A 288,358-nucleotide genomic window follows, 5' to 3' on the forward strand; every position below is an offset into this window, starting at 1 on the left:
GCTTGGGACCCCCTCAGTGATTGCAGTGCAGCCACCTACTCTCAGCAAACTGTGCCATCGAAAGCCCTAAAACAAAAGTGTGCAATTCTGGCTCTAGTGGATGTCTGGGCAACAATTAAGGGGCAGGAAAGAGGATATACTTTTTATTCACATGGTCACCGGACCTTTTCATGTATAGATGGGTCTCGAAGCAACTGTTGGGATTAGTTACCCACATTTCATGTCTAGCAATCTCACTTTCGGACCATGCGCCTCTTATCCTAGATCTGAATATAGCTGTGGCACCAGAGTTTGGGCTTGGAGTTTCTCATCTGAAATTTTGGGGGATGCTATAGTGGAAAATAAAACTTGACAGTAAGATTGAGTTCTTAGAGTTTAATTTGATGCAAGAAACCTCAGCAAATATAAAGTGCTTTTAAAAGTGACCATTTGCTGAATTTTTATAGCAGAAGCTGTGTATAGAGACGAACAAAAACAGCCCTAGAGATAGAACTGGAGCTAGAGTTAAAACAATGGGGAAAATGCAAACAAAAACGGTCCCTCTATCCAAAGAGCATATAGAATGGTGGCAGACAAATTAAATCTACTCCAAGCAAAAAAAGCTGAAAAGTCCTTATTATACCTCAGGCAAAAATACTATGATAAAGCCAGTGGGGCAGACCATTTGTTGGCCAGACAACTACACCAAAGAGTAGCCTCTCAAACTATTCAGTCCGTCCAAACCCCCTATGGGGAATTAGTCACAGAAACACCCCAAATCTTGCAATTTCACATTTTCTAATTTATATCACTGCCTGCAGACCAAAAAAATCAGGTGGTGTACCTAGAAACAATTAATCTTCCCCGAATAACATTGGAGGACCGGTAAAGCATTGAGGGGGTTATCACTTCAGAAGCACTTGGGGTTATAAACTCGCCCCCCCCCCAATAAATCTCCAGGTCGGACGGTTTCTCCGCCAGTTCTATAAAACATGCCGGAAGATGCTGACCCCAAAACTAGTAGATTTATATAATTCTTTCACACAGTTGCGGCATATTTATTCTACAATGGAAGAGGCAAAAATAGCACTATTTACAAAGCCTGGGAAAGAGCCGGGTAGATGTGGATCCTATCGCCCTATAGGCCTCGTACTCTCCCTTCCTATTATACTTCAAAGAGGGATTAAACAGGGATGCCCGATGTCACCGCTGCTCTGTGCTATCTGTCTGGAGCCGTTTCTTGCAAAGGTTTGCCAAACCAATGATATACAAGGGATAATGTTTGGGGGATCTTGCATAAAATTACGGCCTATGCAGATGACATGTTGTGGTTTATAACCGATCCGGAAAGAACACTGACCTCAGTTGCATGAGAGCTAAAGAACTATTGTTTTGTGGCAGGCTTAAAAATTAATCCTACTAAATCTGAAATTTAAAATGTGTCTCTCACTTTGCAAGCAAACACCATTTGGCTGGGTGCAAGATAGTATTAAACTCTGAGGTGTCATAGTAACTCCTTAATTAAGTGGGATGTACAAAGCGAACTACCCCCCCACTGTTGAAAGAAATAGCGGATCAATTAAGTAAATGGGGCCTGCTGACGATCTCATGGCTCAGCCAAATTAATGATAAAAATTCTACTACTTAATAAACTGCTTTTTTTTTTCAAGATCTGCCAATCCGTGTCCCAGCGCCGCATTTAAAAAGCTACAGAGGGCGATATCTGCTTTTGTATGGAATAACAAACCTCCTAGGGTAGCATACAACGTATTAACTACACCAACAATAATGGGAGGACAAGGCCTTATAAATATGACGTTTTTTATCAAGCTGCAGAACTTTAAATACTGAAGGACTGGTGGGGGGGTAAGGATTTGGAGAAGAGGTGGGTGCAAATGGATCGGGCGATAGGTGGGCCACAACTCAGACAATTTATGGCTCCCCAAAAGGGACCACCCCCATAATATCCACAAGAGTGGGATTACAAACTTGTTCGAAGCTGTTTGGGACATAACGCTAAAAAAATACCAATTCTTGACATTCCCCTCGCCCTTTATGCCGCTGTTTTTTAATCCTCAATTGAAACTGGGCCTGGAAGCAGCGGCATTTATTAAATGGAAACATGCTGGCTGCACAAAATTACGGGATATGTTTCAGGGGTCCGAACCCAAGCCATTTACTTAATGTAAAATCGAATTAGGACGAAATGAATTAGTCCGCTTTCAGTACTTCCAGGTCCGGAGCACTTGATACTGGCTCCCCTGAACAAGCAGGCAGCAACTATAGGGATTACCTCCTTTGAAAAATGCTCTAATCTCAAATGTATACGAAATTATTGCAGAGGTTCCCCCTATCACTCCTCCATACTGTAGATCTCGATGGCAGCAAACCTTGGGAGAACACATTTTGCAAGTATAATGGGAGAGGCTTTGGAAAGATATCCCCAAATTCACTCGTTCAATTCAAATAGGGGAATTCTGGTACACGACACGCTGTTCGATGGCACTGCACGCCGACCAGCGATCTCCTCGCAATGTTGCAGGCATTTGAGATTGATGGTAATATCAAGGTGTCTAAAGAGGTGAAGACACTTGGCTTCTATTTGGATACAACCCTCTTTTGACAAATAGGTGAAGTCTCTGGCATCTGCCACCGCTTTTACATATAAGCTCATTAGAGCAGGCAAACATTTTCTCTCGGACAACAACTGCCTTATCTTAGCGAGAGCCTTAATCCTTTCCAGACTCGACTATTTTAATGCCCTCTACATTGGAGCCAATAAATCCATCACCCATTGAATTCAAATCTTACAAAACAACGCCCTCCGAGCTGCCCTTGGTGTGTACAAAAGATCGCACATTTCAAAGATCAGTCGCCAAAACAACTGGCTGCCCACACAAAATAAACTCCATTTAAAAGTGGCATCCCTTGTTCACAAAGGCCTTAACAATGCCACACCAAGCTATCTCACAAACAAACCTCCTATGCCAATAGCCTCATCATACCAAGATTTAGACTAAGCAGCTTCCAGGTTCGAGCGGCCCAATTATGGAATTCACTGCCTCATCCTTTACGTGAGGAGCAGCCCTTTCCGAAATGTATATCCAACTATATCAATCGGTTGAAGTCTGCCAATGGTTAGCCCACTAGCGCATACTCATCCTCACGAGACCCCTAGTATAGACGCATTACTTACCTGCCTATTCTCGCTCTTGTGGACATTTCCACTTTGCCCATTTGACCGATGAGCTAATGTCTTTATGCCTGTACATACTGTCATCATTGTACTTTGGAATAACTATACTTGTATGTAAACTGCAATTGCCTTTCTACCTGTAAATATACTGTATTTTGTATGTAACCCATGACCCTACCCTGTAACTTAAGCCTCGCATTTTCTGTACTGCTGTGCCCGGCTACCTTTGGGTCTGGTGCGCATTATAAGTGAAAAAAACAAACAATGTGGCATACTTAGGGTTAGGAGGCATATTTGGTGGAACTGCCTGAAATTGAAGGGATACTGCGCAGAAATAGACGATCAGATGGTGGAAATATTTGGTGTATTGAAACCTAGTACCTTTAAGTCTAACCTTTTGTTGATCGAGTCAAAAATGAAACTATGCTCAAAACAAAAATGTAAAACATTTGTCATATTGCAACTGACTCCTTTATTAGGCATAGCACAAAAATTGAAATCTAGACTCATCGCACTTTGCAGACTGGTTGTCCAGAGTATGGAACTTTGTCGCACTTTAATGGATTAGGTATAGTATTCAAGGAGATCAATCAAAATTTTCACAGGACTGGGTGGAAGTACACACATTATTACAAAGTGACTATAGCATTCGACACTGTCCTCAGCATCTTCGAATCCTGGGTATTCACTGACTTTATAATTGGTTTTTTTATTGGTTCAATATGTACCATGCTGGGGGTGAGGGGTGCAGTGGTGCTAGGGTTGAAACAGGAGGGTGTAGGGGGCTACATAATGGTTGCCATATTCAAAATGGCAATTAAATCCATATAAAAAAAAACGTAACATTTATTTTTCATTCTGACAGAATTGGCATATTCTCTTGTCCACAGGCCAATTTAATCGCGCAACTATGATCTCCCTGGTTGGCCATAAGTTAAAAGGTAGTCCTAAAAACCATGCTCTAAATTCTGGACACGGAAATATTAATACAAAGGTAATTTGGAGGGCAATTTCATATCAAAATGGCAATTTTAAAAAATGTCATAGCCATTACATGCCTCCCATGGTAGTCTCCAGTCATAGGACCAATGTTTTGTTTTGGCTCTATCTGGGTTAGTTAATAATGGGTCCACCATGAGTCTGCTAAGGGCATTATGCCCAAACAGTCCCTTTTCCAAGTCTGGAGTGAAGTCAAGCTGATTTTCCAGCAATTGAGCTATTTTAGGAATTATCGAATTCGCATGGTGATTTAGGATGCACTTTCTAAACAAAGTCAAGGATCTCCATTTCATCATGATCTCTACGGGTAATAGACCTGACTCAAATCTTATTTGAATTGGTAGACACATTTGAAGCGACAGCACTTTCTTCCAATATAAGCACTCCATTAGATTCCAATCTACCCTAGTGTCAACCATTTTTGTTTCCACCCCATAGATTAATGTGAGAATCACCTTTTTGATTGTAAAAAATGTCAACGGCAAATGGGAAAAATTCCCATATTTCTTGTGACTAACAAAAGCCTGGGCTATCGCCGTTTTATACCCGATATCCGCTCTATATGGAGCTTATTGAATATTATTATTGGTATTCATACCCAAGTAGCTATATTTGTTGCGGAACACCAGAGTTTTTTTTGTTTAAAAGCCAACTTATTCCTGCTCGTTTAGTGGGCTTTTTTTAGGTTAAAATCAAAAATGTAGACTTCTCAACATTAATAATTAACTGATTAACTGATACTATTAATGTATTTCTCCAAAGCCATTATTAAACTGTGTAAGCCTAAAGGCGTCCTTTCCAAAAGGACACATTCTACGTAATGTAGCCACGATATGGGGGAATTCCTACCTTAGGCGGGAAGGAATTTACTTTACCCAAATGATCAACAGTATCACTTATAAATAGATTAAAAAGGGCTGGGGCAAGAATGAGCCCCTGTCTTAGTCCGCTCTGGTTTCATTTGAACAGAAGAGCCTGTTGGTTCAGTTTTACTTGAATGGAGGTCCCGCAGTAGAGCTGGAAAATGAGCGATTGAACAGCCTGTGAAAGCCACGGCTCTCATTTTTTGCAACAAAATGTCTCGAGTGACGAAAACAAAGGCAAGCTTAAAATCGATGAAACCCCTGTACACTGGCTGGGGACAAGGAGTCATATCGTTTTCAAAAGCCCAAATTTGCTCCTGAATGATTAATCTGTAAAGCCATCTGGAGCTTATTATTCCCCAGTTTCAGGAGACACAACATTTGGCACTATTCTTTGAGGATAACGTTCTTAACATAGTTTCCCTGTCTTGCTGAAAGAAATATTGCCCCATATCCTCTTAGCCAATTCTTATGGGTCAATTTAAGCTTGTTTGTCCTTGGTAGGCTTGATTGAAAATCTAGATGGGCCAAAGCTGTCAAATTTTTCTTTAAGAGATTTTCCCAATTACTAACCTCCATATCGAACACATGTTTGTTAGTAATTTTCTATTTTTATTTTGCATTACTTTAGAATTATTCCCAGCCAACTTGGAATGTTCGTGCTCATGCGGTGGCATGGATATTGTGTGTGTGTATAAATGTCTTTGAGCCAAACATTGTCGACTTTGTTAAAGATATTTGGTTTTTGGATTTCTTCCTAACTTGTCCCCCTTTGCTTTTACTAAATATTTTAAAAATAGGTTCTTCCACATCTGGTATTGGGATAACTTCCTCAGGGCGTTCACGGAGGAGTGAAGATTCTCCCATCTGTAATATAGTATCACCTCTAGCTGGCATCCAGGGAATATCTACATTCACCACCTCCTCACTCAATATATCCCTCTGAGCGGGATGAGCCAATCCAGAGGTTGACATAATTGAAATTTCCTCATGTTTATGGCCCTCTAAAATCCCCTGGCCCGGCTCCCTTACTCTGGTGTGCACCTATCTGACACACAGCTGTGGGCACTGTTTTCTTCTGCTCTTCAGACTATTACAACCTAGTGTCAGGGTTGTATTACACGCTGCACCTCACTACTACCCTTGATTCCAGAAAGACATACTTATAACATTTGGAGTGCACCAGTGTAAACCTTGTTCTTTGTCATATAGTCCGCCTCAATCTCAGTCACCTTCCCTGTTAACATGGTTAATAAAAATATTTGCTCCCTCACTCTATCATCTAAAGATTCAAACAGTTTAATGCCAACAACCGGTATTCATCTCTGTTAACGTAACTTCTAGCATGATGGGAAGTCCTGGTTTCAAGCCAAAGGATGGAGGCAAAGGAGTTGGAGGATAAGTCTAACGATTCGGGATATAGAAATGGGGAGCTTGATATATTTAAAGAATGCTTAGTGGTTGTATGCATGGGTTGGGGTGGTCGAGTCTCAGGCACTATTATGCAATCCAGGGTTTGAATTGTGGGAAGGGCATAATCAATAGATTTATATTATTGGAGGATAAGTCTAACGATTCGGGATATAGAAATGGGGAGCTTGATATATTTAAAGAATGCTTAGTGGTTGTATGCATGGGTTGGGCTGGTCGAGTCTCAGGCACTATTATGCAATCCAGGGTTTGAATTGTGGGAAGGGCATAATCAATAGATTTATATTATTGGAGGATAAGTCTAACGATTCGGGATATAGAAATGGGGAGCTTGATATATTTAAAGAATGCTTAGTGGTTGTATGCATGGGTTGGGGTGGTCGAGTCTCAGGCACTATTATGCAATCCAGGGTTTGAATTGTGGGAAGGGCATAATCAATAGATTTATATTATTGGTTCGGGCCCCGTCTGATCTTGTTTCAATTTCCCCTAGTGTGCCCTCCCTACCAAATGGTTCAAACACCACGGTTTGCTTTCCCCGACAAAGGGTCGTTGGTACTGGATCTTAGCCGTGAACCTGAGCTTGTGTCTCCCCTCCAGGAGGCAGTATTTCATTCTCTGGATCACCACCCACTAAGGAAGGCTCAGGCTCATGCGATATCTAATATTTGACCCTCCCGCCAGTACTTCATTTGCTATTCCTTCTATTGCCTTTTGTTCCAGAGGCCATAGTTCACCCCACAGAAAGAATAAGAGGTGAGGAGCAGCGTGCGTAAGGCGTACCTCCAGTTGTTTCCTTAAACTAAAAAATAAAATGAAGAATCAAGGACTCACCCTGAGCCGCAAGCCCAAACAGCACTTTAGGCCCCACTCTCAGGTGCGCGAGAGTCCATTTTTAAACATTCCTATGGCTGTGGGCAGGACTTAATTTCAGAGTCTCTCCAAAAATGAAATATAAATAGTTTTTGACACACATTCTGCAAAGAAAGTAGAAAATCTATAGCAATCCATCCAAGACAAGTATATACGTCCAATCGGTTGAGGAGAGGTTCATTACAAAGCAACTCGTACCTCGCAGCCTCCAAGTCAGGAGCAGTTTGTTCAGCACCAAACAGCACTGTAGGTCGCACTCTCGGGTGCGTGCGCAAGAGTACTTTTTTAAATGTTCATACGGCTGCAGAATCTCCAAAAAGCAAATCTAAATCTTTTTTGACACAGATTCTCAGAGCCTCAAACTCAGGAGCAGAGTATTCAGCACTAAATGGCGCACTAGGTTGAACTCTCGTTCGCATCGATAAAATTCATAGACTTCCAATTTTAAAAACCAAACAATATTCCTCCAAAAGGTAATATTAACAAAGCCTTTTTGCAACATCATCTTAAAATGAAAATCAGCGACACATGCATTTACATTAAAATGACAAGTTTGTTAATAACATACTAACATGGGAAAGATAAAATTACAAATGCAACTAAGTTTCTGAAGTGCTGGTACAAGTAATGATAGTGCACATTTCCAAACACACAAAGCAGCTGAGGTGATTACCATATACTGCACCAAATATCCGACTGCAAATTTGATCTGTGGTTATACTCCCTTCATATTCAACAAAATGGCTATAGTCCTTAATATAATTCAACCTCGGAGCATTACAACAGGTCAAACCATGGCGGCTGGTCTCAATCGCCTGATGGCAAAGGCGACACTGCCTTTCATTGTATGGGATATCACGCCAACCTCCAATGTACTCTAGTGTTGCTAAGATGTTAAGTCGGAGATGGATGATAAAGCTCCTCACCTTCGGAGAGCACATCTTTGCTAAATATGTAAGAAGGGCATTAAGACCTGAATGTGCATATTGTGCAATACATCTGAATTGTCCCATATTTTAGTTTTGGTTTTCAGAATATATCAGCGTTAGGAAGGGATAAGGTTTGATCTAAGGTTATTCTGATATTTATATTGATGAGGCAGGGCAGTCCGCTGCATATCCTCCAAAAAGGGGTTAAGATTTCTATCCTGCAAATGAGTGCCCAACGTCCCTTGCAAAGTTGATTGATCAGAGCAGCAGGCACACAAACCCAGATAGAATCTACATTGCTGGATCAGCCAATGGGCCCTGATGGATGTCAATCTAAGCTTGCACCTCAGGGCCTCAACTGGTACTGCGCCAGGAATAAGGAGAAAGGGAGTTTTCCCTCAAACTTATTAAACCAAGTTGTATAGTACGTTGTAAGCGGTTCCAAGACCCACAAAAGACCTGGTACAATGCTTATAGTGTATATAGTACGTCAGCCTTCAATGTTAAAGCCTCTCTTCCTGGCGATAAATCTCTTTATAATAAGCCAGTTTGTCAATACTTAAAACATTGATGTCGCCATTAAAGGGCAACACAGGCTGATTTCATTGGAAAACCTAGATCTAAATAGCTTTCCACTATTTCCAATGTGTGATTAGCTAGTTTCCATTTGAAAGGGATTTTTTTTTCCAACTCCAGCCACCAATAATCATGTTTTTGGATTTGGTTGGATTAAATTGCCACTTTGTTCTTCATCGCAAAGGCAGAAAGAGCTTGCATGGAGTGCTGAGACCGATGGGTGTGTAATTTAACAATACTGTGTCGTCAGCATAGCCCATCCACGGGAAGGTCTCTTTGCCTATGTGGGGTAGTGTGAGGTTGGCATTATGGAAGGAGACACAAACAGATTTAAAGTGAAGGTGGGATTTCCCTACTTAACGAAACTATGGAAAGTCTGTGTCAAAAAGTTCAACTGAAAAGTCTGTCCGTGTCCAAAACGTATTGTTGGCCTCACAACTAAAATAAAACAATGTGTAGGGATGTCAACCATAAACTAAACAGTGGTTCAAACATAGTTCTGAGCTATTTCCATAGTTTCACCAGAGTTCAATTTACCTTCATTTAGACTTGAAGAAATACAGTTCCACACTTTCGCAAATGTAAGGTTCAATAAAGTTCTGGGCACTATGTCTCAGGTTTCCCTTCCCTAAATTCAATATTCCAATGTAACCCAGAAAGAAGCATCTTGAAGCTTTGTCTGTCGATTAATTGTCTACAACTTTACAACTCAGGATTCCCTTCCCCAAGTCTGGTATTCACTATTTCATATTTTCCACCTTTCACCACATCAAACTTTCTTGTTACTTTATAGGGGTTCTCTGGTCTTGGTGCAGTTTTGGACCACACAGTCCACCAATTACAGGTTACCTAACCAGGAACTTCCAGGTTTCCTTGAAGTTAATATTTAGCTAAACAAGTAGCTTCAAAATGTATTTTCATCACTTTATTGCTTTACATGTTTCTCTTAAACCACCTTTGTTTCTTTCTTTCAATTCGGTTTTCAATAAAGGGAACTTTGCTTGTTCCTCATTTTGGTATTCATTGAAGGCAACCTTGGTAGTTTAATTCAGTTCGGTATTCATTAAAGGCAAATTTGCTTCTTTTACTCAGCTCCTTATTCATTAGAGGCAACTCATTCATTTAGGTATTCGGAACAATGCCACTTCATTGATTTCCATTGACCGCTACTGTATTCACGATCTCCTGGAGCATCCCAGTGATTAAAGTGTCCCGACACTTACCCTGACTTGGCAGCTCCTTCATACAACTTCTCCATCTTGTTTTGAACGCCTGTTCGCTGGGCACTTCTCTCTGATGACTCTGGCTCTCGTGCGCAGCCTTGCCTCGGCTCGCCGACATCCTCTGCTGCCTGCCTTCTCTATGGGATCTCCATCCTGCACTTTCACTTCAGCAGGGCTCCCAGGTCTCATTCGGCGTCTTGGCTCTTTGACTTCTCTCGTTCCCGCACGGCTCTCTGCTTCCTTTTTCCCGGTACCCTCCTTCAGTGTCCCGCTTTTTATACACCTGTGGACCAGTAATGGGCGGCAGGTGTGTTCCATCAATTTTTGCCTGGCTCTCATTAGCAGGGCATGCCTGACCTCTGCATCTTCTTCATCCCAAAACTAAAGTGGTGAGAGTAAGTGGTGTTTATTACTCTCAGTTGCTTCTTCCTTGTCTCAGTACTTGAATGGGGAAAGGTTGTAATATTAATAACTTGCAAGTGTTTCTTCCTCATCTCAGTACTGTTATGTATTTCAAGAGGGGAATGAAGGAGGGATATGCTTTGTAATGACCCAAAAAGGTCAGAGGATGGTTGGGTTGGTTATTACAGGGACTAGGCAAATATTGTGTTTTATCCCAATGCACTTTATCCCCAATCTTTCTCCTTCTGTTTATCCGAAATATCATCTCCTTTCCTTCTCTGAGGCAATGGAACAAGATGAACAATATCCCATAACCACTTCTGGGATAGGGGTTCCTTTCTGAAAGGAAGATGCAGAATACTGTCGCACCTAAGGGCATCCCATCTCCAATCCCCAAGGACACTCTATCCAGGTGATCCTCCCTCGCTTGTCAACCCCCAGGGGCATGATCCAAAAGCAATGGCCTTTCCATGGCCACCTGCATAGAGGATCCACGGGGAGTAGATGTGAGAATGCCCTCGGGTTTCTCACAGTGGAAAATTACGACAAGCCATAATAACGTCATCCATATCAGCAACCTAAATTTTGGATAACTGGGGCAAGAACGCACCCCTGTTTGAGACCTTGGTTTGTAGATATTGCCCAAGTCATTGTACCATCTTGACTAACACGAACGTACCCTAGTCTCGCTGGATAATTGTCTTATGAGATGTAATAGACAAGGATCCAATCCCCATCGCTCTAGCTAACGCCACAATTTAGGAAGAGATACAAAATCGAATGTCTTAGAGTAATCCACAAAACGGAGGAACAATTGTTTGCCTGGTCGAGATGAAATGCCTGCTACTACATGGTTACGCGTGCTTTTGCATGACATGAATAAAAGATAAGACGGTAACCCTCGCCTATGTACTGCATTTTATGTATGTAAACCAATTAATGATGAATAAGCTGAATTATATGCTTGTAACCAATTTCGTAAGATCAAGCACCTAGATAACTCTGGGTTTTGCGTGCTATATAAATGTTCAAATAAATGGTGAAGCGTGCAAATGTTATAGGAAGTACTGTACTGTGGGCTTGCCGAAAGCAGGTCTGATCTTTTTTTAAATTTTCTACTTCACCCACTTCAATTTTTTTTTTTTTTAACAATAGTGAGCCAACAATCTTGCCGCTAGAACCTAGCCTAGCTAGAATCCTATAAATGGAGGGGTCCATCCTGTCCCCCTTTTTGGATACTGTTATCAGGATAGATTCCCTCCAGCTCAGCTGAATCTTTCCCCAAGTGCATTTATGATAAAATAGACACTCCAAGAAAGTAGCCCAAAAATGTGTAATCGCTTTAATGACGTTTGCAACAGAGTTGGTATCGGGGGCCCGTGAGGCTTTTCATTTCTTAAAGGCCACCAAAATATCGTTCTCTTAAATCCTTCGTAATCCTTAAGCGACTGAGTAAGTCTAATTGGTCCTGCTTGAGCCACGCTGTCATAATAAAGTTCACTACTATGTATAGCCCAAGTGTTTTCGGTAGTAGGGTTCAATTCCTGTGCCAAGAATTTCCAATAGTACCAAAACCTTTTACTATTGTTCCCTCTTAGGGGAAAAGGCAATTTCCTATTTGCGTTGTGTTGAACACTTGTAATGCCTCAACCAATTCTTACATCTGGTAGATAGGGTAGATGATCGTTTTACTCGATCCACATAGGCCATAGTTGTTCTCTGATTTGAGCAGCTGCACTACGTTATGTTATGTTACGAACACTTGCAACATGCATATATGCCCGAAGGCCCCTTGGCGCAGAGAAGTACAGAGTAATGCTACCAAAAGGATACAAAAACGAAATCGTCAGAAAAGAGTAATCTCGAGTAGACGGTGGAAGGCTAGATGGTTCTCAGTGGACTAAAGCTTAAGAGGGAGACTGTTCCACAGCTTACCAGCCACTACAGAGAAGGCTCTGCCGCACACACTCTGAAGACAAAACTTGGCAACCACCACCAGTCGCTCGCTACTAGAACGAAGGGTCCGATTGGGGATGTAAAGCAGAAACGTATCCTGGAGGAACTCCGGTCCAACCTGATAAACCGCCCGGTGAACAATACACAAAGATTTAAACGTGATACTGGAAGCCAGTGCAGATGACGCAGTACCAGACTGATGTGGGCGCCATGGAGGGTACCAGTAGCAACTCGAGCAGCTAGATTCTGGAGTAGTTGCATGTAGCGAATCAAGCCGGCCCGCTGGGCCAAAATAAGAGCATTACAATACTCTATCCTGCTCGAGACCAGTGAGGCCACCACTGGCAGGTGCAAACTGACAGAAAGAAAGGGCAGGACTTCGTGGAGAACCCGCAACAAAAAATGACCAGACTGGCATACTGCGCTAACCCGTGCCACCATAGAAAGTGACAAAGACATGTAAACCCCCAGGTTCTTCACCACTGTAACCGGGATGGGAAGAGCGCCAAGAGAAACAGGCCAGAAAGACCATGATTCATACGTGGCCTAAGATCCAACCACCAGGACCACTGTTTTGTCCCCGTTTGACTTGAGCCAACTGGTGCCCATCCAATCCCCCACGGCCAAAAGGCAATCATACAAGTGAGATGCAGATAATGTTGCATTAACTAATAGTGACTCCATCGCCAGCACATGAGGCAGAGGTACCAAACTATTTTTTAACGTAGATTTAAAGATAATGGTGACTCCTCCCACCCCCGGCTGAGCCACAACTCTGTATACATGCAGGATCTTGAATCCATCCACTAAGAACTGTGGGAACATGGGAGGCGAAGAATCGGTTAGCCGTGTTTCAGTAACACACACAATCGCGTTAACAGCAATGAGTCTGCCCCCACTGTTCTGTTCCCTCCCATCCAGGTTTGCTTCCTCCCCGCCTCAGAGATCAGCCTAGCACTTGGAAGAACCACACACCAGCTTCCCTATGCTTGCCTCTAGCTGATGAGCAGCTCCTCCACACTCCTGCTCCCTCTCCCACTCGGATACCATTGGACAACAGGACCTGGAGACTCAACATTACTCTCTGCTCCAAGACATTCGGTCAATACACAAATTCTGTGAAAACTCAAGTGTAGAGGCACCAGCCCGCAGCTAGGGAGTGTTTCCAGCTCCTCCCTACCTGCCCTTGGGCCACTTCAATCCAGTCCCCCACCCTGACCCTCCCTCAAGGTACTGTGCTTAATCACCATGACTGTGTCCACACTCGACAGTCCTACACTCCCAACCCCCTGACGGTCCACTGCCCCTCTGCTCCAACTCGACACTACAACCTCATCTATCCCCAACTCGTTGACCCTTCCAACATCATTGACCTTGCCTTATGGAACACAAGATCTATATGCAACAAGACCGCTGCTGTTTTAGACCTATTCCTACGTCTAAACCTTCACTTCCTCTGCATAACAAATATCGGTTCCCCCCAATACCACAGTTCCTGCATCTCTTACTTCCTCCTTCGCCCATGTTCCCCACACCTCCAGACGTGGCAGTGGCATTGGCCTATTATATCACCCAAAGTACCCATCTGTTCCCTGTCCAACGCTCCTTACTGACTTCCCCTCCTTCGAATACATGTACACAATATTCACCTCCCCACATGCTATATCCTTTCTCATTATCTACCGTCCACCTTGCCCGCTTGGGTCTTTCTATGAAGACATTGACCACCTCCTAGGTCTCAACTCACTGAGTCCCTCACAGCTGATCATGCTTGGTGACTTTAACCTCCATCTCTCCACCACTCACCTAACTTCCCCCTTCCTCTCAATTCTCGACTCCTACCTACTTACCCCTCTCCCTACTCCTCCCACTCACTCTTCCGGCTCCACTCTTGATCTAATCTGTGTCTCTTCTTTCACTGCTTCCTCAGTATCTCACCTCCCTAGATATTTGTCAGACCACTCTTCACTCTGTCTCTTACCCCCATTCCCATTTCCCCTCCTCCCACTACCATCTTCTCTCGACGACACCTGCAATAATTCCCTCCGCCTCTTAAAAATGTTTCCACTCTCTGCGGATGAGGCCACATCCACTCTATCGTCATGCCTCACCTCCAGTCTTGACAAACTCTACCCTCTCACCTCCTTCCGCCCCACCCGTAAACCCGCCCCAACCCTGGCTCTCTCCACCTCTCCTCTATGTGCCGCCTCCTCCGCCGCCTTGAAAGACGCTAGCACAAACACTGCTCTCCTGCCAACCAAGCTACTTCCTTCTCCTACCACACTCTGACAACTGCATTAAATCTGCCAAACAAACTTACTTTCGAAGGGATTGTGTCCTCCGACGTATTCCTCATCTTAGATATCTCCTTCCAGCTCTGCTGGCCTCGGAAATTTTTTTCTCCAGAGGGCGCTGCGCGTCGAAGTCCCTCGAGTCGATGTCCCTCGACAGCCGCCGTATCGACGCTCGACGTCATCCTGCCTATAAAGGCCGCGCACAGCGTCCGTTGCTCAGTTCCGTTTTTCCGCGCTTACTCGGTGCCTCGGAATACCGTTGCTCAGTTCTTAGTCAGATTAATCCTATTTACCTCGAGTTATTCGATCCGTACTCGATGGCTTCCTCGTCGGAACCGACAACTCCTCGATCCGGCTTAAAAAAATGTCGAGATTGTGGGAAAAAGATGTCGTTGACCGATCCTCACAGAAATTGTCTGTGGTGCTTGGGAGCTGAACACCATTGTTCGGAATGCGAGGACTGTATGTCCATGACAGCTAAGGCCCTGAAGGAGCGTAGGGGGAAGCTGGAGAAAGGTAAGACTTTTAAAGCTTCTTCTTCGTCGGCGAAGTCGAGACATTCGTCTCCTCGTCACCATTTGCGCTCCAGGTCTCGGAGTGGGTCTCATCACTCCTCGAGATCGAAGCACTTGAAGAGGAGACGTCGAAGATCCCCTTCTCCGTCTTCCTCTTCCTCTGTTTCGCCAAAAAGAATCCCTTGCCCCACGAAACATAGTTCCCGGGCTGAATGGGAGGAATTCCGAAAAAATATGATGAGCGTCTTCGAGAAAGCGGCCTCGACCCCCTCGAAGACTGCCGAGAGTGATGCTCTGGTCGAAAGACCCGAAGGTCAAAAACGCCGCGAGTCGCAGTACCCGGCGAAAGAAACCTCTCGAGCGCGTCTCGAACCCTCGAGCAGGGCTATGACCTCCAAACCTTCCTCGAAGGTTCCGTCGAGGTCGATGTCTTCGACGCCGTTGTCGAAGGGACCTTCGACACACGGGTCTGTCGACTCGACGCCGGCCTCGACACCGGCGTCGACGCCAAGAAAAGTCACGGTGACCACACATCCAGTGACTATTCCCAGGCCCTCGACGTCGATGGCGTCGATATTGTCGAGTAGAATTCCAATTCTGTCGAGGTTTTCGACGCCACGCTCGAAGCCATCGACGTTTTCGAGGCCAATAATGACAAGTTCGGCACCCTCTGCCTTGGAAATGGGATTTACTCCCTTTATGAGTTCAGAACAATTGAGAACTATATCCTCAATTTTAGGGTATCTTCCACAGACCCAGAGTTTTTGTCTAAACATCCATCCCCAGAAAGTCTGGTGGTGCAAGCAGCATCCTCTACCGATGTCAAGACGGCTTATCCTACAGTCCCACAGGACTACAGTCCCACAGGACAGGGACAATAAAAAATATGATGCTATGGCAAAGAAAGTCTTTTCAGCATGTAGCATGGCATTAAAGTCTGTTAATGCTACTTGCACCCTTGCTAGGTTCAGCCATACACTTTGGGAGTGTGCTTCTACAGCGGCTGACTGCATCCCGGAGGGAGAAGAAAGGGATGCGTTCCTGAATATTATACAGGACAGTAAAGACGCTATGTGCGAATCCCTCCAGACGGGCATTGATTCGGCTGACAGTATCAGCAGAGCAATGGCGGCAAGTACATCAACCAGGAGATTTGCTTGGTTGAGAAAGTCGGGTTTTGCCCCAGATGTGTAAGCCAGGCTCTTGAACATGCCATTCGTTGGCTCTTCTTTGTTCGGGAAAAAGGCGGATGACAGTTTAGAGAAACTGCAAACTTCAAAAGCTGCAGCAAAATCCCTAGGAGCTGCAATCCGTCAGACTCCTTTTCGTCCCACAGGAACCTCTGCGAGGGGCAAGTCCTTTCGCTTCTACTCCGCATTCGGAAGAGGTAGAGGACGACCGGCTCAAAGGGGTCAAAGAAGAACTACCCGAGGTGGACGGGGTAGATATTCTAAAGCCGCAGCAACAGCAGGTGCCTCTTTACCATCGGCATCTGCATCAGCCGCCCCAAAACCACTCTGAGGACTCCCCTCACAGGACACCTGTAGGAGGCAGGTTGACTCAACATCTGACTGTATGGCAGGCTATCACGTCAGATGCTTGGGCATTGGAAACAGTTGTCCAAGGTTACTGCCTGCCTTTCCTACGTATACCTCAGTCATCCACCGGGGATCAGCTCTCCGAAAGCTCCAGATCCGCTCCTCTTGCAGGAAATTTTGGACCTGCTAGAGAAAGGTGCCATAGAAACGGTACCTGTAGCGGAGAGGGACAAGGGCTGGTACTCCCCTTACTTTCTCATTCCGAAGAAAGACGGAGGACTGAGACCCATCTTGGACTTGCGAGAATTGAACAAATTCTTCAGAAAAGACAAATTCAAGATGGTCACTCTTTCTCAGATCCTCCAGGCCCTTCAGTTTCAGGACTGGTTGGTATCTCTGGACCTTCAGGACGCTTATTTCCATGTGCCTATCCATCTCAAACACAGGAAGTACCTGAGGTTCGCAATTGGCAACTCTCACTATCAATTTCGAGTACTGCCATTTGGGCTGACCTCCGCCCCGAGGGTCTTCACCAAGTTAATGTCGGTAGTGGCTGCAAGTCTAAGGAGGGAAGGGATTCACGTCTACCCCTACCTGGACGATTGGCTGATCAGGGCTGTTTCTCCGGAGCAAGCTCAGATCCAGCTAAATCACGTGTGCCATTTCCTTCACAGACTGGGCTTCTCCCTCAATTTAAAGAAGTCACAAATGATACCCTCGCAGAGACTCCAGTTCATAGGAGCGATCCTGGATACTTCCCTGGGAAAAGCCTCGCCACCAGAGGTGAGGGCTCAAGATATTCTACAGATGGTTACCAAGTTCCAGCATGCCCAACGTCTCCCAGCCTTCGACTTTTTGAGGTTGCTAGGCATCATGGCATCCTGCATTTTCCTTGTGCCAGAGGCTCGCCTGAGAATGAGATCCCTCCAGTGGGCACTGAGGACTCAGTGGTCACAGTTCTCAGGGAGAATGACAGATCTTCTTCAGGTTCCCGGCAGGGTGGCTCGAGACCTTCAGTGGTGGGCCGGTCAGGAGAACATTCTGAAAGGAGAACAGTTTTGGCAACCCCGGCCGGAGATAACAGTAGTCACGGATGCCTCACTCACGGGGTGGGGAGCCCACGCCAACGACTTGACCATCAGCGGTCGTTGGTCTCATCGGAGTCCAGACTACACATCAACCTGTTAGAGCTGAGAGCCATCAGACTTGCGTTGAAGGCTTTCCTGCCAGCTGTACAAGGGAAGAACGTCCTGATAATGACGGACAACACGGTGGCCATGCATTACCTCAACAAAAGAGGAGGCGTAGGATCACTACCCCTGTGCAGAGAGGCGATGCAGCTCTGGTTTTGGGCAATCCAAGAAGGAATCTCTCTATCGGCAGTTCACCTAGCCGGAGAGAAGAACTTAACAGCGGACGCTCTGAGCAGGCAGAACACAGTCTCCCACGAGTGGGAGCTAGCTCAGGAAGTCCTTCAAGAGATCTTCGCCCTTTGGGGAACCCCTCAGGTAGATCTGTTCGCCACCAGCCTAAACAGGAAATGCGACCTGTTCTGCTCAAGGGAATTTCCTCCGAGAGGAGCTCTGGGAGACGTGTTCATAGTGGACTGGGAGTTTCCGCTTCTGTACGCGTTCCCACCGGTCCCTGTCATTCCTCAAATGATCAGGAGGTTGAGAAGATTCCGGCGAACCATGATCCTAATTGCCCCGGATTGGGCCAGGAGAACGTGGTACCCGGACCTTCTAGACTTGTCCATCTGCCCTCCAATTCGACTTCCTCTCAGAGAGAACCTACTCTCACAGAAGGGAGGTCAGGTTCTCCATCCAGACATCAAAACCCTCAACCTTCACGCTTGGCTTCTGAACGGCTGAGGTACAAGGATTGGGACCTCCCTGATGATGTTATGGAGGTGTTGCTTTCGGCAAGGAGGCCAGCAACAAAGTCTACCGCTGCCGTTGGAACAGATTTTGCAGCTGGTGTAGAGAACAGAATATCGACCCATTTTCATGTGGTACACCAATGGTTTTGTCCTTCCTACTATATTTGGCAAATTCAGGCCTTCAAGTTGGCACCATTAAGGGCTATCTCGCAGCGCTATCTATCTTTAAGCGTACTGCGGAAGAACCATCCTATTTCAAATTACCCTTGGTAATACAGTTTCTAAAGGGGTTAACCAATGTTTATCCCCCAAGACCATTCCAAGTTCCCCTATGGGATTTAAACTTAGTACTAACTTTCCTGATGGGTACACCTTTTGAACCTCTCCATTCTTGTTCGTTAAGATTCCTTACCCTTAAAACTGTTTTATTAATAGCACTTACGTCTGCTAGAAGGGTGAGCGAATTACAAGCGCTTTCTTGTAAACCCCCTCATACAATCTTTCACAAAGACAAAGTTGTCCTGCAAGTGAAGCCTAATTTCCTCCCAAAGGTGGTTTCTGAATTCCATATCACTCAGAAGATTACCCTACCATCTTTCTATCCTCCTCCTCACCCGGGGAAAGAGGAAGAGAGGTTACACAGACTAGACCCTAGGAGGGTTTTAAGTTTTTACATTAGTAGACTAGCCAGGATAAGACAGGCAGACCAGCTGTTTGTAGGTTACGCAGGTCACAAGCTGGGGTTACCAATAACTAAGCAGACCATTTCCAGATGGATCATTCTAGCCATTCTGGAATGTTATAAACTGGCAGGGAAAGAGCCCCCTCAAAACCTTAGGGCTCATTCGACCAGAGGTATTGCAGCTTCATCGGCCCTCAAAAGAGGCGTGCCGGTTAAAGACATATGTGCGGCCGCTACATGGTCGTCTGTCCATACCTTTACACGTTTTTACAATCTGGATTCCTCCTCCAGTCAAGAGACTAGGTTTGGAAGGGCTGTACTGCATTCTATTCATCAATAGAAGACAGCGTGAAGTCAGTACTCCCTCCTCCGAATATAGAATACTGCTATGGGAGCCTATCTAAGATGAGGAATACGTCGGAGGACACAATCCCTTTGAAGAACAAGTTACTTCTTACCTTGTAACGTTCTTTCGACGGGATGTTCCTCCGACGTATTCCTCATCGACCCTCCCATCCATCCCCGCAGTTCTACTTCCCTTGTTGTTGCAGCTTACGCTCCTTCAGGGTGATTAGTCTAGTCCAGACAGTAATACTGTGGGCTACAAAACAGAACTGAGCAACGGACGCTGCGCGCGGCCTTTATAGGCAGGATGACGTCGAGCGTCGATACGGCGGCTGTCCAGGGAGATCGACTCGAGGGACGTCGACGCGCAGCGCCCTCTAGAGAAAACATTTTCCGAGGCCAGCAGAGCTGGAAGGATATATCTAAGATGAGGAATACGTCAGAGGAACATCCCGTCGAAAGAATGTTACAAGGTAAGAAGTAACTTGTTCTTTCAAACCTTCTCCACACTCCATCTACTCACCCTCGCTGTATCTTTCAAACCTTGACTCGCCTTCTCTCTACTCCCACTCCTGGTCCTTCTATTGCCTCACCTCTCTCAGCTACTGATCTCGCTAACTTCTTCTCCTATAAGGTACACACTCCAAGTCCAGATAGTCTACAATCCCCCTCTTATACACCCCCTTCTACATCTTTCCTAACCCCCTCCACCACCGTTTCTAACTTCACCCCTGTCTAAGACTGATATCGCTCTTCTCCTGTCCAAAACTCACCTTACTGCTGCCCCTGGCGATCCCCGTCCCACCTCTCTTTCCCGAAGTCTTCCGGCTCCTAGTACCTTACCTCCTTTGTTTTCCTTATGTTTTTTGTGAGCAATCCACCAGGAGGATCATACAAGTTGATGATCAGGTTCCTATCTGTTGGCATGGAGGAGTTCTCAAGCAGCAGCGATAAAACTTGAGGTATTATGGGACCTGCTACATATTAACTTAAATTGGGTCCTGGCACCAATCGCCAGCACCCCCATGGGGTGTCCTCGCTCTTTGGTCATTGCTTGGCAGCAGTTTATATTATATCCATCAGTCTTAAAGTTACTGCTCACCCAAGTTTCCTGCAATAGAAAAAGTCACTGTAAAGGAGAAACTGTTGGCATGGCATAAAAATGACCGAAATCCCTGATTGTTCTATGAAAGCCATCTGATGCAGTGTTCAGGGGATGGGTATCAATGGTTTCTGGCTCCCAGTAATTCTTGAATCCAGCACTGTCTTACGATACAATGGTGGCTTCGGGGTGGGTTTAAAGAATGAGAAGAGTAGCTCTTTCTGTTTTGTGGCCACTCTCCATAAAGGCCTTCTCTACCTGAAAGACAGCTGGTTGAATAGTCTCCATCAAAGGTGCATTTAATATCTGCTAACGACAGTTAGCTGGAAGCCTAAAGATTTAAATTCCGAATGACAGCTGGTAAGCAGTTCAACGATTATAGGTGACACATTCTGTGACCACTCAGTTTGATGGGCTGTCCTACTCTGGTATCCCGATATGGGCGATAACATTTGAAACAATAGGATTCAACTGCTTTATATGATGGAATAAGTCCAATAAAAAAGCACAGTTCATAAAAGGACTTTTGCCTGATGGATTTAATTCTTCCAATGTCACCCATTTCCCAGTGGTTAAATGGATTTCAGGACACTGCAGCACCCGCTGGCCTTGTGAGCTTTTGGTACTATAAATGTATTGCTTTGGCAAGGAATCGGGTGCTAGCCTAAGGTTATGAGTGTCAAGATTTGGCCTTGGATTTGTAAAAGATGACCAGATGTTATTTAATGAGGATGTTAGTCAAGTATCCATATTTTCTGTTGGGGGTGCACAATTGGACATACTTCTAGCTGATAATTAGCGACCTGCAGCAACGGGGGTCATTGGGAGGCAGATGGTATCTGTAGCCTCCCCCCTGTTTTTGACCATCTGTCCATAGGGCCTCATAATTGAACTGAAGAAAAACAAAGATGTTCCCAGTCTCACTGCGCCAAGAAATTATAATTAATTGTTTGTGCAAAGAAAAGCCTTTATTGTTTGTGCGAAGAGAAGCCTGACACGTGTTTCAAGCTGTGTACAGCTTTTCATCAGAGGCTTAAATTGCACTATGCAATTTAAGCCTCTGATGAAAAGCTGTACACAGCTTGAAACACGTGTCAGGCTTCTCTTCGCACAAACAATAAAGGCTTTTCTTTGCACAAACAATTAATTATAATTTCTTGGCACAGTGAGACTGGGAACATCTTTGTTTTTCTTCAACTATTCCTGTGGATGTGTATTGGCAGTACACCCACACCGCCCAGATACCCGCAGCCTTGATGTTTATTTTCTTAATCACTGTATAAGCGCTGTGAACTTGTGACTTTTTCTGCCATAACTTTGTTGTTGTCATAATTGAACTGGTCTAGCGTTGCCATCCTTTAAAATATTGGAGACTGTGATAACAGCCAATGGTATATTGATTTTCCATAGAGCATTGACGGTTTTCGCCTAGTTTTGTATTCTGTGAGAAGGAGACCTTTTTGCGTGCTGTTGGGTTTTTCTCAATGAGTGGATACATTTGTCTATGCAGCTGCTTTTTCTGTTAGTTTTGATGAATGAAAGGGGGAGGAGTCATGTCAGCAGCAATTTACATTTCTATTAGTGAGGAAGAGGCTAGGATGACTGGCACAGCATTTGAAGATGACATCGCATTCAGTTGGTCTGGCCCAGTAATCCTTCCGGAGGGAATTGAGGGGCATATCCTGAGACTGTGGTGGCTCTGTATAACTGGATAGAAGACCGGTCAACGCCATAATTTATAGGTTAATATGTTATGCAGACCAGATGTTTTCAAAACCGTACTAGATGCATCTCCAACGTAATTCTCAAGGATAACGTCAACCACCCTTGAGAGCATCCTCTTATGGTCTACCTGTTCCCTTGCCATGTTAGACTATAAGGTAAACCACGCATCCATCGTAGCAGCCACCGCATTAAGTGAAGGGGTGGAGGATGCAACCTCTTCAAGTGAAGTTTCCAAGGAAGAAGAATAATCGTCTCTATTACCTTCTGATGATTCAGTACTAGACACTAACTGTGTGGTGTAGTTGATAAGTTTGTTCCAATTATATTGTCGTATTGGTCTCTTACATCGGTTACCATCCCAGGTGCACCCACAGTGTGTCTTTGGAGACTTAGATGCAAGTTTACCAATTAATTATTGCTGTTGATAGTGGGTGATACATTCTGGACTGACGAAGCTCTTAAATTGTTGCAAAACAGAGGCTGTGGAAAAATGGAGGGAAACTTGGTACACTATATTGATGGAGAAAAAGTAGACCCAAAAAAGCCTGTTATTTTTGTTAGTGCCACGGGCAAAGAATCCACTTTCTTTTTTTGGATGGGGGATATCATTAGCTCGGCCCAGGGCATTTAAAGGGCTACATGTTCGCTTGCCAAGGTGCACTACATTACTGTGGAGAGCATAAGCACGAGCTATGGATGGCTTCATTATTTCCAAAATATTTGTGTTTTTTGAAAACATACAAATGCAGTCAACTCACCCCGCTTCTTTAAGGTCTGCTCACCTTATAGAGTGCCAGACTGTGTGCACTCCTAATTGCACTTACCGATGCGCGCCGCTCGAATTTTTCATGTTTCCTGTCAGGCGGTGAGAGAGTAGAACGCTGATCCAAGCAAACAGGCACAACTTGCCGATGTAAGGTGCCACGTTCAGTAATCCAAAATAAAGACAAAGTTCATAAGGCAGTTTGTCTCTGGCACTCACTGCCAGACTGTGCACTCCTCAATGCACTCACCAATGCATTCTTTTTATAAGCAGGTTGCCTAGATGGTCCTTTCTCGTTAAGTCGACTTGCTTTAGTTTTTGTCCTTCTCTGTCGCTTCTTCCTGCTCGGCTGTACAGAATCCACCTCCGGTTCAGGGAGGTGCAGTGAAGCCTCTCTGCTACCGACCCTACTGGAGTGAATGATTTTTATCTGGAGCCATAGTTCTTCGGCTTTGCTCGCTGTGAACCCGTAGGAGTGGACATTCAGCTTTCAAATAGCTGCGTTGATTAACACTGCTTGACAATTATTTTGTATTTTAAATATTTCTGTACATAGTGATAGAATTGCCTTTAAAATGAATGCAGTCTTCAGTATCCTGTGTGTTTCTCCGTTGTGGTGTCACTATAATTTGAGCAATCACTAATTATGCTACCACTAGACTTTACTAATCCCTCCCGATCTGGGGTTTGAGAAAGACTGCTACCAATGATGTTTGGTAGAAAATTAAATCTGTCCACCTGAATGTGTATGGCCCACTCAATTTGCCTCCCTCTGGAGGCTGTAAAACAAATTTAGGAGGGGGGGGGGGGGTTATAAATCGGTGGTAGGATTTTTGAAGTCTTCTTGGTAGTTATTGCAACCTATTTGGCTCGACATGTCCTTAAATGTCTTTCTGGGGTTCCAATTACTTTTCCCGAGTGCCTAACACAAGAGGGAAAAATGTTTTGCTTTTCCCATCAGTGCGCTTTTCCTCAGCAGTTTCTTCCATATTTGTCATCTACACATTAGATGGTGAGCCTTTAACTAATTTACTAAGCTTTTTTCTTATTTTGTTGACCCGCAACTTCCCGATACCATTTAGCTCAGTATGAGCATTACTTCGAGTCATGTACCATCCACCTTGTTTTGTCATAATAACTCGGGAGGTAAGAGCACTGATGGTAAGGGACTACAGGATTTTATAAACTAGTAAATCTTACCAGCTTCACGTATTCCCGTCCCCTGTCAACTGCTGACTGCCCTTATCAGGTTGCAGATAATTAAGCCTTCAGGTGTGCAGTACGTCAAACTATGTCCGTGTCAGTAGGGAAACGGCCTCTCCACCACAGTCACCAATCAACCCAGTAAAAAGAAATATGCAGCGGAAACCATAGAGCCATTGAGAAAAATTCTGGCTCAACCATGGGCACGATTAGCTATGGTCTTCCAGCCCCAACCACCTTCTATGAACCCTCCACAAGCACTTACCCTTCTAAAACTGATTCAGTTGATGGCTCCTCTACTGGCAACATAGGTTTGGATACTTTGCCACTTATGAGGTACTCCGATGTTGGGAAAGGTGGTCCTTAATCGGGGTATTGGAAAATTATTAGTTTCCATTCTGACTTTTGTACTCTAAGAATAGTATCTGGGACCGGTCCCTTGGAAGAGGCCTTTGCTTTTAGGTTTCTACACCAATGCCTCCTGTTTGGTGACTGTTTTCAAGTCCACGTAGATTATATTTATCTTGAATTTCCTTTGCCCTCATGTGCCAGTCAGCACACACATTAACTTTCACATTCTTAAAATGGGGTTCTCTGGTGCAGATCAGTGCGCTCAGATTCAGGCTTTAGCAGCGAAACTCTGTGTCCTGTGATTCCCAACTAAGGCCGGCTCTGCAGCGGAATTACCCTCCCTCAGAGCAGTTATTCTATGCATTGGCCCTCCCACCATCCGTTAACTTTCACTCGCCACTGCTTGCCTTCTACCCTCTTTAACTTGCCGTGGGTGCACTTACATAATACCCAATTTGCGAGTACCTGGGGAAAAATGGTTCACTTTCAGCACCTTTTTCATTTCCCATAGCTGCCATTTTGGGCATATTTATTGAGAATTATAAACCTATTAGGAGGGCTAAAAGGGGAACGGCGTGCTGAACGCGCTGTCCAATTCCTCTCAATTCACTGATCTTGTGCTATCTTGATTCATCCCACATTAGTTCACTCTGTCCAGCTCCCCTTGCCTGATTGCAATTAACCACAAATACGCTGAACTATAAATTACAAATATAACCTTAACACTCAGCTCATTGAGCACATTTATTAATAATATCCGCTGGCCACATTTTACAGCTTGGCATTATGAGCATATTGTGAGCATATTAAGCACACTAAATGAGATAAATTGTTGGTTTAGGAGGAGCCTTTACAAGAGAGGCAACCAGCATGACTCCATCTGTAGACTAGGCAGAGGGGCACTAGAAGTCAAGAGGAATCTCACATTGTCAAGGGCCTGAGGTAGGAGACCTTATCTTTGCCCTTACCTTACAACTGTTGGAAAGGGACATGTCCTTGCAACTGTTTGGATTGATGGCCCTCTGACAACTAGATTTTTTCTTTATTACACATTTTCACTCCATGTACGTTCTCCTGGGCTGTGGAGTGTGCCTGGACCCAGTTTCCCATCTACCAGCTTAAGCTCTGTTGTTGGTAAATTCACTGTTATGGAATCCCAGCGGATTGTCACTGCTTCCATGGTGGAAACCCCTTCCCATGAGGCCAGGGAGGTGAGGGCGTTACCCAATAGTCCCACTCAGGGTGGTACTCAGTGGGTGGATCTCATGGGGAGGGAAGCCCTCCATGGGACCAGTGACTATGCCTGTGAGAACCCAGTATTCAGCTGCTTCATTTCTGTCTACTCCTTCCCCTCATCCCACTCAGTTACCTATGGACCTCCACCTCTATGTATCTCTGTAGAGGATGTCATTTATACAGATAATACTGGGATGAGGAAAAGTAAGACTTACCCAGGTGAATTACATAGTCACTGACACGAAGATCAAACAAGGAGGCAAAAGCCCATTGTGGAATCAACATACGCAGTCTATCAAAAACCCTGCAGCGATAAAAAGCAAAGGACTGTTTTTTTAAAAATATATAGTTTGCATACAAACATTTTACATTTATCCATCTATTAAAATGTCATCCTTTCTAGAATTCTTCTTACATTTGTACATTCTTGATCACAAGTTCAAAAACATAATCATGGTGAATACTGTAGATGCAAGCAATTCCTATGAGATTGTAATATAATTGTTGATGATTTATTATTGCCTGACGTTCTCTGCCCATCTTTCCTTTGGGCCATGCTATACCCTTTCTGGCGGTTGCATTCCTCTAAACAATTTCCTTTGTTCGCTAAGTGCTAGGCATTCTATAATGATGTGATAAATGGATTCAACTTGGTTCACTTGTTGGCAGAATGGACAATATATCTGTCACGACTCGCTCCCTTCGCTCCCGTTCCCACCACTTGGGGGCATGATTTGGGGTTTATTCCCTACTGGACTTTTCCTCCGAACCTTATGCTACAGTGCTGTGATGAATTGGGAGCGCTAAATCTCTATTTTCCAAGCTACTTCCCTTCCGGATCCATTCCAGGTTTTTGGCAGCCAGATTGCTTCTTTAACCAAATGACTATGCTTCCCAGAATGCCTGGCCCACTGCTTCACCTCCACCCTTGCAGGACAAGGTTGGGTGGAGGATAGGCAACACCTGTGGCTGCAGGTGCAGCAATCAGCACACCTGAGGCGTGTGCTCGTTAAGCAGCTTTAAAAGCCTCAGTCTTACTTCAGTCCAGCGCTGGTCATCGTTGCAGTGTTTCCTGTTGTGACTAGTCCCTTTTTCTTAGCTTTTGTACCTAGTTCCTAGTTCCTGTTTTCTTGTTCCTCCGCCCTGGATTTCGGATTCATGCGCTAAATTGATTTCTGCTCCCTTGATTCCCTTTTTGTCTTCCTCTGTTTGCAGGCAGCATTTCTCACTGCTTTCCCCTTTTAGATTCAGCCCAGTTTGTCTGTGTTCTATATTTCTTTGACTTTGTCCTTTGCTGCTGTAAACCCGTATGCCTTAGCCTTCCTCTTAGATTAGCTTCCTGTCTTTTCCTTGGAGGGGTAGGGGGAAGTTTGCATTGGTTATTTCGTTTTTCCCTGCTCCTGATCCTTACTTTCCATTGGGATCCATTCCATGTTTTCCATTGCACTTCTGCATTTATTTCCCATTTGATTATTAGGTGTGGTGTGCTGTTGTAGCTAGCTCCTGTGTGAATGCTTATGTTTTCCTCACTAATTTGTAATCACTATTCCAACTTAGGTATTTAGTTTTCCTCCGATTGCTGTTATAGCCTTTCTGGGTCCCAGTTTCATCAACAGGATTCGTGGGCTAGCTGACATTCAAGAGGTTTATCTCGTCCTCGTGAGTACTGTTCTTTAGTTCCCTTATTTAATACCATCAAGAGTGTTAGTTCACAGATCCTGTCATTGCTTGCCCTCCACGTGGGTTTAGCGCTGTCAGTACCTGTAACAGCAATTGGGGGTAAGGCGCTTGCCGACTTTCCTCGCGGTCAGGTGCTTACCCCACATCCCTTTTCATATATTGGTTTTGTTGTCACTCTATTTGCACTCCTGGGTTCTAGCATACATGAGTCGTTGTTCCTGTGTGCACGTAGTTTAATTCGAAGCTATTCACTGTGTGATTTAGTGCACATTTCCCTTGCCATATTCGCTGCCTTTGTACTCGCCTGACTAATCCTGACAGAATGGCCAGCCCAAAATTCCCATTGAATATGGCAAGTTTAAGAAAGAAAGGAAGCAAGGCCTCTAACAAGTTTGTACAGAAAGCTTCCCCTACATTTACCTGTGACAATCAAATCACTAGTCCTGACTTAAAGGAACTCCTTGTCACGAATGGGCATTTACTTGCAAAGTATTTTTCCCACAGGATGGCACATCCTACATTGCCTGATCCTAGTTCTGTCTTTTATTTAGATCCAGATTCTATGTCAGTGCAAGCCTTAGCCACAGAAAACAACACACTGTTAGACTTATTATACAGGAGTACCTCTGTTGTTGAACCCCATGATTCCAGTTGTGCTTCACCTCAGATTGAACAGTTTCATGGTACAAACATAAAGAATGGAGGGGTTCCTTGCATAACTTCTGTTTTCTATCCTCAGTCTAAAGCATACTCCTTTGCACAGGTACATACTGCAGTCCCTAATGCCAAGAGGTCTAATGTCAATAGTTTGCTTAAGGGAAACACAGACCAAGTTGGTAAGAGAAAGTATAAATCACAGAACCTGCAAGCAGTAGATGACAATGTACAATCGGTGCACATCCAGATTGCTAGTGCAGGATCCAGCCCTGATGCCACCATGCCTTCCCCTGTGCCTACTGATAGGGATGTACATTTAATGCAGGGCATGCTAAGAGCTAAGCTTGAGGAGTTAAGACAAGAATTCATTTCTTTACAAGAGGAGAATAAGACCTTGCACTCTTTACTGAATACACCTCAGACTTTATCTGTTGATGAAGTGAACACTGTTCAGCCCCTGAGTGCAGAGACTTTGGTAAACCATGATATTTGTCAATATGTTAGATCTATTGGGAGTGAAAGTCTTTCTTCTAGCACAGCGCTTAATCTGGGCACAGTTTCTAACAATTGTTCTGCTGTTTGTCAGGGATTGCAGTTAGCTGAAGATTTACAAGCCACTCCTTTACCTAAAATTTCCTGTGTAGCAGTTTGTCATAATTCTGAGCTAGCACACATGCAAGCTTCTGATTTCCAAACACAATCCACAATGGATGCATACACAGATTGTCACTACAGTAGGCTTAGGCCCTGCTCTTGATACAGCTGCTGAGACTGAAGTAGATGTTCAAGCTGATGTGGAAAACGATGTTACCCCTGGGTTCACTCTTCCTTCTGCCAATTCTGATCAATCCGAACAGTCAGAAACAGTACAGATTTCATCTTCTGATGGACTCATTCCACAGTATACAGAACCTAAAAACCGGCAGGCGATTCCTGAACTGTTGATTGTTAATCTGCCTCTTTCAGAAGCTAAGACAGAGGAATGGACAATTGACGAAATCCTGATTAACAGAGTCTTTACTATGGTAATTCCACTGGTTGATTTTGACTTCTACAAAGAAAAAGACTGTGTCACCCACTAAAGAAAGGGACTGCAAGGGTACAGCTCAGTCTTAGGTTACTGGTGCCAAGGAGTCTACTGCCCTAAAGGTGCCCTCCATTCCTGAGCCACCAATGTGTCTGTCAACTCTGAGACTTCTGTCTGTCCTCCTGCAACCATTGACTCTTCTATGATCCAACCCACAGCCCTGCAGTCATCTTTGGCACAAGTATCTTCACCCAAAGAACCGCTGCCATATCTGCCATTTATTCAAGAGCCAGTCCCAAAGACCTGGACATGTTTGTATCCAGCAACCGAGATTGCTCCAGCTTGCATGCCTTCAGCCTCAAGGTTTCCTCTGGCCTGCCTGTCTTCAGCTCCAGTGACTCATCCTGCAGATCATCCTTCAGCTATAGGGCCTCCGGTAGTCCATCATAAGTGCATGTCTTCAGTCCCAGAGTATACTGAGTATTTGCCTTCAGTTCATGAGACGCCTGTATCCTGCTTAGCCTCGCTGCCAATATCAGAGGTATACCTGTCTACACCATCAGATCCTGCTGTGTTTTCTTCTGCTCCAGCGATTCCTCCTGAATCCCAACCATTTACTGCCGATGAACGTCTAGCCTGCCTTTCTTTTGCTTCAGGAGGAGCACCAGAATGCCTGCCTTTTCCACAAGACGATTCTCCCAACTGCTTCACTTTAGCATCAGAGCCTCCTAAATATGCAGCATCAGAGTTTGAGACTTTTGCCAGCTCCCGCTTCAGAGTCATCAAGCTGGACCAAGTGATGAGTCAGAATCACTCACCTGGGTGTGCACAGGGGGTGGTGCAGACCGGCGTATTACCTACAGGACTTGTGCAACAGAATTCCGCCAAGAAGCACTAGTTGGGTGCTAGTAGCCAAAGGAAGGGAATGACTGCTGCAGTTCAAAATGTGTCTGTTATTGCTCCTTCTGCGAGTGTGCCTGAAATACCAAGTACTCCGTCTATCACTCCTATCAGTATGCCAAACGTCCCTGCTGTTGTATCCCACGTGCAACAAAGTGGCTACACGACTGTCACCAGGAGTACCAGCCTTGTACAACCCATTGGACTTCCAGGTCTCCAAGGCGTAGAACATGTGCAGTCAAACCTTAGTCACTTTCAACCACAAGCCTTTTCCCAGATGGATGACAGAAGAAAATCTGAACCTCTACCTCAGCCGCCACCTTCTCTAATGGCTGAACATAAACCTTTCCTGAAGCCAGCAATTTCCTCACCTCCCGCATGTCCACTCTCGGCAGAAAGGCTAACAGGGCTTCTACCATTGTCTAAGGCATGTTGCACCAGCCTGCCTCCCTCCTCAAAGACTTATAAGGGTCCACTCCCAGTGACTGAGCTTCCTGGACCTTCCAACTCTGCTTCAGGTCCTGCAAGTCCTTCATGCCTTTCTTCGAACCATGAGTCTCTTCCTCACCAGAAGCCACCGTTTCCATCAGTGCCACCTCCAAAGACAAAGCGCTCCTATCATGGAAGTCCATCTGCCTTTGCCCACAGGCCACCATTTCCATCAGTGCCACCTCCAAAGAAAAAGCACTCCCATCATGGAAAGATGTCTCGTGCGGGTGGCGGGCACCAGAAGACGGCCGTGGGAGGGGGTATACTGTCACGACTCGCTCCCTTCGCTCCCGTTCCCACCACTTGGGGGCATGATTTGGGGTTTATTCCCTACTGGACTTTTCCTCCGAACCTTATGCTACAGTGCTGTGATGAATTGGGAGCGCTAAATCCCTATTTTCCAAGCTACTTCACTTCCGGATCCATTCCAGGTTTTTGGCAGCCAGCATGCTTCTTTAACCAAATGACTATGCTTCCCAGAATGCCTGGCCCACAGCTTCACCTCCACCCTTGCAGGACAAGGTTGGGTGGAGGATAGGCAACACCTGTGGCTGCAGGTGCAGCAATCAGCACACCTGAGGCGTGTGCTCGTTAAGCAGCATTAAAAGCCTCAGTCTTCAGTCCAGTGCTGGTCATCGTTGCAGTGTTTCCTGTTGTGACTAGTCCCTTTTTCCTTGATCTTAGCTTTTGTACCTAGTTCCTAGTTCCTGTTTTCTTGTTCCTCCGCCCTGGATTTCGGATTAATGCGCTAAATTGATTTCTGCTCCCTTGATTCCCTATTTGTCTTCCATTGTTTGCAGGCAGCATTTCTCAGTGCTTTCCCCTTTTAGATTAAGCCCAGTTTGTCTGTGTTCTATATTTCTTTGACTTTGTCCTTTGCTGCTGTAAACCCGTATGCCTTAGCCTTGCTCTTAGATTAGCTTCCTGTCTTTTCCTTGGAGGGGTAGGGGGAAGTTTGCATTGGTTATTTCGTTTTTCCCTACTCCTGATCCTTACTTTCCATTGGGATCCATTCCATGTTTTCCATTGCACTTCTGCATTTATTTCCCATTTGATTATTAGGTGTGGTGTGCGGTTGTAGCTAGCTCCTGTGTGAATGCTTATGTTTTCCTCACTAATTTGTAATCACTATTCCAACTTAGGTATTTAGTTTTCCTCCCATTGCTGTTATAGCATTTCTGGGTCCCAGTTTCATCAACAGGATTCGTGGGCTAGCTGGCATTCAAGAGGTTTATCTCGTCCTCGTGAGTACTGTTCTTTAGTTCCCTTATTTAATACCATCAAGAGTGTTAGTTCACAGATCCTGTCATTGCTTGCCCTCCACGTGGGTTTAGCGCTGTCAGTACCTGTAACAGCAATTGGGGGTAAGGCGCTTGCCGACTTTCCTCGCGGTCAGGTGCTTACCCCACATCCCTTTTCATATATTGGTTTTGTTGTCACACTCTATTTGCACTCCTGGGTTCTAGCATACATGAGTCGTTGTTCCTGTGTGCACGTAGTTTAATTCAAAGCTATCCACTGTGTGATTTAGTGCACATTTCCCTTGCCATATTCGCTGCCTTTGTACTCGCCTGACTAATCCTGACAATATCTCAACAGCCGGTATTAATTTAGTTTTGACTAGATATTCTCGTGTAGGGAGAACATTGAGCAGTACAGTCTCATTTGTCGGCTCAGCAACATGATCAAATATTGTGGCAGTTCATTTAGATCCATTGCTTCTATATCAGAGGTTATGGTCAGTTGATACTGTGCATTCTCTTGCGGAGTCTTTATCCAGTGGTTTTGTTGGATTCTTTTTGTTTTACCTCTGGTCTGTTTATCAGTGTTTTGATTGTTAATTCAGTGGTGTTCAATATTCACAGACAGGAATCTTTCCATATGTTTAGAACTTTTGTGCTCGATGTATTGGTTTTGGGTCGTAATATCTCAATTGCATGGATGTCTTCATCTGTGATGACCTTCCTAAATAAGTCTAATTCTTTCCAATTTATGATGGATTCTATCGATTGAATCGCCACTTCGTATCGGATCCTTGGTATTGGATAGGCAGTTGGTAGTGATATTTCACCAAAATATTTCTTCCACCTGGTTCCACGTTTGACATGGTAAATTCAGCATGGCGTTGCCTACGTATGTTATGATGGGGACCACTTTCTGCCTATAGAATCCAATAATAGGTTTAATTGAGAATTGATCATATTTTCTATGTATTATCCATCCTTGTCGAGCAACTGAACGTGCTTTATTTTTCAGATATTCCGACCAATCTTTCAATCTGATTGGTTTATCCGGATGCCGAGATATTTAGTTTTTACTATCCCTATTTTTTTCCTTTTAGTTGAATTGACAATGGTTTAGCTTTTTTTTTTTGCAACTCAATGATTTATTATTTATTTCTTCAACCTGCGAGGGAGTAAAAAAATCCAAGAGATTTCAGTCGATTTATTAAACGGTACGAATATTTTGGGATCTGATAATGCCGCAACTCATGCTTCTGCATCCATAATTATGACAAACTCAGTGTCTCATCTGGTACATGCCAACAGAAGCCAGGCTACCTGGGTAGGTGATGTTGCAGGGAAGCCAAGTTGCTGGTAGTGGGCTCGCAGCCTACGCATCAGCTCTGATCTCGGGCCAATGGCTTTCAAATTATATTTCTTACAAAGCTTCTGCAAGGTGGGACGGTTACACTTGCCAGCATTGTCTTTTGATAATGCTATGGATGATTTGTGACTTCGGGGAGCCATCGTCTCATTCTTGAGAACAGTACGGGGGTCGCTGCTGCTTCGCGGGGCCTGGCCCCGTGACGCTCTCTGCAGGGTCCCGTGTGGGGTCCTGCGCGGGGGCATCAGCGTCGGTCTTCCAGCTCTGGGGCATCCCCAGGCAGCCTCAGGATGTACAGGGGCGCGGAGCTGCAGGGGTGGGTGAGGGCCCGATGTACAGCCGCGCCTCATAGAGGGGGTGATGGGCCACACACCCGAGGGACACCATTTAGCTTTTGCTCTTTGGTGATGTGCCAGTTTTGACTTGAGATGCTTTAGTACTGATCATTAGATCATTTTCGTCTCTGTATTTTTCCACCTTTCTCACTCTTTTGTAATCCTACTTGAGTCTTATTGAGTGTTACAATATTATCGGCATATAGAATATATGCCATTGGTATTGCTTTTAGTTTAGGAGGATATGCAATTATATCCTTCTGATTTTCTACTAGGTCCAAAAGGTAAAGATTAAAGAGTGTGGCGGCTAAAGGACATCCTTGCTTAAGGCCATTAGAAATTTGAATCTGTATTGATATCGTTACGTCTTTAGATAATCTCACTATAATCGTTGTCTGTATATAGAGCTTTAATAGGTTCAAGGATTTCTAAGGGGTCTGTGGTCTGTCTGAGATTTGAAAGGTATCAACATCCATTCATAGTGGATTTTCTCATTCCTGGTTGAATTGGAGAGCACTTCTTTCAGACCTTCAATCTGAATTTCTGATATTCGCAGTCTATTAGAGCCAGTATTGGTCTCGATGTTAAAAATATTTATTTTACTCATAAGCTCATGTTTGGCCATCCACGTCATTAATATTTTATGATGGTCACTCTGCATCGCCACAATGACTAGAAATGTTAGTCTTATCCGTGATGTTTGGGGAAGTGTGTATATATAATCTAAATAGGCCTTCAATGTACCTCTTGACCACGTTGGTTTCGGTTGGTCATCTTTTGTTGTGCTGTTTAATAGTTGGATTTCTTCTACTCATCTCTTTTGTCCATGTTTGTACTTTGGCAGCAAGTTTAATAAATGGGATTTTCATACCGCTAGAGTGGAACAAATGAATGTTCAGATCACCAATATTTCTCTTGCAATGCATCTATATTGGTTAAGAATGTGTCAATAAACGTAGCATCACTAATGGCAGGTGTATTCCACTACAGATTTATAATTCCAATAACATTTGGATCTTGTGCTTTTTTCATTCTCTTTCAATTGTTTATATTCTATTACCGTATTATTTGTATCCAAGGATTGGAATTAAATGACTCATGTTTGCCTCCATTTTCATTAAAGTTTGTAAACCTGAATATGGACACTCCTTTTTTCCTAGAACAGCAGGGTTCATACATGTTAAGTAACCATCGCAAATTGGATGCTTAACTGTCCATGTTTCCTGGAGACATACTATTTCATATTTGGACAAGTCATTATTTTCTATTCTAAATAGGTGATAACAGCCTCTGGTATTCCATAAGCATAGATTTAATGTCTGTCTCTCTTTGACGCATGATTAAGAATGTCTTCCTTTGTACACTCCGATCCACTTTCCATAGGTTTTATATTTTGTTTTGTATGTTGGTTTTGTCCAACCAATGTTCCCCTACTGCTTGGGGATCTCGTTCTGCCTCTTCGCACACATTTTTTCTTCTGAAACTGTTCTTGTCTCTGTTAATATGGGTCATTGATCTTGTACAATTCTCATCTTTGTATGTATTACTTCGTCATCTCTCTCCCCATTTGGTGAAGAGGATGAATGTAAGCGTCCCCAGAAACGCACCCCCCCCCCCCCCCTTAGTGAGAGGCAATAAAGGACACACCCCAGAAGGGGAATGAGGCCAGGACCAAGTGCGGGTGAGATCAAAAGAGCTTTATATAGATCAATATAGGGCATGCAAAGGACTCTGCAAACTCAGAGAGCGCTCTGACAATCGCAAAGACAGTCCTACTTATTACAGAACTATGTCACGCCTGACACAAGCTATAGGGGCACATAGTCTTAGGGAATTAGGTGGTGATGGCTAGGTGGTATACATTGTATACCGTTGCTTCTCCAGGATTGGTGGACATTGGTGCTGCGCCACGTGGGGTGGAAGGTCAGCTGGGCTCATCGGGGTGGAGTGCCGGGCCAGACATGTCTTGTAACGACGATTGATAACTAAACTAACATTTGCCCTTTTGACCACACATTCTCACCCATTCGTCACACTTTCTGCTTTCCGTTGGTTTGCAACTCTTGCAAGCACTGACCTTAGATCAGTAGGTGGACAGGAACATTGATATGCGATCTGGAGTGTCTCAATGCATCAGTTTGGAGGATACTTTGGGTTCAAACAATCCGGTCTCATGTGCATAGTCAGGGGGCATGGGAGGGGTTGCTTGACCATCCTGTCTTGGCAGTTTAGGTGGGGAATGGTATTACGATCTGTTGGTACACGTGTGGGCGCCCCCCTTTTTAGGGTCATTAACTTGGGGTCGATGGAGGTACTACTGGCCCGTGGGGGGCATGTGACTGGTGCCTGAGAGACGGTGGGATTTAGGACCAAGTAGCTCGTAAGTCATGGAGTCACGCTGTGGCGGCCTCTGACATGGGGGAGGCGGATGCTTGAAATGGGTCCAGCAGGGTTGGGAGGGGAGGCGAAGCTATGCTACACCAGCTATCTCTAGAGGGCCTGAGCGGGAGGAGGGGGAAATGGCCTTGAAGCTCTGTGCGTGGCATCTTGCGCAAGGCGGTATACTGTCCCACGGGTGAGGGGCGAATAACCCATGGGGTTTCTAAAAAGGACTCATATGAATTTGCATTAAAAGGAATACTAGCTGGGGACCATACCCTTTAGCACAACAATTCATATCTACAGTTGACATACGAACATGAGGTAGTGTTAGGCAGGTGTGTGTGTGTAAAGAGGGCAACACATGTTATTACACATTATCGGCTAGCCAGTCTTTGTACATCTCTACATTATAAACAATATTGGTTGCATATTAACTCTTTACCCATTCTCCTTCACGTTAGCAGCGAACGTTAGTCAACAGGACATACATTACATAAATGGTTTCTACACATTGCAAGAGTTTTCGGGGTAGGTATGGGTGTGAGGCGCCATGCCGTCTAATGTTGGGGGCTTGGTGCAGGGTCAGGGCCTGCATGGTTTGGGCTGGTCTCAGTTACTTCCTAATGTTCCCGTTCATGGCTGGGGCAATGATGTACTGCGGAAGGTCAACAGTTAATGTTTTATTTTGTTGTTTGCTCATGTCTGGTGGCTCGTGAGAACGAGTCCTCAGCGGATCTGCCATGCAGTGGGAGGTGGGGGGAGTGTGGGCCTCTGTGAGTGTGGTCGAATGGGGTTCACTCTGCAGCTTTCAGTGTGCATGTTTGCTCTGCCTGGGTTAGATCTGCACATTTCTAGCATGATGGAGATGGCTTAATACAAGATGGCGTCTATGCTCTGCCACATAACGTGGTGGTGCAGCCTCACGTGTCTGTCTGCAGCCGCCCTGCCACCTGGGGCCGGTGGGCTGCCGACGAGTCATGAGTCTTCACCAGGGTGGGACATGCAGTGGGAGGGGGGGGGTCCTGTTGACCTACCGTCCCCTACAAGGATATGTTACTTATGCCATAATTTGATATGCATCTGAAGCCTAATTGTCATAATTGGCTTGCTTGTTTCATCACGTGATCTGCAATTAATGGTGTTTTGAGTTGAATCTCTACTTTGTCCATTCTTTTTTCTTCTAGAAATGTAACTACTTTAATATCCTCCGATGTAATCATATGGAGCGTTGGTATCACATGCAGTAATCGGAACAGATTGGTTCTGTTTAAAATTAATCCATCATTATGTTCCATTATTCTCTGCATCTTCTTCAGCGTGTTTGTTGTGTGGTCGAGGATCAATCAAACTTGGTAAGCATAGCAGTGTATTATTTCTTTTCTTGGAGGTGCTAAATTCCTTTCTTTGACTAGTTTGTGGGGTCCAATGTGGTCATTCTTTCTGCGTTGCGGGCTTTCGGCTGTGTTATATGTCAATTCGCCATCAATTTTAGATGTGGCATTTGATGTCTCGGTTTGTTCTTCTGTCCAGTTTAGTTCAGTATCCGAGATGTCCTCACAAGAAAGTATGTCGTCTTCCATATACTTGGCATGTCCTTCATATTCATCTATAATAAATAGTGATGTTTCGTCTTGCATACACATACCTTCTTTTGTAATTACAGATGCATCTTCTGAGTATGTCGACAGATTCATCAGAAGATCCTGTTGTGCCTTATCCTCTAATAATTGCTCCTTTGTTTGGGCTTTATGTGCAGCCTTTTTCTTGTCTCCAAATAGCATCTTTTATCCTTGGATCATGTATAACAGGTTGTTTAAAGGGGATCAGTGGCACTTTTAAATTTCTCAAATTCCTGAGATCCTCTTAAATGCTTTGGTATTTAATTACTTCTGTTTTTCCTGGTTTTTCTCTATTTTCAATCTTATTTGATGTTTTCCTACTGCGATCAAGTATCGAAAAGATTCTGCTTCATTTGTTATGAATTGAGGTTTTTGTTGTATCATTTGTGTATCTTTGTTTCTTTGCTTGGGGGTTTCATTTACTTTCAGTTGTTTTTTGTATGCGGGTGGTTGAGTTCCTATGCCCATTGCCATTTCCTTTCGTGGCAACTCCGCTATCAAGGGTTGAGGAGATGTCATTTTTAGTTTTTTTGGATCTATTGCCGTTTGATAATTGCTCTGGTTTTCTCGATCCTGTATTCACTTCTTCTTTGTAACCTTTATCCTCCATTTGGCTTGTCTCTTCTTCCCTTAATGTGTCACTCTGCAGGTTATCATCTTCTCTCCTTTTTTCCTGATGTTTGATAGTTAACAACTTGAGCAGGGCTGTTGTCATTTATCAGCTCTGTCGTTTCTCGCTATATCAAATAAACGCCGCTGCTATTGGTAAGTAGCTGCAGGTTCAACATCTAATCTGGTTTGGATGTTGCTTGTAAAAGTTTCCATGTAAATTTGCTTTGTATTGATTAAGGCAATAAGCTTTGCCTGGTGTTGCATTGTGTTTGATAGTTTCGTACAATTTAAGAAATGGCGTCAGAGCGGGACTTGAGGCTGCCATCAGCGTGTTATGTAATTCCGCCATTGCCGTCGGAATTGGAGTATTTTATTCATGCCTCTGTGTTTCACATTGACATTTCCGGTCTGTTTTCTTGGGGTGGTTTACTTCTATTGATTTTCTGGGATCCCGTAAGTCAGAATTATATTTTTCCTGTTTGATTGTGGTGTTGGTCTGATCTTCCACTTGTTTGTTGCATGTTGTTGCTATGTGATCTGGTTTCTCGGTCTCAAAGTCCTTTCGGATTCTCTAAGATCTAGTTTAGAGGGTAATAGATTTCCAAATACTTTGTCTATTCTCATGGTTGTTCATTAAAGATTCTATTTCAATGATGTCTAGAGACAATCTTGCAAGACGCCGATTTTCTATCTTTGGTATTGTTTGTTTACTGGTTCAAATCATCGGGCTAGTTTGACCGTAATTCTGTTGCCATAATCTCTTCGCTTGAATGGACCTTTTTTTTTGTATTGTAAATGGTGTCATGTCCTTGTGTTTTGGTTGTTGTATCTGCTCTTTCTCCATTGTCTTGCCTTCATTCTCGATCGGCATTAGAATCTGTTCTTGCTAGCCTTCCTTCGTTTCATCCAACTTGACAAGGTTTCCCTTTGGCTCTCGTGAATTTGCTTGGGGTTTATCTTCCTGGTGCATATTTTCAGTCAGTAAGTCTTTACTTAAACTAGCTTTTTGGACTAACTTCTTTTTGGGATATCTGTAAGCACCATAATTCAGAGCTTTCTTGTTTATGCACGTCAGCTGTGTGCTATGTGTAGCCGCTGAGCTTCTATTTAGAGTATGTTGTGATCTATTTCATTCAACACCAACACCCCTTATAAGTTAGTATGTTTCACATGGAAATCCGCTCTACGCAACGCTTGATCACTTACATGCTTAGGCGAGTATTCTTTTTTCAGTTTTGCCGGTGAGCGCCGTCTGGCAGGCTCTAACGAGGTGGGGGGCATCAAGATGAGTGACAGTTTCCATCCCCAGGTGTTTATTCCAGTGTCTGGTTTGTGGTCCGGTCGCGGCAACCATTGTCTGGTTTTATTCTCACCGCAAAGGTCAGGAGTTGTTTAAATGGGTTTCTATTGGTCAGGTCTTACCAGCGCGGCTCAAGAGGATATCGCACCCTCCGCCAAGCCTCCCAAAGACTCCTCAAGACTCTGCCGCTACGTGGGTCAGCAGGGGTTTTGATGAAATTGACCCACCTCCTGGGATAGAGTGGGATGACAGACTGCAATAACTTTGCTGGTAGTGCGGGGATGACGGATTACAGTCCCTCACTGGTGATGCGTAGATCACAACAAAGAAAGCACTTCAGCTGACCATGTACCTTGTCATGCCAGCTCTGTAGGAGTAAGGAACCAGACGTGGGTTCTGTGGCGAGAGACCTGAAGAGAACAAGACACTGCCCAGACGGGACAAGTGTCTCCAGTAGCTCCATGGAGCGTGCACATGTCTGGTGACGGGAAAGGAGAAAACCCAGCCGGCGAAGCCAAAGAAAGGGGAAGACGTGCAGTCGCGGATGCGAGAGCACCTACCACTGCGGAGCCGGCGAGGGCAGGACGCCGATGACGAAAGCAGTGTAGAAGCCCCGCTCTACTTCCATAACAGACAGGAGACTGACATTTCCCAAAGGTAGGTTTGGGCCAGCTGACGTGGAGTGCACCAAATGACGCTTACCAATATCTGGAGAGGCAGAAAGGGATAAAGAATGAACTGTAAAAGCAGGAACGTACTTTACAAAATATCCAATGTGGAGCAGTACCTGGCAGGAGAGTACACCAGGTCTGGTCCGTTAGACATTAAGTGAAGCGGGGATAGAGAACCTGCAAAACCAGCATACTAGGGTCTGGGATCCATATGTAGTTGGGCGACCCTCACAAAAGCAAGAGACATGGGTCAAAGACCCATTTAATACTGAAGAGAAATGCAACCAGAGCACGAGACAGCCCAGAGGTACCTGGGACTCGTGTAAGAAAGAAAGGTGCAAGAATGTAAAACAAGGGGTCGAGGACCCATTACCAAAGAAAGACACTTTCTGGAATTCCAAGTTCTACAGTAAAGTCTGGCAGGATTGTACACCAGACTTGACGCTTCAATAGTTGTTTTTCTGAATGAAAGAACAGAGGTAGAGATCTCCATCTGATACTTGGGAACTGTGTTTTGTAATATGATCTGCAGTCTAGTCTGGCAGGACGATGCACCAGATTTGGCACTACATTGTTTAACTGAAGAGAAGAACAAATGGAAGAGACTCATCTCCCCCCGCCCCCGCCAATCCTCCCTCCCACACCACCACCACCGCCCTTATACTTAGGAACTGTCTTTGAAGAGTCACTTGTGTTTTCTCATCAAGAACTGAACTGAAAATCTGTATCCAGAACAAGAGAAGCCTCCTTTTGGATCAAGAAGTAACCCAGTTTTTCCTTAGTTTTGCATGTACGGGACAGACCTAGGTTTGGACACAGGTCGGTGGACATTTTACTTTACAAGACATCCTGATAGTCCTTAGTATTTCTGTTGAGGTAAGAAAATCCCTCATGGAAATAGGGTGAGAGTTTTTCCTTTTCTTTACTTTTATAAGAATACGTATTTGCCAACAAGCATGCCACCACTGTCATACTGGTACTTCTGCACCGTTACATATGGTGTACAAAGTGGGACTTTACCTGACTGACCCAAACTAGGGAACCTTAAAGTTTACCAAACTTTTTGACGGGACCGCCAACTCCTCTGTGCCCACTTCGGAGTTAATCGGGTTTGACTTATCTAGTGGTCAAGATTTTATCATAGAACCTGGGGAAAGGCAAATGATATCTACTGGTCTAGCCTCGTCTGCTCCCAAGAGTACCTAGATTAGGTTGACATCCAAGTCAGGGTTAGCTTGGAAAATCTGGTTTGATGTACCAGCTTGGTTGATGGACCCAGATTATAGTAGAGATGTTAAAATCCTCCTGCAAAAAAATGGAAAGCAGGCGTACCACATTAAGCACATTAAGATCAGAGATAAAATTGCACAAGTGATATTAGAAAAGGCAGTGTTCCCTAACTTACTGGAAGTACCTGACAAGGATCCAAGAGGGGAAAGGGATTTGGTGAAGCGGACATAAGGGAGAAACTCCAGCTAGAAACATCCACCCTGCGGGCAGAGGCTGAGAACATTGAACTCCTGCCAAATCAAACCTTTTCTCAGAGCAATGATCCCATATTAGCAGGGGCCTTCCAGACGGAGATATCGGAAGAAGGGAGACGCAATGCCCCGATTGTTTTTTTTTTTTTCTTCTTCTCACAGGTTTTACTGTTTCATCAAGACAGAACCCCGAAAGATGTTGTACGATCCCAGATTGTGGTTCCAAATAGTGATCGTTGGGTAGTCTTGGAGATTGCACACCTTACCTTGAGACACATGGGCGCAGCGAAGAACAAACTGCAGGTAGTGAGTGGATTTTACTGACCAGGGATTTTTGCAGAAATGAAAAATGTTTGGCACAACCTGTTCATTGTGCCAGAAGACAAGCCCCCCCCCCCACTTCCAGCACCCCTTCAACCTTTGCCTGTTATAGCTATATCTTTCTCCTGCATAGGGGGTGAATGTTGTAGGGCCTCAAGCCACCCCGTCTCAGAAATAAATACATCCTAGTCATTTTAGACTATGCGATCCGCTATCCCAAAGTCTTCCCATGCGGAACAGTTCAACCCAGCAAATTCTAAAACACCCCATTCACTTCCTATGCCATGTTGGTTTCCCTAGAGAAATTCTCAAACATCAAAAAAACAATTTTGTGAGCAAACTGATGGCCGGGGTGAAGGGCATCCTTCAGATTAAGACACTCTGCATCAGTAGATCATCCCCAGACAGACTGATTTGTTCAGTGTTTTAATAAGACCTTCAAAACGGTTTTCACAAAGCATGCGGAAACCGATGGAAGGGACTGGTGTATATATAGTGATCCTTTGGGCTCTTTGCTGTAAGAAAAGCACCCCAGGCATCCCTAGGTTTTTTACCATTTGAACTTCTGTATGTACGGTAATCGAGGGATGTATTAGATCTGCTTAGAGAGACCTGGGAAGAGAGGGAGGAAGCTGCATTACCTTTATCCCAGACAGCAGAGCGAATACAGAAACATATGAGGATTTTTTGCGATCTAGTCCACACCCATTTAACCAAGACCCAAGAATATTAAAAGGGCTTGCATGACTGGAAAATGGTCACTCATCTTTCTCCATCGCACTGAAAGTACTAGTATTGCTCCCTACATCCGAAAATAAGATGTCCCATTGGCACGGTCCGTACACAGTCTTAGAACAGACTGGCCCATGTAGTGTCCTAACTGGATAAGAGACTCAAGTCCCAGATGTACTGTATTAACATCTTAAAAGAATGGAAGGAAGCTCTGGTAGAGCCTTCAGTAGTGATGGCCAGTCTGTTAACTGCAGAAGGGGAGACACATAATCTAATACCATCAGACATTCCTCTGGCTCAGCAGCATAACATTGAAGACCTCTTAAACCAATACCCAGAAGATTTCAGTGAGGTACCAGGAAGGGTTGAAGGCATTTATTACTGTATTCATACTCCCCTTGGAAAAGTGATGAACCTAAAGCCATATAGGATCCCAGAATCCAGCAATTAATCTTCCAGGAAGGGGAGAAGATGCTAGCAGCCAACATTAGAGCACCCTCTGAGTTAAAAAATTAAACGCTCTGTCCCAGCTAGACAACTATCCCATGCCTAGGATTGATGACCTGATTGATCGACTGGGCGCAAACATTTATATTTCCACGATTGATCTCATCAAAGGCTAATGGCATGTCTCCCTGAACCCTGAAGACAAGGAAAATACTGTATTCTCCGCCCTTGCAGGATTGTTTCAATTTAAGGTACTTCGTTTAGCCTTCATGGTGCACCAGCAACCTTCCAAAGGCTAATGGATTGTGTACTAAGACCTTATTCTGCTTTCTGTGGGGCCTATTTAGATGATATCCACGGTAAAATCTGGGTGGAGCATTTGCCACACATGTATAAAATCACCATACCCCTACAACCTGCCGGGCTAATCGCCAACCGAAAAGGGTCATGTACCCCAATCCATCATGAACTATCAGGGATTCTTTGTGGGCAATGGCTTGGTCCAACCCCAGGTAGAAAAGGTTACAGCCGTAAAGAAACCCTGGGTTGGGACTGGTAGGATACTACTGAGACTTTATTACCAATGTTTCAACCATCACAGCCCGCTTGACCAATAAACTGAGAAATGCTGAACCACAAAAGATGGGGTAAGGAAGAACAAAGTGCTTTTGATACCCTTAAAAGCATACTGTGTAGTAAACCAGTTCTTAAGGTCCCTAAATTTAATAAAGAGTTTGTACTTCAAACTGATGACTCCAAGGTGGGCTTACCAGTGTTTCTCTCACAGACATATGAGGGAATGGAACTTCCAGTGATGTTGATTAGCCGGAAATAGATTCATAGGTAAAGAAAAGACACCACTGTAGAACTCGAGGCCCTGGCAATAAAGTGGGCAGTGGGACACCTAAAATATTACCTCACTGGGAGAAAGTTTACTTTAATTAGACCACTCGCCCGTTAAGTGTCTTAGTTTAAGAAAAGACACAAATCCCCAAATAATGCACTGGTTTCTCGATCTGCAACCCTTTTGTTTTAATGTACAACATCGCAAAGGCAAAGAGTAGGGTAATGTTGATTTCCTCTCCTGATTTCCTTTAGCTGATGAATAAGCCACCTGCATGAGGGGGGTTAGGTTATGTGACAAATCCTAGAGGATTGTTAATGCTTCCATGGTGGGGGGGGACCTTAACATGAGGCCAGGGTGGTGAGGCTGACACGCAATAGTCCCCATGGTACTCAGTGGGTGGATCTCATGGGTAGGGAAGCCCTCCATGGGACCAGTGATGATCGCCTTGGTAGAACACGGTATTCACCTCCTTTATTTCTGTCTCCTCCTTTCCCTCATCCCACTCAGCTCCCTCTGGTCCCCCACACCTCTATCTCTGTAGAGTAGAGGATATCATTCATACAGATCATACTGGGACTAGGAAGCGTGAGGCTTACCCAATGGAGTACATCTAGTCATTGACACAAAGATCACACAAGGGGGCAAACGTCCACTGCAGAACCAACATGTGTGATGCAGCCTACCAAAGACCACTCAGTTAAAAAGCAGACAATGCAACCCCTGGAGGAGCGAGGAACCAGATGCCGGTTCTGTGGCGAGAGTCCCAAGTAGATGAAAACTAGATATTGCCGAGAAGGGACAAGGGTCTAAAGTAGCCCCATGGTGTGGGAACATGTCCGGTAATGGGGAAGGAGAAAACCTGACTGGCAAAGCCAAAGCAAGGGTAAGACACGCAGCCGAGGACACGAGAGAGAGCCTACGGCTGCGGAGCGGCAGTGGACAGCACGCCGAATGTGGAAACAGTGCAGAAACCCAACTCTACGCCCACCATATATCAGAGATTGCAACATTATTTCCCAAAGGGGAAGGGTCATGCCAGCTGGTGGAGGGCACCAAATATATTAAAAAGACCCCAATATCTGGAGAGGCAAAAAAGGATAACTGTAAAAGCTGTAACATAATTTACAAAATATGTGGAACAGTACCAGGCAGGAGAGTAAACCAGGTCTGTTCAGTTGGACATCAAATGAAGCAGAGCTAGAGAACCTGCAAAACTAGCACACCAGGGTCTGGTAGTCATATGAAGTTGGGGGACCCTCACAAAAGCAATACACACTGGTCAAAGACCCATACAAGACAGAAGAAAAACAATGAACGACCTGGGGCCCAGTGCAAGTAGAGAGCCAAGATAATATAAGCGGGTCTGGGACCCACGCAGAAGAGAGAAGCTAAAGAACAAGTCGGGGAAACTCAGAGACAGCCCAGAGGAACCAGGGACTCATGTAAGAAAGAAAAAAGGTGAAACAAGAGGCTGAGGAACCATTACCAAAGGATGAGACACTTTCTGGAATTCCAAGTTCTACAGTCCAGTCTGGCAGGGTAGTACACCAGACTTGGCGCTAAAATATTATTTTTCTGGCGAAAGGAACAGGGGAAGAGATTTCTCTGATATTTGAGCGCTGAATTTTGTAATAAGATCTACAGTCAAATCTGGCAGGATGGTGCTCCAGACTTGACACATGTTTTACTGAAGAAAAGGACAAGGGGAAGAGACTCCTCCGCTATACTTGGGAACTGTGTTTACAGAGTCACTCATTGTGTTTTCTCATCAAGAACTGAACTTTAAAAATCTGTAGCCAGAACTAGAGAAGCCTCCTTCTGGATCAAGAAGACACCCAGGTTTTCCTTTGTTTAGCATGTAAGTGACAGAAATAGGGTTGGACACAGGATGATGCACATTTTAGTTTAGAAGACATCCTGACAGAGTCCTTAGTATTTTTGTTGAGGAAGGGCAACCCCTCATAGAACTAGGGCAAGATGGGTTTTTTCTTTTTTAACTTTTATATAAATAAGCCTCTACCTAAAAGCATGCCACCACTGTGTCACTCATACTTCTGCACCCTTCCAGATGGCAGATAGAATTTAGAGTGGCGGCCCACTGTTTTGTAGCACTCATTTGACAGTCCAAAGTCAAAGAATGTATAGAGGTGGGCTCTGCATGGCTAAATTTAGTTACATGTGAAGTGGCAAGGCTCTTTGTATCATTATCCAACTTGAACTGCTTTGCACATTCTTTTAATATTTAATTTTTATTTGGCATTTAGTTCCCCACAGGTTACTTTTATGAGCTCCTGCTTGGGAATAGCATGGACCCTTTTCTCTTTACCTTTAGGTCCCATTTTTGTTTTGTCGGTCCTACTAGTGCCTGGGCTCAATTTCTCATCTACTAGCTGGCACAGGCAGCCCCCTTATTGGTAGCACTGATGTGTCTTTCTGAAGCCTTAAGCTTTATGGAGGCGGGCCCTACTTTGCTTACTTGTGAAGTGGCAAGGTTCTTAGCAACATTAACACATTTAAGCCACTGTACACATTCTTTTCATCATTTTAGCTTGCATTTCATTTCCCTTATGACTTTGTTCCTTGTATGAGCTAGTGCTCTGGGTTCTGTCTCCTTTTCACTTTCCTTTATTTCCCATTTGTGTTCCTTGTAGGTCCTCGTGGACTGTGGAGTGTGCCTGGACTCCCATTTCCCTTATATCAGCTAATGTTATGTTGTGAGTAAATTCACTTCTCTGATTTTAGCAGTCCTTCAGAATTCAACCTTTTGTGTACCTATTCTTTTAATTTGTTATTTTAGTTTGCATTTTATTTCCCATATGACTTTGTTCCTTGTATGAGCTAGTGCTCGGGGTTGCCTGGCCCATTTTCACTTTGCTTTATTTATTGCCCATTTTTGTTCCTTGTAGGTCCTCTTGGACTGTGGAGTGTGCCTGGACTCCCATTTCCCTTATATCAGCTAATGTTATGTTGTGAGTAAATTCACTTCTCTGATTTTAGCAGTCCTTCAGAATTCAACCTTTTGTGTACCTATTCTTTTAATTTGTTATTTTAGTTTGCATTTTATTTCCCTTATGACTTTGTTCCTTGTATGAGCTAGTGCTCGGGGTTGCCTGGCCCATTTTCACTTTGCTTTATTTATTGCCCATTTTTTTTCCTTGTAGGTCCTCTTGGACTGTGGAGTGTGCCTGGACTCCCATTTCCCTTCTACCAGCTAATGTACTGTTGTGACTAAATTCATTGCTCTCTGATTTTAGCAGTCCTTCAGAATTCAACCTTTTGTGTACTTATTCTTTTAATTTGTTATTTTAGTTTGCATTTTATTTCCCTTATGACTTTGTTCCTTGTATGAGCTAGTGCTCGGGGTTGCCTGGCCCATTTTCACTTTGCTCTAGTTATTTCCCATTTTTGTTCCTTGTAGGTCCTCTTGGACTGTGGAGTGTGCCTGGACTCCCATTTCACTTCTACCAGCTAATGTGATGTTGCGACTACATTCACTGTTCTCTGATGTTGGCAGTCCTTTCAGAATACAATATTTTGAGTACCTATTCTTTTAATTTGTTATTTTAGTTTGCATTTTATTTCCCTTATGACTTTGTTCCTTGTATGAGCTAGTGCTCGGGATTGCCTGGCCCATTTTCACTTTTCTTTATTTATTGCCCATTTTTGTTCCTTGTAGGTCCTCTTGGGCTGTGGAGTGTGCCTGGACTCCCATTTCCCTTCTACCAGCTAATGTACTGTTGTGACTAGATTTACTGCTCTCTGGCCTTAGCAGTCCTGTCAGAAGTCAACTTTTGCGTACCATTTCTTTTAATTTGTTGCTTAATGGTTTGGTTCCTTATATTAGCTAGTACTTGGGGGGCGGGGGAGCAGTGCTTGGACTCTGTTTCCCATTTACCAGCTTAAGTTGGATGGGTGGTAGGTAAATACCCTATTCTATGGTGGACATAATGTAGAGGAGTGACCATCTAAATGGGTTTGAGCAGTCACATGAGTGCAACCAAATTCTTTATGGAGATGGCCACCATGTCCTGGCTGAATCAAAATCTACCTGTGAAGCAGCAATGCCCTTAGCAGCATTGTCCGATTACAACCTTTGTGAACTGTAAGGGTGCCGAAGGAGGAGACTCGCACACAAGTGGTATTGTTGTTGATATAAACTTTCTTTACGAAAATAAAGAGAAAACCTAACTTTCTGTAACTCTAAGAGGGGTTTCCCTACCTCAACTAAAAGACTAATTGCTCTGTAAGAATGTCCATGTAAATCAATAGCCTCCATCGTCATGTGTCAAACAAAATACCCCACTTCTGTCCCTTACACTTCATATTAAACTAAAGATAAAATAGGTCTTCTTGGTTCAGCAGCATGACTCCCTTATTCTGGACTGGGAGTAGACGTTTGTTCCCAAGTATTGTTTTTTTCCTGGGGGAATGGCTCCCGTCCCCTGGCCTTTTCTCATGTAGCTTCAAGTAAACAGTTCTCAAATGTTAGAAGCCTCCGCTGACCCTGGCTTCTTTTCGTCTTTGATTGGACTCGCTTGGAAACCAAGTACTGCAACGAGGAAGGTGATTGGTGCTACTTGCTGATTTTGGGTCCCAGGACCCTGGCCTCTCTCGCTGTTCAGTTGGGCCCACTTGGTTCACTCTCCTGCAGAGTATGACCCTGAGGAAGATGCCCCGCTTCCTGGTTTGGGTCCCCGACACCTGTGTCACTCTCTGATGGTCAGTGGTTTTTGTTAGGGTGCAGGGCTGAGGAAGTGTTCCTCTGATGCAGGGCCACTTTGCCATGTGCCCTGTGTCCCTACCGGGCCACCCGAACTTCCCTTTAGCTGCTTTTGGGAACGGGTAGCTCTCCAGCACTTCCTGGGATTGGGCGTCCTTGTGGCGGCACTGCTGTTCGTTTTCCCTTGGTTCGTTGGCTGCTCTGATCTGCAGTCTGCTTCTCACGGCCTCGCCACCACACTGTTTTTCAGGACTGGTGGGAAGGTTGCTTCCTGCTCGCCGTCATCTAATTCCATGGCTGCTCACCTGCATCTGCCACTATGCCTGGTCCTTCTCTGGATGAGATTAAAAACTCCTGGGTTCGTCACTGGCTGAAGACAAGTCATTCTTCGGTTTCCTTTTTGTTATGGAGGCTCCAGCCAGGCGCAACATCCACACCTGCAGTAATGTTTTGCTCCATAAGTGCACGGATATATGTTCACAGCCCCAGCACAGTACATGAAGAAACCTCAGACCCTGGAAGGCAATTATTCACACATACACAGTCAGCTAGATCATACAATGGCTCTTATATGGTCTATTTATTCATCAAAAACATACGGAAATGAATAAGAATAATAAGTAATACAAATGGTTTTGATGAAATACTCCACTGTTGACACAGCTTTTAAAGTACACCCTCACCTCATCAGACTGCACTGGAAATCTCCCACACAGGCAGGTAGAGATCTTTTGCAGAAACGGGCCCTGGAGCGATGCGTCCATCCTCCAGCTAAGTTTTCTCTGTCTGACTGCTCGGATGCCCCCCTTTTTTAAATTCTATACCTATTGAATGTTTCCATGTGCCCCACGCTGGAGTGACTCATGGCAACCCCCAAGCGGCAAAGCTTTCCCTTTCTCATGAGAGCGCAAAAATGGCTCCATAAATATTCTTCAGTTTTGCAAGATTTACCTCGCAATGTTATCAAATACTAACTGGCACCTTCTTCAAAACAGTCCTTAAAGCAATGCAGAAGCAAGAAAACATGTTTGCCAGTAGAAGAATACAAACCATGTTACGAGTTAACATCAAATGCAGCTTTCACTGAGACCTGTAGAAAATGTGCAGATTTCACCGAGACCTGGAGAAAATGAACATTATGGCTCTGGGAGTACCCAAAATGAACTGCACACAGGCGCCATGTTTTACAAGCATTGGCTGTCATGTCAGTCCTGATTGCTCTTATGGGCCACTTCGTCCCAGTACATGTCAGGCAAAGCCTCAGGGCTCTTAATGTTCTTCGTCCCTGTACTTCTGGTTAGGTTAACCCTGCAGATGTTACAGAAGTACATGGGTCTACTCTCTATGGGAGTTTGTGATGGAAGAGTGGTCTAAGTACTGTAGGGGTGTTTGAGGGTATGGGTGAATGGTGGTGGGTATATCGCATTTTCCTGAGCTGTTCTCCCTTGTGCCCATAGGGAAGGTGTCTTCCCATGAGATCCTCACACTGGGTACCACCCTCAGGGGGACTACCGGGTAGTGGCCTCACCACGCTGGCCTCATGGGGAGGGGCTTCCTCTCGTGGAGAAATGACATCTCTGGATTCGTCACAGTACCTAATCTTTTAATTGGCTTGAGTTGTCAATTTGCTTTTCTTATCACTTGTTTCCTTGTATGAGCTAGTACTTTGGGGTTAACCGGGCACCTTTTCTCTGTGAATTGCTCATGTTCTTTCCTTGTAAAACCGCCTGCAGTGCATGGTTTCCAATTTGCCAGCTAACACTCATTGCCATCACCGGTCATTCCAAAATGGTTGATAGTTTATAGAAGTGGTTCCTTTGTCCAACTGGACCTGCTACATAATCGCCACTGGGCAGTTTATTGAAGAGGGCTTGGTGTGCCAGTGCATTTGATGCACCAGACACGCCTGCCTCCATGCTGGCAATGGACATAGGGCTGAAAAAGCTGCTGGGCCACTGGTTTCTTAAACACAGAATGAGCTTTGCCTTTTAGACAACACCAGTGTTCAAATACAGTCTTTAACCAGGCGCGTCATCTGTAGTAAAATGAATGTTTCTCTGAAAAGGAGTTTAACATTCTTTTAGAAGCTGTGGCAATTTAGGATAAAAAATTGTTTGAAAAAAAAGTATCCAGTGTGGTAAGGCCAAACAATGTCACACAATGAAAGTGATTTGAAAAGGTATTATTTAAATGTCAGGAAAGGTGTTTCACCAAACCAGTATAGGAACTAGAGAAAAAGAAATGTTCCCAAAGGAAACTGAGGAGGATGGAGCAACACACAGGGGTTTTCTGTGGATTTCCACCGCCCCCAAGGACAGATGTAAAAACCACACGGTTCTGAGTCCTTGCTACTATACAGGCACCCTACAAAACAATTTCCAAACATGTGGCCTACATAAGTTTCCAAGCCCTAATCTTAAGTAGTCTAAATTTGAACATGCCATATCCCCAGGAGTGGTTAACAAGAGTGTTCATTGGCATGGGGTTGTGAGAACATTTTGGAATCGCTGAGGTTTGGGTTAACAGTTCTGCATTGCTCCACATTAGCTTGCAGTTTCCCCACGTGTGGTTCGGTTCCCAGGTGGTTCACATGAGAGCAACCTTGTTGCTATACTGTTTTCGCAGGTAAGAATTTTGCTTTGCATGCCTACAGACCATTATTAATGCAATATTGTTTACAAAATGTACACAAGGCTAACACACTGTCTGTGATCCCTCTAATAGTTAGCCCCTCAAACAGAATAGAGAATGCGGTTAGTCCCACCCTGATAGCTGAATGCTTCTGTGGCATGGGTCCACTATGTTCAAGGCATGGTTACAGTCCCTTGTCTGTATACGCATTGGCGGTTTCCTTACATGGAACAGAGATGATACATTTCTGTGGGGGGGGGTGGTGAACCTACAAAATCCCTCTTGGCCCTCTGGAAGGCACAGCCAGTATTTTCTGGTCCGGTCCTCTGTGACTTAGTTACCTCATAGAAAATAATGGGGGGGGTGTTCCTCCAACTCCTCGCACTGGAAGGTGTCTGAAGTGATCCAAATATAATGCTGGTGCTACATCCAGGACCAGGTAAATGCTGCGAGTAATAGACACCCCATGGTTGACAAAATTTGGTGGTATGAAGTGTGTGTTGGCTGAAGGAATACTTGCAGCACAGTGCAAGGAACTGTGTGGACCCAATTAAGTCGCCCCCTCTCCCATGCAGCACCCACTGAATAACTTGTGAGCATACTGTGCCACTGGAACCAATAATAGGCCTGCTTGGTTAGATGCATCAACATGGGAACCCATATGGGACAACCAAACTACCTGGAGAAAACCGACACATCAAGCAAAGTCCAAAGAGAGCGGAGAGCCTAAGCAAGGGAAACCCCTTGGCGAAAAGAATCCTGTGAGAGGTGGAGCAGAGGAGAACCTGTGGCTTCCAGCAGTGGCGCAAACACTAGAACAAAAAGCTGAAGGCCCAGTTTTTACAGGAATTATGAAGTCGAGGGGACAGGAATCCATATCACAGCGGCGCGACTACCTTTTCGTGGTGGACAGAGCGGTCCATCCAAAGATGCCGAAACCACAAAGCTGAGGAAACAGCGAGACATCGGCTTACCTGCTGCCTTAACTAGTCCTGGAAAGAGTGAGGGCCGAGAGCGAGATGTCGGCAAGCGTTGAGAAGCCGAGGAAACTTTCAACTAAGAGAGCCTGTGCACGCCAAGGTGACGCTCCCATGCAGACTCGAAGGTAACAGGGAGAACCGAGAGGCCGCTGGGGAATAGGTATGAAGCAGGAGAAACTTGGCCTAGTGAAATTACGAGACATTTAATTTAAAGTCGATGAAGTGTCTTGAAACACTTGTGTATAGGCGTGTTATAAATGACATATATCATATGAGTGGAACTGTAATGTGAGAAAGAGAATCGCAAATCTGAAAGTTCTCTAACACTGAGTCTCAAATACCCTGGAAACATAAATCAAGAAATAATATTGGAGAGAATTCTATGAATGGGAAGAAAAGCCAGGGGAACTACTCAAGGCAAAAATACTCTGACTTCTTCCTCCAAAACCCAACAAGGCATTTCACAACTAAGAAGGTATGCATTATTGAACTCAAGAGTATAGTAACCCAAATCGGAGAAGAATAAAGAGACCAAAAAGGGGGTACTGGAAAACTATCCCTAAAGGTGAAGGAATATCCAACGATATAGTGAGAGTGGCAAGAACTGATACAGGAAGTGACAAGAGACTATGTAAAAAGAGCCTACCACAAAGGAATTGTGAAGAGAAGCCACATTGCCATATCATAATCGTGAGAAGGGAGACATTCTCCTGATCTTATTTTAGTTGGTTAGAATAGTTGTAGGGTCAGTTAGAAAGTCACAAATGAATCGGTCCTCCGTCCAAAACTAGTTCTGACTGGCGAGCACCTTATGTATTTACAAAGGCAGGGAATATAACCAGTAGAAATGTCCTCGGTGTCGGCATCCTCCTCCTGACCCGCCATGCCTGTCACAACTTCCAGTGTGTTCGGCCAAGACAGGTTTTAGTAGAAGCACACCCATGGTCTGTATGTACAGAATCGCACCATGGTTGGTTAGGATAAACATGGAAGTCGATGGGTAACATGGATGCCAATGTGTTGACAGCATTGACCAGTTGTAAGGGTAGTACAAGGTATGCCATACAAGAGCGATTGTGACCGAGACTGCTGGAGTAATAGAGCATGGCGATTATCAAGGCTACACATAATTCGGGGATGATGCAGTGCATGCAGTATATCAATGAGCAGATTTGCAGATGCCACTGCTATGCATTAAAGGCCATCCATCACACCTACAAGTTGGCAAGGTTTATGGAAGTGCAGAGCAGACCCACAAGGGGGATTAGAGCGGGTAAGAACATCACTTAGGGAATTGACATCTGCGTGTTCAAGATGAATATGAAGTCTCCAGCAATTAGTGATACGCCTGAAGGGTTGTCACAGGTGTGACACTGGAAGCATGGGAAGTCTGTGTTAGGCACAGTGAGCCACTGAGAGTAGATACTTGTCATATTTGCCAGATGCTTGGTTTGCTTACAGGCAGAGTTAGTGCTTTGTATTGTTGTGCTTACATGAGTAGAACGCTCAGGATATAATTGAGTACTCATCATGTTGGAGCCAGTGACTTATTGTTGGCAGTGCCTGTGAATAAAAATGAAAATGTTTCATTTCTGCATCAAATTATACATTCTGTTTGTTGTGACCTCTCCCTCCCCTAAAATGTAATTGTTGGCAATAGCATTCCCCCTGACCTGTTTTGCATATTGAGGAGATATTTTTTTTTTAGAAACGCCCAGACTGGAGGGTATCACAGGGTTGCATGTATCCTGTGCTGTATCATTCGTACGGTATACATTCTTCTCAGACAGGGTGTGTGGGGCATCATTTTATCATCCATGTCCACATTATAGTGGCTTGACAAAGTGCATAACTCAAAATAAGTTTTCAACAATCTTTCTTAACAGACCCATGGGAGCTACTTTATCTACAACTAAATAAGTCATTCAGGTCTTGGAACTGTTTAAACAGAATTGTGCCAAGTGGGTCAAAGTATAAAGTTTTCAGGGTTTGTAGTGTACTGGGATCGTGGATTTCTCATGGGATTGGAGGTTGCCTTTTTGGTACTAGAGAAATTATGCCCTGTAATCCCTGCTGTTCTGAACAGGAAGGGGATAAACACCTGTAGGTCTTGGGGATTTATCTAAAACAAAAAGGATATATTTGTGGAACATTGTTTGCAAAAGATTTGCATGATTGGTTAAACTAAGTTCATGTTCTTGCTTCTCTAGGTGGTCTGCAACCTGTCTCTCATTGTTGTGGACTATTACTCCCCTCCTTGGCTATTGTTTAGGATTTGATGCAAGTTGTTGTCCAAAACATCTGAAGACCCTAAGGCTGCAAACCTTTGCAGAATACACTTCCATAGCATAGAGATACTGGTTCCCCATTTCTTTCATAGAATTTGTGATATTGCATGCCGATTTGCCACAAATGTATAAGTGATCTAGCACACGCCTGCTTCTTTGCCATATGTTTTTTCTACTACTTCGTGTTGTCCCTCCGGATTACCTACTCTACATGGTCAGCATGCTTCATCGCCCTAACAGCCTTTGCGGCTATTCTGCCTAGTTGCTTCTTTGCACAAATCCTGGTTACAGTGATATAGCTCCCAATCACTGTATTTGTTATTCTCTCAGGGATATAATGTCTGGTTCTGAACTACGGTTCCAAGGGATACTGTCCTCCTCACCCCTGAGTGAAAGGGTGTTTCCTTACACTCCCAATGAATATAGCGCCCCTCTCAATATCCAGCAGTCTCAAGGTCTCTTTCCAGGTTCAAGGAAAGCCACTCCAAGCTTGTAGCCTGTGGCTTCTTTCCTTGCTTTCAGACCCATGTGCATTTGCAGGAGGCCTTGCAGCTCCTATGTGCCCACCTGCTCTCATGGTTTCTGCGGGTAATCATGCTGACTACCTCCTTGCTCCGAGCTGACTGCCCCATTGCTCTTGTGCTCTTTATATAGGATTCTCCCTTTGGAGTCGGACCTACCAAAGTCTAATTGGTTGTTTCTTTGTTAACCTTAATATCCTATGGAGAGGTACTGCTCTGTGATTGCTTCATTTGCCTCCACTGTTGCAGGTCTGTAATCTTGAAGTTGGAAACCTGCAGTGGCTTGCTGGGCCTAGAAACCCATGCTGGTCCTCACTAAGACTCCCAATGAGGCCAAAACATGTTTGGGAGTCTTGTGGTGTCTTACAGAAGGGATGTGACCTAGCAGTTTGGGCTAGACTGCAGGGACGTCATTTCACCAAAATGCCAGGGGTGGCAGAAGTGACATCACATGACATCTGACATCACATGAAGTGATGTCATATGACCCCCACCTCGAAGAGACATCCCAGGAAGCGATGGAACATGACATTTCACCGCTTGACAAAACAGGAAGTGGAATCACATAGCAAGTACACTACAAAAAATATGGTTACGATATCACTATAATGTGATATACATTTCATCCAAGAATGGATCACCATATGTCCATATGTATCATTAATATCAGCGTGTATAGGCCCATATTACCAAATTACTGTGAATGCAAGCAGACGTCAAAGGCCAAATGGTAGTGTCATTATATAGCACTTACGCTTAAGCGCTTTATATAGAACAAATATAAATCACCCAATCTGTGTTGGTACTCATTTATCAACCTCAGAAGGATGAAAGGCTGAGTTGAGGTTTTCAAGAACATCAGTGACTCACCCTCTGAAGTGTGCCAGAAATAAACCTTTAATAAGTCTAGCAATTATTATATAGAATTCCAGAAAAACAAATCATTTGTTATTCCTCCTATTTAGGACCACTGATGATAGTGCTACACTTGTCACTTGTGGAACCCCCTGTTATTTTTAACAGGCCTGAACAAGAAAGCCCGCCACTCTAAAAATAGAGCCACATCTGAGGAGCTTACATTTAAAAAAAAATAATAATTTAAAAAAATATTTTTAAGTGTTGTAAGGGAGCCCTCAGTGGTCGCAACTGCAACCCGTGGTGACCCCTAAATGACGTCCCTGCTGGACTGCCCCTTTGGCATATTGTTTTTCCACTTTCTGTAATGGTTTGGCAGGTGAACGTTGGTCTGGAGGTTGCCCAGAGCAGTTGCCAGAGGTTTAAGATTAATTCTAAATCTTCCAGCCATCATTTCTTTGTTTTGACCTGCTGTCCTCAGCAGCTTCACTGCACTGGCTTCTGTGTCACACATTTACCTGTTGGGGCTTCTTTGCGATTTGTGTGACAGTTGGGCACCCCTTTAGGTGCATGGGATCCTGAGTAATGGTTACAAACTCAATATTTATTTGAATTGATGCCTTTCACCTATTCCTGTGATGGTCCCTCTTTGGGACATGGGGAGCCCCCTAGCGGACGGCTGAGTATTTCATTTCCTAGTCTGATTAATGGAAGATTGGTTTCTGTGCTTGATCCCTAGATACCTGGGATCCCAAGGGGGAAGCATTCAATTGTTCTCAATTCTCTGGATCGACCCTAGAGTTGTCCTTACTGATCATATTCTGGCTAGGAGTGTGAGTCCCTCCCATTGACTTCAACCACATAGCAAGACCAATATGATCTTGTGGGCGATGGAGTCAGAGGCAGGACTAGTTGTTTTTAACTACATGTTTATTCTTATTAGTGTCCCCTTGGATCCAAATCCATATCAAAATTGAAAAAAAACTAGATAATCATGAATTCAAAACAGCCTCTCTGGGTTGATAATGGGATATGGATATCCCTTCAGTCTTCGAACACTCCTTGCTCGTTTTCTTGTGAATTCAATAATCCCAGCAGAAAATGTATAGCCCACCCCCTGTTTTGGAACTCTTGCCTGGCTGCTGAAAAGATGCCTCCATCAACCCTGTATGCATGCCTATAGGGTTTTCCTCTGCGGCACCAGGGTGACTGCCACGCTCCTGGACCACTCTTGGTTGTGGTAAGCTAATATCCATAACCCCATGTGTTGGGGGATGCTGTTTCTTGGTTTGCTGTTGTGCAAAGCAGCAGCAGCAACTTCCTGCTCTGTGCTGCTCCCACGCCTCTCTGTGGCAGAAATGTGCCCCTCAAACACTGGACTGGGCCTTCCCCTCCGTCAGACCGAGGTTCAGACTATCTGCATGGCAACAGCACCAATTCCCTGTTGCATGCCCCTCCCATGTCTGTGTGGTGGAGACGTGACCGCCATACACAGGGCTGGGTCTCCCCCTTTCTCTACAAGGGACCACGATGCAGACTCCCTGTTGGCTGGAGATACCAACCACAAGTCTGTTGCGGTGTCCGCCCCCAAACCCTGCATCGTCCCTGAGCCTGTCGTCGGTTCACAAACCCCCTCACTAGGATCAAGCAGTTCAGGTGTTTGCGACAAAGTCTGCTACCGTCTGGACGGCAGCAGGCTTTTGAACGGTCAGAAACGTGAAGGGCTGGAGGATCAGGAACCATCGTAGTACCCATTGTTTAGAGTCCTTTTGCACTGCCAGCCATTGCAGAGAAGCACGATCAGTAAACAGTGTGAAATGTCCGTCTGAAGAAGTAACAGCAGAAAGCTTCCATTGTGGAGTACGTCATTTCATGAGGGTGCAGTTTCTGGCTGATGAAGACAATTGGGTGTAGTTCGTGGTCTGCCCCTTGCAATAACATGGCTCCTAGTCCTAAAAAGCTTCGCGAAATCTGGGCAGTGTAGTACTGGTTGTGCGGAAAAAATGTCCTTCAGGGTGCTAAAAGCTTTTATGGCGATGAAGTCTGTTAGATCGCCCCGGTGGTTGGCCTTCAAAGCGTCAGTTAATGGTGCTGCAATCATTGAGAATAATGGGATGAAACAATAGTAATAGCCAACGAACACCAGGAGACCATGTATGGCCCTTTTTGAGGTGGGTAGCGCAATGTTCCCCATGGCATCAACCTTGTTGTCTAGTGGCCAGATTTCCCCTTGCCGAATGGTGTATCCCAAATACTTGGTTTGGGTTGTCCCCAACACTGTCTTTCTAGGGTTGATATATAATTCTGTGTTACTAAAGTTGTGTATAACTTTTTTTGGTTAGGTGTATCAAATGTTCTTCCCAGGACTCGCTGAAGCCGATATCGTCCAAATACGCTGAAGCAGAAGATCCATGGCAGTGTAGTATCTGATCAATTAGATTCTGAAAAGTTGTTGCAGCCCCATGTAGCCCAAAAGGGAGCACAGTGAACTGATAGTCCTTGTGGGCTGGCAAAGGTCGTCTTTTCCTTGTCCTCTTCTCTAAGTGGAGTCTGACAGTACCCCTTTAAGTCAATGGTACTCTGACACCTGGTAGATCCTAACTTCTCCAGAAGTTCGTTAATCCCAGGACATGGGATATGCCTTGTATACCAAAATGGCGTTAAATTGTCTGAAGTCCATGCAGAACCGTGTATATCCGTCTGGTTTTGGTACCAATACAATGGGTGAGCACCAAGGGCTCTTTGAGGGTTTGATGATACCCATTCCTAGCATCTCCTAAATTTCCTTCCATACTTCTTTTATCCTCTGGAATCTTATAGGATCTTACCTGTATGATCTTGTCTGGAATGGTTTGTGTACAGTGTTTCAATAGGTCCGGCTTTCCAGGCAGACTAGAGAAGACATGCTGATGTTCCCAGTTAGTATTACCGATGTTGATGTTCTTCTTTTCGGATAACCCCTCGCCCTAATTTGTCTTGCAGGATCGTCTTCTCTCCCCGATGGAAGAGTTCAGTTGGTTGTCTAACTTCAGGGTTGATTAGAGCAATCAGTGCTACTTCGTCCTTCCATTCTGTTAGCAGATTAACATGATAGTTCTCTGGTTGTTGGCGGTCTGGCTAGCTTACCAAATAGCGTACAGCTCCCAGTACTCTTTTGATCACATAGAGCCCCCTCCAATTTGCCAGCAACTTGTTTTCACTCATGGGTAACAGAGCGTGAACCTTGTCTCCTTACTGAAGGGACCGCATCCAGGGTTTCCTGTTGTGTTGTTTATCTTCAGCGCATACAAGATTCCTAGAGGCTAGTTCTGGCAAATTGTTCCTTAGTTCATTGACTTATTTAGATATTAGTTTCTTGCCTTGCATTTCCCTTTTTTTCCTTTACCACGTCTAGTAACGTACATGGTTGTCGACCAAATAGGTGCTTGAGCGGTGAAAAGCCTGTTGATGATTGGGGTGTATCTCGGAGCACCATCAATATCAAGGGTAAAACTCTGTCCCATTTCCTTCCAGTGCGTTCAGTCCCTTTTTTTAATCTTTTGCTTATATTGTACCTCTCGACTAGTCCAATGGTCTGTGGAGGGTAGACCCATGTACGCAGCTGTTTAATCTGCATGAGCTGACACCCTTGTTTCATGACGGTGCACATGAAATCGGTTCCTTGGTCTGTAATAATTTTTTCAGGGATACCAAGAACTGTATGAGTAGGTCTCACGACTGGTTCGCTGAGGTATATAAGGCCTCTGAATAGCAGGTTGCATAGTCCACTATAACCAGTCGATATAGGTAACCCCTGCTGTTTGGTTTAAAGGCCTACTACGTCTACCCAATCCTATGAAAAAGTTATTTGATTGGCATTCACTGTGGGGGGGGGGCTTTTGAGGGGATGTATGCACTGTTGAGTTGACAATTAGGACAGCCTTTACAGTATCTCATGACTTATCCATATACACTGGGCCAATCATTTTTTTTAACAGGTTGTTTTGCATTTTCTCTGCTGCTAGATGGAGCATGATTGTTAGGGGCTTTTGCTCTTCCGTCTGTCAGGAGCCCGGCTTATTTGGTAGTACAGCCCCTTTGTTTAGCTTGATCCACATCTCCCCAGTATATCTAGGTTTTTCTTCATGTGCTGCTTAATTTCTTGGAATTCTTAGGGTCTCATCTGTTAGGGACTCACTTCTGAATGAGGGGTTGTGGGAGTTTACATTCCAGTCAATTATACAAGATCTGTAGAATATTTGCTTTCACCTGTGCTTCTCTTCCCTGACCTTGTTGCAGGTTTTCTTGGGGCATTAGGTACAGTAGGAAACTTCATCATGGAATGCTGAATCCTGTAACCACTCGTTTTCAGCAATAAGTTCCATGAAGTTTAACAAGTCCGAATCAATAAGCTCTGGGGAAGGTAGAGTAGGCATAATGGCGGCACTAATATCTACAGAGGCATTCTTAACATCGAGGTGTACTATTTTGGATGCTTACTGCTTTAATATAGCAAAGGTGGAGAAGAAACGGGCAGATGAGGCTTTTCAAAAGTAAGGATGAGCTGATCAGACGCATCCCCTTCCAGCTGAGATCGTGGCTGCCTATTCATGCAGCAAAAGGACCACAATGATTTGCGGGAACTCAGAAAAGGAAGGGAAAGAAATGATACGAGAGCCCAACTTTGTCAACAGATGTACAGGGAACCTAAACCCTTTGCGCAAATGAATCTGCTTGAAAGTTCCAGGGCCCAAACACCCCCCACCCACCCTTATGTGTAGGCCACCAAAAAAATAATCATTAACTGGCCAATCCTAAAAAAAGACAGTACACAATTCATGTTTCTTAAAATGGAATACCTAGACACAGTAGGAGGCCTGCAGAGGGTGATGAATCTGGGAAACATGTTCCTTTTCCCCGAGGAGCCACCCCCATTGAAGCTAGGGAGGCGAGGCCCCTCTGCAAAACCTTCCCTAGGGTATTGGGCAAGTGGGATCACACTGGGAGGGACTGCCTTAGTTGATGAGAACTCCCATGGTAAAGTGAGATCTCATGTAAGGACTGTACCCTCCACCTATAATAGGGGCTTAAGTTGTAAAGGTGATGAGATTTCTGTTTATCTGACACCACTGCTGAACCCTCTGCAGACTATCAACTATAGGTCACCACTCGTTGCAGAAACTCCTACAAACATTCTGAAGTCTACAGTTGGAGGAGGAGCTTCCGTGACACGAAGCCAATGTGATGGGCCCGGAGTCCGTGAAACATTGCTGAATCACCAGGGGTTAAAACCTTTCAGTCCCAGCACCGAGAATCGCAGGGGAGATGGCCACAAGCACCGGCGAGGCCCAGAGAATTCAGCCACAACAGGCAGAACTAATGTGGCTGGCGGAGACTAATGTTGCTGATATCAGCATCACTGACCCTCCCTTGCAGAAGCACTGAGGGAACCAGTACACGGGCCACTCAGGAAGAAGGGAGGTGGGTGATTGATTGCTGCGGGGAAGCCCAAGCCCTGAGCCATTCACCTGCTAGTGAGTCTCTAGACAACCGGAGCAAGGACCAGTGTGTCCCAAAAATGGCTAAGAACACTTAAGCCAAGTAAGCCTTATTGAAAAGTCCCATAAGGAGGAAGGGACACAAACCCAGCCAAAGAAAGATGAAAAGTTCAAGGGACACGAGGACTAATACCAATGCTGAAGGCATGGAGAGCCATAAAACTTAATCATAGCATAGTGCCCACACTACCCCGGAGTGTGAAGACTCTAGTGACTGAGTTTAGGCTTTGAGATGCAGCATTGTTGAAGGGGAATAGGTTGACTACAGGTAAGAGGAGGGCAAGGACAGTCAGCCCCCATCCTATTTCTGGCCGCTGACTATCTTGCGTCACAGAAAAGCACTGGAGTATTCCTCCGCTACCGGACAGAGGCTCCATTCCCTGGAAGCGGTGAAATATCAATCTGGACAAAACCGAGGATTCTTCTTGGCATCCTGCAAGCCTGATGGACCCTGCCTAGGGTCTAGCGGACAGCTACCATCTCCACTGGGAACCCCACCCCCTGAGCTTCTGCAAATTCTTACTAGACTGAACCCAATCCAGAGTCCTTGGTCGATGGGTCCAGAGCAGACTTCCTACCTCTCTTAGCCTGAGACTGATTCTCCCCCAGGCCTGGTATCTATTGAGCACCTCAGCGGTGTCCCTGTCCTGGCATTGCCGGACTGAGGATAATTGCTGCAAGTGGCCCCCTGTGTATTCTCAGTGGATCTGCCCCCCTTCTCTTATGCTAGTCAGTTTCTGCATCCATTGGTGGCATTTAGCACACCATAGCATGCAGTGTTTCCACTGCGAGAGTTCTGAGGGCATTTTGGGAGACTGTTTCTCACATAATTAACGCCTATTGTAGGAAGGTGGTAACTTCTGCATGTTTCTTTCAGTGGTTTGAGTGTGTTGCAGCTTGTGCTATCGGCCCCAGGAAAGTAACCATAATCTTGGCAAAGATTGACCCACAGAATAGGTTGATTACAGGGACAACCAAAAACTCCCAAAATCTCTCCTCCAAATGACACTTGAAAACCTGACAGCCGGAAGGTAACAGTGGGAAAGCGATTAGATAGATCACTCATAGGGCTGTAAATTGAACCAAGTCCAAGAAGGTAACTAGCTCAGTGGAAATGTAAGGAAGTCGTCAGTCTTTTTATTGGCACCCTGGCAGCGCTAGCCAGCCAATCAGGTGGCTAGGCATGCAGGTTGAACCACTGGTTCACCCTCCTACCCCCACTTACCTTATTTCTGCAGCGAGCGCTGCTGCTGCTTCTCCCTGGCTTCCATTGAAAGGGAAGAGGTGCTCCGTACAGAGCCCTGCGATCCCTTTCCATGGCAGCCATCTTGGAAAAGCATTTTCCTTTGTTCAAAGGGACGCACGCATCGACCTGTTGTACGAAGGAACATTTTTATTTTTTATAAAAAACTTTTTTTTTGTCCCTGCCTTACCGCTTTAGCAGCCTGGGGTGCTAATAGCCTTAATACCCTGTTCCAAGGGCTGAAATGGGGGCTAACGGCCCACAGCCCTTGTTTTTCTTAACATTAATAACAAGGTAATTTGTAACAGTATATTTTTCAAAGGTAGTTGGTAATCTCGGCTGCCATGAGGGATTCTGCACCTCCTTGAATCAAAGATTTTCAAGTTTTCTCCACTGCCTTAGATTATCCTATGTGTAGCTCCTGTTGTGAGTAACCCCTTTACATGAATCTATTGAGCATATTTCAAATTCTGTACGGTAGAATCAGTCCCCGATATATATGGCGTAACCTCAACCTCAACATCTAATAAAGGTGTCACTGGTTTACCTATTTTAGCTGTGAATTGAGTCATGTCATCCATAAAGTTAAGGTATGAAACAAAATGTTTTGCAAGTGTCATGCTAGATTGTAAAAATAGCAATTTGACTTCCCCAATATCTGAGGTTTGTCATAGTGAATGCTGTATTATATGATCTGTAAGGGATCAAGAGTAAGACTGACAGTGGCCTTTTTGGTGTTGGTTAAAGACTTTTATTGATAAGGTAAGGGGGCTTTGGGAAATCCTACCTTTCCCAACTCTAGGAGGGGTTTCCCTGCCTCAGCCAAACTAAGGAACGACCATGTCAGAATGTCCCTAACAGTTCTGTCCTTTGTCTAAAATCCTAAGCCGAGCCTTGCGCACTAAAGATAATATAACATGAAGTGGGGGATATGTTTTAGCTGAACCCCCTGCAGATTCTTTCCAAAGTTCAAAAGTTTAAAAATCCACCAGAAAATGGGTCCCCTGTATTCCACTAGCTTTTCAATGTTCTTCGCTTTCACATTGATATACTCCACGATCTCAAGGGGGACAGCTCTTCCCCCGAGCTTCCTCCAGTTAGTAAGTTCCACAATTCACAGGTTCGACAGGTTTATCTCTGCTCCTGAGCTTTCTTAGGTTTTCCACTGTTCATAGCACAACTCACAGTTCCACAGTGAAAGGGGGAGACTCCCTTCCCCTAGATTCCACACATTTGGAGATGGGTGGGCGGTTTCCCCTTTTCTCAAAATCAATCTTGATCTGTTGCGGGCCCCTGACTTACTGTATGCCTGGTTTACTTTCCTGCCAGGACTTTATTTGGCTCAGTATTTGACAGTGGGTACATCACCTTCTCTTTTATACATTTCAAAAATTCTTTATACTTTTCATATATTGGGTCAGCAACCCCTTTTCAGCACTCTTAGTCTCGTTGCTCAATCGTCCTGGTGTCCCAGCTCCCTTGTTTGGGCTCATCAACGGTATGCAGCATCGGCCATGAAGTTCCCCCGGTGTCCGAACCCCTCTTTGGCTTACCGGTCTATTGGCGGTTCCGGCTTCCCTCATGTCTCACCGTTCTCCCTGCTGCTCGCCAGCTTGGAGAGGTCTCGACAGCTCCCCGGTTCCCACTTTGCCTTCTTCTTTGCTCAACAGCTCCGGCTGTCTGTCATGCACGTGCCGACCCTTCGGCTGCACGACTTCCCTGCATGGCACTTCCAGCAGCTTCTCCGCTCCACACTACAGCCTGCTCTCCATCCGTGTCCCGACTGATGTCTGGAGTAGTGAGTCACTCTCTCTCTCTCTCTCTCTCTCCAGGTGTGTTGTATTTAAATATCTCGGCACCTGTTAATCTTTTCCAACAACTAGAATGCCGTGTATGCTTTCCGCTTCTAGTTATCTTCATTACTGCAGTCCTCTTCCTCGTCTGTGTTATCAGGCAAAGGGGAATGCAAATACGCTTGGCGATTCTTCATGACAGGAGGTTCTGCGGCCACACTACAAAATGCCATATCGGAAAGAGGGGCGAATGGGTGTTGTAAGAGGCTAAATAAATAGGGAAATATCTATCCTATCTTGACCTATTGAGTTTACTCTGCTTTTCTGAGTGTTGCCCTCACAAAGCACGCTTAAACTTGTGCATAAGACTATTTGCTCATGCGTCTGCCCCTTCACTGGGAAATCCTAGTGCAATGTTATTCAAACCTTTTTATGCTGTGCACCTCCTGAATAAAAACATTGTTGCTGCCCTCCCTGCCCCCCCCCCCCCCGAAGAGCCTTTGCCTCCCCCTGGATATCCTTTGGTCCCCCCTAGGAGTGGCCAGCCCCACAGTTTGTAGACCCCTGTCCTAGTGCCTCTGCTCCTTCCTATGTTCAGTCTCATTGAATTACATATTTCATATGTGCAATGAAGGCTATGCTAAACAAGCATGTGGGCACCATCAAGTTCCAAGTTAATTACAAGGTGGTCGTCAGCAACCACAATGCACACATGTGGTTAAGTAAATCCAAAACAAAAATTGCTGGGGTTCATCATCAGGGGTAGCAGCAGCAGCAGCACTGACTGCTCTCTAACAACAGATAATGCATACATTTCATCCAACGTTCATAAAAATCAGAAGTACAAATTCTCAAATTGGATATTTTATTTAATAAAAATGAAATCCTCTTTAAACAAAGGACAAACAAAGTAAGCCAATGCGTTTCAGACTGTGGTTCTTGATCTGCGCCATCTCTCGAACTGGTACAAAAATGTATACATGTCTAAAACCTTAGGCATCCAGGGCTGTCCCTTTTTTTGTGAGCAGTCTCCTTTGAATTTTAAATAGTTATTTTGCAAAGCTTTCAACAATATGTACATATGAAGCATTGGGAAGAGTGACTGCAAGTAATGTATTTTATGTAATCTATTGCCTATTTCTGTGTTATTTCAGTATGTGTAGTGCTTGGATGTTAAAGGTCACCGAAAGTGCTTTCTATGGGTTAAAAGCCCTGTTTCCCAATATTTGATTTGCTTCAGTGGTGCCCCTAATGTAGATGTTCTTTTGACTTTGAGGCTGAAGGATAACGTTCACATATTTACTTAACGGTTCCAAAAAGGAGCCAGAGCTGACAATGGGTTTAATAAAAACCGTGTGTATTTTAGGCGCAGCATAAAACAAGGGTGTTCTTGTATTTGATACATTTAGGTTGTCGGATTCCTTTTTTCGAATCCAATTACGCTAGAGTGAAAATAACATCCTGAAGCATTTCTGTCAGGAGTTCGGTCTTTACTCACTTTCTTATTATGGCTTTCAATATTCAGGTTGAATACCATTTCCTCATATTGGATAATGTTCTGGATGATAATACCACCACCCTTGTCAGCAGATTTTATGATGTCCTCTTCTTGTAATTTCTTTTTTCCAATTGCTACATGTGTATTTAGAGTGTCTGTAATGTATTAAAGTCGCTTATAATACTCTTTATTCAAAAGTCAGCGTTTCTGCAGGTACCATGTAGGCCAATGGGTAGAACAAGGATTTCTTTTGAAGTCCTTCATCACTGATAAACTCTACCATTTTTTGGGTTGCAAAAAATTATTTAAATCGAATTTGGCAGAATTGCCTCAGCTACACTTACATGTTAAGCCAATTAATCAATCTGATGAGAACACAGGAGAGACATCTTTTGAGTATTGCTCTAGCATGCATCGTCAAGTTATAGTTAGGAATGTTAGGTATTTTTACTAGCCATTCTACTGCTATTCATCAATTCCTGATAATGCGAGTCTTTGACGTCCTCCCGTCTGGCCTGGTCCCATAAAAGGATGTCCTTTAATGGTTACCTGGTTTTCTCTATTTTCATAACTATCCTCTGGGGTGGAGCCACTACCTTATGATTCAGAAAAGTCACCCATTTCCGGCCATAGTATGGGCTCTTTATTGTTTGATAAAGACGTCTCTAGAGAGGTTAATTGTATAATCTTCTGCCCAAGTAGGTTAACGCCATTTTTGGCTTCTATTCCTTAAGATACTTGGCCCATTTTGTTTTTTTCTTTGGGATGGTTATTCCACAAAATTCAACAATTCATCTTGCCTAATATCTTTGATAACCGGACTAGTATTGTCAAAGTTTTTGTCCTCATGTAGTTTCTGTACTGGACGTGGGGCCATCTGATCGAGGCAGCTACCTCTTCTTCAAAGAAATGGACTTGATCTCCATATGCACAAATTCGTTTTGACAATGCAAGCATGGTCTATAGTTCGCTAATGGCCTAAGCTTAAGCCCAAGGTGTCACAAACTAATTGTTTACTATATAGCGAAGACACATGCACTATCAACTCCCTAAACGTTTTACAAGATGTGTAGGGAGTTGAGAGCACGTGTCTCTTATTATTGTGAGGACTGTGATTTATTTCAAATGAAGACAAACCAAAATGGCTCCATTCGTTTATGAATGCTCCCGGTGTAAACTACTTACCTTGTAAACATTAGGTATGTTTTTTCAACCACTGTTATTTCTACACTACTTAAAATAATATAATCAAAACTTGTAATCTAACTTGGTTATCCTCACTACATGTGTCCACTTAGTTTCATATTTATATTACTGTGGTTATCATAATCATACTTTATATGACGGATTCCAAACAATGTACCTCTTGAGTCTAGTTGCACCAAAGACATTGTCGGCACCCTGGTACACACCCAAGTTCACTGAAAACAAACTATCAGATGCCTTGGAAAGCAGATGCGCAAGAACCTGCAGTTTAGCAGATCTCTAATCCCTCAAATACCTGCATGGAAGTGTCAGACTACGATGTGACATGTTGAAGGGTGTTTATTTAAAGAATAAGAAAAATGCTGATCTAGCCCTACTGCTGTGAGGGTAGACTAAAACGAATGGTGCTCGTCAAAATGTTCAAAAGAAAGTCTTTAGTTCAAACCCTATGTACTCTCTGGTCCCTTGACCCAAACATGCACAAACGGGTGAGGCCTTTGTCTTCGTCTGTCCTTTGCTGAAGACTCTGGCGATGAGGACACCCTAGTTTAGTTAAATTATTTATAAAGTGCCGAATCAAGTGTGTAGGCGTAAGGGTGCTACAAAGGCAGCAAATCAAGACCAGTGCAGAGGAAAAAAAGGTAGATACCAGGCATATCCACTCGGGAGAAGACAAAGGTTTTCAGAGATTGCATCTTTGGATACCTTTAAACAATGTTCCTCAAGTCCGGCACAAAGAGTTCAATAATATAGGGGCAATAGAAAACTCCTTTAGTAACTCGTGCTAGTTTGGTTCTAGGCACCATCAAGAGATTGCTATTTGAGTTGAGTATTCTTCGATTTGGAAGTCTAACAAGACTTTCCAAAAGATAAGAAGGGCTAGAGCCATGTAAACATGTGTTATGGTTGTCACTTGGAAAGAAATCCTGGTGGCAACAGGAAATGTGATCATGCTTGGCCAACCCTACCACTGCTCGCACTGCATTGTTCTGCAGTACTTGAAACTTCTTCAAATCACCAGCACTGTTAGGCAGAATCCCGTGCAGTGCCCTTAGGGACCACAATACACAATTAAGACCACAGGTGGTAATACAAGTTTTACCTTTGGTACAAGCCTGTACTACTAAGTTATAGTGGTAGCAGTAGCAGAGCAGCCAGGCTTATCTCAAGAGTATATGAGCAGTAGCAGAGATTACACAGAGGGACCACAATTACTCTGGCTCAAGCAAACACTGACTTAAGGTTTCAGGTAAAAAATATAAGTACATTTATTTTTCAACCATCAGTTATAAACACAACACTTCTATTAAACTTTAAACAAAACCACAAGTTAAATATACTACAACTAACCAATGCACTTTGTAAAATATGTCTCAAGGTAAGTACCCTGTGTTTGAACCGGTTTTATGAACAAAACACGATACCGCAGATACGGTTGCGATCACTTTTTGACAGTTCGGTCTACTCATTAAACGCGTATCTGTGACATGAAATGCTACCAGGGCAAAACTTGGCACCTGAGATACCCAGAGGGAGTTGGGGACAAAAATCACAGGCAATATTTAGGTTAGGCAGAAAGCATCGAGAAACACTCAAACAGCAGTTCAAAAGTCAAATGGTCGGAGCCAGGTTTAAGTGACACCGGAGACCTGTTGCCGAAGATCACACCGTTCACGATTCAGCGTAGCCCAAAAGTACTTTGATATTGTCAATGTTCGGAAGCAAAAGTTAAGAGGAGGCGGCAAGACCAGGGTGAGCCTTGAGGATGAAGAAAAGGGATTCACCCAGTTTCCTGAAGTAGAGCACAGTACCTTATTCCAATGATGTAGCTGGTGCCCTGGCAGTTGTTCCTGTTGGTTTCCCGCAGACCCACGATTCCTGGAGCTTTGTTGTGAAGGAAGACATCTGAAGGGGGTCTGCACCACACAGGGATGAAGCCGGCAGCAGCGACAATGAATAAAAGGTGCGCTCCTTAAAAGACAGGAGAGGCTCGGCAGGTGGCTATCCGGACCACTACAGCAGTGTGCAGCGATTTCGACCACGGCCGAGATCTCTGGCTGAAGATGAGCTGGTTATCCACACCAGGCTCAAGGGAAGAAGACTCCGGACTGGATCTCCTCTTAGTCGTTGAAGGGTAGATGGCTCAGGACTGCAGCAGGGCTTCACCGGGACGGAGTAGTTGCAGCAGCCGTCGTTCTCTCCACTTGGCTTCAGTTCCTTGTAGTTCCAGAGGCGACTCTGACTTCTAGCCCAAGAGACCTGCCTTTTATGCACAAAACCCCCATTTACAGAGCCTGCCAGTCAATCACGCAGCAGGGGGGGGGTTGTCCAGCCGGGACAACCACCTCAGCCAATCATGGTAAAGTGCGACTTGGGTTTCCTAGGATACCCTGTGAAGGGGGTGACTACAACCCTTCCCCACATTCAGTCTACCTAGACACCCAGGTGCCAAGAGGAGGGCTTCTCTGCAGAAGGCCGCCAAAAGGCGGTGAACAATGAAGGCGAACCTAGTTTGCCGCGCAAAGTAAAAACAAGAAGGACTTTAACAAAAAAATGGTGAATAAACCCAACCGGAACCAAAAGAAAGACGATTTGGTCAAGCGGGTTTATGCTTAAGGCTGCAAAAATAGCCAAAAGTATTACCATGTTTGTCTAGTATAATCGCAGTAGAAAAGTTAGGGTAGATACCACTGCCACCAGCCAAGTCTAAATGTGAAAAGAGCAAAAAAAATGCTCAGGGGGGTACAGACAGAAAAGGGGTACAGATTAGCCCTTTCCAGTACTCCATGTAAGATGGGATGTACTCGGTCTGTGGTAAAAATGACTATATAAAGTAAATGGCAACTTCACCTTTCTCTAGGGGACAGTAGTCAGCCCCAGGGAAATGGAGTCAGAGGGAAGTCTTACAGACAACTCTGGGTTACTGCACTAAAGGTGCTGTGTAAACCCTACAAGAACAGGGGCACCTGGAGTGGTGTGCTCCAGTGCCCAAGATCACACAATGAGTAAAAACACATAGGCCCAAACACATGTAAGAGTGGAAAAAGGATGTACACTCTTACCAGGTGGAAAAAATAAACTCCAGAAATCCAGCAAAGCTGCTGGGGGATTCACTAGGTGAGGGAAATTAGCCCTAGAAGGAGAATTCTCCCTAACAAGCACCAATGCCCTATAGTAAGCTACTGCAGAAATCTAACTGTGCCGATAACCGCTCTAGTAATCAGTTTTCTCCAGCAATAAATGGCCTAATCTGAGTAAGAAGTTTAATATAGTAAGCCGTTGAAAAATTCAAATAATTCACGTGAGCTTTCATGGTCATGTGCTGATAAATATAGAGGCCCAATGTTTTTAGTTTGGACAATGTATTCAATTTCCAACCTTCCACAACAAAGTGTTGATAGTCCTGACCCAACTTTCTAATCTTGTCAGCAGTCATTTAAAAAAAGTTTATTTATTTTTATTGTATATGGGTTACAAAGAAACCTTTATAATTCTCTATCAAAATCGAGATACATAGAATAAATTAAATAACAGTTTCAGTCTCTATTAAAGACAGCCACCAAATGAGAATACAGTTTCATACATAAAATTCTAAAAATGCAAATACACAAAACAGAATGAGATAGAATAACTTAAAATAAAGTAAACACAAGTATAAAAAAATAGGCAAATTTCTTAGTAAAAACAATTACAGTACAAAAGTTGTTGCATATGTATATCTAAAAGAATTACTAAATTGAGTGCGGTAATGTAGCATACTCGTCATCGTAAATGAAGGATAATTCATCTAGGTGGATTTGCCATCGTATCATACATTTTTGGTACCCTAAGCTTTTTGTTTTTTTGGACAGAAACGTAGGATACAAACTGAGCAATATAACAGTTAATACGACCATATCTTTCAACGAATACGAGCTTCCAGGAGGATCTTACCCATAGTTCAACTGAAAGGCACTTTCATACAGATAAGACCTTATTCAATTTGGTCACCAATTCTTAAATTTTAGACCAAAGTCTGGTTAATGTCAATAAAAAGCGTGTGCTTTCCCCTCTTGTGCATCTTTCCCAGAATGCGTGTCATGCTAAGATAGTGGGCTGTGGATAATAGAAACCCAACAATTTATAGCGGTCCTGTTCAAAATAAGGACACTATACGACTAAATGTGTTTCCTGATGGTCGGACGAGAGGCAAACTCGTCATGTTATCTTAATAGAAGGCATTGTGGAATCTCGATATTGGGTCTGTTCTAAAGTAGGAAGTTGGTTTAATTTAAACCGAATGTAAGTTCTTGCTTTTTCACAAGGAAACTTTTGTATGTAATTGGCGCGATCAAGTCTCTTTCTAGGGAATGATGCATATTCGAGTAGTCGGTTTCGAATGGTCTTGATCCAATCCATTTCACACAATTTGACTTTTATGTTTGGAAGTCCTAGAGATCTTTAACAGTGGCATTAATATGCGCAAAAATGACCATTGAAGACACATTGCGATCCAACAAAGGTTGATTGAGATCCTGATGCATAGAGTTCCGAGGGGGAACTTAGCATTTTGGCATAAGAGGTTAACTTACGCCAAGAAAATCTAGAAGACACAAATAACAGCCCTAATTCATGCTGTATAATAGAATTAGGCATGGCAAGTGCAAGCGCGAGAGTGTTTCCATAATTGGCCTTGTAGAGTGTTGAAGACACCGTCTATATTCACCAGACATATATCTAAACCAAACAATGAACTCGGCTCAACTTTCAATAGATAAAAATCAAGGTGTGTAGCAAAGAGAATTTACAATATTTTTTAAATGATTCTCATTTGTGAGAGCAAAGGACATGCCTTAGCCTTTAGTCCCACTGTCCAGGATTTTAGAGAGTTGGAATCAGAGATAGAATAGCCAAAATATCATAGAGTTGACATGTTGAATATTTGCTCCAGCTATATGCCACTTGTATGATTCAATGCGGTTTTTATTAGTAAAAATAATCATTTGAGAGAGTTGGCTTGCAGGTTGTGTATTGGCAAAATTCAAGAATGCATTTAGCTTAAGCTGAAGACCAAATGGGGTCCTATCAAGAAGGATAATGTCCGCAAAGCACATCCAGTGCAGATGTAATTTGCCCAATCTCGCTGGGTACATTGCTGAATCAGTTCATAAGATGTCCATATCACATAAGTAGAGGTTGAACAATGTAGCAGCGAGATTGCAGCCTTGCTTTACCCCTTTTAGTTAAAATAAGAGGAGTGAGAGCACCATCTTGATTTACCCGCACTTGAAAAGTGGTACTCATGTGGAGCAGTGCTACCAGCTGCACAAGTCTGTGCGGAAAGCCCAGCTTCAACATCTTGGTCCATAACAATTCTCTAACCACAGAATCAAATGCAGATTCTTGCGCTGACATGTATAATGGGCCTGAGTTTGTAGATTTAGACATTGAGAACAAATGAGCAACAACCGTAGCATTAAGAGAGATGCTCATTTGTTTTCGAAAGCCGACTTGATGTTCTGAATAAACATTATGTTCTACAATAAAGTTCTCAAGATGCCTAAGAAGAATAGCAAACACCTTGGCGGCCAAATCCACCGGGACTATAGTCGAATGTGGGCAGGATCATGAGGGTCTCCCTTCTTATGAATCATAATGATAATAGCGTTCCGCCAAATGGATGGAATATTACTAGATTGAAGAATATAATCAAATTTGGTGAACAAAAATAGCTGCCCAAAATTGTGGATCTGATTTTATAGAGAGTTAAAATCTCCGAGTATAATATAGTAATCTGGGTTTGTAAGAAAGGCATCCTCTAACACAACATCAAGCTTATCAAAAAATTCATCAAGCGTACTTTCAGAAGGATTAAAATAGATACATATTAAAAAGGTAAATGCCGAAGGATTAGACTGAAAAAACTTAATTGCCAATATATCATTTACACAAGATATCAAAGATGATTGAGCGTACACTTTATTATTGACCAAGACTGCCAATCTACCAGAAGGCTTACCTGATGATCCCTGAGTAGCAGGAAGGCAGTAAGTAGTGAAGCTGTCTGCACCAAAGGACTTGATGTTCATAGTTTCTTGAATGACGAGAATAATAGTTAACTCGTCATTCAAAAGCGAGCCCAGCCAGCGTTTAAGGTTAGCATAGCCACAACAATTCCATTAGGTCATTTTCAACGGTAGATGGCTACACTTGTTTACTGGCTTTTGCAATTTCAGATATTGTGGCTAATAAAGGAGCAAGCCAAGATAAACTAGAGGCATTTGCAACCAGTGCTATTAATTGCGGTATAACATCACTAATAGATTGGGAATCCTCGGTTTTGTTAATCACATTTTCCGAAATTGTTGGCGAAATCGGAAATTGTGCTTAATTTGCTTTGTCCACTGACTCAAACAATTGAAGAGAGACCTCGCATTGCAAAGTCAGCTTTGTGGTTCCACAGTAGTTTCATAACATTTGAGTAGGGGCCACATATCATCCGATAATTGTTGTTCGATAGTCGAATCCACTCAATATCGCCTGAGTGCAAGCTCCGAAGTTACTGACTGTATTTGAATATGTTAAATAAAAAGGATTGATTCATTCTTTGACCATTTATCCCTCGGTCAATTGTCCATCCTAAAATATTAGGTATGTCCCTAGAGACCTCCGTTTCCTTGTCATTAGAATTAGAGTGCACATGCGGAGGAAGTTCAACAGGTAAAGATACTAAATCATTACTACAATTTAAAACCGCATGATTGTCAGCTGTAAGATCAGACACTAGGTCGCCAGTCTGAACAAGGTTATTTGGGGGCACAACCTGAGATATTTCAGCCTATTGTTGGTGGCCACCTTGATGTATTTGTTGGCCTAAGCTTTGCTGCAGAGGGTTATTAGGCAATTTAGTAATATTAGATCCTCCTTTGTTTATAGCTCCAATTATTTTGGTGCATATAATTGGATAAAGTTGCAACAATGGACTCTGGTTAGAGTGTACACTAGGAATTGGTTTGTGTCTCACAGAAGGATAAAAAAGCGGCACTTAGGACGATGGACTCCTGTGCTTATTAACACTGCTAGGGTGCAAAGAGACAGTAATCATTATGTTTTTGTTGGGGACTCAGCTTTTTTTCTGCATTCTTGTTTATCTAAGTTCAGTAGTGTTTTAGATTCTTCATTTAATTGATCAAGTTCAATTATGTCTATCGAGATGTGACGCAAGTTGTTAGTGTTCGAATTATGACCGTGAATTTTTATATCAGATTGATTTTTGGATTTCTTTTCTTGAGGCTTATGGTCTGTCTTTGCATTCTTACGTTTCAGAGCTCTTGCATGTGTCCGCTTAAGCTTACAAGAATATGACCTCCCATTAGAGTCAAGGGAATTGTTGGAATTGTTAGATTCATTACCAACAAGATAATTGCTTTTGTCTTTTTGCAGCTGGTCAATAATCTCGATGAGCGGTGACTGACTATTTGGCGCATCACCTTGCACTACATGGGTATTGGCTTGGTCGTCAACCTGGGCATTATCCCTTGTCAGTCCATATAGGCTTGGCCTCTCAGAAGTTAGATATCTAAATAAATCATCCAGTTTAAGAGCATTTAGATTTACTGCATCCAGCAATACAGCAGAAGACGTTTTACCCTCAACAGCACCTTCTGCGTCCCCACTGGAGACTGCTTGAGCATACGTTCTTAATGCTAGAGTCCCAGGGTTAACACAAGAGTGCGTTTGCCTCGATTTCGTGACTTTATTTGATAGAATTGGCACCTGTAATTTTTCAATCAAAGATTCTAAGGTCATGATTTTTTCAACCTGGAAATGTGCATGGGCAAGCATAAAGCCCTCAAGTTTACTCAATTTAGTAGTAAGGTCCCCAATAGCAAGTTTGATGTTATCAAGGTTCAAGTGAGTCGTCTTGTGACCTTTGTCCATAAGATTCAGGATTTGAGTAATCACCAGGAAAGATAGACATTCAGAGTCATTGCTCGAGCCAGGACCATTGATATGGTCTACAGAGGAGCAATCGACTCTCCACAACTTTAGATAAGTCACAGGTATATTACTGTATTGGGAGGTCCATTCTAGCTTTGGGACTATTGCTGGGGGAAGTTGGCGAGCTCGTTGAAAGGCGGTCAGCTGTAGATGCATGCAACCTACCATGATGTGCAAAATAACCCTGAGCATTTCCTCCCTGAAAGCTATGCAAGCAAATCTCTTCGACCTCAGACGGCAGCACTGAAACAGGAGAGAAGTGCCCAAGAGATACTCTAAAGCGCTTGCTCCATTCTGCCTGCAGAGTCGGAGCCAGTATTGAGACATCGGATATACAGTTGTTAGTGTTCATCCTGACTCAACAAAGAGGTCGAGTTTGGCAAGAGGTTGGGAATTGTGAAATCATAAGTGTGCATGTCGAGTTTCATGCACTGAATGGCCTGATGATGGAAGAGATTGTACATAAATCTGTGCCACGGTCAGGGGAGCCTGTGAACAGATTGTCATTCAGTTCCACAGCAAGAGATTCAATGACTATATGGCGCAGTGTCAGATTCCATGACCCGTTTGCCAAGCATTGAGTGTTTTATCATTCATTGCGGAGTAAAATCTGCACCCACATCGTCATTGGATTCATGAAATTGTATAGGGGCAGTAGAATTGAGACTGGATTGCAATCTTCCATCATTGATACACTTTCCACTGCAGAGACTGCCCACCATGTTCAGAAAGGCTACCGGTGCCTCTATAGGAAGTACACAAGTAGCAAAATATCGGTCTATGAAGCACTCTGCATGTGAATTAAAGTGTCTAACTATAAATCACATGTACATGTCAAAACCAATGAACCTTCAGAAGTAACCATCTATGTCAACGTACACAGACAGAATGGAATGCAAATTGATGCGCAATGTTACATTTCGCTCCGTGCAATGGGGCAAAAGGCTGGAGTTCAAAACAGCATGTGAATTACTCTTTTTGCACCCGCCCTTTAAAGTAATCAAAAACGTTGTATAAGCTGGGAACACAGTCACAGTCCAAGACCCAGCACAAGTCCCCAAGGGGGGGTCCAAGTAACACTGTCGGAATAGTTACTTTGAAGGTAGCAGTCAATTTCAAAGTTTCCACGTTGTGTGAGCTTCTCCTCGCCGACGGACTAACTAGTAGTAGAGCCATAGGACCGTGTTCAACAGCGGTACACTTTCGGCACATTTCCGGTTAAATAAAATATTTATTTTATTTAAGTGTTCTTGTTACATATGAACCTTTTAAAGACTACACAAAACAAAAAAGTAAGCAATAGTCATATTTTCAGTGCAATACATACAAATTCACATAATTTCATTATACATGATACAAATGCATAATTTATAAAATCTCACAATTACTAGTCAAACTCATCACCCCATACCAATCTAAAACCTTTCATATTCAAGGCAATTTTTCCTACTTCATTGATCTTAAAAGTAATTTCCTGCCATATAAAAAAATAAGAATTTAAAACATGGTTTTACATTTATTCTAGAGAGAACCATGTTTGATCACTATCTAAAAATTCTATAAGCAACGTCCCAGCGTATCGCTTTATGTACACATTTGATAGTCAAAACAGCATGTTTTCTAAAGGGATACTCTTTCAGGCACCTATATTACTAAGTCGGAAGCAGTTCCAACTTTAGGAGTAAAATAAATCTTGTAATCCTATGATCATTTTCCTTAAAAATATATTTATTTTTCATTTATTTATTTTTATTTGATTCTTAAAGAACCTTTACCAACATCAACAAAAATTAATCACTCCACTTATTAGATTTACTACATTCACTTAAACATTTAAAATATTCATTGTTGAAAATTAATCATGTGCAGTTCAATTCCAGGGCTGCGGGTCCAATTGGATATTACATTTCCCAGGTTCTAAATCTTGAAATGGATAATAAAGTATAGGGTTATAGTAAAGCAGTTGTAGCTACAGGCTATGTTTGATGGAATAAAATACTATTTCAATATGAAAATGTCATCGTACCCAGTAAAAACACGTAAAAACAGTAATGCGCATAAACCAATGTCAAACTTACTGCAGATTTTAAATCATTAACCCCTAAAACCTGACACAGGAGCCTCACTGTCTACGATTAAAGATTTTACAATAAGCACCACAACCAATATAGGGCAATATGTAAGCTCTCTGACTCAGTATTGAGGCAGTAGTCCCAAAAAGCTTCATTTTTTTTATAGTCCATGTTTTGCACGTATTTGCCGAAGATGGACATGTACACTAACCCCAATGATTTACATTCAGTAAATACATGCTTTGCTGTTTCTATTTTACCTGGTATATTACAAATACAGCATACCCTATAAACTAGTGGTATCTTTGGTATGGACCCTAAAATACAAAAAGTGGTAGCTGATTTGTGTGCAATCTAAGTATTTGATTACGGACAGCCAGACTCGAGCTCTGCCTCTGGTAAGTTTGGGTTTTTAAGTACCTACGATGACATTTTATACATATTGGTAGGTTTGCAGAGTTGATAGATGGGCATAGTTATTTGCCCAATCCCACCGCTCCACTTTACTCCTAAATACGGCTTTCAAAATATCAAACTTTGGGCCCCAACCAAAATATGGGTGCCAATTAATGCTCGTGTACAACCTATCATTAAGGTGTTTGATTTCACCTCCTCTGTATTGTGTTTCGGCCCTCCTATCACCCCACCACCGCTAATAGTTGACATTTGGGATTAGAATTGGCTTTTAGATGCAATTCTCCTTGCCTTGTAAACAACTGACCCCTCAAAGAGACTAAGACCAACTCCAGCCTAAGTTATTCCACTGGGGTCGAGGGAGGAAGTTTGAGTACCTGTCTCCAAAAATAACCCTCCTACTTGTCCAACCAGTTTAAATCACCCATAGCCATTGCGTCTAGCCCATACAAAATCGTGAGGCAATAACTTTGCTCATCAGTCCCCAACTGGTAACTATCCCCTCTATGGCGTAGCCGGCATTGTGGTGTGTTTTGCAAATTTATCAATCATATGGGTCAGCCGTTTCATCTTGATGATCTTGGCCTCTATTATATGTAAATAGTCCTTGTTGCCACTCATTTATAATCCTAGGTAGGCATATTTCTCTACATGGTTCAGGTTACTGAGGCTTCTGGAGTAATTAGGTCAATTGACCTCCCTGGCTGTTACCAACATAACTTTTGTTTTCTCCATATTGGTGGATAAATCATTTTTGGCTGCATATGAAGTAAATACTTTGAAAAGCCCCCTTGCTCCGCAATAGATGTGATTAAATAACACTACATCATCGGCCTAAAGCATGCAGGGTATTTATTGTCTCCTAATTCTGAGACAGCACTCAACGACTTGAAGTCGTAGTGCCAGAACATTCCAGCCCCTCCTCCCTGTGTTATGATATAAACCCTTCAATATACATATCAAAAATATATTTAAAAGGTGAATTAGCAGGAAATGCTTGTTTCACATTTCGAGATCTCCTTTTCTTAAGTGTTCTCAAATTGTCTGTCCCAGACTGATGCCTTTTGTTTAATCTCTTTGATGGCAATTCCTAAATGAATGGGATAAATAACTTTGTAATCAATACCATAAGAGACATCCTTTAACCAGGATTTCAAAGCAACCGGAGCTCCATGATTTTTCAATATCTTATTAAAATAGGAGCATATAGAGATTTGTAATTTCCCTCTTCAATTAATCTATTCAGTAAAATAATTCCCATGGCTATTTATTTTATTTTAGGTCTCCATAGCCATGCGCCCTAACTCACCGTATAGCTTCAATAGGAGCGAAATTGGGTAATCCCAGCGTGGCATGCCATCATTTCCCTTCTAACTTTGGTAACCATAATGTTTCTTTAACTGGGTTTATGTCCAATCCATATATTGCACGGAGTACTATACTAGATTTATATACTTCTAGCAGGCCCTCCGTCTACTAGCCACCTTTATGTGCGATGAATTTTTAATCGCCCCAACTTTTCAGCTCATTTTAGCGGTCATCCGAGAAGCCATAGGTTTAATCACTAGAGTATTAGTGATGCACATACCTATAGACGTATAATTGTTTACTACTTCTATAATTTCATATTCAAGTTGCCATACATATTTATCAGGCTTGTACCTTGTTTTAACAATCCTGATTTACGTTTTTTTTGTAATTCACACACATGGTTTTTTCTGCATGTTTGAATTTTCAAAAGGCTACGTTGTAATCCTATTTGGGTAGAATCTAAAAGGATAGTGTCATCAGCATACATAAGGCAATTGAATTTGTGACAACCCACGCGCATGGGTAAATTCCTACCTTTATCAGGTTCCCCCTTGAGATATGCAACATAAAGGTTGAACAAGGTAGGGGACAACATAAACCGTGTTTGGAGCCTGATATTATTTTCGATAGCCGGGCTCATTGTCCCCTCCTCAACCTAAGCTGTACCCTAGTATCTACATACAGGGGCATGACAAAATGTAAGCTAACTGGATCCAGTCCCCAAACGCGCAATTGTTCCCATAACAGCCAGTCTGCCATATCAAATGCTTTTTTGTAGTCAACTAAGCAATATACATAGCCATCTCATTAGTACTCAATGTTTTCCCCATCAAATAATTCAAATTCCAGCGATTGACAGTGGTACTAACCCCTTTTCTGAACCCATTCTGGTGAACACCTAAAATATTTTCCCTATTTATCCATTCATTCTCTAGAGGATGAAAACGGAACATTTTGGCAGTAGAATCTATCATTGCCAATAATCTATAATTCTCTGGTTTAAATAGAGGACCCTTTTTATATATCCGTATAAGAATTGATTTTGTCAAGCTAACGGGGACTTTAGCTGTATTCACCACAATTTTAAAAATACTTGGTATAATTTCAGCCTGTTGAAAAGGATCATTTTTTTTAAAAAAACAGCCAAACCACCTGGGCCAGGAACACTAGATGGTTTCATTTTTGTAATTACACTTTCAATATCTTCATTTGAGATAAACTATTGTTTCACTAATTTGTCATATTACGGACCTATATTCAATTCCTTTTCTTCTTTATAAAAAATTCTTACGAATATACAGAGCACATGTCCATTCAGAAATATGATTAACCTCAATCGCGTCTTTTGTCAATAGCTGACTCCGTTTTATCAAAGCCCACATTTTTTTTGTATCATTTGATTTAAGGGTGCTGAAAAGCATAAGCCACTGTCTAGTTGCAACAGCACCCTTATGCAACCATAGACATATACGTAGCTATTCTTCAATTTAGTAATCACCCTATATATTTTCATAAGCATTATTGTCACCCTTTTGTATTTGCTTAATGCTGACCCTCAATAGTTTCTTCCTCTCAACAATGGTCATGTCATTAAAATTATTATTCTCCTCCTTAGTTGTATTTTGTCTGCTCCTCACTTCATCTAAAATATTCTCAATCAAATGTCATATTCACAAATACACCTAAAACTGCAGCAAAAATCAAATTATCCAAAATGCATTCATGAAATACTTGAATATTACTTTCGGAGCAAGTGAGTCTATTGCCCGTCCCATTGATCTTTGAATTCCCAATTAAGTTATGAGACCTGCTAAGATTATATTGAAGGGTAAAATTAATAGCTGCATGGTCACTGAAGCAGGTATATGTGTGCTTACATTCACTGATTGTATCCAGCACCTTTTTGGGTATCAATACATAAGCTAACCAGGAATGTTTGTCACTGCTACATCAAGTGTGGGTCAGAGTATCCCAATTGTCTATTTTTTTGTATATAGTTGAAAGAAAGACTTTCAATAAGTAACAGAAATTGTACAATGTTCATATTTCATCATTCATAAAATATCTAGGAATCTAGGATAAAATTACTTTTCCGTTTAGCATGTTATGAAATAGAAAAATATACATTTTTCAAATACACAATAAGGATAAAGTAGATTATTGTAATCTAAATTGAGATATTAGGAAATTTACAACAGCAATTCAAATGGATGTTTGCTGACAGTTAAATAGTCTGATCCACAAGGATTCATACGTTAAAATGAGAGTCATAAGTAAAGCAGGGTAGAAGGCCAATAAGTGTTTGCAAGTTTCAGATTGTCTGGAAATTAGGCAAAATCTGCATGCGTTTCTATCCTTGGGATAATTGTGCGTTTTGCGAAGATGTTGTTTGTTTGCCAAAAGTTAAGTCGTAATCTCCCAAAAAAAAATCTATTTTGCTGATGGAAATTTTTGATAAAATACAATTCCAAGGTATGGAAGCGCTTGGAGTGAAATGGTTCTTCTTGGAAGTAATTGTCATACACTGATCTCTCGTGCGGATCTAATCAAACTGTCAGTTTTTCTTTTGATCTAACAGGATTTGTCTTCAAGAGATCACTAGATATGTATGCCAATGTCATAGAGTCAAGGACCTTCTGTTTCCAGATAGACTTCGTTATTTGCTCAGTGATTTTAATATGTAGATTGTTCATTAAGGAACCTGGATTCGCGGGCAACAAGCACTTCCTGTACAGGGAACAGTTTCCATATACATGAACTATTTAGGGATTAGAGTCCTAGTTTGCGTCTTACAATGCACATCAGTTGGCTTTGTGGCAGAGATGGAACCAATTTCTAACAATATCCTTCAATTCGTAGGCAAAAGGTTTCTAGTTGCCAAGCTATATATTCAGCACCATATATGATGGTTGGAACAACCTTTTGGTTATAAATTATTTGAAGAGGAAGAATGGAGAATCTGCCCTATTTTGCATGCATGATACAGGCTTGTGCTGCAGTTGTTCGAATGTTTCTATTTAGTTCAAGCAGATATGGGAGATCTAATGTTTTTGTTAGTGGAGTATCAATATTTAGGCTTAAACACTATCTGCTAGGGTTTTCTATGCAAGAACCAGGTGAAGGAGTTATTGCTGACGTGGTGTCTGGTTGCACATATCAATACCTTGGATTGGTAAAGATTCACTGTGAGAAGGTTCAGGCCAGCATATGTGCCCAATTGGGTTAGAAGATTTTGCAAGCCCCTAGGAGTTTTAGCTGGTAAAACGAGATTGTCTGCATAAAACAACCAGGGGATTGCGTGTTGGACCAGCTTGGGCAAATCAGAAATAACCTTAACGAAAAGATGTCTCATGCCTGAGATAAAGATGTTAAATAGCGTGGAAGCTAGGATGCAGCCTTGTTTTAGGCCTCTGAAGGTGCAAATAGGGGCTGAGAGCTTGCCTTTCAGAGTTAGGCGAATTTGAATAGTAGTGTCGGAATAAAATTGAAGGATCCAAAACTGGATGTCAGCAGGACAGGCAGCATTTCCCAGTTTAATCCTTAGTAACTCTCTAGAGACAGTCAAAAGCTGTTTTGAAGTCTATAAACACCATATAGACTGACTGCTTCATCCAAGACTCATGTGATTTAATCGTATGGAGAGTTTGTAAGTTGACTGTCGTGCCCAAACCATGTCTGAAAGAGAACATGGAGCTTCATAGATTGCATCCAAGAGTTAAAATCTTTAAGTACTTAAACAAGCAAATAGTTTGCCTGTGACATCAACCAGAGCAACCTCGGTCTATAATGTTGTGAAAGTTGACGATCCCATTTCTTATATATAGGGACACTGATTGACTTGGGCCACAATGGGGGTGATTTGGCAAGTTTTTAGGACTCTACTGAAAATGCCTGGTAAGATCTTGGCCCAAGCTTCCGGATGAGACTTGAGCATGGCGTTGCTGAGGCCATTCGGTCCTGGCGCTCTAGAGGAGCTAAGATTAGAAATGTAAACATTAGATCCAACATTAAGGCTGATATATGTTCTGTCATGGGTAGTAATTCTTGATTCAAGGCCACATAGAGGGGCTGAGGCATAAAAAGTGCGATAGTAAGTATTCCAGATTTCTTCAGGGAGTGAATTTATCTGCATAGGTGTTTGGGAGACATTATTAGCCCTGTTCAGTAAACCCCATATTAAAGCTGAGTTTTGTTTAGGCTAGGGCCTGCAACATTTGCTGAGCATCATGTTGCATAATCCGAGCTTTCCTTGATCTAATACCATTTTACATCTAGTTTTGAGTTGCTTCAACTTTGTGGCTTTGATTGTGAGCGGAAGATTAGCTAAAGCTTGCTTAGATGACCGGCAGTTCTTTTCATGCAGTTCATGATCATATGCATGTTGATGTTGAATTTGGGGTTTAGAGAAGGAGGGAGTCTATAGCCTATAGGTTTGTAATGCAGCGACATAAAGGCCATCCAAATACACTAACTCAGGGTTGAGAACATTTATGGGATACTAGAGTTGTAACTTTAGTTACATTTATGGGATACTAGAGTTGTAACTTTAGTTCTCTTAGCAGATTAGGGGTCCATCTGAGGTGGTTTCTGCCACTGGATATTGCCAAGGCTGGAGTATAAGATTGGTGTTGAGGAAGGGAGAGCGGAAGAGATCTTGACAAAGATAATGGCAAGAGCTCATGATCGCTGTATTTTTGGGGTTCAACTTGAAAATTATCACTCTTGGCAAAAAGATTGCGATCAGTATAAACTTAATCAATGAGTGCTGCTCCAGGTGTTAGGAGGGGGATCCATTTACCATAAGGTGCCTTTTTTCCATAAAACACCAGCGGCTTAAAAGACTGGAATACTGTGTGCAAGTTATAGTCAAGAAAATTCATATTAAGATCCCTAGCCAAAATCGTGTTATCAACCGAATAATTGTTTGAGATTAAGTCTGAAATAAACTCTACATCATGCAAGAAATCATCTTGTATAACAATGTGATTCCAATAGATGTTTATTAGGGCCAAGGTATGGCTAGATGACTTGATTTTAACTGGTTTCAAAAACATGTTAGGGGTAGCCCAGGTGAAATTTAGAGGCAAGATGAGATCCCTACTGCTACTAGGAGACCTGCCATAGGTCTACCTTTGGCTAGAACTTTCGCTGGTAACTGGAAAGGCTGTAGGTATCCCAAACCGGAGGTTGTAGTAGCCAGACCCCCTGCAGGGCAACAATGTCATATAAATTCAGAGGGTTAAAGACAGTTGATGAAAGATGTTTGTGGCTTCTTGTATTCCAACAGGCAAGGTTGCACGTGGAGAGTGCCTTATCCTTGAGTTAATTTTCATATTGAGTGAGGGATTGCGTGAGCACTTGTTCTACTTGACGCAGTGTTTGAAAAGCTCCCGTGGAGCAGGTTATCTTTAGAGGTATTGGTCGGGAAAGGTTGTTTGTTAGTTCAAGGTTCTTATTTGTGGATACAGAGGGGATACAGTTATCAGATAAGGGTTGTTGGGTTAGTAAGCATCCTAAGTTGTAAAGGGCTTCACATGCTTGCCATATCATGTTAAGAAGAATTCCTGATTGCATCCACAGTCTGACAATGGACGAGTCGTGTTCATTTATAAATTCAATCTGGACTAGATCAGCGGAGGAAAGATCCTCAAGTATGTTTAAGACACTATTTCTATTTAGGTCATAAATAGGAAAGAGGCCACCTCTGCATTGAAGGATTAGATGATGGTGAGTATTAGAGGAGCACATGCCATTTTATTTTCTTTGGAGCAGCAGCTTGGTTAGCAATTAAAGGAGTTGCAGTCTGGCTTCAAGGGAGATTGTTTTTGACTAATTTTGTACTGCGATTTTGATATTCCAGGCATTTACAAGGAGAGACGTCGAGTTAATTTGGAAATGAGCAACACATGGAGCAACTGACTTGGCAATCTCAGATAGTCTCTCTTCTAGCATAAGAAAGTTCTGATTTGTTGTAGGTAAATAGGTGTAACAGGATTTACTTGAGGCAGTAGCTGAGTTACATTGAATATCTGGGGCAGGAGGCAAGGTGGAAATACTTTGAGAGCCTTCTACCTCCTGCAGTAAGTCATCTAAAGGTTGGTACTAGAGTTTAGCTTAAGTCTTTATAGGGACTGAAACATAAGCTTTTTTCCAACAACATTTTGCAGACTGGCTCAGTTTGCATATTTATTTGTAACAGCAGCACACGCTGATTGAACTTGGCTTTTTGGGAGTCTTAAGGAATGTTTAAAATGTCGAACACGACCGATTTATTGAGTGAGACTACTTGCTTGATATTTTGTTTTTTAGAAGGATGAGGCAGTGTAAAAGATATTTTTCGAATTGGAGAAAATTGTAAATGCTGGCTTCACTAAAGGTGGTGGTAGCAAAGATTTAGTTTGGGGCTGAGTATCTGGGATCACAACAATGTTTTCCTGTTGTGGAATTGCAATGGTTGTAATATGTGGGCTAGATTCATTACAGGGAGGCATATTGGGGACGGGCGTAGCCTTAGCCGGTAGCCTCATATAGGTACTTCAGATGAAGACGGTACAACCAAAGTCAGCTTTCCTGACAGAGGTTCAGAATGGATACTCTCAGGAGGCAGAGTTTTTATTCTTTAGAGTGTTCAGGGCCACATTTAGAGCAAATGGTGTATTAATCCACAATAATTGCATTAGTAAGTCTGTTTGAGCATTCATTTTGGTGTCAAGATTTTCGTATAGTTTGGTTTGAGAAAAGAGGGTTATGTTCATCGCCTGTAAAGTGATTTCAATAAAAGGAGGAACAGAAACTTGTGGAGATGGGGATTGGGACGACCGAGTCGCTGCTGTTTTTCTGGGAGTAGGGTTCGTGAAAGAAAGTGACAGTACAGATTAATCATGAGAATTGGAAAACATAACTGGCGATTGTGAAAGGTCGGTTTGTATCGGTAAGGAAGGCAAAATCAAAGGCATTGATGCAGGCACATTATCAATTAGGGAGGAAACTTGGGAGGCAGATGAACGGGGGTTTGGCGCTTGCAACATTTCCAATGCTTGCTTCGAGATCGCAAATGACATTATTCTGGCTAGGGATAAGTGATTTTGAAGTGTTGAGAGGAGGAGGCTAGTTATGTACCTGTGTCATAACGACCGTTCCGCCGGGACTTTCCATAATAGTAGGACTGATCTTCGGGGGCTCAGTAAGTAAATAAAAACCTGCAGCTACTAAGGAATCTGGCAGAGTGCACACATTAATAGTCAAAGTACAGATATTGCATGCCGTAGGTAAGGGAATGGTAGCTTCGGGGCAGGCTTGCTGACAACTGATGTTATAATTGGCTTGAGAGGGGAGTTAGAAGTGCAGTAATCACGGATGTTGGTGGTTAATAACATGGAGCGTGAATGTAGAAGTCCAGCCACTCCTGATCAAATTCAAGGTGTGGGATACACATTTGGGAGTATGTTTCGATTTGTCTAACAGCTTTGCTATTTCCTTGCTAGGGGGCATTGCAGAGGTCAGCGTGTAAGCTCCATACAGGAGAGATCAAAGCAGCGCCGCGATAATAGAGTGGGAGATAACAGCTTGTCAAGCCTTGTAGCAGAGACAACAAGAAACCGACAGTAAGGCAAAAGATGACAGAGATGCTTCACCAGTGAAGCAGTGAGCAGGCAAGCAGCAAAATAGCACTTTCAAATGCACTTATGAAAATGTGCACGCACAACTGCTAATATAGGGCTTCTGGGTAAGGGGGTGGAGCCAGCAGAGTTTTTCTCTCTAGAAAACAAAGGTAAAATATCATCAGACTGTTTAGGGTAAGTATAATTCTTAAAGATTATATAAGGGTCCAGATGAGTCCGTTTATTGAATACCAGGTAGATTATTTCCCAACAGCATGGCCAGCAAGAGACAGCACTTTCAAATGCACTTACGAAAATGCATGCGCGCGCCCGTGCTAATATAGGGCTTCTGGGTAAGGGGGTGGAGCCAAGTTTTTCTGACCGGTAGATTTCTTCCCAACGGCATGTCCAGCAGGAGAAAGCAAAAGAGCACTTTCAACTGCACTTATGAAAAGGCGCGCACACTTGTCATTCTGTCCCATCGGTTGGCCCAAATCATGGGCTAAAATAAGAGAGCCAATTAATCCAGCCATAAACTGGATTTCTTTCCAATTCCTCTACACAAGGTAATAAAATATTGACACCATGCTGTTATCATTGAACAATGGACGCTTACCATAAAAAGCGTCATTGCTCACAAACCTCTGATAATTGATGTCACCAACCAATATATACCCTGCTTCATTATTTTTGTATGTCCATTGTTCTAGTATGAGATTGATTCTATTAATGAGGTCATCTGACATTTTACCACTTGGAGGATTATCTATAGTTCTAGCCAAAATCTTCTCTCCTACCATGAGATGTAATTATTATGGCAGCTGTCACAATATTAGTATGCGCTGCTCCGCTATCATATTGCACTGTACGTATAGTATTTCTAATACCAATTAACCCACCAGAGGGTCTCCCTATCCCACCATGCTGTGACCTCTGTAGAATCTTGTAACCGTCTAGATAGAAATCATGTCATCCATGTCTCCTGCAAGATAGCTGATGGCAAAAGATCTCGACCTTCCCTAATTTTTGTAAATAAGGAGACGCCGCTATACCAATCAGTGTCTCCGTATCCATTCACAATATTGAATCCATGCCATTCACGTCTTGTTGACCTCCCTTATATTGATTGAACAAGGAATCATTACCCGTAGCAGTCAATAACTGTATCAATGTCTACATATGGCATCTCAGATGGTTTTTCTGATAATTTAAAGGGTTTACTCCACTGGTTTAGAGGAGCGTCTTGCATTTGCTCCACTATATATCCCAAGTTCTTTAACTCACTAACATGTTTCATAATCATCTCAACAACAATACTGGAGACTAAGTGTATTATAGCCCAAGGGGGGGCGTGGCTTGGAAGCCATGTGAGAGGACGCGCTCTTGGGAGAGCTCCCGGAGATCCTACATTTATCCTGTGCAATAGTGCATTGGCACTAACTCCCGCGGGCCAGAAACGAGAGTACCTGTCCATGAATATGAGCTGCACAACTATGGAAGAGCTGAAACCTCCACAAGCCCGGCAACGGTAGATAAATGCCATCGAAGTTCCTGGAGTCGCGGACCGGACGGAGTGAAAATGGCGGCCACACCGGACAATGGAGGGGACACAAACGCGCTGAAAGGAACACCCTTGCGGTGATCGGCGGCGACGTGGGCGGTGCAGGCCGTGAAGATACAGATAAGCCTTTGGGAGAGCGTCAGCGCGTCTCTGTGGGCACCGATGACCTAACGCGGGCCTGGGAAACGGTCGGCGACGGTCGGCGGTCGGCACTAGGACCCGCCTGAGCTGACTGGTGCAACGGACTACGTGCTTTGGCCCTGACCTTTGAGGGATACTCGGATAGTGGCTGATCCTACGACGGGGTCGCGTGTACGGGCCCACGGCTTACAGCGGCTGTGGAATGGCGAACAAGGCCGTCAGACAGAGAGCAAAACAGCCCACATTGGACGAGTTTACCAAGACACCGACGGGCCCAGAGAGTGCTCGGACCAAGGAGAAACCACCCATGGCCGCGGCTAGCCCAAATCAGGACGTGCTGGCTGCTCTTGCTGAACTGAAGGCGGACTTGAAAAGCGCTTGGGAGGCCAAGCTTGAAATGGTGGTGGCGGACCTGAAAACTGCGCTCGACCTCAAAGTCGGAGAAGTTCGGGAGGAGGTGAACCTACTTCGACAGGATGTGAAGGCCCTTTCGGAGCGCACAGAGAGTCTAGAAAAGGAGGGCAGCGCCAATACGGCAGATTGCGCCTCACACAAGGCCGATCTGCATATTTTGGAACAGAAAGTACGCAACTTGGAGAACAGGGCCGAAGAAGCGGAGGGGCGCGCCCGAAGGAACAATATCCGTGTTGTGGGCATCCCGGAAGGATTGGAGGGTCATAACCCCACAGACTTCATTGAAAATATGTTGCTCCAAGAGATCACCGGGGGTGCGCTGTCGCAGGGTTTTGCGGTGGAGCGAGCACATAGAGCATTGGCTAGGAGGCCTCCACCGGGCGGTCCGCCCAGGCCAATCATAGCCAAAATCCTTAACTACCGTGACCGGGAAAGGATCTTAGAGCATTTTCGTAAAGGAGGAACCATCAAAAGGGGGGAGGCCACTATAACGGCCTACCCAGACTATACCATGATGGTGCAGAGGAGTCGGATGAACTTCGGGGCGGTCAAGAGAAGATTGAGAGAGGCAGGGAAGAAATATATGCTCCTCTACCCGGCCAAATTAAAGGTGATCCACAATAATAGATCCCTGTTTTTTGAGTCACCGGAGGAAGCCATGGGTTGGCTGGACATGCAGGGCAGCCCCCAGGAGTCGGAGGTCCGGGCGGATGAAGGTGGCAATGAGAGATAAGTGCTCTACGACGAGAGAGGGTGTTGCCGGAGACTATGGGACTTGATTATAGTTATTCCTATGGCCTGGGGAGGTCGGGCCTGGAACTGGATGTTAAATGCACTGTTTGCACTGTAATTGTTGTCGTACATGGGAGCCTTTCGGGGCTGGTCCATTCACCCCCGTTTAGTATTTCTTAGTTAAGTGGCCGCTAGGGCGACTTTACCCTACTGGGCTCTGTGTGTAACAGCCGGAACTAGATGTGGGGGGGCCTGAGTTCCCGGGATGGAGCTGGGCAACAGTTGGGGAGGGAGTTGGGGGGGAGGGGATGGGCAGGGGGAAGGGGGGGTGTGGGGGCAGTTGGGGTGTACATAGTGTTGGGAGGTTTGAATGGGATCGCGAGCCCTGAGGGAAGATTTTGGATGAGACTTCTGGATAGCATGAACGAACAGGGATGGTCGGGGGGGAGAGTGCAAGATATCAGTACATCATGGGGGAGCTTAAATTGTTAACATGGAACGTCAGGGGCCTCAATAGCTACCTTAAACGGAACAAAGTTATGTTGTACTTGAGGCGACAAAAGATAGACGTCGCATTACTGCAAGAGACGCATTTGACCCGAGACAAATTAGAGCTGGTGAAGAAAAAGTGGGGGGGAACGGTGGTAGGATCCGCGTACTCAGCTTATGCTAGAGGCGTGCTGATCTGGGTGGCGCCACATGTCCCGTTTCAACTGCAGCAGGAACGTGTGGATACTGAGGGTCGTCTGGCTATGGTGAGAGGAGTAGTCGAGAACAGAGAGATGTGTGTAGTGAACACGTATGCCCCGAACCAGGGCACGGCAGAGTACTTCCGGACCATGAGTGCCAACTTGAGTTGGTGTGTGGGGAGTGCGGTGTTCTGGGGAGGGGATTTTAACTGTGTGTTGGACCCGGGGATGGATAGATCCGACGATAAGGTGATTAGGCCCGCCCCGGCAGCCCGGGTGCTGCGGACACTGCTGCGGGACTTTGAGCTCGATGACGTGTGGAGGACTAAGCACCCCACTGAGAGACAGTACTCGCATTACTCGGCCCCGCAGCGGTTGCACACTAGGCTAGACTATATTTTTGCCACGTCGGACGTCTTGGGGGATGTGTCTAGTGCGGAATATAGAGCGAGGGTCCTCTCGGACCACTCGCCTATGGTGGTGGGATGGCAATATGGCCGCCCCAGAGCGCGGATCCCGACGTGGCGCCTGCGCGCAGAGGCGCTTAAAGACCAGGCCTTTAGGGAAGACATGCGGGAGGAAATAGTTAGCTATTTCGATACCAACACTGGCAGCGTTGACTCGGCGGGAACTCTGTGGGAGGCCTTTAAGGTTGTGGTACGCGGGGTGGCGATTGCTAAATCGAAAGGTTTGCAGAATGGGGCCCTGGTCGATTTACAGAAGGCGGAGAGAGAGCTGGAAAAGGTGCTGAAGAGCGAGCATATAGATGACGAACTGGTGCTTAAACTGCAGCAGCAGTGTACAGAACATTGGGGGAGGCTCTGTAATCTAAATTACAAAAAGTATATTGAAAGGCAACATGCGGGAGGAGATAAAACGGGTCGTCTTTTGGCATGGTTATATAAAAGAGAAACCCCGAGGCCCCCGATTAGGACAATAATTAGAGAGGATGGGGAGCAGATAGATACCCAGGAGGGTGTCAATGAGGAATTCGTAAATTACTACAAAGCATTGTACGGGGATCCGGGTGGCGGCGACCGGGAGGAAATGTTGGAGACCCTGCAAGATATCGGGCTGCCCAGGTTGAGCACGGAGGAGAGAGAGGAACTAGATGCCCCAATAACACTAGAGGAGTTGGAGGCGGTCGTCCGGCAGCAAAAAAAAAAAAAAAAAAAGAAAAAAAAAAAAAAAAAAAGTGTATTATAGCCCAATTAGCATCAGAAATAAGTTTGGGAACCTCCACCAGTTTTTATATCAATAGTGACAATTAACCTTGAATCAACAATCGCATGCATGATGGTCAATACATCACTCTGATTAGCTCCCACTTATAGCCCTAGGTTCCCAGTTCTTAATTTTGTTTGACAAAAATGTTGTACCCCATTGTTCTAATGTCAAGTGTAACCAATTAGTGTAATCCATCAATTTAGGCTGCCTCACCAAATTTTCCTTCTCAACTATCAGTGCATCCTCCTCGCTGTTTGTATATTCCACTTCCTGTTGCTCATACAATCTTTGTTTACATTTTTTCGATAACAATAGAAATATTCTTTTGTTTTTATCAATTCCTTACAATTAGTAGGTTTTTGCCTCTTTCCTATTTAAGTAGGCATAGCTATAGAAGGTTTTACAGTAACATTCATAGGGCCTAAATCGTGAGTTATCGACTTGTATAATTTCTGGTTTGGTATTTACCTCTAAACAAGTCTGATTGCTAACAGTATTATTAGCATAAGTCTGTCTATTTCGTTTAATAGTTTTGTAGTTAATAGGACTAGGGGCCTTGGTAATTGGCATCGGCCGCTTTGCCTTACTTCGTCTCTGAAAATCCTTCCTAATGTCTCCCAACTTAAAATAATCATTACACTGGGAATCCATCAGTTCAATTGCATTCCCCTGATAAACACTTTCATTATTGATCTACTCTTCTATAATACCTTTTGTATTGATACAAATAGGACAGTCATCACAACCTTCTTGAGGCAGTATAGTTTTAGGTAGATGCTCCTTATGAGAGTCCCCTTTCTGAGCAGCTTTCTGCATACTTTTGACTAAGCCTACTAGTCCACCTTTTATTGTTGGTTCTGTGTGTAAGTTATTACAAATTGCTAGTATAACTTTTAGCATTACCAGCTTTTCATACTCAGTTGGGGGGGATAGGGGAGGTGGTCCTCCAATTCCTCTGAATAGGAGGAGGAGCTAGAGGCTGGGGGACGAAGCATACACTTTCTGTTCAGACCAAATCAGGAGATTTGGACATGTTGGTCATAGTGTAAGATATTTTAATCATATCTTCCCATTCTGGAGGAGAAAGACATTATTACAGGCAGAGTACACAACCTGAATGTTTGAGCTTACAAAAATACACTAAGAATAGTTGTCAGTAATATATTTAGTGATTCTGCATTTTTATTAACTACCTCTTCACCAAATTCCATAATGTTATCATATGGAGTTTCTCACTGGGTTATGTGCCTGTACATTTTAGTACTCTGTGATTTTATTTTGTGGCATGTTCGAAATACCTCTTTTCTCATTAACAGTATTAATGATCCAGGCTGTTGTTCCTTTACCCACCAATTTTATACTTTTTAATTTTTAAATTGATTTTCCACCCTGAGAGCTGTACTACAAGCCGCCCGAACAGTACTACGTAATTGGTAGTTATTACCAGTGCCTGGAAAAATAGATCAATCCTGCAACACCATTTGTGCCAAATACCAAATTATTTCACAATGCACTGCAAAGATGCAAATAATTTCAGGTCTGTATCGCCATCAGCTAGACCATTACTGTAGAAAAGTTCAAATACTGTGCTCAAAGAGAACGCCCGACTCGCTCGAAGGGCAGACTTAGTAAAACTCCATTGCTTCCCCGCCCGACACATTACACCAGTATTCCTCAATGTAAAAATCACAACAAAGTCACTAATGGTTTCATTAACAACTCAGACACGCAGAATTTGACCAATCGGCAACCGTAATAATCCCAATTGGTGCCATCAGTATTAAGATGATTTCTTTTTATTGAGCATTTGTAAGGCGCTTTATACAACAGAATTGTTTCAATGCGCCAAATATCCAGCTGTATTTACATTCCGATCTATTTGTGTTAATCTGGCCTCTGTGGATCTGCCAATAGAAAGACCAAACAGTAAGCCTTTAAAAGCAGTCTTCGATGAATTTGAGTATTTGTCTCTGCCGCTTAACTTTATATTTTTTTTTATTGGCATTTTGTAAATAATGAACATTAACAAACCCCTTTGTTTGCTACCCCTGTACCTCTCCTTCCTGTTTCCCTCCCCCCTTGTCCCCTCTGCATGGTATAATTTACAATGTCACTGAATACCAAGGATTCGAAGATGAGTAGGGCAATAATGAATATTAGTCATTTTGTAAAAAGGTAAGCCCCTCTGCCCAGTCTTGTGAGAATTTCGCTTGGTCCCCCTGTAAAGAATATGTAATCCATTCAATTGCAACAGTTCCAAACTCTGGATAGCCATTTGCTGATCTGTGGTGGATCTTTAGATTTCCATTTTTGGGCTATTCCCAGTAGAGCTGCCAGTTGCAATATGACAAGAACTTTACATTTTTGTGTAGAGCTATGTCTTATTTTTGCCTCTAGCATCAACAGAATGTTAGACGTGAGAGTACTGGGTTTTAAAAAGCCAAACATTTGCACCATATGTACATCAATCTCCGTCCAGTATTCCTTCAAAATCGACCAGAGATACTATAATATGCCCCCAGTCCCCGAGCATAGCATTGTCTCTCCAGCATTGGTCCGAGATGGACGATCTCATTTTATGCAAGTGAACTGGAGTATAGTGCCATTGTGTTAACATCTTACACCAAAATTCTATTATTTGTATCGAACGGGGGAGTCTAGGGATATCTTTCCAAAGCCCTTCCCATTCTTGTTCTGTGATCTGTTCACCCAGCGCTAACCACATCGATGTTTGTAATGCATACGAGTATTAGGGTAGCCTCAGACATGATTTTATATGAATTTGAAATTTGATCCTTGTTCCCTGGGTTGAAAGTAACACATTTTTCGAACATCAACTCTCTTGTTGCCGCTTGTTTATTCGGAGGAGCCAGTATCCAATGCCGAACCTGAAAGTATTTAAATTGAGCTAGTTCATTTAATCGTAGTTCTAATTTGCATTAGAGAAAAGGCTTAGGGTCTTTGCCTTGAAACATATCGTGCAGTTTCATACAACCTGCCTGCTTCCATCTAGTAAATGCCAGAGAGTCGAGGCCCGGAGTGAATTGGGGTTTCAAAAACAACTGAGAAGGTTGAGTAAACGTTGTAAATTGATATTGTTTAACCGCTGTATCCCAGACCTCTTCTACTAAGCTTGTTATCCTGCTCTTGTGGATATTTGGAGAACAATCAGATTTAGGGAGCCATAAGGTGTTGCCACGCTGCGGCCCCCCTATCGTTCGTTATATCTGTACCCACTGCTTCCCAGTATCTCCTCCCCAGCAGTCTTTCACTATTTGAATTTGTGTGGCTTGGTAAAACTTTCGAAAATTAGTAAGACCCAGACCTCCCCTGTTTGTAGGAGTCATTAAAATTTCACAAGCTACCTGTGCGGTTTTGTTGTTCCACACAAATGCTGATATCGCTCTATGTAGCTTTTTGAAGAAGGGCGCAGGGACGCGTATTGGGAGAGACTGAAAAAAGTAAAGTGCTTGGGGGAGTATGACTACTGAATTGATACGACCAAGCCAGGACACTGTTAATGAACCTCATTTTACTAGTTGACCCAAAATAGTTTTGATTATCGGGGGGTAGTTGCCCTTATAAATTTCAGCAATCTTAGGAGTTGGTGTCGCCCAGCAATTTAATTCCTTCTTGCGCCCAGCCAATTTGTTTGAATTCGGAGTGAATATACTTTGCCCGGGGGGGGAGAGATTTAAGTTTTATTATGGTTAATGTTCAACTCTGCCACCGACCCATAGCTCTTTAGCTCTTGTTCTACAGCGGATAGTGTATGTACTGGATCAGACCGAGTAGCAACGTGTCATCTGCATAGGCCATAGTTTTGTGATGCCCCTACAAAGTTAATCCCTTGTATATCCTCCATCTGTCAGACCCTGGTGAGGAACGGCTGAGACAATAGCATATAGCAGTGCTGACATAGGACAGCCCTGCTTAGACCCTAGTTGAAGTGCGACTGGGGAAGAGAGTTGACCATTAATCAGTAAACAATCCAATGGTTGTTTATAGTTCACTCTTATTTTATCTATGAATTTCGGGCCAAAGCCCATCCTCGCCAAAGTCCTGAAAGATAAATTATCACTCGACCCGGTCGAAGACCTTTTCCGCATCAAGGGAAAGTAAGACCGCTGTAATATCCTTTTTTAAAAAATGTTTTACCTTCTCTATTATGTGACATGTACGCGTAGATCCTCTATCCTATTGGGCAATATTTTGGAGTAGATTTTAGCATCCAAATTAACGAGATCTGTGGGCGATAAGATCCACACCTACTAGGGTCTTTTCCCGACTTTGGTCATTGCTTCATACATAGTGCGTAATATGTGACCTGACTGTTTAAACAAGTTATATAAGTGAGTTTTAAGGTCAACACCCCCCGATAGGTCTTATGAGGTGATGGTGGTGGGTCACCCTCCCACTCTTTGGGTGTCCTCCTCCTAGCCTCTCTCCTTGGGACCCCTGCCGTCTCCGGTAAAAAAGGTTAAAAACCTGGGTGTCGTGTTGTCTGCCTCACTGTCTATGGACCAACACGTTTCTGCTGTCTGTCAGGCTGGTCATCCCCAATTGAAAATGCTGAGGAAGGTACGTCCTCTGATCCCGGCTCCACTGCACCCCCCCAGTGGTAGCAGCCTTAGTACTATCACGGATAGACTATGGTAATTCCCTATATTTGGCCCAACCCAAAAGCCTGATTAAACGACTACAACGGCTTCAAAACCTGACCGCCCGGGTAGCCACTGACACTCCTTATGGTTTGTTTATTGAGTTTATATAGCGCTTTAAGCCAAAGCGCTTTACAGTATAACAGGTACAATAGTGAGAGAAGCATATTTACCACTTGAAATAAGTCATTAGAACAATCTGTAGAACAATTTACTAGGAGGGGGAGAGTGGGGGAGAGGGGGAAGATAATGGGGGTAACTAAGATTGTATTGAGGTCATGGGAGTGGGGGGAAGGGGAAGGGAGAGGGGAGTTGTCAGGTAACCACCAGTGCCCTACGTGGTTTCAGTGATCAGTGGAGGTCATAGGGGAAGGAGGGAGGGGAAGGGGGGCAGGGTTAGAGGGGAGAGCGATAGGCAAGGGGGGGGGGTCAGGGGAGGAGTGAAGCAAAAGAGCTTTCAGGTCATGGGGGAAGGGGGAAAGAGGGTGAGGAAGGGGGGCAGGGTTAGAGGGGAGAGCGGAAGGCAAGGGGGATCAGGGGGGGAGTGAAGCAAAAAGGCTTTCAGGGAGGAGTGGGAGGATGAGTAGGTGGGGGTGGAGTGGATGGAGAGTTGTAGGGAGTTCCAGTGTAAGGAGGCCAAGAGTTGGAAGGAGCGGAAGCATAAGGAGGCACATGGGGCTGGGGGCACAGTTAGAAGGTAGATGTCTGCAGAACAGAGAGGGCGTGAGGGAGAGTAAAATGAGGAGGGAGGAAAGGTAGGGGGGGCAGGTCATGGAGAGATTTGTAGACGAGACAGAGGAATTGAAATTTCAGTTGTGAGAGGAAGGGAAGCCAGCCAAGTTGAGAGAGAGAGGAAAAGATGGTCTCGGATGCCGAGAAGACACAGGATACGAATAGTGGTAGATGGATTTTAGGGGAGTCAGGTGAGAGACAGGGAGTCCAAAGATGACAGGGGAGCAGTAGAAGAGGCGGAAGAAAATGAGGGTGGAGATTAGGAGTTTGGAAGGATGGAATGTGAGCGAGGAGCGAATCTTGCGGATATTGAAGAGGTGGTGCCGACACGCACAAGAGGTTAGAGAGATGTGGTTGGAGAAGAACAGAGAGGAGTCGAGATGGAGGCCGAGATTGTGGGCATGGGTAGAGATGAGGAGATTGGAGGGTGGAAAGTAGATGAAAAGGGGGGGAGGGAGAGAGTCTTAGGAGGGAAGAAAAGTACCTCAGTCTTGTCAGTATTGAGGGAAAGAAAGTGGGATGACATCCAGTTTTTTATGGCTGTGAGGCAGGAAGAGAGTCTGATGGAGGTCTGGTGTGAACGAAGAGAAGGAAAGGAAAAGTTGGGTATCGTCCGCATGGAAGTGGTGGGAGATGCTGAAGGAAGAGATGACTGGGGCGAGAAGGGAGGTAAAGAGAGAGAAAAGGGTCAGGGTACGGATCCCTGGGGGACACCATATTTCAGGGTGAGGCTGAAGGAGGTGCGGCCACCCCAGGAGACAGTGAAGATCGATTGGAGAGACAGGAGAGGACAGAGCCTTTGAAGCCGAAGGAGGACAGAGTGTTAAGAAGTAAGGGGTGATCTACGGTGTCAAAAGCTGCCGAGAGGTCAAGGAGGATGAGGATGAGGATTGAAGATTGCTTAGCATAGTGTGCAGTGAGGAGAGAGTTGAGGGCACAGGTGAGGGCAGTCTCAGTGGAGTGTTTAGGGCGGAAACCAGATTGCAAGGTGCGGAGGAGGGAGTTTGATGAGACAGAGGCAGAAAGTTGAGAGTAGGCTAGGCGCTCGAGGAGCTTTGAGATGAAGGGGAGAAGGGAGATTGGTCTGAAGTTGGAGGCGAGAAGAGGGCTAGCAGAAGGTTTTCTTCTTATGGTGCTCATATTTCCCCAGTGCTATGGTCACTTCATTGGCTCCCGGTAGCTCAACAGATGGAGTTTAAGGCCCTGTGTATCGTTCACCTCGCCCTTCATGGTCAAGGAGCTGAATATCTCCGAGCCAAATTTTCCCGCTACCACTCCACCCGGAATCTTCACTCGGCTACTATGGAACAGCTTATAGTGCCAAAATACAATTGTGACCGGGTGGGTGGACGGGCTTTCTCCATTGCTGCAGCTGTTCTGTGGAATGGCCTTCCGCTTGTTATCAAAAAACCTCCCAACTACTTGCAGTTTAGAAAGGTTAAAACATACTTGTTCTGATTCTATATTTCTGTTCCCGCCCTCCTCCAGCGCCATGATGCCCTTGGGCGACCGTGCTCTTTACAAGATATGGTAACAACATAACATAACATAACCTAACATAACATAAAATAAGGCAGGAAATCCACCTGGGCTGGGTGATTTATTGAAGGGAAAAGCGTTTATTACCCTAAGTAGTTCTTCCTGGGTGGTGACCAACTCAAGGCGATCCCCATCCTCTGCGGCTATCCAGGGAAGGGTTGGCCGCGTCTATGTATGTCATCTGAGCTCCCGGGTTCAGGAGACTCTGTCCGTTAGAGGTTTAAATAAAATACATGAAATTGCTTGATAATTTGGGGGGTTTCCTTAGCCTTTTCTCCTGAGGGTAATTGAATCGCCTGGATAGTTTGTGATGCCGTTCTTTGACGTAATTACGTAATTGTCTACTTAACACGCGATCTGCCTTATTGGCTTTCACATTGTATTTTTGCAAGAGATATAAAGGTTTTTCTGCCTTTTTTGCTTGGAGTAGGTTTAGCTTGCCCACCAGAGTTCTATGTTTTGAATGGAGGGGCCCACTTTTGTTTCCATTTTTCCCCTTCCCCACTGTAGCTCTTCCTCAGCTCCATTTCTAATGCTATTTTTTTGTTTACGTCTAATCACTGCTTCTGCTATTAATATAACGCAAATGGTCACTTTTAAAGCATCCCATGTCACATTTACAGGGGTCTCTTGCATCAGATTGAACTCAAAGAATTCCTCTATCTTCCCTTTATCTCTCAACACTGCGTCTACGATGACTTCAGAGGGGAATCGACATGCCCATAACATCTGCATCTCCCTAGCTATGTTCAAGGCTATGATAAGAGGTGCATGGTCCGAGAGCGTAATGGCCTGACAAGTAATCCTGGTGACAGTGCATAAAAGTGGCTGCAAAACCCACGCATAGTCAATGAGAGAGAAAGAGCGATGGACAGGTGATTAAAAAGTATGTCCTTTTTCCGAGCCCATGAGTGTTGGCCCCACACCTACCTATATTAAGCATGCACATTTTTGTTTCAACAGTTCTGATGGCGGAGGTTGCTGAAATGGGTTACTACACTCCGGTCCCAAACAGGGTCCCAGGCCATGTTGAAATCCCCTAAGAGAAGGTTGGGAGAATTCCTAACTGGCCCTACCTTTACAATAGGAGTAGTCCCAACCATTAAATAACAAAGGAAGTCGAATCAGTCTAGTTAAAATAAAAAAACCTACACAAAAAATGCCCTCCTTTTGACCAATGTGTAAAGGGGATATAAAAAGCTATTCTGACATTTAAAATACTTTTTTTCCTTAAGTAACAACTCCCTTACCCATGTTCAGACGCACAGGGGCCCGAGAGTTTCTTAAATGGATAGGTGGATGGCACAGTTCTATCAATCTGCCACACTTTTGATTAGTGGTACAATTTAGCAGTTTAGGCTTGGGCTGCAAGCTTTTGACAGTTCTCTAAATGTACAGTTCAACTGTTAACTTTTACTTTCCACAATTCAGCACAGGCTTCCCTCTGCCGGGCTCGAGCTTGTCGTTCTTTTCACAAACATTTGTAATTTCACTTCTCACATGGGTCTCCCTCTGCTGGGCTCAACCTCTTTTCTCTTTGTGGGGTTGCTTTCCCCACATTTCATTTCATGCAACATTTCACTGTCGAAGACTTGAAACTGCAAGGATTTTACGTAGACATCTGCATGAACACTTCGACCTCTACTTTAAACAATTTGCCAATCTTCATCAACTCACAACACAAATGCTTCTTGGTACTTGTAGTTTAGTGGAATTATTTCTTTACTTTGCCCTCTTGGCGTATTTAAAGTTCATAAACTTTGTTTTTCACTAAATCAACTTTCTATCGGGATTGCAGTTACTTTCTTGCCTTTGTTTCCCGCTTTATCACAACTTCAAACATTTCAGAGACTTTCGAATGTGCTATTTCGCCTCGCAGAACTACTCTGTTGGACCACTCTGTTGGACCACTCAGTTACTTTGTATACTCTCATCACAATGCAGCAATTGTGTTTTCCATTACGTGTTTTATCGGCACACGCACAAACTTCAACTCTTGCTACATTTGCTTTTAACACAAACCGACCCTTTTTTGCCTTTGATAACTCAACGTGTTAATTGGGTTCATGTAGCAGTCAAGGCCATAACCAATACCTCTTCTGCTCCTCCCCGACTGTGTCGTTCAACCGGGAGGGGAGAAGTCCGCCTTGAAGCACTTTGAAAGTATATAGTTTCTTCTCACTCGGTTTCAGTATTGGAACGCTTACGGTTTTGGAAAGTAAGGAATTCTCACCTGGCATGCTCTCGTTCTCTGCAACTACTGATCAGCCCCTTGTCCTTCCAACTTCCTTAGCCTGGTTTACATCGGCACCGGAACAGCTGCTCCTTCTCTTTCTCAGCCTCGCTTTTATCCTGACAGGGAGTGTAAGTGGCAGGTGTGTGTAGTTAGGATTACGTGCCTGACTCTGCCTGGTCTCATTAAAGGGACATAGCCGGTGTGAGTCACTAGGAGTAAGCTTTGTGGCCTCATTCCTCATCTTCCTCAACTCAGTAGTAGTGCTGTCTGTGTGAAGTGGTGAGGAATTATGGGAGTTTTAGTTTTCCATAAAATATGTAGGGACAGGAGTTAGATGGGCAGTGGAAAAAGGATACCATGTCTCACCATCGGGTGCTTCTCCCCTTCTACCAAGGACCCCCTACCGAGGTGAGCCTCCCTCGCTTGTCCACTCCCAGGGTCAGGATCCAAAAGCGATGGCCCTTCCCAGGCAATCTGAGCAAGGGATCCCCGGGGACTAGGTTGTGAAACACCCTCTGGTTTTTCACAGTACAAACAATGGATTTAAATTCCAAAATAATTGAAAAGGAACGTACCCTACTACTTGTTCAATGGGCCCCGCGAGACCGCAATGGCACTCCTGCCAATGAACGTGCAAGATGCACCTTATACATTTTCATGTCCGGAGGCTGGACACTCATAAGGAGCCAATGGATTGAATGAGTATTGTTGCAACAACCAATGAAAAGTGAAGCAGCATCCCGAAAGTAGTATATTGTACCTCTCCCCGGTTTTCACAGTAAAACGTATTGCAGCAGAAGCACACAAGGGCCAAAGTACTCTCCAGCGAGACAGCACTCGCAATGGCACTCACTCCAAATGCGTGCACAATCAGCAGTCTACAATCTAAAAAAACAAACTGAAATTACTGCATTTTTTTTCACGTGAAAATTGAACAAATCTACACAGAAGTAGGCTCTAGACCTGCTTCGGATGAAGATGTACAAAGTTACTGTTGGGACAGATATACTTTCCCAAAAAATGTTTTGTTACACTCTCGATGACCTAGCAGAATCCAAACCTTGGCCCATCCTAGAGACTGTTGCCCACCAAAAACGGTAAATTGAACTAAACATTTGGTTACCTTTAAATTAGTTAAAATTATTTTGTCAGTTCTGCCTTTATTGAAAACTCTAGTGTTCACATTTCCTTCCGTCTCATGTCTGCCCAATTTAGCTAATATTCTAGAAACCGCTCCCGATTATCAACTGAAAAGTAATGTATAGTCAAATTATATTCTAGACCCTTTTCAATCAGACTCCGTCCCAGGTTTGGGCACTGAAATGGCAGATATGTCCATTTAGTGTATCACAATACTTAAACTCTGATGAAATGAGTGCCCTTATATTCAGCCTTTCAGAGGCATTCTACAATGTTGGCCACACTATTCTCATTGATTGACTTTAGGGGTTTAGCATTACTAATGTAGCCCTCTGAGGAAATCTGCTTAAACTGATGAATCACTCATAATCGGACATTAGACTTGTTCCAATCCAGGAATGTATGTGCAGTCACTATTTCCATTGTAATTTAATCTTTAATTACAATCATTTAGTGAAATTGCTGCATTTGCATTGTATAGGATGTTTAATTATGGACATAAAGTAATTTTGTTAAAATGTGAATGCTATTTAAGAAAGGAATATATTCACTTTTCTGTGAGGTTTGTATTTTGATTAATGTAAATCTGAGATTCATAGTGGCCTACAAATATCTTATTGTCTTGTTGCCCTCTCTCCCTCAAATGAACCCTTGAAATTGTGCTTGCTGCCCTTGGCACACCTCCTGCATTATCAAACATCATGGCATTCTCAAAGCTAAACAATTGCCTTTCATTCCACGTATAAATGTGAGCTTAATTTGTCAAATTTGAGAATTCTGAAAAGATTACTATAATTTATTTCTGTCTCAACCTGGTCCATGCCTACATTGCAGCAAGACTGGACAACCGCATCTCAATATACTATACTTAAAAGCGACATTTGTACATATCAATATTGTTTGGTCACCCAAAGCAGCATCGCAACTCATCTTGACACTATTTGGCCCCATATTATTGCTGAATATGCATTGCAAAATTCAATTATTTCACCACCTGGTGACTCCGTCATTAAACAGGGGTTGAATCGCCAGCACCTCCATGCCCCACCTACAGCTCGCACTTAAGCCTACGGGTGCATAGTTAAGGGTGGTTAGCGTAAATGTTTTAGAACTGTCTCTGGGGGACTAATGCAGTTGCAAGTGATGAGCTTTACTAAAAAATACTTTTTTTGCTTAAATGTTTTTACTAAATAGGAGATACAATTAAAAAAAACACTAGCTGTTTGCTGATTGCATGACTTATTTAATTAATTATTTAATGTATGCATTTGTAAAGCATCAGGGAGCTGTTATAATAACCAGTTACATACAGTGAGGAACAATAGAGGTGTTAAATTTCCTCTGTTTAACCTGAACCAGGTAATTGACCAGACCAAAAAAAAAACTTGCTTTTCATGATCCAGTTTTTTATTGGGTCTGGTTAGCATATATTTAATTGGATAATCTGTCAAAAAACTGCACATTACATTAATACACTGAATCGTAAAATTACACATTACATTTTTCAGCCCAAATACATTGTTAAATATTGATGAGCAAATATTGAAAAGGGTGAACCAACTAACCATAGTTGCTCCTGGTACTTCGGGCCACTGATGATTAACTATTCAAAACCCAACTAGCTGGTGGGTCTCCTGCCAGAAACAAGTAATTAAATGCTGATCTTTAATGCCTAAACTCACTCTAAGTGGGGCTAATTTTCTTGTTCTGACCCTCCTATACTTGGGACAAAACAAATATATATCCTATTCAATTTTACCCGGCAGAGAAGGGCAGCGGATAGTTAATATGGGAACGATTGAACCTCATTTGGACAATATGAAACTGTTGGCCCCTGTAATGCCTCTTAAAGAAAGGTTGTATTATCAGGGTTTGAGATAAGCATGTACAATATCTGCACACTTTAATAATTCTGTTAATTCTCATTAAGGCTAACTTTGTAAATAAAAGATAATTGGCTCCTAGCCAAATCTGTACACTGATAGTTTCTGGGTAATATAACCAACCGGCTGCATTGATTGAAATCGGCACTTTCCTTAGGAATGCATGCAATGATATCTTGGATACTCCTCACAGGCAATTATATCTATAAGATAATTTCAAATGGAAGCCTCGGGATTCCTCTAGATTGATAACCATAACGGAAACTGGGCTTTAGGAAATGCATCATCTAAATAACCAATTCCAATCTCGCATTGCATAGCAAAAGATGGGGCGCGCTCCCGTAAAAGCTTGACATTTTTTACTAATTTGTAGTAGGATTTCCAGGGGTTGTATTTTTAAGTGATGGGAAACCCTTATCTTCCAGCAAATTTTCTTGCTCATATGCATTCTTTTTTTAGACTGGAAATACCTCTTCCCTTCAGTCAGAAATGTATTCCTAAGTAGTCAAAAGGCCACCACGTTCTCTAGCTATTTACTATCAATAGTCAGTTATATTATTCTTGACACTACTTGTGATACGACCAAGGATTTATTAAGATTGATTCGCAATTCTTACTTTCATTCCGTAGCGTTTAAATGGCTATTTATTAAACCCTGTCAAGTTTATTCTCCCAAGCTAAAATCAAAATATCACCACCGTAGGATAAGAGGAAATATGTGCTCCTCTATGGGGAACTCTGGAAGATGCTTTTTATAACACAGGCTGTATATGTACTCCATGTGTGTGTATACTCCATTTGTGTGAAAAATAAAACATAGGAGGGGCGGACACAGCCCTTCTTTATTAGTTTTATATCAAAAGGGGCAGTACAGTTGACATTCTCATTACCTGCTCAGTACAAGTATGCAGTCCATTTGTTAATTTTAAAAGGGATTTTGGAATGCCCATCTCAACTAGTATTACCCACCAAATCAAAAGATGCATAACAGCTGCATATATTTTAATTTAAAATACATTACATTTAGAAGTTAACAATAAGAAATCAATTGCTTGAGCTAGTCCTTATCACTGATTTAAAATCCAAGGTTGCATCTGCTATCTTTTAAGTTGCCCTGTCAATTAAATGAATGGATAACGAATTAACCGAAATCTTGGCGTAACAATTTGCACTAAAGATCTCAAATATTTGTCTTTATCACACTAATGAAGTGACTCCCTCTGTGATTCAATACTGTGGTTCAAATTTGGACAAGATGTGCTTTATCAATGTTGCATTAGTTTCTGCGCTCCAATGTGGAGCAGGTAAACATTCCAGCCAATTGGTCAACATGCACTTCATTCCATGGGCTGATCTTTGAACTGGGCCAATAATGACAATTGATGTAGTCACCTCTGACAAGTTGGTAGTGTTTTTCAAGGTGTCTTAATTAAAATAATTCAATAACAGTAACGGGCCCCACCATACATGCTCACCATTCGCAAGCCATCATCCAACTGCCTTCTACAGAACCCTTACCATTTCACCACGCATTCTAGGCACTCAACATTCGACCTTCCATCCACAGCAAGGTGTCAATGTAAAGGGCTGTAATAACCAATAGAATACAATGCATACCCCTTCCCAAAAATACAACAAAGCTAAAAGGAAAAAAAAAAATTGCACAATATAGTCAGTGTATATGTAAGAAGAAAACCTACATGTGACAACAATACAATACAGTACTTTGCACCTTGTGGTTGCAGATTAACTGCAACTCTTAACAGTTCACTTAACAGTCTATAATATACCTGAAAAGGAAGAGCATACTTTTATATGAGATGAGATACATATGGTATAGCCATAGTCACAGGATATAATTTACAAGGCTAAGAAACTACAGGTATACTCTGAAAAACTAAAATTTACAGAACTATATAAAGCCATTATCTATATATCATGAGCCCTTGAAATCCTTTTAGTAACCTACGCGCACTCTGACTTCTCTTAATTTCCATGCCCACAGAATCAGCGTTCAGCCTTACTGTCCCTCATGCCAGCACGGCCACCATCATTTGATACATGTGCCTAGTCCCAATTATCCCATTGCCTCACCACCAGATCATTATTATTCTTCGCCGTGTCACCCAACAACTTAAACACCTTGTTGTGATTCCGAACCGCACCCCCTTCTACTCCGCCAGCTTTTCCAAAACATTAAATTACCTTCATGGGATTGTAAAATTTAGAAACTCCTTTTCAACCCATTCTTCCTTTTTGTACTTTAACCACATTGCCAACCTAGAATTGCTCACATTTCCACAAAATACAACCCTTGTCATGATATTCCTTAAATGTCTTCTGACCTTCCAACATCTTATGAGCCGCAAAGTTCTTATCAACCACTGGTACACCCAACATCTCATTTAGCCAAACTGGACAAAGCTTACTATGACCGCTCATCAACCTGAACAGTGACATTTTCGTAGTACTGTATGGCGCCCTGCTTAAGCTGCATAACAAATCGCAGAGATTATCCTTCCAATTCAACCCATTAGCTAGAGCCAATTGCACACACTCCCCAAACACTCTGTTCAGTCTCTCCACCATCCCGTTCGTCTCTGGGTGGTACACTGAAGAAAACTTGCATTGAAAACCCATCTTCATAACAAATTCGCCCATCTCCTTGCTCCTAAATTGTGAACTGTTGTCGCTTAATATCACACTAGGAATACCTTCCCTCCGAAACATCATCTCCAAGAAATCAGACTACCTCCAAAGTAACACCATCCACAACAGCAACTTCCGGCCACTTAGTGTACCTGTCAATCCGTACTAACAAACTATTGCCTCTTCCTAGACCTTCATATGGGCTCAAAACATCAGTAGCTAATTCCATCGATGGTCCTTCGGTAAATTTGTAAACAATGACATCTTAATTACCATGTTTTTGTCACAATTATTACACACAGTGCATGATCTCACTTCTCTTTCGACTTGTATATCCAAGGAAGGCCACCAAAATTGTTCTCTAATCTTCCTTTTCAGTATTGACACACCCGGATGTCCCTCATGAGGTAACTTAATAATCTCCTGCTTCATCCCTTCCGGGGGTATCACCTTCATACATCTCAAAATCGATCCTCTTTCAATTGTCAGCTCATCCTGGACCACAAAATATCCTTTAAACTTATCCTCCACTAGTTCTTTCAGGCCACCCTTCCTCTACCCATTCCTTCACCTTGGTAAGAATTTCATCCTCAGTGTTACTTTCACTCTATTTCTTTTGACTTAACGCATGTAGAACTCTGCGCACCTGCTCATGCTCCTCAGAGTTCCCATCAATACTACAGTCCACATCCTCTCACGGCATGCGGGACAAAATGTCTGCTATACACTTGCTTTTCCGTGGAAAATATTCTATTTCATACTTGTATTCCAACAATTTGAGACTCAACCTTACAATTCTAGATGTGGCCCTCAACATAAATTTCAGTTAGTACTTCAACCCAATGGTTCATGATCAGTTTTAATAGTAAACCTATCACCCCATACATACTGTTTGAAATGTTCCACACCCCAACACCATGCTAACAGTTCTATCTCGATCTGTCATGATCACATCCCAGATTGATAGTCCTGAGTCAAGAATCCAGGTCAGGAGGGATTTATTACAGAGATCAGTAGGTCAGCTTGGCACACCTGGCATGAATAATGAATAATCATAGACCCCCATAGGAATGCTATAGTTTCCCAATACCCAAAAGATGGCCACCCGGCTGGTCAGAGTCAAAGCAGCAGCAGTAATCTAGACATTGAAAATTGTGTACTACTTAAGCACCGCCGCTGCTGTAACGCACGGTTCGCGTTGGATCCGCTGACAGCGGTGTAATGCTACAGGCGCCTCAGCTCACAGAACCTGTGAAAACCAAACCAAAGAAATATCAATAGTTTGAAGAATCTACAGAATATCTATAGACCGCAGACCAGTTAACTGAACGCAGTGTTTCCTTTGTCGCAGCTTTCCAGTTAAAGATTTCATCACAGTTCCTCTTCAGTCAGCAGCCTTCGCTCATAACAGCGTCATCTCCCGAGGGTTATCTCCGTATTCGGAAGTCCTGCAAACAAAGGTACATAATTAAAAGCATGAACATTACTAGTTAAGAGAAAAGATCATTTCTAAAGCATACGTACCTGAATCTCCACAGTTGATTTTCCTCCGTTTTAACCGCACTTTGAAGTAGAAGGTTGTAGCGGTTTCCTCTGTCAAGACGAACTTATGCTAGTTAGCTCTCTCTTCAGGATCACACGCACAACCATTCTTCAGGCAAAATTCATTTCTATGCTACAGTAACCTCTTAATTTAATGTGCGCTCCATTCTGGAAGTAAGCGCGCCAACTCTCATTGTTAAAAGGTGTTAACATTCTTTTCCTTATACTACAAACTCTTCAGTTGAAGTCTTCTTTCTTCAAGAAATCTCCCTAAGAAAGAACTATTAGCACGAGAGATCCCTCCAACATAGAAAGAACGTTCATTTTTCACAGAAAAAGCGAAATGACAGGTTGCTCAATGGTTCATGCCAAGAGACTCATGAACTTTTGAAGCATATTTACCTCAGTTTTCCTGCGTCTACGCCATCCAGACTGCAGAGCCAATTATATCTACGCACCCCTGTATGATAGCAGGATGGAGAGCTATCAAAACATAAAACACAGGTGAGGATATTTTGGGTCTCATTTTTAGGGAGAAGATAGACATAGAATCCTTAGTCATTATATCCACTCATTTTATAGCTGCTCCTTTCTTGTATTTCTTTCCGGACAGAACAGGCATTTCCAAAGCTCCTGTTAGCAGACCTAAAGGGGGTCGGAAGTCATTACGCTACTGTGGAGTTCAGGTAAGCGTTACACTATCACTGAATATCGAGCCTCAGCGTCACTCACTACTCTTGATGCAAACATAAGCATCTTCTCCCTGTCTCCTTCCATTTGCGACGACACAGCACCTAAGCCCTTACTACTGGCCTCCACAGTCGTAATTGACTTTGTCCCAGGCACAAAACCCTCCAATATTGGTGCTTTTATAATACATTCCTTTAACTCATCCACAGTCCTTTCATGCTCCGCTGTCTAAATATCTTACATTGTTTTTCATAAGCACTTTCAAAGGTTGAGTAATTTCAGCAAAGTGCTCCACAGACTTGTTATAATACTCGGCTAATACTAAAAAGGAGCACCACTCATCTTTGTGTAGATAAGGTGCTTTTTCAACAGCCTCCATCACTTCAAATTTTGGTGTTTAACCCCTCTTGACAATGTGTGTCCTAAATAGTTTACTTTGTGGCTATTAAACTTACATTAACTATGTTCCACAGTCAGACCTTTCCCATCCAATTTTACCAAAACTTTGACCAATCTCTCATCATGTTTTCCTGTTGCTTGTCCACATATTAATATATCATCTTGAAAAACATATACTCCCGGCATGCCATCTAACAAATGTGTCATGATCCTTTGAAAGACTGTCAGCCAAAGCTAATCCAAATGGCATCCTAATATACTGGTACATAGCAAATGGATTGATGAAAGTGGTGTATTTCCGGGAATCTTGGTGCAATTGTATTTGATATGCGGCTGACAAATCAGTCGTGGAGAAAGTGGCTGCCCCAGCAATTAAGTTGAACATTTCTGATATCACAGGTACAGGGTATTTCTCAACAATTATGGCTTTATTTAATTCCCTCAAATCCATGCATATACTTACATCCCATTGGGTTTTCTAGCCACCACAATGGCAAAAACCCACTGAGATGCATCCGCTTCCTCAATCACCCCTTCACTTTCCAATCTATGTAATTCTGTTTTAACATCTTCATTCAATGCTATAGGTATGTGTCTTACAGTATGCAACATTGGTTGAACTCCCTCTTTCAACTGTATCTCGTGTGTATCCTTGCAATTTTCCTATGCTTTCGTTAAGTTGGGGAACAACTCCTTCTCCTTTCCTCCGACATTTAATCTCACCATTCTCATTATCTACTACAATCGTGTTATCTACTACAATCGAGATACGCTCTTTACTACCTGAATTGAGCTTAATTTGGAGTTTTGCCTGGTCCCCCCAAACTAAAATATTTACTCCTTTGGACACCACATACATTTTGACGTCGGCTAACCTGCCTTTGAATTCAATAAGGGCTAGCCTATAACCCAATATTTGTACTGTTGAACCTTCAAATGCATCTTGATTTCTTATATCAGGCCTTTTCAATACAGGATCATATCCCTTTCTACAAAGTTCTTCCAAAATTTCCTTTGTAATTATGGTATATGGTGAACCAGAATCTACAGTAAGTTCAGAAACAATGCCATCAATTGAAAATGTACTTTTGAGCGCTTTCATTTTGTTACCATTTCTCACCATAGTAACAACTTCCACATCTTGTTCCTCCCCCTCCCCATTATGATGTTCTTGTACACATCTTATCTTTTGATTGACTTTCTGGTTTCTGCATACAATGCTAGAATGGTCCTTTATGCCACAATTTGAACACTTCTCGTTCAATGTAGGACAAAATTGAGAATTGGCAGTGTGTCCCTTCTTCACACATCGGAAACTCTTCCCATGAAAACCCTTCCGCTTTCTTCTCCACTCATGTCCACCATGGCTTTCGTAGCTTCCTTTGACCACAAAAGTGATGGGTGGAAGGTTTCGAATGAATTTGAACCACTGGCATTGCTTTGGGCAACCTTCCACACCACCGTTTTTTAGCCCGTCTGCGCCATTGCAAAAGGGGTCCAGCCATATTCAAATCAGTCAGCTGCCGCCACCAATGGTAGCAGCCCAGCCCGAACTGCTAGGCCAGGTCCCCTCTGCACAGAAACACAAGCAACCCCAGACATGTTTCAGCCTTGTTGGACCTCCTCAGTGAGGTGCAGCTTGGTTCCCTGTGGCACAGCAAGCAGTCTTTACTTCAGACCATCGTTGTCTCCTTTAAGTTTTCCTTAGGTCTCACACCATTCACCTTAGTCACTTTGGTTGCCAAGTCCCTTTCTCGCTCCTTTATAGCTTTACTGCACGTCAATGTGTGTTTGACTTTCTTAGTGATTGCCATAGCTTCATCCAGTGAAGGATCTCCACACATCCATAGTCTCTTGAACAATGTTGCTGTTTGTGTGGATAATTATCTGATCTTGAATTAATTCTTCTTGTTACTCCTCTGCCAAAGTTACATGATACCGCTAGTTTCTTAAGAGCGTTCACATACTCGTCCACTGTTTCATTGCTGTCTTGTTTTCTTGTGTAGAAATAGTATCTGTTGACAACTACTTTAGTCTTTGGCTGGTAATATTCATCAAGGGCTCTCAATACTTGTTCATATTCATCCAAACCTTCTCCTTCACCCGCCCTTCGAGGCAGCAATTCTCTACAAATCTTGTGCCATTCAGGGCCCTGGGAGTGTACACATATTTTTTTCCTTTTAATTGCTGTGAAACTGTCATTGTCAATAGCAGCCATATAGTTCTCCCAATGCTCCTTCCACGGAATAGGGGGATCTCTGGCCATTGCCAGAAATGGTTGTGTTGGATGAATGGTTAACCCCTGCATTGTTGCACAATTGCCACTTGCCAGGATGACAGATAAAGCAGTAATACAAATGTGGCTTTAAAAAAATGCAAGAAAATGCAATGCAAACGTAATGGCACACTGAAATGTAACACAATCCAATACAAACCCTCAATTCTCCAAAGTACAATCTTAAATTCTAGGTAAGTGCTTCTAATGTTGCCAGGGGCTGGGTATATGTGCAAGCAGGTGCTTATGCTGTGCAAGTAGCTTAACAGTACAAACAACAATTCCCTTGCTGGCAGAGTGCGGGTCAACATTTGTAAAGGTGCCCCAATTGGCATCAATTATATCCAGACGTGTGCCACTGTGTAGTCTCCTTCCATTAGGAGGCCCTGGGATGTGCGTGGAGCAAAGACGGCAGCACGCGATTTCACGTTTGAGGGTCCGTTCCTCGAATGTGCATCGGCTTAGCTGGGGAAACAAAGTTCTATCTCTCAACACGAGCGTGCCCAATGTATAAAATGCTGGCAAACCGACGCGCTAGATTTAGCCCCCAATGCCCTTTCCAGGCAGTGCACTGATCCTCGCCGACCTGCGCTTACTGTGAACTGCCAGCAGGAATCAAGAACAGATCAGAAACATACCAATGGCAGCACTGACTTCACTGGCTCCGGAATCGCTACAAACTCAGCGCAGTTGCCATCCCATCCTCGTCGCCATCTGATGCAGTCACCTCTGACAAGTAGGTAGTGTTTTTCAAGCTGTCTTTATTAAGATAATTTAATAGTAAAAGGCCTCACACCACTTGCCAGCCATCGTCCAACTGCCTTCTACAGAACCTTTAACATTCCACCACGCATTCTAGGCACTCAACATCCCACCTTCCATCCATAGCTACAGTAAGGTGTCAATTTAAAAGGCTGTAATAACCAATAGAATACTACATCAATACCCTTAGGTAATGGTACTCTATGCATCCGTGAACTTGGTTGGAACTGCGCAAATACCAGACATCTTGTATTATACATGGTGATGTCTTGCGACCAGTGTAGCATTTGAAAACCTATAGCCTTCTGAAAATCAGAAATGCCAAAAAGCCAGTTATATAAATATACACACACTGCTATGTTGATGTGGAAAATGACTATCAGGCACAAACCCCCTACACAGCGTAGAACACAAGCACTCAATCCCAAACAAAAGTGCAAAAACATCACATTTATTTATAATAAAAAAACATTAAAACAGTACAAAGTCAGCATGGACTTACAAACTAGTTTCTGGGCACCATAGCTGCTATTCTTTTGCCACGCGTTCCATCCCTTCTCGGGGACGACTTCAGTCTAATGTTACAGCCTAAGTCTTGCAAGATGTTTATATATAGTCAAACAGGAAACAAAATGACTCCGGTCATGTGACCATTAGTAGTACCATTTAATATGGTTATTCCCGAGCGGCCATCTTGTACTCGTACTTTTGGATAGACTTATGCTCGGTTATACTTAAATGTACACAGGATTTTCAAACTAAATCATTCATTGTCTTTAATACTTCGTTTCAGTTTGATGCATTTCATATATTTTCATCACGCATGCCCCAAAGATAAAATATCAAAATTACTAGTTAATACCAATGCAGTGCATCCTGCACGGCAGCGGTAAAGTGACCACAACTTCAGGAAGCAAGGAGGTACGCAGCAGCTATGCCTCCCAACCTTTGTGTCACCCGTATTCAAAGTCCATCACACAAACTGAAATATTGCAAAGTGGGTTTATATTGTGATGTCGATCTGTCTCTCAAACCATTATTGAGACTGATCAAGTTCCCAAATGGACCATATGTATGTGTGTATTCTTGTGGCTAACCTATGAATGAAAGGCAGTTGTTTATATAATAAAATAAAGTGCTAGTACCCTTTCTGTCTTCAACATCATTCTATTGGTCTTATCAGTACTTTATAATAAACAAATCTCACCCATATTTCGATTGCTGAATACTAGCTCCACAGCCAAACATTATCATACTATTAAAGTGCTAGTGCATGTTACAATTCTATATCAACTTCCAAATATTATTTTCATGATTAAAGTGCCTAATGGTAAAACATTAGCATAGTTTAAATTGCCACAAGTGCTAAAGTGCATTGCAAAGAACCATTTTCTACAATTTAACTCAAGTCAAAAACTTCAGGATCAGAGTTAAGAATGCTGATAGATTTGATATCAATCTTCTAGCAGTTGTATTACAAGTTCTCCTCCTGCATTATGTCGATTGGGTTTCTTAGTAATGTAATAATCTAGACTCCAATTTCCGTAATTTTCGTTCTCTATTGCCACTTCTCTTATGTATGGGCACATATGCTAATGCAACAAACTTCATGGCCGAGGCATCACTAGAATGTTTCTCAGCAAAATGAACCACCAAAGGATAAGTCACATCTTGATTGAGGATGACTCTATAGTGCTGTAATATTCTCCATTTTAATTGACAGACCCTATGTACATGAGGTTACAAAGACAAACTATAGCATACACTATAGCACACACTACAAACTTGGTTAGGCAATTAATTCTGTTTGATTTTCCAAATTCTGTTAAGGTTCTGTCCATAGTGGATCATGTTTCTTTTTTCTGCATAGTTACACATATTGCAATTATTGCACTTATTGAAACCTTTTTGGCTTTACAAAGCCAGTTCTCTGATGTACTTTCGGAATCAACCATACTGGGAGCCATCAGATATTTGAGTGATTTGGCCTTACAGAAAGTAATCGAAGGTCTTTCTCCAATAGACTCTCCAATCGCATTATCAGTACATAGGATGGGCCGATGTTTTTGTAAAATTTGTCTCATCACTTTAGCTTGATTACTGAACCTACTAATGCATCTAATTGGTTCAGTGTCTTTGTTTTTGCAGAGTTTGACACTCGAAAGGTCTTCTCCTTCCCTTTGCACCATTTGAGTATATGCTTTAATTGTCGTTTTTCTTGTAGCCTCTTTCAAAAAAACATGCACCCATTTTGTTCGCTACGTTCTACTGAGCAATTACGTTTAAATCATCTCTCCATATGGTATACTAGATTTCAGCTTGTCAGGATGATGACTTTTGCCAATGAGTATCGCATTGGACGCTCCAGGCTTCCTATAAAGTTTACTTTCTATCCTGTTACCAGAGTTCTAGATCTAAAAAGACCAATTGTACTTACTACTCGCACATGTTGGTGTAAGGTTCATATTGTTGGTATTGAGGCTTTCCACAAATTCTATTAGAGCGTCATGATTTCCATTCCAGACCAAAAAGAGGTAATCAATGTATCTATACCAACAGACTACCTGGTTGACATAGTTATCATTTTGTTCCAACCAAGCTATGGTCTGCTCCCACCACCTCTTATATAGGTTTGCATACGTGAGAGCAATGCAAGAGCCCGTGGCTGTACCACTTTTCTGTCTAAACAGTTTATTGTCAAAGCTAAACACGTATTCTAAGCAAAATTCTAGCAATACCATGTTCATCTCATTCTGTTGCTTAAAACGAACCGATCTCCTATTTGGAAAATATTGTCTGGCCTGGAGACCAAACTCATGCTGAATAGATGTATACTGAGAGATAGCATCTAGTGATACCAGCCACTGATTTGTTTCCCATTGCATATTGTTTATTTTGGCTAGTAAATCTGTGGTGTCTATAAGAGTTAAGGTCTCTCACAAACGGCTGTAGATGCACATCCAAATATTTGGAGATTTTCTAGTAGAGAATTTTCGGATGGCACTACGGGCCTCCCAGGTGGTGTCAAAACGTCTGTGTATTTTGGGTATAAAATACAGAATGGGCGTCGTGGGGAAATCTTTCTTCAAAAATAACACTTCTTCTGGTTCTAGTAAATTGTTATTTTTGTAGATCATTAATAAGGTATCCGGATCATGTTTAATCACTTTCAGATAGTCCATTTCTTTCGTCTCATAGCATATTTGATCTTTTAATTGTCTGTATGCTTCCTCCATGTATTTCTTCTTCGACATACAACTACTCCCCCTCCCTTATCTGCTTGTCGGTCTAATGACAATGGTTTAATCAGATTTGAGGGTTTCTACTGCTGCTTGTTGCAGTGGAGTGAGATTGGACTTGGTGGTCATTGGTTTTGATGCTAGAGTTATAAGGTCTTTAAGAACACATTCCTCGAAGACATCAATATTACTAGAGAGGTTCGCCGGATTGAAGATAGATTTATTTTTTTAGTCCACTCTGTAGTTAGATCCGTGATGATACCATAATTTTCTTGGATAAACTGATCTATTACAGTTCCATTGGCCATTGTTTGAGTCTCAGATAATGTTAGATTATCTATTGCTACGAAATCCTTGATACTGAGTATAATAGGAATCAGCAAAAGTTATGTCTGTGTTGGTCGAGTCTCATGCACTTGTGTAGCAAAAAATGTTTTCAATTTTACTTAACGGAGGAATTTAAACAGATCAATCCTTGTCTGTGTAATTGAAGTCAGTGGAGGGGCAGAAAGAAAGTCCTAATTCTGGAACTCCTTGTTAAGCGTTTGTCATATTTCTTTCAGAGATGTTAAACACTTGCGCTTTCAAATCTGCCCCTGTGTTCCTCTTCCTCTGTTCTAACCTCTCCCAGAATGTGTTGCCCTATTCATTGTGCTCCCATCTCCCACATTTCCTTCCCCTCCTTGTTTTTTGTTGTTCCTCCTCTTCCTCCTCCTGGAGGTCGACATATGGGTTTCCTGTCGTTTTTGTTTTCTAGATGGAGCAATTTGAAATCCTCTGGGAAAAAAAAACAATCTGTTGGGTCTCAGCTCGGAGTCTAAGGATTCTACTTCTGAAGATGAGGATTCCATTGTTTTATCAGTACAGGTTGCCAATTATTTCTTATTGTTCTTGAGTTGCTCTTATGGGTTCATCATACTTGCGTGTAAATTCTCCCTTGTTGATCGTCTTTTTTTTTTGTCTCTTTAGAATTTTTAAGTCTAATTTCACCTTCACACCTCTCTAGGTTCTCTTCCATCTGGGATATTTTTCTTTTACATTCGTCTGCATCTTTGGAGTTAAATAATGTTTCTTCAAATTTCTCAATTTCTTTAATAAGTTTTTCTCGATTTTTTTTTTTGTAGCAAATTTGATGAGTCATCGCATCATCCCAAAAGAGCAACTATTAGGGTGGTTCGTTCACTCTTCAATTCGTTTCTGGGTCCATATCTTCATATGTCGGGATGGTAAGGATTTTAAGACCTCTGGGAATGCGTTTTTCTTCTAGGTACATAGTCCGTGTTATTGCTTCCCACCATTTGCTGATTTCTTTTTTCTTCTCTGCAATGTATCCATTCTCTGCATTACAGTTAATGACTCAGAGCTACAAATATCTTGTGTTTTGGAACTATCAATGTCCAGTTTGAATAAGACGTTTGCTGCTGCAAATTAAGAAAGTCTAGATTAATTATTACATTTAATACGAAGAAACCCAATGGACATAATGCAGGAGAACAACTTGTAATACTCCTGCTAGAAGATTGATATCAGATCTACCAGCATTCTTACCTCTGATCCTGAAGTTTTTGACTTGAATTTGTAGAAAATTGTTAGTTTGCAATGCACTTTGGCACTTTAAACTATGCTAATGTTTCACCATTAGGCACTTTAATATGTCATCATGAAAAGAATATTTGGAAGTTGATATAGAATTGTAGCATGCTCTAGCAATTTAATAGTATGATGATGTTTGGCTGTGGAGCTAGTATTCAGCAATCACAATATGTAGCCCATTTGGGTGAGAGTTTTTGATTATAAAGTACTGATACTGATTAGACCAATAGAATGATGTGGAAGACGGAAAGGGCACTAGCACTTTATTTTATTATATAAATGACTGTATTTCATGCATAGGTTGGCCACAACAATACACACATACATATGGCCCATTTGGGAACTTGATCAGTCTCAATAATGGTTTGTGAGACAGATCGACATAACAATATAAACCCACTTGGGCAATATTTCAGTTTGTGTGATGGTCTTTGAATACGGGTGACACAAAGTTTCGGAGGCATAGCTGCCACATACCTCCTTGCTTCGTGAAGTTGCAGTGACCTGACCGCTGCCGTGCAGGATGCACTGCATTGGTATTAAATAATAATTTTGATATTTTATCTTGGGGGCATGATTGAGAATATATGAAATTCATCAAACTGAAATGAAGTATTAATGACAATGAGTGATTTAGATAGAAAATCCTGTGTACATTTAAGTATAGCATAAGTCTATCCAAAAGGACTAGTACAAGATGGCCGCTTGTGAATATCCATATTAAATGGTACTACTAATGGGTCACATGGCCGGAGTTACTTCATCTCCTGTTTGACAATATATAAACAGCCCGTAAGACTAGCCTGAAGTCCCCGAGAACGGATGGAACGCTTGACAAAAAATTGTGGCTATGGAGCCCAGCAACTTGTTTGTAAGTCCATGCTGACTTTGTACTGTTTTAATGTTTTTTTATTCTAAATAAATGTGATGTTTTAGCACTTCTGTTTGGGATCGAGTGCTTGTGTTCTAAGCTGTGTAGGGGGTTTGTGCCTGACAGCTAGTGACTTCCAACATCAACAGCATTGTGTGCACAAATTGTTTTTTCTAACTTACACAAGCACTCACTGAAAGAGGTTTGAGCACCACTAGAGAATAGTTTGGAGTGAATATATATTCTTCTTGAAATAGTATCCTTTTCACTTGTCCTCATAAGTATTTGTTTAAAATGATCGACCCAATCTTGTGTGGTTACATTAGTTTCTGTATGCCAACTCGCAGATGTCTTCATAGGTTTTGTAATTCCGTGCAACACATGCCTTGAAATATGTTCTTTCGAAGGGATTGTGTCCTCCGACGTACTCCTCATCTTAGATATCTCCTTCCAGCTCTGCTGGCCTCGGAAAATGTTTTCTCTCTAGAGGGCGCTGCGCGTCGACGTCCTTCGAGTCGATGTCCCTCGACAGCCGCCGTATCGACGCCGACGTCATCCTGGCTATAAAGGCCGCGCGCAGCGCCCGTTGCTCAGTTCTGTTTTTCCGCGCGTACTCAGTGCCTCGGAATACCGTTGCTCAGTTTTGTCAGTTAAACCTATTTACCTCGAGTTATTCGGTACCGTACTCGATGGCTTCTTCGTCGGAACCGACAACTCCTCGATCCGGCTTCAAAAAATGCCGAGATTGTGGGAAAAAGATGTCGCTGACTGACCCTCACAGAGTTTGTCTGTGGTGTTTGGGAGCTGAACACCATTGTTCGGAGTGCGAGGACTGTATGTCCATGATAGCTAAGGCCCTGAAGGAGCGTAGGGGGAAGCTGGAGAAAGGTAAGACTTTTAAAGCTTCTTCTTCGTCGACGAAGTCGAGACATTCGTCTCCTCGTCAACATTCGCGCTCCAGATCTCGGAGTGGGTCTCATCACTCCTCGAGATCGAAACACTCGAAGAGGAGACGTCGAAGATCCCCTTCTCCGTCTTCCTCTTCCTCTGTTTCGCCAAAGAGAATCCCGTGCCCCACGAAACATAGTTCCTGGGCTGAATGGGAGGAATTCCGCAAAAATATGATGAGCGTCTTCGAGAAAGCGGCCTCGACCCCCTCGAAGACTGCCGAGAGCGATGCTCTGGTCGAAAGACCCGAAGGTCAAAAACGCTGCGAGTCGCAGTACCCGGCAAAGGAAACCTCTCGAGCGCGTCACGAACCCTCGAGCAGGACTATGACCTCCAAACCTTCCTCGAAGGTTCCGTTGACGCCGTCGACGAAAGTTCCGTCGAGGTCGATGTCTTCGACGCCGTTGTCGAAGGGACCTTGGACACACAAGTCTGTCAACTCGACGCCAGCGTCGACCCCGGTGTCGACGCCAAGAAAAGTCACGGTTACGACACACCCAGTGTCTATCCCCAGGTCCTCGACGTCGATGGCTTCGAGATCGTCGAGTAGAATCCCAATTCTGTCGAGGTTTTCGAGGCCTCCGCCTTTGTTTTTGACGCCACGCTCGAAGCCTTCGGCTTCGACGACATCGACGTTTTCGAGGCCGATTATGACAAGTTCGGCACCCTCAGCCTTGTAAATGGGGTTTATACCCTTTGAGTTCAGAACAATTGAGAACTATGTCCTCAATATTGGAAGAGGGTGAATTGTCTGAACAGGAAGACACATTTGAGCTGCAGGGACCTGTAACTCCAATTAGAGAGGAATTTTCCTCTGAAGAACACAGGTTAAAGGATCTTCATGATTCCTTACATGAGGCAAGTGGGTTAGCCACCTCCCCTGAGGTGGAGTTTGCTAGGCCAGACCCGGGGGAACATGCTGAAACCCCCTATAGAGCCTTAATGGCCAGGATCACAGAGTTTATGGGGTGGTCTGCACCTTCACAATCTTTCCAACAAGATGACCTCACAGATATTCTTGACAAAGGCCCACAGGAGGATCCTGTGGTGCCTTTTCATAAAGCTCTTCAGAGGAAGATCATGACAAACTGGGAAACCCCAGATGTCGTACCAGCAGTAAATAAAAAACTGTCTACAAAGTACAGGGTATCCTCTACAGACCCAGAGTTTTTGTCTAAACACCCATCCCCAGAAAGTCTGGTGGTACAGGCAGCCTCCTCTACCGATGTCAAGACGGCTTATCCTACCGTCCCACAGGACAGGGACGATAAATATGATGCTATGGCAAAGAAAGTCTCTTCAGCATGTAGCATGGCGTTAAAATCTGTTAATGCTACTTGCACCCTTGCTAGGTTCAGCCATACACTTTGGGAGTGTGCTTCTACAGCGGCTGACTGCATCCCGGAGGGAGAAGAAAGGGATGCCTTCCTGAATATTATACAGGACGGTAAAGACGCTATGTGCGAATCCCTCCAGACTGGCATTGATTCGGCTGACAGTATCAGCAGTGCAATGGGGGCAAGTACATCAACCAGGAGATTCGCTTGGTTGAGAAAGTCTGGTTTTGCCCCAGATGTGCAAGCCAGGCTCTTGAACATGCCATTCGATGGCTCTTCTTTGTTCGGGAAAAAGGCGGATGACAGTTTAGAGAAACTGCAAACTTCAAAAGCGGCAGCAAAATCCCTAGGAGCTGCAATCTGTCAGACTCCTTTTCGTCCCACAGGAACCTCTGCGAGGGGCAAGTCCTTTCGCTTCTACTCCGCATTCGGAAGAGGTAGAGGACGACCGGCTCAAAGGGGACAAAGAAGAACTACCCGAGGTGGACGGGGTAGATATTCAAAAGCCGCAGCAACAGCAGGTGCCTCTTTACCATCGGCATCTGCATCAGTCGCCCCAAAACCACTCTGAGGACTTCCCTCACAGGACACCTGTAGAAGGCAGGTTGACTCAACATCTGGCGGTATGGCAGGCTATCACGTCAGATGCTTGGGCATTGGAAACAGTTGTCCAAGGTTACTGCCTGCCTTTCCTACGTATACCTCAGAGTCATCCACCGGGGATCAGCTCACAGAAAGCTCCAGATCCGCTCCTCTTGCAGGAAATTTTGGACCTGCTAGAGAAAGGTGCCATATAACCGGTACCTGTAGCGGAGAGGAACAAGGGCTGGTACTCCCCTTACTTTCTCATTCCGAAGACGGACGGAGGACTGAGACCAATCTTGGACTTGCGAGAATTGAACAAATTCCTCAGGAAAGATGGTCACCCTTTCTCAGATCCTCCAGGCCCTTCAGTTCCAGGACTGGTTGGTATCTCTGGACCTTCAGGACGCTTATTTCCATGTGCCGATCCATCTCAAACACAGGAAATACCTGAGGTTCGCAATTGGCAACTCTCACTATCAATTTCGAGTGCTGCCATTTGGGCTGACCTCCGCCCCGAGGGTCTTCACCAAGTTAATGTCGGTAGTGGCAGCAAGTCTAAGGAGGGAAGGGATTCACGTCTACCCCTACCTGGACGATTGGTTGATCAGGGCTGTTTCTTCGGAACAAGCTCAGATCCAGCTAAATCACGTGTGCCACTTCCTTCACAGACTGGGCTTCTCCCTCAATTTAAAGAAGTCACAAATGATAGCATCGCAGAGACTCCAGTTCATAGGAGCGATCCTGGACACTTCCCTGGGAAAAGCCTCGCCACCAGAGGTGAGGGCTCAAGATATTCTACAGATGGTTACCAAGTTCCAACATGCCCAACGTCTCCCAGCCTTCGACTTTTTGAGGTTGCTAGGCCTCATGGCATCCTGCATTTTCCTAGTGCCAGAGGCTCGCCTGAGAATGAGATCCTTCCAGTGGGCACTGAGGACTCAGTGGTCACAATTCTCAGGCAGAATGACAGATCTTCTTCAGGTTCCCGACAGAGTAGCTCGAGACCTTCAGTGGTGGGCCTGTCAGGAGAACATTCTGAAAGGAGAACAGTTTTGGCAACCCTGGCTGGAGATAACAGTAGTCATGGATGCCTCACTCATGGGGTGGGGAGCCCACGCCAACGACTTGACCATCAGCGGTCGTTGGTCTCCATCGGAGTCCAGACTACATATCAACCTGTTAGAGCTGAGAGCCATCAGACTTGCGCTGAAGGCGTTCCTGCCAGCTGTACAAGGGAAAAACGTCCTGATAATGACGGACAACACGGTGACCATGCATTACCTCAACAAAAGAGGAGGCGTAGGATCACTACCCCTGTGCAGAGAGGCGATGCAGCTCTGGTTTTGGGCAATCCAAGAAGGAATCTCTATCGGCAGTTCACCTAGCCGGAGAGAAGAACTTGACAGCGGACGCTCTGAGCAGGCAGGACACAGTCTCCCACGAGTGGGAGCTAGCTGAGGAAGTCCTTCAAGAGATCTTCGCCCTTTGGGGAACCCCTCAGGTAGATCTGTTCGCCACCAGCCTCAACAGGAAATGCGACCTGTTCTGCTCAAGGGAATTTCCCCCGAGAGGAGCTCTGGGAGACGCGTACATAGTGGACTGGGAGTTTCCGCTTCTGTACGCGTTCCCTCCGGTCCCTGTCATTCCTCAAATGATCAGGAGGTTGAGAAGATTCCGGAGAACCATGATCCTAATTGCCCCGGATTGGGCCAGGAGAACGTGGTACCCGGACCTTCTAGACTTGTCCATCTGCCCTCCAATTCGACTTCCACTCAGATAACCTACTCTCTCAGAAGGGAGGTCAGGTTCTCCATCCAGACATCAAAACCCTCAACCTTCACGCTTGGCTTCTGAAAGGCTGAGGTACAAGGATTGGGACCTCCCTGATGATGTTATGGAGGTGTTGCTTTCGGCAAGGAGGCCAGCAACAAAGTCTTTATACCGCTGCCGTTGGAACAGATTTTGCAGCTGGTGTAGAGAACAGAATATCGACCCTTTTTCATGTGGTACACCAATGGTTTTGTCCTTCCTACTACATTTGGCGAATTCAGGCCTTCAAGTTGGCACCATTAAGGGCTATCTCGCAGCGCTATCCATCTTTAAGCGCACTGCGGAAGAACCATCCTATTTCAAGTTACCCTTGGTAATACAATTTCTTAAGGGGTTAACCAATGTTTATCCCCCAAGACCATTCCAAGTTCCCCTATGGGATTTAAACTTAGTCCTAACTTTCCTGATGGGCACACTTTTCGAACCACTCCATTCTTGTTCTTTACGATTCCTTACCCTTAAAACTGTTTTATTAATAGCACTTACATCTGCTAGAAGGGTGAGCGAATTACAAGCTCTTTCTTGTAAACCCCCTCACACTATCTTTCACAAAGACAAAGTTGTCCTGCAAGTGAAGCCTAATTTCCTCCCAAAGGTGGTTTCTGAATTCCATATCACTCAGAAGATTACCCTACCATCTTTCTATCCTCCTCCTCACCCGGGGAAAGAGGAAGAGAGGTTACACAGGCTAGACCCTAGAAGGGTTTTAAGTTTTTACATCAGTAGACTAGCCAGGGTAAGACCGGTAAGACCAGCTGTTTGTAGGTTACACAGGTCACAAGCTGGGGTTACCAATAACTAAGCAGACCATTTCCAGATGGATCATCCTAGCCATTCTGGAATGTTATAAATTGGCAGGAAAAGAGCCCCCTCAAAACCTTAGGGCTCATTCGACCAGAGATATTGCAGCTTCATCGGCCCTCAAAAGAGGTGTGCCGGTTAAAGACATCTGTGCAGCCGCTACATGGTCGTCTGTCCATACCTTTACACGATTTTACAATTTGGATTCCTCCTCCAGTCAAGAGACTAGGTTTGGAAGGGCTGTACTGCATTCTATTCATCAATAGAAGACAGCATGAAGTCAGTACTCCCTCCTCCAATAATAGAATACTGCTATGGGAGCATATCCAAGATGAGGAATACGTCGGAGGACACAATCCCTTCAAAGAACAAGTTACTTCTTACCTTGTAACATTCTTTCGACGGGATGTTCCTCCGACGTATTCCTCATCGACCCTCCCATCCATCCCCGCAGTTCTACTTCCCTTGTTGTTGCAACTTACGCTCCTTCAGGGTGATTAGTTTAGTCCAGAAAGCATATTTGTGGGCTACAAAACGGAACTGAGCAACGGGCGCTGTGCGCGGTCTTTATAGCCAGGATGACTTCGGCGTCGATACGGCGGCTGTCGAGGGACATCGACTCGAAGGACGTCGACGGGCAGCGCCCTCTAGAGAGAAAAAATTTTCCGAGGCCAGCAGAGCTGGAAGGAGATATCTAAGATGAGGAATACGTCGGAGGAACATCCCGTCGAAAGAACGTTACAAGGTAAAAAGTAACTTGTTGTTCTCACCAGTTCATATAATGGATAACTCTTGGCCTACATCTTACTTTATTACATGCTCATGTATATTCTTTCCTTTCTTTCACTGCTTTGTAAAAATTATTTTTATAGGTCTGGCTAATGTACTGGTTCTGCACATGTCCTCAATAAGACCCCAAGAATGGGTAGGAAAAGAAAATATGAGCAGTCAGGTCAGGCCATAGTAGTTTAGGGGACCTGGCTTAACCTGTACTTTTATTGTCCCTGGTGCAATCTAATCTTCGACAGGTGATCAATGCTTTCTGTGGATCTGGAAATGTTGAGCAGTGTAGATTCTCCAGGCATCAAAGTGTCTTCCAAGGGTCAACCTGGCCTATGTTCCCTGTAGCTAAACAATGCTGCTTTTGTATGATTTTGAGCAACTCAGACTCCTAGTCCAGTGATACAAATAACACCACAGTTCACATTACTATGTTGCTTTAAGTTTTGGCCACTGCATGCCGTGTGTGCCAACACAGTTCAATAAAAAAAGCATTAATCCATCTACAGTAACTCTTTCAGGCTCTTCTTTGCATCTTTGGTAGTTGGTATGAGGGAGGAGCCGAAAGGTGATTGTCCCCCCACACACAATTGCCTGAATATGAAGTTGAAGTCTGTATGCGATACATGTTCTTCAGTTGTCTCCAGTAGAAAGTGACATTATATAATGGTTCATGCAGCAACTTTTCTGGGTGTAAACATTTGCCTTAAATTGTTGAGTAACTGCTGCTCCCTCGTGACCTCCTGCAATGTGCAAATGTGCATGTCAAGTAGGAGCAGGAGAAGTGTTTCACTCAATTTTACCCTCCCAGGGGCACATTGTCAGGGTGTTTGTGTGGGCATGGAGGATTGGATTATTGTCATCATTGAGTGGCACCTGGGATGTGGCTTAATCGTGTGCACTCCACAGGGGCAGGATTTTATGTAAAGTAGGAATGCACTAGCTGGGTATGTGCAGCCTCGCCACATGCCCTTTGGCCGGCCATGTGCAAGGGACGTGCCTGTGGGTGCCTATAGTAGCCCACCAGCATGTCCACTGGGACACCACGCTGTGTGGCAACATTGTGCAGGATGCAAACTGCCACATTGATCCTGCAAACAACTGGTGGTGCATATAGCAACACAACCCCAGAGTGGTCAAGGGAACAGAAACATGACATAAGCACTCTGAATGTGTGCTCTACTATACCCATAGTCGCTACATGGGCAGTATTGTACATTAACTCAGCTGGTGGTGTGGGATTCTGTATGGGTGTCATCATGCATGTGCTCAGCGAGCAGGCACTGTCACCTTAAATGTACACATGGTTGTCATTATCATTTGTTGCCAGTGTTTATTGGTAAGTGTGCAATGTGCATTCGTGCGTGTCTCAGTTCATACTCCCAATGAGCTATGCGTTGCCATGCATGCCAGATACCAGGTTCCAGTGTAGTGGTGACACCCGGAATATATAACTGTTGTGTGTGCTTCCTGGATAGTTTGCATACACTTTAGTTATGATGCCCTTGGCATCGCACACAACCTGAACATTGAGCGGTGTACGTGCTCTGTCAATCTGTGGGGTGGGGGGGGGCGTACTGCAACATGGGTGCAATATTTTGCAAAAAGCACGCATGGGAAGAATGCCACAACGTAGACGTCCTGCATTACTATTTGCCTTTCTGCCCTTGTTCTTGGCATATAGATGTGGCAGCGCACAGAAGGTCGTGCATTTATGCACACAAGCACCTGGTATAGGCAGCGTGACTCTGTCGCCTGACAGATGCTGCCTACTCTGCTGGAAGGATCGAGTTGCCATGAAATGTAAGGCAGTGAGCACTTTTTGTAGGGGGCTAATGGCCTGGGAGCACATGGTGGGTGATGTTAGCCCATTTTTCCACACCCTGACCAGGTCTAGGATTACATGGGGTGGGGGCGCTGTACCTGCCATAGACCTGGTCATCCGGCATCCCGAAGAGGGTGGTACATGGGTTGAAGATCCAGGCCCTGGCCTACCTCCTCTACTCCTACGTCCCGTCCCCTTTCCTCCACACTTATGGGACATCTCTCCGTCCTGTGGGATGGGACCGGAGCACTTTATAAAAAGCATCCACATTTTTTTCAAAAATGTCCCCCCTCTCGTTCCTCGCCCATCAGTCCTTTTCTCTGCACGATCGGGGCCGGACGCACTTGCATCCTCGGAAGTTTTTCTTCCGTTTTTCCCTCTCTGGCTCTCGCTAGTGTTTGTTTACTAGTCTCTCTATGTCTTTTAAACTAGATTTTCCAGATTGTTCATCGTGTCAACGTCGCTTCGCGAGAGCGGATCCCCATCCTCTTTGTTTAGAGTGTTTGGGTCCGGCACACTGTTGGGACTCCTGTTTTTACTGTGACTCCCTTTCGGTCGTGGCTCTTCAACGTCGGTTGGAGCGGTGGGAGGTGGTGTTCGGTCGGACTCCTCCTTCGCATTTTCAGGCGTTCATCGACGAGAAGAAAAAACACCCAGTAAGTTCTTTGATTTTCAGAGCACCCCGGCCGGAGGATACCTTCCCGGGTTCCTCTCGAGCCGGGAGGGGCGTCGATCGCTCTGTTACCGGGGTTCGCCCTGAGGTGCCCGTCGGGCCTAATAATTCTACCAGAGTTTTCTCCGAGGGTCTCTGTAAGGGGCCTGTGTTCACCGGAGTACACTCCGAGGACCCTCCTGTGGGGGCTGTGTGTAGATCCAGTTCTACTGAGTAGTGGGGTACCGGAGCTTGCTCTGAGGCCGTTCTTTCGGCTTCCCTCAAAAACAAAACCGGGATATGCCCCAAGGTCTTGGCTGGGCTTGAGGTTACCGAACGCATGTTCGAGGCCGGTGCCGATAAGGCTTCTACCGGGCCTAGGTGCGAGGTTCCTCGTACAGAGGCTAAGGCTACCAACAGTTCTGAGGGGCCGGGCAAGGCCCTATCGGTGACAGCGCACCGTTCCTGCTCTTGTGGCGACACCAGATCTGTTGAGGGGGCAAAGAAGGTGGTTTCTTCTTTTACTGGCAGTGCCGAGGCTCTTCCTTCGAAGGCTCAGTTGGCGGTTGGTATGTCGCAGAAACATTCCAGGCCTCATAGTACCGGCTCTGCCGAGGTTCCTTACGTTAAGGCTAAAATTAAGACCCCTGATCCATCGACGGGGACCCCTGCCTCACTTCCTCACGTGCCGCAGTTCCCCTCAGATGAGGACAAAAAACCCGCCACGGCGGCCATTTTAGGTACTACCCCTACAACTACGCCATTGGCCCCTGGTGTAGGGTTCGGTCCTTCGGGTGAACCTAAGGTCCCTTGTGCGCATCCTTACTGGCCAGTTTTTGATTGGAACTGCCGGATGCCTCTTCCGCACAATGTTTTGTAGCCCGCGGGGGCGGCTTCCTTGATTTATGTCGATACGTCTGCGAAGGGGCCGATGTAGCACCCGTCCCCGTTGCGTCCCTGGTTTTGTCCACCTCATGAGGCCTCCTCAGGTTCCGAAACAATCTCCCAAGGACGCCTTTTTTCGGTAAGTTTCAAGCGCTTATGCGCACCGACCCCATGAGGGAATATTTCAAGGGGCTTTTCAAGGAGATATGTCCACCCGCGCCTCCGGCTCCAACCGTACCGTCGGTGGTTCTGCCAGTGCCTCCCTTGCCCGTGGTGCCTCCCCCTGCGCTTCCGCCTGTGCCGCCATTGTCCCCAGTGGACAAGGCAGTGCCTGACTCGGCTCAGCAGGAGTCGGACCTGTTAGATGACCCTCAAGGCGATCAGGACAACGAGGACCTGCCCCGCTCTACCAGAGCTTTCCATGACCGGGTACTGGACATGAGCTTCTTGGATGTTCCGGTGCCCAAGGCACCTGCTCCGCAGGAGGGCGTGCTTTCTGGGGTGTTCACCTTGTCTTCTTTGGAGCGTACCGGCCTGTTCTTGCAGAAGGACGTTCTGGCTGAGGTCCGAAGAGTTTGGGAAAAGCCACACTCGGGACTTTTTGTCAATAAAAAGATTGACGCGAGGTACAGGCTACATTCCTCGGAAGAAGTGGCCTTGTTGTCTTGTCCGCCTTCCTCCTCCACAGTGGTGGCTGCGGCCACGTTGCAATCCAGACCTGCAGCTTCTTCTTCTGCGACGGCGACTCAGGTCTTGGGGAAGGAGGACAAGCTCCTGGACTCCCTAGGGAGGAAAATCTTTGCCAATTCGGCCTTGCAGCTCTGGCAGGCCAATGCAGAATCGATTTTGGCAGGAACTAACATGCGGATGTGGAGAGGTCTGTCGGAGTTGAGGAGCATATCCCGGTCGAGAAGCTGGGGGATTTCAGATGAGGCCTTTCCGATGCCAGGGTCTTGGCCCAGGATCTCCTGGAGGCTGTGGCTCATCACGTAGACACCTCGGCTCGGGGTCTGATGTTGGGGGTTAATCCCTCGTGGCAAGCATGGATGCATGCCACTAAGTTCTCGAAGGAGGTGCAAGACAAGGTCCTGGACCTTCCATTTGATGGTAAGGAGCTTTTTCACTCTTCTAATGTTGTAGAGCTCACCAAAACCAAAGACAGCACTCAGACGGCTAAATCTTTGTCTGTTCTGGTTAAACCTCCCTTCAAGACTCAAAGGTCGTTGTCGCAAGGTTGACCTTCCTCTGGTTTTAGGGGCTTCCTCGACCGCAAAAACGCAGAGTGGATACTCCTGCGGGGAATAATCGCGGTAGACAACAGCGTATGCGGTATTTCTCCCGCTCCTCAGCCTCCTCATCAGGTTCAGGTGGCACCGCCACCGATAAACCTGCCAAATGGGGGTTTTCCGTGCTCGCATGAGACCCCGGTGGGAGGACGCATTGCGTCTCATTGGGAGGCGTGGCAGACCATCACAGAAGACAGATGGGTCTTGTCAGTCGCTCGAGCGGGCTTCCACTTACCTTTACACCCTACCCCGCTCCTCAACCCTCCTTTTCAGCTGTCGGGCTCACCCTCCCTCAAGGCCGAGATTCAGAAACTTCTGCTCCTCAGAGCTGTGTAACCCGTCCCCCTTGGGGAGCGAGGGGAGGGCTTCTACTCCCGGCTGTTTACGGTGCCAAAACCCAACCAGGCTGGCCTGCGCACCATCCTAGACCTTTCCCAGTTCAATCCTTTCCTACCCCAAGAGAAATTCAAGATGATAACGCCCAGCCAGATACGCGCCTCTTTGCAGGGGGGCGATTGGCTCAGCGTTGTGAATCTTCAGGACGCGTACATGCATATCGTGATTTGGAACCCACAAAGGAGATATCTCCGCTTCTTTTTGGGAGAGGAGCACTTCCAGTTTCGAGTGCTTCCTTTTGGCCTCAGCTCGGCGCCGCGTGTCTTCACGAAGATGTTGGTGATTGCCGCCTAACTTCAGCTCCAGGGTATCCGTATTTGGACGACTGGCTCTTATGCCGGGGTGTGCCCCGAGGCCTTGGTGGGGTTTGGTGCTACCGAACGGATGTTCGAGGCCCCCGCGAGTAAGGCTGTTACCGGACCTGGGTCCGAGGTCCCTCGTACAGAGGCTAAAGCTACCAACATTTCTGAGGGCCTGGCAAGGCCTTATCGGTGAAGGTTGTATCTCACCGTTCCTGTGGCAACACCAGATCTGTTGAGGGGGCAAAGAAGGGAAATTCTTCTTTACCGGCAGCGCCAAGGTCCTCCTTGAGAAGACTAATTTGGCGGTTGGTATGCCGCAGAAACATTCCAGACCTCATAGTACCGGTTCTGCCAAGGTTCCTTATTTTAAGGCTACAGTTAAGACCCCTGATACATCGGGGACCCCAGCCTCATTACCCGAAACGAGTTGAGCTCTCTAATATTTATTTGACCACATCATTACATGTTTTTTGAAAGTATCCTAATTACAAGTGCCTTTGAATCACTGTTTACGATTCCGAAGCGTCTCCAGCTACTCATGAGCTAATGTATAATATGAGCGCACACATACACTGTTGGCATACATGCTTCAGACATTGATGGACACATCTCATACAGGTGTATATATAATTGTTAATGGACTATTGACTACTGTGATTTGTAAAGAATAGTAGTGTTATTTTCAGAACCAGTTATTGACATGCACTTGAGAATGATTTGTTTTTCCTGTATTTGACAATTGTTTTTGTTGTAACTAATTCAGATCCTATTTTTCAAATTGTATTTAATATTTGTTGGTGTCTGTACGCTGAACGTTTGAAGTTGTCCTTTTGTGTTTCCATATTTTATTAACATATTTTATTAACCATCTTGTCTTATATACTTCACTGAATGTGTTGTACATAAAATGTTTTTCCTGTTCTTTCTATCTCTTGTATCCTAAACCCCAATCATAAAATATTTTGAATGAATTGATGGCCGCAAAAGCTTATAGCAGTCATGCTTATCTGATGTAATGATTTTGGACACCAAAAAGAGAGATTATCAAGACTTATGTTCAAAAAGCCTTAATTTTATAGCATATCTAAGGCCATATTTCCATTTGTGAGTTGTAAGTGATTTTTTTTCTGGCTTGAAGATTGCTCAGCTCTAATGTATTTGTAGATAATGTGGCATGCCTCAAAATGACACACATTGTAGAATGAAAGGAACAATGGCCACAGCCATATGATATTTAAGTCTGAAGGACATTTTGAAGTCGTAAATCAGCCAAGCACCCCAAAAGCACAAATTCAGAATTGTACGTTATTTTCTTTTATTTTATTCTTTAAAGCACACACTTCGCTCGAAAGCAGCGACGAGCTGTAGTGTCTGCCTCTTGACCCGAAGAGGCACAAACAGGTGAGGACTCTGTCTTCTTCTGTCCTTTGCTGAAGACTCCAGCGATGAGGACACCCTAGTTTAGTTTAAATTATTTATAAAGTGTCAAATAAGGGTGCTACGAAGGCAGTAAATCAAGACCAGTGCAGAGGAAAAAAGGTAGATGCCGGGCATATCCATTCGGGAGAAGACAAAGGTTTTCAGAGAATAGTTTAAAGGTATCCAAAGATGCAATGTTACACAATTCCAGCGGCAAAGAGTTTCACAATATAGGGGCAACAGGAAAGAAGTCTCCTTTAGTATCTCGTGCTAGATTGGTTATAGGCACCATCAAGAAATTGCTATTTGAGTGGAGTATTTTTTGATTTGGAAGTCTAACCAGACTTTCCGAAAAAAAGATCAGCATGGCTAGAGCCATGTAAACATCTGTTATGGTCATCACTTGGAAAGAAATCCCGCTGGCAAAAGGACACATGATCATGCTTGGCCAACCCTACTACTGCGCGCACTACATTGTTCTGCAGTCCTTGAAGCTTCTTCAAATCACCAGCACCAATGCCCTGTAGTAAGCTACTGCATTAATCTGTGTGCCAATAACCGCTCTAGCAATAATGAGTTTTCCCTTGAAATAAATTGCCTAATCTGAGTAAGACGTTTGAGCTAGTAAGCTGTTGAAGAAGTCAAATAATTGACGTGCGCTTTCATGGTCATGTGCTGATAAATATAGATGCCCAATATTTTTACATTGGACAATGTAGTCCATTTCCGACCTGCCAAAACAAAGTGCTGATACTCCTGACCCAACTTTCTAATCTTGTCAGCAGTCTTTTATTTAAAAGATGTTTTTATTAAAGTGTTCTTGGTTACAAATGAACATTTTAAACCCTACACAAAAGAAAAAAAGTAAGCAATAGTCATAAATATTTCCAGTGCAGTACATACAATTTCACATTATAGATTTCATTGTACATCATACAAATAATACATTTATAAAATATCAATTACCAGTCAAACTATCACCACCAAATACCAATCTAAAACCATTCATATTAAAGGCAATTTATTCTCGTTCATTGATATTAAAAGTAATTTCCTGCCATATAAAAAAGATTTTAAAACCTATTTCTCTCCAGAATAAATATAAAACCATGTTTGATCACACTCTAAAAATCTACATCCCGTCATATCCCTTTATGTACACATTTGATAGTCAAAACAGCATGTCAGCAAGTGTCTAGATGTTTCAGTTTCATTTTTACAGTCGACAAAGCCTGTTTTCCAAAGGGCTACTCTTCCATGCACCTAACGTACTAAAAGTCAGAAGCAGTTCGAACTTTAGGAGTAAAATAAATCTTGTAATCCTATTATCATTTTCCTTAAAAGTATATTTTTCATTTATTTATTTGTATTTCAGTCTTAAAGGATCTTTAGAAACATCAAAAAAAAATAATCAATCCATTTACTACATTAACTTAAAACAAAATTTAAAATACAGTTCATCGTTGAAAATTAATCATGTGCAGCTCAATTCCAGTATTGAGGGTCCAATTAGATATTACATTTCCCAGGTTCTAAAACTTGAAAAGGTTAAAGTGGGGTTATATTAAAATGTTTGTTTCCACAGTCTGTTTGAATAAAATAATATTTAAATAAGAAAATGTCATTGTACCCAGTAAAAACACATAAAAACAGTACTGTGCATAAATCGATGTCAAATATACTGCAGACTATTTTAAATCATTAACCCCTAAAAACGTACACAGCAGCCTCAGTGTCTACCATTAAAGATTGTACAATATGGTGCCACATCCAGTATAGGGCAATAGGTAAGCTCTCTGATTCAGAATTGAGAAAATAGTCCTAAAAACCCTCATTTTATTATAGTGCAGGTTCTGCACAGATTTGCTCAAGATGGACATGTACACTAATCCCAATGATTTACATTCATTAAATAAATGCTTTGCTGTTTCTATTTTACCTGTTATTTTACAAATACGGCATACCCTATAAACTAGAGGTATCTTAAGGTATGCGCCCTTAAATACAAAGTGGGAGCTGATTTGTGTGCAATCCAAGTTTAGATCACGCATAGGCAGACTTGGGTTTTTAAGTACCTAAGTGTGACATTGGATACTTATTGGTCGGTTTGCAGAGTTGATAGATCGGGCATAGTTATTTGCCCAATCCCATCGCTCCACTTTCCTCCTAAATAGGGCTTTCAAAGTAAAATACTTTGTGCCCCAACCAAAATGTGGGTGCCAATTAATGTTCTTGTACCACTTATCATTGAGGCGTTTAAATTCAACTCTTCTGTATTCTGATTCAGCCCTCCTATCCCCCACCCTGCTAATAGTTGACATTTGGGGTTAAAATTGGCTTTTAGATGCTGTACTCATTGCCTTGCCAACAATTTGCCCCTTAGAAGACTAAGCCCAACTCCAGCTTAAGATATTCCACTGGGGTCGAGGGAGGAGGTTTTAGCACCAGTCTCCAAAAATAACCCTCCAACTTGTCCAACCAGTTTAAATCACCCATAGCCATTGTGCCTAGGCCATACAAAACCATGGGATAATCATTTTTCTGATCAGTCCCCAACTGGTAATTATCACCTGTATGGAGTCTAGCCGGCCGTGTGTTTTGCAGATTTATCAATCATATGGGTCAGCCGTCGTGTCTTGATCTTCTTGGCCTCTATTATATGTACATAGTCCTTTTTGGCACACATTTATAATCCCTGGTAGGCATATTTCTTTACATGGTTCAAATTACCGAGGCTTGTGGAGAGAGTAGATTGATTGACCTTCCTGGCTGTTACCAACATGACTTTTGTTTTCTCCATATTGATGGATAAATCATTTTCGGCTGCATATGAAGTCAGTACTTCGAAAATCCCCCTTGCTCTGCTATAGGTGTGATTAAATAGCACTAAATCATCGGCATAAAGCATACAGGATATTGTCAGTCTCCCAATTCTGCGACAGCACCCAACGACTGGAGAAACCTGGAGGGAGGTCGGCCAGATATATATTAAACAGCAGGGGGTCCAAAACACAACCTTGTTTGACTACCCTGCTGATCAGGACCCTTACAGTCAAAGTACCAGAATCATCAAGCCTCACCCCTCCCGCCCCCCGTTATGATATAAGCCCTTCAATATACACAGCAAAAATATATGCAAAAGGTGAATTGGCAGGAAATTCTTGTTTCACATGTCCATATCTCTCTTTCTGGTTAAGTGTTCTCAAATTGTCTGTCCCAGACTGATGCCTTTTGTTTAATCTCTTTGATGACAATTCCCAAATGAATGGGATAAATAACTTTGTAATCAATACCATAAGAGACCTCATTTAACCAGGATCTCAAAGCAACCGCAAATACATGTTTCAATATCTTATTAAAATGGGAGTATCTAGAGATTTCAGTTCCCTCTTCAATTAATATCTTCAGGAAAATAATTCCCATGGCTATTTCTTTTTAGATCTGCTTAGCCATGAGCCCAACTTGCATCGTATAGCATCACTAGGAGCAAAATTGGGTAATCCCAACGTGGCTGTAATTTCCTTTCTAACTTTGGTAACCACAATGTTACTTTAATGAGGTATATTTCCAATACATATATTGCACCGGGTTCTATACAGGATTTATATACTTCTAGCAGGCCCTCCGTGTAGTAGCCCCCTTTATGTGCGATGCATTTTTAATCGCCCCAAATATTCAGCTGATTTTAGCTGTCACACCAGAAGCCATAGTATTCACTCAATTATTGATACACATACCTATATATGTATAATTGTTTACTACTTCTATAATGTCACATTCAAGTTTCCATACATATTAGGCTTGTACCCTGTTTTAGCAATCATGATTTACTTTTTTTTGTAATTTACACACGCATGGTTTTTTCTGCATGTTTTTGAATTGTGTAAAGGCTACTTGGTAATCCTATTTGGGTAGAATTTAAAAGGATAGTGTCATCAGCACACATATGGCAATTGAATTTGTGACAACCCATGCGCATGGGAAAATTCCTACTTTTGTCAATTTCCCCCTTCATATCTGCAACATAAAGGTTGAATAAGGTAGGGAACAGCATACATCCTTGTTTGAGCCAACTGTTAGTTTCAATAGCCGGACTCTGTGTTCCCCCCGACTCAACCTTAGCTGTACCCTAGTATCTACATACAGGTACATGACAAAATGGAAGCTAACTTGTATCCAGTCCCCAAGCACGTAATTTTTCTCATAACAGCCGGTCTACCATATCAAATGCCTTTTCATAGTCGATGGAAGCAATATACACATGATATATATTTATTTTTATTTATATAGCGCCGCAGGAATCAGGGCGCGTTACATGTAAACAAGGACAACAAAAGGTGACGCAACAACCTAAAATAAACATAGGTCTTTGAGTGTCAGTGTATTAGAGGAAAAGATTTCAGACTAAGTACTCAAAGAAGAGTTTTGAGTTTCTTTCTGAAACATAGGTAGCTGGGTTCTACTCTCAGATGGACCGGCAGCTTGTTCCATCTGGTGATTGCTTTAGAGGAAAAAGCCCTGCCTAATCCATTGACTCTTTTTGACGAGCTGCATTGAGTAGTCCTTGGGCTCTAGACCTGAGGGTGTGACTTGGCTTGTTCAGGGTGAATTGCTTTTTTAGGTAGGAGGGGGTTACCCCAAATGGGCAGTGATGAACAAGGGTCAATGATTTGAATATAATGCAATCTTCTATAGCTAACCAATGAAGATCTTTTCTATCGCCAGTGATGTGCTCTCTTGGATTTTCCCGTGATGGTCCTTACGGCGTTGTTTTGGATAACCTGACACTGCTTGATGCATTGGCCGCTACCTACTAGCATCAGTGAATTCCCGTAATCAAGTCATGACAGGATCGTAGCTCTGGCAATGGTAGCACGATTCTGTTGACTCAGCAGTGGTCTAATTCGTCTGAAGAGTCTTTGATGGTCTTGGCAGTTGCGTTTAAGATATGCAACTTGAGCCTCAGCTCCCAATAATTGCAGATAGACACCTAATGTCTTAACTTTATCGCAGACTCTGATTGCTGAATCTTTGATTGTAAAGGTGGAGTAGGCAGCGTCTAGTTTAGTTCTGGCGCAGGAGGAGCTGAATGTCATTAGCTCGGTCTCTCTACAGTTGAGGCACATCCAATTTGTTTTCATCCACTCTTCGATGAAATTGTAGATGACAGCTTGTTGTCTCTGGTGTGATTTCCACTTAACTCCATAATCAGTTGAGTATCGTCTGCAAAGTTTGTGAAAAATACTCCCATGTTTGTCAATAGCTGCATAAGCAGCATAACTAAAGATTAAAGAGTAGGGGTGAGAAACTGGCACCCTGTGGCACACCACGGTCTACTGCTGGCTTAGAAGAAGTGTGATTGCCCCCCCCCCAAAAATGATCTTGGAGCACCTGTACTCCAGAAAGGAGGCTACCCAGTCGATGGCCTCCTGGGAGCAATTTCCTGATTTATCTAGGGCCTCTCGGAGCTTCCGATGATCGAGTATCCTGGTTTGAAGGTCCAATAAGGCGGATTCTGTTCCATGGGCTCTTCTGAACCCCGATTGTTGTTGGTGTAGAACATCATTTTTATCGACCTATTCCTGGAGTTGGCTTGTTGCAATTTTGTCCAATATTTTTAGTAGAAAATTGCAATTAGTAATTGGCCTAAGATTTATGGCATTCTGTTGGTCAAGGCCGTTTTTTTTTTTACCAGAGATGTAACCATGGCGGTTTTAATAGCCACTGGAACTTTGCAGTCCCTGAATGATGCATTAACCATCCTATGGAGATATGGGGCAAATATCTCTGTATTGTCCAGGACTAGCTTGGGGGGTGGGCAGCAATATGTTCTCTGGGCAGGAGGTACAGTTGATGGAAGAAAGTACTTTGTACATGTCCTGTAAAGAAATTGGGGTGAACTGGAATTTCGTTTCCTGTAATAGAAGCGGTTCTCCGATTGTTGAAGATGGACAAGGTAAGTCATCGGGTTTACTCCTTGTTATTGTTTCTCGAGCTTTTAAAGTTTTGTTATGGAAGGCTGTCTGTACTATTTCGCAGTCTTCTATAGAAGGTTGAAATGGAGGGGATAGAGTTACTGGCTTCTCAATTGATTTAAAAATTTGAAATAATTTGCTAGTTGAACTGGCAGCTGCGGAGATCTGGTAATCGGTGTTTTTTTTTAATTCTGTCAGTTTTGTTCTGTATATATTGTCCAAATGTTTGCAGTTTTTTGTTGGCCTCAGTGGGATGGTTATACCACTTTATTTTTAGTTTTCTTTTGTCTTTTTTAAAGTTTGATGGCATCTGCATTAAACCAGCTTTGGTGGTTAGGGTTAGGGCTGACTTGTTTGTTTTTTGTTGGGTGCATGTTCATCTAGAAGCTCTTGAAAATGGCTGTTATAAGTAGACCCTATGTTATCACAATAGTTCATCTGATGTAATATTCATGATATAGTTAATATCTTGTGATAGGATAGAGGGCGTGATTTTTTTTATGTTGCTTCCTTGAACAATCTTGGGAGTGTTGCTATGCTTCTTAATGCTGTTTCTTAATATAAGACTGGCTTCAACTTTGTGGTGGTCTGACCATATACAAGGAAAGGTTCCAGGTACAGTCATGTCCACATTGTTTGAAATGATCCAATCTAGTTGATTCCCTGACTTGGAAGATTGATCTTTGTTAATCACTGAGAAGTCCTTGTTTTGTAATTCAATTTTCGAGGTCAATAGCCTCCTTATCTTTGGTGGTCCTCTCCATTTGTTGAGGTCTCCAAGGATCACTGTCCCTATATTGGGTCCTTTTAATGTGTTCAATAACAGGACCAAGTCATTGTTAAAGTCTGAGGTCAATGATGGTGGCCTGTAGATGACAATATTCCCCGTTGTCAGGCTGGGAATCCTCGGTAAAGAAAAAACCAGTATCAGTTTTGTTTCTGATCTGTCTTTCGTAGTAGTAACCAATCACTGGTCTCTGCGTCATACTGACCACAGCCAATGACTGCCCTCTACCTAAGCACCGCCTCTGGCAGCCATCTTCAGATTTTTACCACACGTTCATGTGTTGGGATCCTCGTGCTATTGCTCTCGAGCGTTAGTGCTATTTTTTCACGTTTTTTGCTCAAAAACTTCGTTTTTTTGGTCAAATGTGCCTCAAGCTCCACCGACTCTCCATCCGATCAACGGGGACCCGTGTCGGATTCGTCTGCGCCCCTCAAGGGTGAAGATTTCGTCGAGCTACGCTTTGGAGGACTCCAGAAGCTTCTCAGGCCCGGACATGGCCCAGGAGAAGGGAAGCTCGATGCCCGGAAAGCTGTTCAGGGTCTGCCCTGGATGCCAGCTGCAGAACGTCTTTAAGGAGGACGAACACTCCTTTTGTCTCTACTGCTTACATGAGGACAAGACGCACGTGGAGAAGGACTGTGCGTTTTGCGGCAATATGTCGGAGCGGACCATGAAGGACCGCCATCAACGTCTCGCCAACTGGCTGGTCAGGCGAGAAGAAGAGGAAGAAATCCAAGCGGTCTTCTAAGACCTTTGAGGACGCCCCGGCGATGGGGGTCCAACACAAGGCCAAGCACCACGAGTCCGCTGGCACCGGGAGCGCCGAACGGTCGGGCTGTATGGGCGCCAGGCAGGGCGCACCCTCCCCGGCACCTTCAACCACGAGCCAACGCTCTGGGTCGGGTAAGAGGAAGGGCGAGCACCCGGCGAAGCTCCTGGAGAGGCCCCGGTCGAGCTCGAAGGCCCCATCGGAGGGGGAGCGAGGCAGTGTCCCCCCCCCCCCTCAAGGATAAGGCGGTGAGCGCACCTAAGGTGGTGAAGGCCTTAATCCATCCGGCCAAGCCCTCTATCGATACTGTCGCGGCGACCCTGGCTCAGCCTGTGGAGGCTACACCAGTGGTGGCGACCTCGGGGCTCAAAGTCTCCCTGCCACCTCGGAGGGAGTCCTCTTTTGTGCCCATCGATAGGACCCCCGTGAAATCCCCGGCGGGGAAGAAAAAGGGGGGGCAGGGCGTCGTCGTAGATTCGGCTTCAACCTCGGAGGAAGAGCTGATCGAGGTCTTAAGCCACGGCCTTGGCGTGGAAGAAGACCGGCCCGTCGGGATGGATCCCGACGCAGGTGACGACATCGTCGAGGGTGCCGACGGGGCCCCTGATCGCCCGTCTGATTCCCCTCTGCCAGCGCCGCAAGACAACTCGGCGGCCATTTTGTTGGCTATACAGTCCTTATGCTCAGAGATAAGGACGAGACTACCGTTGCCGACGGAGGAACCTCTCCCGTCGGGGGATCCTGAACCGGGACCTTCTGGCGTTCCCCCGCCCAAGAAAAGAAGGATTCACCCTCCACCTCCTTTTCAGCCGTCGCGCACCGTCCAGCCCTCCTCCCCGTCCACCCGAGGGGATGATACGGGGACTGACACAGCAGCGACGGGTACGGACGACGAGGTATACGACGAGGATCTACCGTCGTCACCTCCCGCCAGGGCTTCTCCGCCCGACGAGATTGGTTCGTTCCACTCTATGATCGCCAGGGCATCCGAGCTTTTCCAACTCTGCCCTGAGGAGAAGAAAAAGGAAGGATTCCTTTATCAACGGCGCGAGGCCAAGAGGAAGATGGTCCTCGCGGTGCCTCTACTGGACGACATTTGGGATGAGGGCCTCGCCCTCCTCAAGAACCCTTCCACTACGCCAGCTAGAAGAGACCGGTACGAGAAGAAGTACCGGGTCCCGGACGCGGCCCCCCTGTGCCTCCGGGCGCAGCCTACCCCGGTCTCCGTTGTCTCCGCGGCGGCCTGGAAGAAAGTGGGGGGGGGGTGCGGCATCCACATCGACTTGCCCACCGGACGGCGAGGGAAAGAAATTGGACACTATGGGACGCAGGGTCATCTCGTCTGCAGCGACGACGATTAAAGCGGCCAACGCCTTGGCTATCGTGGCCCGCTACGACAGGGAGCTATGGTACAAACTGGCTCCCCTGCTGGACTTCCTACCGGACGACAAGAGGGCGGATGCCCTGGAGATCCTACAGGAAGGTGAGGTGGCGTCGGACCACGCCATCACTATTGCGACGGACATCGCCGACACTGGGTTTCGCCAGTTGGGCAACGGCGTGTGCCTTAGGCGCCGTGGATGGCTCAAGGCTACGGACATCCGTCAAGACGTACAGACCAGAGTCCTGGACATGCCGTTCGATGGGAACACCTGTTTGGGAAAACAGTGGACGATTCCCTTCAGGCCATTAAAGCGGACACTGAGACGGCCCGGGCCCTTGGGGTTCTGCAGCAACGACGGACGCCCTTTCGGAGCAGCGGAGGCAAGGGCGCCTCCAAAGGTTCCGGCGGCGGTTTCTCCACCTACCGTCAAGCGGCCCGCTCGTCGTCTCAGGAGGCCTACAGAGGACGAGGCAAGTCTGGCGGACCCCGCCGTCGTCGCCAAGGAGGTCAAGGCGGCAAAGCCTCGTCGAAACAGGATTGAACCGACCGTGGGGTCGGGCCCCCACCGATGCACCCCGGTGGGAGGCCGGCTGGCGAGCTTCGTCAGCGTGTGGGAGTCCATCTCCACCGACCTTTGGGTGCTGGATGCCTTAGCCGGGGCCACGCGCTCGAGTTTCAAAGAAGGTGCCCGCGCGTCCCCCCCGTGGCCAGGAAAGAGCTTCACGTCCCTCAGCTTCTCCTGGAGGTAAGGGCGATGGTCAGGAAGGGCGCCATCGAACTCGTCCCAAAGAGGCTTCGGGGCTCCGGAGTTTACTCGAGATACTTCCTCGTGAAGAAGAAGACGGGAGGATGGCGCCCCATCCTAGACCTGCGAGGCTGAACAAATTCATCAAGGCGCAGAAGTTCTGGATGGTCACCCTCCAGCACGTCCTGGGTCAGCTGGAGGAAGGAGACTTCCTGTCGTCGTTGGATTTGGAGGATGCCTACTTCCATATTCCCATCCTAAAGGGGCACCGAAAATTCCTCAGGTTTGTGGTCCAAGGGCGTCACTACCAGTTCAAAGCCCTCCCCTTCGGACTACGGTCGGCACCCAGGGTATTCACCAAGTGCCTTGCACCGGTAGCGGCGCAGCTGCGCCGCGAGGGGATCCACGTCTACCCCTACCTGGACGACTGGCTCATCCGAGCCAAGACGAGGGAGCTCGCCGTGGAGCACACGGCAAGGACCGTCCAACTTCTCACGGACCTGGGATTCTCCGTGAACTACGCCAAGTCCCACCTGGTACCCGCGCAAAACGCACTGTTTCTGGGAGCGAAGCTCGACACAGTGTCCCTTCTGGCCTCCCTGTCGGAGGAAAGGACCAGGTCCATCCTGGGCAAGGTACAGCGGATGTTGGCTTCCGACGCGGCCAAGGTGAGGTCCATCAAGTCCCTCCTCGGAATGATGTCTTCTTGCATCTACCTCATTCCCATGTGCAGGCTCCGGATGCGCCCGTTGCAGGAGTTCCTGGACGTGCGCTGGATCCAAACGACGGGCGGCTTCGAGGAGAGGATCACACTCGACGAGAGTTTCCGCCGCGCGGTCCGGTGGTGGGGCACCCGCGCGCATCTGACGGCGGGCATGGACTTCCAGACCCCAGACCACCAGGAGACAGTGACCACGGATGCCTCCCTGGAAGGGTGGGGAGCGCACACCGAAAATCTGCACGCGAGAGGCCTTTGGCTCCCGACGGAGAAGTCCCTCCATATCAACGTCCTGGAGCTCCGTGCAGTGTTCTGGGTCCTCAGGTCCTTCATTCCGTCCCTCAAGGGCAAGGTGGTGAGGATCTTCACCGACAACACCACCACCATGTTTTACATCAGGAAGCAGGGCGGAACCAGGTCCCCAGCACTGTCCAAGGAGGCGCAGGACCTGTGGCATTGGGCCGTCGCCCAAAGGATGTTTCTGGTGCCGTTTCATCTGGCAGGGATAAAAAACACCATCGCCGACTCACTCAGCAGGGAGCTGCGCTCGTGCCACGAGTGGGAACTACGGCAGGATCTAGTGGATCGCCTCTTCCGACGGTGGGGCACACCCCAGATCGACCTGTTCGCGACGGCGACGAACTCCAAGTGCCGGAGGTTCGCCAGCAGGTTTCCCCAGGCGAGGAGCATGGGCGATGCTTTCTCGTTCCCCTGGGAGGGCCTGTTCCTCTACGCGTTCCCTCCTTTGCCACTGCTAATCCGGCTCGTCAACCAGCTCAAGAGGTCACGGTGCAGGATGATCCTCGTCGCACCTGCGTGGCCGAGGCAGATATGGTTCCCGGACCTTCTAGACTTGTCAACGTCCCCGCCAATCAAGCTGCCGGTGGACGCGGATCTACTCTCCAGGGAAGGAGGCGCCATCCTCCACCACGACCCGAAATCGCTGAACTTGCAGGCCTGGCTCCTGCAGCGCTAGAGTTTGGAGGATACGACATACCGGCCGACTGCAGAGAGGTTCTTGCAAAGGCCAGGGCGTCCTCGACTCTTAAATGCTACGGACACAAATGGAAGAGGTTCTCTGTCTGGTGCCACGCACAGAAGATTAACCCTCTACGGATTACGGCTCCCCTAGTACTGCCGTACCTGCTGACGCTGGCCAAAGCTGGATTGGCACACGCGTCCATCAAGATTCATCTTGCTGCGATCTCCCGATACACCAGAACCACGGGGCGGACGTCCTTGTGGTCTCGTCTGGTGAAAGAGTTCATGAAGGGACTGTTCAGATCGTTCCCGCCGGTGAAGGCTCCGGCCCCGGCCCCGGCGTGGGAGCTCAACGTGGTGCTGACCAAGCTCATGGGACCTCCGTTCGAGCCTCTGCACTCTGCCCCGTTGAAGTTTCTGTCGTGGAAAACAGCGTTTCTTGTGGCCATCACCTCCGCACGACGGGTGTGAGAGATCCAGGCCCTTTCCTGCAAGGCCCCGTACTTGACTTTTCACGACACGAGGGTAGTGCTCAGGACGCACCCCTCCTTCATGCCCAAGGTACCGTCGGACTTCCATCTCAACGAACCCTTGGTGTTGCCTGTATTCTTCCCGTCGCCTTCGTCGCCGGCTGAGAGGACTTTGCACTTGCTGGATGTGGCTAGAGCGCTGAAGTTCTACGTGGACCGCACGAAGTGTTTTCGGAAGACGTCACAACTCTTTGTGAACTTTGGACCTGTCAATCAGGGGAAGGCTCTCTCGAAGGCTTCCATTTCCAGATGGCTCTCCGGCTGTATCATGTACTGTCATCGGTTGGCAAACCGACCGCTGCCTGGCCGTCCGAGAGCCCATTCCACCAGAGCGATCGCAGCTACCACGGCATTCCTTTCTGGTGTGCCCCTGCTGGACATATGTAGGACTGCTACGTGGAGGTCGACGCACACCTTCACGAAATTCTACTGCGTCGATCGGGATTCCAGGGAGGAGTCCAGGGTCGGCCAAGCAGTGCTGCGCAACCTGTTCGCCTGAGGTGAGCCTGGTGAGGAGGTAATATGCTTAATGTTGAGTTTGATGTAATGCTTAATGTTGAGCCTTTGCCACCTCCCGTGGTTGTGCATGTGTGTACTGCTATGTATTCTTTATTCATGAGCATGTGAATCCATGCCAGACCCCATGCTGGAGAAGGAACAAGTTACTTACCTGTAACTGTTGTTCTCCAGCATGGGTCTGGCATGGATTCACATGCGAACCCTCCCGCCTACCCCTCTGCGGCTCTTCACTTGGTCATACTGCCACTTCACGTGCTTCCAAATCTGAAGATGGCTGCCAGAGGCGGTGCTTAGGTAGAGGGCAGTCATTGGCTGTGGTCAGTATGACGCAGAGACCAGTGATTGGTTACTACTACGAAAGACAGATCAGAAATGAAACTGATACTGGTTTTTTCTTTACCGAGGATTCCCAGCCTGACGACGGGGAATATTCATGAGCTTGTGAATCCATGCCAGACCCATGCTGGAGAACAACAGTTACAGGTAAGTAACTTGTTCCTTGTAGTCTAAAGGAACTGCAGTAACAATGGTGGAGTCAATGCTAAAATTCACCAGGCGGAGGTCTCAGTCAAAAATAAATGCACCCGTAAGTGAGTTTAACAATCATTTATTGCAATAAAACAAAGCTTATGCGGAAGGGCCGACACGTAACATCAGAGGGATGCTGCTAGTGTGTGCTGCCAGTATTACGGTGAGCATGCTTTTTATAGGGAAATTATTACATTGAGTCTTATGCCTGGCTCAGAACCAGACATTTCCAAACATACAAATTCCTGTCGAAACACTTTTGGCTGTATTCCCAGACATTAAGGTGAGATTTTCAAAAAGGCCGGACATCGCAAATGGTCATTACTCATATAACTTATCTAAGCAAATCATAATACGCTTCAGGATGCAGATATAATCTTTAACATGTATGGTCGTATAACGAGGTAGTTCATTACACTTGACACGGGGGGAATTTTGCAAGCTACACATATCCTGCTGCTGCTGCTGCTGCTGCAGTGATAATGATGTCCATTTATGGGCTGTTGAACAAAAGCAGGACATATCTTTTACAGAGTGAGGCACGAGCGCTTGACACAAGTTTCCTTCATGCATATCCCAGAGAATAACAACTCCAAATATAGATACGTTTATGCTTATGTCTCGGGAAAGAGTGTGGATGCTAGCAATCATTTATCCATGAGAGAGAAAACCCAGGGTCAGTGAACACATGCTGACTTGCAAGGCCGCTTTCTGTGGAAGGGAAGTGTAAACGTGCTAAGAGACGCTGTTTATGTAGCTTTTCGGGAAAGGAGAGCAGGGGGACATTCCTAAATCTGAGTAATGTGTTCAAGGCGAAAACCCTGGACCTCGTGCACGGACACAAAAGCAGTTGGTTTAACATGGACATAATCCTATAACATGGGCAATGTTTTAAGTCTTGTTGAGGCAAAGAAACATGGCAATTACATGATTGTGGTATTTACAGTGGGCCCCGTGGTTTCTTGTAACGAGGTTTCTGTAAGACATAGAATGTCTATATCCTCCTCGATGATATAGTCATGGATGTCTTGGGCATGTTATTTGAGGGATCTCGTATTTAAAAGGGCAAACTTGATCTTTGAATAATTAGTGAGTTAGTCTGAGGGTATTATTTTTGTTGTGCCCTTTCTCTGGTTATCAGGACTTGCTACAATAGCTTGAAGGTGAGTTTGTGTCAGTACCTGATTGCCTGGCAGCTTCATATTGTTGAAGGTTTGGCATTTCAATAAAATATATCACGGGTTAAATTTGTGGTTGCCGTGGTTCTAATGCAGGATCAGAAATGTTTTCAAGTGGGAGTGGGCTGGGTATGTCGTTTCTAGCCTCTATTAAACGCTGCGCCTGAGACCGATTGTGCAGTTGGGCTGCTTGTGCAAGCAGGTGACAGGTTTTAAGGTATCCCATACCTTCATCAGTGCTTCCTCAAGATGTGCGTGGATCGAGGCAGAGATTTATGGCGAACGCCGGTGGACTCCGTAGATCGGTTTGTCACGGAAGCGCCGGCGCTGAAGTACCTGACATTTCCTTTAGAAAGACGCCGGTGGTGCTGGTAACTGTAGTTCCCCAAGATTGTATGTAACTACAAGCCTTCGAGCTTGAGCAGGGTTGTCAATCCCTTGGATGGCAAGCGCAGTGGTCAGAGAATAATGCAAGATGTCAAAGCAATAATTTCTCAGCAGAATGCTGGAGTTTAAAAATCCTCCAACACTCGTAGTGCTAGTGTAAGGTGGCAATGTATAAACTGTTACAAACATCAAGGTATGGTACTCTGTGTTTTTCTCATCAAATAATTCAAATTCCAGTGGTACCAACCCCTTTTCTGAACCCATTCTGGTGATTACATAAAATGTTTTCCATCTCTATCCATTCATGTATTCTCTGGAGGATGATAACATTTTGGCAGTAGAATCTATCATTGCCAATAATCGATAATTTTCTGGTTTAACTTGAGAACCCTTTTTATGTATCCCTCTAGAGGAGCCAAGTACCTCCACTGAAAATCCTGCCCCCATTCTGCCTATATGTTGGAAACTGGAATCTGCGACATGCGCAACACCAGTAATGGTACCTATTCTGCGAAGAGGGCTTGAAACAAGGTATCCATTAAGAAAACCATATATGATGTACCCACAAAGAAATTAGTCTTCTGAAGGAAGTTCCGGAAGGAAGAAGTGTGAAGATGAATGAAAGAGAAGCCTAGTGACGTCACATGAAGCAGAAATGACGCAACCAGAAGAGATGCCAATGAAAACAGCGAATACACCTCATAGAATCTGATGGCGAAGTAATGAATTGAGCAACATTTTATAAGCAAAATGAAGATTGCACATGCAGAGAGCACTGAAGAAAATGCAAAGCTGTTTTATAGTTGTACAGATGCAATAACGCAAGTAGACTAAGCATAAGGCTGACTATACGTAGTGAATAGACTGCAGGCGGTGCCGCCAATTTATATATACGTGTATAGAATCTGGATGTTCCACAACGCATTTTAGCAAACTTGGACCCCGTGAGTAGAAGGGCTGAAAGTGTGACGCAGTTAAAGAAAACTGCTGACAAAGGAGGTTTTGAGAAAGGTTGTCTGGCCCAGTGTCAAGGGTTGGGGCAGCCAAGAAACTGGTTATCTATTCGAGGAGATACAATGAACGTGAGAAGCGGGATGAGCTTCTGGTGAGGTGTAATGGGAAAACACTAGAAGTGCGAGGTTTTATTCATTTAATAGATTTAAATGAGAAGGAGCTCAAAACAGTCTCCTGTCACATAGTCAGATGAAAGTAGACTTTGGGTGAGCTGCATCGAGACCAGAAGATAAATCATGCTCATTTCCTTTTATTCTCAGGCACAGTGATCCTTTGCAAGGCTGAGCTCAAAGGATTAATTGAATGGCAGACAGTAGGAGTGTTGATGGATGTTGGGCTAATTGGGTGGGGAGGTATGGTCAAGTCCAACCCTCCAGCACCTGGGGTATCAGCTTGCCTGCTGCTAGCAAGTGGAATATTCCAGAAGGGCACAAGCATGCCAACCAATTACAGAGTGCCACGTAGCAAAGAGCTCTATAGTTTGAAAGCCAATGAATTTTGTTTGACAAAAATGTTTTACCCTATTGCTCTTCTAGTTTCAAGTGTAACCGATCAGTAAAATCCACCAATTCAGGCTGCCTCACCACATTTTCGTTCTCCTTAACTATCTGAGCATCCTCCCCACTGTTTGTATATTCCACTTCATGTTGCTCATACGATCTTTTACATTTTCTTGGATATCAATAGTAATATTCTTCGTTTTTATCAATGCATTAAGATTAGTAGGTTGTGGCCTCTTTCCTGTTTCAGTAGGTATAGCTACAGAAGACTTTACAGTAACATTCCTAGGGCCTAAAGAGTGAGTTATCGACTTGCATAATTTCTGGTTTGGTATTTACCTCTAAACAAGTCAGATTGCTGACAGTATTATTAGCACAAATCTGTATATTTCGTGTAATAGTTTTGTAGTTGATGGTACTAGAGGCCTTAGTAGTTCGCATTGGCCGCTTTGCCTCCTTTGTCTCTGGAAATCCTTCCTAATAGCTCCCGAATTAAACACATTACACTGAGAATAGATCAGTTCAGTCGCATCCCCCTGATAAACATTTTATTTATATCCTCTTCATCACAACCTTCTTGAGGCTCTATAGTTTTAGGTAGATGTTCCTTGGAGGTTCCCTTTTCTGAGCAGCTTTCAGCACTGTCTATTAATCATACTAATCCATCTTTTATTATTTGTTCTGTGTGTAAGTTATTACAAATGGCTAGTATAGCTTTTAGTATTACCAGCATTTCAGACTGAGTTGGGGGTGGGAGGGGCCTGGGTTCCTCTTTCGATGAAGGAGCAAGAGGCTGGGGAGGAAGCATACACTTTCCGTTATTCGGACCAAATCAGACAATTTGATCAGGTTGGTCCTAGTCAGTTATTTTAATCTTATCTTCCAATTCTTGAAGAGAAAAAATAGACTTTATTACAGGCAGAGTACACATAGTGTCGAATTGTAAGCTCAAACACATTCAATAAGGAATAGTTGTCAAAAGGTCATATATTTGGCAATTCTGCATTTTTATTAACTTCCTCTTCACCAAATTCCATAATTTAATCATCTTGAGTTTTTCACATGGTTATGTACCTGCACCTTTAAGTACTCTGATTTTATTTTGAGCCATGTTTGAAATACCTCTTTTCTCACTAACAGTATTAACTGGCTGTTGCTCCCTTACCCACCAATTTTACACTTTTCACTTTTTAAATTGTTTCGAACACTTAAGTAAGGAATTCTCACCTGGCGCTCTCTTTCTCATTCTCTGCAACTGCCAATCAGCCCCTTGTCCTTCCAACTTCCATAGCCTGGTTGTCATTGGCACTGGAAGAGCTACTCATTCTCGTATCCATCCTCGCTCGGTGTGTGCGCGCGCCTCTCCACACCACCTTTTTATCCTGACAGGGAGTGTTGATAAGTGGCAGAAGTGTGTAGTTAGGATTATGTATAAATAAAGGTGTGTCCCAACAGGAAAAGGATTTAAGGTATACCAGTCAAACCAATTCACTGCATCCTGTCTCACTATATGAGCAAATCCCTCCGAACACTCTCCTAAATAGGTGTGTGATATGGATTCTGGTTTTAGTTGCTAGAACATGAACCCTTGTCAACCATATGTGCTGACAAGGGGCCGTCTCATGTGTTGAACAATCATACACTGTTTCCAAAAGAAAGGTACATTGATTCATACAAAGTACTGTATTAAACATGTACAACTTAATGATCAAGAAACAAATCTGTCACAATTTATTGGAACAATTCAACAAATACACGAACAACAAAAGTTTTTTTTGTGAAGGAAAGATATTCCCAAACTGTTACTTCAACATAAACTGAACATGCTAAAGCAAAAATCAAAACAGAAGCATTTTAAGATATTGGCATGAAATAATTTAACATGCATAGATTCATTTAATACAGTTGAGCTGCTATTTAGTCATTCATAACAGATCCGTATCTGAAAATACAGGCAATACAACCCAATGGTTACATTTATTGCCAGGTGGTATGAATTATTCCGACTCAAGAAGAAATTTTTTTCAAGATTATGCTTGATAATCAGTAAATCTACTCAGGGTCTACGTAGAGTGGTTGTATAAGTTAGAGCACAGCCGACTATCAGCCGCTTGGTGGAGTATTACAAGAGCAGGTGTATCCTACGTTTCGGCATTGATAGGTGTATATAACGCCTCCCTCAGGACCGAAGTCAGATGTACAAAAAGGTGACCCCTGAGGAATAGATTAAAATGAAAAATGAAAAAACTTTGAGTATGTGTAACAAAAAATAGATTAAAACAGGAACAATTAGCTGCTGTGTTGTACCTCAAGGGGATTGCACTGTCTGTGCTAAAGCCAGTGCCACCTTGGTGATGATGATGGTATTAACTCTAATCAACCTCAAGATGAGAGGGTGTTGTAGCGTGTCAGTAGATATAATAAAACACTATAAACCAGTATGCACTAGGACGAAGGCAGTCCAAAGAATGAAGAAATGAGGCGAAGAGACAGAGAGGGCTGCATGCAACCGTGGGGTATGGCTACATCAACAAGGGTTTGGTAATTTGAATTCCCTAGATGCGCTTTGAAAAATTGACTGAATGGTGACTCGTGCAGGTTATGTGAACACCAAAATAAAAATCAGAAATGGAGAATGAAAGTGACCAGTAATAAAACATAAGAGTAAATAAAAAATGACGCGACGGTTAACTCACAGCTCCTAATCCTGCCGGGCCCAAGAGTGAAACAAAGCAGGTCTTGGTCACAAATATATGGACCATGACTCTCAGATCAATGAGGGAAAGAACTGGGGACTGAGGACTAGGACCTTCATTAATGTAATAGTCCAAGTATCTACAACCATATAGACCGAGGAGCAAAACCAGATGAACAGTCTGCATCACCCGTTGTGTACCTGTGCCGCGTTGATCGCTTCTAGCGTGTATGGTAGAGCGGGGTGGGCTGAAGAAAAGAGCTGCCGGCAAACACTGCAGTTTGAGACGCATAGACGCGTATTCACCATCCGTGGGCGTGATCCGAGTTGTTGTGATCACGGCTTTGGACTGGAGAGAGGGAGAGACGAGAGATCAATAAATGTATCCCTATGCGCAAGTATTCCCAGTATGTTGCGGGATATTATGAAAGTACTCACTTGTTCGCGTAGACGGAAGCCTCCATACTATGCTGGAGCTCTGCAAGACGTCTCCTCCCAGGAAACGTCTATTACCAGGGAGACACAGCGCGGCCCTGTTGTCCACATTTGAAGGATAGTGAGACAGCGCGGTATTGGATGGAAGGTGTACTGCACCTGATGCATCACTAGGCTAGTACACCTGGGCACATGTTATAAAAAGCCAAGGATGCAAACAAGGGAAACAGCTTGTCAGTGTTGCTTATATTTTATATAAAGCAACTACTGGCTCATCCTGGAAGTGTAGAAAGGAAACCCACCCTGTGGATGGCTGTGGTATTGTTAGGGAGGTAGCAGGAATGTGGGAATCTCCTCATTAAGACCTCTTAATCCAATGTCTGTGTTAGGACAGTTTTTCTGAAGTCCAGTTAAGGGCCTAGTAAAACCATTCAACTGAGGCAGTACAAGACTCCACTCTTAGTATAAGACTGTACCACCTGAGTACATGGTAGCGTAGGCAGAGCAGCCAGGCTTATCTTAGGAGGGAGAGAGGGCAGTAGATACAGTACAAGTGAAAATTGTAATACAAATGATCCAAAGAAACACTGAAACACTATGTATTATAAAAATAAAGGATTTATTTAAATACAAGTAGGCCCAGATAAATCTAGGGGTTAAGTAAATACTGAAACATTATATGAAATCACAATATAAAACGCAACACTATACTTGAAAGTACACAGACCCAAGTATAGACCTTATTTGGAACACCTAACAGTAGTTTTAGGGAAGTCAAAACCTTGTTATACACATTTAGTATAGGCCAAGCCTATTCTTTGGGAGTAAAAGACCAATGGTTACTTTTTAGATTACTTGTGGTAATACAAGGACAGTAGGCCCTTCCAGCTGTACAGTGACTCTTGGAACAAATCACACAAACAGTCAACTGGACAATATACTTTTGGTGAATAGTGAAACACTTATTCTAGGTGCAGTAAAAACCTATAACTAGTTTTGTCATAACACACAGTTATACCAGGTAAGCTAAACCTAATGGATGTAATATATCATTACAGATGCTTTGGAAATCAGGGAACCCCAGATTGAGGTAAGCAATAACTCTTGTAACTTGTTTTGGATGGCACACAGCTAACACAAGGTAAGTAAAACCCACTTACTTTAACTTCACAATGAAGGGGAAAGTAAAATCCAATGTCACACTTTACTGAATAGATATTCTAGGTAGGCAACAACCTAATGTAGACTTATTAAAGACAGGCTAGCAGCAAGTCAGGGGAAGCAAGACCCAGTTGGGGGACACTCATACAGTTATCCTAACAGGACTAACCTGGTGATACCAACAGTTGGAGGACACTCATACAATTATCCTTCAGGAATAATCTGGTGAAACCAACCCATTACTTTTGTAAAGAGGCACAACCTAATCACAGGAGAGTAAAATACCTTCACATCTACTTTCTTTTAGACTGGCAAAACAGTGGCTAAGGAAGGAAAGATGTTAACCATACTTTTAAGAATAGTGCATCACACATCCAAGATCAGTAAGAACTTTTGTAACTGTTCACTCTTAGAATTACAGTTACCAACCAACTCTTTACAAGTAAGTAAAAACACTTGATTTCTTTTCTAGGCAGAAGTCCCAATCCCTTCAAAGTCTTTCCCCTTAGAGCATGAGTGTTCTCAGTGGCAGAAGGGGGTCACTAGGACTAGTGACCAACAGGCAGTGTTAGAATAAGTTCTTTAGTAGCAAAAGTCAGAGTTTCCTTAGGAAAACTGGGCAAACAAGTGAGTACTTTACTTCTAGGGTTAGAAGAGGGTCCAGGGGCTTCACAGAAGACATCCCAGCAGGATTCTAGCAGTGGGACTGGGTGTACTGGACGAGGGACCTCCCAATCACAGAAAACACCCCAGAACTACACAGAAATCCCAACAGGCTTAAGGTAAGTATATACCCAAGACAACACAGTACCTCAGCAATGAAGAAGAGATTGCAGCAGGAGAACTTCAGGGACTGCAGCCAAATACCCGGTCACTGGATTCCTTGTCCTAGAGACTGAACACAAGACCTCAGAAGGGTCTTTGCAGCAGGGATCGATGAAGAAGGCTCTAGGCAAGATTTCTCTCGCGGCTGAATGCGGTTCTGCGGGTTTGGCGCCTTTTCAAGGAGCACAGAAGAAGACAGAATATTGCGGTTGAATTCTTGTCGTTTAAAAGGTCCAGCACTCTTGTGAGGGGACTTTTTGGACTCGATTCGTGTCTCTGGAGATAGACCAGGATGCCCACAAAGTTTCAGCGAGATTCGGAATTCGGAAGACCGTGCACCGCACAGTGGCAGGAGGCCCCAGCGTATTGGGGTATTGCAAGAATGCAAGGTCGCAGCAACCCGTGGGATGGCTCAAAATGCAGGTCGTCTTGAGTCTAGTGGGTCTCACCAGGCTCTGGGTTCGGGTCGTCGTTCTCGGAGACCCCAGGTCGATCGGAAGGAAGGGCTGCAGCAGGCTCCGGTTACAAAGCAGGCTCTCCGGCCGCTGGAAATCATTCCCGGCGCTTTTCCTTCGTCATCCTCTTCGGTTTCCGGTTCCAGTGGTCGACATGACTTCAGCTTCCAGGTTTCCAGTATTTATCAGAAACTGCAACACAACCTCTGCATTCTCTCCCCGCATTTTACAAGAAAGGGGCGTTTGGCTGTCCAATCAGGACAGCCAACCCCCCACTGGGATTTGGCTCAGTTGAAGGAAGACCTAAGACAAAGGAGGGGGAAGTTTGGGACCCCTCCCCCACTTCCTGTGCTTACAGACTGACTGGAGCCTGGGTGGGGTGTCCAGGGGACTCCCGCCAAAGACAAAACTCAAACAAAGGATTTTCCCGCCCTGGATGTCAGTGGAAGTAACAAGAAACGACAAGAAACACTAAAATGGCTGAAAAAGAAGACAGGGGCCATTTTGGTAAAAATGAGCACCCTTAGGTGCCTTTACTGCAGCTGTGATTACAGCACGCGGTAAAGGTGCACCAAAGTAGTAAAAGGTATCACTGCCACCAGCCATTAAAGGTAAGCTTGTCACTGTAACAGAATTGTTACAGTTTAAATGTAAAAGGGGATACATTGTATCTCCCCAGCACTCCACATAAGGTGGGGTGTGCTGGTTTCACAGGATAAGATGTAAAAGGGATCCAAAGATCCTTTCTACCCTTGGGAACTGTAGTTCACTCAAGGTTAGCACAAGAAAGTTAAAGGGGGAGCCCCTAGGGCAACCCAGCAACAACAGGCACTTATTGCCAATAAGTTGTTAGACATGATAACTTTAAAAAGACACTATGGACAGTCTTAAAAATGACACCCATAAAAAGAGTTAGACAGGTGAGTGTGGAAAAAGGTTCCCACTCACTGAGGTATTAATGGAAAATATCTCACTAGAAAAGCAAAAAGTTCTGGAGTTGAACCAGGCAAGGAAGATTCACCAGCCCTGAGGAAATGTTACCTAACAGTCTGCAAGTGGAAAATCCATCTGGATTCCCTATTGAGCAATGTCCGTCGCATATTAAGGCTATTTTTCACCACATCCAGCACCCACCACTTTGTCATGCAGGGAGTGTGAAAAAGCAACGAAGTGTGAGACCAATGGAGCCAAGTGGTTTTTACATCGTATTCTTGAAATATGTTCGTTAATTCTCGTGTGAACCGGCCTGCTTGTCTGGCTGACATATCTCAGGCTGCAGGGGCACTGGATGCAGTAAACCACATTACTGGTTTTGCACTTTGATAGGAAGCGAATTTCCCATGTTCTGTTCTCAATGGGAAAGCTTGTTGTCTTCTTAGTGAACTGACAAGCGTGGCAATTTCCACAAGGGAAGTGGCCCAGCAATGGGCACAGCACTCTCTGGCTCACATTGGGTTTAGTTGGTGTAAAGAAGTGCACCAGTTGGTCTTTGAGATTTCTTGATTTCTTAAAAGCAAACAGTGGCTTCCCTGAAGTCGGCAAGCATGGACCATGGTCCAGTATTTTAATAATGCTTTTTTAATGGCAAACTGTGTGCTATATGTGGTCACACATGTAATCCTCTCTTGTGGCAAGCTTCTTGCTTTAGGTTCAAGGAAATGTTCCCTTGGCGTAAACCCGGCTCTTTTCCCTCAAATCACTAGCCAATTTATTGGCATGTTGGTAGTGGTCCAATATTTCGGTACAATTACACCTCAAAAAATTACTGTAGGGCAGATTTTCCTTAAGGGACCTGGGGTGAAAGCTAATGAAGTTAAGAGTGGTATTCCTATCGGTGTCTTTCTTATAGAACGTACAGTGGAGGTGTCCCAATTGAGCCTTGAGTTCCAGGTCCAAGAAAATGATGGATGTGTTGTCATGCTCCATGGTAAATTTGATGGTGGGATGTTGGTTATTGAGGCAAGTGAAGAAAGCATTGAGGGAATAAAGATTGCCCTGCCAGATAAAGATCACGTCATCAATATAACGAAACCATTTCCTAATTTGTGATCTAAATTGGTTGTTGGCTGAAAGCACCCACTGTTCCTTGAAGGCAGCCATAAACAGGATGGCTAGGCTTGGGGCAAATGCCGCCCCCATAGCTGTGCCCCTTGTCTGCAAATATACTGCCCTGCATATACAAAATAGTTTTTTTGTAGTGCAATAGTCATGAGTTCAATAATGAACCCTGCTGGGACCCTCTGTTGTGTACCCTGATGAATCAGGAATCTGTGGATGATCTCTATGGCCTCCTCTTGGGTTATATTGGTGTAGAATGACTTGATATCCATTGTGACCAGGAGGTCTTTTTCACTGTCAAATGGTTCCCCTTTGAAAGATATTAATCGTGGCCATGGTGTCTTTCAAATAAGTCAGTTTTCTGGCTTATGGGTTGTAGAAACAAATCTATGAACTTACAGAGAGGTTCTAGTATGGAACCGAAGCCAGATACTATAGGTCTTCCCGGGGGATTGGATTCATATTTGTGAATCTTAGGGAGGGCATAAAAGGAAGGAGCCCTCCCATCGGAATGCGTCAAATATTCCAATTCCTCCCGTGTGATCCAAGAACGATCCGTTGCAAACTGAGTAGTTTCCCTAATCTCCTCTTTGATTCCTGGGGATGGGTCCTTGTGTAGGGGTCGATAGCTCCCGTTGTCCTCCAATAGGTCCATTACCATTTTGTGGTATTTAGTTTGGGGAAAAACCACAATTCCTCCCCCTTTGTCAGCAGGCTTAATTACTAAGCCTGTGTTAGCTGAAAGTTCATCCATCGCCTGTTTTTCAGCATTCGACAGGTTGTCTGGTTTTCTGTGTGTTTTGTAATCTCTTGAGATCACACATCACACATTTTTCAAAGAGAATTATTTCTTGAGCTACCTGATTATCAAGTGAGGTGAAATTAGACGGGACCCTTGGGCCTGTATCTTGTGGGCTCAGTTCTTGTTCCTTGTCGCTAAAGAAGTTGCTGAGATGCACCTTTCTAAAGAATTGTCTCACTTAACCTTGTGCATGTGAACCATCGATCTGGTTGGTCGGGACGAATGATAGACCCTTCCCAAGGAGTTGGATTTGGGTAGGAGACAATTCAGTATCTGATAAATTAAAGACTGGGATATCTCTATCCAATTCCCTGTGAGATACGGGGTTAATCATAGCAGCTACTGAATGTATCCCCTCCTGCGCGGTTGTTGCCACAGTCTGCCTCCCCATGGGTCCCATGTTTGGTTGTAAAAATCCCCTTGGAACCCTCAAAACTGGCCTCTCCCTAAAAAAAAAAAAAGGCCTGTGGCTCCTAGATCTGTAGGTTTGTGTGGGTCCCAATAAGGATTGATCCTCGCCTGCAGAGTCGCTACTGGAGTCAGAAAATGTTACCCACCTCAGTGGTCTGCCTCTGTTATTCTTGATTTGTTGTGATCTGTCCTGTCTTCTTTTGTAAATAATCTGCACTGAGGTATGGGTAAATCTTCTCTGTCCTGAATTCCTGGATGTCTTTACCAAGTTTTTTGGTTTTCTTATTGATTTGAAATCCTCAGTTTTTCAATCTCCCTTAATTTATCTGCATTGCCAATTAAGGGATTCGATTTGAATTTCAATTAATCTGACTCCAGTTCTTTCCATAATATAATCGCTAGTCTTTGTGCAGTTGAAACTGTTAAAGCCATAAGATCCCCACTGCATTTGGTTGCAATCTTACTGAAGCCAGCTTTGTACTCCTCATCATGGAAGAGACCTGGCTCACTTCTGACCACCAGACCTGCTGGGATAATACTAGCCCTGAGATATTCTCTTAAAAAATAGCCGTGTAGCTCTGTTCTAAAGCCTTTTTTCTTCAATTTAAGAAGTTCATCTGTGTTGCTCTGTAGGGCGGGAATCCCAGTGCTCCCCATTTGTTCAAAAAAGGAAGGTCCTCCAATGATATTGAGTATCTGCTCTTTGCTAAAGCTTAGAGTAGCACTCTGCCATGTTCTAGTAGGTGTGCATGTGAAATGAAAAGTTATTTTACAGAAACGTGTTGAGAGACTAAAAATACTAGGAAGAAAAAGAAAATTCAAAACCGCTCAGGTCTTGAAAGTGACCTGACTCTCCCTGGTCTCATTAAAGGGACAGAGCCAGTACGAGTCACTAGAGGTATTTTTCCTGCCCTCATTACTCATCTTCCTCGGCTCAGTAATGCTGTCAGTGTGAAGAGGGGAGGAATTATGGGAGTTGTAGTTTCCCATAAAATAGGTGGGCACAGGGGTTAGATGGGCAGTGGAAAAAGGGGATACCATGTCTCATCATCAGGTGCTGCTCCCCTACTCCCAAGGACCCTCTACCCAGGTGACCTTCCTCGCTTGTCCACCCCCAGGGTCGGGATCCAAATTGATGGCCCTTCCCGGGCCACCTGAGTACAAGATCCCTGGGGACTAGGTTGTGAAACACCCTCTGGTTTTTCACAGTACAAGCAATGGATTTAAAATCCAAAATAAGTAAGAAGGAACTCACCCTACCACGTGTTCCACGGGCCCAGCGAGACAGCAATGGCACTCCCGCCAATGCACGCTGGAGATGCATCTTGTACATTTCCACATCTGGAGGCTGGACACTAATAAGGAGCCAAAGGATATTATTTTGTTTTCATTTTTTTAACAATTTTATTGGTTTTCAACAAAATAACTTAGACTTTGTGAATAACAGCAAATGATATATCGCCACTTGCATCTGTTCAAACCCCCGCCAATCCCCCACCCTATCACAAGTCTATTACACTTGCCATGTCTAATTATACTATGCATCAGATTTGTCTGAACATATCTTCATCTCACTACTTCACCGGTTGTCTGGGTGTCTGCATGTGCTGGGGCCATCTGTTCCTGCAACAGATGTTTCTAGGCCTCTAAGCCTACCCTCTGTTCCTCCAGACCCCAACGTGATGCTTCGTGCTACACTGCAGTTTCTGCCAACAACCTTTTCTGGAGTTCCCTCAACCACACACTACTGGACCATTGCATGCTTTCCACCCCATTGCTATCCTACGCTTCGCCAAAATGTATGCTAGGTCTCTCAATTTACTGGCATGTCTTGCATCCTTTGGTCTTGCAAAGATAACCTAGCAAGCAAGCTGTGGGTGAAACTAAATCTGTGGTCAAGCGAGCCCTGGTCAAGGACTGAGCTATTTCTTCCCAATACCGAATCTTCATGCAGGCCCAGAACACATGCACCAGATCTGCATTAATCAACCCACATTTCGGGCAAGATTGTTCCATTAATTTACAACATTTTGCAATTTTCCTCTGGGTTAAGTATGCTCGGGAGGATAGCTCAGCGGCAACATGCTCGCCTTGGAAGCAAGACGACACAGAGCAACACAGGTTCGATCCCCGGGTCTGCTCTTAGAAACCTATGGGTTTAATAACCCTTCATATCGTATGTGTGACATATAATTGGATCAGGTGTAGCTTTGCATTTCTGGACACCTCTTATCCCTATAGCCCTACTCCAAGCTTTGTTCGCTCTTTCAAGTCTGCTTCCCAACTATGCCTGATCTGTATTAGATCACCATCCTACCTCGCCGTTAATGACGCATATAGTCTTGATATTGCATGGCCCCCTTCAGAGATGTCATAGAATGTCTCAATTGTTTCATCTTCCAGCAATACCCTGTTCAATCCCGGCCATCTCGATTTTATTGTATGGAGAAGTGAGGCATAGATGTGTTGCCTTTACTGTACTCCAGTTTCTGAGATGACTGCACCAAAGGTCATCGGTCGCCCCTCTCTTAATAAATCGCCTATTGTTGCCACCCCTATGGGCTCCCAGTATTTCCTAATATTCAACCTAAGTTGTGCATTGTCACTCTTTAGTGTCAACAGTGGGATCTGGAGGGTGTAAGGTGTTTCCTTATTCAGAAAGCGACAAGCCTTCTGCCACATCATCTTGCTTAGCCCCAGCAGCAATGGGGGTCCATACATCTCCTTCAAAAAGAATGGGGTGCATGCTGGTTGTAGCAACTCAGTGTCTTGTGTCTGTTCATCTGACAATCAATTCTTGACAAATTGAAGATGGCACGCTACAAAATATCCCTCAAAATCAGGCACTTTTATCCCTCCCTGTTCGCATGGTCTCTGTAATTTCTACAATGACATTCTACATCTCGAGTTGTGCCATAGGAAGCTCCGGAAGATGGTCTTCAGTGTCCTGAAGAAGGCTTTGTTGATTTTATATGCATAATTCGTAAAATAATAGAGCAACCCCGGAAGCACCACCATCTTCAACAACGCTGCCCTTCCCATTAACGAAAACAGCAGCTTGGTCCAGATCGTCATGGACTTCTCGATTTTGCTCACCGTCTTCAGCGTGTTTTGTATGTGTTCGGTATTTGGATCATTAAACATGTCTACACCCAAGTATCTAAATGTGGCCACTTCCCATTTAAACAGTAACACTGGTAACTCGTTTCGGGGCCTCCCTTTGTACCGTGCTAGGGGAAATAGACATAACTTCTGCGCACACATTGTAATGCCAGAGAGATTTGCATAACGCTCGAACACATCCAGTATATATTGTAGATTGGTTTTCTGGGTGTTGTAGGTAAAGGAGCATATCATCCGCAGGGCCTAGCCATCATAACCAAAACCAACCTAGCTATCACCTCCAGTTAAATCCTGTGAGCTACTTATGGCTAAAATGCCCATCTCTAACCAACGCACTCTAACCATCTTTGTGATATGCAGACCCCCAGGCCCTATTGACACCTTCCAAGAGGATGTGTCCAGCCTACTAGCTAACAACGCTAAAGATAAATCACAATTACTAATCCTAGGAGATTTCAACCTGGGTTTTAATGATCCTGAGGAGAAACATGCCCAGGCTCTGGCTTCAACGTTATCAGAGTACGCACTCTCCCAAAAGGTCCTTGCACCAATCCACATCAAAGGGAGGACCCTTGACTGGGTGGTCGATCTGAATTGTGAGACGAAGATCACCAAAGTAACCCAAGAATCCTGGACTGACCACCACCTGATTGACCTCTTGCTAACACTAGACAAACAAGTAGCTAAAGACACCATCATTGCTCCACCTCTACCAACTAGAAGTAAGAAAAATGTTACGACTGATAAGCTACTTCCACTTATCCTTCCAGCCCTGAACGCTCTCCCTAGCAATACCGACCCCACATTTCTTGTCGAAGTGTTTAATAACACTATGGCTAAAGCTCTCGACGATAGTGCCCCGCTTAAACTGTGCAAAAGCAAACAACAAGCGCACCTTAATATATGGTTCACTCCCCACCTGAAAGACCTTAGACTAAAGAAAAGGAAACTAGAAACCCGATGGCGCCACACAACATCTCTTAGGAAAACAGGACACTACTTCCTAATTTTGCTCATGATTATAAAAAAGAAATAAACCAAATCTACAACGCAAGAATCTCCAACTCCAGCTTTAACACTAAGGAACTTTTCCTGATCCTCCGGGAACTGGAATTCCTTAGTCCTCCCCCAGACACTGTACCCAAGGACAAAACTATGGTGCACCAGCATCCAGAATGCGCTATCTAATAAAATCACACTCAAATCTAAAATAGCCAATAAAAAAAGCTTTGCTTTAACATACTGTACCACAACCCCTATCCCTGTAGAGTCCACTCACTGTCCTGAACATTTCAGTTTCACTAAAGTCTCTATTATGGATACAGAAAAAAACATTCTATCATTGAAACCATCGATTGCAAAGGTGATAACTGTCCTGAACAAATTATTAAAGATGCAGCAAGAGACTTAGCACCTTTTATCACTAAATTGATCAATGCCTCTTTCGCTAACATCATCGTCCCAGGTAACCTAAAACATTCTTGGTTTCTACCGTTATTAAAAAAAAACCTTGGACCCTTCTATTCCTACCAACTATAGGCCCATCACTAACGTGCCCTTCCTCCATAAAATTATCGACAGAATTGCATATCTGCAAATTCAGAATTACTTGGAAACTAACCACCTCCCTGGTTCACGCCAACCCGGTTTCAGGCCTAAGCATGGTACGGAAACGGCCCTCATCGATCTGAAAACGCAAATTGATGAACTTAAGGACCAAGGGAAAACGGCCATGCTGCTCCTATTGGATTTGTCAGCAGCCTTCGACCTGGTTGACCATGGAGTTCTATGTAAACACCTGGCAACGGCAGCCCACTTTTCCACAGGCACCATTCATGGGACCAGTCCTTCCTTGATAAAAGAACAATGCATTTTTTCTGCCCATCGGCCTCTGCTAACCCTATCCAAATTGCATGCAGCATTCCACAGGGAACCTGTGTATCGCCAACTATGTCTAACATGTTTTCCAAGCCCCTATTTGACAAATTGGACAGACTGGGTGTCATCTACACAAATTATACAGATGACGCTCAGATCCTCATTCCCCTTTCAGGCAATTTTGACAGATACGGCCTTGGTAAATAAAATATACCTCTTCATTCAGGCCTGGATGGCATCCCACAGGCTATGCCTGAACGGCGAGAAAACAGAAATCCTGATCCTTGGGTCTCCCCTGAGTTAAAAAAAACGGAACCCTAACTAACTACTCCGCCTTCAGCATTAATGGCAATACCATTAGGGTAGCCAAGGAAGACAAAACCTTATGGTTTTAGCTTGATTGCACCCTTACGTTAAAGAAACAGGTGAATTCCATGCCATCATCTACAGCTTTCACCTGCAAACTTATTAGAGCTTGCAGGCCATTCTTATCTAAAACCAGTTGTATTACCCTTGCCAACGCCCTAATAATGTCAAAACTGGATTATTGCAACGCCTTATACTTAGGAGCTAATAAGTACATCCTGAATAAAATACAAATTCTACAAAATAACGCAATCAGAACCGCCCTGAACATCACCAATAGAGAACACATTTCCAAAATCAGAAGGGAACACCACTGGCTAAAGATCAAGGACAGAATTTTACTTAAAACCATGTCTTTGACCTACAAATGCCTGAATAAAACTGCCCCACTTTACCTAACAGAGAAAATGGTTAGGATAACATCTACACGACCCACTAGATCAGCCAACGCCTTCTACCTTGAGATACCTAGATTCAAGCTCATGAAATCGGGAGGCAACAGCTTCCCAGTGAAAGTCGCCCAATCCTGGAACGCTTACCCTTAGCACTTACCGCTGACCAATCTTACCTGAGCTTCAGGCGAAATGTATTAAACTGGCTGTGCTCTGACATATGACCCATTCACTACCCATTAGTATTGTATGCAACTGTATATAATCTATGACCCACCTCTATTGTATGTACCTGTATAGAATTACGTCAACGTATAATCCTACATGTTTTTCCCAGTATTGTCTTATTTTTATTATGTCACTGTGTAACTGTACCCTATGTATCAAGCTTTACGTTTTCTTATACTATGTTGCGGTCAGTTACCTACGGGTTCGGTGCGCCCTACAAAATCAATAAACAAACATAGGGAGATTAAGTGTGTTGCCCCTTATATTAATGCCTGCCGCATATTATTCCGTAAATATACCCCTGGTGGCTCCAAGGCCAATATAAATAGCATAGGGGACCATAAACAGCCCTGCCTTAACCACCATTGTTCCAAAATAGTGGTGCCTGTCTTGACCTTGGCCATGGGGTTGCTGTATAGCAGCTGTACCCATTTAATATATGTAGGACCAGGAGCCAAAGGATTGAATGAGTATTGTTGCGGCAACCAATGAAAAATGAAGCAGCAGTCCCGAAAGTAGTATATTGTACCTCTCCCCGGTTTTCACAGTAAAAACGTATTGCCGCAGAAGCACACAAGCGACAAAGTACTACCGGATGCAAAGTAACCTCCAGCAAGACAGCACTCGCAATGGCACTCACTCCCAATGCGTGCGCAGTCAGCAGTCTACAATCGAAAAAAAAACAAACAGAAAAATTGCTGCATTTTTTCACATGGAAGTTGAACAAATCTACACAGAAGTAGGTTTTAGAACTGCTTCGGTTGAAGATTTCCAAAGTTACTGTTGCGACAAGATATACTTTCCCCAAACATTTTAATTTATACCGCTCTTGATGACCAAGCAGAAACCAAAACCTTTGGCGCATCGTAGAGACTGCTGCCCACCAAAAACTTTATATAAAACTAAACAATTGGTTGCCTCTGACCATTTTTAAATTAGTTGAAACTATTATTTCATCAGTTTTGCCTTTCTTGAAAACTCTAGTGTTCATTTCTCTTTACATCTCATGTCTGCCCAATTTAGCTAATATTCTGGAAACCTCACCAGATATCAACAGAAAAGTAATGCACAGTCAAATTATATCCTAGACCCTTTTCAATCAGACTACGGTCCAGGTTTGGGCACTAAAATGCCAGATATACTAAATGGACATATCACAATACGAGGTCACAATGTTGGTCACACTATTCTCATTGGTTGACTTTAGGGGTTTAGCATTACTAATGTAGCACTCAAAGGAAAAATGCTTAAACTGATGAATTTCTCACAATCAATGACATTATACTTGCTTGAATCGAGGGATGTCATGTGCAGTGTTTCCCCAGAGTAGTCACTATTTCCATAGTAATTAAATTTGTTAATAAATTTGTTTAGTGAAATTGCTGCATTTGCATGGTATAAGATTTTTAAATGACATAATGCAATTTTGTTAAAACAATTTAAGAAAGGAATATATTCACGTCTCTGTCTGTGACAGAGGTTCTTATTTGGATTAATGTAAATCTGAGATTCAAGGTTACTACCCTGAAATAAACCCTTGAAATTGTGCTTGATGCCCTTGGCACACCTCCTGTATTATCCAAAATTTTGGCATTCTCAAAGCTTAACAATAGACTTTCACTCTACGAATAAAAGTAAGCGTAATTTGTCAAATTTGAGAATACTGAAAATATTAATGTAATATTTGTTCTCTCTCTGTGGTCCATGCCTACATTGCTGCAAGACTGGGCTACCGCATATGAATATATTATACTTGAAAGCGACATTTGTACATATCAATATTCTTTGGTCACTCAAAGCAGCATCTCAACTCATCTTGGCACTATTTGGCCCCATATTATTGCTTATTATGCGTTGCAAAATTCAATTATTTCACCACCAGGTGACTCCTTGTCATTCAAGAGGGGTTGAATCGCCGGCACCTGCATGCCCTGTATACAACTCGCACTTAAGCCTACAGGTGCATCGCTAAGGGTGGTTAGGGTAAATGTTTTAGAACACTGTCTCTGGAGGACTAATGCAGTTGCAAGTGATGAGCTTTACTGAAAAACTGTTCTTTTTAAGTAATGTTTGAAATTCTTGCTGCTATTTAGTAAAGACACTAGCTGTGTGCCGATTGCATGACTTTTAAAAATAGTTTAATTTATTAAATTTTTTCAGATGTTTTTATTTTTGCATTTGTAAAGTGCCTAAACCCTTAGGCATCAGGGCGCTGCTATAACCAGTTACATACAGTGAGGAACAATAGGTGTTGGATTTCCTCGGTTTAACCTGAACCAGCTAATTGACCATACCAAAAACAAAATCCCAAACTTGCTTTTCATGATCCAGTTTATCGGGTCTAGATACCAAATATTGAATTGGATAATCTGTCAAAAAACAGCACATTACATTGATAAAATGAATCGTAAAATGACACATTACATTTTTCACTACAAATACATTGTTCAATATTGATTGACAAATATTGAAAAGGGTGAACCAACTAACCATACTTCCGGACATTAATATTCAAAACCCAACTAGCTGGTGTGTCTTCTGCCAGAAACAAGTAATGACATGCTGATCTTTAATTCCTAAAGTCACTTTTAGAGGGCCTCATTTTCTTGTTCTGACCCTCCTATACAAAGAAAGCCTGTAGTATCAGGGTTTGAGATAAGCATGTACAATATCTGCACACATCATTCTGTTAATTCTCATTTAAGGTTAACTTTGCAAGTAAGATATTTAGCTCCTAGCCGAATCTGTTCAGTGATAGTTTCTGGGTAATTGATTCAACCGGCTGCATTGATTTAAATCTGCTCTTTTCTTAGGAATGCATGCTATGATATCTTGGATACTCCTCACAGGCAATTATGTCTATAAGATCCTATCAAAGGGAAGCCTGGGGATTCCTCCAGATTGATAACCATAATGGAACCTGGGCTATAGGAAATGCGTCCTCTAAATAACCAATTCCAATCTTGCGGTGCATAGCAAAAGCTTGGGCACTTTCCTGTAAAAGCTTTATAACCAACATTTTTAATAATTTATAGTTGTCGGGAGGGGTCACACTCTGATCTCTACACCTTAAAGGGACTTTTATGGTGCTTTTCCTTTGTTTTTCATAGACTTTTCAGGGGTTGTATTTTTAAGTGATGGGAAAGTCTAATCTTATTCCAGCAATTGTCTTGCTCCTATGCATTGCCTATTTTCATATGGGAAATACCTCTACCTTTCAGTCAGAAATGTATACCTAAGCAGTCAAAAGGCCACCACTTTCTCTGGCTTTTTAAAATCAACAAAGTCAGTTTGACTATTCTTGTCACTTCTCATGGTACGGCCAAGGATTTATTAACATAGATACGCAACGTTCTTACTTTCATTCCATAGCATTTAAATGGCTATTTACAATAGCAATATCGCCACCATAGGATAAGAGGGAATCTATGTGCTCCTCTATGGGGAACTTTGGAAGATGCGTTTTCTAACACAGGCTTTAGATCTACCCCATATGGATGTTCACTCCATTGTGTGTAAAATAAAATGTAGGAGGGGAGTACAGAGCCCTGCTTTATTAGTTGTATCAAAAGGGGCAGAATAGTTCTTCTCATTACCTCCTCAGTACAAGTATGCAGTCCATTTGTTAATTTTAAAAGGGACTTTTCAATGCCCATCTCAACTAGTATTCCCACCACATCGAATACAATAAATTACATTTAGAAGTTATTAATAAGAAATCAAGTGCTTGAGTGACAGTGCTTGTCACTGCACGAATACCCAAGGTAGTATCTGCTATCTTTGAAGTAGCTCAGTCAATTAAATGAATGTATAACAAATTAAAAATTGGTGTAACAATCCGCACTGAAGATATGACATTTTTGTCAATATCACACTAATGATACCATAAAACAGGACGTTGTGTTCCGCAGTGCTCCGACCGCTTGATCACGTGGTTCTAAAATGACACAAATGATGGACTTAAAATATACATACAACTCTATGGTAAGTACAGAGTGTCTTCCATTTCAACTAAGCATTCCTATTGTATTAAGTCGGCCATTTTAAAAGGTCTAGGCTGAATGGCCATACACATTAACAGCAGGATATTGTATTCAAATACCATGTAATGGCATAGACATACAGAGAAATAAAATAATAAATCTCATAATAGGTAGCATAAACTCATATATGGGCTGCAGTACGCGTAAAGTCATGCAAAAATCCACATAACCTGAGAAATTGCTCGAAATGCATCAAGATAATATTACCTTTTAGGGGCTATGTCTTGCAATATATTGCCTGATCTGCTAACATCTCCTTACTTGAGCTTATAATATAGCTTATATGACGGCGATGTAGTAAAGTAAAACCCCATAAGTAATGTAGCATGTCATGAAAATTCATATACAAGCTGTCAATATCTTAGATGTGTGCAATTGATTCATCCTGTGAAAAGGAGAGCTGGAGTAGAGTTGGGACCTTAAGGTTACCTAAGGCATATAGTATCTGTGCAAATACGCATGTGCAAAGAAACAAATGAGTAAGCAACATAAAGTGCATAGTGCCTTGAGAATGATGCTGATAAAATGCATAGTGTATTCAAGTTTTTGCCAGTAAAGTGCCTGGTGCATATTACATTCTTGATCTCACACAGCCCTACCTCTTATTCCACATTAATGTTATCGATTTGATAAAATCACAATGATATTAAAAGTTAGTAATTACATAAATCAACATATCTATCGATAAAACCAAAATTCGATGGTCCAATAACCATATGCTTAAAAAGTCCATAAAATATGTCAGTGAAATCAATACCTGTTTTCAGTGCTATAAAGTCATATTGTTAAAAATTCACAATAAGATTAAATACAAATGTAAAAAAAGGTAGATAATTCACTTTGTGCATCAAGACAATCTGAAAAGGCAAATACATTTGTGTTCTAAAATCACAAAGCAGTTATAGAAACACAACAAATTGAAGACACCAGAAATGATAAGACCAAAAAATGGAAAGATAGCCTGAGCGTGGCAAACAGTAATGCCATCAAGTGTTGTCAGGTACCTAAAAAGGTATACAGTTCTTCGTTGAGGTTGTGACCACCTTTTTTTTTTTTAATCTCGAAATCCAAGATGGTCTTGGTTTCCGACTGTTCTAATAGGAGGTTGTGGTTCCCTCCTCTGGGAGATTTGGGAACCATTTGTATGCGAAAGAAAGAGAAACCATCTAGTTTACCACCTGCTCCATTTGAATGTGTAGTGCCATGGGATAAGTAGGGTCTGCATTTTTTTTTTGCCCTAATATGTTGGAGCACTCGTAATTTGAGTTTGCCTTTTGTGCTTCCTACATACCATTTCTTACATGGACAATTAAGTATGTACAATACAAATTCTGTCTCGCAAGTTATGCAGGTCTTAATGTCTATTTTTTTTTATTGAGAACAGGATGTAGGTGATCGGATGTGTTTGTTGTGTATTGACACGCCTTGCATTTCTGACATTTGTGGAACCCCGATTTTGTTTTTAACCACGTATTTTCAGATGTATTGTATTTTGGGCTCATGAAGCTGGGTACTAGCATGTCTTTCAATGAAATAGATCTCCTGAAAGTAATGTTTGCTCTTTCACCTAGCCGTTGTACTTAGATGCCTGTCTAACTTCAAGACATGCCAATGTCTGTGCATGATCTTACGTATATAGGATGTTTGTTGGCCAAAGGTCAAAATTAGCCTTACATCACTGGTTTCTGAAATGTTATGCAAGGTGGTATTAGCTGTCAAAAGTGAGCAACGCTCGATATTTCTGGCTTTTAGGTATGCTCTTACACCTTTTTAGGATAACCACTGAGTTTAAACTTGTGCGCCATAAAGGCGCATTCCGTGTCAAACGTTCCAATCTTGGAGCAATTACGTTGTATGCGCACAAATTCCCTGTACGGAAATGAGTTTAGAAATGTTTTCTAGCAGAGCCCCACATAATGTCACAATTGGTCTGCCTGGGGGGTCTGTTTAAACTCTTATACACTTTAGGCAAGAAATAGATGGTAGGGAAGACCGGGAATTTGGGATGTGAAAACTTGCACACATCATCGTCCAAGATGTGTTTCTTTCCACGTCAACAACAGGTTTCTGAGTTTTTCATGCATACTTGCAGAGGGATTCTCTGTTAGTAAGGCATAGCATGTTCTATCTCGTAGTTGTCCTTCTGCCTCCTTAATCTAGCTATCACGATCAATGATAACTATATTGGTTCCTTTGGCAATGGTTTAATGATAATGCCAGTCAGGGCTGCCAAATGTTGAATGGTATTATGTTGGGCTAGGGTTAAATTATTGGCAGAATGAGAACGTTTTTTCCTAGTTTTTCTGGGATAACTGATCACCAAATCTTGGAAGGCTTCCACATGGCCCCCTGGATTAAAAACAGGATTAAATCTTGATGTGGCCTTAAATTGTTTTGCCTGGCCAACTAATGTCTATGTTCATTTCATGCCAGTCTTGATCTAAAACAGCCGTGCTTTCGTCGCTTTCGGATTGGAGATATTCAAGGTTCCATATTGCCTGCATGTCCAAAATGGAGATATTAGTAGATCCTTGAGTGAATACTTTGGGACTTCTCGGCTAGGGTTGGTCGCAAAGAATTTTTTCATTCTTATTTTTCTCATGTATCTATCAAAGTTGATAAGAGTTTCCGCATAGAATGACGGGCAGAAGTTGAGGCCCAATTGAGCACTTTCATTTCCTGAGTAGTGAGGGGATATTTGTACAAGTTAATTACTGACATGTCTGGTGTTTGCATTGAAATGTCTGCTACTTTTTGGTCCCAGAGCGCGTTAGCCTCTCCGTTTTGTCTATTTCTGATGTTGAGGCCACATCTCCCCCCTCCTTGTTTTTTTCTTCCTCTTTGTCCGGTCGGTTTGCCTCGTCGTCTGCCTCTGGTTTTTTGCTTTGTCTTCCATCTGTGCCTAGCAACCTCATCTCCAATTCAATTTCCTAGAGGGTTGTTCACTTTCGCTCTCGGTTGTATCTACATCAGAAGAGGACAATTCAATAGGTACTTCATTTGTTGCCACCTGTTGATTATTCAGGAGTTTTTTCCTAAGAATATCGAAACGTTTGGCAAAGGTAAGAACCCTGCCTTGTTCATAATCCTTTGTCTTGGAGGAATTTCCTCTGTTTTCTTAATTTAATGTTTTCTTCAAAGGTTTTGTATCCTTTCTCCATATCCTTTCTCCATATTGGTATGCAAAACATTTCCTTCTTCGGTTTCCGTAATTGCTTGTAATTGATCTTCAATTTCATTAATTTTCTGTAAGATCTTTTGTCGATCTGTTCTTGCATATTTAATAAGGATGTTCAAAAACGTTAGAGCATGTGTTGCTTGCCTCTCTCCACTTCTGTAACATCACAGGGACTTGTTCCTCAAAAGGGGGCGTAGTTAGAAAACGCAAACCTCTTGGGATGCGTCCCACATCAACATAGTTCCTCCCACCATTTGCTAATTTCACGTTTTTGCGAATTTCATCATTAGTCACCAATGGTTGTGTTGTCAATGCCTTGTCTTTTGTATTAGTTTGTCTTTAACAAAAAAGTGATGCTGCTTGCTCTCTACGTAGGTTTTCCCTTTCCAGTTGAGACGTCATAGTCGAGTATAAACTTTAATGCTGTGGGATGATATATATATATATACATATATATATATATATATATATAGATCAAGATTGCTGGATTTTACAAGGCTGCAAAATGTTCGTCTTTTTCTTTCGTTCCACTTTCTTGATTCTTAGGTGGTGGTTCTTACAAAGTTGTGTGTGGAAACTGCACAATCCCCAAACTAAGAGAAGGTTATTTCAGTTTGTTGCACTCAGCAATAGCTGCTTGTAGTATTTTTGCAGTTGCGATAGTCATGAGGTTTTTTTCCCCGCTTAGCAATCAAAGCCACCATTTTTCTTCTGCTCGTAGAGTTTAGGCCGATAGCACTGGGGTGAGATACGCCTGTCTAATCTTTCGTACTGCAGGGCATGACATTAGAAGATGTCGGACCGACTCGATATGGTCTGTCATTACAGAGCCTGCAGGTGTTGATCGAGGGGCCTCTCACAAAGAGGATTTCGTTAGTGAGCAGTAAATTTAAGCGTGCTCTCAATAAAATGTCTTGGAGATTTATTTGGGAATCTCTTGAAGACTTGTATTTCGTTAACTTTCATTATGTCTACCGGTAGATGGCTAATGTTTGTTTTTACTTGCCATTTCTTGGGTGGCGATCCAATCCAACTCTAGTTTTAATTCTTAGTGGATTTAGGATCAGGTCGTCCTCTGTACACACAATTGAGTCTAGCTTTTTCTTTTTTTCCGTTGCCCAGTTCATGAGCATTTTACAGCTCCCTCCTTTACTTCGTTGTCAATCAGTCTGTATAAAGGAAGAGTATCAAGGAGAATAGTTTTTCTGAATAGTGACATACCGCTGGATTCCACTATTGCTTTAAAAGAAATCAGGCCCAACTCTCTCCTGATTGCTGGGGTCGAGGTTGATTTTGGGAGATTCAACACCGATCTCCAGAAGTATCCCTCTATTTTTTGCCAAATTTCAGCAGGGATCATTGGCATTGCATCTCCGCCGTAGACTAAAGATGGAACTACTTTTGATCTGTAGAACTTGATTACTGCAATTAAGGAGAAACAACCACATTTCTTATCCATCACTCGAGCTTGTGCTGTCAGTGACTTAGTTTTCACCCAAAAGTATCATTGCATACTCGATTCTGATCTGGAACTGTCGATCATTACTCCCAGATATTTGAAATCGCGGACTATTTCAATTTGCACGCTATTGAAATTCCAGTGTACGGTTGTTGGCCTTTTTGCTGTTTTTTCCAGGAGCATGATCTTTGTTTTTGCCTTGTTGATTTCAAGATTGTTGCGGTCTATGTAGTCAGATAAGTTGTTCAATTGTCGTTGTAGGCCAATCGGAGTTTGATCCAGTAGTGTGAGGTCATCTTCATATAATGGACACTGGCGACCCTCTGACTTTTGGCAGGAAAGATCTGATGTCAAGACATGATTCTTTATAATCAGAGAAAGGCTGTAAGCATTGCTGGACCTAGAGGACATCCCTGTAGTTTTACCCCTCTTCTCGTATCTATTTCATCTGATAAGAGCCCTTTTATGTTGAGTTAGACTCTAATGGTTGTAGAGGAGTGGAGTGCTTTTATAGGTTCCAAAATTTTGCTTGGTCAATTCCAAGCCAAAAGCTTTGACCACAGCATTGATCTGTCCACTTGGTCGAAGGCTTGCGTAAGGTCTATAAACGCTAGGAACACTTCTGTGTTACCTTCCAAGATTTTGCTTTTAACAATACTTAGCAGCATGATGTTCACTGTTGTACCCACATTTTTCCTGAAACTCGCTTGAAAGGGGCCAGTGCTGGGAGCTGTCTTTGCCCATGATTGGAATCTCTGTAATAGAAGCATCCTGTGTATTTTCCTGATGGTGTCAAGAAGGGCAAAAGCCTGATAATTTCGCGGATCGGCCCTATCCCCTTTCTTGAAGACTGGAACCACCACTGACTAAGTCCACGACCTTGGGATCGATCTTGAATCTGTGCATTTCCTGAAAACCAGACTGATAAAGGTCGACCACTTTGATGGATAGTTCTTAAGGTCGTTGTTTGTAACCCCGTTCGGACCTGGGGTGTCTCGAAGATTTTAACTCGCGTATTGTTGCTTCAATATATTCTTTGTTAGAAAGATCTTCCCAGGTCATTTCCGGGTCACCCGTGAGGGCCGGGCATTCTTGCGAAGGAGCTTGAAATAAAGAAGTGAAATGGGATTTCCACCTTTCTTCGCTAACATTGTCAACAAGGGTTCTGTCTCGGCACCTGAGGCTTTGATTAGTGCCCAGAATTCCCTGGCATTCTGTCCTGCAACCTTCTACAGCATCTCTTCTGAATTTCTGAAACCAGGATTTGTATTTCTTGGATTCTTCAAGAAATCAGGATTGTTGAGACTTTGAATTAGAGTTCACTGCTTTCCTTTTTAGTTGTCCTAGGAGAGTACGTTTTTCTACCAGCAGTTTGTTGTATTTGTGAGTTATTGATTGGCAAGCTGGAAGATTTTTTCCAGGCCCTATCATATAAGGGATTAGCAAAGGTTGGTAGTCTATTTCCGAAGCACATACGGCTCCGCTAGGGTCCCGCTGTCTTTGGTAGTTAAACGTCAGTACTTCAATTCTTTGAGCAGTTAACCTGAGACGATTTTCTTGCCTGTTGCTTTCGATGCTCGCCATCATCATTGGTTTGGTGGCAGTAAGTGATTCCCATGATACTCTCAAAAGGTTATGATCGCTTGCTGCTGTTGGAATAACCTCAAAAGATGTCACTAGCTTCAGCATTTCTTCCGACACGAAGATGTAATCAATGGTCGCCCTTGGTTTTTCGCTCTGCCACGTCAGAGTTCGGTCTGGGTTAAAAAGACCTGTTCGATATTGTGAAAGCCTCGGGAATCCATAAGCTCTTGCCATAGCCCCCATCTGTTTGCCGATGGGGTTTTTGGAGTTTTCTTATGGACCAGGGGGGTTGATCTAGGGCATTTTGCATTTAAATTGCCGCAGATAATGTGCGCAATTTGCTTTTCGGCTTAGGTTTCATACATTTCTTTTTCGATAACCCTTAGGAACATTTTATCTGAAATTGTTTGTGGGTTCCAATATGTCGTGATTATTACTATTGGAATGATCAGTTTTTTCCCAGTCTTCGGATCAAGATGGGCCCAGGTTGCCAGCACCGAAAGGTGGTTTTGGGAAAATGCAAGTGCTTTTTGGATATTCATCCCGCTCCCTGAACGGGCAGCAAGCAGGAGTCCAGAAGATGGGTGCCCTAACCAACCTTTTCGACTGCTGGTGAAATTTTGATGTCAAAGACATCCAAGGAGGGTTGTTCCGTTAGCCAGGTTTCTTGAAGGGAAAGTATATCAGTTGCCCAAGTCTATACCTCCAGTTTTCATAAGGTGTTGATGGGCACGGGATTTCCAGGATCCCATTTTCATGGTAGTCAGAGGTTTTCTTATCGTAGTGTCAGTTTGTTTCGGCCCGTCTCCATGGGCCTCACATTGCTATTTCTTAGAGTTGGTTGACAAGGCTTTGGGGAGCCAAGCCCAAAGCTGTTACATTGGGCCCAGGGGTGCATCTTTTGGACGTGTGTCAGACAGGTTGTTTGGGGTTGTAAATGCTGGTTTTCGTTCAGAGCCGCTCAAGTGTCTAGTTTATTCAGGTGGTTCGGAGTTTTGCTGCTGTTTATCAAGGAGATGTAGCTTCTATTTGTCAGATCTTTTTTCTATTGCTCGATGTTCTTGTTTAGGAGCTTTTGAGGTTGCTTGAATTATGTCCCTTCTGTCAGTTGATTTACTGGCAGGATCCCGTTCCGTATTTCGGGGCATCCTATTACTGTTTTACAAAGCCTCTGTTTTGGACGTATAGTGCTGTCTTGGGGAAATTGCCTTTTTGGGCGGATCTGATTTAGATCTTCTCGTCTATTGTCCAACAGATCTGTCAAGTGATATCCACGATGCAGTAGTTCTTCACCTCCGACTTTAAGTGATGAGCTCAAGGCAGATGTTCTCATATGGAGGTATATCTTAGCTTTGAGGTCTTTGTGATATAGTTCCACCAAAATATCATCTGGTTTCAATGTTTTAAACGCACAGTTTTTTCTGAGTATTTTCAGAACTGTTCCTCTATTTAAAACGAGAACCTCGCAGTTCCATACTATTTGCTACAGTTTGAAGATTTATGTTGGAGTAAAGTTCCTTCTATTTCTGCCTGGAGCTGGCTTGCGTCTCTCACACGATATGGGAGCTACTTAACCAGCGGACTGACTTGTGGCATCCTTAGGTCGGTGCTCAGTGGTTTTTGGGGGGGTAGTTCTGGTATGTGTGTGTTGATTTCCGAGTTGTTGGTTCAGTCCTTCGAAGGTAATTTTGCTCAAACAAACCTTTGGTTCTTCTTGATTTGCAGGGCGGCGGTGTGGATTTTTGCCTGTCCTCCTGCGTCTTTCGGTGTTTCCTCAGGCTACGTGGTGATCGTGGTAGGGGGGACATCTCTCTCAGGGCTGCATTTTTTTCTCCTAGGTCTCTTCTCTGTTCTGTGTCGAATGATTGTATATTAGATCAAACCTCCTTATTTTCATCCATGTCCGACGAGAGATGATGCGTAATATTCATGTAGTTCTTATCAGCCAGAAAGTCTACTACAGTAATCAGTGATTTGGGCAGCATCTGCTGCGTCTATTTGTGAATTGTTAAGACATCTTGCCTCGCACAGACTGACTGTGGCGCATTCACATTTGAGGGTTTCTTTGGCTGTGTATGCACAGAGGATTTTCTTGCCTCTGTAGCCAAGCCCTTTTTTGAGGTAGTAGAGTCCTGAAGTTTCAGGAGTACTTGATTGTTAATACTTTCCATTGTTCTGGGTTTCACACCCCGCCAGCGATTACGTTTTTTACTTCCATACCTCCTTTAGGGGGTGACCCTATAATGATGCATGATTGAGCTTCTGTCTTTGACTTATTGCTCTATGCTATCAGACTTGCTAGCTTATTGGCTGATTTGCACTGGAGGTTCTGTGAAGGAAAAAACACTTCAGGCTGGATGTTTCTCGCCCCCCGTTGCACAGCCTTGTTGGAAATTGAATACCCTTAAGTTTCCCAGATTTTGAACCGCCCTCGCTGGCTGAGTTACAGGTATGATCTCTGTGTGGTTCTGCAGGAATGTTTGTGTCACCGCATTTTGTCTCAACTTCCTACTGCTTTGCTGGTGATTGTTTCGGTGGTCCTGTGTGACAGAAGTGCTCACTAGGAAATCTGACCCTGAATTTTGGGCCCTGATGTTTTTTTCCATTGCTGTGATGTAACCTTCTAAATAGATCAACTTTGTATGCATCATAGCAGATATAGTGGAATGGTCCTTCAAAGTGTTGTTTAAAGACTTGTAGAGTTTTCCAAATGGAGCCAAAGCAATAGTTACTGCCAGTGCTCCAAGATTTTGAGGTGGGAGTATTTTACTCCCTATTTTTAAACTTTGAGAGTAAATGTGATTTTAAGAGAGCAAAAATGATGTTTCTCCTTTGCAAGAGCTTAAAATTAATGCAACATCCTGCTGACGTGTGCAAAAGCTCTATGGAAATCATTACTAGGCGGCAGCTTTCTGCATTGTGACAGAATACACCTTTCGTTATTTCTCTGCGGTCTGGTCATTTGACCTCTCCTGTATATGTTTAAATGTTGAAAACACAAAAATCTTTTGATGTTTAATGAAAGTCCTCATTTCCTCGAGCTATTACTACCTGATGGTATGCCAATGTTATGATACAACAGTGCAAAGAGGCAAGCACTCCATGCTAAATTCTATACCTAATATCATGGTCAAGTGGTTATTTATGTAGCACTTTTGGCAAAGCGATGTACATTGAACGAACATATTTATAACAACTATCACCATACCAAAGTCGGTACTCCTTCATGGACCTCGAAAGGAGGAAAGCCTGAGTTAGCCTTGCCGGGATTCGAACCTGCAACCTACAGATCATGCACAGATTGCAGTAACAAGAGTTATCTTATTGGCTTAGATCCTTCATAGGTCAGTAAACTGTATTGACAGAGGTATAATAATCACAGTGCCTAGATGTTGGACGAAGCACGTTTGAAGCGCTACACAAAGTTAAATACCTATCTGAATTATCACAGGGATAGGTTTTACTGAGTTTCTATTTCAATTACAAATGTAACTTTCATTTGTTGGTTTTTTAACAGAGCTTGCACGTACTGGAGAGTCAGGTTTTGGATGTTTTTCTTGTAGTCTTGACGATTTGAGAGGCTAGAACACCTGTGATTGGTGTAATGATGCTCACCCTTGAGCAAAGACTCTGCTGCTACTGGCCATTTATAATAAGGTACCCCATTGACTGCAAGGTTGAATGGATGTAAACTAGACTGCATAGTCATCATTTTACACACTGTTTTTATAATTAGAGTGTAAATTAAATAAGCGTAAAAATGATCTGTCCCTGCATTATTATGCACACAGCACCATAACGGTGAAAAATACAATTGTGTAATATTGGCTTGCTTTCACTACAAAATATAAATTCTCAGTTGCATCTTAGTTTTCCATCTCAATTATACAATCCTAAAATGCTAGGAAAATAAATATGCACAGTGCTTCTGTTTGCACCACACCGACCAGAGCAGAAGCTGAATGGAAAGAAACCATTCCTTTTATCACAGTGTGCAGTTTCTTTTTTTGAAAGGCTTCAGTGAAATACATTGTTTGAGACTTTTCTCCATGCCTTGAATACATCCATGTAGATAAAAATCAAAAGAAGCGTACTGGTTTCTGTCAAGTAATCAGACCTTTGCACTGCCCTCTGCTCTAAACTTGTGAGTAAATGTACGCTGGAAAATAATAAAGCTGTCGTATTTCCAAGATTTTCATGCGTAAAAAGGCCAGGTACGCACCTTATCTGGAGGCCTGGTTACTGCTGACATTATGGTTAGCAGATCTGGTTTCTTAGATGGTGTTTCTTTTGGTACGGTGAATGGTTGTTTGCTTTGTCTCTGACTCCTCAGGGGGATATTCAGGATGGAATCGTGTGGCACTAGTCGTGGAGGCGACTGGTTTTTTAATGGGCCTCTTGCTTCATAGCAGGAGCAGTGAATTACTTAAAACCTCTTTCTCTGAGGCCGAGCCGGAAGCTTCTTGGTCTCCACACAAATTTGGTGCTGTCGATCTTTCTTCCGGCCTGGGATTAATGATAGAAATCGCACTCAGCTTTCCTAAGGCCGGTGAAGTAAGTGACCCTCCACCCTTACAGAGTGGGGTTGGAGAAGGAGGGGCCGTGTCGAGGTTGAGTTGGTCAGACTGAGCTCTAAGGTTCTCCAAACTAGAGGTCAAAAAAGCCCTTTTAGTTGTATTTTCTCTCCCCTTTAAAGAGAGTGGGAATTGGGGGCTCTGAATTTTTTCCTCTTCCCCTCTCAGCGCCAGGTGCTCCGAAGGGCGGTCTTCTGTAGAGGGCTGAGAACTTCCCAGCGGTCTGGGTTGCTTATGCAGGGAATTAGCCTCAAGGTTTCCTCCTGTTTTGCAGATTTTTATAGCTGGTAGAGGATCCTGTATCACTTAAAGTATATCCACGTCGGATAGTTCCTCTAGAAGGTTGTGTTTCTGTTTTCCTAGCCTTTTAAAAGTCTTTTAGTGAGTTGCAGTGCACTGATTTTAAGAAGGGCTTCTTTAATGTAGCCCTGTGGTTTTTTATTTTTAGCACCAGTAGGTCGCCTAGCATGCTTTTTTTCAGGTGAGGGGCTTGACTGTTATTAGTTCCTGAGGCAGTTTTTCTGTTGGAGTTTTTTTTTTGCGGTAAACCTCCTCTGGCTTGTGGCTACGTTTATTTTTGTTGGTGGTTATAATTTTTTGTTGTCTGTAGGAGCATCAGGCTTTTACCTCTCCTTGCTCTTTTCTTCAAACAGGCTATTTTGGGGTGTCTCGTTTTCGATTGTAGGGGGTTCACTTTGAAAACAGCATTTTTCTATAATGTGACCCCTGGGCCTCATCTCGGCTCCCAGCTCTCCCCCCCCCCTCCGAGGGGAGTTGATTAGTCACTGTCTGCGTGCACCAGTGCTGAAACCGAAAAAGGACTGCTCCTACCGGCCGGCTCCACCTCCAATGCGGACGCCTGGAGGACCGATGGAAGGGGCAAAAGCTCTGAACCTAGCGGAGCCTGTGCACCTCCAGGCACGCTGATACTTGCCCAGTCACACACGTCAGTAAGTGGTAGGGCAGGCCCTTGGGACGGGCATAGCTTTCTCACCATTGGGGTCTCGTACAGGGTCGCCACCACCTGACCCGACCTGTCAGGGTCACCCATCAGCATACTCGCTCCTGCTAACCCCGTCAGAGCAGTCTACCCCGCCGTCAGCCCTCCGACCGGCGCCGCTGGGACACTGCCATCAGCAGGGAAGGGGGGGGGGCGGGAAAGCGGCCGAGATTCATGCTGCCAGTGGTGGGGACAACATTGTCTCTGTATACTTCTCAGTTGCCAGTCCGCTTGCTAGCCCCACTGGGTGAGCCGTTTCTCTGAGACTTTGTGATACTGCCTCACTTGGAGTGTTAATCGAAGTTAGTGTAGGTGTTTGCGAAGGCAAGGCGTCACACAGGCATCCAAGTGTGGCAGCAGCTCTGACGCTGTGACCGGTGCAGACAGAAGACAGCCTCTGCTAGGCGGTCGGAAGAAAGGTGCTTCTCGTCTAGGAAGGGCTAGAAGAGAGCTTCGTAGACATCTTTCTCGTCGTCGTCCCCATGCTGCGACTTTAGTAAGGAGCTTGGCACATGGTGGAAAACCTCCGGCTCCATTTCCAGTCTTCCAGTCCGGCCAAGGACTACCAAAGACTGCGACTACCTCTGCGAGCAGCTCTGCATATATATATTAAATTAATCGTCTTGAAATGGGATCCTTTTCCGGTTCACTTGTCCTCCACATAAGTATTGGTTTAAAATTATCTACCCGTTCTTGGGTGGTTACATTAGTTTCTGTATTCCAACTCACAGACAGAAGTCTTAATAGGTTTTGTAATTACGTGCTAGAAATTCCTTGAAATATGTTCTTTCTCCCCAGTTATAGTGGATAACTCTTGGGCCAAATCTTACTTCATTACATGCTCTTGTAAATTGTTTCCTTTCATTCATTGCTTTTTAAAAATTATTTTTAGAGGTCTGGCCAATGCACTGGGTCTGCACATGTCCTCAATAAGACACCAAGAATGGGTATCAATTTAAAATATGAGCAGTCTGGTCGGGCCATGGTAGTTTAGGGGACCTGGCTTAACATGTACATTTATTGTCCACGGTGCAGTTTAATCTTCGATAGGTGACCAATGCTTAGTGTGGAACTGGCAAAATTGAGCAGTGTAGATTCTCCAGGCATCAAAGTGTCTTCCAATGGTCAACATGGCCTATGTTCCCTGTAGAAACACAATGCTGCTTTTGTATGATTTTGAGCACCTGTAACTACTAGTCCAGTAATAAAAATAACTTGGCAGTTCACATTACTATGTTGCTTTAAGTGTTGGCCACTGCATGCCATGTTTACCAATACAGTTCAATTAAAAAGTTATTTTGTATTGTTATTTTGTATTTTGTTCCACTGTACAGCGCCTTGGTATAAAGCGCTATATAATAAATCAATAAAAAAAAGCATTCATCCATCTACAGTAACTTTCAAGCTTTTCTTTGCATCCTTGGTAGGAGGGAGGAGCCGAAAGGTGATCGTCCACCCACACACAATTGCCTGAATATGAAATTGAATTATGTATGCATAACGTTTTCTTCAGTTGTCCCTAGAAAGTGCCATTATATAATAGCTCATGCAGCAACGTTTATGGGTGTAAACATTTGTCTTAAATTGTTGAGTTAATGCTGCTCGCTCGTGACCTCCTGCCAACTAAGTTGCCTGAAATGTGCATGTCAAGTAGGGGCAGGATAAGTGTTGCACACAATTTTTCCCTCCCAAGGACACATTCTCAGGGTGTTTTTGTGGGCAAAGGTTTGGCCCATGGTACTCATTGAATGGCACCTGGTATGTGGATTGATTGTGTGCACTCGACAGGGGTAGGATTTTACATAAAGTAGGATTGCACCAGCTGGGTATGTGCAACCTTTCCACTTGCCCTTTGGCCAGCTATGCACAAGGGTTGTGCCTGTGGAAGCAGGTGGTGGCCCACCAGCATGTCCACTGGGACACTACTCTGTGTGGTAACATTGTGCAGGACACACGGTGACACAATGATCGTGCACACAACTCATGGTGCATGTAGCAACACACCACCAGTGTGGTCAAGGGAGCAGAAATGTTTTTTAAGCAGCCTGTGTGCTCCACTATTCCCCTAGTCGCTATATGGGCAGTATTGTACCTTACCTCAGCTGGTGTGGTGGGATTCCATATGGGCATCATCATGAATGTGCTCAGCAGATAGGCACTGGCCCTCATTAAGACCCCGGCGGTAAGCGAAAAACGATGCTGGTAAATGAATGCCGGCATCGTTTTCCGCCAGGTCCGATTATGACCCGTGAAAGTGCTATTAGCGGCATCGTAGTTAAAGGTGCTGCTAACTGCACCAAGTTTGCGCGCACGCAACCTTCCATGCCGTAAATACCGGCATCGCGCAAAGGTACGCGAATCACGAACCAAGCGGACATGCACTTAATGCCATCACAGAGGCCGTTAAGTACCTTACCACCATGGTGCTAATTCCTCCATCGCGAACCAACCGTAAATGGCCATGTGCAGTGTATCCAGCTGCCACAGGTGCACAGAATCAGCACAGGTGGAGGCAATACAGACTCACCAAGTACAAAAAGAGCACACCCCACCCCTTCCCACACCACAATGATTCCAATAGGACTAAGAAAGTTGGGGCTGGATGACCTGAATGCAATGCAAGTGCTACAACTACAACAGGCAGCACAGAGGAGAAGCAGGGCAAGGCAGGGCCAGCAAGCCCCACCAGCACAGCCAGTGCCACCACGCAGGCAGCCCCCAATCCCATGCATAAGAGCCAGTCCATTCAACCTCACCGCTGAGCAGATCCACACCCTGTACCGGTTGGACCGGGACACCATCACCACCATCGTGGACATGATGCACAACATCGTCCGCATGATAGAAACACCCACCGCCATTCCACCCCTACTGAAGGTAGTGTCCGTGCTCCACTTCCTGGCCACAGGCACCTACCAGCACACAGTGGGGCACTTGCATGGCATTTCACAACCATTATTCTCACATACACTGATCCAAGTGCTTGATGCCCTCCTCAAGCACACAGACGACCACATCTCATTACCACGGTCTGCCCAGGAGATTGCAAACACCAAAGTGGGTTTCCATGCACTAGCCGGCATACCTGGTTGCATGGGTGCCATTGACTGCACCCATGTGGAATTGGTGGTCCCACATGCCATGGAGGTACCGTACCGCAACCGTAAACTATTTCACTCAACGTGCAAATGGTCTGTGACTCCAACAGGATCATCACACATTGTTGTGCCCGATTCCCCGGATCAACCCATGACTCAATGCTCCTGCGTAACTCCACAATACCACGCTACATGGAGCGACATGCAGGGCCAAGATCCTGGCTACTCGGTGAGTCTCATGTCATGGACATGGAAATGTGAAGTGGGTAGGTGATCGACGTACCAATGCACACTTTACCTGGCTGAAAGGGGGGGGGGGATGATGCATACTTTACCTGGCAGAAAGGGGGGGATGATGCATACATTACCTGGCTGCGAGCAGCAGAGGCAATGGAGCCAGCTCATACCCTGAGGCAGCACAAACGTCAGCTGACACCTGTACACATAATTCCCGATGTAAGCAGTCCTACCATTTGAATGAAGGTGTGTCCCAACCATGACACAACCGTCTGCAAGTGCATTGTACCGATTCGGACCACATTGACTTCAACGTAATGCACCTACATGCACGGCACCAAACACCATCAACTGAAAGGCCTGCCCCCCATAACTGCGCACAAAGGAGGCACATGACGGACAGAAAAATCAATACACCATTACACAGACACCGAAAATGTCAACATCAGTAGTGCTCATTGGGGTCATCATGAGGCTGACAGCAATGTTGCCATAATGTGAGCGTTGATATCACAGGACACGTGCCAGGTCACCAAAACAAACGCCATGAACGCACACAGTGGATGGGCACTCACAAGGCACTTGACAACCCCCTGCATACATTGATTGTTGGCATGCGAAACAGTCCATGAGAGCAATACACATATACCGGTCACATAGTGTGAATCCATTTGTGCATGTAAAATTGGTACGAAGTAAAAGTCAAATGCATGCCATGGTGGCACGTCATGTTTGGTATTTGAGGTCATGACTGACACATACATTGTTGCCCACATACAGGTGATGCAGGCTATCCCCTGAAGAGGTGGCTCCTTACACCAGTCCGGAACCCACAGAACCAGCACGAGGAGGACTTCAACCGTGCACATACACGTATCCGTGTGGTGATTGAGCAGGCAATCGGCCTACTGAAGGCACGTTTTCGCTGCCTCAGCAGGTCTGGTGGGGCACTCCTGTACTGCCATGAGAAGGTTGCAAAGATCGTCATGGCATGTGTCATGCTACACAATATGCATCAGACGAAATGCGGCCCTGCCCCCTGACGCTGAACTGCAACCACCTGACGATGAGGAGGGTGGGGATGGGGCAGCACCTCAGGGAGGCAGCGATGCACAGGAGGGGCGTGAAATGCGTCAAAATATCATTAACCAATGCTTCTAGCACACACGGCTGGTGTGTGTAACATGGAGACGGCACTTGGGGCACTGTGTGTCTGGGACATGCACACTGTGGACTGTACACCAATAAAGCACACATAAGCAATGAGCAATGTCCACACATTTGATTTGTGCAAAAGGGAGAAGTGTATTGGAAATGTGAATTGGTTTAACACACCCACTCTCCCTCCCCCCTGAACTCCCCAACACACCCACTCCCCCCTGAACTCCCCAACACACCCACTCCCCCCTGAACTCCCCAACACACCCACTCCCCCCCTGAACTCCCCAACACACCCACTCCCCCCTCCCCCCTGAACTCCCCAACACACCAACTCCCCCCTCCCCCATGAACAGGTGTGAGGATGTCTGTGATGAAGTGGCTAATGTTGCATTTTTCCACTGGGCGGCCACTATTGGCAGCCCCCTCTGCCGGCCCCCGGGGCACCCCCGCCTGTGCTCCGCAGGTTCCTGCCCGATCGGCGGACGGGGCTGCTTGGAGTTGAACTTGCAGCGGAGGTGGTACCTGGCTGCTCATTGGGACGCATGTCCCTAATTGACTGAACAAGCTCAGAGAGCACGTGCCGCACTGCGGCGAGTTAAGCACAGATGTCCTTTGTGGAGGACTGTATTGCAGCCTTCACAGTCTCTGCACATTGCTGCATTCCTGCCCTTGCACCCCCACATTCTGCCACATGCTCAGTCAGAAGTGAGGAGAGTTGGTGCTGCCGTGTGATAGTCTCCAACGACTGATTTTTCTGGCCCATGGATATTGGCAGTGGTGTTTCCATTGGGCTGCTCGCCTCCTGCACATCTTGCACTGAGCATGGAGAGCCTGGCCAAGACTCAACATCTGATTGCCCCTGTGTGGCATCTTCATGCTGGCTGATTTGGGACAGGTAGGGGGAATGAGGGTGGGCAGTGGGGGGTCCTACAACGATCTCCACATCAATCCCGCATTACTGTCAGAGGAAGCTGCAATGGCAGCAATTTCCCCGATTGTGCTGCTTCCTGCAGACACAGTCCCTTCTGTGGCCACCAGTTGGTGTATGTCTGCTGCTGGTACCGTGCTACTTGCTGTGGTGACTGTCAGTGCCCTGTCCTGTGTTTTTCCCACAGATTTTGTCTGCTGTGGGGGTTTGGTCTGTACAGCAGAGGTGGAGGGTTGGTGTTCTGTCACTGCGGTCCTGGCCTTCTTGGCAGGTGTGGTGGCAGTAGCGTCTTCCTCGTTGAGGTCGGAATGGGAGCCTGTGGTGGAGCAAAGGAGGGAAAGTGTTATTGATGGGTCTGCGGACATTGAGCGGGCATTGTGATGACTGCCATCATTTTGATTACTAGATGCTGCACATTGGAGGCTGGGACATACAGGTTGTCTCCCTTTTGTGTGGAAGTAGCATGGAGGTATGTGGGTGCCTACAGTTAGGGTGTGCATACTGCATCTGTACAGGGTGGAGGTCAGAAATGGCTGTAGGCAGTCTTCTGCTGATGTGTCGCATTAACACTATTAGGCAACATTGTGCTTCACATGAATATGTACTTCAGTGACTTTTGCATGGCTTTATTTGAGGCACCTACCTGCATCGCCTGATGTCGGGGCTCCTCTCTCCATTTCTCCTACCCCCTCGATGCTCTCGATGCCGATTATACTGGCACAGATTTCCTCCCAGGGCTGCAATTTTATTGGGGACTCTGATCCTCTGCCGGTTGCCATGCCCATGTTCCTGTTGGCGGACAGGATGCTCTTAACGCGGAGCCGGAGAACATCCCACCGCTTACGGCACTCTCACGTTGCGGGGTGCTGTTCCCACTGCACTGACCCGCTGTGCAACTAGGGCCCATATGGCCTTCTTCTGTGCAATTGCTGGTCTGGTCATTTGGGTGGAAAAGACTACAGCAGCGTTTTCCTGGAGTGTCTCCGCCAACATGTTCAGCTCCTCCCTGCTGAAACGGTCCTGCCGCTGGCGATCTCAACTTTTCTTGACAACTTTAGGCATTTTCTCATAGGGTAGATGTAGCTGATGTTTTCTGCCGGTTCTCAGGGTCAGATGTCCACTAGTTGCGGAGGATGCCAATGGATTGTGTTTTTAAAGATGGCTGCCGTGCTCTTTCCCGTTCCGCCGCGATGACGCAACTTCTGCTTATTTACGGTCACCGCTAATAGCGGTCACCGCTAATATCGCTGGGAGGGGTGGCGGTAGTGCACCTTGCGCGGCATACGAAGCCGGTAGGTGCCATTTTGGGGGCGTTACCGGCATGGCGCAATGCTCATGCCCGATGGGTCGTAATGTGCCGCTTTTTACGGCTTCAGGCCAGCACGGACACGTTAGTTGCGCTATGCCGTTAATGTACATTACTTACTGCCGGGGTCGTAATGAAGGTCACTGTCCCCTATAAAGGTATACTCGGTTGCCATTATCATTTGTTGCCAGTGTCTATTGGTAAGTGGGCAACGTGCATGCATGTGCGTGTCGGTTCACCAATGAGCAATGCATTCCCATGCTTGCCAACTACCAGGTTCCGGTGTAATGGTGACATCCAGAATATATAACTGTTGTGTGTGCTTCCTGGATAGTTTGCATACACTACAGTTATGATGTTCTTGGCATTGCGCACAACCTGAACATTGAGTGCCAATGTTTGCGGTTGTAGTATATGTGCTGTCAATCTGGGGGGCGTAGCGCAACATCTATTGTACCAAGCTCTCGTGGGAAGCGCGCCACAGCATAGAAGTCCTGCATTACTATTTGCCTTTCTGCCTGCGTTCTTGGCATATAGATGTGGCGGTGTACAGAAGGTCATGCAATTATGCACGCCAGCACCTGATGTAGGCAGCACGACTGTGGCCTGGGAGATGCTACCTACTATGGCAGTGGTCTGCTGGAAGGATCCAGTTGCCATGAAATGTAAGGCAGTGAGCACTTTTTGTAGAGGGTTAAGGCCCTGGGAGAGCATGGTCGGTGATGTTAGCCGATCTTCCCACACCCTGAACAGGTCTACAATGATATGGTGGTTGGGGAGGGAGAACCTGTACCTGCCATAGACCTGGTCATCCGGAATCCCAAAGAGGGTGGTATGTTGGTTGAAGATCCGGGCCCTGGCCAGCCGCCTCCTACTGCGGTGTCTGTGCACGATTACTCTGACAAATGCTGGATTCATTGTGGCTGGATTTGTTTCGTTTGTGTATTGCGTGCTTTATAGATGCACATTGATGTTTACGCCTGCTATGAGGTGGCAGGAGTGTACCAGGATTTGCATGAACTTTTTCGCGACACGTTCAGAGTTTGAATCCATGAATACGTGATCCCTCAAAATGCCCATTTTCACGTGTGAATCCTCATTCTGCTGTTTCATCCCCCTATTTTTTTCGCTTCGTGGGCCCAGCCCGCTCGCAGAGACGTGCCAGGCCAGTGCGAAAAAATGCATGCAAGTCTAGCGCATTCTATTCCATGAATCGACAAAGGCGAATTTGCACGCAGATACCCCATTTTCCACGCAGACTATTGTATTAAATGGGCCCATAGTTTCTTTTTGTAAGCTCAAACACATTCAAGAAGGATTAGTTGTCAATAGGTAATATATTTGGTGATTCTGCCTTTTTATTAACTACCTCTTCACCAAATGTCATGTTGAGTTTCACTCACTGGGTATGTACCTGTACCTTTAAATACTCTGGGATTTTATTTTGAGCCATGTTCGAAATACCTAGTTTTTCATGAGCAGCATTAATAAACCCGGCTGTTGCTACCTTACCCCCAAATTTACACTTTCTTTACTTTTTAAATTGTTTTTCCACTTTATGAGCTCTACTGCAAGCAGTCCGAACAGTACTATGTAATTGGTACTTATTACCAGTGGCTGGAATAGATCAATTCTGCAACATGAATTGTGCCAAATACCAAATTATTTCACAATGTACTGCACATATAAAATTAATTTCGGGTCTGGATCGCCGCCAGCTTGACCAATACTGTAGAAAAGTTCAATTACTGTCTTCGGAGGGAACACCCGACTAGATTTGGTAGGGGGTTGGGCAGGCAGGCTTAGTGAAACTGAATTTTCCCCTCTAATCTCCTGCCCCTGATGCAACAGTATAACATCAGTATTTCTCAATGTAAAAATCACAACAAAGTCACTACCGGGTTCATTAACAACTCGGACACGCCGAATTTGATCAATGGGCGACCGTAATAATCCCAATTGGTGCCATCAATATTCTGATTATTTTATTTTTATTCTATTGAGCATTTGTAAGACGCTTTATTCAACAGCATTGTGTTTCAAAGCACCAAATAGTCTAGCAGTATTTAAATGTTTCGATCCCTTTGTGTTATTGTGGCTTCCTTGGATCTGCCAATAGACAGACCAAACAGTAAGCCTTTAAAAGAATTTGAGTATTTGTCTCTGCTGCTTAACTTTATATATTTAGTCCATAGTACTGTAAGGAAGGTATGGTATCAACAGCAGACCCAAAAGATGCAAGTTTCAAAAACCTTTATTTTGTATTTGATAAGGTTGGGATCATTCCTAACTGGCCCTAACTCTACAATGGGAGTAGTCTCGACCATTAAATAACAAAAGAAGTCTAAGTCAGTCTAGTTTAAATGAAAAGGCCTATATATAAAAAAAGAAACCTTGCCCTCCTTCTCAAATGACAAATTTGTAAAGGGGATATTAAAAGGAAAAAATAGTGTCTTAAATGGCAGAATGGCCTAACTAACAACTCCCTTCCCCAGGTTCAGAAGCGCAGGGTATCGAGAGTTTCCTAAAAGAATAGGTGGATGGCACAGTTCAATTAATCTGGCACACTTTGGCTTACTGGTACAATTCAGCAGTTCAGGCTTGGGCTTTGAGCTTTTGACATTTCAACAAGTTCTCTAGGCTTTGTTGCCTTGCCACAAATGTACAGTTCATCTGTTATGTTTTACTTTACCACAGTTCTGCACAGGCTTCCCTGAGCTGGGCTCCAGACTGTCTTTCTGTTGACAAACATTTGTAATTTCACTTCTCACATTGGTCTCCCTCTGCCAGGCTCAAACACTCTTTTTTCTTTGTGGATTTCCTTTCCCCACCTTTCGTTTCATACGACTTTTCACTGTCGATACCTTACGCAAAATCCTTGCATTTTCGAAGACCTCTGCATAACAACTTTGACCTCTAATTTGAACACTTTGACAATGTTCAACTTACAACACCAATGCTTCTTGGTACTTGTAGTTTCTTGGGATTATTTCTTTACTTTGCCCTTTTGGCATGCTTAAAGTTCATATACTTAGCTTTTCACTCAATCAACTTTGTTTTGGGATCGCAGTTACTTTTTTTCCCTTTGTTTCCTGCTTGACCACAACTTCAAACGTTTCAGAGACTTTCGAATGTGCGATTCCGCCTCGCAGTACCACTCCGTTACTTTCTTTACTCTCATCACAATGCAGCAATTGTCTTTTCCATTGCGCATTTTATCGCCACACGTGCAACCTTCAACTCTGGTCACAGTTTAATTTGCTTTTAGCACAAACCAAGCCTTTGTTGCCTTCGATAACTCACCAGTCGTGTTATTTGGGTTTCTTTCTTCAACGCATTTCATGTAGCAGTCAAGGTCATTACCAATACCTCCTCTGCTCCTCCTCGACTCTGTTCACCCGGTAAGGTAGTTGCCCACCTTGAAGCACTTTGAAAGTATCTCCTTTCTTCTCACTTGGTTGCAGTCTTGGAACGCTTATGGCTTTCCGAAAGTAAGGAATTCTCGCCTGGCTCGCTCTCGTTCTTGGCAACTGTCAATCAGCCCCCTGTCATTCCAGCTTCCATAGCCTGGTTTGCATCAGCCCTGGAAGACCTGCTCCTTCTCATACTTGGCCCCGCTCAGAGTGTGCCTGCATGCGCCACCTTTTATCCTGACCGGGAGTGTTAATACGTGGCAGGTGTGTGTAGTTATGATTACGTGCTTGACTCTGCCTGGTCTCATTTTAGGGAAAGAGCCAGTGCAAGTCACTAGAGGTAATCTTCCTGGCCTCATTCCTCGGCTTCCTCAGCTCATTTGTGTTGTCACTGTGAAATGTGGAGGAATTATGGGAGTTGTGGTTTCCCATAGTCTAGGTAGGGATAGGGTAGGGGTAGGGATAGGGGTTACATGGGCGGTGGAAAAAGGGGATACCGTGTCTCAACATCAGGGGCTTCTACCCTACTCCCCCCGAGTGCTCCCTACCCAGGTGATCCTCCCACACTTGTCCACTCCCAGGGTCGGAATCCAAACACGATGACCCTTCCCATACCACCAGAATACAGGATCCCCAGGTACTAGGTTGTGAAACACCTTCTGGTTTTTCACAGTACATACAATGGATTTAAAATCCAAAATAATTAAAAAGGAACTTGCCCTACCACTTGTTCCGCGGGACAGCAATGGCACTGGTGCCTATGCGTGCAGGAGATGTACTTTATACGTTTCTCGTCCGGAGGCGGCACACTAATAAAGGAGCCAATGGATTGAATGAGTATTGTTGCGTCAACTAATGAAAAGTGAAGCAGCAGTCCCGAAAGTAGTATTTGGTACATCTCCCCGGTTTTTACAGTAAAAACATATTGCAGCAGGAGGACTCAAGTGCCAAAGCAATACCGGTTGCAAAGTAACCTTTAGCAAGACAGCACTTGAAATGACACTCCCAATCCGCATGCAGTCAGCAGTCTACAATCTAAAAAAACAAACAAATTGCTGCATTTTTATCACATGAAAGTTGAACAAATCTACACAGAAGTAGGCTGTAGACCTACTCTGTATGAAGATGTACAAATGTACTGTTGAGACAAGATATACTTTCCCAAAAAATGTTTTTGTACCACTCTCGCTGACGTAGCAGAATCCAAAACCTCAGGCCCATCCTAGTGACTGCTAGCAACCAAAAACTGTAAATAGAACTAATCATTTGGTTGCCTTAAACCACTTTTAAATTAGTTCAAATTATTATTTTGTCATTTCTACCTTACTTGAAAACTCTAGTGTTCACATTTTGAATGGATTGTATCCTCCAACATATTCCACATCTTTGACATGTAATGTCCACAGCTGTGCACTTCGGAAACTTTTTCGGCAGAGGGCATCCTGCGTCGATGACGTCTGAATCGGAACTCAAGGCTTTACCTTCTTATCAGCCATCAGCGCCGTTGACGCCAAAGCCCTCGGCGCTCTCGACGCCATCAGGGATTTTTGCTCGAAATTTACCATTGGAGTACCCTGAACTGGTGGATCCTCCAAGGAAGGCTACGGCTAAGTCTGCGAGGCCTGTAGTGGACTCCAGGACATCTTCTGTCCCCAGACCTGGTTTTCACCTCCCTCTGTATGACATTTATGAGGAGGAAGAAAGGTCTGATTTTGAGGACCCTGTTGAGCAGGATGTGGCTCCTGTCTTTTCTGGAGACAGTCAATTGGAGGTGTTAAGGCAGACTCTCCATGATGCCAGTGGGTTGGACACTTCTCCGGAAGTGGAATTTGGCAGGCCTGAGCCTGGGGCTCATGCAGAGTTGTCATACAGGCGACTCATGGCTAGGGTGATGGAGTATCTGGGCTGGTCCAGTCCTCCGAATGATTTTGTCCAAGATGATCTTACGGACATCTTAGACCAAGGTCCGTCCTCTGACTCTCTGTTGCCTTTTCATCTCAATTTACAGGATAGGGTGACGGCTGCTTGGCAGTCACCTGAATCTCTTCCGACTGTTAAAAAATAATTGACAAAAAAGTATGGCCCTTCCGTTAGCGACCCAAGCTATTTATCCACTCACCCCACTCCTGAGAGTTTGGTGGTTCTAGCAGCTACGGCCACCTTGAGGCAGGGGGCGTACCCTACAATCTCTCATGATAGGGACGACAAACGATTCGACGGTTGGGCTTGCAAGGTATTTTCTGCGGGGAGCATGGCATTGAAATCAGCCAACTCCACTTGTGCCTTAGCAAGGTTCTCACACACTCTGTGGAACTGTTTCTTTAGAGGCTGAGCATATTCCCGAGGGGGAAGAAAGGGATGGCTTCCTTGCTCTCGTGCAAGACGGCAAGGATGCCATGTGCGAATCCCTTCAGTCTGGTTTGGATACGGCTGACGGTGTTAGCCGGGACATGGCTGCGAGCACCGTTATACACAGATTTGCATGGTTGCGGAAGTCTGGTTTTGCTCCGGATGTGCAAGCCCGTCTGCTGAACATGCCCTTTGATGGCACACATTTGTTTGGAAACAAGGCTAACAAGAGCCTTGAGAGGTTGCAGACCTTGAAAGCTGTGGCAAAATGTTTAAGCGCAGCCGTGCGTCAACCTCTGCCTTTTCGTCGTAGGGGCCAGCAGGGGAGGGGAGCTTCTTTTTGTTACTACTCCTCCTTTGGTAGAACGAGAGGGGCACCAATCAAAGGGGCCAGCAAAAAAGTACCAATGATGGTTGGGGAAATGGAGGTGCCGAAGCCGCTCAGGCAGCTGCCTCTTTGCCTTCAGGCACTACCACAGCCGCTCCAAAACAGCCATGAGGCCATGCTGTCACAACCCTCAGCCCCAATTCCCACTGGCAAGCCCATTGGCCAGGTGGAATCAGGGCTCAGATCAATAAGGCCTGGCATCCACTTCTCAGGCCCTCTTGGGGCCAGGCTCATCAGTAAGGAAAGACATCTGCTTGAGGAACTACTTTATTTAGGCTTTCAGCCAACATGGAGGCATCCACATAGCTTGGTTCTTAGAACCAAGCTATGCTGTCTAGTGTTTTGGGTGTGGTGGCCTAGGGACTACTTTACCTGGACTACTTTACAGTGGCTATTTAAACCACACCCAAACAAGACAACACGCTTCTAGCAACATGACGCTCACTGTGTCCAGCTTTCTCACGAGCCTGGGGAATTCCGGACCTGCAGAAAAACCAAGAACATCGTTAGCAGCAGAATCTTACCTGCATTCATCATCCGTCACTGCTCGCAGCTCCTGGGCAGCTCTGTTGGTGGAGTTCACCGCCCGGATCGAAGGACCTGAGAAAAGGAGAAAGACATCCTTAAAGGAGGTAGTGGAGACATTACAACCGCAAAGCACTTAAAGACTTACCTGGTTGGTTGCTTTTTGGCCGGCATAGCTCCGGAACTCCATCTGCGCTGGGAACTCACCGCAACCTACGAAAAGAGAAAAGCACAGGTCAGTGAGGACAAGAAATTGCTGTGCAAAGTGTCTCCTTACCGCATCATAGCGCTATAGCGCGCCATTATCTCCCAGTGAGAACCAGCATATCCAGTTCTCCAAGCGGACACTCCGCTCTCCTGTGGAGATAGACATTTAGAACAGAGAAAAGGCATGCAAGAATTATGCCATAAATCGCAATAAGACCTACCTGAAAGACACTACAAGGGCAGCAGTCAGTGAAGTAACTGGACTGCGCGCGCCCACATAACACAACGCGCCCCTGCCCAGAGAGCAGGACGGAGAGCCCACCGATTCCGCCAACCAGGTGAGAAGAGAACCTGGAGGGGCTGGAAACACAAGGGAGGTGGGGAAAACTTACCTTGGTCACCCAGTCCTAATATAGTCTTCATTTCGAGGCGGAATCCCATCGACACTGAGACCACACCAGGGAATCATTGGGAAGGGCACCAACAACCAACTGGCTGGGTGGTATCCCCGTGGATACCAGGTGAGCGTAACACATGCCCCATGGTTCGCCGGTTGAGGGCAGGCTATTCATTACTTCGGATGCGTGGGTTCTGGATACAATAGACCACGGCTACTGCCTTCCCTTCCTAAAGCGGCCTCACGACAATCCACTGGGGAAAACTCTCTATGAAGTTTCCAGATCCGCTCTTTGTGCAGGAAATCTTCACGCTGCTGCAGAAAGGCGCTATAGAACTGGTGCCTGTAGCGGAGAGGAACAAGGGATGCTATTCCCCTTATTTTTTTATCCCAAAGAAAGACGGGGGATCGAGACCCATACTGGACTTGTGTTGGTTGAACAAACTTCTCAGGAAGGACAAGTTCATTGTTACTCTTGCTCAAGTCCTCCAGGCCCTTCAACTTCAGGATTGGTTGGTGTCTCTGGACCAACAGAGGATGCTTACTTTCATGTGCCGATTCATCCCAAGCACAGAATGTACCTGAGGTTTGCGGCTGGAGACTCGCACTTTCAGTTTCGGGTCATGCTATTCGGATTGACCTCCGCCCTGAGGGTCTTCACCAAGCTAATGGTGGTGGTGGCAGCGTATCTCAGGCGAGGGGGTATTCACGTCTACCCCTACCTGGCCGTCTGATCCAGGCGTGCTCTCCGGAGCAAGCACTGGATCACCTCGGGCTCACCTGCCGTTCCCTCCACTGGCTGGTTTTCTCCCTCAATTTCAAGAAGTCGCATCCGACACCTTCCCAACAGCTCCAGTACATCAGGGCTGTTACACGTCCTTAGGGAAGTGCTCGCCTCCTAGGGTAATGGCTCCTCACATTGTGCAGGTGGTGGACAAGTTTCAACATGCCTAGAGTCTCCCGGCTTTCTAATTCTTATGGTTGTTCGGCCTCATGGCATCCTGCATTTCACTGATGCCAGAGGCCAGGCTGAGGATGAGATCCCTGCAATGGGTCCTCAAGATGCAGTGGTCGCAGTTCTCAGGCAAGATGTCGGGTCCCGTTCAGATTCCACTCTTGGTCTCCCAGGATCTTCTGTGGTGGGCCAATGAAGGGAACCTGATGAAGGGGGAGCCGTTTTGGCAACCATGGCCGGAGGTGACTGTAGTGACGGATACTTCCCTCACATGATGGGGCGCTCATGCTGAAGACTCGACCGCCAGTGGTATTTGGTCTCCTTCGGAGTCCAAACTCCACATCAACCTGTTGGAGCTGAGGGCCATCAGGCTAGCCCTGAAGGCGTGTCTGCCGTCTGTGCGGGGGAAGAGTGTCCTGATCATGACAGACAACACAGTGGCCATGCATTACCTCAAAAAGAAATGGGGGTAGGGTCACGCCCGTTGTGCAGAGAGGCAATGCAGCTCTGGTTCTGGGCCATCCAGCAGGGAATTTCTGTCTCGGCAGTTCATCTGGCCAGAGATGAAAATGCGGTGGCGGATGCTCTGAGCAGGCAGAGCACAATCTCTTACGAGTGGGAGTTGGCTTAGGAAGTCCTTCTGGAGATCTTTGCCCTTTGGGGAACCCCACAAGTGGATCTCTTTGCCACCAGGGCCAACTGGGGGTGCGAGAAATACTGCTCAAGGGAATTTCCTCCGAGAGGAGCCTTAGGAGACTCGTTCGTAGTGGATTGGTCATTCCCACTTCTGTACGCTTTTCCTCCAGTCCCCTTCATTCCTCAAGTGTTGCGGAGGTTTCGGTTCCCACATGATCCTCATTGCTCCGGATTGGGCCAAGAGAGCGTGGTACCCGGACCTTCTAGAAATGTCCATCTGCCCTCCACGCAGTCTTCCCTACTGAGATGATCTGCTATCTCTATCTCTCGCACGCGCGCGGGGGGGGGGGGGTCAGGTTCTCCATCCAGAGGCCAAGACACTCAACCTGCACGCTTGATATCTGGAAGGTTGAGGTATAAGGATTGGGACCTCCCGGATGACGTGATGGAGGTGTTGCTTTCGGCCAGGCGGCCTGCATCAAAATCCCTGTACCATTGCCGTAAGTTCTGCGACTGGTGCAGAGGTCACAATGTTGATCCTTTTCAGTGCTCCATTCCTATGGTTTTGTCTTTCTTACTTCAAGTAGGTACCAATAAAGGTTACCTGGCGGTGCTGTCTATTTTTAAGCGCTCGACTGAAAAATGTTCTTAGTTTAAGATTCCTTTGATTGCTCAATTTCTTAAAGGACTGACTGTGTTCCAACCGTCCCCTTTCCAGGTGCCGGTTTGGAATTTGGTTTTGAAATTTCTCATGGGTGCTCCGTTTGAACCTTTGCACTCTTGTCCTTTGAGATTGTCCTTCAAGACAGTATTCTTGATTGCGGTTACTTCCGCTCGCAGAGTGAGTGAATTGCAGGCCCTTTCATCTAAGCCACCCTTTACTGTGTTCCACAAGGACAGTACTTGGGGTACGTCCGTCCTTTCTACCTAAGGTAGTATCTGAATTTCATTTGAGTCAAAGTGGTTCTTCCTTCTTGCTATCCTCCTCCTCATCCTGGTAAGAAAGTTGAGACGCCATAGGTTGGATCCTAGGAGAGCTCTGAGCTTTTATGTTTCAAGGATGTCAGGGTCGGAGTGGACGATAAACTCTGTGGGATATGCTGGACACCGATTGGGCCAGGCTGTTACCAAACCAACCTTGTCCAGGTGGATTATCCTCACCATTCCTGAGTGTTACTGGTTGGCGGGTAAGAACCCTCCTGAAGGGTTGCAAGCTCATTCCACTAGGGGCAAGGGACTGCCCTCCAACGGGGTATCCCTAATGGGAATATATTTGATGCAGCCACATGGGCTTCGATCCACACCTTTGTTAAGCATTACTCCCTGGATACAATCCATGGTCAGGATATAGCTTTTGGTAAGGCGGTTCTTTATTCCGCAATCTGATTGGGTACTCTAAATTATTTTCCCTCCTCCATTTCTCTGGTACTGCTTTGGGAGTCTGTCAAAAAGATGAAATACGTTGGAGGACACAATCCATTTGAAAGAACAAGTTACTCACCAACTTGTAACGTTCTTTTGCCTGGATGTTCCTCCAATGTATTCCACATCACCCTCCCAGCCTGCCCCTCTGGAGAATTTCCTATGCAATTGCAGCTTGCGTTTCCGCAAGGCTATGTGCAGTCAAGCAGGCATTGGATTGGTGCCACACGTTATGGAGGAAAAAAAAAACTGAGGCTACGGGCGCCGTGCGTCCTATTTATAACATCTGGTGGCGTCTCCCTCGACGGAGGCCTTCTAGGGACATCGACCCGACGTAGTCATCGCAGGAAGCCCTCTGCCGAAAAAGTTTCCGAAGTGCACAGCTGTGGACATTACATGTCAAAGATGTGGACTACGTTGGAGGAACATCCAGTCAAAAGAACGTTACCAGTTGGTAAGTAACTTGTTCTTCTCTTTCCATCTCATGTCTGCCCAATTTAGCTAATATTCTAGAAACCTCACCCGATTATCAAATGAAAAGTAATGTATAGCCAAATTATATTCTAGACCCTTTTCAATCAGACTACGGCCCTGATATTCAGCCTTTCAGAGGCATTCTACAATGTTGGTCACACTATTCTCATTGTTTAGTTTAATATGTTTAGCATTACTAATGTAGCTCTCAAAGGAAATCTGCTTAGACTTTTGAATCTCACATAATCAATGACATTAGACTTGTTTGAATCCAGCGAAGTCATGTGCAGTGTTCCCCATGAGTTTACACTATTTTCATTATAATGCAATCTTTAATTACAATTGTTTAAATTGCTGCATTTGGGAGGATAGCTTAGGGGCAACGTGTTCGCCTTGGAAGCAAGACCAAGTGGGGCAACCCAGGTTCGATCCCCGGGTCCATGCTTAGAAACCTCTGGGTATTAAGCCTGTTATAAATAACCAATTCCAATTTGCATTGTATATGATTTTTAAATATGGAGATAACACAATTATGTTAAGATGTGAATACAATTTAAGAATGGAATGTTACCTTCTCTCTCTGTGAAAGAGGTTCTTATTTATAGTAATGTAAATCTGAGGTTCAAAGTGGCCAACAAATAAGTTATTGTCCTGTTACCCTGGGACCCTCAAATGAACCCTAGAAATCGTGCTTGATGCCCTTGGCACACCTCCTGTATTATCACAAATCTTGGCATTCTCGAAGCTAATTAATTCACTTTCATTCCTTGCAGAAAAGTAAGGTTAATTTGTCAAATTTGAGAATGCTGAAAAGATTACTATAATTTTCTTTGTCTCACCCTAGTCCATGACAACATTGCAGCAAGACTGGGCTACCGCATCTAAATATATTATACTTGAAAGCGACATTTGTACATATCAATATTGTTTGGTTACCCAAAGCAGCCATCTCAACTCCTATTGCCACTATTTGGCCCCATATTATTTTGCGTTGCAAAAAAACATTTTTTCACCACCTGGTCACTGTCATTCAACAGGGTTTGCATTGCCAGCACTTGCTTGCCCCATCTACAACTCACACTTAAGCCTACATGTGCATCGTTAAGGGTGGTTAGCGTAAGAGTCCTAGTAAACTGTCTCTGGGGGACTAATGCAGTTGCAAGTGATGAGCTTTACTAAAAAATACTTTATTTTACTAAATAGCTGCTATAATTTAAAACATTTATTTTAAAGGCACTAGCTGTGTGCTGATTGCATGACTTTGAGTCTGAACCAGCTAATTGACCGGACCAAAAACAAAACCCCAAACTTGCTTTTCATGATGCAGTTTCGGGTCTGGCTATATATTGGCTAATCTGTCAAAAAACTGCAAATTACATTAATAAACAATCGTAAAATGACACATTACATTTCGCATCGCACATAAATTATTAAATATTGATTAAAAAAATATTTAAAAGGGTGAACCAACTAACCATACTTGCTCCCGATACTTCGGGCCTCTGATGATTAACTATTCAAAACCCAACTAGCTGATGGGTCTCCTGCCAGAAACGAGTAATGAAATGCTGATATTTAAGGACTAAACTCAATTTAATTGGGGTTAATTTTCTTGTTCTGACCCTCCTATACTTGGGACAAATTAAGTCAAATGTATCGGATCCAATTACACCGGGGCGAGAAGGGCAGCAGCTAGTTAATATGCGAAAGATTGAGCCTCATTTGGACAATATAAAACTGTTGGTCCCTGAAATTCCAGAAGGTTGTAGTATCAGAGTTTGTGATGAGCATGTACAATATCCGCACACTTTCATAATTCTGTTAATTTCCATTCAGGCCAACTTTGCAAGTAAGATATTTAGTTCCTATCCACATCTGTCCACTGATAGAGGCGATTTCAACAATGCAGCCGGTTGGTTCAACTACCATGAAACATTTTTTAGGAACACACACAATGATATCTTGGATACTCCTCACAGCCAATTATATCCATTAGGGTTGTAACGGTACACCGGTATACCAGTATAAATATCGTGAATAATTTCATTTACAACTAATAACCGTTATCTGATCTACACTGGTTTAGCATGGGGCCTGCTGTGAAGCATTCCCCTGATTTTGCAGTTGGGTGTGCAGTTGACTGGGGACAGAGTAAAGTCTTTAACATGTTCAGTGGGATTTCTGGCACCCCAGCTGGGAGGCTGTGTGCCTGGGCTACTTCAGTACACGATTTGCGCTGAAGACAGAGGTGGTTGCAAGCAGCGGCTCTGCGTTGGGATTCACACAAACAGCCAACCTTGCTGCTGTTTAACCCATCCCCAATTGTCCGAGATAACGGCTGCAGGTACGGACCACCAGCCAGCAACATGAGGCTCACTGAGAAGAGCATGCATGCAATGGGCAGTTTCAGAAGTGCCAGAGGTGGTCTCCTAACAACGTGCGGCGTGTAAAATACTGAAGGAAAAAATGCTCACTTGGAAAACGAGCAGGGGAGTGATCTGATCTTTGTAGCAAGCTCTGGTTGCCCTTCTCGCCCCTGGCCCCTGGGCTAGGCGTGTGCAATTTAGATGGTAATGGAACATCCCTGCATCCTGCACCTTTACTCCGGCACTGACACTTGCAGGAGCTGCTAAATCGTTCCGGGGCTGGCGCCGAAGGGGTGAAGTGAAGAAGCAACAATACGACATGGGGGAAGTGATCTCCTATTTCAATCAGAGTTAGCTTCCCCATGGCTTTATTGTTGGCTTCTTATCTTCACTTCACTGGCGCCAAGCCCTGCTGCTAAGTTTCATTTCAGGGCTGCGCAGCTCCAGGAGCAGAGAAGGGCAACGCTGCAGAATAGCCCAGTAAGATTGATTTAAATACACCTTGCATGAATATGTGGTTTATTCGCCAATCCTTTTCTGCATTTCCCATTTTAAGCGTTGCTCGCTTAGCAGGTTTTTTTTTTGCACATCACGTGTTCCGCTCATGAGAAAAGGGGGCATGCTGACTCACCCTTATTAACGCTTTACCACACTATGTCCAGTCACCATTTAACCCCATGACACCTTGTGCATGCATGTTTATAAACAATTCCAGGGACAATATGTACAGGTATATTAAGCGCAACATCATGGTTACCAGCCTAGTTGTAGGTAGCACCGACCATCACTACCCAGAATTTCCAAATAAACAAATACCTCCATCTTAACCCATTCTAGGGGCTGCAATTGAAAGAAAAGCATCTTTATTCAGACTGTCTTTTTGACACAAAGGGAAGAAACTGCCCCATTCCAGGAGCAGCGTAAAGCAGCACCCTGTACTTCCAACCATTCCCCAAGGCCCTCTTGTTGTAGGTTACCAACTTTCCAGACTGGCAGGGCAATGAAAGCTAGGCGTTCTAGCACTATGCACTCGAAAGATCACCTTACCTCGCCAGGCTGGTGGGGAGAAAAATGGACTGCAGCGCTACGATTGGTGCTAGTAGCCACAGACTAGTTATTCACAACACAGGCTGGGGATAACACTAGCAGCTCGCATGACAAGTGGCACAAACCAAAGCGCACGCTGAAACCGTACGCAGAAAGTGCTTGGATGCCTGGGTATACAAAAATCTAAACACAAAGACGAAAGCCTTGTGTGCTTCTACTCCACTTTCAACAGCCCACAAACGCTTTGACCCCCGGCCCCATTGAAGGATACGTTTTTTCCAGTAGCCCCATTCACCAGTGAAAAGCTGCTTGGAGAAATTGGGCTGGGATTCCTGCAGGACCGTTCTCCTTTCGTGGAGACCGACGTGTGTAGCTTCTTTGTGTTGTTTCGCACACCATCACATCTTCACAGTTTTTGCCTTGTTGATTTCAAGATTGTTGCGGTCTATGTAGTCAGATAAGTTGTTCAATTGTCGTTGTAGGCCAATCAGAGTTTGATCCAGTAGTGTGAGGTCATCTTCATATAATGGACACTGGCGACCCTCTGACTTTTGGCAGGAAAGATCTGATGTCAAGACATGATTCTTTATAATCAGAGAAAGGCTGTAAGCATTGCTGGACCTAGAGGACATCCCTGTAGTTTTACCCCTCTTCTCGTATCTATTTCATCTGATAAGAGCCCTTTTATGTTGAGTTAGACTCTAATGGTTGTAGAGGAGTGGAGTGCTTTTATAGGTTCCAAAATTTTGCTTGGTCAATTCCAAGCCAAAAGCTTTGACCACAGCATTGATCTGTCCACTTGGTCGAAGGCTTGCGTAAGGTCTATAAACGCTAGGAACACTTCTGTGTTACCTTCCAAGATTCTGCTTTTAACAATACTTAGCAGCATGATGTTCACTGTTGTACCCACATTTTTCCTGAAACTCGCTTGAAAGGGGCCAGTGCTGGGAGCTGTCTTTGCCCATGATTGGAATCTCTGTAATAGAAGCATCCTGTGTATTTTCCTGATGGTGTCAAGAAGGGCAAAAGCCTGATAATTTCGCGGATCGGCCCTATCCCCTTTCTTGAAGACTGGAACCACCACTGACTAAGTCCACGACCTTGGGATCGATCTTGAATCTGTGCATTTCCTGAAAACCAGACTGATAAAGGTTGACCACTTTGATGGATAGTTCTTAAGGTCGTTGTTTGTAACCCCGTTCGGACCTGGGGTGTCTCGAAGATTTTAACTCGCGTATTGTTGCTTCAATATATTCTTTGTTAGAAAGATCTTCCCAGGTCATTTCCGGGTCACCCGTGAGGGCCGGGCATTCTTGCGAAGGAGCTTGAAATAAAGAAGTGAAATGGGATTTCCACCTTTCTTCGCTAACATTGTCAACAAGGGTTCTGTCTCGGCACCTGAGGCTTTGATTAGTGCCCAGAATTCCCTGGCATTCTGTCCTGCAACCTTCTTCAGCATCTCTTCTGAATTTCTGAAACCAGGATTTGTATTTCTTGGATTCTTCAAGAAATCAGGATTGTTGAGACTTTGAATTAGAGTTCACTGCTTTCCTTTTTAGTTGTCCTAGGAGAGTACGTTTTTCTACCAGCAGTTTGTTGTATTTGTGAGTTATTGATTGGCAAGCTGGAAGATTTTTTCCAGGCCCTATCATATAAGGGATTAGCAAAGGTTGGTAGTCTATTTCCGAAGCACATACGGCTCCGCTAGGGTCCCGCTGTCTTTGGTAGTTAAACGTCAGTACTTCAATTCTTTGAGCAGTTAACCTGAGACGATTTTCTTGCCTGTTGCTTTCGATGCTCGCCATCATCATTGGTTTGGTGGCAGTAAGTGATTCCCATGATACTCTCAAAAGGTTATGATCGCTTGCTGCTGTTGGAATAACCTCAAAAGATGTCACTAGCTTCAGCATTTCTTCCGACACGAAGATGTAATCAATGGTCGCCCTTGGTTTTTCGCTCTGCCACGTCAGAGTTCGGTCTGGGTTAAAAAGACCTGTTCGATATTGTGAAAGCCTCGGGAATCCATAAGCTCTTGCCATAGCCCCCATCTGTTTGCCGATGGGGTTTTTGGTGTTTTCTTATGGACCAGGGGGGTTGATCTAGGGCATTTTGCATTTAAATTGCCGCAGATAATGTGCGCAATTTGCTTTTCGGCTTAGGTTTCATACATTTCTTTTTCGATAACACTTAGGAACATTTTATCTGAAATTGTTTGTGGGTTCCAATATGTCGTGATTATTACTATTGGAATGATCAGTTTTTTCCCAGTCTTCGGATCAAGATGGGCCCAGGTTGCCAGCACCGAAAGGTGGTTTTGGGAAAATGCAAGTGCTTTTTGGATATTCATCCCGCTCCCTGAACGGGCAGCAAGCAGGAGTCCAGAAGATGGGTGCCCTAACCAACCTTTTTGACTGCTGGTGAAATTTTGATGTCAAAGACATCCAAGGAGGGTTGTTCCGTTAGCCAGGTTTCTTGAAGGGAAAGTATATCAGTTGCCCAAGTCTATACCTCCAGTTTTCATAAGGTGTTGATGGGCACGGGATTTCCAGGATCCCATTTTCATGGTAGTCAGAGGTTTTCTTATCGTAGTGTCAGTTTGTTTCGGCCCGTCTCCATGGGCCTCACATTGCTATTTCTTAGAGTTGGTTGACAAGGCTTTGGGGAGCCAAGCCCAAAGCTGTTACATTGGGCCCAGGGGTGCATCTTTTGGACGTGTGTCAGACAGGTTGTTTGGGGTTGTAAATGCTGGTTTTCGTTCAGAGCCGCTCAAGTGTCTAGTTTATTCAGGTGGTTCGGAGTTTTGCTGCTGTTTATCAAGGAGATGTAGCTTCTATTTGTCAGATCTTTTTTCTATTGCTCGATGTTCTTGTTTAGGAGCTTTTGAGGTTGCTTGAATTATGTCCCTTCTGTCAGTTGATTTACTGGCAGGATCCCGTTCCGTATTTCGGGGCATCCTATTACTGTTTTACAAAGCCTCTGTTTTGGACGTATAGTGCTGTCTTGGGGAAATTGCCTTTTTGGGCGGATCTGATTTAGATCTTCTCGTCTATTGTCCAACAGATCTGTCAAGTGATATCCACGATGCAGTAGTTCTTCACCTCCGACTTTAAGTGATGAGCTCAAGGCAGATGTTCTCATATGGAGGTATATCTTAGCTTTGAGGTCTTTGTGATATAGTTCCACCAAAATATCATCTGGTTTCAATGTTTTAAACGCACAGTTTTTTCTGAGTATTTTCAGAACTGTTCCTCTATTTAAAACGAGAACCTCGCAGTTCCATACTATTTGCTACAGTTTGAAGATTTATGTTGGAGTAAAGTTCCTTCTATTTCTGCCTGGAGCTGGCTTGCGTCTCTCACACGATATGGGAGCTACTTAACCAGCGGACTGACTTGTGGCATCCTTAGGTCGGTGCTCAGTGGTTTTTGGGGGGGTAGTTCTGGTATGTGTGTGTTGATTTCCGAGTTGTTGGTTCAGTCCTTCGAAGGTAATTTTGCTCAAACAAACCTTTGGTTCTTCTTGATTTGCAGGGCGGCGGTGTGGATTTTTGCCTGTCCTCCTGCGTCTTTCGGTGTTTCCTCAGGCTACGTGGTGATCGTGGTAGGGGGGACATCTCTCTCAGGGCTGCATTTTTTTCTCCTAGGTCTCTTCTCTGTTCTGTGTCGAATGATTGTATATTAGATCAAACCTCCTTATTTTCATCCATGTCCGACGAGAGATGATGCGTAATATTCATGTAGTTCTTATCAGCCAGAAAGTCTACTACAGTAATCAGTGATTTGGGCAGCATCTGCTGCGTCTATTTGTGAATTGTTAAGACATCTTGCCTCGCACAGACTGACTGTGGCGCATTCACATTTGAGGGTTTCTTTGGCTGTGTATGCACAGAGGATTTTCTTGCCTCTGTAGCCAAGCCCTTTTTTGAGGTAGTAGAGTCCTGAAGTTTCAGGAGTACTTGATTGTTAATACTTTCCATTGTTCTGGGTTTCACACCCCGCCAGCGATTACGTTTTTTACTTCCATACCTCCTTTAGGGGGTGACCCTATAATGATGCATGATTGAGCTTCTGTCTTTGACTTATTGCTCTATGCTATCAGACTTGCTAGCTTATTGGCTGATTTGCACTGGAGGTTCTGTGAAGGAAAAAACACTTCAGGCTGGATGTTTCTCGCCCCCCGTTGCACAGCCTTGTTGGAAATTGAATACCCTTAAGTTTCCCAGATTTTGAACCGCCCTCGCTGGCTGAGTTACAGGTATGATCTCTGTGTGGTTCTGCAGGAATGTTTGTGTCACCGCATTTTGTCTCAACTTCCTACTGCTTTGCTGGTGATTGTTTCGGTGGTCCTGTGTGACAGAAGTGCTCACTAGGAAATCTGACCCTGAATTTTGGGCCCTGATGTTTTTTTCCATTGCTGTGATGTAACCTTCTAAATAGATCAACTTTGTATGCATCATAGCAGATATAGTGGAATGGTCCTTCAAAGTGTTGTTTAAAGACTTGTAGAGTTTTCCAAATGGAGCCAAAGCAATAGTTACTCCCAGTGCTCCAAGATTTTGAGGTGGGAGTATTTTACTCCCTATTTTTAAACTTTGAGAGTAAATGTGATTTTAAGAGAGCAAAAATGATGTTTCTCCTTTGCAAGAGCTTAAAATGTATGCAACATCCTGCTGACGTGTGCAAAAGCTCTATGGAAATCATTACTAGGCGGCAGCTTTCTGCATTGTGACAGAATACACCTTTCGTTATTTCTCTGCGGTCTGGTCATTTGACCTCTCCTGTATATGTTTAAATGTTGAAAACACAAAAATCTTTTGATGTTTAATGAAAGTCCTCATTTCCTCGAGCTATTACTACCTGATGGTATGCCAATGTTATGATACAACAGTGCAAAGAGGCAAGCACTCCATGCTAAATTTCTATACCTAATATCATGGTCAAGTGGTTATTTATGTAGCACTTTTGGCAAAGCGATGTACATTGAACGAACATATTTATAACAACTATCACCATACCAAAGTCGGTACTCCTTCATGGACCTCGAAAGGAGGAAAGCCTGAGTTAGCCTTGCCGGGATTCGAACCTGCAACCTACAGATCATGCACAGATTGCAGTAACAAGAGTTATCTTATTGGCTTAGATCCTTCATAGGTCAGTAAACTGTATTGACAGAGGTATAATAATCACAGTGCCTAGATGTTGGACGAAGCACGTTTGAAGCGCTACACAAAGTTAAATACCTATCTGAATTATCACAGGGATAGGTTTTACTGAGTTTCTATTTCAATTACAAATGTAACTTTCATTTGTTGGTTTTTTAACAGAGCTTGCACGTACTGGAGAGTCAGGTTTTGGATGTTTTTCTTGTAGTCTTGACGATTTGAGAGGTTAGAACACCTGTGATTGGTGTAATGATGCTCACCCTTGAGCAAAGACTCTGCTGCTACTGGCCATTTATAATAAGGTACCCCATTGACTGCAAGGTTGAATGGATGTAAACTAGACTGCATAGTCATCATTTTACACACTGTTTTTATAATTAGAGTGTAAATTAAATAAGCGTAAAAATGATCTGTCCCTGCATTATTATGCACACAGCACCATAACGGTGAAAAATACAATTGTGTAATATTGGCTTGCTTTCACTACAAAATATAAATTCTCAGTTGCATCTTAGTTTTCCATCTCAATTATACAATCCTAAAATGCTAGGAAAATAAATATGCACAGTGCTTCTGTTTGCACCACACCGACCAGAGCAGAAGCTGAATGGAAAGAAACCATTCCTTTTATCACAGTGTGCAGTTTCTTTTTTTGAAAGGCTTCAGTGAAATACATTGTTTGAGACTTTTCTCCATGCCTTGAATACATCCATGTAGATAAAAATCAAAAGAAGCGTACTGGTTTCTGTCAAGTAATCAGACCTTTGCACTGCCCTCTGCTCTAAACTTGTGAGTAAATGTACGCTGGAAAATAATAAAGCTGTCGTATTTCCAAGATTTTCATGCGTAGAAAGGCCAGGTACGCACCTTATCTGGAGGCCTGGTTACTGCTGACATTATGGTTAGCAGATCTGGTTTTTTAGATGGTGTTTCTTTTGGTACGGTGAATGGTTGTTTGCTTTGTCTCTGACTCCTCAGGGGGATATTCAGGATGGAATCGTGTGGCACTAGTCGTGGAGGCGACTGGTTTTTTAATGGGCCTCTTGCTTCATAGCAGGAGCAGTGAATTACTTAAAACCTCTTTCTCTGAGGCCGAGCCGGAAGCTTCTTGGTCTCCACACAAATTTGGTGCTGTCGATCTTTCTTCCGGCCTGGGATTAATGATAGAAATCGCACTCAGCTTTCCTAAGGCGGGTGAAGTAAGTGCCCCTCCACCCTTACAGAGTGGGGTTGGAGAAGGAGGGGCCGTGTCGAGGTTGAGTTGGTCAGACTGAGCTCTAAGGTTCTCCAAACTAGAGGTCAAAAAAGCCCTTTTAGTTGTATTTTCTCTCCCCTTTAAAGAGAGTGGGAATTGGGGGCTCTGAATTTTTTCCTCTTTCCCTCTCAGCGCCAGGTGCTCCGAAGGGCGGTCTTCTGTAGAGGGCTGAGAACTTCCCAGCGGTCTGGGTTGCTTATGCAGGGAATTAGCCTCAAGGTTTCCTCCTGTTTTGCAGATTTTTATAGCTGGTAGAGGATCCTGTATCACTTAAAGTATATCCACGTCGGATAGTTCCTCTAGAAGGTTGTGTTTCTGTTTTCCTAGCCTTTTAAAAGTCTTTTAGTGAGTTGCAGTGCACTGATTTTAAGAAGGGCTTCTTTAATGTAGCCCTGTGGTTTCTTTTATTTTTAGCACCAGTAGGTCGCCTAGCATGCTTTTTTTCAGGTGAGGGGCTTGACTGTTATTAGTTCCTGAGGCAGTTTTTCTGTTGGAGTTTTTTTTTTGCGGTAAACCTCCTCTGGCTTGTGGCTACGTTTATTTTTGTTGGTGGTTATAATTTTTTGTTGTCTGTAGGAGCATCAGGCTTTTACCTCTCCTTGCTCTTTTCTTCAAACAGGCTATTTTGGGGTGTCTCGTTTTCGATTGTAGGGGGTTCACTTTGAAAACAGCATTTTTCTATAATGTGACCCCTGGGCCTCATCTCGGCTCCCAGCTCTCCCCCCCCCCCCCTTCCGAGGGGAGTTGATTAGTCACTGTCTGCGTGCACCAGTGCTGAAACCGAAAAAGGACTGCTCCTACCGGCCGGCTCCACCTCCAATGCGGACGCCTGGAGGACCGATGGAAGGGGCAAAAGCTCTGAACCTAGCGGAGCCTGTGCACCTCCAGGCACGCTGATCCTTGCCCAGTCACACACGTCAGTAAGTGGTAGGTCAGGCCCTTGGGACGGGCATAGCTTTCTCACCATCGGGGTCTCGTACAGGGTCTCCACCACCTGACCCGACCTGTCAGGGTCACCCATCAGCATACTCGCTCCTGCTAACCCCGTCAGAGCAGTCTACCCCGCCGTCAGCCCTCCGACCGGCGCCGCTGGGACACTGCCATCAGCAGGGAAGGGGGGGGGGCGGGAAAGCGGCCGAGATTCATGCTGCCAGTGGTGGGGACAACATTGTCTCTGTATACTTCTCAGTTGCCAGTCCGCTTGCTAGCCCCACTGGGTGAGCCGTTTCTCTGAGACTTTGTGATACTGCCTCACTTGGAGTGTTAATCGAAGTTAGTGTAGGTGTTTGCGAAGGCAAGGCGTCACACAGGCATCCAAGTGTGGCAGCAGCTCTGACGCTGTGACCGGTGCAGACAGAAGACAGCCTCTGCTAGGCGGTCGGAAGAAAGGTGCTTCTCGTCTAGGAAGGGCTAGAAGAGAGCTTCGTAGACATCTTTCTCGTCGTCGTCCCCATGCTGCGACTTTAGTAAGGAGCTTGGCACATGGTGGAAAACCACCGGCTCCATTTCCAGTCTTCCAGTCCGGCCAAGGACTACCAAAGACTGCGACTACCTCTGCGAGCAGCTCTGCATATATATATTAAATTAATCGTCTTGAAATGGGATCCTTTTCCGGTTCACTTGTCCTCCACATAAGTATTGGTTTAAAATTATCTACCCGTTCTTGGGTGGTTACATTAGTTTCTGTATTCCAACTCACAGACAGAAGTCTTAATAGGTTTTGTAATTACGTGCTAGAAATTCCTTGAAATATGTTCTTTCTCCCCAGTTATAGTGGATAACTCTTGGGCCAAATCTTACTTCATTACATGCTCTTGTAAATTGTTTCCTTTCATTCATTGCTTTTTTAAAATTATTTTTAGAGGTCTGGCCAATGCACTGGGTCTGCACATGTCCTCAATAAGACACCAAGAATGGCTATCAATTTAAAATATGAGCAGTCTGGTCGGGCCATGGTAGTTTAGGGGACCTGGCTTAACATGTACATTTATTGTCCACGGTGCAGTTTAATCTTCGATAGGTGACCAATGCTTAGTGTGGAACTGGCAAAATTGAGCAGTGTAGATTCTCCAGGCATCAAAGTGTCTTCCAATGGTCAACATGGCCTATGTTCCCTGTAGAAACACAATGCTGCTTTTGTATGATTTTGAGCACCTGTAACTACTAGTCCAGTAATAAAAATAACTTGGCAGTTCACATTACTATGTTGCTTTAAGTGTTGGCCACTGCATGCCATGTTTACCAATACAGTTCAATTAAAAAGTTATTTTGTATTGTTATTTTGTTCCACTGTACAGCGCCTTGGTATAAAGCGCTATATAATAAATCAATAAAAAAAAGCATTCATCCATCTACAGTAACTTTCAAGCTTTTCTTTGCATCCTTGGTAGGAGGGAGGAGCCGAAAGGTGATCGTCCACCCACACACAATTGCCTGAATATGAAATTGAATTATGTATGCATAACGTTTTCTTCAGTTGTCCCTAGAAAGTGCCATTATATAATAGCTCATACAGCAACGTTTATGGGTGTAAACATTTGTCTTAAATTGTTGAGTTAATGCTGCTCGCTCGTGACCTCCTGCCAACTAAGTTGCCTGAAATGTGCATGTCAAGTAGGGGCAGGATAAGTGTTGCACACAATTTTTCCCTCCCAAGGACACATTCTCAGGGTGTTTTTGTGGGCAAAGGTTTGGCCCATGGTACTCATTGAATGGCACCTGGTATGTGGATTGATTGTGTGCACTCGACAGGGGTAGGATTTTACATAAAGTAGGATTGCACCAGCTGGGTATGTGCAACCTTTCCACTTGCCCTTTGGCCAGCTATGCACAAGGGTTGTGCCTGTGGAAGCAGGTGGTGGCCCACCAGCATGTCCACTGGGACACTACTCTGTGTGGTAACATTGTGCAGGACACACGGTGACACAATGATCGTGCACACAACTCATGGTGCATGTAGCAACACACCACCAGTGTGGTCAAGGGAGCAGAAATGTTTTTTAAGCAGCCTGTGTGCTCCACTATTCCCCTAGTCGCTATATGGGCAGTATTGTACCTTACCTCAGCTGGTGTGGTGGGATTCCATATGGGCATCATCATGAATGTGCTCAGCAGATAGGCACTGGCCCTCATTAAGACCCCGGCGGTAAGCGAAAAACGATGCTGGTAAATGAATGCCGGCATCGTTTTCCGCCAGGTCCGATTATGACCCGTGAAAGTGCTATTAGCGGCATCGTAGTTAAAGGTGCTGCTAACTGCACCAAGTTTGCGCGCACGCAACCTTCCATGCCGTAAATACCGGCATCGCGCAAAGGTACGCGAATCACGAACCAAGCGGACATGCACTTAATGCCATCACAGAGGCCGTTAAGTACCTTACCACCATGGTGCTAATTCCTCCATCGCGAACCAACCGTAAATGGCCATGTGCAGTGTATCCAGCTGCCACAGGTGCACAGAATCAGCACAGGTGGAGGCAATACAGACTCACCAAGTACAAAAAGAGCACACCCCACCCGTTCCCACACCACAATGATTCCAATAGGACTAAAAGTTGGGGCTGGATGACCTGAATGCAATGCAAGTGCTACAACTACAACAGGCAGCACAGAGGAGAAGCAGGGCAAGGCAGGGCCAGCAAGCCCCACCAGCACAGCCAGTGCCACCACGCAGGCAGCCCCCAATCCCATGCATAAGAGCCAGTCCATTCAACCTCACCGCTGAGCAGATCCACACCCTGTACCGTTTGGACCGGGACACCATCACCACCATCGTGGACATGATGCACAACATCGTCCGCATGATAGAAACACCCACCGCCATTCCACCCCTACTGAAGGTAGTGTCCGTGCTCCACTTCCTGGCCACAGGCACCTACCAGCACACAGTGGGGCACTTGCATGGCATTTCACAACCATTATTCTCACATACACTGATCCAAGTGCTTGATGCCCTCCTCAAGCACACAGACGACCACATCTCATTACCACGGTCTGCCCAGGAGATTGCAAACACCAAAGTGGGTTTCCATGCACTAGCCGGCATACCTGGTTGCATGGGTGCCATTGACTGCACCCATGTGGAATTGGTGGTCCCACATGCCATGGAGGTACCGTACCGCAACCGTAAACTATTTCACTAAACGTGCAAATGGTCTGTGACTCCAACAGGATCATCACACATTGTTGTGCCCGATTCCCCGGATCAACCCATGACTCAATGCTCCTGCGTAACTCCACAATACCACGCTACATGGAGCGACATGCAGGGCCAAGATCCTGGCTACTCGGTGAGTCTCATGTCATGGACATGGAAATGTGAAGTGGGTAGGTGATCGACGTACCAATGCATACTTTACCTGGCTGAAAGGGGGGGGATGATGCATACTTTACCTGGCTAAAAGGGGGGGGGGATGATGCATACTTTACCTGGCTGAAAGGGGGGGGGATGATGCATACTTTACCTGGCAGAAAGGGGGGGATGATGCATACATTACCTGGCTGCGAGCAGCAGAGGCAATGGAGCCAGCTCATACCCTGAGGCAGCACAAACGTCAGCTGACACCTGTACACATAATTCCTGATGTAAGCAGTCCTACCATGTGAATGAAGGTGTGTCCCAACCATGACACAACCGTCTGCAAGTGCATTGTACCGATTCGGACCACATTGACTTCAACGTAATGCACCTACATGCACGGCACCAAACACCATCAACTGAAAGGCCTGCCCCCCATAACTGCGCACAAAGGAGGCACATGACGGACAGAAAAATCAATACACCATTACACAGACACCGAAAATGTCAACATCAGTAGTGCTCATTGGGGTCATCATGAGGCTGACAGCAATGTTGCCATAATGTGAGCGTTGATATCACAGGACACGTGCCAGGTCACCAAAACAAACGCCATGAACGAACACAGTGGATGGGCACTCACAAGGCACTTGACAACCCCCTGCATACATTGGTTGTTGGCATGCGAAACAGTCCATGAGAGCAATACACATATACCGGTCACATAGTGTGAATCCATTTGTGCATGTAAAATTGGTACGAAGTAAAAGTGAAATGCATGCCATGGTGGCACGTCATGTTTGGTATTTGAGGTCATGACTGACACATACATTGTTGCCCACATACAGGTGATGCAGGCTATCCCCTGAAGAGGTGGCTCCTTACACCAGTCCGGAACCCACAGAACCAGCACGAGGAGGACTTCAACCGTGCACATACACGTATCCGTGTGGTGATTGAGCAGGCAATCGGCCTACTGAAGGCACGTTTTCGCTGCCTCAGCAGGTCTGGTGGGGCACTCCTGTACTGCCATGAGAAGGTTGCAAAGATCGTCATGGCATGTGTCATGCTACACAATATGCATCAGACGAAATGCGGCCCTGCCCCCTGACGCTGAACTGCAACCACCTGACGATGAGGATGAGGAGGGTGGGGATGGGGCAGCACCTCAGGGAGGCAGCGATGCGCAGGAGGGGCGTGAAATGCGTCAAAATATCATTAACCAATGCTTCTAGCACACACGGCTGGTGTGTGTAACATGGAGACGGCACTTGGGGCACTGTGTGTCTGGGACATGCACACTGTGGACTGTACACCAATAAAGCACACATAAGCAATGAGCAATGTCCACACATTTGATTTGTGCAAAAGGGAAAAGTGTATTGGAAATGTGAATTGGTTTAACACACCCACTCCCCCTCCCCCCTGAACTCCCCAACACACCCACTCCCCCCTGAACTCCCCAACACACCCACTCCCCCCTGAACTCCCCAACACACCCACTCCCCCCCCTGAACTCCCCAACACACCCACTCCCCCCTCCCCCCTGAACTCCCCAACACACCAACTCCCCCCTCCCCCATGAACAGGTGTGAGGATGCCTGTGATGAAGTGGCTAATGTTGCATTTTTCCACTGGGCGGCCACTATTGGCAGCCCCCTCTGCCGGCCCCCGGGGCACCCCCGCCTGTGCTCCGCAGGTTCCTGCCCGATCGGCGGACGGGGCTGCTTGGAGTTGAACTTGCAGCGGAGGTGGTACCTGGCTGCTCATTGGGACGCATGTCCCTAATTGACTGAACAAGCTCAGAGAGCACGTGCCGCACTGCAGCAAGTTAAGCACAGATGTCCTTTGTGGAGGACTGTATTGCAGCCTTCACAGTCTCTGCACATTGCTGCATTCCTGCCCTTGCACCCCCACATTCTGCCACATGCTCAGTCAGAAGTGAGGAGAGTTGGTGCTGCCGTGTGATAGTCTCCAACGACTGATTTTTCTGGCCCATGGATATTGGCAGTGGTGTTTCCATTGGGCTGCTCGCCTCCGGCACATCTTGCACTGAGCATGGAGAGCCTGGCCAAGACTCAACATCTGATTGCCCCTGTGTGGCATCTTCATGCTGGCTGATTTGGGACAGGTAGGGGGAATGAGGGTGGGCAGTGGGGGGTCCTACAACGATCTCCTCATCAATCCCGCATTACTGTCAGAGGAAGCTGCAATGGCAGCAATTTCCCCGATTGTGCTGCTTCCTGCAGACACAGTCCCTTCTGTGGCCACCAGTTGGTGTATGTCTGCTGCTGGTACCGTGCTACTTGCTGTGGTGACTGTCAGTGCCCTGTCCTGTGTTTTTCCCACAGATTTTGTCTGCTGTGGGGGTTTGGTCTGTACAGCAGAGGTGGAGGGTTGGTGTTCTGTCACTGCGGTCCTGGCCTTCTTGGCAGGTGTGGTGGCAGTAGCGTCTTCCTCGTTGAGGTCGGAATGGGAGCCTGTGGTGGAGCAAAGGAGGGAAAGTGTTATTGATGGGTCTGCGGACATTGAGCGGGCATTGTGATGACTGCCATCATTTTGATTACTAGATGCTGCACATTGGAGGCTGGGACATACAGGTTGTCTCCCTTTTGTGTGGAAGTAGCATGGAGGTATGTGGGTGCCTACAGTTAGGGTGTGCATACTGCATCTGTACAGGGTGGAGGTCAGAAATGGCTGTAGGCAGTCTTCTGCTGATGTGTCGCATTAACACTATTAGGCAACATTGTGCTTCACATGAATATGTACTTCAGTGACTTTTGCATGGCTTTATTTGAGGCACCTACCTGCATCGCCTGATGTCGGGGCTCCTCTCTCCATTTCTCCTACCCCCTCGATGCTCTCGATGCCGATTATACTGGCACAGATTTCCTCCCAGGGCTGCAATTTTATTGGGGACTCTGATCCTCTGCCGGTTGCCATGCCCATGTTCCTGTTGGCGGACAGGATGCTCTTAACGCGGAGCCGGAGAACATCCCACCGCTTACGGCACTCTCACGTTGCGGGGTGCTGTTCCCACTGCACTGACCCGCTGTGCAACTAGGGCCCATATGGCCTTCTTCTGTGCAATTGCTGGTCTGGTCATTTGGGTGGAAAAGACTACAGCAGCGTTTTCCTGGAGTGTCTCCGCCAACATGTTCAGCTCCTCCCTGCTGAAACGGTCCTGCCGCTGGCGATCTCAACTTTTCTTGACAACTTTAGGCATTTTCTCATAGGGTAGATGTAGCTGATGTTTTCTGCCGGTTCTCAGGGTCAGATGTCCACTAGTTGCGGAGGATGCCAATGGATTGTGTTTTTAAAGATGGCTGCCGTGCTCTTTCCCGTTCCGCCGCGATGACGCAACTTCTGCTTCTGCTTATTTACGGTCACCGCTAATAGCGGTCACCGCTAATATCGGTGGGAGGGGTGGCGGTAGTGCACCTTGCGCGGCATACGAAGCCGGTAGGTGCCATTTTGGGGGCGTTACCGGCATGGCGCAATGCTCATGCCCGATGGGTCGTAATGTGCCGCTTTTTACGGCTTCAGGCCAGCACGGACACGTTAGTTGCGCTATGCCGTTAATGTACATTACTTACTGCCGGGGTCGTAATGAAGGCCACTGTCCCCTATAAAGGTATACTCGGTTGCCATTATCATTTGTTGCCAGTGTCTATTGGTAAGTGGGCAACGTGCATGCATGTGCGTGTCGGTTCACCAATGAGCAATGCATTCCCATGCTTGCCAACTACCAGGTTCCGGTGTAATGGTGACATCCAGAATATATAACTGTTGTGTGTGCTTCCTGGATAGTTTGCATACACTACAGTTATGATGTTCTTGGCATTGCGCACAACCTGAACATTGAGTGCCAATGTTTGCGGTTGTAGTATATGTGCTGTCAATCTGGGGGGCGTAGCGCAACATCTATTGTACCAAGCACTCGTGGGAAGCGCGCCACAGCATAGAAGTCCTGCATTACTATTTGCCTTTCTGCCTGCGTTCTTGGCATATAGATGTGGCGGTGTACAGAAGGTCATGCAATTATGCACGCCAGCACCTGATGTAGGCAGCACGACTGTGGCCTGGGAGATGCTACCTACTATGGCAGTGGTCTGCTGGAAGGATCCAGTTGCCATGAAATGTAAGGCAGTGAGCACTTTTTGTAGAGGGTTAAGGCCCTGGGAGAGCATGGTCGGTGATGTTAGCCGATCTTCCCACACCCTGAACAGGTCTACAATGATATGGTGGTTGGGGAGGGAGAACCTGTACCTGCCATAGACCTGGTCATCCGGAATCCCGAAGAGGGTGGTATGTTGGTTGAAGATCCGGGCCCTGGCCAGCCGCCTCCTACTGCGGTGTCTGTGCACGATTACTCTGACAAATGCTGGATTCATTGTGGCTGGATTTGTTTCGTTTGTGTATTGCGTGCTTTATAGATGCACATTGATGTTTACGCCTGCTATGAGGTGGCAGGAGTGTACCAGGATTTGCATGAACTTTTTCGCGACACGTTCAGAGTTTGAATCCATGAATACGTGATCCCTCAAAATGCCCATTTTCACGTGTGAATCCTCATTCTGCTGTTTCATCCCCCTATTTTTTTCGCTTCGTGGGCCCAGCCCGCTCGCAGAGACGTGCCAGGCCAGTGCGAAAAAATGCATGCAAGTCTAGCGCATTCTATTCCATGAATCGACAAAGGCGAATTTGCACGCAGATACCCCATTTTCCACGCAGACTATTGTATTAAATGGGCCCATAGTTTCTTTTTGTAAGCTCAAACACATTCAAGAAGGATTAGTTGTCAATAGGTAATATATTTGGTGATTCTGCCTTTTTATTAACTACCTCTTCACCAAATGTCATGTTGAGTTTCACTCACTGGGTATGTACCTGTACCTTTAAATACTCTGGGATTTTATTTTGAGCCATGTTCGAAATACCTAGTTTTTCATGAGCAGCATTAATAAACCCGGCTGTTGCTACCTTACCCCCAAATTTACACTTTCTTTACTTTTTAAATTGTTTTTCCACTTTATGAGCTCTACTGCAAGCAGTCCGAACAGTACTATGTAATTGGTACTTATTACCAGTGGCTGGAATAGATCAATTCTGCAACATGAATTGTGCCAAATACCAAATTATTTCACAATGTACTGCACATATAAAATTAATTTCGGGTCTGGATCGCCGCCAGCTCGACCAATACTGTAGAAAAGTTCAATTACTGTCTTCGAAGGGAACACCCGACTAGATTTGGTAGGGGGTTGGGCAGGCAGGCTTAGTGAAACTGAATTTTCCCCTCTAATCTCCTGCCCCTGATGCAACAGTATAACATCAGTATTTCTCAATGTAGAAATCACAACAAAGTCACTACCGGGTTCATTAACAACTCGGACACGCAGAATTTGATCAATGGGCGACCGTAATAATCCCAATTGGTGCCATCAATATTCAGATTATTTTATTTTTATTTTATTGAGCATTTGTAAGACGCTTTATTCAACAGCATTGTGTTTCAAAGCACCAAATAGTCTAGCAGTATTTAAATGTTTCGATCCCTTTGTGTTATTGTGGCTTCCTTGGATCTGCCAATAGACAGACCAAACAGTAAGCCTTTAAAAGAATTTGAGTATTTGTCTCTGCTGCTTAACTTTATATATTTAGTCCATAGTACTGTAAGGAAGGTATGGTATCAACAGCAGACCCAAAAGATGCAAGTTTCAAAAACCTTTATTTTGTATTTGATAAGGTTGGGATCATTCCTAACTGGCCCTAACTCTACAATGGGAGTAGTCTCGACCATTAAATAACAAAAGAAGTCTAAGTCAGTCTAGTTTAAATGAAAAGGCCTATATATAAAAAAGAAACCTTGCCCTCCTTCTCAAATGACAAATTTGTAAAGGGGATATTAAAAGGAAAAAATAGTGTCTTAAATGGCAGAATGGCCTAACTCCCCAGGTTCAGAAGCGCAGGGTATCGAGAGTTTCCTAAAAGAATAGGTGGATGGCACAGTTCAATTAATCTGGCACACTTTGGCTTACTGGTACAATTCAGCAGTTCAGGCTTGGGCTTTGAGCTTTTGACATTTCAACAAGTTCTCTAGGCTTTGTTGCCTTGCCACAAATGTACAGTTCATCTGTTATGTTTTACTTTACCACAGTTCTGCACAGGCTTCCCTGCGCTGGGCTCCAGACTGTCTTTCTGTTGACAAACATTTGTAATTTCACTTCTCACATTGGTCTCCCTCTGCCAGGCTCAAACACTCTTTTTTCTTTGTGGATTTCCTTTCCCCACCTTTCGTTTCATACGACTTTTCACTGTCGATACCTTACGCAAAATCCTTGCATTTTTGAAGACCTCTGCATAACAACTTTGACCTCTAATTTGAACACTTTGACAATGTTCAACTTACAACACCAATGCTTCTTGGTACTTGTAGTTTCTTGGGATTATTTCTTTACTTTGCCCTTTTGGCATGCTTAAAGTTCATATACTTAGCTTTTCACTCAATCAACTTTGTTTTGGGATCGCAGTTACTTTTTTTCCCTTTGTTTCCTGCTTGACCACAACTTCAAACGTTTCAGAGACTTTCGAATGTGCGATTCCGCCTCGCAGTACCACTCCGTTACTTTCTTTACTCTCATCACAATGCAGCAATTGTCTTTTCCATTGCGCATTTTATCGCCACACGTGCAACCTTCAACTCTGGTCACAGTTTAATTTGCTTTTAGCACAAACCAAGCCTTTGTTGCCTTCGATAACTCACCAGTCGTGTTCTTTGGGTTTCTTTCTTCAACGCATTTCATGTAGCAGTCAAGGTCATTACCAATACCTCCTCTGCTCCTCCTCGACTCTGTTCACCCGGTAAGGTAGTTGCCCACCTTGAAGCACTTTGAAAGTATCTCCTTTCTTCTCACTTGGTTGCAGTCTTGGAACGCTTATGGCTTTCCGAAAGTAAGGAATTCTCGCCTGGCTCGCTCTCGTTCTTGGCAACTGTCAATCAGCCCCCTGTCATTCCAGCTTCCATAGCCTGGTTTGCATCAGCCCTGGAAGACCTGCTCCTTCTCATACTTGGCCCCGCTCAGAGTGTGCCTGCATGCGCCACCTTTTATCCTGACGGGGAGTGTTAATACGTGGCAGGTGTGTGTAGTTATGATTACGTGCTTGACTCTGCCTGGTCTCATTTTAGGGAAAGAGCCAGTGCAAGTCACTAGAGGTAATCTTCCTGGCCTCATTCCTCAGCTTCCTCAGCTCATTTGTGTTGTCACTGTGAAATGTGGAGGAATTATGGGAGTTGTGGTTTCCCATAGTCTAGGTAGGGATAGGGTAGGGGTAGGGATAGGGGTTACATGGGCGGTGGAAAAAGGGGATACCGTGTCTCAACATCAGGGGCTTCTACCCTACTCCCCCCGAGTGCTCCCTACCCAGGTGATCCTCCCACACTTGTCCACTCCCAGGGTCGGAATCCAAACACGATGACCCTTCCCATACCACCAGAATACAGGATCCCCAGGTACTAGGTTGTGAAACACCTTCTGGTTTTTCACAGTACATACAATGGATTTAAAATCCAAAATAATTAAAAAGGAACTTGCCCTACCACTTGTTCCGCGGGACAGCAATGGCACTGGTGCCTATGCGTGCAGGAGATGTACTTTATACGTTTCTCGTCCGGAGGCGGCACACTAATAAAGGAGCCAATGGATTGAATGAGTATTGTTGCGTCAACTAATGAAAAGTGAAGCAGCAGTCCCGAAAGTAGTATTTGGTACATCTCCCCGGTTTTTACAGTAAAAACATATTGCAGCAGGAGGACTCAAGTGCCAAAGCAATACCGGTTGCAAAGTAACCTTTAGCAAGACAGCACTTGAAATGACACTCCCAATCCGCATGCAGTCAGCAGTCTACAATCTAAAAAAACAAACAAATTGCTGCATTTTTATCACATGAAAGTTGAACAAATCTACACAGAAGTAGGCTGTAGACCTACTCTGTATGAAGATGTACAAATGTACTGTTGAGACAAGATATACTTTCCCAAAAAATGTTTTTGTACCACTCTCGCTGACGTAGCAGAATCCAAAACCTCAGGCCCATCCTAGTGACTGCTAGCAACCAAAAACTGTAAATAGAACTAATCATTTGGTTGCCTTAAACCACTTTTAAATTAGTTCAAATTATTATTTTGTCATTTCTACCTTACTTGAAAACTCTAGTGTTCACATTTTGAATGGATTGTATCCTCCAACATATTCCACATCTTTGACATGTAATGTCCACAGCTGTGCACTTCGGAAACTTTTTCGGCAGAGGGCATCCTGCGTCGATGACGTCTGAATCGGAACTCAAGGCTTTACCTTCTTATCAGCCATCAGCGCCGTTGACGCCAAAGCCCTCGGCGCTCTCGACGCCATCAGGGATTTTTGCTCGAAATTTACCATTGGAGTACCCTGAACTGGTGGATCCTCCAAGGAAGGCTACGGCTAAGTCTGCGAGGCCTGTAGTGGACTCCAGGACATCTTCTGTCCCCAGACCTGGTTTTCACCTCCCTCTGTATGACATTTATGAGGAGGAAGAAAGGTCTGATTTTGAGGACCCTGTTGAGCAGGATGTGGCTCCTGTCTTTTCTGGAGACAGTCGATTGGAGGTGTTAAGGCAGACTCTCCATGATGCCAGTGGGTTGGACACTTCTCCGGAAGTGGAATTTGGCAGGCCTGAGCCTGGGGCTCATGCAGAGTTGTCATACAGGCGACTCATGGCTAGGGTGATGGAGTATCTGGGCTGGTCCAGTCCTCCGAATGATTTTGTCCAAGATGATCTTACGGACATCTTAGACCAAGGTCCGTCCTCTGACTCTCTTTTGCCTTTTCATCTCAATTTACAGAATAGGGTGACGGCTGCTTGGCAGTCACCTGAATCTCTTCCGACTGTTAAAAAATAATTGACAAAAAAGTATGGCCCTTCCGTTAGCGACCCCAGCTATTTATCCACTCACCCCACTCCTGAGAGTTTGGTGGTTCTAGCAGCTACGGCCACCTTGAGGCAGGGGGCGTACCCTACAATCTCTCATGATAGGGACGACAAACGATTCGACGGTTGGGCTTGCAAGGTATTTTCTGCGGGGAGCATGGCATTGAAATCAGCCAACTCCACTTGTGCCTTAGCAAGGTTCTCACACACTCTGTGGAACTGTTTCTTTAGAGGCTGAGCATATTCCCGAGGGGGAAGAAAGGGATGGCTTCCTTGCTCTCGTGCAAGACGGCAAGGATGCCATGTGCGAATCCCTTCAGTCTGGTTTGGATACGGCTGACGGTGTTAGCCGGGACATGGCTGCGAGCACCGTTATACACAGATTTGCATGGTTGCGGAAGTCTGGTTTTGCTCCGGATGTGCAAGCCCGTCTGCTGAACATGCCCTTTGATGGCACACATTTGTTTGGAAACAAGGCTAACAAGAGCCTTGAGAGGTTGCAGACCTCGAAAGCTGTGGCAAAATGTTTAAGCGCAGCCGTGCGTCAACCTCTGCCTTTTCGTCGTAGGGGCCAGCAGGGGAGGGGAGCTTCTTTTTGTTACTACTCCTCCTTTGGTAGAACGAGAGGGGCACCAGTCAAAGGGGCCAGCAAAAAAGTACCAATGATGGTTGGGGAAATGGAGGTGACGAAGCCGCTCAGGCAGCTGCCTCTTTGCCTTCAGGCACTACCACAGCCGCTCCAAAACAGCCATGAGGCCATGCTGTCACAACCCTCAGCCCCAATTCCCACTGGCAAGCCCATTGGCCAGGTGGAATCAGGGCTCAGATCAATAAGGCCTGGCATCCACTTCTCAGGCCCTCTTGGGGCCAGGCTCATCAGTAAGGAAAGACATCTGCTTGAGGAACTACTTTATTTAGGCTTTCAGCCAACATGGAGGCATCCACATAGCTTGGTTCTTAGAACCAAGCTATGCTGTCTAGTGTTTTGGGTGTGGTGGCCTAGGGACTACTTTACCTGGACTACTTTACAGTGGCTATTTAAACCACACCCAAACAAGACAACACGCTTCTAGCAACATGACGCTCACTGTGTCCAGCTTTCTCACGAGCCTGGGGAATTCCGGACCTGCAGAAAAACCAAGAACATCGTTAGCAGCAGAATCTTACCTGCATTCATCATCCGTCACTGCTCGCAGCTCCTGGGCAGCTCTGTTGGTGGAGTTCACCGCCCGGATCGAAGGACCTGAGAAAAGGAGAAAGACATCCTTAAAGGAGGTAGTGGAGACATTACAACCGCAAAGCACTTAGACTTACCTGGTTGGTTGCTTTTTGGCCGGCATAGCTCCGGAACTCCATCTGCGCTGGGAACTCACCGCAACCTACGAAAAGAGAAAAGCACAGGTCAGTGAGGACAAGAAATTGCTGTGCAAAGCGTCTCCTTACCGCATCATAGCGCTATAGCGCGCCATTATCTCCCAGTGAGAACCAGCATATCCAGTTCTCCAAGCGAACACTCCGCTCTCCTGTGGAGATAGACATTTAGAACAGAGAAAAGGCATGCAAGAATTATGCCATAAATCGCAATAAGACCTACCTGAAAGACACTACAAGGGCAGCAGTCAGTGAAGTAACTGGACTGCCCGCGCCCACATAACACAACGCGCCCCTGCCCAGAGAGCAGGACGGAGAGCCCACCGATTCCGCCAACCAGGTGAGAAGAGAACCTGGAGGGGCTGGAAACACAAGGGAGGTGGGGAAAACTTACCTTGGTCACCCAGTCCTAATATAGTCTTCATTTCGAGGCGGAATCCCATCGACACTGAGACCACACCAGGGAATCATTGGGAAGGGCACCAACAACCAACTGGCTGGGTGGTATCCCCGTGGATACCAGGTGAGCGTAACACATGCCCCATGGTTCGCCGGTTGAGGGCAGGCTATTCATTACTTCGGATGCGTGGGTTCTGGATACAATAGACCACGGCTACTGCCTTCCCTTCCTAAAGCGGCCTCACGACAATCCACTGGGGAAAACTCTCTATGAAGTTTCCAGATCCGCTCTTTGTGCAGGAAATCTTCACGCTGCTGCAGAAAGGCGCTATAGAACTGGTGCCTGTAGCGGAGAGGAACAAGGGATGCTATTCCCCTTATTTTATTATCCCAAAGAAAGACGGGGGATCGAGACCCATACTGGACTTGTGTTGGTTGAACAAACTTCTCAGGAAGGACAAGTTCATTGTTACTCTTGCTCAAGTCCTCCAGGCCCTTCAACTTCAGGATTGGTTGGTGTCTCTGGACCAACAGAGGATGCTTACTTTCATGTGCCGATTCATCCCAAGCACAGAATGTACCTGAGGTTTGCGGCTGGAGACTCGCACTTTCAGTTTCGGGTCATGCTATTCGGATTGACCTCCGCCCTGAGGGTCTTCACCAAGCTAATGGTGGTGGTGGCAGCGTATCTCAGGCGAGGGGGTATTCACGTCTACCCCTACCTGGCCGTCTGATCCAGGCGTGCTCTTCGGAGCAAGCACTGGATCACCTCGGGCTCACCTGCCGTTCCCTCCACTGGCTGGTTTTCTCCCTCAATTTCAAGAAGTCGCATCCGACACCTTCCCAACAGCTCCAGTACATCAGGGCTGTTACACGTCCTTAGGGAAGTGCTCGCCTCCTAGGGTAATGGCTCCTCACATTGTGCAGGTGGTGGACAAGTTTCAACATGCCTAGAGTCTCCCGGCTTTCTAATTCTTATGGTTGTTCGGCCTCATGGCATCCTGCATTTCACTGATGCCAGAGGCCAGGCTGAGGATGAGATCCCTGCAATGGGTCCTCAAGATGCAGTGGTCGCAGTTCTCAGGCAAGATGTCGGGTCCCGTTCAGATTCCACTCTTGGTCTCCCAGGATCTTCTGTGGTGGGCCAATGAAGGGAACCTGATGAAGGGGGAGCCGTTTTGGCAACCATGGCCGGAGGTGACTGTAGTGACGGATACTTCCCTCACATGATGGGGCGCTCATGCTGAAGACTCGACCGCCAGTGGTATTTGGTCTCCTTCGGAGTCCAAACTCCACATCAACCTGTTGGAGCTGAGGGCCATCAGGCTAGCCCTGAAGGCGTGTCTGCCGTCTGTGCGGGGGAAGAGTGTCCTGATCATGACAGACAACACAGTGGCCATGCATTACCTCAAAAAGAAATGGGGGTAGGGTCACGCCCGTTGTGCAGAGAGGCAATGCAGCTCTGGTTCTGGGCCATCCAGCAGGGAATTTCTGTCTCGGCAGTTCATCTGGCCAGAGATGAAAATGCGGTGGCGGATGCTCTGAGCAGGCAGAGCACAATCTCTTACGAGTGGGAGTTGGCTTAGGAAGTCCTTCTGGAGATCTTTGCCCTTTGGGGAACCCCACAAGTGGATCTCTTTGCCACCAGGGCCAACTGGGGGTGCGAGAAATACTGCTCAAGGGAATTTCCTCCGAGAGGAGCCTTAGGAGACTCGTTCGTAGTGGATTGGTCATTCCCACTTCTGTACGCTTTTCCTCCAGTCCCCTTCATTCCTCAAGTGTTGCGGAGGTTTCGGTTCCCACATGATCCTCATTGCTCCGGATTGGGCCAAGAGAGCGTGGTACCCGGACCTTCTAGAAATGTCCATCTGCCCTCCACGCAGTCTTCCCTACTGAGATGATCTGCTATCTCTATGTCTCGCACACGCGGGGGGGGGGGTCAGGTTCTCCATCCAGAGGCCAAGACACTCAACCTGCACGCTTGATATCTGGAAGGTTGAGGTATAAGGATTGGGACCTCCTGGATGACGTGATGGAGGTGTTGCTTTCGGCCAGGCGGCCTGCATCAAAATCCCTGTACCATTGCCGTAAGTTCTGCGACTGGTGCAGAGGTCACAATGTTGATCCTTTTCAGTGCTCCATTCCTATGGTTTTGTCTTTCTTACTTCAAGTAGGTACCAATAAAGGTTACCTGGCGGTGCTGTCTATTTTTAAGCGCTCGACTGAAAAATGTTCTTAGTTTAAGATTCCTTTGATTGCTCAATTTCTTAAAGGACTGACTGTGTTCCCACCGTCCCCTTTCCAGGTGCCGGTTTGGAATTTGGTTTTTAAATTTCTCATGGGTGCTCCGTTTGAACCTTTGCACTCTTGTCCTTTGAGATTGTCCTTCAAGACAGTATTCTTGATTGCGGTTACTTCCGCTCGCAGAGTGAGTGAATTGCAGGCCCTTTCATCTAAGCCACCCTTTACTGTGTTCCACAAGGACAGTACTTGGGGTACGTCCGTCCTTTCTACCTAAGGTAGTATCTGAATTTCATTTGAGTCAAAGTGGTTCTTCCTTCTTGCTATCCTCCTCCTCATCCTGGTAAGAAAGTTGAGACGCCATAGGTTGGATCCTAGGAGAGCTCTGAGCTTTTATGTTTCAAGGATGTCAGGGTCGGAGTGGACGATAAACTCTGTGGGATATGCTGGACACCGATTGGGCCAGGCTGTTACCAAACCAACCTTGTCCAGGTGGATTATCCTCACCATTCCTGAGTGTTACTGGTTGGCGGGTAAGAACCCTCCTGAAGGGTTGCAAGCTCATTCCACTAGGGGCAAGGGACTGCCCTCCAACGGGGTATCCCTAATGGGAATATATTTGATGCAGCCACATGGGCTTCGATCCACACCTTTGTTAAGCATTACTCCCTGGATACAATCCATGGTCAGGATATAGCTTTTGGTAAGGCGGTTCTTTATTCCGCAATCTGATTGGGTACTCTAAATTATTTTCCCTCCTCCATTTCTCTGGTACTGCTTTGGGAGTCTGTCAAAAAGATGAAATACGTTGGAGGACACAATCCATTTGAAAGAACAAGTTACTCACCAACTTGTAACGTTCTTTTGCCTGGATGTTCCTCCAATGTATTCCACATCACCCTCCCAGCCTGCCCCTCTGGAGAATTTCCTATGCAATTGCAGCTTGCGTTTCCGCAAGGCTATGTGCAGTCAAGCAGGCATTGGATTGGTGCCACACGTTATGGAGGAAAAAACAAACTGAGGCTACGGGCGCCGTGCGTCCTATTTATAACATCTGGTGGCGTCGCCCTCGACGGAGGCCTTCTAGGGACATCGACCCGACGTAGTCATCGCAGGAAGCCCTCTGCCGAAAAAGTTTCCGAAGTGCACAGCTGTGGACATTACATGTCAAAGATGTGGACTACGTTGGAGGAACATCCAGTCAAAAGAACGTTACCAGTTGGTAAGTAACTTGTTCTTCTCTTTCCATCTCATGTCTGCCCAATTTAGCTAATATTCTAGAAACCTCACCCGATTATCAAATGAAAAGTAATGTATAGCCAAATTATATTCTAGACCCTTTTCAATCAGACTACGGCCCTGATATTCAGCCTTTCAGAGGCATTCTACAATGTTGGTCACACTATTCTCATTGTTTAGTTTAATATGTTTAGCATTACTAATGTAGCTCTCAAAGGAAATCTGCTTAGACTTTTGAATCTCACATAATCAATGACATTAGACTTGTTTGAATCCAGCGAAGTCATGTGCAGTGTTCCCCATGAGTTTACACTATTTTCATTATAATGCAATCTTTAATTACAATTGTTTAAATTGCTGCATTTGGGAGGATAGCTTAGGGGCAACGTGTTCGCCTTGGAAGCAAGACCAAGTGGGGCAACCCAGGTTCGATCCCCGGGTCCATGCTTAGAAACCTCTGGGTATTAAGCCTGTTATAAATAACCAATTCCAATTTGCATTGTATATGATTTTTAAATATGGAGATAACACAATTATGTTAAGATGTGAATACAATTTAAGAATGGAATGTTACCTTCTCTCTCTGTGAAAGAGGTTCTTATTTATAGTAATGTAAATCTGAGGTTCAAAGTGGCCAACAAATAAGTTGTCCTGTTACCCTGGGACCCTCAAATGAACCCTAGAAATCGTGCTTGATGCCCTTGGCACACCTCCTGTATTATCACAAATCTTGGCATTCTCGAAGCTAATTAATTCACTTTCATTCCTTGCAGAAAAGTAAGGTTAATTTGTCAAATTTGAGAATGCTGAAAAGATTACTATAATTTTCTTTGTCTCACCCTAGTCCATGACAACATTGCAGCAAGACTGGGCTACCGCATCTAAATATATTATACTTGAAAGCGACATTTGTACATATCAATATTGTTTGGTTACCCAAAGCAGCCATCTCAACTCCTATTGCCACTATTTAGCCCCATATTATTTTGCGTTGCAAAAAAACATTTTTTCACCACCTGGTCACTGTCATTCAACAGGGTTTGCATTGCCAGCACTTGCTTGCCCCATCTACAACTCACACTTAAGCCTACATGTGCATCGTTAAGGGTGGTTAGCGTAAGAGTCCTAGTAAACTGTCTCTGGGGGACTAATGCAGTTGCAAGTGATGAGCTTTACTAAAAAATACTTTATTTTACTAAATAGCTGCTATAATTTAAAACATTTATTTTAAAGGCACTAGCTGTGTGCTGATTGCATGACTTTGAGTCTGAACCAGCTAATTGACCGGACCAAAAACAAAACCCCAAACTTGCTTTTCATGATGCAGTTTCGGGTCTGGCTATATATTGGCTAATCTGTCAAAAAACTGCAAATTACATTAATAAACAATCGTAAAATGACACATTACATTTCGCATCGCACATAAATTATTAAATATTGATTAAAAAAATATTTAAAAGGGTGAACCAACTAACCATACTTGCTCCCGATACTTCGGGCCTCTGATGATTAACTATTCAAAACCCAACTAGCTGATGGGTCTCCTGCCAGAAACGAGTAATGAAATGCTGATATTTAAGGACTAAACTCAATTTAATTGGGGTTAATTTTCTTGTTCTGACCCTCCTATACTTGGGACAAATTAAGTCAAATGTATCGGATCCAATTACACCGGGGCGAGAAGGGCAGCAGCTAGTTAATATGCGAAAGATTGAGCCTCATTTGGACAATATAAAACTGTTGGTCCCTGAAATTCCAGAAGGTTGTAGTATCAGAGTTTGTGATGAGCATGTACAATATCCGCACACTTTCATAATTCTGTTAATTTCCATTCAGGCCAACTTTGCAAGTAAGATATTTAGTTCCTATCCACATCTGTCCACTGATAGAGGCGATTTCAACAATGCAGCCGGTTGGTTCAACTACCATGAAACATTTTTTAGGAACACACACAATGATATCTTGGATACTCCTCACAGCCAATTATATCCATTAGGGTTGTAACGGTACACCGGTATACCAGTATAAATATCGTGAATAATTTAATTTACAACTAATAACCGTTATCTGATCTACACTGGTTTAGCATGGGGCCTGCTGTGAAGCATTCCCCTGATTTTGCAGTTGGGTGTGCAGTTGACTGGGGACAGAGTAAAGTCTTTAACATGTTCAGTGGGATTTCTGGCACCCCAGCTGGGAGGCTGTGTGCCTGGGCTACTTCAGTACACGATTTGCGCTGAAGACCGAGGTGGTTGCAAGCAGCAGCTCTGCGTTGGGATTCACACAAACAGCCAACCTTGCTGCTGTTTAACCCATCCCCAATTGTCCGAGATAACGGCTGCAGGTCCGGACCACCAGCCAGCAACATGAGGCTCACTGAGAAGAGCATGCATGCAATGGGCAGTTTCAGAAGTGCCAGAGGTGGTCTCCTAACAACGTGCGGCATGTAAAATACTGAAGGAAAAAATGCTCACTTGGAAAACGAGCAGGGGAGTGATCTGATCTTTGTAGCAAGCTCTGGTTGCCCTTCTCGCCCCTGGCCCCTGGGCTAGGCGTGTGCAATTTAGATGGTAATGGAACATCCCTGCATCCTGCACCTTTACTCCGGCACTGACACTTGCAGGAGCTGCTAAATCGTTCCGGGGCTGGCGCCGAAGGGGTGAAGTGAAGAAGCAACAATACGACATGGGGGGAAGTGATCTCCTATTTCAATCAGAGTTAGCTTCCCCATGGCTTTATTGTTGGCTTCTTATCTTCACTTCACTTCACTGGCGCCAAGCCCTGCTGCTAAGTTTCATTTCAGGGCTGCGCAGCTCCAGGAGCAGAGAAGGGCAACGCTGCAGAATAGCCCAGTAAGATTGATTTAAATACACCTTGCATGAATATGTGGTTTATTCGCCAATCCTTTTCTGCATTTCCCATTTTAAGCGTTGCTCGCTTAGCAGGTTTTTTTTGCACATCACGTGTTCCGCTCATGAGAAAAGGGGGCATGCTGACTCACCCTTATTAACGCTTTACCACACTATGTCCAGTCACCATTTAACCCCATGACACCTTGTGCATGCATGTTTATAAACAATTCCAGGGGCAATATGTACAGGTATATTAAGCGCAACATCATGGTTACCAGCCTAGTTGTAGGTAGCACCGACCATCACTACCCAGAATTTCCAAATAAACAAATACCTCCATCTTAACCCATTCTAGGGGCTGCAATTGAAAGAAAAGCATCTTTATTCAGACTGTCTCTTTGACACAAAGGGAAGAAACTGCCCCATTCCAGGAGCAGCGTAAAGCAGCACCCTGTACTTCCAACCATTCCCCAAGGCCCTCTTGTTGTAGGTTACCAACTTTCCAGACTGGCAGGGCAATGAAAGCTAGGCGTTCTAGCACTATGCACTCGAAAGATCACCTTACCTCGCCAGGCTGGTGGGGAGAAAAATGGACTGCAGCGCTACGATTGGTGCTAGTAGCCACAGACTAGTTATTCACAACACAGGCTGGGGATAACACTAGCAGCTCGCATGACAAGTGGCACAAACCAAAGCGCACGCTGAAACCGTACGCAGAAAGTGCTTGGATGCCTGGGTATACAAAAATCTAAACACAAAGACGAAAGCCTTGTGTGCTTCTACTCCACTTTCAACAGCCCACAAACGCTTTGACCCCCGGACCCATTGAAGGATACGTTTTTTCCAGTAGCCCCATTCACCAGTGAAAGCTGCTTGGAGAAAGTGGGCTGGGATTCCTGCAGGACCGTTCTGAAGTACCAACAGGACCCCCGAGCAGGCAGGTCTGAAGACTCCGGACCCGAGAAGGACTATATTTTAAACTTGCCAATTAAAAGGTGGAAGGAGTAGACACCCCGATCCTATTCCAAGTAAGTGTACAAAGTCCACTGAAAGCATTTAATTAATACATGAATTTAACACGGTGGTTGCTTATGGAAAATAAAGTGGGCGTTGTTCATATTAAAAGTCTCACGTTATTGTATTGTGACCATTTCATCTTGGTCGAGGTTTGCCTTATTTACAATAATACCTTGTATTTCACGTAGCACCTACACAGTAGACTGTGGCTTCGTTGCGCTGTAAATAACAGGCGTTACTATTATCCAGCACACGTAAAATATAGTAACTCTGTATCTTTTTCTTTTCTTTCCTTTTTCCCATTGGTGTCGGCGGTAGATGGAATAGCGCCCAGAGCCGCCTTTACTGACTGTGTGCAAGTCTATATTAATTTGAAATATGCATAATGCAAGAGGTGATGAGGAAGAGGTGAGCTTTAGCGGTTATATTATTGTGACCAAATGTGTATCCATGAGATCCGGGTCCTATTCCCGCCTTCCCCACCTGAACGACATTGTGTGATCCTGTGCAAATGTCTTGGCGCCTCTGTTAGACCATGTAAGGCTTTCCTGTTAAAGGTGCTGGGAGAAACTGAGAATGATCGCTGCTCAATGCAATGCGCAGAGCTGCAGCTCTGAAGGGGTTCCCCAAAGCAATACATTACAGCTCTACAGAGGAGCGCTGGGCTTGTTTGGGCCAGATTATAATATTGGACATTTAGGGGCCGATTCATGGATCAAACGTGCGCCGAAAATCCCAGTGCAAGCAGGCACAAGGAGGCGCACGCGGGAGAAAGCAAGCGCACGCATGTAATTCAAGGAAGGCGCTGCGCTACTTTCCCACTGGTTGTGTGCCAAATCCGTGCATGGCGCACACGTCTCCAAACCGCGTGCGCTAAGCGCACAGCGAAAGCGCACATAGAGCAGCGCACACAACAAAAGTGGGCGGAACAGTGGGCGTAACACGCGGAATGGGGAATAACGCGTGAAAAAGAAGGCGTAACTGGGAAAGTACTGCAGGGAACTACACGGAACGCCACGGAACGCCCACACGCACGCAAACAACCCGTATTCATGGATTTAAATACGGGAAACCCGCGCATGGCAAAAGACGCGCACAGGCGTCAACGCGTCCGCCACACGAAGGCAGGCGGAAGCGTCCCTGCGCACAGCATAAAAGTGCGCGCAAACAACAAACACGTACATACAGCTACGATGAATGCCCCATTTGTCGCAGCACTGATCGTGGGACACCGCAGGAGGAGGAGAATAGCCAGGGCATGCATTTTTTTCACCACAGATGAGCCTTTTTGGGATGCCTGACGACCAGGTCTATGGCAGGTATAGGTTTCCACCCCATAGCCTCCTAGACCTGGTCAGGGAGTGGGAAGATGACCTAACATCCCCCACCCTCTGCTCCCAAGCATTGAGCCCCTTGGAGAAGGTGCTCAATGTCCTGCATTTTTTGGCCACTGGGTCTTTTCAGCGGACTACTGCCATAGTAGGGGTGGGGGGGAGTCTCACAGGCCACGCAGTCATGCTGCCTACACCAGGTATTGGCAATCATGACAGCGCGCCCCTCAGTCCGCAGGCACATATACATGCCCAGAACACCCGCAGAAAGGCAGGCTGTTGTCCAGGACTTTTACAGGGTGGCACACTTCCCCAAAGTGCTCGGTGCCATAGATTGTACCCATGTGGCCCTACGTCCACCTAGGGCCACTGAGCACATCTACCGAAACCGCAAGCACTGGCATTCCATCAATGTACAGGTGGTATGCGATGCAAAGGGAATCATCACCTCTGTCTGTGCAAACTACCCTGGCTCCACCCATGACAGTTTCATATACAGAATGTCCGCCCTGAGCCGGGCCCTGGAAGCTGGACAGCATGGTGACACATGGCTCCTAGGTGAGTACAAATGCCTGTCTCTCACACACACATACACAAACCCCAATAATCACAACCATTATCACCTCTCCAGGGGACAGTGCCTACCCTCTGAGCAACCACATGATGACGCCAATCCGGAACCCCACCAAACCACCCCAGGTAAGATACAACGCGGCCCATATTGCAACCAGGGCCATAGTGGAGCACACATTCGGAGTGGTCAAGTCACGCTTCCGCTCCCTTGACCGCTCTGGCGGGCAGCTACTCTATGTACCCCCAGTAGTGTGCAGGGTCATTGTGGCAGCATGTGTCCTGCACAATTTTGCAACACGGCAGGGCGTACCGGTGGACATGGTGGTGCCCCCACATCCCCAACCCCTGCACAGGCGCTGCCCATGGGAAGGGATGGGGCACGTGGCGAGGAAGCCCGGACCCAGCTTGTGGCCAGATTTTTCACCTAAACTCCCAACCCTGCGGAGTGCACACAGGCCTGGCACAGACCAGGTGACAATCGATGATGACAAAGAGACAGTCAACTGTCACAACCTTACCACCCTGAGAATGTTGCCACGGAAGTGTGCTTCCGCTTGCTACTTAAACACAAGCAATCCTGTGTGACCAAAAGGCATACATGCAAGGTGTGAATCACACAGACCTGCAAAACAGGACATGACTATCACTGGTATGTCACTCAAACCCTCCAACCCCACAACATGACATGGCAAGCAATAGCCATACACCAACACAGTACCAAAAAGGTACACATTGCCATGTGAAAAATGTAAATGGGCGTCAGACAATGATGTCTGACATGGAATCAGATGAAATGACTGACCAACAACCTCCCACCAAAAATAAGTCATACCCGAATGCATTCCAAAAGTTGTATTTTAACCATAACAATGAATACCTGTCCACATGCACAATATGCATTGCAAAATCAACACTGCAGCTACTGTGTGCCGTGTCCCCCTCCTGCAACACACTGCTCAGCGCACAGCACAGTGAAAAGCCATTGTGTGTGATGCACACCCTGAGCATCACATCTAAGCGACAAACTACATAAAAAAACCAAAATAGGCATGTACAGGATCCACAAATGGTCATAGAACATGTGCTGCAGGGACACAGTGGGCACCAGAAGGCAAACAGTGTGTACACATGGACATGGAAGGGTGGTTGTACATGTAGTGGATCATAGTGCGAGTGTGTGGGTCAGTAGGGACATGCACTCAACATATGCATGTGAAATCAAGTGACCATCAGTGTCCTCTACATATCACATGTGAACATTCACCATGTGTATACCCCAGCATGTCAAATCACAACTATCCCCTCACACCTGAAAGGTAAACACAACACAACACATGAACAGGCTTTGATCAGCAGAATACATCATGTAAATAGAAAAGCACAATTACATTTTCAGGGTGCCCATCACACTGCAGGGCAAGGCAACTATCAACAACAAAACACCTCCCCTCCCTCACAAATCACCACGACCCACTGAACAACTGCATCTGGGTTATTCATCCGACATCCTTGAATTCCACCTGGCCACAGGACCACCCTTCCCCTTTGTCACCATTCCCACCTTGTGTAAAAAAGTTGCCAGCACCCTCAGAGTCAACCTAGATTTGCAAAAGCACAAAATCCAACAGAACTCAAAGCAGGACAACACAGAAGCCAAGCAAATAGCCTGCAGGCAGTAAACCAAACCAGAACAGCCTCCAGTAGATTTGAAGTAGCAGTACGCCACAAAGGCCAAGTACTACCACAATGATGTTAACAACCAAGGTAGCACAGTAAAACAATGTCACAACAGGATCTGAACCATGTGTGGCACATAACATAGAATGATGCAACACAAACGGATGTATACTGTCACAGCTCCTGTGTACAGGCACAGGAGTGGCACGAAACAACCACCCCCACCGTGGTCTGGGTGCTTGCAAGGTCTAACTCACACAGGCCTCTGAGACCCTGGTGGGGAAGGAGGGTCAGGGATATGCAGTTGGGACAGGCATTGGCATACTGGATAACCGGAATGAGGGGCAGAAGAGGGGAGTAGGATTGACACGGGAAAGTAGGGAATGCACCAAAATGTAGTACACACACATTAACACATACACAATTAAATCAAACTTGTTCACATGCACATAGCACCAGATTACTCAAATGTAAGTCAAAGAGAAACTTATCTCTGGAGTGAGTGCTGGCCTCCTGCCTGCGCACTCTCAGGTCCGGTAACAGTTGCATTTCAATGCTGCAAAGAGAGCCACAGTTAATAATCTGTGCGTGCCCAAAACACACAAACACACCACCAAATATGCCCCAAAGTAACAAAATACACTACAAACAGACACACTTGTGTGGATGCTTCATACCCATACGTAAAAGTACCCCTCTGATGGTTCATACACAGTCAATGAAGTAAGTCAGGCACCGGTGGGTGCGTGGCAAATGGAAAACCAATGTGTCACGATTCACACAACATGCAATGTTCCCTGTGTAAGCAGAGACATGCATATAGCAAGGTCTGACTTCAGAACAAGTCCTGTACCACCATGACCAAAATAAAGTAGCCAGTGCATGTATCAATTTCTACTTGGAAATTAAATGCACTGCACCCGAGTCTGTCCCTTGCTATCTGTCCCTGTGAGCTGCTTCATTCCATGTCTCGGAACGCTACATGGCTAACACGAGTGCCTCTATGGACTATGGTGGACCAGAGGGTATGTGCCACTGCCCCTGCAGGTGCCCCAGACAACTTTCACATCAACTAGCCATCAGTCCACTAACACATCTGAGCTGTATTGTGCACTTCTACACCAATATTCGTTCAAGTTCACCGTCAGTGCTGCTACTAAGCATGCAGGTTCAACTGGCCAGGTGGAAGGTTTGCTGTGTTGTGACCCCCCTGTGCTGCTCACCTTGCCTGGAGTCCCTTGAAACACGTCATCGATTTGCAGATGTATGATCTCAATCCCTGTGCCTCTGCTTGCACACACATGCGCATGTCGCAGCACCAAACGTGTCCTGATTCAGACGTCCAATGGCCTATGTCTGCTGGCAAAGGTGGTCTTGAGGCTCATCCCCCTGCAGAAAGTGCATGAAACACATGATTAATGCTTAATATTGATCTGTGTGTCTCTTCAGGCATTACATGACTGGACCATGTCAGAGACGTACATCAGAAATCACACCATCAGTCCGTCTTTCACAGCAACAGCGTGGCACACATTATCTACGGCATGAGTTGCAACAAGCACATGTTCATTGAAGATAAGAAACATACTACACAATGCATAGCAATGAATGCACACATGAATCATTAAACACCCCATCTAGCAAAAGAACAGTGGACAATTACACCCCAATCATCCCCACTAGGGGTGTTAACACAAGTTCCACAGCAGCAGACATGCCACAGATGTGACCGTCCATTGCCCTTGTGTAATAGGCTGTTACACCGAACCATCCTTGCGAGCCCATGGATAAGGGAAGCAGGAGTGGCATATGTGAGTCAAGGACCCCAAGCAGCAAACACATACACAAGAAAAGCTTGAAGGGCCCAGCTGGAACAGACAGTGGATGCTTTCAAAAGCCACAAAGCACCACACCATCGCATGAAAGCACAATAGACTAGCAATTTTAAACTATATTAACTAATTACACGAACTATGAAAAATCTACTTTACCTATTTAAACTATCAAACAGAAACTTAACTAACTAAACTAAAAGAAAAATCAAAAATGGTCACATATGACCCGGGGGGTGGGGAGGAGGCACCCAGGAGTGGGGAGGTACAGGGTGCTGCTCAACACCCACATGCGATGATGCAGAGGAAAAAAAAAACTCCATGGGCTCAACACCTGCACAGCCCGACCTATGTGGGAGATAGATTGTCGTCGGAGTCTGGCTCTTCCTGTAAAGGACTTGGCACAGGAGCATGACCACGCCTAGCCGCAGCTTGCCCCTCGTTGGCAGCAGGTCTGCCGGACGGGTGAGCCTGGTTCTGTGTGGTGACGACATGTAGGTCTGCATGCAGAACCTCCCGTGATACACGTGCTTCCTCTTGCAAGGTAGCACGTGTAACACGGAGTTCCTCCTGCAAGGCCTGGCTTGACAACCGCTGCACCTCCCGGCAAGCATGTAGCTCAGCCGAGATGGTACGCTCAAGCTGTGCAAACCTCTTCTCTGCCCGCTCCCTCTGGGACATCGGAAGGACACCCAGAGTGGATCTGAGGGAAGCATACTCCTCCCTCAGGGCCTCCATGTGTGCCTCTGCGTGAGCAGCAATTGCTTCATGCAGAGACATTTCAGCCTGGCGTGCCCTGTCTGAGGCCGCCATGCCCAGCCTGAGCCAGCGGGCCGTGGACCGTGCTGCCTGCTGCTGGAGAAGCACCTGCCTAGCAGGGGGGAGCACAGATCGGGCCACACGCTCCATGCTCTCAGCGATGTTCTCCGTTGCTGTCCCCTGGCGTTCAGAATTGGCAGTCATGTCTTGCTCCCACTCAGTATACAGCGGTTGCGTGCGGCGACCACATTGCTGGGCTTGACCCTTGCGGGACCCAAGGACTGGGTGTCCTAGTTGTGTTGGCACCGCCCGCGGCTGCAAGACTACATGCCCCCGTCGATGTGATGTCCCAGGCACATCAGTGACTGGTGTGGAGGGTGACCCTGTGTCCCGATCCACCACGGGCGGAGGTTCGAAGGCTGTCTGACCCCTCAGTGTAGGTGTCGCGGACAGAGGAGTGTCCACATCAGAATCACTCACCCCTGACATATGGACCTGATGCTCATCCAACTCAACATGGTCGTCAGAGTGTTCATCAGGGCTGGACTCATAGGCAGCCAGAGACGAGATGGACTGTAGCACTTGGTGGTTTTCGTGGCCTACCACCCCACGACCCCCACTTGTGCTGGGTTGATGTAGTGATAACAACCCTGTGCCTGGCATGACGCCACCATCCTCCGGCTCCATTGCGTCATCACCTGAAAAATAGAGAGGAAAAAGTTCACTACACATGTTAGAAGCACACTACACACACACCGACACCAAACACATCAGGCAGACATGTGACACACAAAATAGAACCTGGCATGCATGCTGGGTAAACTTGAAATTACTTCTGTGATTAGACCTGTGGAAAGGTGGCAGTTTGCACTGAAGTGGGTCTATGCAGTGCAGCAAATATGTATGTTACTCACTATCTACATGTACAAGGACTTCATGGTGTGTGTCAGAAAATGTGAAGGCAGTGCAAGGTCAACTTCAGGCATCACGTGCAATGTGCATTCAATGGGTAGCATATCTACAAGCAAACCACCCCTCCCCCCAAGTGCAAAAGCAGGGATGCCTAGCATGGTATCAAAAGGCTGACCATAGACCTCTGTATTGACACAGTGTTGACCAGCATCAACAGAATCATGTGAGTCAAGTGACAACACAGCAAATGATGGGACAGTAAGCAGGACACATGATGAAACCTCTGGAGTACACCCACGTGTGAAGAAGACACTACACCAATTGGACAGAGTCATTGGCCATTAAACAGGCTGAGGCCTGTGACCCACACAGATTGTCAGACCCTAAACATGTGTGCAACGCAGTACTGAGCCACAGTTGACATGGGAAGGCAGATGAAATGCCATGCAATTTGGGTCATCATGGACTTGTGTAACAGTGATCATCCAGTCATGGACACATATGGGCATGCGTGAAATGCACATGGAGCATGAATGGGCACTCGTGTCCCTGCGGGGCATCTGACCTCTGCACAGTCCAAGTGAGACACCCTGCATCAAGTACTAAGGATGTACCTCGATGGATATGTCTGGCAGATTGGCATCTGGATGTTAGAATGTACACAGGAGGCAAGACCAGGGAAGTAACCAAGGGCAATATTGTAGCAGACCAGTACTAAAATGGAATTGGGGTGCAGAGCAGGGGGTTGAGGGGCAAGGGAGCATGCCTACATTGGCTACCCTCTTGCAGGCAGAGGACACATGCACGTCAGTCATGCTATGCATAGTTCCTGGGCTGAGAGGAAGGTCACCCCACGCTACATGCAGAAGTGCCAGTGAGCTGGAACATGGACCGGAGGGGCATACTGGTAACCAGCATGTGACTAGAGTGCAAAAGTGGTGATGTGGACAGTCCCCGCTGTTCCACCTGTCCACCATCAAGCAGAGTAGACATGCATCACGGAAGCATTGCATTACTCGCACATCATAACCATGTACACGTGACATGTAGTGGCAGTCATGCACAACACATCACACAAGTAAAACACACACGTAAAACACACATCAACACTCACTGGACTGGGCATCAAAGTCCGGCATCTCTCCCACTCCTTCGACCAATTCAGATGGTATGAACTCTGCAACGAGTGACTCATGTGGAGTGAGGTCTTCCTCCTCCGGTGCAGGCCCACCGCCAGTCACCAGAGTCAAGTGGTCATTTGAGGCACGCTTAGTCTTAGCGCTGCGTTTGAGGCAATTCCAACGCTTTTTGTACTCTTGCGCACCTCATGGCCGAATGCACTCGCATGTTCTGCAACTTGCTTCCAGTCGGTATCGCGGTGGGCAGCCGTAGTCTGACAATTAGCACCCACTAGCATGTCACGGCTGTGTTTCCGCACGTAGCCCACGAGGAAGTCCAGTTGCTGTTTGCAGAAAGGCTTCTTCCTCGACATGCAGGAGGGCGTGGCTGTGTGGGGGGTCCCAGCCTATGCTGCAGGTGCAACCTTCCTCCTCTTGGATTGTGGCTCAGACCCTGGCTGGCTGATGCCGCCCTGATCAGTATGGCCAGTGGGTTCGGTGGATTGAGCCAAGGGAGTGGCAGGTGGAGGGACGACCAAAGGCCTGACTTGTCAGTGGCAGCTGGGTGCCCTCTAATGGACCCTGGGCAGCAACATTTGCTGTGGCAAGGTCATTGACTGCAACTGTCCTGGTTGGCAGACTCTCAACCGGGGTGTTGTTGGATGCATCTGCCCCTGCACTTGCCAACACCCACCTGTTTGGGGCAGCAGATGACATAACTGCCCCAGGGACACGTGTCTTGGTCAGGGCAGCCCTGCGTGCCCCTACGGTTTCCCTCCTGGCCTGTTGGAAATCTTCCAAGGGCTCTTCAATCGCCAACGCAGCCTGCGCTGGCAGACACTGAGCCTGGGTGGTGGTGTCCACAGCTGCACCTGCAGCTGCCAATACCCTTGGGCCCGTGGCAGTCGATGAAACAGACTGTTGGGTCACACGGGCGCCAGTGCCAGATGCAGAATCTGCATCTCCCGGAACCAAAGGGGGTGGTGGCATGACTGCACCGACAAACGGCACAACATTGTGCTCAAGTGGCGCACCCCTGCCTCTTCCCTCCTCTGCGGACACCCTGGAGTGCCCCGACTCGCTGGTCACCCGGCCACGTCCCTGACCACGCCCGCCACAAGGAGTATGCCCAGCTGAGGCGCCCCTCACCTTTGGTGTCCTCCCAACCATGGCACAGATGGAGTAGTGCCAATGGGAGGTATACACCACAATTGACCTGGGCAATTGGATTCAAGGGGGTGGGATGCAAGATGTTAACAGCCCCCTGCACCTGCAAGGCTGTATGTGACCCCGGTGATGTAGTGACGGGTCACGCTACGCTCAGGCACCCCAAAACTGCAGTAAAACCGTGCACGCAACCCTGCAGCCTACGTGCGTGGAATCAACCTCCCGCAGTATGCGGTGGCACCCAGTAACGTGAAAAACGCATACGCGTGGGACACGCAGGCTACTATGACCTCAAATGGGTGTGATGCACAGGGGCACCCGCAGTGGGAAAAATAGTGTGCGCGACTCAGTCTGACTAGCGCGATGCAGAAAAACACGTGTAGCCAATACCCCCGCCAAAAGTAGAGATACGTCCTCGATCGCTGTGAAGATGTGATGGTGCGCGAAACAACACAAAGAAGCTACACACGTCGGTCTCCACGAAAGGCACGCACAGCGAACTGCTGGCCCCGTTCACCTTTAACCCCTGCTGAGGGAAACGCGCGTAGGCCCCTTCCTCGGATTACACGTATTCACACACAGACGTGCAGTTTTTTCACGTGCGCTGAACCACTATCCCCACGTCACGAGGGAAACGCCTGCGCGTGTAACGTCAGAGAAGCGCTTATGCGCTAAGGGCCTTTCCTCCAATTACACGCTGACATGCAATTTTTTCACGTGCCAAATCACTCCCTAACAAGCTGGCCACGCGAAAACACACGGAAGACCACGCTCCTGCCCAGAAGGCCGAATTACTGCCCCCCCCAGAGGCCCGAGCATGCTCCCACCTGCAATCTGCTGCTGCCTGCTGCCCACGTGCCCTGCCATTTGCTGCCTGCACGTCAGTCAGGGGTGCAGTTGCTGTGACCACCCCTGCTGTAACCGAAGACTCCTGACCGGGATTCCATCGCTCCACAGCCCAGCCCCAGGACCCAGTTGCCCACCCACTCCTACCTCTGGGGTTGCCATGTCCAGCACAACACCATCTGGCAGCACTGGCAACCCCCAGCCAGAGAGGCAGAGGGCCACCAGCTTCAGTGCCAGGGAAGTTGGTGTCCTGGTGGAGCAAGTCTTGGGCCAGTATGATACCCTCTTTGGAAGTTTGTGCGCCGACAATGAAGGCAATGAAGGACGGACCAGGATCTGGATGGACATCGTGACTGCCATCAATGCGGAGGGGGTGGCAGTCCGTGACTTACATCATGTCAAGAAGCGCTGGGAGGACTTCAGGTCCAGGACCCTCAACAAGGCCTCACGCCTCGCGAAGGCAGCGGATGCCGAGGGGCGCCGGGGCGAGCTGTCAGACCACCAAATGAGGGTCCTGGAACGCATATGCCCAGCGCTCTACGTCCAGATCCTTGAGAGGCAGACCCGTCTGGAGTCGAGCAGTAAGTGTACATGCAGAGTGATTGGACGCTGTGCGTGTCGTGGTGTGCCAGTAGTGTGCAGGTTGCACATGTGTGTTTGTAGGGCCATGTAGGGATGTGTATGAACATGGGCGTGAGGCTGCCACATGTGTCCTCATGTGTGAGACACATTGATGGTGTGTTGGTAAGCATGCTGGACAAATGCAGGTGTGGGAGCACACATGTTTGAATTTCTGTGTATGTACATTGGCATGGTTGTGGCATGGATGGTGGTTCCTAATGCATGTATCTGCACTGTGTGCATGTGTGTATTTGACAAGTGTGCAACTGTGATGCAACATGGATGCATGGGACACTGATATGTAGAAGGCTGAATGGCCGATCTGACATGTATGGCGATCTCATCACTGCAACAGTTGGAGGAGATGTAGACATGCATGTAAGTGTGGTGGCGTGTGTGCATGTCTACTGCACTCCCTGTGTTTCATGTGATGTCTGACTCACCTTTGGATGCTCATGCTGTTGTATGTGTATGGATGGTGCTGGCTGTTGTGATATGGCTGTGGAATTGCTCATGTGTGTGAAATGACATGTGTGTTGGGGATTGTGATGCCATGTCTGAAGTTTGACACTGCCACTGCCACTGCCACTCATGTGCAACTGTCATGTGTGCATCAGTCCATAGTACAGTCCCCTGATGCCTGTGTCCTATCTCTCCCTGTCTGCAGCGTCAACTGATGAAGAGGGCGGAGAGGGTGCTGTGGTGCACAGCGGCAGGGATTGCACCGCCAGCTGGAGTCGCAAGGCCCGGCTCCCCTCCCAGGTTGTCATCTCGTCTGGGATTGAGGAGTCCGGTGCCACGTCCCAGGCCACAGCTGCCGAGAGGCAGAGGTCGGAGTTGGATTCCTCGGCAGCAGAAGGGTCAGCTGAGACCCCACAGGGTCCGATGGAGGAAGATGGCACAGTCATCCAGGTTGGTGGGGGAGTTTGGTGGAGGGGGAGGCCGTGCAAGTGACAAACATGGGGTCTGGAGGTGGGGATTCCACTGGTGCAGTGCAGGGGCAGGGACAGGCCACCGCAGAGGTGCCTGTGTGTAATCCTGTCCCCGATCCTGTGACTGCATCATCCTGCACCAGCAGGGATGCCTACGTCCAGACCCGTTTTCAGGGAGGGGATCCGCTTACAACAACTGGCCTTCCTCTCCCTGCGGACATGGCTATCCGGGACCGGGTTGAGCCTGTCCTGAGTGGGATGGCGTTGCATCAACGGGGCATGCGAGGTGACCTGCAGTGTTTTCGTGAGGAACACTGCACGTCATCTCGAATGCCTCGTTGACCGTGTTGACCTACTGGGACTGGTCACCAGGGCCGGATTCCTCCGTTTGCTGGACCTTGTTCCGACCCCCTCCTCACCTGAACCTCTATGAGCCAGTCGTCGTCCATGCCATCTTCCCACCCATGTATCACCTGGGTACCCTGTGGAGCTGCCTCTGACCCTGCGGCCAGGCTGGTGGAGGACGCATCCCTGCCACAGTCGGGAGTAGGACGTCCAGCAGGGGTGGCCACCTCAACAACTGCACGCCAGCCGGAGGAGGATGTGCAGGCAGCAAGAGCCAGGGCACAGGCAGAGGCACAGCAGCAACAAAGTGGGAGCCATGATGGCTCGGGGCCTTCAACATCGGAGGAGCAGGCATCTGCCAGATGACAGGAGGACCCAGGACTGGAAATGTCTTCCGTGTGGCAGCGGTTAGGCCATGCTATAGATGCGGAGCGGCAGCGGGTAGAAGAGGCACAGCTCACAATGGTTAGGGCGGAGAACTCCATGCGTAGGGCTCTGAGGCAGGCCGAGTGCCTTGAGGCAATTTGCAGGGACCTGGAGGTCCACATGTCATCGTCCCTGCGAACCTTCGGGGCCATGGAAGAGGACCGCCTCCGGGACATCGAGCAGGAGTTCGATGATGCCCTGGCCCGGGAAATCGGGAAGTGAGCCGTCGGACTAGCACGCTACCATTGTAAATGGTTTTTAGAGTTGGGTATCCTTTTCCTTTTATTTGTGGTCAATGGACAATGCCACACACATTTGTATATAGTTTTATTTTTATGTAGTTTCTTAGGTAGGTTTCATTTGTTTGGTTGGGCTCATGGACCCTTTACATAGTTGGACAATGGATTGATTTGCTTTATTTTTTGGATTTTGCACATGGATTCATGGATTTTTCTTTTGGACAATGGATTGTGAATAGTTTGATCATGGATTAATTAGAATATTTTTTTTCATCATGGACATGGAGTAATGGATTTTTTTGGAACAATGTATTACAAATAGTTTGACTATGGAATCATTTGAATTTTTTTTTTCATTATGAACATGAAGCAATGGATTTTTTTTTCCTTTCCTTTGGATTTGCGTTGGTGGAGGGAGAGTTTGGACTGTTACTTTCAAATTTTTTTGAATTGGTTATAATTTTCATTCACTCATCTTTTGCACATGCTTTTCTTTTCATGTTTGCTATTTTTGTATGAGTTCATTTCATTTATTTATTTTTGTACATAATACATATTCATATTTTATTCCCATGTGTGGGATTCGCTCATTGGGTTGATGCATGTGAAAATGTGTGTTTAAAACAATCAATGCCAACCAGTGTATCTTTGTGACGGACATGTGTTGATGTACATAGTTGACTTTTGGTTTGTGTCTTGAGATAGGCATGTCAGTGTGGGGTGGATTGGGAAATCATTGCGTCTCAAGAATGGGGTGGCGTGATGTGGTTTTTTGGTGTAGAAGTGGCCCATGATTGTGCTTCTTTATTTGTGTAGGGGGGACCTGAGTGGGGGCCTGCTGGCAGGTGCCCCTCATTGCTGGGGGGTGGGGTGCAGGGGGACATGAGTGGGGGCCTGCTGGCAGGTGCCCCTCACTGCTGGGGGTGGGGGTGCAGGGGGGCACGAGTTGGTGATCATTAGTGGAAGGTGACGTGTGCTTACTGGTGGGCATGCCCAGGGGTGCAGGGTAGTCCCCTGTGTTGTGGGTTGCCTGCAGCGGCCGTGGATGGGGTGGAGGGCACACCTGGGAGGACCTACACTGCCAATTCACGTGTGGGACTCCCCGTGCACCCCACTAGGTACACGTACCCATTCTGACAGCCAAATCGTGTGTGAAACTTCCAGCGAACCCCAGTAATACACGTACCCCACTCGCACAGGGCCAATCACGTGTGAAACTTCCCACGAACCCCAGTAATACACGTACCCCAATCGCACAGGGCCAATCACGTGTGAAACTTCCCACGAACCCCACTAATACACGTACCCCAATCGCACAGGGCCAATTGCGTGTGAAACTTCCCATGAACCCCAGTAATACACGTACCCCACTCGCACAGGGACAATCGCGTGTGAAACTTTCCACGAACCCCAGTAATACACGTACCCCACTCGCACAGGGTCAATCGCGTGTGAAATTTTCTGCGAACCCCAGTAATACACGTACCCCACTCGCACAGGGCCAATCGCGTGTGAAACTTCCCGCGAACCCCAGTAATACACGTACCCCACTCGCACAGGGCCAATCGCGTGTGAAACTTCCCGCGAACCCCAGTAATACACATACCCCGCTTGCTGTGTGGCGGCCATGTATACTGGTACAGGGTTAGCGCAGCCCTTTGTGCTGGTTTGGGGATTTTGATGGTTTTAACCTGCGCAAGGGGCGTTCTTGGGGGCGTAACTGGCGCTGCTGCAGGGTCGCTGCGCCACGGCTGGATTTGGTAGCTAAAATCCATGAATACGCTGTGCGCGGAAATGGATTTTAGCGCACGCGGCTGGCGCAGAGATTCGCACGCGCACACTGTGCGCCAGCCGCGTGCGCCACTTGTGCGCTAAATTCTATGAATTACCCCATTAGTCACGCCACAAACTAGGAATTTGGTGCTAAAACATGTGTTTTGTTTCATCTTGGCTAACCTAACTCAACGGTCCTCATTTCAACGACCACTGAAGAACAAAAGGCAGATTCTGCACTGATAGGATTCGAAACTCTTGGGCACGTGTTACACTCGCACCTCTGCAGTGGGCACGCAAGTCACTGAGGTATCTTCCAGGCCAATTTATTCTAGAGTGACACAGCGTAGGGACGCGGGTCCCGCTGGAGGGGGGAGCTGGGGGGGTTGGTTGGAAGCAAGAACCCCACTGCCAACCCACCTACAGCAAGCTGATCTCCGGTGGTGTCTAACACTGAGCACAGATGCACATTTACGGTACACAGTGCACAAATATTCTGTCCGTCACACACACGCATGAACGGCTATGCATGCTTAACTAGAAGAACATGCTCTTTTTGTCTTCAAGTGATAAAACAGTTCAAATAATAGATGTTTTAAAATGCACACAAATGAGATGCTTTGGCACGCATACAATTGGTTTAAAAGCAAAGTGAAAATGGTATGAAATAAAAAAGCAAATGTGGGATGTGGGAAACAACTGGGCAGAACCTGCAGGTTTAGTTGTTTATAATATAACTAGTACCTGCAGTGGCATCACTAGGGTTGCAGTAACTCATGGTGTCAACCCTGAGGGGGGTGGGGGTGGGGAGGGGTGACACCACCCCTAGTGACGCCACTGGGTAGGGATCAGGCTCCCTCAATTCGTTTGCTTTCTTGCTTGAATTCAGGGCATGGGGGGTTACTGCTCCCGTAATGAAAATCAAAAGATGGCACCTATGCTTCTGCATGTTCACTACACTGACCCCCTTCGAGATGATAGAGCGATTGTCAGGAGGCAAGCTCCAATTCAGAGTGCCATCACCAGTGTCTGAAATTAAATTACAGGCCTCATTGCCAAACGCCAGAACTTAACCTCGCAGAGAGAGTACTTAATTTTTTTGCAGTGGTGGTTCAGAGCCTGTTGATAAGAAGAGTACAAGTCTGTGAGAGCGGGGTACTGCACAGTTTAGACATGTGCAAATAAATAAAGGCATTCTTTGCAAAAGATGTGGGATAGAGTTTATCTGATAAATTTATTTTTGCAACTTTAAGCGTGGTGGATTCAGACCAATAGGGTGTCAGAGCTGTATGTGAGAATGTAGTACGAAAAAAAGCTGCTTTTAATTTACTGACACACCCTTGAGAGCATGTAAAAACTGTGGCTCCCAAAAAACATTTAAAGACGGGTCAGTTAAGTCCTATCAGCTCCAGTAAGTAATGACTCAACAAGACAGGTATTGTAATCTCATTGAGTGGTCCCACTGCACAGCATTGTGAGAAAATATGCCATATGTTAACCTTTGTTGAAGCAGCACAGCAAATCACTGAACAAGCACCGAACAGGGCACACACAACGAAAGTGCGTCAGTAATGGGTACTAGTGCACGGTGCATTGTTCTGCAGAGCCTCGTCCTTCTTTAATGGGTATATAAACTTCTGCAAAGGTTCTATTTTATATGACAGTTAAACTGGACTACCAAACTACATTTGTGTGATATTTTCCTAGCAATATAAAATTTAAGTAAATGTTTAACCATGTGTGTGCTATACTGCGATAACCACGGTATAACGTATTTTCATTGGAAGGTTATCATACCGTCAAAAAATCAATACTGTGACACCCCTAATGTCTATAAGATCCTTTGAAAGGGAAGCCTGGGGATTGCTCTAGATTGATAACCATAACGGAACCTGGGCTGTAGGAAATGTCCTCTAAATAACCAATTCCAATCTCACAGTGCATAACAAAAACTGGGGCACTCTCTCGTAAAAGCTTATAACCAGCCAACATTTTTCATAATTTGTAGTTGTCGGGAGGGTTAAGACACTATGATCTCTGCACCATAAAGGGACTTCTCTGGAGCTTTTGCTTTAAGTTTTTAATGGGATTTCCAGGGGTTGTCTTTTTAAGTAATGGCAAAGCCTTATCTTATTCCAGCAATTGTCTTGGTCCGTATACATTGTCTTTGTTTATATGGGAAATCGCTTTACCCTTCAGTCAGATGTGGATTCCTAAGTAGCCAAAAGGCCACCACTTTCTCTGGCTATTTACTATTAACAAAGTCAGTTTGACTATTCTTGTCACTTGTGACATCGCATTTAACACCTGTAAAGTTTATTGGTCAAGCTAAAATTGCAATATCACCAGCATAGTATAAGAGGGAATCTATGTGCTCCTCTATGGCGAACTTTGGAGGATGCTTTTTCTAACACAGGCTTTTGATGTACTCCATATGTGTGTATACTCTATTTGTGTAAAATAAAACATTGAGGGGTGGACACTGCTCTGCTTTACTAGTTGTATGAAAAGGGGCAGTGCAGTTAACATTCTCATTATCTGCTCAGTACAAGTATGCAGTCCGTGTGTTAAGAGCTTTTGAAATGCCCATCTCAAAGACTATTACCCACAAAGTTCTTCAGCCTACCAAATCGAAAGATACATAATAGCTGCATATATGTTAATTAACAATAAATTACATTTAGAAGTTCTTAATAAGAAATCAAGTGCTTGAGTGACAGGTGTTGTCACTGCTCTAAAACCCAAGGTAGTATCTGCTATCTATGAAGTAGCCCAGTCAATGAAACCAATGTATAACACATGAACCAACCTCTTGGCGTAACAATCCACATTGAAGATCTCACATTTTTGTCATCATCACACTAATGAAGTGACTCCCTCTATCTGTTTCAATACTGTGGATCAAACCTGGAGAACGTGTGCTTCATCAATGTTGCATACGTTTCTGCTCTACAATGTGGAGCAGGTAAACAGTCCATCCAATTAGTCAACATGCACTACATTCCATGGGATGATCCTTGAACAGGTCCAATAAAGTCCATTGGCGTGCAGGGCCACTGTAATGTCAATACTCTTAAGTAATGGTACTCTATGCATCATTGAACATGGATGGAACTGGGCATATACCAGGCATCCTCTTGTATACAAGGTGATGTTTTACGACCAGTGTAGCATTTGAAAATGTATAGCCTTCTGAATATCTAAACTGCCAAAAAGCCCGATATATTCAGTGAAAAAACATTGTTAAAGGGACGTTATGGTTAAGTTGCACTACTAAAAACCTATGAAATTCAATGGAAATACGTTGTTACAGGGATGTTATGGTTACAGGTAAAACCAAAAAAAAACAGAAATTCACCAGTTATGGTGAAATAAGCAACCATAACTCTCATTACCTCTTTGCACTGCAAGGATCAACACCCATGACATCACAAATGTCATTGATGACTTCACGTGTCTGGCTCCCTCTTTTTTTGTTCACGAACATATCTAGGCCAGCTGGTTTTCTAAACCATATTTGTAAATAAAGGGGTGCCTGGTCAAGACCTGGTCCTCCAGGCTAATAACTATAGCAAAACACCACTATGGACCAGTCGAATCGGCAATGGTGCACGTTTCACATTTACTTTCTTTATAAATATCAATAAATGTCAATCATTTGGTTTATATTCATTTTTATTATTGTCAATACATATAAAAAATATCAACATTCTTTAAAAAGCATCTCACAAGATATTAATCACATCAATACAACTCACACTCTCATTCATTCCTACCATTCATTCATTATTTTAAAAAATATATCACACCTCACTAGTTAACCTCTTGGTCAACATTTGATCTATTTCTATTTGTACAGTCTCCTTCACTTCAGTGGCAGATGGTATTTACTGTGTTTTAAACACATACACAGTACAAAAAATAGTCTACATATGTTTCAGTTGACTCAGTGGACATCTCAAGTTTTTGTCCTCTTGATGACGCAACCTTCTTCAGGACTGTCAAAGGGAATTATAATCATTCCCCTGTTAACACGTAGGGTGAGTTTTACCACCTAAAAACAATACAACATATTGGTGATCTGCATAACTCCACCATTCCCATGTTACTTTCTTTTTTATTAATACGAAAACAATGACTCTAAAAAGTAATCATCAAAACTCCACCCAAGTAATAATTATTCTTATATCACAAAGATGGAAATACTTGGAATTAATTCTCTCCACATCATTATGTAGGAAATCACAAATCTCATTCCCACCATCAGGATGCAAAGAAACTTAACTTTTGGCAAAATTAGGCCATAAAAATCTGTAATTAAATACTAACTTGAACCCAAGCTAAAGACGGCGTATCTGCTATCTTTGTCTTCGTTTATCTCATTGGTCAACGTACAGAAAGGGTTTCTTTTAATCTAGTTGACACTCAACACCAGTACATCTGGACACCTCTTTAGAGCCCTGTCGAGGCAATATGTTGTAAAATAACTTATTATATGATCCCCTTTTAACATGTTGTAAACCAAAACAGCACTAATACTTACATCTGAATAAGTTATTCTGAAATACTTTGCGAACCAAAGGCCTCAACAGGTAGAGCACGCCTTCTGTTAGTCCGCATCCAAAACCTGTAATAGCATCCCAGGGTTTTAGTCAATCAATAGTAACACTTGCTTTTGAATTGTAAAACCGATATCGCAACCTCCCACATGTTCGCAATGGAAAGGAAAACCGTGATCCTGCACTACATCAGTTATATCTCGTAGACACTTAATCACTATTTCTGCTCTAATCCATGTGTATCTCTACATACTACAATTGTACTAAGCTTATAGTCTCTCGCATAGAACCGGCGGCAAACGCTTACCTTAGCTCAAGATCTCTTCCTTCTGCCTTTCTCGTCTACTTGGGTAGAGTGCGTCCGTCACACAAAGATTTAGACAGTGCTTCTCTTGATGCTTCCTTTATATGGCACATCATCGCCATAGAAAGAGGACCACGTACGCTCAAAGACAGAGTTTTCAAAAATGACTCTTACATGATGGCGGGTTGCCTTTGTCCAGCGCGCATTAGTGTTAGAAATCCTGACGGATGCAGTATAGACAAATATTAGGCACCTGGAAATCTATTCTATTTTGGTGGAAAAATGCCAAATATACATGAGTTATCAAATACGTGTAAGTCACAACTATTAATAAGCAATGTTAACCATTAGATGACAAGATTTTGCTACATCTAAAAATGACTCCCTACATCACACCCACTTTTATAGGGGTGAACACAAGCAATGTTTGATCTTTTTTGAGATTTCAAACACACAACCAGCATCACGCCTTGCTCTGCGTCTGTTCATTACACTGTTGACCCAAGTGATGCCTAAGATTAACTGACACACACATACCATTTTATAAAAATAGCAGAAACACAGAATTGCACATTACTAGTTCCATAAGGTTTTAATGAGTTATGAGTGCATTCCACTCTACAGAAATATTAAGACAATTTTTTACTGAGTCAAGACGGTATATTCAACGCTGTTCTATTTTATGTAGAACAGCAGCCATATTACCGCCCCTCCTTTGTGGTTTCACACTTTGGAGTACGAACCATTTTAAATCCATCTCAGTATGTTTATTTTGTATAAAATGGTCTACTAGAGGCTTGTCTGCCACTTTATTGCAAATACAACTCCTGCGCCCTCCTATGCGTTGTCTTATTTCCCTTGTGGGTTTTCCTACGTGCACTAGGTTACATGGAAACAGAATTATTGGTTGGACAATTAGTGTGCGTCCTTAATTTCCACCAAACTTGTCCATTAATTAAACTCGACTTTTTTTCTGTCAAAGGACAGGACACGCAATTGCCACATCTATGGTGCCCTACTATGGGCGGCAGTCCCCATTGGTTCAAAACAGTTTTTTCCCGGGTTTTCTCAACATACATATGTACCAGGCGTTGCTTTAAGTTAAAGTTTTTCTTAAAAGCAAACATAAGCTGCTTTGACAGAGTGCCGGTTGCCTGATCAAATTCCAATTGCGGTTTACTATTTTTTTGACATCATTGCTCACGGGGTTAAATGTGGTCACACACACCAATCTATCCTGTTTTTGTTTTGTGTGTGGGGTCAGACGGACCTCTCTAGTGGTATTGGACACCCTTTTGTAGTTCTCTTTAATCATTTTCCTCGGATAACCTCTTTTCAAAAGTCTCTTTTTCAAAATATCGGCATGCTTGTTAAATTCATCCCGCATTGTGCAATTTCCACGAATCCGTAGAAACTGCCCATACGGTAGATTTTGACGTAGACTCACTGGATGAAAACTGGAGAAATCGAGTGTGTTTTTGTCAGTAGATTTGCAATAGTGTTACTAGTTTATCAGATTTCACAGCAAATCCCAAAAACTGACTTGTTTGCGATTCCATCGTAAACTTAATATGTTAATCACATGTGTTTAACCAATGGTAAAAGCTCATCAATGCATCACTTGAACCTCTCCAGATAATAAATATATCATCAACATACCTATGCCAGGCTCTTAAGCCTAGGCACAGGTTACTTTGTTGTTTCAAAAGGCTTCCTTCTCCAGAGATATACTTCTCTTCGAAATCAGCCATAAAGAGATTAGCGACGTCCGAGGCAAAAGTTGCCCCCATACTCACTCCTTTCCGTTGTTTGAAAAGTGACTTTAAACAGGAAAAAAAATCTGTCAAAGCCAGACGAGCACAATCTACAATGAATTTCGTGGGTGGTTTATCAGGTTCTAATCTTTTGTCAAGAAAACCCTCTAACACCTTCTAACATTCCATCTGGGAATGGAGGTGTAGCGGGACTCTACATCCATAGTTACCAAACAATCATCTACTCCTATTGTTAGATCTTGTGTGATTCTAATCATGTCCCTTGAGTCTTTTATATAGGCAGGCATGGTAAGCACAAACAGTTTTAGGAAGAACTCCACGTAGACTGATAAAGGTTCAAGAAGAGAATCAATGGCCCATACAATGGGCCTCCCTGGTGGATGTTTTATTTTTATGAATTTTTGGTAAAATATAGAAGGCCGCCTTCTTTGGATGACTTTTAATTAGAAAACGGCCCTCTTCTTTGCTTATCCATGACTGATTCTCAGCATGTGTCATGAGACTCTGAATCTCATCTAGGAGTCTCACTGTAGGATCGTAATACAATTTTTCAATGCTTCATCATTCAATAGACGTATGCATTCATTTTCATACTCCTTAGTGGGGAGGAACACTATACCCCCACCTTTATCTGCTGGTTTTATCGTAATTTCATCCATATCGCTACGTTTTTGAGACCTTCCCTTTCCGCTTTAGTCAAATTGTCAGTTGCATAATTTTTCTTCTTAATCTCACTAAGTAATTGACTGGTCACCCTATTTTCAAAAGTCTGAATCTCAGGAGGGCAAGCATACAATGGCGGGTTAAAAGTAGATTTCTTCTTAAGGCCCGTCGCAGTGGGTACATCGACAGGAATTTGTCGCATAATTCCATCTTTATTTTGTTTAGGTAAAAACACCTAAAAATGTTTCAAACGGATATTGCGAAAAAACCTATAACTCCACTTCTGTGTTGAAAACAACGGCTTTCACTACTGGCACAAAAGACAACCCCTTTGATAGCAAACTCCACTCCACTCCACTCAAAGTGACAGTTGATAAATTCACAATGGAGAAGTTTTCGTTGGTCACTGGTTCTGATACCACTGTCATGTATGCATCCCGGGCCCCTGTCTCGGACGGCCCCTTTGGTTGCCTCTGTAAAAACCATGTTGATTGGATTGACCTCTTCTTCCCCCGTATTCGGGGCTGTTTGATTATTCAAGGATGGATCAGAGCCACTTGAGGATCCTGAGGTGTTAGAAAAAGTAACAGATCTATTATTTCTTCTATTGATAATTCGCTAGATCTGAAATGAAACCCTCTCTCAGGTAAGGATATGTTCTTTCCTCTTTATAATTAGAGAGATCTTTTTGTAGTTTGGCAATTTTCCTATCTACATTCAGTTGTTTAAATTTTGTAATCTCTATTTCCAGATCTTCTAACTGTTTCTTTGCATCCTTAATAGTTTTATTCTCTAAGAAGAGTTTCTCTGGTTCTGCTAACTCATCACCTTGTTTTTTTACCTCCTCTGCTGTTTCCACAATTAAAATGATCCAATCGCGAGAACATTTGTTGCCAATCCCAATGACATTTTTCTGGAATTTGGGGTTGTCCACAAATATTCTCGGGATATTTCTTGACCTGTAACCCATCCGGAATAATGCCCGCCTTTAGCGACTCGAGCATAAACTTCCCATGGAGGTCCGTGCAAGTCAGCTTCTTCAATTTCTGATTAATTTTGTCAAGATCATCAGTGGGTTCGAGGGTTTCTTTGCATCCTGATGGTGGGAATGAGATTTGTGATTTCCTACATAATGATGTGAAGAGGATTAATTCCAAGTATTTACATCTTTGTGATATATGAATAATTATTAGTTAGGTGGAGTTTTGATGATTACTTTTTTAGTCATTATTTTCGTATTGATAAAAAAGAAAGTAACATGGGAATGGTGGAGTTATGCAGGTCACTAATATGTTGTATTGTTTTTAGGTGGTAAAGCTCACCCTACGTGTTAACAGGGGAATGATTATAATTCCCTTTGACAGCCCTGAAGAAGGTTGCGTCATCAAGAGGACAAAAACCTGTGATGTCAACAAACATATGTAGACTATTTTTCGTACTGTGTATGTGTTTAAAACACAGTAAATACCATCTGCCACTGAAGTGGAGGAGACTGTACAAATAGAAATGGATCGATTGTTGACCAAGAGGTTAACTAGTGAGGTGTGATGGATATATTTTTAAAATGAATGAATGGTAGGAATGTTTGAGTGCGAGTTGAATTGTTGTGATTAATATCTTGAGATGCTTTTTAAAGAATTTTGATATTTTTATATGTATTGATGATAATAAAAATGAATATAAACCAAATGATTGACATTTATTGATATTTATGAAGAAATTAAATGTGAAATGTGCACTATTCCCGATTTGACTGGTCCGTAGTGTTGTTTTGCTGTGGCTTCACTGACAGGAAGAATGCAAAAGGTACTATGTTTGCAGACCTTACCCTTCTCATATGTTCTTACACTACTTTCCGTAGGGTTCAGGCACATCATATTGATTGTGTATAGGCGCTATATAATGTGTTTCAAAGCGCTTCAAGGAGGGAGGGAACATAGGACAATACAGTTACATTCAGTAAAAGTCCTTGAAACAATACAGAATGTGAAAAATAACTATCGTAATAGGCCTGTCGACATTTCTGATAGTGCAAGTGCATAGAACAAGTAAGGCAAGAGGTAATGGAAAAGAAGGAAAACAAAGCAAGCAGTAACATTACTATGTCTGACGACAATTGATGTAGTGCAGGAGGTATACAAGGGGAGGAGTGGGAGGGGGGACGGGGGGATGTGAGTGGGGAGAAGGAGATGAACAAGGCACGCTACTTAGCAAATTTGTCAGTGACAAATTTAAAAAGCAGGGCTGGGGGGAAGAGGGAGAAGAACAAGGGGGGGGGAGGAGGGGAGACAGACAAGCTGCTATTTGTCATGATAGTTCTTCCAATGATTTCAGATAATTTTCTGCCAACATTACAATGACAATCCCTTGTGGAGGCTTTTTGTGAGAACTAAATACACATATGATGTCATCTTTGATGTCATGGGTGTTAGTCCTTGCAGTGCACAGTGGTAGCACGAGTTATGGTTGCTTAGCTCACCATAACTGGTGAATTTGTTTTTTTTTTGTTTTACCTGTAACCATAATGTCCCTGTACCATATTTCCTTTGAATTTCATATGTCCCTTTTAACAAAATGTTTTCACTGAATTTCATACGTTTTTACCAGGATACCTTTACTTTAGAAAGATGTACTGTAGAACATACTGACACTACTGGCACCAGGTTAATGCGCACAGCAGTCGCGGACTATGCCTCTGGTTGCGGACTTCGGTTGGTATCCAACCTGCTCAGAAAGGCAGGGGCTTTCTTACGTAGTGGCACCATTCAACAAACCCAAGGAACATATACAAACAACACCATGTGCATGAAGTGCAAGGGAAAATAGAGGAGTCTGCAAACTGTGTACTTATGAAACAAACTGCACAAAGGAATAGGGAGTACACTGTAACGCAATGCACCAACAAGAGAAGTGATGTCTGCCGTCAACAATCTTACCACACTGCTGCTTTACATGGTGGTAAAGAACGAACTGGCAGAGTAAGGACTGGAAAGCACTAAGACCAGAACGTCACTACAACGTAGTAAGCACATTGAAGTTTGTCTGATAATCGCACAGGTGGTGCAGTATGCAACAGTTGAGAAGCATAACGTTTTTTTTTACGCAGCAATGGCAAGCACCTTAGAGTGCTGAAAGAAAATTTCCCTCATGACGCAATGATTTACGATAGTAACCCCATTGGTATGCACTGCAGTCTGAAATGTGAAATATGTAATATCTATTGGTTCATGTACACCTAAGATTTTTTTTCTTTAAGAGAACATATTGGAAGGAAAGCAAGGCAGCACAAGCACCACCCTTTCGACAACAGAATACGGGCACAGGAAAGTAAAGAAACTCTGGAAATAGCAAACTGGACAGCCTGGGAGGCAAAATGGAGAAATTGGTGAACAATTTTGCTGCCTTAAAAGATGACGTACAAGGACATAATATGGTAAAAATAAAATGCCACTGCCCGACCTGCATGTGTACCCCTTCCCCCATTTCACAGCTCGTCATCCCATCAAAATCTGTGTGATTAGAGACGTTATGCTGCTACCGCAATCCCTTCCTCCCCTCACGACCAACTTGTGCAAATCCCCAATTGCCCACAGTAAGTATCCACTTCTGTTACCCCCTCCCTTTCCTAATGGCATGTATGAATGTGTGGAAGTAAACGTTGATATGCAAGTTGTTACTGAGTGTACATGTGCCTTTTCCTTTGGTGTTAAAATGCCCTTATGACTCAGCGGCGCACAGTACTGGTGGGAATTATCACAATTAAGGAAAAGGGAGGTGTCCTACTGACACTGCACCTGCCCGGCCTATCCGCAATCACAATGGAGGCAACTGTAGCACGCCAGTATGAACCGCATGTCCACGCCTTGTAAACCACTTATAACTAGTTGTGGGAGCGGACGTTTGTTGCACAAGTACGTGCATGTGCATCTCTTCCTCTATATCCTGGTAACACCGCCCCTGTCCAGTATATGCAAAAAAACTTGACTAACTTCAAGTAGGTAGAGGCGCCCACCCATGTCCAACAGGTAGCTGTCTACATAAACATCCCACCTACTATACCCTACAAACACCCAGCGTGTCCCAAAATGGTCGACACACGTGTCGCACTATTAATTACTGCGCAGATCCCAACAGTGTGCATAGGACACCTATCCACATTTCCACAAAATACACACAATATTCTGCCCAAAACATTTCCTGCGGACAGAGTCTCAATGGAGTATATATACTGAAGGGTGAAACCCCTACTCTGTGGGAGACTGGGGAAAGAATGCAACAAAAATCACAAAATTGTGTCCCCACAGGGTATAAAGTAATGGTGATGCGGTATGTCCATTACCGATGCTCACCTTATTTTCTCTAACCTCGGTTTGTGTGTTAAACTGTTTAAAGCAAGGATTACCACAGACTTAGATCTATTGCTCCTAAATTATGTGTGTTTAACCTCTTCTTTGCATATAATTATGTCATTGATATCAAAAGATCATTGCTTTGAAGATATACATTTGACACAATACAAAAACTTGATCCTAGACAAAATAGTATTTCTCGTTATTTTAATGAAAAACATAAAAGAATCTTTTGTGTATGAGCCGCAATGTCATTTAACAAAATATTATCTGGAGGCAGGTTCAATTTTGAATACATAACATATTATAATCATATTGTCGGCATCAGAATAAATCATGCCAGAGTCTCAATGGAGAACATGCGTAACATCACCATGGGACTGCACCCACGCTGCGCGTGGGCCCTTGTGGCGCAGACACGATCCGGACCCTCGACCAGTGAAAGTGCAATCTTCTGCCATCTACGAAGTGTTATTGGGAAATTGCACGCTTACAAACTCCCCACAATGTGCCATTGCACATGTATGTATTTGGTTCAACGATGTAGGAGCCGTTGCTGGTTGCAAGGTCCCCGCAACAGCCCTATAAAAGGTCACACCCCAGACCTGCTCCACGTTGCTTTCATCTATAGGGAATCCCTCCAAATCAGACCCTTCAGTAACTCTACAGAAGGTCACTGTGAGCGCCTCTCTATTAAACTCGCAACTGCCTTTCCGGATTCCATCACAATACATATTGTAGCTTTTCAGAACAGAGTAGCAGCCTACATAGCTGTGAGCTATAACTGATTTTGGAACAATTTCTGCTATGCTACATTACCTTTGCAAGTAATGGCAACCATGTCAGCCTGGCTCACTACTCACAGTAATGTAGAGAAGTATTAACGCCCCTTCCTGTGAAGCACACCTTCAGTACCGATAATCCCCGCTATCCCATTCCCATGGGCAGCATGCTCACAACGGAAGTATATGGCACGTGCGCTTCCTGAAGTACCGCGAGGGCCATGCCCTAGTAAAGCAGTAACAGCCCTTCGAGGGGATTGGGTCCTCCGACGTATTCCATATCTATGACATGTAATCACCACAGCTGTGCTGCTTCGGAAACTTTTTTCGGCGTCTGAGTCCTGCGTCGATGACGTTGATGCGCTGTCGTCGAGGACCTCCTCCGATGTCATCCGATGTGTTAAGTAGGACGCACGACGCCCGTACCCTCAGTTTCGTTTTTTCCGCGAACGTGTTGCTTCGTGAATCTCGGTTAATGCCTCGACTCTTTGGAGTTCGGTTCTTCGAACCTGTTCGTTTTTGTGAAAATCCTTCGTGTGAAGATGTCTTCTACTTCGTCTTCGACCCCGCGTCCGGGCTTCAAGAAGTGCGGGGAGTGTGGGTCCAAGATGTCGGTGACGGACTCGCACGACGCCTGCCTCTGGTGCCTCGGGGAGGCCCACGACACGGATGACTATCGACTGCCAGTCGCTCACGTCCAAAGCCTTACGCGAACGTAAGAAGTTGTTGTCGGTAGGTCGGGTGTCCAAGCCCCGGAAGTCGAAGTCTGCGGGACTTTCGACGGATGATTCGAGAGGTGACTCTCCGCGTCATCGTCAGAAGTCTCGTGGGTCTCCTTCTAGGAGTCGGTCTCGCCACTCCTCAGCCTCTTCGAGGCATTCTCGGAAGCGCCGACACCGGTCGTCTTCCAGGTCCTCTTCAGAGGACTCTGCCCGGCACGTCGCTTACCCCACCAGCCGTGCGACGCCGGAGGAATGGGCTTCCTTCGGGAAGAAAATGCTGGCGATTCTCGAGTCGCAGGGTACAAAGTCGTCGGCGCCCCCGAGTGGGGTCGGTCGTGAGAGGTCGAGAGACACCGCTCGCAAGAGTGGTCGGCATGAGTCAACGGAGAGGTCCCGTTCGGACAAGGAGACTCGTTCTCGACGTACCCGTTCCAGGTCCCGGTCCTCGACGCATTGGAGACCGTGTGCACCTGTGAGGTCTTCGAGGAAGACATCGACGTCGAGGGCGTCGACAGGCTTTCTCGAGGCTCCAGCTTCGACGAAGTCGTCGACGCTCAGGTCGTCGAAGGACACGCTCGGGGCTCCGGCTTCGAGGGCTGTGTAGACGCCGCCGATCCTGGCGGCGCTGCATCTGACGTCGACGCCGATTTGCTCTACGCCGATCCTCTCGGCACGATGCCTGTTCTCTCGACGCTGGCGCCGATTCGATCAACGCCTTTCGTGTCGGAGGTACCCCGTGGCACGGGGGAACCCCCTAGGAAGGCTCTGGTTAAGAGCAAGCACTCTCGGGTGCCTTCTTTTCGCCACCTGGAATATATTTCAGAGGCGGATGAGGATTCTGATGGCCTGGTTCCTAGTCAGGTTCCAGATGAAATTGTCTCGGGCCATAGTCAGTTTGACGATTTGAGGCAGTCACTGCATGATGCCAGTGGACTGGACACCTCTCCGGAGGTGGAGTTTTGTAGGCCTGAGCCTGGCTCTCATGCCGATTCCTTGTACCGGCGCCTTATGGCTAGGGTTTCTGAGTACTTGGGATGGTCTGCTCCCCCAGGGGAGTTTGTGCAGGATGATCTCACGGACATCCTTGATGTTGGTCCCCCAACGGACCCGGTACTGCCGTTCCATATGGCTTTACAGAGAAGGGTGGCGGCGGCTTGGACTGCTCCGGAGAGTCTCCCGGCGGTGGGCAGATCCTTGTCGCGAAAATACTGTCGAGCCAGTAGCGACCCCTTCTAATTGACCAGGCACCCCACTCCGGAGACTTTGTTGGTGCAGGCGGCCGCGGCCACGGCCCCGGCAAAGCAGGCGTCGTACCCTACCATCCCTCCTGATAGGGATGACAAATGTTTTGATGGCAGGGCGAAGAAAGTGTTTTCTTCTGGTGGTATGGCACTTCAGGCGGCCAACTCCATTTGTGCCTTGTCTCGTTTCACACACACACTGTGGAACTGTGTTGCGTTAGCGGCTGAACATATTCCGGAAGGGGACGAACGGGATGGTTTCCTTGCTATGGTCCAGGATGGTAAGGATGCCATGTGTGAGTCCGTTCAGTCGGGTTTGGACTTAGCTGAATGCGTCAGTAGGTCCATGGCGGCGAGCACCGTGATACGCAGGTTTGCGTGGTTGCGGAAGTCGGGGTTTGCTCCTGATGTGCAGTCCCGGCTCCTCAACATGCCCTTTGACGGTGAACACCTTTTTGGCAGCAAGGCTGACTAGAGCCTTGAGAGGTTGCAGACCTCAAAAGCTGCAGCGAAGTCGTTGGGCGCTGCAATTCGCCAACCTCCGCCTTTTCGTCCTAGGGGACAGCAGTGGAGGGGTGGTTCCTTTCGCTATTACTCGTCCTTCAGTAAAGCGAGAGGAGCTGGCAGTCAAAGAGGCCAACGCAGGGGTACCAGAGGTGAACGACAGGGTACCCGTGGTGCCAAGGCCGCTCGGGCAGTTGCCTCTTTGCCCTCAGGTAACGCCGCAGCCACTCCCACTCAGTCATGAGGCCATGTCCCATGGTTCGCCGGTTGGGGGAAGGCTGGCGCAGCATCTTGTAGAGTGGCAAGCCATTACTTCAGATGTGTGGGTTCTGGAGATCATAACCCACGGCTACTGTCTTCCCTTTCGGCAAGTCCTCTCGACAATCCACCGGGGAACCTCTCTTTGCAGAGTCCGGATCCGCTCCTTGCGCAGGAAATTCAAGCCCTGCTGGAGAAAGGCGCCATAGAACTGGTGCCTGTAGCGGAGAGGAACAAGGGATGCTATTCCCCTTATTTTTTGATTTCGAAGAAAGACGGGGGGGATTGAGACCCATCATGGACTTGCGCGGTTTGAACAAACTCCTCAGGAAGGACAAGTTCAAGATGGTTCCTCTCTCTCAAGTCCTCCCGGCCCTTCAGCTTCAGGACTGGTTGGTGTCACTCGACCTCAAGGATGCTTACTTCCATGTGCCGAACCATCCCAAGCACAAGTACCTGAGGTTCGCGGTTGGCGACTCGCACTTTCAGTTTCGGGTCCTGCCGTTCGGATTGACCTCCGCCCCGAGGGTTTTCACCAAGCTCATGGTGGTGGGGGCAGCACATCTCAGGCAAGGGGGGATTCACGTCTACCCCTACCTGGACGATTGGTTGATCAGGGGGAGCTCTCCTGAGCAAGTCCTGGATCATCTGTCCGTCACCTGCCACTCCCTTCACGGGCTGGGCTTCTCCCTCAATTTAAAAAAGTCCCATTTGACGCCAACACAGCGGCTCCAGTACATCGGAGCAGTGCTCGACACTTCCCTGGGGCAGTGTTTTCCTCCCCAGGTGAGGGCTCTTCACATTCAGCAGATGGTGCACAAGTTTCAGCATGCCCAGATGCTCCCAGCGTTCGAGTTCTTGAGGTTGCTCGGCCTCATGGCATCCTGCATTCTTCTGGTGCCAAAGGCTCGCCTGTGGATGAGATCTTTGCAGTGGGCACTCAAGAAGCAATGGTCGCAGTCCTCCGGCAGGATGTCGGACCCGGTTCAGGTGCCGCCCTCGGTCGCCCGGGACCTTCTGTGGTAGGCCGTTGAAGGCAACTTGATGAAGGGGGCTCCATTTTGGCTTCCCTGGCCGGAGGTGACGATCGTGACGGATGCATCCCTCACGGGATGGGGAGCTCATGCCAACGGGCTGACAGCGGTCGTTGGTCTCTGTCGGAGTCCAGACTCCATATCAATCTGTTGGAGCTGAGGGCCGTCGGGCTAGCCCTGAAGGCTTTTCTGCCGACTGTGCGAGGAAAGAGTGTCCTGATCCTGATGGACAACACAGTGGCCATGCACTACCTCAACAAAAAGGGGGGGACAGGGTCATTTCCTCTGTGCAGGGAGGCGATGCAGCTCGAGTTCTGGGCCATCCAGCAGGAAGTTTCGATCTCGGCATTCATCTGGCCGGAGACGAAAACGTGACGGCGGACGCTCTAAGCAGGCAGAGCGCGATCTCTCACGAGTGGGAGTTGGCTCAGGAGATTCTCCTGGAGATCTTCGCCCTTTGGGGGACCCCTCAAGTGGATCTCTTCGCCTCCAGTGTCAACCGGAAGTGCGAAAGGTGTTGCTCGCGGGAATTTCCTCCAAAAGGAGCCTTAGGAGACGCGTTCGTGGTGGAGTGGTCATTCCCGCTGCTGTACGCGTTTCCTCCAGTCCCCGTCATCCCGCAAGTGCTGCGGAGGTTACGGAAGTTCAGTTCCCGGATGATCCTCATTGCTCCGGCGTGGGCTCGGAGGACGTGGTACCCGGACCTTCTCGACTTGTCCATCTGCCCTCCACGTCGTCTTCCCTACCGAGACGATCTGCTCTCACGGGAGGGGGCGTCAGGTTCTCCATCCAGCGGTCAGATCCCTCAACCTTCACGCTTGGCTTCTGAAAGGTTGAGGTATAAGGATTGGGACCTCCCTGAAGACGTGATGGAGGTGTTGCTTTCGGCCCGAAGGCCAGCAACAAAGTCTCTGTACCGTTGCCGTTGGCGTAAGTTCTGCGACTGGTGCAGAGTTCAGAATGTGGATCCTTTTGCATGTGACATCCCCATGGTTCTGTCCTTTTTACTTTCTTTGGCCCACAGGGGCTTGCAAGTGGGTACCATTAAAGATTACCTGGCGGTGCTGTCCATCTTTAAGCGCTCGTCTGAAGAGTGTTCTTACTTTAAAATCCCTTTAATTTCACAGTTTCTGAAAGGGCTCACTAATGTGTTCCCTCCGTCACCTTTCCTGGTGCCCGGTTGGGATTTAAACCTTGTTCTTAAGTTTCTTATGGGTGCTCCGTTTGAGCCTTTACATTCTTGCTCTTTGAGGCTGTTAACTCTGAAAACTGTGTTTTTAGTTGCGGTTACTTCCGCTCGCAGAGTGAGTGAGTTACAGGCACTTTCAGTTAAGCCACCCTTCACTGTATTTCACAAGGACAGGGTTGTCCTTAGAGTGCGTCCTTCTTTTCTTCCGAAGGTAGTGACGGAATTTCATTTGGCCCAGAAGGTTGTTCTTCCGGCATTCCATCCTCCTCCGCATCCTGGTAAGGAAGAGGAGAGGCTCCATAGGCTTGATCCTAGGAGAGCTTTAAGCTTTTATGTTTCACGCATGTCCCGGGTCAGAGTGGACGATCAACTCTTTATTGGTTACGCTGGAAAGCGTTTGGGGCAAGCTGTGACGAAACGGACTTTGTCTCGCTGGATTATTTTGGCCATCTCGGAGTGTTACCGCTTGGCGGGTAAGGACCCACCGGCTGGCTTGCGGGCCCATTCTACCAGGGGTATGGCTGCATCTACTGCCCTGCAGAGGGGTGTTCCTATTTGCAAAATCCGTGATGCAGCCACCTGGGCTTCAGTACATACATTTGTATGTCACTATTCCCTCGATTCCATCCGAGGACAGGATCTGGCCTTTGGCAAGGCGGTCCTTTGCTCTGCTATTTGATTGGCTATTCTAAATTTTGATTCTAAATTCTTTCCCTCCTCCTTGCTCTGGTACTGCTTTGGGAGTCTGTCATAGATATGGAATACGTCGGAGGACCCAATCCCCTCGAAGAACAAGTTACTTTCTTACCTGGTAACGTTCTTTCGATGGGATGGTCCGACGACGTATTCCATATCGCTCCCGCCCTGCCTTCCACGCTGCAGAATTTCTTTTGCGATTGCAGCTTACGTTCCGCAAGGCTTTGTGTCTGACTGGCAGTTGACTAATGTCACACGTTCTGGGGGAAAAAACTACAACTGAGGGTACGGGCGTCGTGCGTCCTACTTATCACATCGGATGACGTCGGATGTCGGAGGATGTCCTCGACGACGGCGCATCGACGTCATCGACGCAGGACGCAGACGCCGAAAAAAGTTTCCGAAGCAGCACAGCTGTAATCACCACACTGATTACATTTACATGTCATAGATCGTCGGACCATCCCATCGAAAGAACGTTACCAGGTAAGAAAGTAACTTGTTCCTCCCTTTCCACTATCTTCGTTCCAGTAACCCCTCACTTGGTACTGATAAATAGATACACAGCGTCCACCAATCACAGTGAAGAGCTCTCCATGTAACACTATCTGTTCTGAGCAACATTCCTCTACGTAGACCCCACACCCATAAATGTAATTGCGCAATTCCTTCGCCTGCACAGTCCCATTTCCATGCCCGCCATCCTCAAAAGTCCTGGATGTGGCTTTCGCGCTGCGTGGGGGAATAAATTGCAACCAGGGTAGGGGATTTCCTCATCAGTGGTGGCTTTCAAAATGGCCCTTTTTTTGTAGATGCTTTTAGAGAAACACCTTTATTTTAATAGGGTTTTCTGTTTAATTCTCCACCTCACATTCTTACAATAAACTTCAACGCCTCCTGTATATGGGCAAACAAAAGAGCATCACCAATGCTGGACAAAAATGCCATTTGCATACAAACCAGCATTTCAAGAATGAATGCGGTTATGGTTGCAGAAGAAAATCCCATGAGCGGACAAAAAAATCAAACATGCTTCCATTGATGAGACCCCTTCCAGCCTGTGGCTCGGCACAGCATACATTAGGATAGTCCCATACTCTTCTTGGTGTTATGGCAGCAAAAACCACCTCGGCAGTGGGGAAAAAGCAACCTCTTCACTTGACACACAAGTGAACAAGTCATGTAACCCAAATGCATGCCGCCATAATGCATGACGACAACGTGCATTGTAGCAAAACTGGCCACTTGTCCGCAAAGGTCAAGAATAACGCCAAAACCACGGACATCGACAGCGCACCAGAATGCGTCCCTTCCTTCCAAACCGAAATCTCCATCAACGTGCCTTTCCTGGGCATACTTGTGCAGATCTACCACATCCAAAATCAATACAATGTGCTTCTCCATGTCAGCCCTCCTCACTACGCAGAGTAATGAAAAATAGTATTGCCGCCCCTTCCTGTGAACCACACCCTCTACCTGATTGGATAATACCCACAGTCCCATTTCCATTGGCCCACATGGTGTGAAGCGCAAACTGTGGCATGTGCGCTTACCCAAGTACTGTGAGGGCTGCGCCCCAGTAAAGCAGGACCAGTCCTTCTTCCCTTTCTACTATTTTTTGTCCAACACTACCTCATTGGGCACTGTTAAATAGTCAAACACGCATCCACCAATCACATCGAAGATGTCAGCATGCAATATTGTCAGTTCTGTACAACACAAAGTTCTGTAAAACTATCTGATTTCTGCATTCACATGGCCACCCATCACCGTAAAGTACAGGTAGAAATATTTTCTGTACACTATTTTTACAACTCGGTTATAAGTGCCTCTGAGTTGGCTGTCTGCCACTGAACATCCACAACGTACTTGCAAGATGTACTGTTCTTTCTCCCATCACCTACAATCTAGTGCCACTGCAATGGAATATGCTTTCAACGTTTTCATTTACCCATATTAGCCATTCTAATATCCAAACAGTAACTGTCGTCTTGCCTTCCGACAATGCTAGCAATTTTGTTCCACACTTGCCCATCTCCTACAAAATTTGTAAACATATCACAGAAAAGCAGCATTCAATGTTTTCTTAGCAATGTACATAAAGTACATACAGTGCATGCATACAAACCCTTTTTGCGTACACACCACAAACCTTATTGAGCAACACGTTAGCCTCCACAGTCCCATTTCCATGCCTGCCAACCCGGAATTAGCAGCTCCTCTTTGTGCAACATCTGCACAGGTGTGCCGTGCAAAGGTATCACCCACGATCAGCACTGTGCGTCTCTCCATCTCTACCAACCTCACTACAGAGTTTTGGGGAAAAAATAGAACCACCCTTCCTGTCAACCACACCCTGAACACCTGATTGGATAATCCCCACAGTTGCATTTCCATGCCCACCTTGCTCAGAATGGCAGGATGTGGCACGTGCCCTTTCCCAGATACAGCAAAGTCCGCGCCCCAGTAAAGCCAGGGACAGTACTACTTCCCTTTACACTTTTCCAGCACTCCCTCATTGGGAACTGTGAAATATTCACACACGCATGCACCAGTGACAGCACGGCCTCGGCATCCAACACTATAATTTCTTTACATCACTCTATATTTACCATTCCACACTTTGAGTGCCCGTTGCGTGTGCTTCCAAAGCACCTCCAGTAGAAAGTTGTGCAAAAGAGTCCACGATTTCAGCATCCAAAATTATCCAGAGCGGCACCCATCACAACTTTGGCCAGGCACACAAGAGTCTAGGCCTTGCCCACACCCAACACAACATAATGGAGCCATGCATGCGAAAATGTGGCCAGATGTCAGTCCACAAATGTAGCATAACCAGCAGCACTTCTACCCAACCCCCGTACGATAACACAGCGATGCATAGAAACATGTAACAGTTAGCAGAATCCATCCCTACCCACTTCCATTCACTAAGTATTGTCACTGTCAACCAAACCACATCTTCACAACATTGGCCCTACTCCCACCAATCTCCGCAAAACTGAGTATCCAAAGACATAGACCATCCACTTCAACCCTACCCTATTATATACTGACAGTATTCCAACACTGCACCCAGTGTCCACACTGCAGGACTTTTCACTGCACCATCTCCAGCCATACTCCGAAAACTATAGGATGTTCTACCAATGACCACACCCATGGAACCAACAATATACGCAGGTCAGCTCACTTCTGGTGCTCTATCAAGTCTAAAATATGCTCCACAACCATTCTTCACAGGTTCTAACACCTGTGAAGAATGGTTGTGGAGCATATTTTAGACTTGATAGAGCACCAGAAGTGAGCTGACCTGCGTATATTGTTGGTTCCATGGGTGTGGTCATTGGTCCAAACTGCATTGCTCTGGTGGGTGTGGTCAAGGCCTTGGCTCTTGGGTGCATGGCCATGCACCCAAGAGTTGAGCCTTGGACACATCCACCACAACGTAATGCAACCATGCATGCCAACATGTGACTAAGTACCAGAATCCACAAACGTACCACAGCCACCGACACTCCTACCGTGAAACAGCTATACATGGAAACATGGAACAGTTAGCAGAATCTACAAACATAATACAGCCTCCGGCACCCCGACACTTTTATTCACATACTATGTTACTGCCAACCGACCCAAAAAACTGTTCACAGCAGTGGCCCTGCTCCTTAGTCTATTCAGTCCACAAAACCAATACTTCACAGTACAGTAGTCCGCCCTCCACGCAATGGACACTACCCAAGCCCATAAAATATGCACTTCAACCCTCTCCACTTCTATTCACACACTATTAGAACATTGCACCCAGTTGACACACTGCGGTATCCAAGCAAATAGAAGATGCACTTGAACCCTACCCTCTTCTACACTGACAGTATTCCAACACTGCACCCAGTGTGTACACTGCAGGACTTGGCACTGCACCATCTCCAGCCATGCACCGAAAACTGTAGGATGTTCTAACAATGACCACAACCAAGGAACCAACAATATACGCATGTCGGCTCACTTCTGGTGCTCCCATCGAACCAACAATATATGCAATGTTGACAAACGCACACAAGGCAATAATGTAAAACCTACTTGCAACCAGGGCCCATAGTTGTTGGTGCAAGGCCTCCAGCCATGCATGGAAGGGGCAACAGGCTTGCCACACGCAACACAGCATAGCATGCGCTATATTACAATGTTTGTCATGTGTAATTCAGCTGCCACCAGTCACCACAGTAAGAGGTCATGGCACGAGCTACTGTGCCGTAACAAAGGCTTCCTGCATTCCCCACACATGGTAGTCGCCTGTGGAGGGGCCCGCAAATTGCTGCAGTACGCACGGATAATGCAGGCACACCAGTCTTCTTCCACCTAATAACATCTCAGTTGAACCACTTCTCACTCCCCCCACCCTTTCCATCCCTTCTTCCCACTACCACATGGCTTAAAGTATGTTTGCCAGTAACTTTCGGCGCTGCACTGTCTTCCGATACACCATGGTGGCGTTTTGCAAAATGTTGACGCACAGCACGCTTCCCTCTAGCCAACCACCGGCCACGTCCAATATTCGTCCACATCACGGTGTACTACAAGCCAATGAGACTTTTGTCAGAGAAGTGAACAGGGGAATGGATCTGCGCAGCCAGATATCACTTATTATTTGAGACGTGCATTTCAGTTCTTTGCAACAAAAGTACTGGTTGGATTTCCACCAAACACACACAAGCACACTTTCCGAACCAATCCCCCTGCTCCTGCCGCAAATTTGGTTAAAATCCGTCCAGCCATTTGGGCTGCAGCCGTGCGCAAAGTTTTTGCCCATTCAGTCTATGGAAAAAATTAAGATTTTGGGACACCCCCCCTATAATTTTGCTCTCCCCCCCTGGCACGAAACCTCACCAAACCTTCCAAAAATATTCAGAGCGGGCCATATCTTTTTTTACAAAGTTTGGGGAGGATTCCTTCAGGGGAAGCGAAGTTATAATCCACCCAAAAAGTGGTCTTCCTATGGGTTTAGCAACTTAACCATAAGTACACGCCCCCTACCGCGGGCCGTGTAATCTTCTTGAAATAGGATCCTTTTCCAGTTGACTTGTCCTTCACATAAGTATTTGTTTAAAATGATCTACCCAATCTTGTGTGGTTACATCAGTTTCTGTATTCCAACTCAGATATCTTAATAGATTTTGTAATTATGTGCTAGAAATGCCTTGAAATATGTTTTCTCACCAGTTGATATAGTGGATAACTTTTGGCCTAAATCTTACTTTATTACATGCGCTTGTAAATTCTTCCCTTTCATTCATTGCTTTTTATAAGTTGTTTTTATAGGTCTGTCTAATGCACTGGTTCTGCACATGTCCTCAATAAGACACCAAGAATGGGTAAGAATTGAAAATATGAGCAGTCTGGTCGGGCCAAAGTAGTTTAGGGGACCTGGCTTAATCTGTACTGTTGTTGTCCCCGATGCAGTTTAATCTTCGATAGGTTAAATTTGCTTTCTGTGGAACTGGAAAAGTTGAGCAGTGTAGATTCTCCAGGCATCAAAGTGTCTACCAATGGTGAACATGGCCGACGTTCCCTGTATATAGACAATGCAGATTTTATGATTTTGAGCAACTGCGACTCCTAGTCCAGTAAGGAACAAGTTACTTACCTGTAACTGTTTTTCTCCAGCATGGGCCTGGCATGGATTCACATGCTCATGAATATTCCCCGTTCTCAGGCTGGGAATCCTCGGCACAGAAAAAATCAGTTTTTGTTTCTGAACTGTCTTTCTCCTAATAACCAATCACTGGTCTCTGGGTCATACTGCCCCCAGCCAATGACTGCCCTCTACCTAAGCCCCATCTCTGACAGCCATCTTCAGATTTGGTAGCACATAAAGTGGCAGTAGGACCAAGAGAAGAGCCACAGAGGGGTAGGCGGTAGGGTTCGCATGTGAATCCATGCCAGACCCATGTTGGAGAACAACAGTTACAGGTAAGTAAGTTGTTCCTTCTCCAGCATGGGGTCTGGCATGGATTCACATGCTCATGAATAAAAGAATACATAGCAGTGCACACATGCACAACCACGGAAAGTGGCAAGGCTCAACATTGAGCATTTCAACAACTCAACATTAAGCATCTCTTACCTCCTTACCAGGCTCACCTTCAAGCGAACAGGTTGCGCAGCACTGCTTGGCCGACTCTGGACTCCTCCCTGGAATCCCGGTCGACACAGTAGAATCTCGTGAAGGTGTGCGTCCACCTCCATGTAGCAGCCCTGCAGATGTCCAGCAGGGGCACACCAGACAGGAATGCCGTAGTTGCAGCAATCGCTCTGGTTGAATGGGCTCTCGGACGGCCAGGCAACGGTCGGTTTGCCAACCAATGACCGTGCGTGATGCAGCCGGAGAGCCACCTGGAAATGGAAGCCTTGGAGAGGGCCTTCCTTTGGTTCACAGGTCCAAAGTTCACAAACAGCTGTGATGTCTTCCGAAAACTTTGTGCGGTCCACGTAGAACTTCAGCACTCGAGCCAGATCCAGCGAGTGCAAAGTCCTCTCAGCCGGCGACGGGAAGAAAACAGGTAACACCAAGGGCTTGTTGAGATGGAAGTCCAATGGCACCTTGGGCATGAAGGAGGGCTGCGTCCTCAGCACGACCCTCGTTCTGTGCAATGTCAAGTACAGAGGCTTACAGGAGAGGGCCTGGATCTCTCCCACCCTTCGTGCAGTGGCCATCAGAAATGCTGCCTTCCACAATAAGAATTTTAGAGGTGCCGAATGCAGAGGCTCAAACGGAGGACCCATGAGCCTAGTCAGCACCAAATGGAGATCCCACACCAATGCCGGAGCCTTCACCGGCGGGAATGAGCAGAAAAGTCCTTTTATGAACTCCTTAACGAGGCGATGCGACCACAGTGACGACCACCCCGGAGTTCTGGTGTAGCGGGAAATAGCTGCCAGATGGATCTTGATAGAAGCGTGTGCTAGCCCCGCCTTGGCCAGCAACAGCAAATATAGCAGCACTTGAGGGGCCGTAATCCGTAGAGGGTTTATCTTCTGTGCATTGCACCAGACGGTGAACCTCTTCCATGTATGTCCGTAGCACTTGAGTTGAAGCCCTGTCCTTGGCAAGTACCTGACATGATAGGATATGGCATTTATAACGCGCCTATACACAAGAGTTTCAAGGGGCGACGAGACAGGGAGGGGGAGCAAGGGCAAGACGGACAACGATCCTACTAGGCCAGTTGTCATTTAGAGTGCGCAAATGCAGGGGTAGGGGGGAGAGAAAAGTGCAAGGGGAGGGGGGGAGTGCAGTACAGGGTAAGTAGAATAAAAAATAAATAGGGCCAGCTGGTGGCAAGTGCAAGATAAGTGCAGACAAGTGCTGGGGAGGGGGGGCTGTAGGGATACAGAGACAGTCCCACAGTGCAAGTGGAGAGTGGCTGGGCCAAGGACCGAGGTCGGAGAGAGTGGCCCAGTTGCAGATTCAGTGCAGTTTCAGTGAAGAATTTAGCGAGGGAGAGAGAAAGCAGAAGCAAAGAGGAAGGTTTTGAGGTGCTTCCGGAACCGGAGATGGTTCTCCTCGCTTCAGGGAGGCAGGAAGGCTGTTCCAGAGGGAGGCCCCTGCTGCGGAGAGATCTACCCCCAGCTCGTTGCTTCGAGAAGCGGCTGACCCTGAGGGAGTTGGAGACGGATGAGCGAAGGGCTCGGGAAGGAAGATATTTAGGAAGAGAGAGTTGAAGGTATCTAGGCCCCAGGCGGCCTTGTGGACAATGCAGAGGGTTTTGAACTTAATCCTCGCAGCCACTGGGAGCCAGTGTAGAGATTTCAGTCCTGGAGAGATACGGTCCCTGGGCTTGAGGCCAAGGACAAGTCTTGCAGTCCTGTTCTGGATGAGTTGCAGAGGGTGGAGAGTGGAGGCAGGCAGATTAAGATAGAGGCTGTTACAGTAGTCCAGCTTCGAGAGAACCAGGGCTCAGGAGACAGTGAGCTTCTGGGGGAAGGAGAGGAAGGGAAGAATACCTCTGAGGAGGTGCAGCTGGTAGTGTGACTTCTTAGAGATGTCCGATATGAGGAAAGAAGGAGAGTGTGGAGTCGAAGATGACCCCGAGATTTTTTTGCCTTGCAGGTAGGAGCAGGAAGAGGGCCAAGAGACGCTGGCCAGAGAGCTGCAGGGAAGGAGGTAGTGGGTGTGCCGATGAGTAGAATCTCAGTCTTACTGGCATTAAGGCAGAGGTCATTGGCGGCACACCATTCCTGAATAGCAGACAGTCAGAGATGAGGGAAGGAGAGGAGGAGGCCGAGGGTAGCCTGAAAATGAGCTGGGTATCGTCCGCATGGCACTGAAAGTTGGGGCAGAGAGCGGCGATGCGGTGGGCAAGGAGTGCCAGATACTGGTTGAAAAGCCAGGGAGAGAGATTGGATCCCTGGGGGACACCACAGGTAGAGAAAAAGATGTCAGAGAGGAAGGACCCCAGTTGGACCTGGGAGGGTCTATTGGAAAGGAAAGAGGTCGGCCACGCCAGAGCCTGACCAGTGATACCCAGGTTATCACGGAGACGGTTGAGCAGGATGGAATGGTTGACCGTGTCAAAGGCAGAAGAGAGATCGAGCAGAATGAGAACACACGGAGTGTTGGAGTCGAGGTTCAAGAGCAGGTCCTCATGGATGTTCAGGAGAGCAGTTTACTTGATAGTTTTGGAGGAACAGGGGTGAACCCGTTTAGACAAGACTTTCATAGATCGGACTCGTCTGGAAACCTCGTCAGCAGAGAAGGGGAAAGGCAGAGGAGGAGGGAGGAGGGGTGGCTGCAGAAGGGCCGGAGGAAGAGCCGGGAAGAGAGGGAGGGAGGTGATGGGAGGAGAGTGAGGACAGGATGTCCTGAGTTTTAGAGATGAGGTGAGAGGCCAGTGCAGTGCAGAGGGCCTGGGAGGGGACAGGAGAGGTAGAGACTGCAGCAGGGTTGGCAAGCTCCTTGCAGATTTTAAAGAGTTCGGCCGAATTGTTAGATGCTGCAGAGATGCGGGCTTGGATAAGGGCTCTCTTCTTGGTGAGAACTAAGAGACGGTATTGCCTTTGGAGCAGGCGGCAGGCCAGTTTGTCAGAGGATGAACATGAAGCACGCCATTTTCTCTCTGCCACCCTGCACTTGCGTTTTGAGATCCGAGTCATACCAGGAGTTACATTTGGCTTTGGGCTTCAGGCGGATTCTCATGACAGGGGCAAGGATATCAAGAGTATCAGATATAGCAGAGTGGAGCAGGCTGTGTCAGGGTGGGAGTCAGCCGAAGGGGGAGGGGGGGCGAGAAGGTGGCAGCGAAAGCCTCAACTGACACGCGCTTCATGGGTCGGATGACCGAGAAGGTGGGTGGCAGTGACTAGGTTGGCTTTGCCTGTGGAGTAGGGAGGGTGAGGTGGGAGGATAGGAGAAAGTGATCACTCCAGGAGAGGAGTGGAGAGAGGGACGGAGAGGGGAAGGTCAGAAGAGATCATAGCATCAAGAGTGTGCCCTGCAGAATGAGTAGGCCCACACGGGGGAATAGAGTGAGAGAGTCTCGCAGAGGTCACGAAAGAGTCCAGAGGGGGGACAGGAGGCATCCAGGTGGATGTTGAAGTCACCAAGAAAGAGGAGTTGAGTGGTTGAGGACAGGAGTGAGGAGGAGAGTTCAGCCCACTCAGAGGAAGGAGGAAATTTGACCAGGTGGCCGATAGATAGTAGCCACGGTAAGGGAATGGCTAGGAGAGAGAGTCGGCAGAAAAGACATTCAAAAGAGGAGTAGGTCTGCGTAGGAGTGACAGTGGCAGGAATCCACTCAGGGAAGATAAGGGCCACACCCCCCCCCTGAACAGTTGGGTTTGGGCATGGAGAGCATCTTGTAACAGTCAGGTAGGAGTGTGTCAAAGCTGGTGACAGAGCTGGCCGTGAACCATGTCTCAGTGAGACAGAGGACGTCAAGGTCCAGTTTCTCAAGAAGGCGACAGATATCAGAGGAATGTTTGGTGGCAAAGCGAGAGTTAAGAGTGGCAATGTGGAGAGAAGGTTGCCATCCTTGAAGTACTTCCGGGGAGAGGTACAGATCAGAGGTACGCCCTGCGGAGGTGAAGAAGGTGAAGAAGGCGCAAGAGAGGGGGCAGGGAGGGAGGGTAGAGGCAAGGTAGCCGAGGACAGAGGAGGGGGGACAGCAGGAGAGGAAAGGAAGTTGATGAGGCGTGGGAAGCGTCTATCAAAGAGGTGAAGGTTGGCCTGAGGGCCTTCGACCAAGATGGTCCCATTATCGTAGACATTAATGATGGCCTTAGAGGAGTGGAAGAGGGCCAAGAGGACATCCCAACGGGTGCCACCATTAATGGGAGAAGAGGAGAAAGGAGAGAGCACAGCGACCATATGAAGGGTCCATAGGTCAGGCAAAGGCACGAAAAAGAGGATGTCAGTGAGAGTTTCCTTGGAGTAGGCACTAGTGTAGGTGTCAGCAATAGGGAGGCCTGGGTTGGAGACCAGGACGTCCTTTTTAAACTTTTTCCTACCAGATTTAGTGAGGAGAGCAGGATAGTTAATAGAGAAGCAGTTAGAGAAGATAGGCGTGATAGAGAGCACCATGGAATAGGAGGGAGTGGGGGGGAAAGACAGACGAGAGCACGCGGACAGGAAGTGAGCGGCAAGCCCAAGTTTACCACATTTCAGAGAACAGTAAATGCGTATTAGGTACCCAGTGGAGAGGCCACCTAAGTTTGAGAATCCTGCGAGGGGAGAAAAACCCTAGTTTACCACATTTCAGAGAACAGTAAATGCGTATTTAGGTACCCAGTGGAGAGGCCACTTAAGTTTGAGAATCCTGCAAGGGGAGAAAAACCCTAGTTTGCCACAACTGTGGTACACAGTGTGGTGTAGACACCACTCGAATGAAGTGAAAAGGTGTAGGTGGGGTGGGCCGGCAGAAGTGGAGAAAGCAAGGTGAAAACTGGCGCCTGGCATCCACTGCGGACACCTGCAGACACACAGGGAGCTGCAGCCGTAGGAGCCGCCCTTTGCCTAAGGGGGCCCTTAGCCGAGGGGGCTGCCGGGCAGGGGGCTGCCCAGGGGGGTGGTAATTTAAGGCAGGAGGAGAGGAAGGGGGGGGTGAGGGCGGGCAGGGAGGCGGGAAGGGAGAGGGGGAGAGGGGGAGAGGAGGAGAGGAGGACCAGGAAGTGAGGTGGAGGGACGGGGCAGCACAACCGCGCATGGAGCGCTAAGGAACAACAAAAACAACAGTGCTTGGTAAGATCTTAACTGAAGGCCCAACAGGGCCTGGAAGGCAGCCTCGCAGCAGGGCTACGGGCGACCGCTCGATCCCGCTCCTTGCAGTCCGCTGGGATCTTGTATCCTCCAAACTCTAGCGCTGCAGGAGCCAGGCCTGCAGGTTCAGCGACCCCAGGTCGTGGTGCAGAATCACGCCTGCTTCCCAGGCAAGATCTGCATCCACCAGAAGCTTGACTGGCGGGGACGCTGACCTGTTCAGAAGGTCCGGGTACCATATCTGCCTCGGCCATGCCGGTGCGACAGGGATCATCCTGCACCAGGAGCGTCTGAGTTGACTGAGTCGCAGAAGCAAGGCAATGTCGGGAACACAATAGAAAGAGGCCGTCCCAGGCGAATGAGAACGCATCCCCCATGCTCCGCGACTGGGAAAACCTGCTAGCGAACCTCTGGATATGGTGTTCGTTGCCATCGCAAACAGATCGATCTGGGGATTGCCCCATCGTCGAAACCGTAGGCCCACCTGATTCTGCCTAAGTTCCCACTCGTGGCAAGAGTGCAGCTCCTGCTGAGTGATTCGGCGACAGTGTTCTTCACTCCTGCTAGATGAAAGGGTACCAGGAACATCTTGTGGGCGACAGCCCAGTGCCATAGGTCCTGCGCTTCCTTGGAGAGAGCTGGGGATCTGGTGCCCCCTTGCTTCCGAATGTAGAACATTGTGGTGGTGTTGTCGGTGAAAACCCGCACCATCTTTCCCTTGTGGGATGGAAGGAATGACTTGAGGGCCCAAAACACGGCTCGGAGCTCCAGCACGTTGATGTGCAACAATCTCTCCTCTGGGAGCCACAGGCCTCTGGCGTGGAGATTTCCAGTATGTACGCCCCATCCCTCCAGAGAGGCGTCTGTCGTCACCGTCTCCTGATGCGCTGCGGTTTGAAAGTCTGTGCTCGCCGCAAGATGCGTGAAGACACCCCCATCACCAAAACGCTTGACGGAATGTCTCGCTGAGACATGCACCCAACGGGCGTCTAGGAACTCCTGGAGCGGTCGCATGCACAGCCGAACAAGGTAGATGCATGATGACATCATGCCGAGCAGGGACCTGATGGACCACACCCTGGCAACTTCCATGGTCCACAGCCATTGCACCTTGCCCAGGATGGCTTTTATCCTGTCCTCTGAAGGTGAAGCTAGGCGCGCCACCGTGTTGAGTCTGGCTCCCAGGAACCGGGCGTTCTGTGATGGCTCCAAGCAGGACATCGCATAGTTTATCGAGAACCCCAGTTCGTTGAGCAGGCGGATGGTCCTCTGTGTGTTCGACAGTGAGTTCCCTTGACTTCGCTCAGATTAGCCAATCGTCCAGGTAGGGGTAGACGTGGATACCCTGCAGCCGCACCACCACCGGTACCAGGCACTTGGTGAAGACCCTTGGGGCCGACTTCAAACCGAAGGGAAGGGCCTTGAATTGGTAGTGCTGCCCTTGGACCACGAAGTGCAGAAACTTTCGATGCCCCTATTGTATGGGGATGTGGAAGTAAGCATCCTCCAGGTCCAGCGACGACAGGAAGTCTTCTTCCACCAGCTGTCCCAGCATGTGCTGAAGGGTGACCATTCGGAACTTCTGGAATTTTATGCATTTGTTGAGGTGGCAGAGATCTAGAATGAGCCACCAACCGCCGGTCTTCTTTCGGACGAGGAAGTACCACGAGTATACTCCGAAGCCCTGGAGCTTCTTCGGGACGAGCTCTATCGTGCCCTTTTTCAGCATTGCTCGTACCTCTTTAAGTAGTTGTGGAATGTGGTTTTCTTTCCTGGCCACGGGTGGAAAACGGGGACACTTCCTTTGGAACTCCAGGGTTTGTCCGTGGGTCAGGGCATCCAGCACCCAATGGTCGGTGGAGATAGACTTCTACATGCCGATGAAGTTCGCCAGCCGGCCTCCCACCGGGGTGCTCGGGTGGGCGCCTGACGTCACGGCCGGTTCAGTCCTGCTTCGCCGAGCTGTACCACTTTGGGTCTCTTGGCGAGGATGACGATTTCCTGCGGCCTCTGTAGGCTTCCCGGTACGAAGACGAGCTACCACCGATCCTTTGGAGTCACACTCTGACTTGGCTCTGGGGGACCGAAAGGATGGCCGTGTTTGCTGCAGTGTGCCCAGGGCATGGGCCGTCTCGTTGTCTGCCTTGATTGCCTGCAGTGACTTGTCCACCGCCTTGCTGAACAAGTTGTCTCAGTCGAAGGGCATGTCTAGTACCCTCGCCTGGACGTCCTGATTGAAGTTGGTGGCCTTGAGCCAATCACGCCGGCGAAGGCAAACGCTGTTGCCCATCTGGCGGAACCCGGTGTCGGCGATGTCCGTGGCCACCGTGATGGCATTGTCAGAAGCCACCTCGCCTTCTTGTAGGATTTCAAGGGCCTCCTGTCATCTGGGAGGAAGTCCAGGAGTGGGGTGATTTTTAAACCACAGCTCCCTATCGTAGCAGGCCACGATAGTGAGAGCGGTGGCTGCCTTAATGGTTGCCGCTGACGAGATGACCCGTCGTCCCATGGCGTCCAGCTTCTTCCCCTCACCATCTGGTGGCCGGCGAGGGGAAGTCGATGCTGCCGACCCTGCAGATTTCTTCCTTGCCGCCACAGAGACCACTGAGTGCGGGGGCGGCTGCGCTCTGAGGTACATCGGTGTAGAGTCTGAAACCCGGTATTTCTTCTCGTACCGGTCTCTCTTCGCCGGGGTTGAGGATGGGTTCTTCAGCAGGGACAGCCCTTTGTCCCAGATGTCGTCCAACAGTGGGACCAAGAGTATGCTCTTCCTCTTGGCCTCTCGTCGCTGATAAAGGAAACCCTCCTTTTCCTGTGGATTGAGCTGGAACAGCTCAGAGGCCTTGGAGATCTTGGCGTGGAAGGATCCAATCTCATCGGGGGGAGAAGCCCTTGGTACCAGCGACGGGAGATCCGTTCTGCCGTCGTCCGTACCCATACTCGCCGTATACGGCTCTCTCGTCCCTTGGCCGAGGGGATGGAGTTGGAGGGGTGGTATGGCGGAGGTGGATGGACTTGTGTCCTCTTAGCTGGTGGATCTTCGACGGTCCAGGCGCCTTGTCCTTACCTCTGTGCGCAGGATGTGCAGAGCTTGTAGGATGTCTTCCGACCTGTTTGTCGGTGGTGGAAGCGGTTGAGGCAGGAGTGGCCTGGGGTCTGGTTCCTCCCCGTCCTGCCATTCCTCGTCAGTTCCCCTGTCTCTCTCCTCATCCGCCTCATCGGGGTCCTTCCAGTAGGTCCCGGCCTCAGCGGCCTTCTTCTCAGGCACTGTCAGGCCCGAAAGCTCCTCCTCAGAAGAGATCTCCCAAGTCTAGCTGGACCACTGCGTGCCCCCCCCCCCCCCCCCTTCTTCTTGGCCAGGGGCGACAGTGTCAGGGAGATGAACAGCATCTTCACGGGAGTCTTCAACTGGGCATGAATAAGCATTCCCTCTGGGCGGGGAGGGAAACTCTCGTTTTGGTGGATGCCTCTTGGGAACCCATATCCACGGCCTTCACCAGGGATGCCACCACTCCCTCAATAGACTTTTGGCCTGGTGAACCTGGGCCTTCACGACCTTAGGAATGTCTGAGGCCTTCACTGTGGGGGGAGGGTCAGCACCTCGCTCCCCCTTGGCTTTCTATGTCTGAGACGATCGGGCCTTCTCCCGAAGCTTACCCGGTTGCTCCGACTTCCTTCTCTTTGCTGAACCGGAGCGGTGGCTCGTGGTTGACTGTGTCAGCGAAGTTGCGCCCAGCCTGGTTGCCGGGGCAGCCATACCCATGGCGCTCCCAGTGTTTTGCCTTTTGTTGGGTCGCTGGAGCGCCCTCAAAGGTCTTAGAAGACCGCTCAGATTTTCTCTCGGGAGAACAATGTTGCTGGGGCTCACCTGCCGCCGGGCTCCTGGTCTCCAGCCACTCAGCAAGCCGCATTTGATGGTGCTGGAGGACATCTCCTTTCAGAACGCACAGGCCTCCTCCACGTGCGATTTATCTGAGTGTAGGCAGTAAAGGCACTGGGAGTGCCCATCCTCCTTGAAGACGTTCTGTAGTCCACATCCTGGGCAGATCCTGAACAGAGGCGTCAAGTCTCCTTTGTCTTCGGCCATGTCAATGTGGGGTAGGCCTCAAGGATCTTCTGGAATCCTCCAAGAAGTGAGGTTCAACAGAAATATGCCATTGAGGGGCGTAGAAGCTTCCAAAAACGGGTCCCCGTTAATCGGATGATGAATCGGTGGAGCTTGAGGCTCAATTGACCGAAAAAAATGGAGAACATTCTCTGAAAAAACGCAATATGCAGTAAAAGCTCGAAAGCTATAGCACGAGGACTCCCAACACTTGAACATGCGGTAAAAATCTGAAGATGGCTGCCAGAGGAGGGGCTTAGGTAGAGGGCAGTCATTGGCTGTGGGCAGTACAACCCAGAGACCAGTGATTAGTTGTTAGGAGAAAGACTGTTTAGAAACGAAACTGATTTTTTTCTTTACCGAGGATTCCCAGCCTGACGGGGGAATATTCATGAGCATGTGAATCCATACCAGACCCCATGCTGGAGAATAAAAATAACACAACAGTTCACATTAGTATGTTGCTTTAAGTGATGGCCACTGCATACCATGTGTGCTAATACAGTTCAATAAAAAAAAATGAATCCATCTACAATAACTCTTTCAAGCTCTTCTTTGCAACCTTGGTAGTTTGTATGAGGGAAGAGCAAAGAGGTGATTGTCCATCCACCCACACACAATTGCCTGAATATGAAGTTCCATAGCATGTTCTTCAGTTATCTCCAGCAGAAAGTGGCATAATATAATGGTTCATGCGCAACTTTTATGGGTGTGAACATTTGCCTTAAGTTGAGTAACTGCTGCTCGCGCGTGACCTCCTGCCAACGAAGTTGCCTGAAATGAGCATGTCAAGTAGAAGCTTAAGGTGCTGCAAGTAATTTTTCCCTCCCAGGGGCACATTCTCAGGGTGTTTTTGTGGGCCCATGTTCGTCATTGAATGGCACTTGGGATGTGGCTTGATCATGTGCACTCCACAGGAGCAGGATTTTACGTAAAGTAGGATTGTACCAGCTGGGTACGTGCAGCCTCTCCATGTGCTGCCACAATCATCATGCACACAACTGGTGGTGCATATTGTAACACAGCACAAGAGTGGCCAAGGGAGCGGAAATGTGGCTTAAGCACTCCTAATGTGTGCTCCACTATGCCCATAGTCGCTACATGGGCAGTATTGTACCTTACCTCAGCTGGTGTTGTGGTTTTCCATATGGGCGTCCTCATGAATGTGCTCAGCGGGTAGTCACTGTCCCCTGTAAATGTATACATGGTTGTCATTTTTTGCCAGTGTGTATTGGTAAGTGTGCAACGTGCGTGTGTCCGTTCATACGCAGCAATGAGCCATGCGTTCCCGGGCTTGCCAGCTACCAGGTTCCGGTGTATTGGTGACATCCGTAATATATAACTGTCATGTGTGCTTCCTGGATAGTTTGCATGCACTTCAGTTATGATGCCCTTGGCTTCGCACACAACCTGAACATTGATTGAGTGCCAATGATTACGGTATATGTGCTCTGTCAATCTGGGGGGACGCAGCGCATCATGGGTGCAATCTATGGCACCAAGAACTTGTGGGAAACGCGCCACAGCGTAGAAGTCCTGCATTACTATTTGCCTTTCTGCCAGGGTTCTTGGAATATAGATGTGGTGGCGTACAGAAGGTTGCACAGTTATGCACACCAGCACCTGGTGTAGGCTGGAACGATCCAGTTGCCATGAAATGTAAGGCAGTGAGCACTTTTTGTAGGGGGCTGAGGGCCTGGGAGCCCATGGTGGATGATGTTGGCACATCTTCCCACTCCCTGACAAGGTCTAGCATGATATGGGGGTCGGGGGGACCTGTACCTGCCATAGACCTGGTCATCCGGCATCCCAAAGAGGATGGTACGTGGGTTATAGATCTAGGCCCTAGCTATCCTCCTTCTTGCAATGTCCGTGCATGATCGCTCTGACAAATGCTGAATTAATCGTGGCTGGATTCATTTCGTTTGGTGGTTGTGTGCTTTATAGATGCGCGTTGACGTCTACACCTTCTATCAGGTGGCGGGAGTGAACCAGGATTTGCGTTAACTTTTTCGTAACCCAATGTTCAGAGTTCAAATCCATGAATATGTGTTTATTTGCGCTGTAGGATTGTCTATAATGTATTTTATTGTTCAATGCTGGTTGCGCCTTAAACAGATTCATTATCGCAACATAATGACCTTCTAGGTCAAGAGTTTGTGTTCAAATCGAGATGGTTGGTTTGAAGGTGAGTGCTAAATTTGGTGAAGGATGCTTCTTTCCATCTAAACCTATTTCGGCCACCCATTAAAGTTAAGTGGCCCTGATATTGAACGTTAGGTTTTAGACGTATTTGTGGCCATTTCTAAATGAGGCTCAGAATATCATGATCACTTTGTTGCTGTGTGATAACTTTTAATAGTTTGGCGACTTGAAACATATAATCTTGTACAAACACTCAATGATTGGAAATGAGGTGCCTTTTCTCCACGTGGGCCGCGGATGGACATTGCCTGAGATGGCTCCATTAAACATTTTAAATTGTCATGCATAAGCGTTAACTTGACTTGTGGGCTTGGTATGCAATGTATATTTAGGTCACCTCCTAAGATTACAAAACAATGCTCGGATCATTCAATATGAGATCTGACATTTGTTCTACTCCTTCTATGATGCCCAAGAGGATTTTTTATGGCTGGAAGCATCACCAAAACATGGTCATCCCATAATTGTGATCCTGTCAGCCATGTCTCTTGGAGCCTAATAATATCCATTTCTCTAAGCTTTGTGTTTTGATCTATCAGCAAATGTCTAAACCTTCTTGTGTGCCATCTGATAAGTTTATAAGATGTAGCTGTTGGGGTATTGGATTATGTTCTGTATGGTGTTTTAGAGTTTAGTGCTATAGTCATTGTAGACAAGTCTGCAGTGTTTCTCGAGCGAACATGACTGGTATTTGATGTATTTGGATGGCATGTGATCTCACTTGTTAGGCGCTTAGACAATTAGCAAAACTGTTTCAAAGCGCCCACAGGGTAACAGGGTGGGGACAGGGGAAGGTAGACAATGAATTACAACAGATAAATAGTAGAATTGCTAGTACAAACAAATAAAAAAGAATAACGGAGGGGAGACCAACTTACTATGCCTTGTGAGTGTTCAAAACGTGCAAGTGCAGAGGGGGCGGGGTAAGGAATTGTTGATGAGGTGCTCATGGAGAAGTGCTCGGGGTGGAGTGCTTAGAAGAGAAGAACGTCAGTGCAACCTCCCGTGGGGTGGGTTGTCCTAAGTGCAGTAATTGGACAGCGACTGGGATGTGAAATGTTGGGGGTCAGGGCCCCGAGGATAGGTGAGGGCCCTGCACATCCGTCACCCTACTGTATGATTAGCAGGGAAGAGAGGAGGAGAAGGAACAGATAAAGAGAAATGACTTAAGGCTTTTTCGAGACTTACGGAGGTCCTGCTCAAGACAGAGGGAGGCTATTCCACAGGAGGGGAGCCCACCGAGGAAAGTGATCGACCACAACTCTGTTTAGCAAACAGCTTCACACGGTTTATAGTCAAAATACCGAAAACATTATCTCGAACTACCAAAATCCCGAAAAAAAAATATCCAAAATTAAAATATCAAATATATACATCTCATTAAAAGGGTCAATATCTCGAATACTTATGTCGAAAAAAAAAAAACCGAACATGCATAAATAGAAATAAAGAAAAAACAAAATTAGCATTTTATGATGGGGGGGTTACCCCCCCTGTCGACCACCCCCTTACCCGGCACCCTGCTAGCCCCACACGCCCCCCTAACCCTACTGTCAACATACGTATTAGAATCAAAAGTTTAGAAGGGGTTAAAATGATAGGTGAAAAGCAAGAGTAAAGAACCTTGTTCAGGAACCAAGATTGGAATAACGATATTGCCAAACCGTCATTACCTGACAGGACGACATTTGATGCTGTACTGCGGGAAATCGCTTGAGTTTACTTCGCAAAACACCAGGTAATATTTATAAAACATTGAAGTGGAATAACAGTAAAAAAACATTTTACTTAGAGATATATGACAGGAAACGTTTTTTTTAGAATACGAAATGGAATTTGTGACAAACCAAAACGGAGGAAAACAGCTGACATTAAATGGATATGTTTACCATAAGGAATATGAGAAGAATGAGCGTGTATACTGGAAATGCGCCGAATATAAAAGAAATAAATGCACGGCTCGCGCTATAACTGAGGGAACAAATGTGCACAGTAAAAACGAACATAATCATCTACCGGACCAATCTAATATAATTATAAAAAAAACCCTCTCAGAGCTGAAAAGAAAGGCTGAAGAAAGTCTCGGGGAACCAAGTGGCTCGGTTGTGTCAAAAGTATGTGACCATTTACCAATACATATCGCTGCACAGTTACCAGGTGAGAGGTTAATGCAACGGACAATAAACAGAGCTAGAAAACAAAAAGAAAATATGCCACCTGTACCAAGGCTTTTTGAAGACATTACAATCCCTGATGTATTTAAAACAACAAAAAATGGAGACATTTTTCACCAAGCGACAATTGATTTAAACCGCGAAAAAATATTAATATTCGCCACTGCAAGTAATTTCCACCATCTGACTAACGGTGAAAAATGGCAGAGTGACGCAACTTTTAAAATATGCCCACAGCCATTCCTCCAGTTTTATTCTATTCAAGGCACAATAAACGGCAAGACAATTCCACTTGTGTATACATTAATGCCGAAAAAGACTGAAGAGGCGTACAAAATCGTTTTTGATAAAATAAAACAAACGATCCCTGAGGCAAACCCAACTACAATAATCATGGATTACGAGACAGCACAAATCAACGGTTTTAAATCAATTTTCGAAAATACACGAATTCAAGGATGTTTTTTCCACTTTACACAGAGTATATGACGCAAAATGCAGAAATTAGGTCTAAACACAAAATACACGGAGGACAGTTGCTACCAGTTTAATATTAAAAAACTTTTTGCATTAGCTTTTGTACAAATAGATTATGTAACTGAATTTTATGAACATTTGACAGTACTTTTTACAAAAATCATGAGGAAGAATTTAGTGATCTATTAGACTATTTTGAAAAATCATGGATTAGACAATTAACGAAGTGGCACAAGAAGAAGGCCAAAATACCCATTAAATTATTGGAATTGTTATCAGGCAACCCTAGAAAAAACACCTAGAACGAATAACGCCCTGGAGGGATGGCACAGCAGGTTAAACAAACAATTTAACATCAATAACCCCACGTTGTGGCATTTTTTACGCGACTTGCAAGATGAAGAACACCAACTGTTTAAATTGGCACAAACCGTTTCCTTAACTAACCAGACACAAACGAGAAAAATATACAGAGACTATGAAGGAAAACTGATCCAATTAATAGAAGCTTTTGACCCCCAAAATAAAGAAACCTTCTTAGACTCTATAGCGTTCAACTTGAAATGTTAAAAAATATCACTAACGTTTCAGATAAAGGTGCAGTCCATTGTGCCATGGCGGTATTGATTGCGAATAAAACATCCTGGTGATGCAAAATACAGGAACTGGAACGGCAATCCATTGGAAATAAACCCAAAAAAAACCATCACTCTTTTCAAAAGTCAACATTTCTGCAGGTACTATGTTGTCCAATGGGTAGAAAAAGAATTGATTTTGAAGTCCTTTACCACTGATATCCTCTACAATTATTTGGGTTACAAAAAAGTATTTAAATCTTATTTGGTGAAATTGCCTCAGCTACACTTCCATGTTAAGCCAATTAATCTGATGGGAACAAAGGAAAGGCATCTTTCAGGTATTGATGTTTCATGCATCGTCAAGTTATAGCTATGAATGATATTTTTACTAGCTATTCTACCATTGGTATTCCCCCCTCCTGATTAGAAATACTCTGGGGCCCCTGAGTTGGGTAATTCCTGATACTAGTCTCTTTGACATCCTCCCATCTGACCTGGTCCTAAAAAAGAATATCAGTTATTGGTTACCTGGTTTTCTCCATTTTCATAACTATCCTCTGGGGTGGGTCACTACCTTGTGATTCAGATAATGTCACCCATTTCCACCTATAGTATGGGATCACTATTGTTTGATACAGACGTCTCTAATGAGATTAATTGCATAATCTTCTGCTAAATAAAGTAACACAATTTTTGGCTTATATTCCTTAAGATACTTAGCCCATTCTGTTTTTTACATTGAAATGGTTATTGCTGAAAATTCAACAATTTATCTTGGCTAATCTCTTTTATAACTGGACTAGTATCAAAAAACGATTTTTGGTCTCATGTAGTTTATGTACTGTAAGTGGGGCTAACTGGTCGATCCAGCTGCCTCTTCCTCAAACAAATGGACTTAATCTCCATGTGCACACATCAGTTGGGAGGATGCACGCATTGTCTATAGTTGGCTCATAGCTTCAGCCCAAGTCCACAAAATCTAATGGTTTACTATATATCTGAAAACGCATGCGCTCTCATCTCCCTACACATCCCCCAAGATGTGTAGGGAGTTGAGAGCGCCAGTGTTTTAGATATATAGTAAACCCTTTCTTTATGTACTGTTCCACTAAATGCTTAAACTGTGGTTATTGTGAGGACTGTGATTTTTTTCTGAAGAGGACAAACCCAAACGACTCCATTTGTTTATGAATGCTCCCGGTGTAAACTACTTACATTGTCAACATTAGTAATGTTTTTCAACCACTATTATTTCTACACTACTTAAAAATAATATAATCAGAACCTGCCATCTAACTTTGTTTTCCTCAATACTTGTGTCCAGCTACTTGGTTTCATATTTATATTACTGTAGTTGCCATAATACTTTATATACCGGATTCCAAACAATGTACCTCTAAAGTCTAGTTGCATCAAAGACATTGTCGGCACCCTGGTATACACCCAAGCTCACTGAAAACACTATCCGATCCCTTGAAACTCAGGAGCAAGTACCGCAGCGTAGCAGATCTCTAATCCCTCAAATCCCTGCATGATGTGGTGAACCAGAAGGAAGAGTCGGACTACGATGTGACATGTTCAAGGGAAAAATGCTGATCTAGCCCTACCGCTGTGAGGATCATTCCCTACCTAACAAACTAAAACTAATGGTGCTTGTCAAAATGGTCAAATGTAATAGTCCTTAGTCCAATCCCTATGTACTATCTGGTTCTACCAGTTGGAAAAACAATAATATGTAACCGAGCAAAAGCCAGCCTCTACCCTTGGGTTTTGCTTGGCCCAACTACTGGCACCTGTTGCCAAGAGATGATTTTAAAAGTTAATCAATTTCTTACAATGCAGTGTTCCAGCCTCTCTGCAGGCTTTGAACGGCCAGTCTTAAATCTTTATATACTTCCGCTACATTTCCTTCTTTACCCAGAAAAGGGGTCTCTTTATTGTAATGCCATCATTTCTGACTTGATGTTGGAAAATCGTCCTATCTTTGGTTTCAGCATGTGAACACTGCTGGTCATCTGTTCCCAGTCTTGTTTTATATTTTCAGGGTTCCCCAAAGCCCTCTAGTCCTCAATTAGGCCTGCTTTAGCGGGGCCTCGATTGGGCGTTTGCCTGTTCGGGGTTTCCTGGCTCCTGAAACCTTTTTTTGGATTTCCCATCCTTGTATATAGCTGTTCACCCCTCTCAGCTGCGTTAGCACTTCAGCATCGTTTGCTTCCCTTGTTCTGCCCTGCTCAGCAGCTAATATACATCTTGTGTAGAAATCAGGGATCTGATCTCTCCGCTGCGGTCTTGTCTCTGCATCTGATAATGGGCCCAAAGCCCACCACGGCTTCTGTGTGGTCATGCCACCAGGCAAGGCGGTCGCTTTACAGTCTCTCTCTCTCAAGTTCTGCTTTGTCGTCGGCCATTATTCCAGCCTTTTGGCGTCTTGCTAGCGATCAGCTCACGTCCCACACTACCGCAGGCTAGCAATTCTCCTTCTAATCCATTCTAGGTTCCTCATTGTATGAATGGGGCATGTTGCTCCTGTTTGACTGTGGAGGTGAGGCGATATCCAGCATTGCCTTACGCCAAAGAGATTGTAGAAATGTCACTATTTGGTGAGTCCAAAACACAATAGTCTTTCCAATTCCCATGTATGCAGACAATGCACTCTGCACAGGGAGTTGCTTACAGGAATGGGAGTCTGTCCCCAAGAGGGTAGTCCCTCCCAGTGAGGTCCCACTTTCCCAGACCACGAGAGAGCGTCTTGCTTAGCAGGCTCAACTCCCCAGCCTCAAAAGGGGGTGGCTACCCTCTCGAAAGGAGTGACAAATAGTCGAGATTTGTCACAGTATCCAGCACAGACACGTGATCTGAGGATTATTCTGCTTACTACACTTCCTCCATTCAGACAGCCTAGAACAGGTGTAGAGCCTTATTCGAAGTAGTCCAGCACTGATTCAAGCCCACACCTGTCCCCAAGGTGCTTTCTTCAGAAGAGAGATGCAATGAAATAAGCAGCTTTTTCATTAGCAGCTTGTTCATTAGCAGAAGTGATAAAATCGGAGGTCACATCGATGTCTCAAAACCAGACACAGCCCTGATAGCCATCCTCCTGGGAAGGGAACTGCTCTCCAGGACAGACTTCACCTCCCTCTCTCCTAAGGATCTCTCACACAATCAAACCCACTACTTACATTGATGACTTCATCCCAGCCTCCCTTCTTAAACAACTCATTTGCCCAGCATTAATGCACTCCTTGGTATTGTGAATGCCTCCCTCAGTGAAGGTGCATTCCAAGAGTGAAGACATGGCTCATATGACCCCTTCTCAACAAACCCTTGCTTGGCCCAGAGGATCTAGCCAACTACAGACCTAGAACGAGCATCCTGTTCATATGGAAGCTTATCTGTCTTCTGCCCCAAATGCAGTACTGAGACTGCAACCATCCTAGTGGTGGACAATGCGCTCAGAATCACTGACACGGGGGGCGGGGGTGTTTGATGTGTCTCCTGGTCCTCTAAGAATGCCTCCAACACAGCTGCCTTCGACAGTTGATCACCAAATACTCTGCTTACTCCTTGCCAACAGTATTCGCTTGCTTTTTTGGAACCCTTAAATTGGTTTGCATTAGACTTACTTGATAGCCAACAGGTTGTGTAGGTCGGCTCATTCAGATCCAACTGCCAGTCCCATGTGGGGTCCCCCAAGGTTCCATTCTCTCCCCAATCACTGTCCCTCTACACATGGAACACTTGTGAACTGTCGTAAATGACTGCAACATAGCCATCCATTAGTACACTGATGACACTCCGCTGTACCTTAAGGCCAGTGGGCCCCAGGACATTGCTTGCTTCTGGAAATGCCTGGCTACAATCTAAACATGGATGCCAAATGCTTATCTTAAACTGTCCCCGACCAATACCCAATATGTCCTCACCACTCCCCCCGACCCCTGCCCGTCCCCCTAACCGCTTGTGCAACAATAACGGGATGACATGTGCCTGGAAGGATTCACCCCTCAGCTGTCAAACTCCGCTAAATTCTTGGGTTTCATTGTTGACAGTAGGCTTTACTTCTAAAAGCACTTAACCAAAAAGACACCAACTGCATGGCTACAGATCCACACACACTGCAAAATTAAACCCTTCATTCCCCCAAACTAAATACATACATTGGTCCAAGCACTACCTATCTCATACATTGATGGAGGAAATGCCCTCCTTACTGGGCTTCCAACCGCACACTTGGCCCCCTCAAAGCAGCACACTACTCTGCAGTCCGCCTCATTACAACTTCCTGCTAATTAAATGAGTTTTCTTTTCTGTTAACCCAATATTGTGGAACTTTTTGCAGATTGACTTAAGGAACATTACATGTTTGGATATCTCTGGAAACCTTTGTCTTCTCCCGAGTGGATATGCCTGGTATCATCTACTTTTTTTCCTCTGCACTTGCCTTGGTAGCCCTTATGCCTACGAGCCTTATTTGGCACTTTATAAATCATTTAAACTAAAGTAGGGTGTCCTCATCGCCGGAGTCTACAGCAAAGGGCAGACCGAAGACAAAGGCCTCACCTGTTTCTGCCTGTTCGGGTCATGGGGCAGACAGTGCACATCTCCTCACTGCTCTCGAGCCAAGTCTGTGCTTTAAAGAATAAAAGAAAAAATAGAATGATGTGCAATTTTCTGAATTCGTGCTCTTGAGCTAGGTTTGTGCTATACAAAATTAAATAAAATGTAAACCTTGCTGGTTTCCCCTTTTTACATAATATCCAATGACCAAAGGTTATTTTGTAAGCCTCTTTAACAATACACCAATATGTTGCCTGTGTGGTCTTGCACGTTGTTTCTAGTCATGCACTTATGACACAATTAAGATGTCTTAATATGATTTTCAAAATGGTTTTAACTCAAATTACTGACTGTAGTGTATATTTATCGGGAAAAAACACTGATGTTGCACTCCAAATGTTGAAGGTATCAAGTCAATATAATAAGAATACTTAGGGTGTAGAGGAGAGTGTAATCACCCTGGTGCCAGGTGGAATATAATAGCAGAGAAAGGAAATACTGAGAACAGTCAAGGTTGTTCTGAATTTTAATCAAGAATTGAATTAAGACTACACATTTTTCATCAAAAACAGTGATTCCAGTGCACTTGTCATTAGGATACTTTCACAAAGAATTCAATCAAAAAGAAATGTATGTGGTCAAATAAATAATACAGAGCTCAACGCGTTAATAGTAATCCCCTTCATCATGGGGCTTGAATTAGTTCATTGGTTCAACCGTTTCAATCTTCCGTTACTATAAGGTAAATACAGTGTATTAGCCATATCTGTGTTAAACTTCCAAGAGCAGCGAGGTGCTGTACAGTCTCTGCCCCTTGACCGAACAGGCACAAACAGGTGAGCCCTTTGTCTTCGTCTGTCCTTTGCTGAAGACTCTCCAGTGATGAGGGCACCCTAGTTTAGTTTAAATTAGTTAAACTTATTTATAAAGTGCCAAATAAGGTTCGTAGGCATAAGGGTGCTACCAAGGCAGCAAATCAAAACAAGTTCAGAGGAAAAAAGGTGGATGCCAGACATATCCACTCAGGAAAAGACAAAGGTTTTCCGAAAATTGTTTAAAGGTATCCAAAGATGCAACGTTACTCAAGTCCGGCGGCAGAGAGTTCCACAATATAGGGGCAGCAGAAAAGAAACTTGTGCTAGTTTGGTTCTAGGCACTATCAAGAGATTGCGATTATTTGAGTGGAGTATTCTTCGATTTGGAAATCTAACATGACTTTCCCAAAGATGGGCAGGGCTAGAGCCATATAAACATCTGTGTTATGGTCATCACTTGGAAAGAAATCCTGGTGGCAACAGGACACATGATCATGCTTGGCCATTCCTACCACTGCGCGCAGTACATTGTTCTGCAGTACTTGAAGCTTCTTCAAATGACCAGCACCAATGCCCTGTAGTAAGCTACTGCAGTAATCTGTGTGCCGAAAACCGCTATAGCAATAATCAGAATTCCCTAGAAATAAATGTCCTGATCTGAGTAAGAAGTTTGATATAGTAATCTGTTGACGAATTCAAATAATTGACGTTCACTTTCATGCTCATGTGCTGATAAATGTAGATGCCCAGTGTTTTTACTTTGGACAATGTATTCAATTTCCAACCTGCCAAAACAAAGTGCTAATACTCCTGACCCAACTTTCTAATCTTGTCAGCAGTCTTTTATTTAAGATATTTATTTTATCAATGTGTTATTGGTTACATATGAACCTTTTTAAACACTACACAAAAGGAAAAAAAAGTAAGCAATAGTCATACATTTTTCCATTGCAATACATACAATTTTACATTATTCACATTATAGATTTCATTATACAGCATACAAATAATGAAACATAATTTATAAAATATCACAATTACCAGTCAAACTATCCTCGCCAAATAGCAATTTAAAAGCATTCATATTCAAGGCAATCTATCCTAGTTCATCGATCTTAAAAACATGATGTTCTCTATAATAAATATAAGAGCACGTTTGATCACTCTTTAAAAAAATCTATTTGCAACTTCCCATCATGTCCCTTCATGTACACATTTGATAGTCAAAACAGCATGTCAGCAAGTGTTTAGATGTTTCAATTTCATTTTTAGAGTCGACACAGCCTGTTTTCAAAAGGGATACTTTACCAGGCACCTAACATACTAAAAGTCGGAGGCAGTTTGAACTTTAGGAGTAAAAAGAATCTTGTAATCCTATTATTTTCCTTAAAAATATATTTTTTTCATTTATTTTATTTATTTGTATTTGATTCTTAAAGAACCTTTACAAACATCAACAAAAATAATCAATCAATTTTCTACATTCACTTACTACATTAACTTAAAACACAATTTAAAATACAATTCACTGTTGATAATTAATCATGTGCAGCTTAATTGCAGGGTCGGTGCGGTCCAATTAGATATTACATTTCCCCGGTTATAACACTTGAAAAGGTTAATAAAGCGGTTATATTAAAACGTTTGTAGCCACAGTCTGTTTGAATGAATAAAATACTATTTCCATATGAAAATGTCATTGTACCAGTAAAAACGCACAAAAACTGCATAAGCAGATGTCAAATATACTGCAGATTATTTTAAATCATTAACCCCTAAAACCTTACACAGGAGCCACACTGTCTACCATTAAAGATTTTACAATATGGCGCCACATCCAGTATAGGGCAATATGTAAGGACTCAGAATTGAGGCAATAGTCCCAAAAGCCTCTTCTTCCTCTTTTCTTTTTTTTAATGGTCCAGGTCCTGCACGTATTTGCTGAAGATGGGCATGTACACTAATCCCAATGATTTATATTCAGTGAATACATGCTTTGCTGTTATTTTACCTGGTATTTTACAAATTCGACATACCCTATAAACTAGTGGTATTCTATGCACCTTAAATACAAAAAGTAGAAGCTGATTTTTGTGCAGCCCAAGTATAGATTACGCACAGCCGGTCTTGAGCTCTGCCATACGTAAGTTTGGGTTTTTAAGTACCTATGTGTGACATTTGATACTTATTGGTAGAGTTGCAGAGTCGAGAGACGGGCATAGTTATTTGCCCAATCCCATAGCTACACTCTCCAACTAAATAGGTCTTTCAAAGTATCAAACTTTGTGACCCAACCAAAATGAGGGTGCCAATTAATGTTCTCATACAACTTA

Source organism: Ambystoma mexicanum, chromosome 3q, assembly GCF_040938575.1.
Source record: "Ambystoma mexicanum isolate Mex_15411 chromosome 3q, UKY_AmexF1_1, whole genome shotgun sequence".
NCBI lineage: Eukaryota > Metazoa > Chordata > Amphibia > Caudata > Ambystomatidae > Ambystoma > Ambystoma mexicanum.